The 288,358-nt window shown below is 43.9% G+C and overlaps 3 protein-coding genes and 3 long non-coding RNA genes across 7 annotated transcripts; 4 read left to right on the forward strand and 2 right to left on the reverse strand.

The window, feature by feature from the left end:
• Positions 1-4,716: 4,716 nt before the first annotated feature.
• Positions 4,717-183,842, reverse strand: LOC137344519 (acidic mammalian chitinase-like). Of its 2 annotated transcripts, XM_068007554.1 has the most exons (14): positions 183,759-183,842; positions 167,241-167,691; positions 157,813-157,989; positions 21,487-21,516; positions 21,199-21,400; positions 20,373-20,429; positions 19,964-20,129; positions 19,004-19,128; positions 12,295-12,418; positions 10,081-10,263; positions 8,489-8,605; positions 7,728-7,866; positions 5,760-5,970; positions 4,717-5,057 (listed from the first exon to the last, which is right to left on the reverse strand). In XM_068007554.1, the coding sequence occupies exons 3-14, from the start codon at positions 157,904-157,906 to the stop codon at positions 5,027-5,029; spliced, it is 1,479 nt and encodes a 492-aa protein (XP_067863655.1). In that variant the 5' UTR covers positions 157,907-157,989; positions 167,241-167,691; positions 183,759-183,842; the 3' UTR covers positions 4,717-5,026. The 2 variants fall into 2 exon arrangements, with proteins under 2 accessions (XP_067863655.1, XP_067863654.1); XM_068007553.1 differs by lacking the exons at positions 157,813-157,989; positions 167,241-167,691; positions 183,759-183,842 and adding an exon at positions 77,097-78,342.
• LOC137344521 (uncharacterized) lies at positions 71,576-105,556 on the forward strand. Its single transcript, XR_010968372.1, has 3 exons — positions 71,576-71,678; positions 101,106-101,206; positions 104,510-105,556. It is a non-coding gene; the product is annotated as an uncharacterized lncRNA (long non-coding RNA).
• LOC137344517 (uncharacterized) lies at positions 107,677-111,399 on the forward strand. Its single transcript, XR_010968371.1, has 3 exons — positions 107,677-108,430; positions 109,704-111,133; positions 111,262-111,399. It is a non-coding gene; the product is annotated as an uncharacterized lncRNA (long non-coding RNA).
• LOC137344516 (protein BTG2-like) lies at positions 118,568-121,113 on the forward strand. Its single transcript, XM_068007552.1, has 2 exons — positions 118,568-118,952; positions 119,801-121,113. The coding sequence occupies exons 1-2, from the start codon at positions 118,835-118,837 to the stop codon at positions 120,130-120,132; spliced, it is 450 nt and encodes a 149-aa protein (XP_067863653.1). The 5' UTR covers positions 118,568-118,834; the 3' UTR covers positions 120,133-121,113.
• On the forward strand, positions 175,257-234,221 carry LOC137344522 (uncharacterized). The gene is made up of 3 exons (XR_010968373.1): positions 175,257-175,378; positions 220,136-220,228; positions 232,936-234,221. It is a non-coding gene; the product is annotated as an uncharacterized lncRNA (long non-coding RNA).
• Positions 234,222-255,099: 20,878 nt separating this feature from the next.
• On the reverse strand, positions 255,100-273,333 carry fmoda (fibromodulin a). Its single transcript, XM_068007853.1, has 3 exons — positions 273,285-273,333; positions 265,365-266,281; positions 255,100-257,209 (listed from the first exon to the last, which is right to left on the reverse strand). The coding sequence occupies exons 2-3, from the start codon at positions 266,278-266,280 to the stop codon at positions 257,058-257,060; spliced, it is 1,068 nt and encodes a 355-aa protein (XP_067863954.1). The 5' UTR covers position 266,281; positions 273,285-273,333; the 3' UTR covers positions 255,100-257,057.
• Positions 273,334-288,358: the final 15,025 nt, after the last annotated feature.

Genomic DNA, 288,358 nt, shown 5'->3' on the forward strand with positions numbered 1-288,358 from the left:
CCTGTGGTCAGTTCGAGCTTAAATGCTACTGATGAGGGAAGCCCCTTCACCACCTTGTCTTCAAATCCCTCCATGGCTTCGCTCCACCCTACCTCTGAAACGTCCTCCAGACACTTTCCCTTCTGCATTCTTTGGTCTTCTACTTTAGGTCTCCTTTGCACCCTCTTCTCTCTGACACACCTTGGAGAGAGTGCTTTCAGCTGCCTACACCCTGCTGCCTGGAACTCCCTCCCTAAAGCCCTCGGCTTCTATACTTCACTCTTCTCCACCTTTATACTTTTCGTTTCTCCTTTAAAAATCTTCTCAAAACTCATCTTTTCACCAAAGCCTTCAATCACGCCACCTAAACTCTTTCCCAGTCTCATAATTCCATTTCTCTGAGTGTTTTGGGGGTGTTAGATAAGTGGAGTTGTTGCTTCTGTTATATAATTAAGCAAACCAAATAAATTGAAGATGTAACAGATAAACAGAATGTGAAGATGTAACAGATAAACAGAATGTAAAAATGCCAGAACGTTCATAAGAACCATTACCAATATATTGGACATTAGAGTCATAGAGTCATAGAGTTATACAGCACGGATAGAGGCCCTTCGGCCCATCGTGTCCGCGCCGGCCATCAAGCCCTATCTAATCTAATCCCATATTCCAGCATTTGGTCCGTAGCCTTGTATGCTATGGCATTTCAAGTGCTCATCCAAATGCTTCTTGAATGTTGTGAGGGTTCCTGCCTCCACAACCCTTTCAGGCAGTGAGTTCCAGACTCCAACCACCCTCTGGGTGAAAAAGTTCTTTCTCAAATCCCCTCTAAACCTCCCGCCTTTTACCTTGAATCTATGCCCCCTTGTTATAGAACCCTCAACGAAGGGAAAAAGCTCCTTAGTATCCATCCTATCTGTGCCCCTCATAATTTTGTACACCTCAATCATGTCCCCCCTCAGCCTCCTCTGCTCCAAGGAAAACAAACCCAATCTTCCCAGTCTCTCTTCATAGCTGAAGCGCTCCAGCCATGGTAACATCCTGGTGAATCTCCTCTGCACCCTCTCCAAAGCGATCACATCCTTCCTGTAGTGTGGCGACCAGAACTGCACACAGTACTCCAGCTGTGGCCTAACCAGTGTTTTATACAGCTCCATCATAACCTCCTTGCTCTTATATTCTATGCCTCGGCTAATAAAGGCAAGTATCCCATATGCCTTCTTTACCACCTTATCTACCTGTTCCGCCGCCTTCAGGGATCTGTGAACTTGCACACCAAGATCCCTCTGACCCTCTGTCTTGCCTAGGGTCCTCCCATTCATTGTGTATTCCCTTGCCTTGTTAGTCCCTCCAAAGTGCATCACCTCGCACTTTTCCGGGTTAAATTCCATTTGCCACTGTTCCGCCCATCTGACCAACCCATCTATATCGTCCTGCAGACTGAGGCTATCCTCCTCGCTATTTACCACCCTACCAATTTTTGTATCATCAGCGAACTTACTGATCATACCTTTTACATTCATATCCAAGTCGTTAATGTAGACCACAAACAGCAAGGGACCCAGCACCGATCCCTGTGGTACCCCACTGGCCACAGGCTTCCAGTCACAAAAACAACCTTCGACCATCACCCTCTGCCTTCTGCCACTAAGCCAGTTTTGTATCCAAAGTGCCAAGGCACCCTGGATTCCATGGGCTCGTACCTTCTTGACCAGTCTCCTGTGCGGGACTTTATCGAAGGTCTTACTGAAATCCATGTATACCACATCCACTGCGTTACCCTCATCCACACGCCTAGTCACCCCCTCAAAAAATTCAATCAAATTAGTCAGACATGATCTTCCCTTGACAAAGCCATGTTGACTATCCCTGATTAATCCTTGCTTCTCCAAGTGGAGACTAATTTTGTCCTTCAGAATTTTTTCCAATAATTTTCCTACCACTGATGTTAGGCTCACTGGCCTGTAGTTCCCCGGTTTTTCCCTACTCCCCTTCTTGAATAATGGTACTACATTAGCGGTTCTCCAGTCCTCTGGCACATCCCCTGTGGCCAGAGAGGTTCTGAATATATGTGTTAGAGCCCCCGCAATCTCCTCCTTTGCCTCACACAGTAGCCTGGGATACATTTCGTCCGGGCCTGGGGATTTATCCATTTTTAGGCCTGCTAAAACCGCCAATACCTCCTCCCGCTCGATGTTAATATGTTCGAGTATATCACAGTCCCCCTGCCGTATTTCTATGTCTACATCGTCCTTCTCCATAGTGAAAACAGATGCAAAAAATTCATTTAGAACCCCTCCTACATCTGCCGGCTCCACACACAGATTGCCATTTTTGTCCCTAATGGGCCCTATTTTTTCCCAAGTCATTCTCTTACCCTTAATATACTTATAAAACATCTTAGGATTTTCCTTTATTTTGCTCGCCAGTGTTATTTCATGGCCCCTCCTTGATCTCCTAATTTCTTTTTTAAGTATCCCCCTGCACTTTTTGTACTCCTCTAGGGCTTCCTCCGTCTTTAGCCTTTTGTATCTGCCAAAAGCCCTCCTTTTTTTCCTAATCCATTCTCGTATATCCCCTGACATCCAAGGTTCCCTGGAGTTCTTGGAACCACCCTTGACCTTTACGGGAACATGTTGCCATTGTATGGTCTCAATCTCCCTTCTGAAAGACTCCCATTGCTCCAATGCGGATTTTCCTACAAGCAGCTGATCCCAGTCTATTTTGGCCAGATCCTGCCTTATCCTATTAAAATCGGCCTTCCCCCAATTTAGAACCTTTATTTCCGGCCCCTCCCTGTCCTTTTCCATGACCACCTTAAATCTCACCGAATTATGGTCACTGTCACCAAAGTGCTCACCTACTAGCACTTCTTCCACTTGGCCGGCCACATTCCCTAGAATTAGGTCCAGTACCGCCCCCTCTCTTGTAGGACTTTCTACATGCTGGCTCAAAAAGCTCTCCTGGATGCGCGTTAAGAATTTTGTACCCTCTAAGCCTTTTACACTCTGAGTATCCCAGTTAATATTGGGGAAGTTGAAATCCCCCACTATTATTACCCTATTATTTGCACAATTTTCTGAGATTTGCCTACATATCTGTTCCTCTATCTCCCCCTGACTGTTTGGGGGCCTATAGTACACTCCCATCAAAGTGCTTGCCCCCTTTTTGTTTTTAAGCTCCACCCATATGGCCTCATTAGAGGAACCTGCTAATATATCATCCCTCCTTATGGCAGTAATTGATTCTTTAATTAATATTGCGACCCCCCCTCCTCTTAAACCTCCCCCTCTGTCTCGCCTGAAGATTCTGTACCCCGGAATATTGAGCTGCCAGTCTTGCCCCTCCCTCAACCATGTCTCTGTGACAGCAACAATATCATACTCCCATGTGTTTATCAACACCTTCAGTTCATCCACCTTATTCGCAAGACTCCTTGCATTAAGATAGATGCCATCCAGCCTTGCCCTTACATATTTGCCCTGTCTTCTAAGCTGACTTGTTTTTTTCTCTATATTTGGCTGCACATCACCCCCTATTGTAGCTCCACTCTGTATCCCATCCCCCTGCCAAGTTAGTTTAAACCCCCCCCAACAGTGCTAGCAAACCTCCCCGCAAGGATATTTGTCCCGCTCTGGTTCAGGTGCAACCCGTCCGACTTGTACAAGTCCCACCTTCCCCAGAAGCAGGCCCAGTGATCCAGGAAACTGAAACCCTCCCTCCTGCACCAACTCTTTAGCCACGCATTCATCTGTTCTATCCTCCTATTTCTATACTCACTAGCCCGTGGCACTGGGAGTAATCCAGAGATTACAACCTTTGAGGTCCTGCTCTTTAATCTGCTACCTAGCTCCCTAAATTCTTGATGCAGGACCTCATCTCCCTTCCTACCTATGTCGTTGGTCCCAATGTGGACCACGACCTCTGCCTGCTCACCCTCCCCCTTGAGAATGCCCTGTAGCCGCTCAGTGACATCCATGACCCTGGCACCAGGGAGGCAACAAACCATCCTGGAGTCACGTTTACGGCCACAGAAACGCCTGTCTGTTCCCCTTACGATAGAATCCCCTACCACTATAGCTCTTCCACTCTTTTTCCTCCCAGCCTGTGCAGCAGAGCTACCCCTGGTGCCAGGAAGTTGGCTGCTGCTGCCTTCCCCTGATAAGTCATCCCCCTCAACAAAGCTGGGCAAAGATTTAATCAGGTGGTGATGTCAGTTGCCTGCCATTGTTTATAATTGAGATACAACAGGGAGCAGAATGACAGTGGGGGTGAAAATGCTCTTCACCAGCAGCCCAATGTTCTTTTTCACTGAAGTCAATGGAACATTTCAGCCCCCAGTATCTCTAAAGGCTGTGGGTCCTGCACTTTGCCTTCTTTGTTCTAGAAAATACAGAAATGCTTCTAAATATGGAAGTCTTCAGATTCAAATTTAAGGGTTACAGGATCAAGGCAGGTGGATGGAGTTAAGGGTTAAGATACAGATCAGTCATGATCTAATTGAATGGCGAACAGTCGAGGGGCTGAATGGCCCACTCCTGTTCCTATATGAAGCAGTGGTATGTTTGCATTTGACTGATGATGCCATTTAGAACCTGGATTTAATTTCAGAAGTGAATGCAGTTGAATTCAAGCATGTTGAAGGGATACAGGAATAAGGTGGGTAAATGTGATTAGGACTACTTGCTCGCGTGGAGAGTAAATGCTGACACGGACTGGTTGGGCCGAATGGCCTGCTTCCATGTTGTAACTTTAATTTATTTCTTTTTAACTGACATTGTTACACATAATTAGATAATCACAGCTAACAACAGTCAATGCAGCTCATTCATTGCATTAGAGAACTTTGAGACATTTTGATGTACAAAGTGTTATGTAAATTTCAGCATTATAATTTTCAAAAAAACAAAGTAACCAGATCTCTGCAAATTATTTTATTTTGCTGTTTCAATCATTATCTTTACTTGAGACAAAATTCTTAGACCCAGTACGTTGGTGGTTATTTGCTCTGTGAAGTGGTTGATTAAACTAAAGGTCAGTTCCAGCTTCATTGGTGTTGACTGGAAATTAATGGCAGGCTGGAAAAATAAAGAATGTGTTAAGAGTTCGACAGTAAGAGTTTAACATTAAGCCACTGACATCAGAAAAAAATGTGTTTGGCTCGGTTTGGCACTCTTGCCTCTTGAGTCAGAAAGTTGTGAGTTTAAGTCCCATTTCAGAGACTTGAACACAAAATCTATGCTGCTACTCCAGTGTATTACTGAGGGAATACTGCACTGTCGGAGGTGCCGTCTTTTGGATGAGACTCTAAACCTCTCAGGTGGACGTAAAAGATCCCATGGCACTATTTTGAAAAAGAGCTGGGGTGTTTTCCCTGGTGTCCTGGCCAATATTTATCTCTCAACCAAAATCACTAAAAAGAGACAGATTATCTGGTTATTATCACATTGCCGTTTATGGGACCTCGCTCTGGGCTAATTGGCTGCTACATTTCCTACGGTGAGTACAATTCAAAAATACTTTGTTGGCTGTAAAGTGCTTTGGGACATCCTGAGGCCATGAAAGCCAGGATATAAATTGCAAGTTCTTTCTTTCTTTCTTTCTTTCTATTGTATCATGCAACTACCAGGATGGGAGAAAGCAAACCAGATGGACCTTTATCCGTCCAGCAATTCCTATGTTCTTGTGATAGTTGACAGCATCTGAATGTATTAGTGAACCTACTCTGACCTTCATTTGTCCAGCCAGCACTATTATTTATATCAGTAGAGTGTATGTACCTCCTTTTACCGTAAGACCAGTTGCAGCAAATGCAGGAAGGATCAAAGACTAATCCAGAGGGACATAGTTTCAAGTAGGTCACTCCATTAACGCACTGATAGAATACATTCTTATATTTTGCGTCACCGTAGAAACCATTACATTTGCCAGAGCAAAATTTGGGGTTACCAGGAGGAGCAGCAGTAGTGGGAAGAGGAGGAGTCGCACATTCTAGAAGGAAACAAGTTTCATTAATTCACAGTTTGTTTAAAAATTGATTTCATATTAAAGAGACGTTGAGGGCGAATTTCGATTCCACCCGAAACATGTATGAGGTCAACAGTTGTGGCCGTGCCACCCAGCCAAAACTGGCATTGTTGGACTGCTGCCGGCCAGAAGCGGGCACCGAATGGGTATCCAGCCCATAGCTCGCCAACTGTGTGAGGGCGGGAAATCAGCCGGCGACCATGCTGAGCCGGCCAGCATGTCGGGCATGAGGAGGATGGGGGCTAATCCCGAAGGAGGTTGAGTGCGGGCCAGGAGTCGCCTGCATTATTTTTGTGGGACCAGGACGAGCTCCTCCGAGCCCCACAAAAATTCTCACAAATAAAATTTTGGGCCTTTCCTTGAGCGGCCACCAGTAGTCATTGAAGGGCCGCTGGTCAGGCCGCTCAATGCCCTTGGTACGCTCCACTCATTTGCACCTGAAAATTGTAAATGGTGTCCTATAGCAGGTGTGGAGGATATTTAAGCAGCATCCCATCGCAAACAGGCAGGCGTGCTGCTCACCTATTTGCAGACACACTTCAAAATTGCACCAAGTTAGTTCAGTGAGCACCATTGTGGACAAGCTGTGATGTTAAGATGCTGTGTCTGGACTGTACCTGTTGCAATACAAACTTTGGAATGTGGTTTTATTGTAGTTCTATTTTCACTCAGCATCAACTGATAAAGTATTTATGGCAGATCATTCTAAAAGCTTAGTGTGTTGCCAAAGCTCTTTTTAATCACAGGATAACGCCCCTTTAAATGTCCATAGACTTGAACATGGGGTTAAGTACAATGGACTGTAACGTTCACCAGTGTGAAATAATAGGAAAGGTTTATTTTGCCCTTATTATTACAAAGGTTGGAAAGTGCAACATAGGCACATTATATTACATCACAGACACATTACATGGGATATCTATCCAGAGTTTGTGGTGCTCCCAGACTGCTTTCTCTTTGTTTAACAGCTGCAATATTTATCAAGAGAAAAATTCACTGATTTCTATTATATTTGTGATTAAAGCATGAAAATACAGCTTTGCAAAGTATAATCTTTACTTTAATGTGGATTAATATCTCAGCATGTCTGTACTTTTATAATTGATTTTCCAGAGTCATCACATCAATGTGTTTTTACATTCCAGAAAGACAAGTATTAATCAAGTGGGTATAAAACACAGAAATTCCTTAATGTTTGTCACACTATAGCACCCTTATAGATATAAGCCATACTGCAGCTCCTGTTATCAAGTTTATTATTAGTATTACATACTCATTGGAAAATCCAACCCTAATTTATGATCTTCTCTGTTAAAGGGATTTGAGGGTTGAAATCACGCTCTGTGACATTAATAACCAATGCAGTAATGCATTCGTATGAGATTCCTAGCCCCGCCATTTTAACAATGGGGAATGAAATTTCATACAAATATGTTAACAGATTTATTACTAAAATAATATCGTGTGATTCAACACCATGTATGGCTCTGTATTGTTGTGTCACTTTTGGTTTAGGACATTAATGCTAGCAATTCACATTAATATTCTTCTAGTTAGGTAACCAGAAGCAATGCAAACTGAAAGGTTTTATTTTGAACCTATTTGTGTAATTTAATGGCTCTCTGTACTGACTTTCTATTAAGCGACAACAAGTCGTTGGTTCCAGCCATCGAATCATGACAAGGAATGACCAGTTATTGAGAGTCATGACAAGGAATTACCTGGATTAATTCCAAGCAGAGTGTGCAGTTTGCTGATGAGAGGATAACGTCCTTGGTGGCAGAAAGTACCACTGAAATCATCCAGAGAGAGGGTCCACACCATAGCTCCTCCCATATTGTTTTGCTTCAGCCACTTGATCTGGAACACAATATGGAAAATTTATTATGTAAATTATTGTTAGTCTGCAGGCTTCTCTTCAAATGTGATTGCAAAATCTATAACATCCCAAATCATTAAGATAAAAACACTCTTATTGTTATGTATTATGTCCGAGGAACACTCGTAATAGCGTGCTTTTTATGGGAGTCTAGGGGGTATGAGGAAAATATCCCTATCTAGAAACAGCTATGTTTAAATTATCAATAATATTACTGCATTAGAATCTTGGGAGGTGAGACAGTTCTCCAGAACCTGGCTCTGTTTCTGTCACAGGTTGCAATTTGGGCACAAAGAGGTGAGTTGACCAAAATCTAAACAAACTTCGCAATATTGTTGTGTGAGGGATAAATCAGAAATAAAATGAGCAGCAATTGTAAATAGAGTCATGCCTAATGGCGCCTAGCAAATTAAAAATAAAATGGTTGATTATCCAAATGCACCTATTGGAAATGTAAGTGTGCTGCCCATGATTTTGTATCCATTAAAATTAATGATCAAAAAATCGTGGCCACTTTTGATTTCCTGAGATGTGGAGACTCCTCGTTGGTTGTGTGCATTCGGAAAGTCAGTGCTAAAGTATATCGCAATACGTAGAGCAGACCTTTTCTTCATAGCTTTGTGGATTATCATATCCAACCCACACATTTCCCTTATATGCGTATGGAACCATTTGTGGAAAATTCCATTTTTCAATAGCACCTTTTAAGTAGAGGCAGATCTGTAGGAAGAATGAGACATTAGGATGTGACACTTTGCAGTTGAAAATTGTCACTGGTTTGCAGTGGTTTAAGTGCAGTAAAGATCTATTTAAATTAATAAGTTCCTGTTAGTTCTACTCAGCTCTTCCAGACCTTTTCTTCTGAAATGCACAAGATACTTTACTTACAATCTATTGGGGATAATTTTGACTTTGGTTGATAGTGTAAAATGGGGGATATCGATTCAGCCGCCCGTTATACATCTCTCCCAATTTTCACCCAAAGTCAAAATTACTCCCACTGAATTTTAATCCAAATTACAAAACCCCAAGCAATGCCTCCTAAGGTGTTCACACGTGACACCAATTTCTACTGAAAGGTATTCCATCATTCCCCACATGGCAAGTTCCCTGTCTCAACCCTGTTATTATGAGGTAGTGCTCAGCTGAGGCCAGTAGCCTCTGATAGAGAGGGTATCAAAACAATTGGGACAAGAATGATATTAGCAGTGGCCTCGGGCCCAGGTCCTTGCCCATTAGAAGGGGAGATCGGAGGGAACAAAGAAGGGGAGATCGGGGGGGGACAAAGAAGGGGAGATTGGGGGGGGACAAAGAAGGGGAGATCGGGGGGGACAAAGAAGGGGAGATCGGGGGGGACAAAGAAGGGGAAATCGGGGGGACAAAGAAGGGGAGATCGGGGGGGACAAAGAAGGGTAGATCGGGGGGGTCAAGGAAGGGGAGATCGGGGGGGACAATGAAGGGGAGATCAAGGGGGGCGAAGAAGGGGAGATCGGGCCGTCATCGGGGGGGTGAAGAAGGGGAGGTCGGAGAGGGAGACATCGGACATCGGAGCAGGGTGAATAGGTAAGTTGATTTTGTGTTTTAACTTCGCGCAATGGTTTTTATGTAATTTATTTTGTTTCTTTTTGCCTGATCCGGCCCTTCACGCCTCATTTCAATGAGGTCCACTTGGCTCTTTAACTATTATCCTGCTGGTTTTAATTGCCAGCGGGACTTCCAGATTCAGGATGCCCGCGCGCACACAGGTGCATCCGTGGGGAACTCAGACGTCGGCGGGTTGGAGCCGAGCTCCGAAACCGAACGGGATTTCCCGATTTTTGAGGCCCCCACCCCCAACGCACCCCCAATTTCCCGGGAAAATCGAGCCCCTGGAGTGAACATCCCAGTAGAACTGTAGAGGCAAAAACTCTGGAAGTATTTAAGAAACAACTGGATGCTGCAATGGGAAGACTGACGGACGCTGGTCGAAGGATAATCTAATATGGGGCAAATGGTTTTCCTCATCCGTTATTACTTTGTGATAAACAGGCAAAGAAATGACAAAGTCCCCATTCAGTCTAAATTGTTTGCCCTCCTCCCATCCACCTTAAGGAAATTGATGTAATTAATGTCAATTAAGATTATGTTTCCTCGCGGCAAAATATGAGATTTTCAAGGAGCTTGGATATTTGGTATATTTGCATCAATATAAATACCTCAAAGTAGGCCAGAAACCCAGTTTGTTGTGTGTAATGCCCAGCTGGTCCAGCACCATTTGCTGGAGCACCGACAGCAGTACTGGATGTGCTCAGTCTGTAGGAGCGACCGTAGGCAGGGAATCCGAGGTTCAGTTTCTCTGCAGGAACTCCACTATCCTTCCAGTGTGTCATGGTGTAGGCCTGTGTAGAGATTGGTAACATTAACACTAAGTTCCAGGAAGACTGTGCATTTAATAATTGTAAACAATTTTACAACACCAAGTTATAGTCCAACAAATTTATTTTAAATTCCACAAGCTTTCGGAGGCTTCCTCCTTCCTCAGGTGAATGGTGTGGAAATGAAATTTTCGAATCCTTCGCATTTGAAAATCACAGAACAATGCCTGGTGATTACTGCCCGTTGCCAAGGCAATCACAGTGAGCAGACAGAAAGGTGTCACCTAAAAGGCCACCGAATATACAAACCCCCCCAAAAAAAAGAGAGAGAGAGAGAAGAAAGACAGTCAATGACCCGTTATATTAAAAACAGATAACATTTGTTCGCTGGTGGGGTTACGTGTAGTGTGACATGAACCCAAGATCCCGGTTGAGGCCGTCCTCATGGGTGCGGAACTTGGCTATCAATTTCTGCTCGACGATTTTGCGTTGTCGTGTGTCTCGAAGGCCGCCTTGGAGTATGCTTACCCGAAGGTCGGTGGCTGAATGTCCATGACTGCTGAAGTGTTCCCCGACAGGGAGAGAACCCTCCTGTTTGGCGATTGTTGCGCGGTGTCCGTTCATCCGTTGTCGCAGTGTCTGCATGGTCTCGCCAATGTACCATGCTCTGGGGCATCCTTTCCTGCAACGTATGAGGTAGACAACATTGGCCGAGTCACAGGAGTATGAACCGTGCACCTGGTGGGTGGTGTCCTCTCGTGTGATGGTGGTATCTGTGTCGATGATCTGGCATGTCTTGCAGAGGTTACCGTGGCAGGGTTGTGTGGTGTCGTGGACGCTGTTCTCCTGAAAGCTGGGTAATTTGCTGCAAACGATGGTTTGTTTGAGGTTGGGTGGCTGTTTAAAGGCGAGTAGTGGAGGTGTGGGGATGGCCATAGCGAGGTGTTCGTCATCATTGATGACATGTTGAAGGCTGCGGAGAACATGGCATAGTTTCTCCGCTCCGGGGAAGTACTGGACGACGAAGGGTACTCTGTTGGTTGCGTCCCGTGTTAGTCTTCTGAGGAGGTCTACGCGATTTTTCGCTGTGGCCCGTCGGAACTGTCGATCGATGAGTCGAGCATCATATCCCGTTCTTACTAGGGCGTCTTTCAGCGTCTGTAGGTGTCCATCGCGTTCCTCCTCGTCTGAGCAGACCCTGTGTATTCGCAGGGCCTGTCCATAAGGGATGGCCTCTTTGACGTGGTTAGGGTGGAAGCTGGAAAAGTGGAGCATCGTGAGGTTGTCCGTGGGCTTGCGGTAGAGTGAGGTGCTGAGGTGCCCGTCTTTGATGGAGATTCGTGTGTCCAAGAAAGACACATCATGCATTTAATAAAAGATAGTTACCTGGTTGTAAAACTGAATTATAGAATCATAGAATCATAGAAGTTACAACATGGAAACAGGCCCTTCGGCCCAACATGTCCATGTCGCCCAGTTTATACCACTAAGCTAGTCCCAATTGCCTGCACTTGGCCCATATCCCTCGATACCCATCTTACCCATGTAACTGTCCAAATGCTTTTTAAAAGACAAAATTGTACCCGCCTCTACTACTGCCTCTGGCAGCTCGTTCCAGACACTCACCACCCTTTGAGTGAAAAAATTGCCCCTCTGGACCCTTTTGTATCTCTCCCCTCTCACCTTAAATCTATGCCCCCTCGTTATAGACTCCCCTACCTTTGGGAAAAGATTTTGACTATCGACCTTATCTATGCCCCTCATTATTTTATAGACTTCTATAAGATCTCCCCTTAACCTCCTACTCTCCAGGGAAAAAAGTCCCAGTCTGTCTAACCTCTCCCTGTAAGTCAAACCATCAAGTCCCGGTAGCATCCTAGTAAATCTTTTCTGCACTCTTTCTAGTTTAATAATATCCTTTCTACAATAGGGTGACCAGAACTGTACACAGTACTCCAAGTGTGGCCTCACCAATGCCCTGTACAACTTCAACAAGACATCCCAACTCCTGCATTCAATGAATTATGTAACATTCGTGAATTCGTGAATACGTACCAGATTATAGAACTTGTTATTGCCTTGGGCTGAAGGGAGAGCATAAAGAGGACTATTTTCTCCAGTGAAGGAATTCCATGCACCATAGAAATCGTATGTCATCACATTGAAAAAGTCTAGAGTTCTGCAAGAGAGAAGATCTGTGAGTTACACTGATATCTTACGCAGTAAAATATATATTTATTCTTAACCTTATTCTCAGTCTTCCCTTCCTCCTATAATCTAAAACCCACCTTTGGTTTCAGCTCCAGTACTACTCAGTTTGCCTGGTATGATCCCTTACTCTTTTCAACCATGATACTGTCCTGTACCATTGGCCTTGGCCCAGGCCCATCATCTAGGTTACTCAGCAATAAAATAATGGGATATTTTGACCATGATATTTCTAATAATATAAATTATGAATGATCACGGTGCTTTGTGACACAATTGCAGGGCTTGCATAGGAAAGAAAACAGAAGGTTAATTGTCTTAAGTTCTCCAGTATTGTTTTATGAACATATTGAGAATATATTCAAATCTTAATCTAAGATTTGAACCCAGTGGCACTCCAGTCTTCATTTCCTTCAGTATCAGGAGGGTGGGAGGTGGGGGGGATGGCAGTGGCAGTATTGGTTAAAGAAACAATTACGGCTGTGAGGAGGGATGATATGTTAGAAGGATCATCAAATGAGGCCATATGGGTTGCGCTAAAGAACAAAAAAGGGGCAGTCACACTTCTGGGTTTGTACAATAGGCCCCCAAACAGTCAGAGGGAGATGGAAGAGCAAATATGTAGGCAAATTTCCGAGAAGTGCAAAAACAATAGGGCATTAATAGTAAGGGATTTCAACTACCCTAACATTAACTGGGATAGAAATCAGTGCAAAAGGTATTGAGGGCGCAGAATTCTTAAATTGCATCCAGGAGAACCTTTTTAGCCGGTACGTAGCAAGCCCAACAAGAGGGGGAGTAGTTCTGGATTTAGTTTTAGGGAATGAAGTTGGGCAAGTGGAAGGAATATAAATGGGAGAACATTTTGGTGGTAGTGATCATAATTCAGTTAGATTTAGCATAGTTGTGGAAAAGGACAAAGATAGAACAGGTGGAAAAACTCTAAATTGGGGAAAGGCCAATTTTACTAAGCTGAGAAGTTATTTAGCAAAAGTGGACTGGAAACAGCTACTTGAAGGTAAATCAGTGTCAGAGCAGTGGGAGGCATTCAAGGGAGAGATTCCAGGGGTTTAGAGTAAACATGTTCCCACAAAGAAAAAGATGGGACGGCCATGTTTAGAGCCCCCTGGATGACAAGGAGCATACAGGGTAAGATAAGGCAAAAAAGGAAAGCTTATGTCAGACACCAAGGGCTCGATTTTGGGATCGTGTTTCCGGCGGGTTTCCAGCGGGGGGGCCCCGAAAATCCCGATATCCGGTCACGTGACCGGATCGCGACGAAATCCCGGCCACTTCCGGGTACCGAGCTGACGTGCGGGGCTGCGCGCGCAAGCCCCGCTGGTGGGAATCCCGCAGGCAATTAAAGCCAGCGGGGTTCCACTTGAGAGTACTTACCTTGCTCGTTGTGGTCAGTTAATGAGCTGAAGCAGCTGTCAAAAGAGGAAGTGTGGGATTTTCGGGTCAAGGCAGTGAGTTTCCCACACTGGGGGAAACAGTCCCTCCTCAACCAGGCGTGTTGCAGCCAGCAGCCTGTGGCAGGTGCCAAGGTGCACTCCACGGGGGAGAGCCCTCACCCACGCAGGAGGCCACCGCGTCACATAGGGCAACCCCTGCCCCCCAACACCCCCCGCCAAGCCAGAGGACAGACCGACACGATACCGCAGCCCCAGTCCGAGGAACCACCCACCTACCCTGCACAACCCCTCAGACCAACACCTGCCAGATGGGTGGTGTGTGGACACCCTTGGAGGACGAAGAGCATGACCAGCCCCAGCAGCCTCGCAGTCCACGCCGTCCGCCGCAGAGACGTGGATCCCCCCAACACGGTGTTGTTGCACGCCCACCTGCACAGCAGGAGGGAGGGCTACCGCAGAGAGAGACGCATCGCAGAGGGCACTACCCTCGCCACAGGGTCCACAGACCGAGGCGCAGCTCCCCGGACCTCTCCGAGCAGCAGTGCACAGGGAGGCGCAGATTCGCTCGACATGTAGTCGTGGAGATCTGCAGCCTCTTTCATGCCGAGCTGCTCCTGGCTGGCCCCAGCACCAACTGCTTACCTGTCGCTGTCAAAGTCACCACTGCCCTCCACACCTTCTCCTCCGCATCCTTCCAGGGTGCAGCCGGCTACACCGCCGATGTCTCTCAGTCGTCTGCGCGGACGAGCCCTGCAAATACACCTGCACCTACTCTGCAGTAACACGATGGGTGGCATCAGTGGTGGGTCCTCATAGTGATACCCAGGAGCGGCCATTATTGGACACAACGGACAGGATTCGCGGTGACATGGCAGTGGTGGTGTCAATATAATGTGTGCTGTTTGTTGCTCTGAAATTCAATATAGGTAACACCCATGACAAACCCTCAGACACCCTTGTGCACCCCCTTCATGCTCACGACACGTTTGCCTTACGCTGCCTACTGCACATATGTGATGCATGCCCTGTGGCTGCAGCACAGGTGGTGGCAGGTTGAGTGAGGCTGGCCGTGAGGGAGATGCACGGGAGGGTGAGTATGGGATGGAGCAATGAGATTGTATGAGGATTGGGTTGCGTGTTAGTGGCAGGATGAGTACTGGCGAGGTGAGTAGGTGGAGGTAAGATGAGGATGGGGTTTGAGTGGGTATGAAGGGTGATGTGACAGAATAGTGTTGACGGTGCCGAAGGAGATGTGGGGTGGGGGCAGTGTTGTGGCAGACGGAGTGTAGGGGAAAGACTTCATGTTCTCACTGCGGCTGACCTACTGCGGTCATTGCAGCGCCTCCTGCACTGTATGCAGGTGGGCCATATGTTCGTGGCGCAGGTGACCCCCTCTGCCACCTCGAGCCAGGCCTTCTTGGTGGCAGAGGCAGGCCGCTTCCTCCCGCCCGCCGGGGGGAAGATCTGTGTCCTCCCCCTCCTCCTCACCCCATCTGATGATACCTGGGGTGAGGCATCATTAAACTGGGAGCAGCCTTCCCCCTGGGCTGTTCCATGCTGCAATTTGTTCCATTGGTTGCAGCATCTGTCAGTGGAGGACTGCCCCTTTAACTAGAGAGCCTCCAGCTGACAGATCGTACTGCGCATGCGCAGCCCGACCGACGCGCAGGCCAGTGCCGTGGACCCCGGAGGAGCAGGTAATTGATTCCTATTAGTGGGTTGCCTGCTACGATCGCGTGGGCAACCCACTAATTTCACCGTCCGCGTTTTCGACGCTCCCGGAGGACCACCCGCTGGGAACCCGCAGGCCTGCTAAATTCGAGCCCCAAGAGTTCAATACTACAGAAAGCCTAGAGGAGTATAGAAAGTGCAGGGGTGAAATTAAAAAGGAAATTAGAAAAGCAAAGAGAGGGCATGAAAAAATACTGACAAGTAAAATTAAGGAAAACCCAAAAATGTTTTATAAATACATAAAGAGCAAGAGGATAACTAAGGAAAGAGTAGGGCCTATTAGAGACCAAAAAGGTAGCCTATGTATGGAGGTGGAAGATTTGGGTATGGTTCTTAATGAATACTTTGCATCTATCTTCATAAAAGAGGGGGATGATGCAGAGATTGTAGTTAAGGAGGAGTGTGAAATATTGGATGGGATAAACATGGTGAGAGAGGAAGTATTAAGGGGCGTAGCATCTGTGAAAGTAGATAAATCACCAGGCCCAGATGAAATATATCCCAGGCTGTTAAGAGAAGCAAGGGAGGAAATAACAGAAACTCTGACCATCATTTTCCGATCCTCCCTGGTGCCAGAGGATTGGAGGACTGCTAACGTTGTACCTTTGTTTAAAAAGGGAGAAAAGGATAGACCTAATAATTATAGGCCAGTCAGTGTAACCACGTTGTTGGGCAAATTATTGAATCAATTCTGAGAGACAGTATAAACCATCATTTAGAAAGGCACAGATTAATCAAAGAGAGTCAACATGGATTTGTTAAGGGAAGGTCGTGTCTGACTAACTTGATTGAATTTTTTGAGGAGGTAACAAGGAGGGTCGATGAGGGTAATGCGTTTGATGTACTGTACATGGATTTTAGCAAAGCTTTTGACGAGGTCCCACATGGTCGACTGGTCAAGAAAGTAAAAGCCCATGGGATCCAAGGGAAAGTGGCTAGTTGGATCCAAAACTGGCTCAGTGGCAGGATACAAAGGGAATGGTTGTCGGGTGTTTATGCGACTGGAAGGCTGTTTCCAGTGGGGTTCCGCAAGACTCAGTACTAGGTCCCTTGCATTTGTGGTGTACATTAATGATTTGGACTTGAATGTGGGGGGGGCTTGATCAAGATGTTTACAGATGATACAAAAACTGGCCGTGTGGTTGATAGTGAGGAGGAAAGCTGTAGACTGCAGGAAGATATCAATGGATTGGTCAGGTGGGCAGAAAAATGGCAAATGGAATTCAATCCAGAAAAGTGTGAGGTAATGCATTTGGGGAGGGCAAACAAGGCAAGGGAGGATACATACATAATAATAAATGGGAGGATACTGAGAGGTGTAGAGGAACAATGGGACCTTGGAGTGCATGTCCACAGATCCCTGAAGGTAGCAGGGCAGGTAGATAAGGTGGTTGAAAAGGCATACGGGATACTTTCCTTTATTAGCGGGGGCATAGAATGTAAGAGCAGGGAGGATATGCTAGAACTGTATAAAACATTGGTAAGGCCACAGCTTGAGTACTGTGTACAGTTCTGGTCAACAAATTACAAGAAAGATGTGATTGCACTAGAGAGGGTACAGAGGAGATTTACAAGGATGTTTCCAGGGCTGGAGAATTTTAGTTATGAGAAAAGATTGGATAGGCTGGGGTTGTTTTCTTTGGAATAAAGGAGGCTAAAGGGAGATTTAATTGAGGTATGTAAAATTATGAATGGAACAGATAGAGTGGATAGGAAGGACCTATTTCCCATAGCAGAGGGGTCAGTGACCATGGGGCATAGATTCAAAGTATTTGGTAGAAAGATTAGAGGGGAGCTGAGGAGAAATTTTTTCACCCAGAGGGTGGTGGGGGTCTGGAACTCACTGCCTGAAAGGGTGGGAGAGGCAGAAACCCTTAACTCATTTAAAAAGTACTTGGATGTACACTTGAAGTGCCGTAACCTACAGGGCTACAGGCCAAGTGCTGGAAAGTGGGATTAAACTGGATGGCTCTTTTTTGGCCAGCACAGACACGATGAGCCAAATGACCGCCTTCTGTGCTGTAAATTTCTATGATTCTATGATCAAAGGGATGACGTTTTATGACAGATGAAGAATGGAAAAAGTCCCAGACAAATTAACTGTTTTATGAAATGTCATCAGACAGATACATCTATACTTAACTGAGGATTTAGTGCTACCTCCCAACTGCCCGCAGTAACGTCAGCGGTAGATCATCGGAAATGATGTAAATGGACATTGACGCTGTTTCTCTGGGTTTTTCACCAATCTTCTGCTAAATTTAGGGCAGAAGATCAGGGAACTGGGGCAGAAATTCTGCCCCATTATCTTCAGGAAAACTTGGACGAATGATATAGGTGGGCCGAAATGTGGCAGATCGATTTTAATTTGAATAAATGTAGGGCAATACATCTTTGAATCGGTAACAGAAAACATTTGTATAATATGAAAAGGTCTCTGCTGGTAAGGATCAAAAAGGAAAAAAAATTGAGTGTAATCATTCATCATACCCTCAAAATATCTAGTCAATGTGAACAATAAAGCAAATCCATTCCTTGGATGCATCTGGAGGGCATTGTACTATAAGTAAGAACAAGTAATTTGGATATTCCACGGCTCAATAGTGGGGTCAGTTCTGGAGTATGGCATGTAGGTTGGTCGTCCTATCTCAAATGTGATATAGATGTGATAAGAATGAAGAAATGAAGAAACTTATTTTCATTGGAGAAAAGATTGAGAGGCGACATTATTCAGGTTTTTATAATAATGAAATGTTTACATAAGATTGAAGTAAATAAATTATTTAACTTAGACAGTGCTAGAGGACACAAGTCCAAAATTCACAAGCCTCGAGCAAGGTTAGAAATTTGGGGAAAATAATCCCTCAGAACGTAGTGAATATGTGTAACTGGCTCTATTGAAGATAGTTGATTTTGAAACCTTTAAAAGGGTTGATATCTGTTGAGAAGAGGGTCAAAGCTTATAGAGATATTAACAGCACTGCTTGAGTTTTGGTCCCGTTAGGGAAGATGAGGAAAAGAACTTAGTGACCCTTAGTATGGAGCATTAGCAATGTTGTAGGAAGGAAATCCATAATAAGTAAATCATACATGAACCCTGCAATGAGCAGGATTGGTGGGCCAAATACCCTTTTCTCAAGTCAGACTTTAAGTTATGATTTCAACAAGTAACTTAAAATTCATTCCAGTGATTTCCAACGTGAATTAAAGGCTTCAGTTAACTAAGAGCTTTATAGCTTATCTGACCAGCCAGAATATTTATCATTAAAGAATGAAACATGGGCTTTCCTAATAACTCATTGGGTGAATGCAGTGCCTGTGTGGCCAGCAATTTCCTGGCATGTGCTGAGTTAGCTGATCTCTGCTTGTCAATTGTACAATTGACCTATAAGGTTGATACCAACACTCACCGTGCCAGCTGAGGAATCTCGTAGGCAGTTTCGATTGTGGGTTTTTCAGCAGCCACCGCAGCTGAGAGTAACAGTCTAGGTTGCCCGGTACTTTTTCCTTCTGCTTCAAAGGCTGCTTTCAGTTCCTAAAAGCCAAAAATATTGTAGTTTCCCTTTTTAACTGATTAATACAATATGGAGGCATCAAAAGATGACCAATGGTCAACCAATTAGGCTCCTTGTTTCGAAAATATATCCATGGCCATACATAGCACAGTAACATATCTAATACAAGGATACAACCAGAGTGTTAGCCAGTCTTAAACGGAGGCCAGATTGACAGCGGCTACGGCAAAACAAACATTTTCATCACTATTGACTAGAAAATTCAGCTTGAGTTCCTGCTCCTGATCAATATGCAGTGACCCGTGCTGGTAAGTGTGCATGTGTGGACATCAGATGAGGACAGGATGCAATTAATCAAAGATGTTCCACCAAGATTGTATATCTGGGCAACTTGCACTGTCTGGGCTGATGCATGAAGAATAGCCATTTGGGTGAGGCACTGGACGAGAAGTGTACCCCAGGGTGCGTCAGTGCCTTCAGGAGAGGAGGGAGGAAATTTTTCACCCCCCAAAAAAAACTTGTTGAAAAAAGGTAAGACAAAAAGGAACCCTTTTAAAAATGATTTTAATGAAGTAATATTGAAAGCCACAAAAAAGTGTTGTGTCACATTAACATTATGATTGGTTTCAAATATTTTTCAAGGCTTAAAAAGACCACAAAAATGTGATCTCCACATTTGCATCGCACATTAATACAAGGACATATCACTGACACTAACACAGTAATGTGTTTCATTTACTTATTCATATGGTGTAACGTTTTTTGACAAATGACAAATAAATAATTCTGTGGGTAGTGTTGGATTTTGACAGGTCTTACATGTATAACTAACTAGTAAGATGCACTCGGTCCTACCTGTGTTAAGATTGTAAAGAGGTGCTTGTCTTGTGGGGGGCTTCCTCTTAACGCAGGATACTCCCAGTCTATATCCAAACCATCAAACCCATAACCGCGCAGAAAGTTAAACACAGACTTTATGAATGTTTGGCGATTTTCAGCAGTGGAAACCATAATGCTGAACCTAGAGAAGAAAGTTAAAGGAAAATCACCATTAATAACAATGTGAAACAACTGTAAAATTGATTTTTCTTGCTTCTCTTCGAGTCTCCTACATATGTTTTTAGGAGTTTGGTGACTCTTGCCAACATATGTTAAGAAGCAAAACAATTTTTGATAGTCTACCATTCTAATTTTATTTCATGAAGAATTTGAAAAAGAAAATGCTTCCCATCCAACATCAAACCAACAAATGTTTCCATCTTACTTTCTAGATCCAAAGTTCCAGCCTCCAACAGAGAGAAGTGTTTTAAGGTTTCCATTCCTGTTGCAAATTAAACAAATAGTTGCATTAAAAAAATAGTGAATGTAATAAAAGACATTCAATAATATTAGAATCATCTCCAAAATTACCCCAAAATATCACAGTCCTGGGAGGTGAAATTAGACATGGGCGGGAGTCAAAACAGGTGGTCGCATTTGCCAACCATCATAGGACACACCTGATATTCAGTTTTAATGAGGTCAATGGGACTGAATATTGGACGAAAAGTATAATGGTCGATGGGTGCAATACTGTCTGTTTTGCGACATCGCCAATGGTCAATTTCACCCCTCTTATCTCTTTAGTCCTCTCTCTATGAAATTAAAGTTCAGTACCTCAGACCAGTGGTATAGTGCACTGGTGTATTAACACAATGTATGACAAGGTGATAGGGCCCTGGTTTGTGCTTTTTGTGCAAGTTTGTAATTTTCTCTACAACAGTTTCCTGTTCTTCACTGAGTCATTAAGTGAAGGTGGGACACTGCCTTGCAGAGTGCAGAGGTCAGTGAATAAATCACCCTGCACCAAACTTATGTAACTCTTAGTGGCTACACAACACTGGCCAAGCTCTGGGACCAGGTCGTTTGTTGGTCCTCACAGAATGGAAGTGATAAGAGGAACTTAAAAACAATGAAAAAAGTAATATATGGGGAATATAAGTGCAATACAATGCATCTTATGTAGGAGGCTATATAATGTGCAGTTGAATAAAACAAGACTTCGAATTTGGGAGTTAGTTGTAAATGTATTAGTTGTAGATGTACAGTACCTGTTTTTAAGAGCATTCAATGATTTGTAGAGAGTCACATCATTCCATTCAGTAGTGATGATTTTATTGTTGTTCATACCAGCAAAAGCATAGATCAGGTGAGTGCACAGGCAAGGGTCCACATCATCTGGCATGTAACGTGATGCTCCTGGTCTATACTGAGCCCTGTTTGTAAAGTAACAAACCAGTCTGTAGGCAGAGCCTGTGAGCAGGCAGAAATGGAAATCAGGACAGTGCTTCTATTCATTACATTAAATTAAGAAAAGCTTGAAATACTCAAAGTCTCACCCAATTGTAGGCACGCCAATAAGACCACCGCTGTAATCAAGAATATAGGATAAGTGTTAGAATTATGATCAAATGATGTATGAATATTTCCGGTAGTATTTTTGCACAAGTTTTAATGTTAAATTTTGAGCTCCAGTACCTCAGCCCAATGGCACAATGCACTGATTACCCCATGGAACACTACAAAGGCTTAATGTGTTTGTCTGAAATATTTCTGCCCACTACTTTAGCAGAAGTATGACACACTTTTATGTTTGTGCCTTCATACAAGCATGATAAACATTCCGACACTTTTATCCGATGGAGACCCATTGATTTTTTAAGTCTTTTTATAAGACAATGTTATCAGGGCTGCGATTAGGTCAAAATTATAAGGACTGCATTTTACTTAAATATTATCACCTCATGTTTAGTTTTTCAATGGCTGTTAAGGTTTGACATGACAGGAAGAAATAGCGTAAGAATATAAATATAAGGCGTTGTAAAACACCAGTGGGCTAACCTCTTTGGGTATATCTTCTATAATTTGCTCTTCTAAACATACTTAGGGCCCGATATTAGGAGGGAGGTGGGATGGCAGCTGGGGGTCGACTGGGTGCATGGGTAACGCGCCCAGTGAAATCGGGGTGCTCCGCACGCGATCGCAGCCTAATTGACTGTACCTACACGTGCTTCCGGGTTTCCCGTTCCAGATCTGCGCAGGGGGCGCACTGCGCACCCGCATTATAGGCTGTCAGCAGGAAGAGCCCTATTTAAAGGGGCAGTCCTCCAATGCTCCTCCTGCAGCAAAGTACCAAAATAATAGAATGGAGCAGGCCAGAGGCAAGGCTGCTCCAAGGTTTTCTGACTCCTCACTCCAGGTGCTGCTCGATGGGGTGAGGAGTAGGAGGAAAATGTTTCTCCCATCTGATGGGAGGAGGTGGCCTCCCTCTGCTACCAAGAAGGCCTGGCTTGACGTGGCAGAGGAGGTCAGCAGCAGCAGCAATGTTGGCCAAACCTGGGTCCAGTGCAGGAAGCGCTTTAATGACCTAACCAGGTCAGCCAAAGTGAGTATACTTACACATTCTCCCACACTCCGTCTTCCACATCACCTCCAGCACCACACAACTCCTTCTGCACTGCCACCACAATGCTCTCACATCACTCTTCACATCTACTCAACCATCATCCTCACCTTGCCTGCACTTACTCACCGCCCCAGTTCCCATTCGAACACTACCACGCAACCCAATCCTCATACAATCTCATGACTATGTCTCAAACGCACCCTCCCATGCATCTCCCTCATGGTCACCCCCACCCACACCAATGCATGCAGTGGGTCACCATGCAACCATCACTCAATCACGCCTCTGTGCTTTGCCTTGATAGGAGAAGAGATGCCAGAATGCCCGGGAGAGGGCAAGAACCGGAGGGGGCCCGCCACACCAGGTGGTCCTAATGGACGCGGAGCAGCAGGCAATGGAAATAAGCCGCACGCTGGAGTGCCTGTCTGTGGCGGACACCGAGACTGGGAGTGCACGAACGGCTAGTGACAGAAATCTAACACTCAGCACTCATGATAGCGAATGATCTTAACATCACTTGGCATCTGCAGCACCACAAAATCTGTCCACATGCTTAATATTGCTTTCTGGTCTCTTGCAGGGCCATCTGCGACCGCCGTGATTGCGGAAGGCGTTTCCTCAGAGGACCTGCTGGCCCCTGAGGGGGCAGCGTCACATCTGAGCCAGCCATCCACCAGTGCAGATACACACACCTCGGTGGATCCCCGTCCTCAGTTAGTTGGGCTTGCACATGGTGAGTCACCACGCATGAGAGCACGAGCAGACCCTGGTGGCAGGGCAACCATGGAGAGTCCGCGTCGATGGGCGCACTCTTCCCCAGGCTCTGCTGAGCTGGACCCGGATGCTGAACCCTGGGGGCCAGCTATGAAAAGGAGAGTCATCGAGGGTCAGCAGCACATTGCCAAGGTACTGGAACAGTTGCCATGTGCACGCTCTACAATCGCGCAGAGGATGGAGGAGTCCAATTCCTTCATGAGTGGAATACTGTCACAGGGACGTGAAGGCATCTCTGAGATAGTGTCGCGGGTAGGTGCGGGAATGTCTGCGATGGAGGAAAGGCTAGCCTCCATCGAGCTTCAAGCACGGCCCAACAATGAGTCCATTCAGGCCCTGACAACGGCCGTTCAGATTCAGAGTGAGCAACATTCTGCCGCCTTAAACAGGCTGACAGATACGTTACAACTGGCCTTCCAAGTCCTCCAAACTGTCGTCCAGCAGGGTGGAAGGAGTGATGTGGGCCTGGCCCAGGAGAGGGATGATGGTGAAAGGGGACTTGGAAGTGGGGACGCCACTCAAAGCGCTTCCACGACTCACCTGGTACCTGCAATGCTGCCTCCTCTCCAGGTGGCCGAGTCTGCCCCTGCACAGGTGCAGGTGGAGCAGTCTTTGGAGGGGCCCTCACGGGCACTGAAACCCAGAGGGCGTCCGCACAAAGCATCTCATCGGTCAGGGCATGGACAAGAGCAAGCTGCCACTACCTCTGTTGAAGCCACAGGGGTAGCACCACGTAGGGGTTCCCGTAAACGTAAGGCTAAGGTTTTGTGAGCACAAAGGGGATGCACAAGGGTGTATGACAGAATGTCATGTTTCATTTAAGTTTTGTTTGTTTTGCCAAGCACATTAAAATTTGTTATCTTTTGTGCAGATGACTGAGAGACATTGGTGATGTCCCCGGTGGCACCCTAGAAGGATCCGGAGGAGAAGTTGTTGAGGGCAGTGGTGACTTTGACAGCGACAGGTAAGAAGATGTTGCTCAGGCCAGCCAAGAGCAGCTCGGCATCAAGGAGGCTGCAGATGTCCACGGCTACATGTCAACTGACTCTGAGCCTCCGTGTGCACTGCTCCTCAGTGAGGTCCAGGAAGCTGACCCTCGGTCTGTAGACCCTGTGGCGAGGGTAGTGCCTTCTGTGACGCATCTCTCTCTGCGGTTGCCCTCCCTCCTGCTGTGCAGGTGGATGTGTCACAGCACTGTGTTGTGGAGCTCCACGTGTCAGAGGTGGACGGCGTGGCCGGCAAGGCTGGTGATGCTGTTCGTCCTCTGATAAGGTCATGGCTGCAGCTATGGCGGCCCCCATCTGCAAGATATACGTGTGAGGGGGTCCGCAAGGTCGGTAAATGTGTCTGCACACCGGGGTTGAGGTTCCAAATTTGTGAATTTTTGTGTTAGGAGGAGGATGGTGCAGGCCAAACTCTGTCCAAAGTGACAGAGTGGCCTCCTGCAATGAGGGTCTCCCCCCCGCAACCTGTCAAATGGACCTTTGCAGCTCTCACAGGCTGGAACCTGCAACATGTCTGTTTCAACTGGGAGTGTTTCCCCCAGTACAGGAAACATGCTCAGTTGATATGAAAATCCCACCCCTCCTAAAATATCCTCCCAATCAGGTCTGCAAATGACCTGAACTATCTAATTAATTGGTTTAAGTGGGATCCCGCCAGCTTTAATTGTCGGTGGGAGTCCCGCATGCGGGGGCTGCGTGCTCATCTAAGCGCGTCATTGGGGAACCCGGAAGTGGGCAGGTTGGAGCCGGGCTCCGGACCCGCTCTGGGAATCCTGAATTTTAGCAGCACCCCCTGCCATGAACGCACCCGCTCGGACATCCGAAAATCGACCCCTTAATTTCTGGGATCATAGATTTGCCTATTGCCTATTTTGGCTTGGCAAAATAGTTTCTATTTCAGAAAATTTGCAGTTACATTTAAAATGGAAAATAAATTGTGAAACTGAAAGTTCTATTTCTTGGTAAATTCCTCAGCAGGTGACTAACATTCAGCAGTGAATGGATTCACCAAACAGAAATGATTTATATCAGCGCCAATGTGCTGTAGAATCATGAAGGGAGAGCAGCAGACAACTTGCGAAAAAAGCACAAATTAAGGTGGCAAGCAACCATGTTGGGTTTATGGCCATGTGCCAAGAGGTAACCATGTAACTTGTGAGGAAAGCACAGGATAGGATGCCAAGTGAGTATCAGGTAATATGTCTGTAATGGGCAAATAATGTGCTAAGTAAACATGGATATGATTAGTTAGTTATGCTATAATCTGTGTGCCAACGAACACCAAACAAAGATGGGTAAAAGGTTACCACGATTAAGCTGGTTAAGAGTTCAGGGGTGAGGAGTAGGAGAACTTCAAGGTAAGATATTGTATTGGAGTGAGTCCTGATGTAAAAGTGCAGCATCAAAATGGTATCACTTAGTGCCAATACCAGCTTTCAGCTAGGTTAATGTTGCCAGGCAAATGTCAAATAGGTGCTACATGAGTCCTGGGGTAGGACACTGATGCCCAGCCTGCTGAACCCTGAGACAGGTAACAGTGTGTCGGGTAAGCACTAGCTGGGCTCGACAAGCCTGAGACAAGCTAACACATAAACCAGGAGAATCTGATTTTAAAAAAGGGGAACAGAAACCGAAGAAGGCATAATCCAGGAAATCTAGAAGTAACAGAATCAAGCATAATTTAGACAACAGCTGACAAAGGCCTTGGAGTGAACAGCAGTAACAAAATAATAAATTGCTGTGCTAAAGTTGTTTTTAGTGGTATAACCTGGTGGCTTCAGATAGGTACATCACCTTGGCTCAGTGGTAGCATGCTCGCCTGTGAGTATGAAGATTATAGGTTCAAACCTCACTCTGGAACCTGAGCTCATAATCTAGGCTGACATTTCAGTGCAGCACTGAAGGAGTGCTGCATTGTGAGATGTTAAACCATGGACCTATCTGTCTGTTCAGGTGAATATAAAAGATCCCATGGCACTACTTGAAGAAGTGCAGTGTCCTGGCCACATCCATCCTTCTATTGCAACCATAAAAAACCCCACATTATCTGGTCATTTATTGTTTGTGGGGTCCTCATGTAAATTACCAACAATAGTGACTACACTTCAAAAGCAATGTATTGTCTATGAAGTGCTTTTTTTTTGTTCGTTCATGGGATGTGGACGTCGCTGGCGAGGCCAGCATTTATTGCCCATCCCTAATTGCCCTTGAGAAGGTGGTGGTGAGCCGCCTTCTTGAACCGCTGCAGTCCGTGTGGTGAAGGTTCTCCCACAGTGCTGTTAGAAAGGGAGTTCCAGGATTTTGACCCAGCGATGATGAAGGAACGGCGATATATTTCCAAGTCGGGATGGTGTGTGACTTGGAGGGGAACGTGCAGGTGGTGTTGTTCCCATGTGCCTGCTGCTCTTGTCCTTCTAGGTGGTAGAGATCGTGGGTTTGGGAGGTGCTGTCAAAGAAGCCTTGGCGAGTTGCTGCAGTGCATCCTGTGGATGGAACACACTGCAGCCACTGTGCGCCAGAGGTGAAGGGAGTGAATGTTTAGGGTGGTGTCAATCAAGCGGGCTGCTTTGTCCTGGATGGTGTCAAGCTTCTTGAGTGTTGTTGGAGCTGCACTCATCCAAGCAAGTGGAGAGTATTCCATCACACTCCTGACTTGTGCCTTGTAGATGGTGGAAAGGCTTTGGGGAGTCAGGAGGTGAGTCACTCGCCGCAGAAAACCCAGCCTCTGACATGCTCTTGTAGCCACAGTATGTATGTGGCTAGACCAGTTAAGTTTCTGGTCAATGGTGACCCCCAGGATGTTGATGGTGGGGGATTCGGCGATGGTAATGCCGTTGAATGTCAAGGGGAGGTGGTTAGACTCTCTCTTGTTTGAGATGGTCATTGCCTGGCACCTATCTGACACGAATGTTACTTGCCACTTATGAGCCCAAGCCTGGATGTTGTCCAGGTCTTGCTGCATGCGGGCTCGGACTGCTTCATTATTTGAGGGGTTGCGAATGGAACTGAACACTGTGCAATCATCAGCGAACATCCCCATCTCTGACCTTATGATGGAGGGAAGGTCATTGATGAAGCAGCTGAAGATGGTTGGGCCTAGGACACTGCCCTGAGGAACTCCTGCAGCAATGCCCTCGGGTTGAGATGATTGGCCTCCAACAACCACTACCATCTTCCTTTGTGCTAGGTATGACTCCAGCCACTGGAGAGTTTTTCCCGATTCCCATTGACTTCAATTTTACGAAAACTCCTTGGTGCCACACTCGGTCAAATGCTGCCTTGATGTCAAGGGCAGTCACTCTCACCTCACCTCTGGAATTCAGCTCTTTTGTCCATGTTTGGACCAAGGCTGTAATGAGGTCTGGAGCCGAGTGGTCCTGGCGGAATCCAAACTGAGCATCGGTGAGCACGTTATTGGTGAATAAGTGCCGCTTGATAGCATTGTCGAAGACACCTTCCATCACTTTGCTGATGATTGAGAGTAGACTTTTGGGGCAGTAATTGGCCGGATTGGATTTGTCCTGCTTTTTGTGGACAGGACATACCTGGGCAATTTTCCACATTGTTGGTAGATGCCAGTGTTGTAGCTGTACTGGAACAGCTTGGCTAGAGGCACAGCTAGTTCTGGAGCACAAGTCTTCAGCACGACAGCTGGGATGTTGTCCTGAGGACATAAACGGCACTATATAAATGCCGGTTCTTGTTTTGTAACACTGGCACAGCCTGCTGAGGTATTAGACTAGTATCTCAGATTCAGACTCTGGTCTCTGCTGAGTTAGTTGATCTCACCAAGGATGGCTGTAGAGGTGGTAAATTGGTCTGAGTGCTTCTGCGTTAGCGAGGGGAAAGATAAATCAGGGTTCCCGCTCCTGATGTCATGTGTGTGGATGTCAGGTGAGAATAGAATTAGGCCCAAGTATGATACCCACCATGGATTCCCAATACTCACACATGAAGAATGGGTGAAATACCAGAGGCTATTGGCACACCAGAAATAAAATATGTGATCAGTGAAAGTGACCATGAAGCTGTCGGATTGTTGTAAAAACCCAACTGGATCACTAATGTCCTTTAGGTAAGGAAACTTGCCGTCCTTACCTGGTCTGGCCTATATGTGACTTCAGTCCCACACCAATGTGAAGTGGCCTAGCAAGCCACTCAGTTGTACCAGGGACGGGCAATAAATGCCCAGCTTGTTTTCGATGCCCACATCCCAAGAATGAATTTTTTTAAAAGTACTTCAGGACAGGTCAGTGCCATTGGGTGAGTGGGGAGGAAAGGGGGAAGCAAGGAACAGCTATAGTTATTTTGAAAAAATATTTTTAGCAACTACCTTGTAGTGCAAACACTGCTCACACTGTGACTGCTCACACTGGTACCTCTTTTCTGTTTACATTGGAGAAGTAAGTATGCTTAGTGTCCATGTTGTGATTAGCACCTAATTCCTTTTCTAGGTTGAACCAAGTTGTTGCCCTTCAGTCTGAGGTGATTAGTAACAGTTGTTTGCGACCCCTCCCCCGCACTCTACCTGTTTTTGTTCTGAGAGAGATGGCATTCTGGGAACGTAGGAGCAGAGTGTTTCAGTGATGGTAAAAAAGTTATTTTTCTCCTCGTGTTGAGGATGAACAGGCCGATTACAGATAGTGGGCCAAGAGTGCATTGGTCATCAGGGCAATACAATTTCAACCAGGTAATCTTAGCAAAAAAATAAGGAGCATTTCAAGAGAGGGATGGGGAAGATGTGAGAGAAGCACAAAGCTGGCTGGCAAGGGAGTATTGGATACATGTTAGGTTGTTGATAGATAATGAGTGAAAAATTGATGAGGAATCGTGTGAAACAAGCACCTGATCTGAGTAAGGCTAACAGCAGGTTGCTGAGATAGTCCCAGGTAATGTGAGAAAAGTACATGGCAAGATGCTAGCTAACTTTCAGATAATTGATGGTTTCAATATACAACATTTTGAAGTATATTATAATGGAAATATTCATGACTCTACTATATATATATTATAGTATCATATTAGGTACAGCACAGGAGGTGGCTATTTGGCCCATCGTGCCTGTGCTGGCTCATTGAAAGATCAATCAGTCCCATTCCCCTGCTCTTCCCCCATAGTCATGAAAATGTTTTCCCTTCAAGTAATTTATCTAATTTGCTTTTGAAAGTTACTATTGAGTCTGCTTCCATCACCCTTTCAGGCAGTGCATCCCAGATCATCAAAACTCGCTGCGTAAAAAAAATGTTTCCTCATGTCGCCTCTGGCTCTTTTGCCAATCACCTTAAATTGGTGTCCTTTGGTTATCGACCCCCCTGCCACTGGAAACAGTTTCTCCTTATTTACTCTATCAAAGCAGTTCATGGTTTTGAACACCTCCATCAAATCTCTCATACAAATCTTGCTTTTAGCACATATCCATCATACGCCAGGTGTTACAATTTGTTACAAATGCAAAACAAACTTAAAAAGAGGAAGAAAGTCAGTTATTGACCCTGAGGCTAAAATTTACAAGTTTTTTGCTCTGTTCCCTGATAGTGATTTACAAGTACCTTTAATTATCTGAGTTTTCCTATATAAAGCAGTAGCCTTAAGGCTACAAGCTAGGTTAGCAGCTATACACTCGCACTGTGTTCCAGACCCATGAGCAATGCCATGTGTCCATCACTCTATATAAAAGTTTTAAGAGCACCTGTGACACTCCAGATATCACACTTCAAAGTGTCAAAAATGTGAAAAGGAAGGCAACTTCTTCTGCTTTTAGGTTAAGTAGAGACCATTTAGTTTTGATAAAGGAAGCTTGCTGATTGATCTTGATCAGGAATTTATAAGCACCTGGTAATCTGCAAACTCCCTTTACCAACAACAATTAACTTGTAATTGATCTGAGGTTGTTTACAGCAAAATGTCTTTGTGAGATAAGTGGTATAATGCTCCTGCCATTACAAAACATATTATCAGATTAATATTAATAGTACCGCAGTTTAAAAAAATATATCCAATTGTGTTAAAACCATTTTGTGCAGGAAATCTTTGGAACCTTTTCAATAGAACACCCTTAATGAGTCAGGGCTTAATTAATTGCCTCCCTGTACTCTTTCAGGGATGCACCATTATCCTGTGACTGGCCCATCCAGTGGTGATGGGTATCAATGGCTCCAATTATTTCAAGATTGTTTCATTGTTTCAGGGAGTCTGTAAGGATTAAGATCGAATGTCAGTAGATGCTAGCTCAATCAATAATTTTAAATCTGAGATCGATAGATTTTTGCTAGCCAAGGGTATTAAGGGATATGGAGCCAATCAGGGGAAATGGAATTAGGGTGCATATCAGGAATAATCTAAATGAATGGCAGAACAGGCTCGAGGGGCTGAATGGCCTACTCCTGTTCCTATGTCCTTTTCTGATTAGCTGTAGGAAGTACAATATCTGTCATTATGTGAAATATATTGGTAAGAAAAGGAAAGGTTCATGACAATGCAGCAGTATCCTTGCTTCCTCTGTTTTGTAACTGGACCGAGACGATGTCCATTTGTCCTTCTGTGGTTACAATTTAGTTTGGAGACAGGCCTGAGAGAATGTCTGGGTAAAAGACTAGAAATGTTTTTAAGTGTTCATTGAGGGATAGATATTGGCCAGGACACTGGGGAGAACTCCCCTCCTGTTCTTTGAAATAGCGCCATGGGGTCTTTTACATTCACGTGACAAACTGAGGCCCAGCCTGCCCTAACGTCTCATCTAAAAGACGGCATCTCCGACAGTCCAACACTCCCTCAGTACTGCATTGAAGTGTCAGCCTAGATTTTGTGCTCAAGTCTCTGCAATGGAAATTGAACACGAAAACTTCTGACTCAGAGGCGTGAGTGCTACCAACTGATCCACAGCTGACATCATGTAATTAAGAGCAAGGACATGGTTTTATGACTATACCAAAGAAGGTACTGCTTTTTACAGAGTTACAATACTGCATCACACCAACTTCCAAAATAACACATAATTAATAGATATTAGAAACTAAGAAATGCAGGATCAATAAAATCACTTTAGATGGCGCAATAACACAGCACTACAGAAGGATGGTATTGCTGATCTAACAATTCCAGCCCATTGCAAACAGAAAGTCCTGACCAGGGATCTGGAAACTTTCAACAGGGGGCCCTATAAGCTCAAACAAGAAGAGCATTGCAATCGGTTGCCATGTCTAGTTGGATTGATGCTCGTATGCTGGTATGGCCCCTGCAATTAGTTGTTGATGTTTTTATATCTGTCTAAGGGATGGAATTTTTTTTGAAATATAGTTTTTGTGTGTTCCTCAGTTTTGGATTGGATGGTCTGATTTTTTTGAGTGCACTGTCCAGAAATTTCCAAAATGGAAACCGGATGCCAAAAGTCTGGATTTAAAATGCATTGTTTTGTGGATTTGAATACAATGCTGAAGTGGATCTTACAAGCTTCTGTATTTTGAATCTATCTCTGAAAAGTTCTTAAATACATTTTTACTCATTATTGGAATGTGGGCGTTGCTGGCAAGGCCGGCATTTGTTGCCTATCCCTAGTTGTCCTGAGAAGGTGGTGGTGGGCTTTCTTCTTGATCTGCTGCAGTCCATGTGGTGAAGGTGTTCAAACAGTGCTGTTAGGTAAGGAGCTTGAAGCTTTTCTCCCAGCGATGATGAAGGAATGGCGATACATGTCCAAGTCAGGATGGTGTGTGACTTTGAAGGGAACTTGGAGGTGATGGCCTTTTCATGCACCTGCTTCCCTTGTCCTTCTAAGCGGTAGCGGCTGTGGGTTTGGAAGATGCTGCCAAAGAGGCCTTCGTGAGTTGCTGCAGCACATCCTGTAGATAGTATACTGCAGCCATGGTATGCCAATGGTGGATGTTTAGGCTAATGGATGAGGTGGCAATCAAGTGGACAGCTTTGTCCTGGATGGTGTTGAGCTTCTTGAGTGCTGTTGCAGCTGCCCCCATCCAGACAAGTGGAGAATATTCCATCACACTTCTGACTTATGCCTAGTAGGTGGTGGAGAGGCTTTGGGGAATCAGGAGGTGAGCCACTTACCAATGAGCAATCATCAACAAACAGCCCAATTTCTGAACTTATGATGGAGGAAAGGTCACTGATAAAGCAACTAAAGATAGTTGGGCCGAGGATGCCTGCAGTCCCTGAGGAACTCTTGCTGCAGTGTCCTGGGGTTGAGAATAGTTGGCCTCCAACAATCCCAACCATCTTCCTTTGTGCTAGGTGTGACTTCAGCCACTGGAGAGTTTCTCCCCAATCCCCACTGACCTTAGTTTTACTAGGGCTCCTTGGTGCCACACTCAGTCAAATGTTGCCTTGATGTCAAGGGCGGCCATCTTAAATACATGTATTGTGATTAACTTATTTTCTATTGTGATTCGTAAAATCATTTTATTTTCCATCAACTATCACAGTGTCAACAGCTGCTAGTACTATCACCTCAGTTTTAACGTGTCGCTGTGTATTACAATATTATACATGTAATAATTGTTTTGTTCAAATCCTTCAATGCCTTGGGAACAAATAAGAAATGGATGTAAAAGAAAGATTTGCATTTATATCACTCCTTTCACATCCTCAGGACATCCCAAAGTGATTTACATCCAATGATGTATTTTTGAAGTGTGGTCACTGTTGTGATGTAGGGAAACGCGGCAGCCAATTTGCACACAGCAAGGTCCCAACAGCAATGCGGTAATGACCAGATAATGTTTTTATGTGTCGGTTGAGGGATAAATTTTGGCCAGGACATCGGGGAGAACTCCCCAGCTCTATGATTGTAGTCCTTTACTGGTAAAGAAAGTATAATTTTTGTCTAAATTCACTCCTTTGAGAGATTTTGTTAATTACACTTAATCTTGAAAGTTCTGTCTCTGATACTGCCCAACATAACACATTGGGGCCAATTTTAACATTTGGTGCAAACGGGTGGTTAGGGAGTGGAGTGTGCCTGTTGCCCGAATGTTGTCGCTGCCGTGAGGCCCGAGCCATTTTGAGGCCCAGGCCTTGTCTGCATGGATCCGGCAAACTGTGCACAGCAAAATGGCATTCCAATGGTGCTTGCCGGTCGTGAAAGGTGGGAAATCCGTCAACTCCTACATGGAACTGGCCAACAGACCAGGCCTGTACTGGGGTCGGGGGTGGTAGGGAGTGGTGGAGAGGCAAAGAAGAAAATCCAGTGGGTGCGGGGGACAGCAGAGTCCAGCAGTGGGCTGGAATATCAAAAGGTATCAGTAAAAACAATTTCATGTTTCATTTTTGAGGCCAGAATCCTTGTGTATGCTCTCTGTCTTTCTCCCCTTGTGTTTCTCTCTGCTTTGACTTTCTTGCTGTGTGGCTTTCTCGCTCCCTATATTTCTGTCTTCCTCTCTCCCTATATTTCTCTGTCTCTCTTTCTCTCCCTATATTTCTCTGACTCTCTCTCTCTCCCTATATTTCTCTGTCTCTCTTTCTCTCCCTATATTTCTCTGTCTCTCTTTCACTCCCTATATTTCTCTGACTCTCTCTCTCTCCCTATATTTCTCTGACTCTCTCTCTCTCCCTACATTTCTCTGTCTCTCCCTGTGCTCCTCCCTATTTCTCTCCTTGTGTTTATATTGCCGCCATTTTCATTCGGACTTCGGGAAACCAGAGTGCACGAGCCTGCGGCCTTATTGCAGCAACAGACTGGATCAGCCTATCTGCTGCCAAGGTACGGGAGCCGAGATTATTAGCAGAAACTCCAGGAGGCGGCTCACAGAGGCAGGTCTCCCGATGAGGCCATAATAACGAAAGGATCTGGCTGATTTTCCTCTGATTCCAGCCATCTGCCGTGGTGGTGTCAAGCGCATCTCCTCTCTGATCTACGAGGAGACCCGTGGGGTGCTGAAGATCTCCATGGAGAAGACCTTGGAGTATTGTGCACAGATCTGGTCTCCATATTATAAAATGGATATAGAGGCACTGGAGAAGGTACAAAAAAGATTCACAAGGATAATACCAGAACTGAGAGATTATACCTATCAGGAAAGATTGAAAAGGCTGGGGCTTTTTTCTCTAGAAAAGAGAAGGCTGAGGGGAGACCTGATAGAGGACTTTAAGATTATGAAAGGGTTTGATAGAGTAGACGTAGAGAAGTTGTTTCCACTTGCGGGGGAGACCAAAACTGGGGGCCATAAATATAAGATAGTCACTATTAAATTCAATGGGGAATTCAGAAGAAACTTCTTTACCCAGAGTGTGGTTAGGATGTGGAACTCACTACCACAAGGAGGAATTGAGGTGAATAACATAGATGCATTTGAGAGGAAGCCAGATAAGTACATGAGGGAGAAAGGAACAGAACGTTATGCTGATAGGGTTAGATGAAGAGGTGTGGGAGGAGGCTCGTGTGGAGCATAAACTCCGGCACAGACCTGTTGGACCGAATGGCCTGTTTCTGTGCTGTACGTTCTATGTATTTCTATGTAACGTGATCAGGGACGTGGTCACCTACACTGAGCGCACCAAGCGCAAGGTGATCGCTGCAATGGATGCGGTGTATGCTCTGAGACGGCAGGGCCGCACTCTCCATGGGTCAGGCAGCTGCACAACTCAACCCTTTCTACAAAGCACAAAAAAAACAATGGCTCTCCCTGTTAGCTTGTGTTTTCTCACACTTTCTATCTGCCCACAGGAGTTTCACTGCTGACTCACTACTAATCCATCACTGACTTCACTACATTGCACGTGGGACTTGTAAACAATCACTGTGGTCGACAAGATTCTCCAAGAGTGGGACGGGTGGCCGTGCGGAATTTCACAGAATAGCAGAGCTGGCTGTTTTCCAGCTATGCCGTGGCTCTGTTTAAATGTAGCACAAGCCTGCGATCACTGAACTCCCCGATTCAACTCGCATTGGGTTTCAAATGGGTCTCAGCCACTGTATGTATCACAGCATTAAAATCATTAAATGCTTTTGTTCAGAATTAACATTTTATGATCTAGATGCGAACTTTAAGGTTAAATTGCATACCGCCAACAATTAGTGTGTTTTAATCTGCCCTCGCTAATCAACTCCCACTGAAAAAAGCATGGAACATACTGACACTCATGGATGGGAAAATGTTAAAGACTGTTCATTTTAAAGAAATAATTTAATTACCTTGTAATGATTTCATAGCTGTTGGACAACTTTATTACTTTTTTAAGAACACCCCAACTTGGTTTACTTGCATTTAATTATTCCAAATAGAACAATTTACTTTGCACCGCTGGACTATCCTAATTCAGGAGTTATTGTGTAACTGTTTCAGTTTCTTGCCAGAGCTCTTCCTGTTTATCTGGAGCACAGCTCTCTGACAGTTACTCCCCATGTAATTGCTATCACTGTTATTACAGGACCTCTCTGGTTTAAATCGGCGTCAGTTCAAAAAGGACTTTGTACGTTAGAGAAGGACTGCAGTCTTTAACTTGGGCAGCTAGTCACGGGGGAGTTAGAAAGAGTGTGGGAACAATAACAAGCAGAATTTATATATAACAGCCAGGTCCAATTGATGGAGGGGAGGTCTACCCTCCCACACTCTCTCCTGCAGTCTGTCGCTCTTGATCTGCTCTGCTTTTTATTGTTTTATAGCATACCTTCTTTCCTTCTCCTTGATCATTTCTCAGATTTTCATTTTCTGTATTTCCTTTATCTATTCATTCTTTTCCTTTTAAATATTATTGAATCTCCCATGGTGTTACTCACAGTAAGTTAATGTATTGCTAATAATAACTGTATTATTCTGCTGTGGAGCTGTCTTTAACTAGGCCTGAACCTTAAAGGCCACAATGTCCAATTGCTGTAAATTGGAGATCCTGGGGTCAGATAGAGCTTAATTGCTACCGATGAGGGAAGTTTTCAGTTTGGCAGGTGTGTGTAAATTCCTGGCTCCTGGTCAGAAGATACCAGCATGAAATGGCTGTTCTATTTATACTTTTGCTCGTCTGTTGTCTGAAGGACTTTGATCATTTATATAGTTAGATAAATAGATAGATTGATGTCACAAGCTGCAAATGCTGGATTTGAAAACAGAAAACCTGATAAATGTAATCAAAACAATCTGTCGAAACAAACTGCATCTGTTTATTTATAAGCCCTTTTTTCTTTGCTGGCGATGTTAACTCCTACCAGGGCTACAGTTTCATGGACAGTGGATGCACACTAGTTTTTTCTCGCCCCCCCCCCCCCGCCAAGTGACCGCTATTCGTTTGTAAGCCTAGAAAGTGAACGTTCGTAACCCTGTTCGATGGTGGGACATCATCCAGTCCCAATCCTGACCTCACTGAACATCTACACACATGGGCCTAAATTTTAACCCAGATGATCAGGTAGGTTGGGACGGGGGTGTGGGGGGAGGGCAGGAAGTAAAAATTTTGGAAATCTAAAACCCGCCCCCAACCCACCTCCAATCCGCCCACTTCTGGTTTTAACGGAGGTGGGACGAGGGGCAGGCGGCCAACCCTCAATCTTAGGAGGCGGGTCAGTCACTCAAAGCTTTCAAGGAGGCGGTGGGCCTCCATTTCTACAGCTTTTCTATTTTTAATCCCTGCAGCCCGGGATTCTCGGGCCTTCTACTTCGTGCCACCTGAGAAGAGGCACTGCTTTTGGGCCAAGAGGAGCAGCAGTGCTTCCCCCAGACTCAACAAGCCCACCTGCAGTGATCCCACACATGCGATGGACTGCATCCCCCCCCCGATCTCCAACCTGCCCACCCCCTCATGATCTCCAACCCGCCCCCCCCCTCATGATCTCCAACCCCCCCGCACAATCTCCGACCTCCTCCCACAATCTCCGACCCACCCCCCCCCCACAGCGATCTCCGACCACCCCCCCCCACCGGTGACTCCAGACCCCGATGACTCCCCCCCGCCCCCGATGAGTCCGGACCCCCCCCACCCCATGTAAGACTTTCCTTCTCGCATCTGGTTCCTGCCTCTTCTCCCGTCCGACTGATGGTCAGCCTGTCAATCAGGCTGGCCTGTCTGGCGGGAAACCGACAAAAAAAAGTGTCCTTACATCAAAATCGTAAGGACGTCCGAGAAACCCGTACTTCTGGGTTTTTCCTCGTCGTCTGCTCAGCTCCCAGGTAAAATTTAGCCCATGCGCTTTTACAGCAGGGGTCGCTGAGGAGGGGGAGGCCTAGCTGATGTTCCCCTCCTTAACCCAAGGACACTGAGGGCAAATTGAAGCACCCCTCCTACCACCCTCGCCTTGACCAGCTACTCAGCAGAGACCGGGGATCAAGCCTGAGGCCTTCGATCTGTAAGACTCCATACCCACCCTGGCGGTGCCATTGCGCTGTTGGGGAGCTGAAGAAGAAAAAATAAATTTTAGAATCAGCAGTAAACAGAACAAATCACTCGGTGTGCAGAGACAGTACTCTGTCAGGTTGACAGGGCCTTCACTGCTCGACCACATCCTCCATTACTACCGTAACAGGCAAATTAATGATACATGTGACCTGAGAGCTGAAATGAAGATTGGAGAACTGTAACGGTTTCTTTTGAATTTAATGTTTACTTCTAAAGTGATTTTAAATTGTTATAAATTGGTCTGTTTTAACACTCATTTTTTTTCCACAGAAGACAACATGATTGCCTCAGCTTTTAATCACACATTCTGAGTAGTTATAATTACCTGTCCAGATAGAGGTAGTTAGACTTTGGTGCTGATCAATACCAATTGCAACTCTTTCAGTATTAAAGAACAATGAGAGTTCCTGCAATGGCTGATTTGCTAAAACAATCGTCTAGTGTGGCACTGAACCACATTCAATTCCGGGTCTGTCCTGACTTATCTGATGTCAGCTATGGTGACAGCAGGGGACTAAATATTGATCTCAGCGTCCTTGGGCTAGGGAAAGGAAAATCAGTGAGGGTTTTTTTTCCCACTCCCTATCATTTCCCGGTCACCTCTTTTGGAAAATGCACGAGTCTGGATATCGGGGGAGGACAGGAGCAGGCACGGCTACGATTCCATTCCAATTCTCATGGTTGAATAGTCCTACTGACATTTGTTCTCTGGGTTCACGTGTATGAAGAATGGCCATTTAGACAAAGCATCGGAAAGCTGCCAGTGCCTGTGGATCAATTTTCCAGGCACTGAAAGAGAAAGATAGGATAATGTTGTAGATGGGTCCAAGGAAGATTCTCATCAAAAATATTAGCCTCTTCCCACTCTGGCACTGGGCAGGAGCAGTGCACCTGAAATGAGCGGCTCCTGTTTAGGCCAAGAAGCACCAGGATAGTCTAACCTGGGCCATACATGGTCTGGCTGTGGTCGCAGGTCTACACGCAGATCTGCCCGACTGCCTCTTTGGTGAAACGCACTCTTCCTTTACATGTCTCCTCACTAAGGTCCTCATATGATCTCTATTCTGTTACCTATATATTATTTGTGGGAGTGCGGGGGGTGGTGAGTGGTGCTGGTAATATCTGGTGGGGTCCATCCTCTTTAAATGCTGCCTGATTCTCCTTTGCTCTATCCAGTGCTGTTCCTTTTTAATCCACCATGAAAATGACCTACAAATGCATGCCGATAGTGAATGCCATATCTGCTCCTGAAAAGCCCTCACTGTGGGCGGGGATGAAAATGTCCCGATGGCCTCACACTATCAGTAGCAGCGAGAAGTAAGTCTAGGTCTATGTCGGCCGAAAAAAATCACAGCAAAAAATCGTTCCTCACTGCAGAAATCATAACAGAAAGTCTCCATACTCTTCAGCCTCACAAACTCCTCACTTCCACCTGTCATAGCTGCATCTTATAATTCCCAGTTTAACTTACGCTGGGGGTCATTTTAACTTTGGACGATGGTGTAAAACTGGACGATGTCGAATTGACCGCCTGTTATAAACCACGCCTGGTTTTCCATTCCACGGAAGGGAAAATTGGTCGATGTGTCTAACAGCCAGTCAATTCGATATCGCCCGGTTTATACTATTGCCCAAAGGTAAAATTATCTCCCCCCACCACCACCCCCCCACCCCATCCCGAGTGCATTGCGAATTTAAAAACAGATAACTCAGAGCAGCCGCAGCACAGGCCCTCATTACATGAGCTCACTTGAGACTCAGCGGACAGATTGCGAGAAAAAAGAAAGTAAGACTTGCATTTACATGGCGCCTTTCACAACCTCAGGGAGTCCCAAAGTAGTTTACAGCCAATGAAGTACTTCTGAAGTAATGTCATTGTTGTAATTTAGGAATCATGACAGAAAGGTCTCACAAACAGCAATGAGATAAATAACGAGATAGTCTGCGTTGGTGTTAATTGTATCATGTGATTTACATCAATTAGTGTTAATTGTATTGAGGTGGTGTGTGTTAACTGGGGACTCTCTTGTATCCTTTTTATATGAGAGCTTATCTAGGGTGTGGTGTGCATGTAAGGGAATCTCTGTGAATAAAGGCTCGGAAGCAACTGAAGATCAGGCTCTAGTATGCTATCCTTCACCATCTGGCTATCCAATTTTTAACAGTTGGTTGAGGGACCTTTACGTCCCCCTGAGAGAGCAGACGGGGCCTCGGTTTAACGTTTCATCCGAAAGACAGCAACTCCGACATTAAGTCCCAAAAAAGTGCAAGGGAATTGGATGGAATGGATTTTGGGGTGGAGAACTAGCGTAAATGGCTCCCCCCCCCCCGACTTTGCTGCTAAAAAAAAATGTTACTTGCCTCAATTATGCACTGATATTATGCTGAAAACAGGGTCGATTTTTCTAGGCCCATGGTTTCTTGGGGTCAGATACTGTAGTCCAGTCAGAAAGTGACTTCAGGAGAAGAGGGGAGGGGAGAAAATCAGAGAGAAAAACGAAGTGGGGGGCAGGGGGTGAGCTGTGGAGAAAGTTAACCAGGATTAGTGCATTAAGTATTCTGTTTGCCTCACGTTTTTCCAATTTCAATGGAAGATGGACGCTGCATAAATGAGGGCAATCTGGATTCATGTTTTTTGATAGCAATGAAGAATAAATAAAGATAATGTTTCACTGAATTAAAAATCCACTGGGGAACAAATCCAACCTAAAGCAGCAACAGCTGGCTAGCTGTGTGCCTGGATACTGTGCAGTCACAGTGCTGAGGTCCAGTACTGAGTGTGTTGGGGTTGTGGGAGGGGGCTACATGCGCACGGAGAGCCATTGCTGAAAATAGCATTGCCAGGCAACAAGGAGCATTCTTACTCCATCTCAAGAGTGCTTTATTTTTATGTGCGGCCCTGACTATTTGAGAGCTCGTCATCTCCAAAGAGCTTGTCTCTCCACTCAGAACAAAAAACTAATTAAGATGTGCATAAAGGAAAACATGCAGGTTCATTGTTCTATTGAAGAACCAGTGACTCATTTTTCGAGACCCACGTGATCTACCGTTTGAAACAATAACAAATTAAATTTCTAGGAAGGAAAGTGCACTCAGATGCTTGAAAGCTCCAGTTGGCTTTTGGAAAATTGTCTGGTGAAATTCAATTAGGCCCCGATTTTAACCGGGCGGGCGGGCTGTTAAAATCGGGGCAGCGACTTACACCCTCCGATCCCGCTGCCTTCCCGTGGGATGTCATTTTAAGCCGCTGCTTATAGCAGGTGAGCGGGACACCCGCAGATGGCAGAGGAATCCTGATTTCAAATAAACTCCGATGATGCATCGGGGCCTGACTGCAATTTTAACCCCTGACCTGCGCAGGGGAGCCATCGTGGTGGCAAATGGGTCCGGGGCCAGGAGAGGCCCAGAACGGTGCTATTTTAATTTGTTCTTTGTTGGCCTGGAGGAGCAGGGGTGCTACTTGGGTCCTCACAAGGAAACTTTGGGCCTCCCCTGCCCTGGGGTTCATTCCCCCTCCCCCGACCGCGATGCCCTCCCCAAACCCACCCCCCTAACCACCCACCACTTACCTGATTGCCAGTGCCATTCCATCGGGTGGCGGGCTTCCTGATGCCCGAAATCTTGCCCCCACCCGCTGGCCAGCTAGTGTTGGCAGGAGACTGATGGCAAGGAGGTAGTTGAGGCCTGGGAGTCAAAATCTCCTGGACCGCACGGTGTGGAGGGCCAGTTGGTTTTCTGTCCTCCTCGGTCCCTGCCCGCGCATCCCCCGCTGGGAGTTAAAAGCCGGGCTGATGACTGTCACAGTTTTTATCTGAATGAGATCCTTCTCATTCACTATTGATGTAAGATGGAGTTCCTACCTGTCAATTTCATGCTAGTTTCATAAAATCAATATAAATTAGAGGGTTCCATAGGGACAATGCATTGATTTTTAATGCAGTTCGATATCACAAAAATAAATCTCAGCCAGGAATGGGGTGCTGCAGATAACCTCAGAATTGGAAGTGGGGGCAAACCAGCCTGGGATCCCCCCCCCCACCATTCCTGGCCACTGTCTGGTCACCTCTGCTGTGGCACATATCAATATAGGGTGTGGGCAGGGTCAAGTTTGGTTGTGATGCCACACATGGTCGAACAGCATGTTGACACTCACTATCCAGGCTCATTCGTGGAGAACGACCACCTGAGTGAGGCACTGGAAGACAGCCAGCAACTACAAGTCTACACAGTGAGCATTGACAGGCTATTCGATTATGCGAGATTCACAATCAAGCACAATCCCACCCTCAACTAATGTACACACTCACACTCACACACAGACACAACAGTCTCACACCCACACACTACTGGTTAGCAGTCAGGAGTTTCTCTTGTCTTGTCTAAAGGTAGCTGAGCCCAATGAGATCATCTCTACTGAAAGCAGTTAGTTGAGCACGGACAAGGGATCCAATGTGAGCGATCCCTGATCTACGTGACTGAGCCCTTCACTGAGCAGTGTGTTATCCAATGGGCCAAATCAGGAGGTCTAACTTTATCACAGTTTTAATAAACTCTGAACCACAGGGTAAACCCTGGAATGCATTGATCTTGGAACGCCATAGTGCAGGTGTGTCCAAGCTTTTTACCTGCAGGCTGCTTGTTTGTGCATCACGGAACCTATAAAGTTTAACTCAATATTCCTAATTAATTTGCATATATCTTAAGTTGTGGCTGCTAGGATTAGGATTTATCCTGCAATGAGGTAATAACACTAGGAACAGCCCTTGCCAAAACTTCAGGCCCACAAAATCCAATTGGGACAAACGTGCAAATAATAAATTTCATCATCTGCAGTATTTTTGCTTTTTGTTCACAATAAATACAGTTATTTGATGAGTTTCTGTTCCTAACACATAGCTTTACAAAACCAGGAGCATCTTTTCTGGAATTTCAGTGTGGAAGTTAACGCAGCTGCAGGTTGTTCCATCCGTTAATTTTAAATCGATGGAAAAATCGTACGGAGCCCGCTGACCTCTGAACCCAAATTCCTGGCCAGATGTCTGCGGCCAGTGCAAGAAGCTCAGCACTGGGAACACAAGTTCATAAAATCCGCCTTCGTAACGGTGCCTAAAGAAATGGGATAAAACAGTACATGACAAAGGGGTACACCAGCAGTCCATATAAGGAGGTAAATGGCCCTCTTAGGATTTACTGACCATTAATGGACATAATGGATGCAAAGTCCTGACCTTTGTTTCTGAATTCCTGATAAGCACCTCCAGCAGGCAAAGTACTTAATGGATGGAAAATCTTCTGGGGCCCACTGACCCCCACATCCAGACTCCATGATTTTAAATGGGAAAAACAGGTGGGTTGGGGACAGGGGGGTGGGATTCAAAATTTTAAAAATCTAAAACCCACCTCCATCCCGCCTATTTCCAGTTTACACAGAGGCGGGCAACAAACCCGCTCTCAGGAGGTGGGTCGGTCAGTAAAAGCTTTCAAGGAGGCTGCGGACCTCCATTTTGACAGATTTTTTGTATTTAATCCCTGGGGGCCGGGATTCCCAGGGCTCCTCCTTCATGCCACGTGAGAGGAGGCGAGAAGGCCCGAAACAGCAGGTAAGAGCCTTTATAGCACAGCTTGTGGGCCCGGAGGAGTAGAAGTGTTTCCTCCAGGTCCAACAAGCCTACCTGCAATGACCCTCACCCCCCCCAGCCCCACGATCTCAGACACCACCCCCACGATCTCCGATCCGCCAACCCCCATGATCTCTGAACCCTGTGATGACCCCCGACCCTGAACCCCCCCCCCACCGATGACTGAACCCCCCCGTCTAACACTTACCTTTTCACGTCCTCTTCTCCCCTCCGACTGAGACCAGCCTGTCAATCGGTCGGGCCTGTCGGGTGGGAAACCGTCAAAAAAAAAACAAAAGACGTCCTTACGTCAAAATCGTGAGGACGTCCGGGAAACCCATACTTAAAATCTACCTTTAGAAGTGCAAATAAAACTGAGTTGGCTGGCCTTCGCTGGCCACGTAGCCAGGGCTCAGGGCTCATGTGTGGGCCACTGTTCAGTAATAGTGAATAAAAAAAAAAGATATAATTGACAATGAAATACTGTATAATATACCTGTTTAAATTTAGACTATTTTGAAATGAAATAGTAAAACAAGACTTTTAATGAAACAAAACTAAAAATATGGAACAACCACAATGCAAAGATTGATGCTCCAGTAGATATATGGAGCTGATCTTCCTTGCCTATGCGCTTAGCTCCCAGGCACAATGGACAGGAGAAGGGGACAGAGACCCACAGTGCCAGGTCTCCACCTCCTTTACCTTGCGCTGGGATTTCTTGGGGACCGCCTGAGGAAGGAGGCGCTTGTGCCAGAAACAAGTGCAAGCAAGAAGCAGCCGTGCGATTGAGGCAGGAAGGCATTAAGGGGGCTGGGGGGGGGCCTTTCGTCTCAATTTGCTGCACATTGGGTGCCTAAACACGGAGGGCGGGGGGGGGGGGGCACCAGTAACATTTGGCAGTAGGCCTGGTGTCTGCCCCCTCATGTTGGAGGATCTGAGAGGGGCCAGGCAGCAAGGCCAGTGAGGCCGAATAGCGGCCTTTCGTCAGTCCAAGGTTGTGCACTGGATCCTCAGGCCTTCTAGCTACTTTTTTTAGACAGCAGTCAGAAGGCCTTTACGTCAGTGGCCATGCCTGCAACAGCGACTTGATTTCCAACTCCCCCTCCCCATCCTCCACCGATGCTCGGGGCCTACACATGGGGAATGTAGGGCCTACGAAGGTGACCCGTACCTCAAAATCCAGGTGAATTCAGGTCATGTCAGGCAGAGCGTACATTGGGTGCAGTCCACCTGACTTATGCTAGGCAGAGGGGGAGGAGGAAAATTCGGGCCATTGAAACTGTGGTAATACCAACTTGCTGCAGTAGTCAAGATAACTGTGATTGTAGTGCATGTTTCAGGGCAGGCTATTCCTGCCCATTCCCAGGATTGTGCTGATCTGAAAACTCCCCCCAAAATGGCAACAACAGCCCTTTAATGAACATAAAAATGATTTTATACCACAAGTATAAAAATTTGTAAGGCTATGGGGAAAGAGAAGGGGAGTGAGACTGTGGGGATAGCTCTTTCAAAGAGCCGGCACAGGCACAATGGGCTGAATGGCCTCCTGTGCTGTATGATTCTATAATTCGAAGTAACTGCAGTTTACTTTTACCCTATTTTCAACGGCAAGCACACAATCGATGGCAATCCTATAAATAACCCAGTGGCTGCCAAAACTTTCCTCGGGAGGATGTTGCTGGGCTGCTTCCGATCGCTGGGTGCCACACGCGGTAAGATAAATGGCTGACGATGGCGTTGAGTCTGCCATTTTAGGGTCTGGCCACAGGCGTTGTGACTGTCCAGCGCATCCATACAGACCGCACCCAGCTTCAGGCGACCTACAATGGGAAAATTGCAAACTCGATATTGTAGCACACGTACAGTTGTTTCATTGATGTCTGCCAGACTTCGAGGAGAATCCTTTCATCCATTGTCATTTTCTTGCAGATCGAGAGCATGTCCACCATTTTGTAATTTAATGAAGGAGACGTAAGGGATGTATACTTGAAGAGGAAAAATTTGGTGGGCTATGGGGAAAGAGCAGTGGGACTAATTCGACAGCTCTTTCAAAGAGCCAGCACAGGCACGATGGGCCGAATGGCCTCCTTCTGTGCTGTATCATTCTATGATTCTATGATGTCAAACTGTAAATGGGGTAGATGTAGCAGCAAGGGCACCAGGTTATAGAAATAGAGGATAAGGCAGAAACTGCTGCTGCCTCCAATATAGAGCTATACCTTGGCTGGATTGTGGAAAGTAAACCATCAATCGTTGGGGGTCATTGTGTCACTCACATAGAATCATAAATTCCACAGGTGCTTTTTTAGCCAGCAAAAGAAGCAGGGCCTCTGTCCACCCTTGCATTAGGCCCGTAGACCCCGTCCCAACTTGTGGGCTGTGCTGGCTCTCTGAAAGAGCTAGCTATCTAATCCCATTCCGCTGTACTTTTCCCACACCCTTTTAAATTTTATTTTTTGAATGTTTATCCACTTCCCTTTTGAAAGCCCTGATGGGTTTTGCTTCCACCGCTGTTCCTGGGTAGGGCATTCACTGTCCTCCCAACACACACAATTTCTCCTGACCTCTTCCTTTGTTCTTTTGCTTGACGATCTTAAATTTATGTCTGCCAGTTACTGACTCACGAACCAGCAGAAAGAGTTTTTTTCCTTATTTACCTTATCGAAACCATTCATAACTCAACTTGAATGAGGTGATTGTTGGGCCGGTGCTACAGCCTGTCGGTATCATTAGGGCTTCGGCCTATCATTGTGGCACCAACTGTTCTCATCAGGGAACTCCGTAAAATGAAACGGGGATTCGAGAACAGCTGGGGGAGCAGCAGGAGGGAAGAAGAAAAGGGCGAGGAGTAGAGAGTGACAGACCTGAAGCCAGCTAGACACGATCGAGGCCCAGGTGGAAGACTGAAACCAGATAAAAGACAAGAGAGCAGCAGGAGGAAAGTGAGCAACTGCCAACCTGTGGATGAGTGGGAGGAAGCTGAGGCATGTGCATTAACTTTGAAACATTCCTGCAGTGTGAGACTTGTAAACCACTGAACATAAGGTGATGCTGTAAACCACAGATCTGTGGAATAAAGAAGATAGGACTGCTCACTGAATTATTGTATTTATAGGTCTTGATTACAATGAGGAGCAGTGCAGTGGCACGGGCCTAGAAATTCGATGACGCCGCACTCGTTTTTCAGGTGCCAAATGAGCGCCAAGACGATGGGGAGGAAGAGCACGCTCATTATGAGATGGAAGTGCGCTGTCTGCCATATTGATGTAGGCAAAATAAGAGGCGTCCAGGGCCCGCGCCTGAAACTGGTGTTAGGTCCTTTGAATATACAAATAACCAGCCTAATGCCTGTCTGAGGCCCCCTGTGCAAAATTGGGTTGTCCTGAGCGCTCAGGAAAACCAGGTCTACATGTGGCCTAACTGGCGGTCCCTAAAGGGACTACTACAGGCCGCCTCGCCTTCCCGATCACCCCCTGACCTGATCACCCCCGTCCCAACGTCCCAATCACCCGCTGTCCCGATTTCTTGATCAGTCTCCCTTCCCGTTTGCTTCCCCTTTAATGACCTACCTGGCACCTGGCAGATGTCTGCAGTTCGCCGGTCTCGTTTAAATGAGGCCCGAGGCCCAATATTGGATGTGCCTCAGGCCCACCCATTCAGGTGCAGGGATTGCAGTACTGTGGGAGTGCTGCACTGTCAGAGGTGCCGTCTTTCGGATGAGACTTTAAACCAAGGCACTGTCTCCCCTCTCAAGTGGACGTAAAAGATCCCACAGCACTATTCAAAGAAGAACAGTGGAGTTCTCCCCAATACCTTGGCTAATATTTATCCAACACCTCAAAACAGATTATGTGGTCGTTATCATTTTGCTGTTTGTGGAACCTTGCTGTATGCAAATTAGCTGCCGCGTTGCCTACATTACAATTGTGACTACACTTCAAAAATACTGCATTGGCTGTAAAGTGCTCTGGGACATCCTGAGGTCAGGAAAGGCGCTATTTAAATGAAAATCGTTCTTTTTTTTTACTAATAGTAGCCCTTTAAAAGAATGGACTTTATTAGCAAGCAATTGGTCCCAGGGCTGTCAGTCTGGAATCGAGGCGCCGAGCGGCAAGACTGTCCTGTTACCTGTTTAATAAAGATGATGTGGAGATGCCGGTGATGGACCTGGTCATTATCTCAGTGCTATTTGTGGGATCTTGCTGTGCGTAAATTGGCTGCCGCATTTCCTATATTACAACAGTGACTACATTCAAAAAAACTACTTAATTGTAAAGCGCTTTGGGACATCCTGAGGCCCTGAAAGGCGCTGTATAAATGCAAGTCTTTCCTTTTCTTTATGCCTGGGGTGGGTTTGTCGGGCTACCATGGGCATTTCACCAACCTCACAACTAACCGCCCAGTTGAGAGAGGCATAGATCCAGTTCTGGGCCCAGGGGAAGGCCCCAGCAGTCAGGAAGGGAAAGGTCACAAATGCCTTTTCATGCAGGGATATTTTCTTGGGGCGAAATTCTATTGCTTTCTCTTGGCCTGATTCAGGCCTTTGGCGCCCCCCCCCCCCGTCACCCCCGGTTATGGAAGGATGTTGCTCCCCCCTCCTCTGCACAGCAAACGCCTCTGCTGTGCTGCTAAAGACACGGGCGCTCACCCCGTTAATGACCTCGCCTCCACGACTTGGGGTGCGATCAACGGCTGTGAGCTGAAGTGCCATCCCACCACATTTTAGCCCGGGAAGTTCTAGGACACCATTTGGTTACATCGAAACTACAGCACAAAAACAGGCCATTCGACCCAACTGGTCTATGTCGGTGTTTATGCTCCACCTGATCCCCCTCCCTCCCTACTTGATCTAACCCTATCAGCTTACCCTTCTATTCCTTTCTCCCTCGTGTGTTTATCCAGCTTACCCTTAAATGCATCGATGCTGTTCGCCTCAACTACTCCTTGTGGTAGCGAGTTCCACATTCTTACCACTCCCTGGATAAAGAAGTTTCTCCTGAATTCCCTATTGGATTTATGAGCAACTATTTTATATTTATGACCTCTCGTTTTGGACTCCCCCACAAGTGGAAACTGAGCCAGGCAGATAAGTGTAGAAGGTTTGACCTCGGAGAATTATAATTAAGTGTAGTATTTTATAAAGCCAGCCAACCAATTACAAAACAAGGCAATTAAAAAATGTATTAAAAGTGATTGGAAAAGTAAGCCTTAAATGGCAGATGATGTTGTACAATATTACAAATTCACTAAAGGGAAAAAAAACTAATACACCAAATCTGAAATAAAAACATAAAATCCTGCAAATACACAGCAGGGCAGTCAGAATCTGTAAAGAGAACATCCAAAACATTAACCTGATATCTCTCTTCACAGATGCTGACTGACCTGCCCTATTTAACTGCAGGTATCACTGGAATTCTGGCCCTTTAAAGTTTACAGCATCAGGATCCATTTTCGACAACTTCTAAGAATAATATTTTTAAAAATAAATTGCTCCAGTGCTTTTATTAAACAGTTGTAAACAATTTTACAACACCAAGTTATAGTCCAGCAATTTTATTTTAAATTCACAAGCTTTCGGAGGCTTCCTCCTTCCTCAGGTGAACGAAATGAAATCCTCGAAATGAAATCGCATTTATAATTCACAGAACAATGCTTGATGATTACAGACAGTTTTTTCAACTGCCCGTTGCCAAGGCAATCAGTGTGCAGACAGACAGGTGTTACCTGCAAGGTCTCAGAATATACAAATCACCAAAAAAAAACAAACAAAAAAAAAAGAGATAGAGAGGTAGAAACATAGAAAAGACAGCAACTGACCCGTTATATTAAAAACAGATAACATTTGTTCGCTGGTGGGGTAACGTGTAGCGTGACATGAACCCAAGATCCCGGTTGAGGCCGTCCTCATGGGTGCGGAACTTGGCTATCAATTTCTGCTCGACGATTTTGCGTTGTCGTGTGTCTCGAAGGCCGCCTTGGAGTACGCTTACCCGAAGGTCGGTGGATGAATGTCCATGACTGCTGAAGTGTTCCCCGATTGGGAGGGAACCCTCCTGTCTGGCGATTGTTGCGCGGTGTCCGTTCATCCGTTGTCGCAGCGTCTGCATGGTCTCGCCAATGTACCATGCTCTGGGGCATCTTTTCCTGCAACGTATGAGGTAGACAACGTTGGCCGAGTCACAGGAGTATGAACCATGCACCTGGTGGGTGGTGTCCTCTCGTGTGAGAAAGAAACTGATTCTCTCCTCAGAGTCAGTTTCTTTCTTGGACACACGAATCTCCATCAAAGACGGGCACCTCAGCACCTCACTCTACCGCAAGCCCACAGACAACCTCACGATGCTCCACTTTTCCAGCTTCCACCCTAACCACGTCAAAGAGGCCATCCCCTATGGACAGGCCCTGCGAATACACAGGGTCTGCTCAGACGAGGAGGAACGCGATGGACACCGACAGACGCTGAAAGACACCCTAGTAAGAACGGGATATGACGCTCGACTCATCAATCGACAGTTCCGACGGGCCACAGCAAAAAATCGCATGGACCTCCTCAGGAGACTAACACGGGACGCAACCAACAGAGTACCCTTTGTCGTCCAGTACTTCCCCGGAGCGGAGAAACTACGCCATGTTCTCCACAGCCTTCAACATGTCATCAATGACGACGAACACCTCGCTATGGCCATCCCCACACCTCCACTACTCGCCTTTAAACAGCCACCCAACCTCAAACAGACCATCGTTCGCAGCAAATTACCTAGCTTTCAAGAGAACAGCGTCCACGACACCACACAACCCTGCCACGGTAACCTCTGCAAGACATGCCAGATCATCGACACAGATACCACCATCACACGAGAGGACACCACCCACCAGGTGCATGGTTCATACTCCTGTGACTCGGCCAACGTTGTCTACTTCATACGTTGCAGGAAAGGATGCCCCAGAGCATGGTACATTGGCGAGACCATGCAGACGCTGCGACAACGGATGAACGGACACCGCGCAACAATCGCCAGACAGGAGGGTTCCCTCCCAATCGGGGAACACTTCAGCAGTCATGGACATTCATCCACTGACCTTCGGGTAAGCGTACTCCAAGGCGGCCTTCGAGACACACAACAACGCAAAATCGTCGAGCAGAAATTGATAGCCAAGTTCCGCACCCATGAGGACGGCCTCAACCGGGATCTTGGGTTCATGTCACGCTACACGTTACCCCACCAGCGAACAAATGTTATCTGTTTTTAATATAACGGGTCAGTTGCTGTCTTTTCGATGTTTCTACCTCTCTATCTCTTTTTTTTTTGTTTGTTTTTTTTTGGTGATTTGTATATTCTGAGACCTTGCAGGTAACACCTGTCTGTCTGCACACTGATTGCCTTGGCAACGGGCAGTTGAAAAAACTGTCTGTAATCACCAAGCATTGTTCTGTGAATTATAAATGCGATTTCATTTCGAGGATTTCATTTCGTTCACCTGAGGAAGGAGGAAGCCTCCGAAAGCTTGTGAATTTAAAATAAAATTGCTGGACTATAACTTGGTGTTGTAAAATTGTTTACAACTGTTTAATAAAAGCACTGGAGCAATTTATTTTTAAAAATATTATTCTTAGAAGTTGTCGAAAATGGATCCTGATGCTGTAAACTTTAAAGGGCCAGAATTCCAGTGATGCCTGCAGTTAAATAGGGCAGGTCAGTCAGCATCTGTGAAGAGAGATATCAGGTTAATGTTTTGGATGTTCTCTTTACAGATTCTGACTGCCCTGCTGTGTATTTGCAGGATTTTATGTTTTTATTTCAGATTTGGTGTATTAGTTTTTTTCCCCTTTAGTGAATTTGTAATATTGTACAACATCATCTGCCAATTAAGGCTTACTTTTCCAATCACTTTTAATACATTTTTTAATTGCCTTGTTTTGTAATTGGTTGGCTGGCTTTATAAAATACTACACTTAATTATAATTCTCCGAGGTCAAACCTTCTACACTTATCTGCCTGGCTCAGTTTCCACTTGTGGGGGAGTCCAAAACGAGAGGTCATAAATATAAAATAGTTGCTCATAAATCCAATAGGGAATTCAGGAGAAACTTCTTTATCCAGGGAGTGGTAAGAATGTGGAACTCGCTACCACAAGGAGTAGTTGAGGCGAACAGCATCGATGCATTTAAGGGTAAGCTGGATAAACACACGAGGGAGAAAGGAATAGAAGGGTAAGCTGATAGGGTTAGATCAAGTAGGGAGGGAGGGGGATCAGGTGGAGCATAAACACCGACATAGACCAGTTGGGTCGAATGGCCTGTTTTTGTGCTGTAGTTTCGATGTAACCAAATGGTGTCCTAGAACTTCCCGGGCTAAAATGTGGTGGGATGGCACTTCAGCTCACAGCCGTTGATCGCACCCCAAGTCGTGGAGGCGAGGTCATTAACGGGGTGAGCGCCCGTGTCTTTAGCAGCACAGCAGAGGCGTTTGCTGTGCAGAGGAGGGGGGAGCAACATCCTTCCATAACCGGGGGTGAGGTGGCCAGAGGCCTGAATCAGGCCAAGAGAAAGCAATAGAATTTCGCCCCAAGAAAATATCCCTGCATGAAAAGGCATTAGTTACCTTTCCCTTCCTGACTGCTGGGGCCTTCCCCTGGGCCCAGAACTGGATCTATGCCTCTCTCAACTGGGCGGTTAGTTGTGAGGTTGGTGAAATGCCCATGGTAGCCCGACAAAACCACCCCAGGCATAAAGAAAAGGAAAGACTTGCATTTATACAGCGCCTTTCAGGGCCTCAGGATGTCCCAAAGCGCTTTACAATTAAGTAGTTTTTTTGAATGTAGTCACTGTTGTTATATAGGAAACGCGGCAGCCAATTTACGCACAGCAAGATCCCACAAATAGCACTGAGATAATGACCAGGTAATCTGTTTTAGTGATAAATATTGGCCAGGGCACCAGGGAGGACTTCCCTGCTCTTCTTGGAAATAGTGCCATGGGAATTTTTACATCCACCTGAGAGGGCAGACGGGGCCTCGGTTTAGTGCATCACTCCACTGAAGTTCAGCCTTGATTTTATGCTCAAGTCTCTGGAGTGGAACTTGAACCCACAGCCTTTTGACTCAGAGGCGAGAGTGCAGCCAACTGAACAGCCCAAAGAACCTGAGAAACGCCTGCACTTTTTAACGTGAAAGATATGCAGGGTGGACAACCAGGTCAAATCCCAAATTTCAGCCCCCTCGCCCGGATCTCTTTCACTGCTGTTCCGGCCTATCCAGGATTGGAATTAATAGCCTGGAGCATTAATCTACTCAGGTAAATTACAGATTTAATAAAGTGTTTTCTTCGGATTTCATTGAGCTGGAACCATATTTAGTTAACTATTGTATCACAAACATCAAGTACCAGTGGGCATTCATCTTTAAAAAAGACATGAGCAGTTTTATTATCTTGGCAAGATTGCAACAGCAGACTTTAAGTTAACTGATATGTTATGGTCACAAGTGGAATTCTTTTGCCCAACATGCAATCTCCTGTTTGGTAAGTTGTGTGCTGGTGCATTAACTCCGAGATTATACTGACAAAGTCAGTCAGTCATGGGGCCTGAGGAATCATTATGGTGCTTTTTTTTCTAATTATTCATTATTTTTAACCTTTTTTTAGGGCTAGCACTTCATTTAGTTCCTATTTCCTTTTCTTGTGTTTTTTTTTAATCCCCTTTCTTTGGGTACAGCTGTCAATGTGCATCTGAGGAACGCGCACTCCTTAAGGCGGAGCTTCGTGCGCTGGGAGCCCGTATCGAGCCGATTCTGCCGCCGGGCGCTTGCTCCGAGATTCCCTGAGCCGTGCTCCCCCGAATAGCACCTCTCCACGCCGGGAGCAACCAATTGCGGAGTTCTGCCCTGTCGGCAATTCGGCCACAGGTCTCACAGACTTTTCCAACCCATTATGAGATGGACGGAGGGAAGACCCTGCCAGGTGAGCATGCTCTCTGCGTCCAAATGACCAAAACTCTGGACTGGGAGTGAACATTTGCAAAAAACTATCCTCTTCTGTCACATTCGTGTCACCGTGGAGTGACAGTACAACTCTGGAGTTAGGTCCCCATCTCCAGGAGCTGTCTGAACATAAGAACATAAGAAATAGGAGCAGGAGTAGGCCATACGTCCCCTCGAGCCTGCGCCACCATTCAATAAGATCATGGCTTACCTTTGACCTCAATTCCACTTTCCCGCCCTATCACCAAGTCCAAAAATCTATCGATCTCAGCTTTGAATACACTCAACAACTCAGCATCCATTGCCCTCCGGGGTAGAGAATTCCAAAGATTCACAACACTCTGAGTGAAGGAATTCCTTCTCATCTCGGTCCTAAATTGCCCACCCCTTATCCTGAGCCTATGCCCCCTAGTTCTAGACTCTCCGGCCAGGGGAAATAGCCTCTCCGCATCTACCCTGTCAAGCCCTCTCTGGATCTTATGTTTCAATGAGCTGTCTGAAGCACTGTATTTTTCAATGTTCTGGAGATAGAGGGGTAGAAATTCATCTTGGGGTGGCAGCACAAAACAGGTGGTAGCACGATGGCTGCCCATAATATCCCCCATCGGATATTCAGATCCATTGATTTCATTGGAACTGAATATCGAGCTGGGGCAGCAGGCGCGATAACGCCCGTTTTGTGCCGCCTCTCGAGTCGAATTTCTACTCCAGACACTCCCTTTCATGCTCTCCGACCATTTAACCAATAACTTTACAGCCAGAGGCAGCCCAGGGTGCAACAAAGTCATTGCCAACTGCAAACTGTACTCCCCAGTTACCAGTCTCAGGTCAGTGGTGTGGTGTAACTGCAGCCTTTGTCTGCCCTGGCTTGATAGCTACAGTCCAGGATAGAGGGTATGCATGGCATGTTTCCTGCAGCTAGTCATCAGGACACTTCATAAGCATTCAGGTATGGATCTCCCTTCTTCAAGTGTGAGTTTTGTGATAGTAGGTTTTACCATAAGACATAGGAGCAGGAGTGGGCCATTCAGCCCCTCGTGCCTGCTCCGCCATTCAATGAGATCATGGCTGATCTGATTTTTACCTCAACTCCACTTTCCCGCCTTTTCCCCATATCCTTTGACTCCCTTGCTGATCAAAAATTTGTCGAACTCAGCCTTTAATGTATTCAATGACTCAGCCTCCACAGCTTTTTGGGGTAAAGAATTCCAAAGATTCATGACCCTCTGGGAGAAGAAATTCCTCCTCATTTCCATCTTAAACGGGCGACCCCTTATTCTGATACTATGCCCCCTAGTTTTAGATTCCCCCATGAGGGGTAACATCCTCTCAGCATCTACCCTGTAGAGTCCCCTCAGAATCATGTATGTTTCAATAAGATTTTGGCAGACTATTCGTCCAGAGAGGCATCACACCTGAGCCCGATCCTGTCTTCACCCAGCATCCCCACGTGCACATTCCAGCGAGTGATTTTACCCTCCTATGATCAGAGGCCAATTGTAGATCCCCGACCAACACACTCGCCGAGACTAGATAACTCCGCACAAACCAGGCATCTAGTCTAAGACTTTCTGGTTTTGTGGCTTAGTTACAAATGCTGCATTTACCAAATAGGTCACTGGGCGAGCTTAACACACAAAGATTTCAAGATGCGATGGAAGAACTGTAATAGGATACATTTAGGCATATTGTCCTGCTCAACAGAGGTTGCAACCGATGACTGGCTCGACAGAGTCTCATCCTTCAAATCATCCTGGGAAGATGTTTCGCAAGTTACTCACTGTTTGGCAAGTAAAATGTTGTTCTGAACTTGCGTAAATTAATGTTTCTTTCACCAAAATCTGTTACTATAGCTAGAGCAGACAAATCCCAAAAACCTTTTCTTGCTTACGCATTTACTTACTAGAATGAAAGGCGCAGTTATAAAGATTTAAACGGTTTATTCTAACTAAGTGCTTTAATTACTCTCATGCTCACATGCACAGAGCTGTGAAGTTGGCTGGGGTCTGTGATCATCGTTGCTGTTGTCTTATTTGTCTGCTGGCCTATCGGAGTCACTAATCTGACTGCTGTGGCCTGGGATCTGGCTTACAGACATGAACCCGATTTTGTTGTTGCTGTAAGTCAATTCATGTTGTAATTTCTCCCCTGCCTTTACCTCCAAGTCCTTTTACACTATACGAATACAATCGGCTACTGGCAAACGGCAAAGCCCCACTGCATGACTAAACCCAGGTTCTAACAGCCAGAGGCTTCACAGGCCCAAATAATAGTAGGCCTACAATTCTGCTGTCGGGACAAAACCACTATTTTCACAGGAAACATGTTGAATGCATTTGCCCTCTGCATCTCCATTAGGGTCGCCAACTCTGGTTGGACGTGTTTCTGGCGGCTTCATCACATGATCTCCCGCTTCCAACCATCCCGCCCGGTCAAACAGCCTTTTATTTTTAACCCATCTCCAATATTTTTATAACTAATAAACAAAAGTGTTCAAATAATTTTTTTTTAAAAATCACACAATATTTTAATGTCTCTATGATTTTTTCTCATGGGTTGCTCACAGCTCTGTCCAGGAAATTAATTTTCCAAGACAATCCTGGAGGGTTGGCAACCTTAGTCTCCCTACTAACAATGGACTTTGGTGTATCTATAGAGACTAGCTCCTATCTCTAAGTGTAAAAATAGGAGAGCAGCTCTCTCAAAACAGAATACAGCGAAAAGCACAGAATATAAAAGATAACTATGAGTAGGCTTGACATGGTGTTTATGTTTTTCTGGCTCCAACTTGGAACTTAGCAGTGGAGCAAACAATAGAGTGTACGTACAGAAACTCTCCATTATGCGGCATTCACAATGTTCGCAGCTATCCTCCTCCCAGAGTCATCAAGAATCTACTCCCAATGCCAGAGGAGATATAGCCGTCAGGGACATTAACTGGAGTTATGATGCCAGCCGGCACACACACACAACAGAGCACTGATCTGTGGCCAACGAATGGTCCCCGAAAGGTAGAATGGCCATTTAAATAGAGTCACGCAAATGGCCTATTAAAAAAGTAAAAAAATACACCTTTGTAGATGAAGAATATTTCATTAAGGTGGAGAAAAGCCGCAGTGCTTGGTGAAAAATAAGCTATGGGCAAGAAACCAGAGAAAGAAACAATGATGGTTTGAGGGACAAACACACTTGTTATGAGTTGAAAGTTGCTTGGTTAACTTGACCTGGGCTAGTGAGTGAGTGGAATTTCTCAATTGTGCAATGAAGCTGTGCACAGTTACAGAATCAGTTCGATGTGTTCGCATACGGGAGCCTGTGGATTCGTGCCAACGGACATCTTCTGCCTGCAGGACTTCCTGAGGAGAGATTATTTCGAAGGATGCCTGAAGATGGTCCAGGCTTTCAAGGACAAGGGGAAGGAGGCACCGTTGTCGCTCAACACGGAACTGCTCCTCACACTCTCGCAGGAAAAGGAACGGACACTAACAGTCCACATGTTCAACCTGCATGTGCCCGTCGCGGATGTGCTGATGTTCCTCAAGCGATACGTGGACGGAGTGGAGCATCGACATCGCGGACATGCATGGGATCTGGAGCAAGAGGAGCGTCCAGGTGAAGCTGAGGGCGGATGCTGATGAAAACATCATCCACCGACCATCAAGCTTTGCAATTGGGACGAGTCGAGGGTATGCGGTGTATCAGGGGCAGCCCGGAGTGTGCCAATCCTGCGGCAAGCCCGGGCACAAAGCCGCCTCCTGCAAGGTGGTGATCTGCAGAAACTGCAGGAAGGAGGGCCACCAGATACTGGACTGTCAGGAGGCCAAGTGCTGCAACCTGTGCGGAGAGGTTGGTCACCTGTACAAGACCTGCCCAAACTGCAAACTAAGCTATGCACGGGCACCAAGAGGCGAGGTGACGCAGGAGAAGAGAGCAGCAGTTGTAGCTGCCCCAAAGGAGGCCAGACCCCTCCCCCCAACTGTGGTCCCACGTGAATGAGCCAACGACCAGAAGGAGGACAAAGAGCAGGAAGGGAGTGTTGAGGAAACCACCCAAACCCCGACTTCCGGCCCCGAATCTACCCTCGAGAATGCAGAGCCAATGGAAGGCGAACCAGGGACAGATGAAGGATGCAAGCAAAGAAAAAGAGAGAGTCCCGCAGAACCAGAGGCATGAGCGCCAAAGGTGCGGCCAGCAGCAAGACGAGCTTAGAGTCCCCAACAGACAACAGCAACCACTCCTCGGATGACAACCAAGGAAAGGGGGGGGGAAACCACACCTTCATCAAAGAAAGAGGCAAAACGTGACGGTGACCAGCGGCACTGACAGCGGTGTCAGGGACATTAACTGAAGTTAAGACGCCAGCCGGCACACGCACAACAGAGCACTGATCTGTGGCCAGCGAATGGTCCCAGAAAGGTAGAATGGCCATTTAAATAGTGCCACGCAAATGACCTATTACAAAAGTAAAAAATACACCTTTGTAGACGAAGAATATTTTAATTAGGTGGAGAAAAGCCGCAGCGCATGGTGAAAATTCAGCTATGGGCAAGAAACCAGAGAATATATTTTTTTGAAATAAAAAAAAGTCCTATGTATTTATTTGGTATTGTTACAATTGTACAACCACAAAAATCGACCAACATCTTAATCTGTGGGACTGCAAAATATTGATGCCACGTTCCAAGTGATTTTTTTTTTCAAATGCTGTGACACAATTGTAGAGAGAGAGAACATTTTATTGAGCTCTGCAGAGATTTATTTTTAAACTGCAGCAGATATAGCCAAAAAAAGAGGAACCAAATCTTCTCAAGAAATTAAATTTGAAACCGTGGCATCAAGTTATTTCTTAGAATTGATCAAATAAGGTGACCCGTTAATGCCAATGATAAGGTAATAAATTACTTTCTCTTCTCCTGTAGGCTCATGTTAGTGTACAGTTCCACAAGCACCCTCACACCGAGTCGCCATTGACCTAATATGAACTTGGACAATGAGTAGTAACAGGTTGTTCAACTGTGGTGGCATCACAGCCCAGCCTGATCCAATCCATAAGGACCAACTGTGGCATCCCGACTACTATCCGAGATCAGCCAACTTAGCACAGAGCAGGAATTGAACCTGGAACCCACTGATCTTCTTAGCTTAATTACACACTGCCTTTATCAACTGAACCATCATTGGAGCTCAAGCCATCATTTCTATTGCAGTACAATAATGAAAAGCAATAAACAGCCACAGGGAGCTTAGGAGCAAATACAACTCATTACAAAGCCCATTAAATGATATAAGGGTCATTCGCTACTCTTGTGCTCCGGATGCATCGTCCCGAAGTTGGGAACGCACATTGGGGAATCACGTGTGCACAGCCCACGATTGTCCCATTAAGATGGAAGATTCGGGGGCTGTGTCCACATGATGTGCACTCCCCACAGGCAAGGCTCCATATCAGGAATAGAAAAGTGGAAAATTTACCCTTTCATTTTCACCCCACCTCTCCACACACACATATTTAATTGCAAGAAATCAGACATTGCAAACAAATAGGCTGCAAGCTAAAAGAGGAAAACTTCAAATGTAACATTTAACAGCCCAGGTAGAAACAATTTTTTACATTTTCAAAACACATTTTTTCACAAAAAATGTGCACTGGTCATCACACAAATATAATATTCTGAACTTGACACAATTTTTAAATCATATGCAGGTTCTGTAAGGCAGAGCACTTTCTATGAGTCATTTACCTGACCACATTACGAACGTTAGTCAATCAGATCGAGAGTTAAAACCCTAGCAGCCGGATGTTGCCTTTTTAAGTAGCAGTGATGGGAGCATTGAGCCTACCTTATCCTTACACCTTCTCTTATCTTCCATTTAGTCAGAAACAGAACACAAAGTTCTAAAAGCTTTTCATTCTAACCCACTCATCCTTAGCTTTGATGAAAAAACCACTGCAACATAAGAGCAGGTGCTTTCCATACTGACCAAGTAAAGATTCTGTTTCAACTTCAGAAAAAATAAATGAGTCACTCACTTACCTGTACCAATAGAATGTCATGGATCAAAATCAGCATAACATCCACAGCATACCCAAACATTGATTTTTGCTGCATTACGTAGAATTACACAGAAACAGGCCATTCGGCCCGACTGGCCTATGCCAACATTTATGCTCCACACGAGCCTCCTCCCACCCCTCTTCATCTAACCCTATCAGCTCAGTCCATAGATGTCAAACCTCTGGGTTCTTTCAGTCCAACAGTAAACAACAATGCTAACTTTCTCTATCCGGTAGGGTCTTATTGGTTACATCTGAAAAGTGGGAAAGGTGAATGTAAATTGTTTTAATAGGAAAAAACACTTAAAACACAAAAAGGAAGATATTTCAGGAAGAAAGTCCACTTATTTATTTAACAGTCCCATTCATTCTTTTCTTCATGGTGCAGTGAATAACCTGGGTACCCTAAGGAGCGTCAGAGTAGCACGGCCTTATTTCAATATAATTCACATAGGATCTTTAGGACTACTCTATGGTTCAATGCAAGTCTGGACCCAAGTTTGCGACTGTATCTCAAAAAGGGTGAATATTCTATAAATGGGATCAATTAATAATAGTTAGCTTTAATTTAACTTCATTGTGATTAATTGGATTCAATCTGAACAAGTAGTTCCTACTTCACTATTCCAAACCAACCCTTGAGTTTAAAAGGTTGAGGGATGATCTAATCGAGGCCTTTAAAATGATAAAGGGGATTCAATGGGGTAGATATAGAGAAACAATTTTTCTTGTGGTGGAATCCAGAACAAGGGAGTACAATCTTAAAATTAGAGCCAGTTAGGAGTGAAATCAGGATGCACTTTTTCACACAAAAGACTGTGGAAATCTGGAACTCTTTCTTCCAAAAGGCTGTGGATGTTAGATGAATTAAAATTTTCAAAACTGAGCTTGATAGATTTTTGTTAGGAAATGGTATCAAGGGACATGGATCAAAGGCAGGTAAATGGAGTTGAGATATAGATCAGCAATTATCCAGCCCAATAAGGAAGGAAGCAGCACTGGATCTAGTTCTGGGGAATGAAGTAGGGCAAGTAGATTGGGCTTCAGTGGCTTAAAGTAGTTATGGAAATGGAAATCAAAGGTGGAAATACTCAACTGGAAGAGAGCCAATTTCAATGATTTGAGAAAGGGTCTAGCACAGGTGGACTGGAAACAAAGATTGGCCAAGAAAACAGTAAATGAGCAATAGCAGGTCTTCAAGGCGGAAATAGTTTGGGTACAAACCAAGCATATTCCTATAAGGAGGAAAGGTGGGACATCCAAAGCTAGAGCTGCCTGGATGACAAAGGAAATAGAGGTTAAAATAAAACAGAAAAAAGTTTATGACAAATGTTAGGTACAGAATACAGCAAAGAGAGAGTATGAGAAAAGATTAGCAGGTAACATAAAAGGGAACCCAAAAATCTTTTCTAAACATATAAAAGGATAGTTAAAGGAATGGTGAGGCCAATTAAGGACAAAAAAGGAAATCTTCTTGTGGAGGCAGAGGACATGACTGAGGTACTGAATGAATACTTTGCATCTGTCTTCACAAAAGAAGAGGATGAAGTTAATGTTGCAGTAGAGGAGGGGGGAATAAAGATATTGGATAGGATAAAAAGAGATTGAGTGATGCCAACCTATTTAGCACCTCCTTTCAAAGTTAACAAGTCACCCAGTCCAAATGGGATGCATGCTAGGTTGTTGAGGGAAGCAAGGGTGAAAATAGCAGAAGTTCTCACCACAATCTTTCAATCCTCCTTGGATATGGGAGTGGTTCCAGAGGACCGGAGGATTGTAAATGTTACAAACCGGTTCAAAAAAGGGAGAGGGATAAACCTGGTAACTACAGGCCAGTCAGTCTAACGCCAGTGGTGGGAAAACTACTAGAGACCATTGTCCAGGACAAAATTAATTCTCACTTGGAGAAGCATAGGTCAAAAAGGAACAGCCAGCACAGATTTGTTAAAGCAAATCATGTCTGACTAACCTGATTGAGTCCTTTGATGAAGTAACAGAGAGTTGATGAAGGTAGTGCAGTAGATGTTGTGTATATATATGGACTTTCAAAAGGCATTTGATAAAGTACCACATAACAGACTTATTTGGAAAATAGAAGCACATGGGATTAAAGGGACAGTGGTAACTTGAGTATGTAATTGACTAAGGGATAGGAGGCAGGGAGTAGTGGTGAATGGATGTTTTTCTGACTGGAGAGAAGTAAACAGTGGGGTCCCCCAGGGCTCAGTATTAGGACCATTACTTTTCTTGTTATTTGTAAATGACCTGGACTTGGGTATAGGAATACAATTTTGAAGTTTGCAGATGATACGAAACTTGGCAACATAGTAAATAGTAAGCAGAATAGTAGCAGACTTCAGGAGGACATTGACAGGCTAATGGAATGGGCAGACACATTGCATTTAATGCAGATAAGTGTGAGATGATGCACTTTGGGAGGAACAACATGAAGAGACAGCATAATCTAAATGGTACTATTTTGAGGGGGGTGCAAGAGCAGAGGGATCTGGGGGTGCATATTCACAAATCTTTGAAGGTGGCAGGGCAAATTGATAAGGTGGTTAAGAAAGCATATGGGATGCTTGGCTTTGTAAATAGGGGCATTGAATACAAAAACAAGGAATTTATGCTGAACCTTTACAAATCACTGGTTAGGCCTCAGCTGGAGTATTGTGTACAATTCTGGGCACCACACTTTAGGAAGGATGTCAAGGCTTTGGAGAGGGGACAGAGGAGTTTACCAGGAATGAAGGACTTCAGTTATGTGGAGAGATTGGAGAAGCTTTGATTGTTCCCCTTGGAGCTGAGAAGGTTAAGGGGAGATCTAATAGAAATATTCAAAATAATGATAGGGTTTTTGATAGAGCAAGTAGGGAGAAACTGGTTCCTGTGGCAAGTAGGTCAGTAACCAAAGGTCACAGATTTAAACTAATTCACAAAAGAACTAGAGGGGAATGAGGAAACATTTTTTTCACACATAGGACTGTTAAGATCTGGAATGCACTACCTGAAAGAGTGTGTAATAAATTTGGATAGACTACTACAGCCTGACCTTCATCTACTTCCAAACCTTGATCTAAATTACACACACTACACCCAAGCTCAGCTCTCTTATAAATGGATACATGAGTGTTCCCAATTGATATGCACCACCTGAATACAATTAACACTGATATAAATCACATGGATACAATTAATAGAGCAGTGGAAGCAGATTCCATTTGAACTTTCAAAAGGCAATTGGACTGGAAGAAGACTAATTTGCACGGGTTATGGGGAAAAAGCTGGGCTGTGAGACTAACTTGGACAGCTCTTTCAAAGAGCTGACAAATGCACAATGGGCCAAATAGCCTCCGTCCGTGCTGTAAGATTCTATGATTCTACCTAACTGAATGGTGAAGCAGGCTCGAGGGGCTGAATGGCCTACTCCTGTTCCTATGATCATCAAATGCATTCATACCAAAAAGGTTTATACTTTTTATACAGTGCAGAATCTATTCACAATTTATTCTTGTAATCACAGTGTAATGGCTCCCAGAGCATTCCTTGGTTTGCGGTAAAACAACTACCAACAGTAAACTCGTTGGATTAAATTCAAATTAACAATCCAAAGTGAAATCAAATCCACATTGTGAAGGGAGCTCCTCCTTCATGTGTGCAATGCTTTATTCAACGTATAATAAACAGCATCTTGTAAACTCCTCCAGTGGTCTAATGGGTAAAGGTACTTTACTGAGTCATACAGATCAGATGGGTCGATGCCCAGATTTGAATGACCTATTCTGAGCTGGGACATTACAATTGGCCTTCGCTGGGTTCAGCCACTGCTACCTAGTACTTATTTGCTGTGAATTCTGAATGTTGGGATGAGGGCAGAATCAGGCTTGATGCCTTCCACAGTCACATAGCCAGCCAACCCTCGCTTTGTAGGCTCAAAACTTAGGAATGACCACTCGATCGAAGTCTCAGAGGGCTGATGGCCTGTGGATCTACACGTCAGCAAGAGTCAGTGACTTCAACACAGAAGGGAAGCAAATGGGGGAGAAAAAATGGCCTGGGAATCCCTGGGCTCCTGATGCAGCAGGGTAAATTCAGCAGGGCATGACTTGTACCCACTAAAATTAGAGGAGGTTGACCCTGTCAGAAATCCTGGGGTCATCTAATTTAAATAAAATGATAGTAGGAAAAGGGCAGGACTCCCGCCAGCAGGAGGCCAGGTACACTGGGAACCCGGAAAATTCAGGAAAAGGGGGCGGAGCAAATGCACTACTTCCACCTTGATGAACAGATCCCGGCAAAATTTCACACATTCTCAGGGTCGGAGGGGAATACGGAAATCACTGAATTTAGTACGAGTGACAACATCTAGTCCTAACTCTATCATTTGCATATGGCTGCCACTGGGAGGACTGGCACGTCTTCAGCACGCCCTGAAACTGAATGGAATTCATGCCGGGGCACTCCTCCAGTGGAATTCCAATGTACATCAGCCCCATCAGAAATTCCTGGCCCCGCAAAGATGTAATTGCTGCCTTACGTTCTCCCTCCAACCGAGAAATATCGGGGCTGTTTGATATGTGTACTGGTTGTTGCACAAAAAAATACTATTTACTATTGGCATATTCAAAATGATGAAAATACACAACTTAATTTCAAAGTGCTATGAATGTGGAACCTTTTGTTTTACCTGCAGTGAAGACAGCCAAAGGAAAGGGTAAATGCTGACTTTTTCAGGCCAAATAAAGCAAAAATGATAAAAAGATGAAGCTTTACTGTACATCTGGGCCTTGTTATATCGTTTGTTATAGGAATGCTCACTGAGTGCCAGCAGTGGGGAAAATGTTCCATTCTTCAGAATTAGCATTATTCATTTCACAAGGAATGGAACACTCCTTACCTCCCTCAAAAACATGCTTCCCACCACCACCACCCGCCCACTCCCCCAACCTTAGTGCAGCTTCAACTTTTCAACTGCACCTCTTTTCTGCTATAATATTTTGCCCATCTGTTTAACAGACTGGAAGAGTAATTGGGTTGGTCATCTTAAATCTACCCTTCAGGTAATGCTGTCTAGACCTGAGCTGGCAGGTATTCATCTTTCCCTTCTCTTTTTGCGGAGTCAAATTCGCTTCAGTTTGACTCTTGTATTTCATCGGCTTCTCTCTTCTTCCAAGGCACACGTCCAGAATCCTGTCCAATAAATCTCATTTGAAATGAAGGGAATGCGATTTTCTTTGATTAAGTTGGTGACCCAAAATATCTGCTGGTCTCAGAAACAGCACGTTGTTTATCACCATACTGAGCAATGAGAGTAGAGCATAGTTTTTATCAAACTGAGGCCTGTGGATCCTGGGAGGATCAGATTTATTTTGTTCTGAGTTCAGATTTCTGTACTTTTTCCTGACCTGAAGTACAAGGTAGGAGGTGCTGTGGTTCAACTCAAATGTAAAGAGATCTAACTGAGGAACAACAAGGTGAAAGGTGTTGATGGCATAGACTGTCTCTGTTATAGTGCCAGCTTGGTCCAATGGTAGCACTAGTGGCAAGAAGATCATGAGTCCTAGCCCCACTCCAGGACTTGAGCACATAATCTAGGCTGACAATTCTGTGCCACACTGAGGGGTTGCAGTGTTGCTGGAAATGCCATCTTTTGGGTGTGGAACTGAGGCCTCTTCTGTTTGTACAAGTGGATGTAAAAGATTCCATGGTACCTTTGCCCCAATGTCCTGGCCAACATTCCTCCCTCAACCAACACCCCCAAAAACAGTTTAGTTGGTCGTTCATCATATTTGCTGTCTGTGGGATTTTGCTCTACACAGATCAGCTGACCCCTGTTTGCCTTCATTAGACTTTAAAAAAACCCACTAATTCGTTGGATACGAAGCACTACAAGACATCCTGAGGATGTGACAAGGAGCTATGTGTGTGAAAGTTCTTTCTTTCTCTCCCATTATCCTGTTAGATTCCTCTAGCACCAGCAACAATGCCAATTTCCAGGCCAGCTTTGCACCTCGTAAAAACTAACACTAATCATTCTCATGACAGAGCTAATTGGAGTTTAATCACTGGCTCCAACATTCCTGCTTGAGCTCCACTGTGGGAAGCTGTGACTGATCAGACATGCTTGAGAATTATATTTCCAAATGCCTTTGCATTAGTTCAGTTTTACAGGAACCCTACTTTTCTCCAAAATTTTTATAAAATGTGTGATTATTCTGATACTTTTTAGAGAAATGTGCTTATTAATTCAGAATAATAGTAGACTTCCTGAATGTACCTCAGTAACACATTCAAAGAATCCAGGTCATAACGTAAAACAGAAGAGAGAAGCTTCAGTGATTTATGAAATCATCTGAACCTCACAATTATGTTACAACTTTAAATACGTGATCCAAGCCAGTTTTATTAATTTACGAAGGAAGAACGCAACAGCCTAGAAATTGGTACGTGCAGTACTCAGACTATTAAGGCCCCAATATGGCCGGCAGGAAGTGTGCTGCCCGCCATATTGGGTAGGGACAACCAAGAGGCGTCCTTTACCACACCTGAAACAGGCGTCAGGCCCTTTGCATATGCAAATAAGGGGCTTAACGCCTTTTTTAGACGAGGCCCCCACTTCAAGACTGATTTTGTCCTTGGCGTCGGCTACACGTAGGGATCGCGTGCTAGGCACATCCAAGAAGGGATGTAACTTTCTTGAATATGGAGCCTGGAGGAACAGGAGTGCGCTTCCCGATCCCACATTAAAGGAACTGATCGCCCATCTGCCCCACTCGGGCCCCTCTCTCCCCCGTTCCTGGCCCCGATCCTGGATCACCCCCATGGTCCCTGTTCCTGGCCACTCCCCTGATTTCCCTCTCCACCCCCCCCCGCCCCCCCCCCCCCGATCCTAGCCCCATGCTCCCCGGACCCTCGATCCCCGGCTCCCAGGATCCCCGGACCCAACCCCAATCCCCCGACCCTCAATCCCGTACTCACTTACCTGAGGTCTGCTGCGACGCTAGCAGTGGCCCGATAATGCACTGCTCTTTGCCAGCGGGCTCTCGTCGCCACGCCGACTCCATTATAATGAGGCCCGAGGCCCAATATCTGGGGAGCTTCAGGGCTCACCATTCAAGTGCAGGGAATGAACCTTGCGACCCCAAAAATGGGTGCGCCCGAATTTCTGGGCCAACTTGTTTTGTATTTGAAGATAAAGAAGAAAACTTCCATGATAGTTGAGGGAAGGGATGCCAAAGCTATTTGTTTTCTGGATCACTTAGAAATATATCCGTGGAGCCTTGTAGCCACATATGAACTTTAAATTCATATTCCCAGTAATTTCCGTGTATCTGAATAAATACTTCAAGGGAAAAAATTTGCAGGGCCACGGGGAAAGAGCGGGGGAATGGGACTAACTGGATTGTTCTTACAAAGAGCCGGCACAGGTTCGATGAGCCAAATGGCCCCCTTCTGTGCTGTAACCATTCTATGATTCCATCTCAAATTGCTGATAACAGAATTTGATTAATCCACCAATGGCGCAACAGCACTAGGAACATCCCTTTCCAAACCTCCAAGCTCTGAAATTCAAACAGGATAAATCAGCAAGTAAGAAATATAAAGGCAAATAGTACTGAGTTACCTGGGCTGGATTACTTGGGGCTGCATGCAGTCCACAGGGTAGAGTTTGGACACCGCTGGCCAATTGGATAATGGCATCTCCCAGATAGCACTATCCAAACAGATCAGAAGGTCCCAGGTCACCAGAAGAACTCTTCTTCAAATAGAGTCACATGATCACCTGAACAACCTGGTTCAATAAGGAGTGTAGAAGAGCATGCCAGGAGCAGCACCAGTCGTACCTAAAAATGAAGTGCCAACCTGGTGAAGCTACAACTCAGGACTACATGCATGCTAAACAGCGGAAGCAATATGCTATAGACAGAGCTAAGCGATTCCACAACCAATGGATCAGATCAAAGCTCTGCAGTCCTGCCACATCCAGTCGTGAATGGCGGTGGAGGAGGCTCTGCAAACATCCCCATCCTCAATGATGGTGGAGTCCAGCACATGACTGCACAAGACAAGGCTAAGGCGTTTGCAACCATCTTCAGCCAGAAGTGCCGAGTGGATGATCCATCTCGGCCTCCTCCCGATATCCCCACCATCACAGAAGCCAGTCTTCAGCCAATTCGATTCACTCCACGTGATATCAAGAAAAGGCTGAGTGCACTGGATACAGCAAAGGCTATGGGCACCGACAACATTCCAGTTGTAGTGCTGAAGACTTGTGCTCCAGAACTAGCTGCGCCTCTAACCAAGCTCTTCCAGTACAGCTACAACACTGGCATCTATCTGAAAATGTGGAAAATTGCCCAGGTACGTCCTGTCCACAAAAAGCAGGACAAATCCAATCCGGCCAATTACCGCCACATCAGTCTACTTTCAATCATCAGCAAAGTGATGGAAGGTGTCGTCGACAGTGCTATCAAGTGGCACTTACTCACCAATAACTTGCTACCGATGCACATTTGGGTTCCACCAGGACCACTCGGCTCCAGACCTCATTACAGCCTTGATCCAAACATGAACAAAAGAGCTGAATTCCAGAGGTGAGGTGAGAGCGACTGCCCTTGACATCAAGGCAGCATTTGACTGAGTGTGGCACTAAGGAGCCCTAGTAAAATTGAAGTCAATGGGAATCAGGGGGAAACCTTTCCAGTGGCTGGAGTCATACCCAGCACAAAGGAAGATGGTAGTGGTTGTTGGAGGCCAATCACCTCAGCCCCAGGGCATTGCTGCAGGAGTTCCTCAGGGCAGTGTCCTAGGCCCAACCATCTTCAGCTGATTCATCAATGACCTTCCCTCCATCATAAGGTCAGAAATGGGGATGTTCGCTGATGATTGCAGTGTTCAGTTCCATTCGCAACCCCTCAAATAATGAGGCAGTCCGAGCCTGCATGCAGCAAGACCTGGACAACATCCAGGCTTGGGCTCATAAGTGGCAAGTAATATTCGCGCCAGATAAGTGCCAGGCAATGATCGTCTCCAACAAGAGAGAGTCTAACCACCTCCCCTTGACATTCAACGGCATTACCATTGCCAAATCCCCCACCATCAACATCCTGGAGGTCACTATTGACCAGAAACTTAACTGGACCAGCCATATAAATACTGTGGATACAAGAGCAAGTCAGAGGCTGGGTATTCTGCGGCGACTGACTCACCTCCTGACTCCCTAAAGCCTTTCCACCATCTACAAGGCACAAGTCAGGAGTGTGATGGAATACTCTCCACTTGCCTGGATGAGTGCAGCTCCAACAACACTCAAGAAGCTTGACACCATCCAGGACAAAGCAGCCCGCTTGATTGGCACCCCATCCACCACCCTAACCATTCACTCCCTTCACCACCGGCGCACGGTGGCTGCAGTGTGTACCATCCACAGGATGCACTGCAGCACCTCGCCAAGGCTTCTTCGACAGCACCTCGCAAACCCGCGACCTCTACCACCTAGAAGGACAAGAGCAGCAGGCACATGGGAACAACACCACCTGCACGTTCCCCTCCAAGTCACACACCATCCCAACTTGGAAATATATCGCCGTTCCTTCATCGTCGCTGGGTCAAAATCCTGGAACTCCCTTCCTAACAGCACTGTGGGAGAACCTTCACCACACGGACTGCAGCGGCTCAAGAAGGCGGCTCACCACCACCTTCTCAAGGGCAATTAGGGATGGGCAATAAATGCTGGCCTTGCCAGCCACGCCCACATCCCATGAACGAATAAAAATCAAAAGCAGAAAGGGCCTTAGTTTAAAGAAAGAAAGAAGAAAGAAAGACTTGCATTTATATAGCACCTTTCACAACCTCAGGACATCATAGGAACATAGGAACAGGAGTAGGACATTCAGCCCCTCATGCCTGCTCCACCATTTGATAAGATCATATACCTACCTTTGGCCCATATCCCTTAATACCTTTGGTTGCCAAAAAGCTGTCTATCTCAGATTTAAATTTAGCAATTGAGCTAGTATCAATTGCCGTTTGCGGAAGAGAGTTCCAAACTTCTACAACCCTTTGTGTGTAGAAATGTTTTCTAATCTCGCTCCTGAAAGGTCTGGCTCTAATTTTTAGACTGTGCCCCCTACTCCTAGAATCCCCAACCAGCGGAAATAGTTTCTCTCTCTCTCCACCCTATCTGTTCCCCTGAATATCTTATAAACTTCGATCAGATCACCCCTTAACCTTCGAAACTCTGGAGAATACAACTCCAATTTGTGTAATCTCTCCTCGTAACTTAACCCTTGAAGTCCAGGTATCATTCTAGTAAACCTAAGCTGCACTCCCTCCAAGGCCAATATGTCCTTCCGAAGGTGCGGTGCCCAGAACTGCTCACAGTACTCCAGGTGCGGTCTAACCAGGGTTTTGGATAGCTGCAGCATAACTTCTGCCCCCTTGTAATCTAATCCTCTAGATATAAAGGCCAGCATTCCATTAGCCTTCTTGATTATTTTCTGCACCTGCTCATGACACTTCAATGATCTATGAACCTGAACCCCTAAGTCCCTTTGGACATCCACTGTTTTTAACTTTTTACCATTTAGAAAGTAACCTGTTCTATCCTTTTTTGATCCAAAGTGGATGACCTCACATTTGTCTACATTGAATTCCATTTGCCACAGTTTTGCCCATTCACCTAATCTATCAATATCGCTTTGTAATTTTATGTTTTCATCTACACTGCTTACAATGCCACCAATCTTTGTGTCATCGGCAAACTTAGATGTGAGACTTTCTATGCCTTCATCTAAGTCGTTAATAAATATTGTGAATAATTGAGGCCCCAAGACAGATCCCTGCGGGACTCCACTAGTCACATCCTGCCAATGTGAGTACCTTCCCATTATCCCTACTCTCTGTTGCCTTTCGCTCAGCCAACTTCCTAACCAAGTCCGTACTTTTCCCTCAATTCCATGGGCTTCTATCTTAGCTAACAGTCTCTTATGTGGGACCTTATCAAATGCCTTCTGGAAGTTGGGACCTTATCATATGCCTTCTGGAAATCCCAAAGCCTTTTACAGCCAATGAAGTACTTTATATTTTAAGTGTAATCACTGGTGTAATGTAGCAAACGTGGCAGCCAATTTGCGCACAGCAAGATCCCACAAACAGCAATATGATAAAAACCAGATAATGACCTTGGTTGAGGGATAAATATTGGCCAGGACACCTCATCCCAAAGATGGCACCTTCAACAATGTAGCATTCCCTCAGTACTGCACTCAATCCTCACTTTATGCTGGTTTAAGCCAAGGCAGCGGTTAGGGAAGCTACAATTAATCTCAGCACCGTTGAGCTAGGGAGGAAAAAAAAATCATTGAAGGTCCCTACCCCCTCATCGCTGTCTAGTGACCCTTAATAGAAAATGTGGATGCCAGATGAGAACAGGATGGTGCTCCTCTTTGACCAAGCTTTTGGTCACCTGTCCTAATATCTCCTTATGTGGTTTGTTGTCAAATTTTGTCTGACTACGGTCCTGTGAAGCAACTTGAGATGTTCTACTATGTTAAAGGCGCTATATAAATGCAAGCTGTAGTTGTAGTTGTTGTTGTTACATGGTGAAATAGCCTGCTGATGCTCATTATTTAGGTTCACACATGAGGAATGGCCACTTGAAAAAAGTACCATGGAACCACACCTACAGGAGAGCTGGGGAGTAAAGGGGGAGAAAATTGAAAAAAAAACTGATGACTCAGTCGGTAAATGGACTGTCTGTGATATTATTAATCAGAAAGGTCCCCAGCCTTCATTCCTGGGCTGGGCTGACCTGCCAATTTCAACTGGGCATCAGTGCCCCTGAGCTACGGAGAGAGGACAAAGATCTCAGCAGGTTTGCTGCTCCTGATCAGTGACCCCATTCTGAGCACGGACGTTGGCTGATGAAATCGGCTGGGATGCCCTTCATGGCCAAATAGCCTGTCGACATTCACTTTCCAAGACTGCAAATGAAGAATTATCCCTTGGGTGACATATCGGGATGGGGGGCACCTGGCCACATTATACCTCATGTTATACCTTTGGGAAAGGAGAGGTGAGGGCGGTAGTGGATTGGTGAGAGCTGGAGGAGGAGGAAAAAAAGACTAGCATTTCAAAAAGAAGAAAATGTATTAAACTCAATACAGTTGGAACAGGAACAAGAAGGGTTAACTTTTTCTTTTACATAATTACCAATATTGTGTGAAAGCTTGAGCGCTGTTTCCTACGTGGAAAGCAGGCAACTGCCCTAAACTCTTATCGGGTAAAGTCAGATATCACGCACAGTTAGCAGCTTCTAAAATAGAATCGTGACATTGATGAGGAAACATTCCAAACAGTGAGTACACACAACATTTCAACATCTGAAATGAATAGCATGTGGCGGGGCGTATCACACAACTGCAGTACGTGCTTCAAGGCACCTCTTCTAACATGCTCTTGCCTGCGTACCCTCTACCTCAATCAATGCTCAGAAGGGAATGCAAACAAAGCAGTTGGGTACGCTGCCCTCATTTACAAGGAGCTCTTTATACTCCCTGGGTAAAGCTTCCGTGGGTTGAAAGCTTCGAGTCAACGTCCCCAAACTTGTTGATGTCGGATTCACTTTAGCCACAACCTGATTTCCTGCTGTTGCCCCATTGAAGGAAAATTCAAATCCCTCCCCAATTATGTATGTTTTAAAAAAAAGATGGTGAGCTTTTCTGCCTCACCCTTAGCTGCCAAGAATTATTTCTGTTTACAATCTGAAAACATTTTTTTTTTGTTTAAGAGTTGTGTGCTGGAGAGAGACATTTCCCAACATTTGCTTTATGAATGATGTCATGACACTAACCAGTGGATCTGGTACTGTTATAATCAGTTTGTTCAGCATTGCAGTGCAGTAAAAGTCTGACTTGAATCCCATTCACTTTAACCCACATGAGTTTTACTTTTCCACTTGGCAGCAGACTCATGACTAACAATCTCAGTAGGATATTCAGGCTAGGAAATTGAAAAGAAGGCAATTAACAGCAACACTGCGGTTAGCTACCACACGGTTGTGAATCCCCAAATATATTAACTGAGAAGGTTGGAACAGGCAGTGTGGAGGAAATTATAAAGAGCTGGCACATCATGAGACGGGCTTTCTGTGACTAGTGGGCACCGCAGGGACTGGAGTGCATAGTGGACATCGGTAATAAAATTATTATTTAAGTTTAGAGGTTTCCCTTGTTTTTTATGGTTTAGTCCTTTATTAGTTGTGCTCCTTTAAAAAGAGGGCACTTTTGTTTGGTTTTTATTTGATGACTCTGGGGCAGCCCAGTGTCTTCTTATTGGTTTACTTAGAAAAGGCAAACCTTGAGTGTGATAATCAGGTGAGATGCTTCCAATGTCAGGAAGTGCTGTAGACTCGATCTAACATGGTCGGCCTATAAAATTAATAGTGACAGGTCATGTATTACACGTGAAGGACTGTTGGCTGACTTAATTTAATTAGATGGATACTTTAATCTGCTTTATTTTTACACCAGTGACCTGAAATATTCCTTTATAGCACATTTACAGCAAATGTGCTGCATCTTGAGATATGGAGCGAGACAGAGCAGGAAAAATAGTAGGTTCAATTCCTGCTCTGTACTGTGTTAGCTTATCTAGACCAAGATGGCATTGGGACAGATATTTACAGTGTCCTGGGCTAGATAGGAGAAGAATCAACCAAGATTTTCACCATTGACTGCTAAATAGTAACCCCTCATGTAAAGTCTTTGTGCATGAGGGCAGGTTTGGAGTTGGCTTTGATGGTGCTATGGTTGAGCAACCTGCAACATGAACTGTTCAGGTTCACACATGAAGAATGGCCATTAGAGCAGGACTCAAGAAGACTGCTAACATTCATCGTGAGTCACTGCCGTCAGAACAAGGCTCCTGATTGTCTATTGTTCCATGAGCACCGGCCACCCTCTGAAACTTTGCCCAAGGCTCAGTTGGTAGCATTCTTGCCTTTGAGTCAGAAGGTTGAAGGTTCAAGTCCCACTCCAGAGACTGGAGACCGGGCTGACACTCCAGTGCAGTACTGAGAGAGTGCTGTACTGCTGTAGGTGCCATCTTTCAGATGAGACTTTAAACCAAGGCCCTGCCTGCCTTCTCAGTTGGATGTAAAAGATCCCATAGCACTATTCAAAAAAGAGCAGGAGAATTCTCCCCAGTCCTGGCTAACATTTATCCGTCAACCAACATCACTAAAACAGATTATCTGGTCATTATCTCATTGCTGTTTATGGGTCCTTACTGTGCGTAAATTGGCTGCTATGTTTCCTACATTACAACAGTGAATAAACTTCAAAAGTACTTTGTTTGCTGTAAAGAGCTTTTGGATGTCCAATGGTCATGAAAGGTGCTATATAAATGCAAGTCTTTCTTTCTTTCTTTCCGTTTCTCTCTTTGAGAAAACCCAGCCAAAATCCCAAAAAGTAGATCTATAATCAAAAGTTAGTTTTGTAATATTACCCACAGATTTTTGTTTCTAATAGTCACATTCCTCCTTGGCGTTTTATGAAAAGTTTTTTAAATTCTTGTGCAGAAGGGGAAATTATTCCTAAGTGAAGAAAGAAACAAATTGGACTATTGCCAGCTTCCGCCTCTCCTCTTGGTGTCCCTGGAGTTCTTATGTCCTCGCTTTTTTGTAGAGGTGGCTCTTCTGCATGACCCCTAAAGCCATATAAAACTGCACAGTGAGATGCTTATTACAGATGAATGCTAACAGAGTGAATCACTGTCTCTATTGTGACATCCACTCTAACAGCTGCTACTGCACTCCTATTTTACATAGAATCATAGAATCATAGAATGATACAGCACAGAAGGAGGCCATTCTGCCCATCGTCCCTCTGCCGGCTCTTTGAAAGAGCTATCCAATTAGTCCCATTCTCCTGCCCTTTCCCCATAGCCCTGCAATTTTTTCCCCTTCAAGTATTTATCCAATTCCCTTTTGATAGTTATTATTGAATCTGCCACCATTTCAGGCAGTACATTCCAGATCATAACAACTCGCTGAGTAAAAAAAAATTCTCCTCATTTCACCTCTGGTTCTTTTACCAATTACCTTAAAATTTACATTGAATCAAAACTTTCCTCCTTGTGTTAAGCGCATTTCAAATGATTGGGAACCTTGGAGATGAATAGCAGACTGTGATTCCACATTACTAACAGTGGGCTAAGATTTCAGAACAATGTAACACGCCAGCTATTCAACATTGTTTTGGACACAGTGATAACTTGAAAGACAGGCTGGCAGGAGGAAACATTCTGCTGAGTCCTGTTGGGCCTCACTAATAAGAAACACAGTGCAACCTCTGTTATTTGTGCTCTCATTTATCTGCAAGCTTACTCATCTGCAAGAATTTTTGTAGTTAATCAAGATCAGATGGTGCTGGTGGAGCTCAAATTTACACCACACAAGGACGCCCAAGGTTCCAATCGCCCGACCCCAGACAGCCAGTCAACAATCCGCCTTCAAATGGTGATCACTGCTGCCTGGATATAGAGGTGAATGGTAAAGGCAGCTTTCTAGCGCCTACTGTGGTCCCAACATCAGCCCCTGCTCACTGTCGTAGGAGCAGGCACTTCATCGATTCTAAAGTCAATAGATCTGCCAAGATCAGTGCTGTGGAGACTGCCTATAAGATCGCTGGATGAGACCCCATACTAGATGAGGCTAGGTCAATTGAAAATTTCAAAACTGAGATTGATAGATTTTTGTTAGGCAATGGTATTAAGGGTTACGGAACCAAGGCAGATAGATGGAGCTAAGATACAGATCAGCCATCATCCAATTGAGCGGTGGAACAGGCTCGAGGGGTTGAATGGCCTACTCATGTTCCTATGTTCCTATATGTTCCTAATTGTACTTTGAAAGCTTCAAAAGGCTTTGATTATTGAAAAAGGTTAACTCCTCTGCTCCGGAATACAATATAAATTTACCCCAAATACAAAATCCAGCCTAGATCTTGGAACTTTTCCCTCCTGGTATAAGTTTCCTTTTTGGATTGAATCCAGAACTGAGATAGTGAAAATACAGATCGAGAATCACCCTGCCCAGAGTCTGTCGTGAAGTAAGCTGACCCAGGCAATAGGGCATCAGAGTGTTGCTGCAACTCAGTTCTTCTGGCCTGTGTGCAGTTGCTGCAGTTTGCTGGTGTAAATGGAGCTTAAAATACATGTAATGAAGCTAAATGAGGCACATGGCTATGTACATCAAGAACCATATGACAACATAATGCCTTCTTAAGCACAGTCCTTTAAAGTCTACAGCATAAGCTTCACTGATGGTTCAGAGTTTAGATCCCTAGTTTATGATGAGTTAACTGATTTCAGTTGGTGCTAAGGTTGGCCAGGTGCTCCTGGGTTAGGAAAGAGAAATACAGCCAGGATTCCCAGTCCCAAAGGCTATCCACTGACTCCCATTAGAAAAGGCATATACGGGGACATTTGGATAAGGGTCTGATCAGTCTCTGCTGTGATGCCTCCCACAGTTAACTAGCCCAATGATTCACACTCTCCAGGATCACAGGGTAAAGAATGGTAATTGGCTTGAGGTGCCAGTGCCTGTGAAATGGGAACCCATTATGAACCCTCAGGAGAGGAGGAGAGAAAATGGGCAAAAAAAATCTCTAAAAGGAGAAGCAAACAGCAGTATTTAATAACAAGCTGTGTGATCAAAACACCCGAGGGGCTAAACTTTCCTTCTTATTGCTGCTCATTTTCAGGAGGGGGAGTGAAATTGTCCAAAGAGCCATTACGACAATCTGTGCCACTTCCAGGATTTTGCTCCAGAAGTGACGGCGGACACAAAATATATCCGGCTATATTTGGGATCTTAATGAAGGGAATAGATCATCTGACATACTGTCTTTCATTAATGCCTTAGCAACGCTGAATGTCAAGAATGTCATTGCGTTCCAGGGTCCAGCATTGCTAAGGAGGCGGGATGGGGGATTAAAATTTAAAAGTGCGCTTTAACTAAGGCAGAGTGATCAATTGCCTTTGTCAGAGTGGCAAATTTTAAAACTTTAAACTTTAGATACATTTTTTAAATCTTCAGGTGGTACCGCTGGTCATGCAATGCTGTGGCATGGCACCACAGCAATTTCCCTTACCGTTCCAACTGAGTCGGATGCCCCAGTGGCTCTGTGAATGGTCCCAGTTCCCACCCTCCATATGTAGATTATCCTGACCCTGGGAAATGGGCTGGGGCCAGAGGCTCAGGCATGGGGTGGAATAGGGTAATCTAGGTCCATGAAGTTTTATGATGTGGATGAAAATCCTTCTCATGCACCATAATCGTAATACAACAAACATTCTTTATGTCACAGTTTCTGGTTTTTACACTAGATATTCACTTGGGCCAACATCATTGGTCACTCCAGTAAGTAGACCTTGTGCCCCCTAAGATCCGGATTGCACCCCTTCCTGCTCAATATCGAGATAAGCATTAGCATGACTCAGAGGTTGCAAAACAAACCTCTCAGTCTACATACCGGCTACTGAAATATTGCACATACCACCATATAAATTCTTTCTTCTTCATGGAAGGCAGATTGAAATAACACTTTACAAGATGTGTCACAGCTTCAGACCATTAAGTGGTTTATTTGCATAAATTAGATAAATAAACATATACAGATTTCACAGTGAGAACAATCAATTTTCCCACACTCCCCAGCTATAGAAAAGAATAAAGATGCAACTTATTATCTCACTACGAACAAGGGCTTACCTCTAGCTAAGCTTTCGAAACTACATTGGTTCCGACTTTTAAAACACAGATAGTTTCTTTCTGCAACTGCTGTAAAAACACAGCCCGCTTTTTTCTGAGAAAGGGAGAGAGCCCGATTTGGCAGCGACCCAAACTTCTGTGGAGATTGGACGCAGGCCTCTGCACTGCTAAATTGGTTATCGCTAACAATGTTAAACTGAGACCTCGGCATTTCTTGTCTGTACTTGGGAAAGAAAAACGCAGACGCATTGGTTAAACTGATTCTCAAAGTCAGCATTTTTGTGCAAATATTTGGATAGGAATCCAGTTCCATACACAATATTGTATTCAACTACAGAATTTGTTTGGCTGAGGCAAATACCTCAGCTCTTGTCATATTTTCCACATGGAGTATTGAGCAACCATTTGACATTCTACCAAGTTAAAAATAAAACTGCAATTTATCCATCTAATTTTCTTGTTAATCCATGGCAAATACCGTGTTCAACTTTTGAAGAGTATGGAAACATTTCTGCACCAAAATAAAAAAACATCAAAATAAATAAAGTATAGGCGGCAAAGAGGAGTGTTGTTTTCTGCTCCAGTGCCAGGTAATGGTTAGTCATGCATTTCTGTCTCCGATTCCCCCACACCATTTCTCGATTTCACCCAAGCTGTTGGAAGAAGGTGCTGACAAGAAGCTAGGTGCTTACCCACAGGGAGGGGTGATTAAGAAAGAAAGAAATAACTTGCATTTATATAGCGCCTTTCGCTACCTCAGGATGTCCAAAAGTGCTTCGCAGCCAACAAAATGCTTTTGAAATGTAGTCACTGTTGTAATGTAGGAAGCGTGGCAGCCAATTTGCGCACAGCAAGCTCCCACAAACAGCATTGTGATAACGATAAGATAATCTGTTGTTTTCGTGATGTTGATTGAAGGATAAAGGTTGGCCAGGCCACTAGGGAGAACTCCTCTGCTCTTCTTCAAAATGGTGCCATGGGATGTTTTATGTCCACCTGAGAGGGCAGACATGGTCTCGGTTTAACGTCTCATCTGAAGGACACCACTTCCAACTCCCTCAGTACTGCACTGGAGTATCAGCCTAGATTATGTGCTCAAGCCTCTGGAGTGGGAATTGAACCCACGACCTTCTGACTCAGAGGTGAGAGTGCTACCAACTGAGCCCCAGTTGACAAATTAAAGAGTAAATCACCAAATTTTTGTTCTCATAGGAACATAGGCCCCATTTTAATGGGGGGGAGGGGGGCATGATGGGCATGAGCCCCAAAGTGGGCAGCGAAACAGGAGAGTCTGGGGATGTGGAGGCAGTGACGCACACTGTATGATTCTACGGGGGAACTTCTCTGGTATCTCACCCGAGTGCCCGGACACTGAGGAGTAGAATTTCCTTGCGGGTTCCCCGATCTCCCTTCGTTACCTCTGCAGGGGTACGGCTCTGGGCAGCCCCAGAGAAACGGTGTAAATGGCCACTGATGCTCCAGGGTTTCCGCCGAAGTTACGGCAGGAAATTGGCAGAACTCCCAAGGAAATTCCCAGGTGCGAGCCTCTGTAGGCTATTCAACCATGGTGGCCATCATAGGCCGACCCAACCCTATTCTTACCTATGGTCACTTCCCAGCAGCAGTTGCTGGATAACAATCAGGAGTGAGAATTATGGTCAATTTTCTTTCCCTCTGCCTGGAGACACTGAGACCGACTGCAGCTCTCCCAGTGCTGCCGTGGCTGAGGTTGGCTCATTTGGCTCACAGCAGGAGTTGAACCTTCTTGGTGGGTATAATTCAGTGACACGAGGCAGTGTAGTTACCCACTGAGCTATCGGGCAGCTTGTGTATCACTATTTTAGTTTGGAATTTGAATCGAATTTTGGCCGAATTGATATTTTCTATACTGATCAGAAGAAGCTGAACTCAGACAAATGAAAGTCTGGGCATGGAATTCATTGCTTATTTTGAAATAAGATAAAGAAGGAAAGACTTTTGATGCTAGCAAGTGCTGCCCATGTGTTTATTTTGGAGCCTTTTGCATCCTCAGGACATCACAAGGAGCTTCATAATCAATGGATTTCTTTTGAAACTATTACCTCAGCTAGCTTAGCAGTCAATTTGTGCACAGCAAGGTCCCATTAACAGCAATGAGGTGAATGACCAGTTATCCGTTGTGGTGGTGTTGGTTGAGGGAGGAATATTGGCCAGGACACCGAGAGAACATCCTGCTCTTCTCCAAATAGCCTTTCACATCCAAATGTTGAGCAGACAGAGCTTCAGTTTAACATTGCATCCGAAAGGCAGCACTTCCAATAAAGCAACAGTTCCCCAGTGCCTCATTGAGGTGGCAACCTGGGTCATATGCACAGGTCCTGGAGTAGGATTTAAAGCCGGATCCTTCTGACACAGAGATAAGAGTGTTACCAACTGAGCTAAATTGGCACTTGGACTTTGCATAAACAGAGGGTTAAGTATGCATATTACTCAAACTTCAGAACTTAGCATGAAGTTCACGTAAGTAAACAGTGGTAATAAATAAACACATTTTTTCCATAATGAGAATCAACTAAATATTTATACTACTGCACTCATTGGGTTGGCTGGATTCCCCAGTGGAAATTGCTGTAGGCACAAAAGGCCTTGTTACGTCTTTTAAAAACAAACGGATGAAGTCCTTGATAATATCAGTATGTTTTCTGATTTCGTCCTGATGGCAGAACACGACAAGAGATGTCTAGGTAACATTGATCACGTCCTGCATGTAGAAAATATGTTTTCACAAATAATGAGTGAGGAATTACAGCTGCAAGAGATAAGCCAGAGGTCACTGAGCCTGGTTATTAACATCTGCTGAAATGCTTTGATGCTAGCAAGTGCTGCCCATGTGTGTACTGCATTAGCTTTTCAATGTAAACTCTGCTATTTGAGCCTCACATGTAAACAAGGCTGCCTCATTTCTGTGGGAAATCGTGAGGGAAAGGCCTGTCTGACAATATTCAGCAGATGATGGATCGTCAAGCCTCTGCAAATGATTAGAAACAAACGTCCATATAAGGAAATCTAAATTCTGCCTAAGCAAAATCAGCTGTTAGCATAGACAATAGTGTACTTAAAGACAGATGCCCCGGGATTCGGATGGTATGGGAGGACATAAACACAGCTGATCTATCTGGGCCATGTTCGAATTTGGGGAGGAGAGAGGATCTGCCGGTTTTACGCCCCATTTAAGTTCTGCCCTAAAATCCACTGGAAATGAGGAAGGATGTAAGATGCACCTACCCTGGTTAAGGTGCAGCCATGGAATAGTGGATTTAGGCCAAGATGATGTCATCCGCCCTAAATTCTATCATTTCTGCCCAAGGATTCACCGATCTAACTTATGCCGGTATAAAACAGGGATAACTTAGAACAGCAACTTAAATGCGAATTGCTGTGTTTCACTGTGCTGTTAGACAGAGACTCATGACTTTACTGTCGTTTGGTCTTCTGGCAATTTTCTGTTTTGCTCTTTATTTTGGAGGCCCCTAACTTCATTTGAAACTCTCCCTTTAAGACTGTTTCTTGTCTGGGATATTTCCCTGAAATGAAGGGGAAGGCTGCAAAATATATTAACCATTGGAATTCCACTCTTAATGATTTATTTGTTGGAGGAGGAAGAAGAGTAGTAACAGCAGGCAACTGGGAAGCTAGGCTCATAAGGCTGCACTGCAGGAGATCTAGACCCGCCTGCTGATACCTAACTATCAGGATTGATAGCCCCAGATGATCATTCCTCAATATATCCCCAGAACTATGTGTCCAGAGTCCTTGGTTTTCTGCAAGACGTGTTTAGAGGATCCTGGAGCCGCGACTCACTCATGAAAGCTCTGCATTGTAGAGACCCTCTCTGATAGTGCCACAAAGAATGGCATTGGACTCTGCTGCCATCCCTGCCATCGGCGCACATCTTCAGAATATCCCTGTAGTGCTTTCAGATGGCTCAGCAAGCTTCCCCTATTCTGGGCAGTACCCCTGACATCCAAATGCTCAACATCTCCTTAGCCTCCTCTCAATTACATCATGCTCCACCTCCAATACCTCATCCTCCACCTTCCTTACGAGTTGCAGATCACCCTATGTCAATTCCTCATCTAGATGATCAGTATCACACTGAGTTAACTTATCTGGGCTGGTGAGTGCAAGTGATAATATTTCATGACAGAGTGGGGCAGTTCCTACTGGCAGTGCCAGATGTTAATGGTTGCGGCATTGGTTCCTTCTCTCTCTTTGCAGCATCTTTCCTCCTTCCATCTTCTGTGGAGATAAGAAGAATGAGAAATGAGAACTGCTGTCCACTTTTTCCTTCCTGTCAGGCTCATTGGTCTCCACAGAGTATAAGCCTCAAAAAAGAGAATTAATTTCTGATCTTGTCTCTTGGTCAGCAGAAACCAACGGGCCCCTATTTAATGGGGAGCCGGGGATGTGGAGGCCCTGCCGATCTTAACGGCATGGCCTCATTAGAATATTGTCGACCTGCCCCCCGCCCAGCAACCGGGTACCTGCGGGGACAATCCCCGTCACTCGGAAGGGAGCGTCAGCTCCGGGCTGCGATTGGGGTGGGGGGTGGGGGAGGAGAGACTCTTGATCAGAGGAGGTGGGGAGGATGCTCACAGTCAGCAGAGAGGGGTGGGGAAGGCTCGTGATTGGAATGGGGGGGCATTGGGGTCGGGTTTCTCGATCCTGAAATTTTAACACCCTCCCCCCAACGACCCTCAGCCGCCTGTCTGCCCCATCTGGGGGAACAGGCACTCCCAGCATCCCCTCCAACATTAGTCGAGTGAGTTCCCAGGATTTCCTTTGCCTCTTCCTCCTCCTCCTGCAGTCCTTATAGCCTGTCCTTCTTGGGAATTGTGTGCAATCTTTTTCTAGATCACAAAAGAGCACTTGTTATTGTCAGTCACAGGCTGCTTAATTTGACAGCTATTTGAGAATTCTCATAATTTCTCTTATGGAATTCCCACAGAGATAGCGAGGCTTCAATCCACATGCATGCAGTGCAGGATGCTACATCCCTTGGTCCCTTGCTTTTTGTGGTATATATCAATGATTTAGACTTAAATGTAGGGGGCATGATCAAGAAGCTTGCAGATGATACAAAAATTGGCCATGTGGTTGATAGTGAGGAACAAAGCTGTAGACTGCAGGAAGATATCAATGGATTGGTCAGGTGGACAGAAAAGTGGCAAATGGAATTCAATCCGGAGAAGTGTGAGGTAATGCATTTGGGGAGGTCAAACAAGGCAAGGGAGTACACAATAAATGGGAGGATACTGAGAAGTGTAGAGGAACAGGGGGACCTTGGAGTGCATGTCCACAGATCTCTGAAGGTAGTAGTACAGGTGGATAAGGTGGTTAAGAAGGCATACGGGATACTTTCCTTTATTAGTGGAGGCATAGAATATAAGAGCAGGGAGGTTATGCTAGAACTGTATAAAACACCAGTTAGGTCACAGCTAGAGTATTGCGTACAGTTCTGGTCACCACATCACACTAGATTGCACTAGAAAGGGTACAGAGGAGATTTACGAGGATGTTGCCAGCTATGAGGAAAGGTTGGATAAGCTGGGGTTGTTTTCTTTGGAACAGAGGAGGCTGAGGGGAAATTTAATTGAGGTGTATAAAATTATGAGGGGCCTAGATAGAGTGGAGAGGAAGGACCTATTTCCTTTAGCAGAGAGGTCAATAACCAGTTGGCATAGATTTAAAGTAATTGGAGAAGGATTAGAGGGGAGCTGAGTAAAAATGTTTTCACCCAGAGGGTGGTGGGCGTCTGGAACTCACTGCCTGAAAGGATTGAAGAGGCAGAAACCCTTAACTCATTTAAAAAGTACCTGGATATGCACTTGAAGTGCTGTAACCTACAAGACTAGGGACCAAGTGCTGGAAAGTGGGATTAGGCTGGATAGCTCTTTTCGGTCGGCACAGACGCGATGGGCCGAATGATCTCCTTCTGTGCCGTAAATTTTTATGATTCTATGATCCAGTTAATTGAAGTCTTCCATGTGCAGGTATCTCAACAGTTTAGTGCACAGAGTGATGCCCTTAGATTTGTAAATGCATTTTTAATATAAATATAAGTCTGAAATGTAAACAATGTATATTAACAACAGCGTGCAGCCATAACACGAATCTTTGCTGACCTTGTTGGGTCATTAAATCATGTTTTTGTCACTCCCAACAATATTCTAATGAGCTGATGCTGCGCTTTCTGGCAGAGTCAGAGTCGGGGTCATTGGGTGGGCAGAAGTCTCGCTGCACCGCCACGCACCGCACCGCACTCCCACCGCACGGCACCTCATCACACTCCCAGCGCACCGCACCGCACTCCCACTGCACGGCACCGCACTCCCACCGCACGGCACCGCACTCCCACCGCACCGCACCTCATCACACTCCCAGCGCACCGCACGGCACCGCACGGCACCGCACTCCCACCGCACCGCACCGCACTCCCACTGCACGGCACCGCACTCCCAGCACACCGCACCGCACTCCCAGCGCACCGCACCGCACTCCCAGCACACCGCACCGCACTCCCAGCACACCGCACCGCACCGCACTCCCAGCACACCGCACCGCACTCCCAGCACACCGCACTCCCAGCGCACCGCACTCCCAGCGCACCGCACCGCACTCCCAGCACACCGCACCGCACTCCCAGCACACCGCACCGCACTCCCAGCGCACCGCAGCGCACCGCACCGCACTCCCAGCGCACCGCACCGCATTCCCAGCGCACCGCACCGCACTCCCAGCGCACCGCACCGCACTCCCAGCGCACCGCACCGCACTCCCAGCGCACCGCACTCCCAGCGCACCGCACTCCCAGCGCACCGCACTCCCAGCACACCGCACCGCACTCCCACCGCACCGCACGGCACTCCCAGCACACCGCACCACACTCCCAGCACACCGCACTCCCAGCGCACCGCACGGCACCGCACTCCCAGCGCACCGCACGGCACTCCCAGCACACCGCACCGCACTCCCAGCACACCGCACTCCCAGCGCACCGCACGGCACCGCACTCCCAGCGCACCGCACCGCACTCCCAGCGCACCGCACTCCCAGCACACCGCACCGCACTCCCACCGCACCGCACGGCACTCCCAGCACACCGCACCGCACTCCCAGCACACCGCACGGCACCGCACTCCCACGGCACCGCACGGCACTCCCAGCACACCGCACCGCACTCCCAGCACACCGCACTCCCAGCGCACCGCACGGCACCGCACTCCCAGCGCACCGCACCGCACCTCATTACACTCCCAGCGCACCGCACGACACCGCATTCCCAGCGCACCGCATCACACCGCACTCCCAGCGCACCGCACGGCACCGCACTCCCAGCGCACCGCACGGCACCGCACTCCCAGCGCACCGCACGGCACCGCATTCCCAGCGCACCGCACGGCACCGCACTCCCAGCGCACCGCATCACACCGCATTCCCAGCGCACCGCACGACACCTCATTCCCAGCGCACCGCATCACATCGCACTCCCAGCGCACCGCACGGCACCGCATTCCCAGCGCACCGCACGGCACCGCATTCCCAGCGCACCGCATCACACCGCATTCCCAGCGCACCACACGACACCTCATTACACTCCCAGCGCACCGCACGGCACCGCATTCCCAGCACACCGCATCACACCGCATCACACCGCATTCCCAGCACACCGCATCACACCGCATCACACCGCATTCCCAGCACACCGCATCACACCGCATCACACCGCATTCCCAGCACACCGCATCACACCGCATCACACCGCATTCCCAGCGCACCGCATCACACCGCATCACACCGCATTCCCAGCACACCGCATCACACCGCATTCCCAGCACACCGCATCACACCGCATTCCCAGCGCACCGCATCACACCGCATCACACCGCATTCCCAGCACACCGCACCGCACTCCCAGCGCACCGCACGGCACCGCACTCCCAGCGCACGGCACGGCACCGCACTCCCAGCGCACCGCACCGCACCTCATTACACTCCCAGCGCACCGCACCGCACCTCATTACAATCCCAGCGCACCGCACGGCACCGCATTCCCAGCGCACCGCACGACACCGCATTCCCAGCGCACCGCACGGCACCGCACTCCCAGCGCACCGCACCGCACCTCATTACACTCCCAGCGCACCGCACGGCACCGCATTCCCAGCGCACCGCACGGCACCGCACTCCCAGCGCACCGCACCGCACCTCATTACACTCCCAGCGCACCGCACCGCACCTCATTACACTCCCAGCGCACCGCACCGCACCTCATTACACTCCCAGCGCACCGCACGGCACCGCATTCCCAGCGCACCGCACGACACCGCACTCCCAGCGCACCGCATCACACCGCATTCCCAGCGCACCGCACGGCACCGCACTCCCAGCGCACCGCACGGCACCGCACTCCCAGCGCACCGCACGGCACCGCATTCCCAGCGCACCGCACGGCACCGCACTCCCAGCGCACCGCATCACACCGCATTCCCAGCGCACCGCACGACACCTCATTCCCAGCGCACCGCACGGCACCGCATTCCCAGCGCACCGCACGACACCTCATTACACTCCCAGCGCACCGCACGGCACCGCATTCCCAGCACACCGCATCACACCGCATCACACCGCATTCCCAGCACACCGCATCACACCGCATCACACCGCATTCCCAGCACACCGCATCACACCGCATCACACCGCACTCCCAGCACACCGCACCGCACTCCCAGCACACCGCACTCCCAGCGCACCGCACGGCACCGCACTCCCAGCGCACCGCACCGCACTCCCAGCGCACCGCACTCCCAGCACACCGCACCGCACTCCCACCGCACCGCACGGCACTCCCAGCACACCGCACCGCACTCCCAGCACACCGCACGGCACCGCACTCCCACCGCACCGCACGGCACTCCCAGCACACCGCACCGCACTCCCAGCACACCGCACTCCCAGCGCACCGCACGGCACCGCACGCCCAGCGCACCGCACCGCACCTCATTACACTCCCAGCGCACCGCACGACACCGCATTCCCAGCGCACCGCATCACACCGCACTCCCAGCGCACCGCACGGCACCGCACTCCCAGCGCACCGCACGGCACCGCACTCCCAGCGCACCGCACGGCACCGCATTCCCAGCGCACCGCACGGCACCGCACTCCCAGCGCACCGCATCACACCGCATTCCCAGCGCACCGCACGACACCTCATTCCCAGCGCACCAGATCACATCGCACTCCCAGCGCACCGCACGGCACCGCATTCCCAGCGCACCGCACGGCACCGCATTCCCAGCGCACCGCATCACACCGCATTCCCAGCGCACCACACGACACCTCATTACACTCCCAGCGCACCGCACGGCACCGCATTCCCAGCACACCGCATCACACCGCATCACACCGCATTCCCAGCACACCGCATCACACCGCATCACACCGCATTCCCAGCACACCGCATCACACCGCATCACACCGCATTCCCAGCACACCGCATCACACCGCATCACACCGCATTCCCAGCACACCGCATCACACCGCATCACACCGCATTCCCAGCACACCGCATCACACCGCATCACACCGCATTCCCAGCACACCGCATCACACCGCATCACACCGCATTCCCAGCGCACCGCATCACACCGCATCACACCGCATTCCCAGCGCACCGCATCACACCGCATTCCCAGCGCACCGCATCACACCGCATTCCCAGCACACCGCATCACACCGCATCACACCGCATTCCCAGCACACCGCATCACACCGCATCACACCGCATTCCCAGCACACCGCATCACACCGCATCACACCGCATTCCCAGCACACCGCATCACACCGCATCACACCGCATTCCCAGCACACCGCATCACACCGCATCACACCGCATTCCCAGCACACCGCATCACACCGCATCACACCGCATTCCCAGCACACCGCATCACACCGCATTCCCAGCACACCGCATCACACCGCATCACACCGCATTCCCAGCACACCGCATCACACCGCATCACACCGCATTCCCAGCGCACCGCATCACACCGCATCACACCGCATTCCCAGCTCACCGCATCACACCGCATCACACCGCATTCCCAGCGCACCGCATCACACCGCATCACACCGCATTCCCAGCACACCGCACCGCACTCCCAGCGCACCGCACGGCACCGCACTCCCAGCGCACGGCACGGCACCGCACTCCCAGCGCACCGCACCGCACCTCATTACACTCCCAGCGCACCGCACCGCACCTCATTACACTCCCAGCGCACCGCACGGCACCGCATTCCCAGCGCACCGCACGACACCGCATTCCCAGCGCACCGCACGGCACCGCACTCCCAGCGCACCGCACCGCACCTCATTACACTCCCAGCGCACCGCACGGCACCGCATTCCCAGCGCACCGCACGGCACCGCACTCCCAGCGCACCGCACCGCACCTCATTACACTCCCAGCGCACCGCACCGCACCTCATTACACTCCCAGCGCACCGCACCGCACCTCATTACACTCCCAGCGCACCGCACGGCACCGCATTCCCAGCGCACCGCACGACACCGCACTCCCAGCGCACCGCATCACACCGCATTCCCAGCGCACCGCACGGCACCGCACTCCCAGCGCACCGCACGGCACCGCACTCCCAGCGCACCGCACGGCACCGCATTCCCAGCGCACTGCACGGCACCGCACTCCCAGCGCACCGCATCACACCGCATTCCCAGCGCACCGCACGACACCTCATTCCCAGCGCACCGCACGGCACCGCATTCCCAGCGCACCGCACGACACCTCATTACACTCCCAGCGCACCGCACGGCACCGCATTCCCAGCGCACCGCATCACACCGCATCACACCGCATTCCCAGCACACCGCATCACACCGCATCACACCGCATTCCCAGCACACCGCATCACACCGCATCACACCGCATTCCCAGCACACCGCATCACACCGCATTCCCAGCGCACCGCACGACACCGCACTCCCAGCGCACCGCACGGCACCGCATTCCCAGCGCACCACATCACACCGCACTCCCAGCGCACCGCACGGCACCTCATCACACTCCCAGCGCACCGCACCACACTCCCAGCGCACCGCACCGAACCGCACTCCCACCGCACCGCACTCCCACCGCACCGCACCGCACTCCCACCGCACCGCACCGCACTCCCAGCGCACCGCACCGCACTCCCACCGCACCGCACCGCACTCCCAGCGCACCGCACCGCACTCCCACCGCACCGCACCGCACTCCCACCGCACCGCACCGCACTCCCAGCGCACCGCACTGCACTCCCAGCGCATCGCACCGCACTCCCAGCGCACCGCACTGCAATCCCACCGAACCGCACCACAACACAATCCCACCTCACCGCATCGCACCACACTCCCACCACACCGCACTCCCACCGCACCGCACCGCACTCCCACCGCACTCCCACCGCACTCTCACCGCACTCCCACCGCACCGCACTCCCACCGCACTCCCACCGCACCGCACCGCACTCCCACCGCACCGCACCGCACTCCCACCGCACCGCACCGCACTCCCACCGCACCGCACCGCACTCCCACCGCACCGCACCGCACTCCCACCACACTGCACCAAGCTGCACTGCACTCCCAGCGCCAAATCACAGAAGTCCTAGTTTTGGGGTAAGTGCGATAAGTGAAAAGGGAAGAGACCAAATTGCAAGAGGTTAAACATTCACAACCAATACTGATAAACCTAAAGCAATCAAATGTCAGAACATTGAAAGAGGCAAGCCATCCTAATAACTAGATGTCAGATATGGCTCAGTGGTAGCGCTCTCACCTCTGAGCCTAGAGGTTGTGGGTTCACAGTCTCACTCCAGACCCCCTTGAGCACAAAATCTAGGTTGACACTCCAGTGTAGCACTGAGGGAGCGCTGCACTGTGCCGTCTTTCAGAATGAGACATTAAACCAAGGCTTTCTCTGCCCTCTCAGGTGGATGTAAAGGATCCCAAGGCACTATGTTTGCTGTTTCTCTTACATCTTTCATTTCTTTTATGATTCTTCCTATCATCTAACATAAAGATTATCACAGCAGATAATCATCTCCTGTTTCACGTTTAGATAGGTTACGGGTTATTCCATCCATAATTCCTCTCCAGTCTGTGATTTTTATTGCTGTCGGCTGCCCTTTGTTCTGATTCTATTTGAATGCTTGTTCATTTTTCATTTTTCCAGTTCCGATGAAGGCTTACACTCGAAACATTAACCAGTCTCTTCTCTCCACATATCTTGACTGATGTGCTGTGTATTTCCAGCATTTTTTTTGCTTTTTTTTCAGATTCCCAGCATTTAAAGTTTTTTTTTGGCTTTTTATTTAGCCTGTTGACAATCACCATCGAGACTCACGCAGGAACAAAACCACTAGGACAAGGTACTGGAGGGTGCCTGGTGCATTAAATTTTAAAATTCTCATCCTTGTTTTCAAATCCCTCCGTGGCCTCACCCCTCCCTATCTCTGTAACCTCCTCCAGCGCATCAACCCTCCAAGATCTCTGCGCTCCTCCGATTCTTGCCTCTTGCACACCCCCGATTTTAATCGCTCCACCATTGGTGGCTGTGCCTCCAGCTGCCTAGGCCCTAAGCTCTGGATTTCCCTCCATAGCCTCTCTACCTCTCCCTCCTCCTTTAAGACGCTTCTTAAAACCTACCTCTTTGACATGTCCTAATATCTCTTTATGTGGCTCAATGTCAAATTTTTTTTTGATAATTGCTCCTGTGAAGCGCCCTGCGACATTTTACTATGTTAAAGACGTTTTATAAATGTGAGTTGTTGTTGTTACTAATGTTATATTCATTGCTTTAGTAATATTACCGCATTCAGGCATTTTTTGTGGATGTTTTAAGGTTTGCAGTTATGTAATGAATACAACTTTGTTATAATTGCGAGCTGTTGTTGTTGTTGTTGTTGTTCGAAGAGAAGAGAGGAAGAAAACTCAAATTTGGTTTTATGTTAAAACTACGCAAGAGTAGGATTAGACAGAGAGTAGTGAGCTTCTGGAATGTGTTGCCGGCTGGTGTGGTGGGTGCTGACTCTCTGCATACCTTCGAGAGGGAACTGGACTGGGGCAGAGATCGCACTACGTAGAAGGTAAGTGGATTAACAGAAAATGCATGGCCCATGTGATCTCCTGGACTGGTTTCGATTGCCTGAGGGGGTCGGAGGGGAATTTTCCAGAGTATTTTTTCCCTTCTTGGCTCTGGGTTTGTCTCTGCTTTTTTTTCCCTCTCTTACATGGCTGCGGTGAGGGCGTAGGGTTGGAAATGTCTAGCCAGGATGCTCTGACCATCATGAGTATCGGGCGAGCTTGATGGACCATTTGGTCTTTTCCTGCCCGTCATTTTTGTATGTTTGTATGCAGCTAGGGCCTTGGGAAAGCAGTCTCTGTGCACCGCTCTCCAGCATTTACTTGTGGAGTTTGCAACCGATCTTCTTGTAAGACCAGCTGCATCTGTGGTCTGTGGTCTCACTATCTTGTGCACACACAGTCTGGCCAGGTTATTTGGTCAGTGCACATGTACAAAGTACAGTTGGAGACCATCATGCACGTACACGATGGCGTCATTGGCAGCGAATGCGTTACTGGCACCAAAGCAGCACATTCACTGGTTCGAAGAAGACCACTGCCAGTTAGAGAAAAAGCCTCCTAGCCCACCTGTGTAAAAATATCCAAAGCTTTCAGGTGCTGTCGGCTGCACAGTGGCAAGACAGATGATAAAAGCAACTAGAATCACTTTGTTTGGCCAACGCTCAGAAGTAATGGCCCAATTTGCATCAAGAGGCTTCAGCACTGCACAGTAACGTCATTGTGTTACTTTCACAGGATGCCATGGTGACTAATAGTACATTAACTTTACGATGCTGCTGCTGATGCCACCGCCCCCGTCCCTGCCCCCCAGCTTTGGAGACAATGCTGTACATAACTGAGTCAGCACTGATATATACTGATATATACAGATATATGCTGATATATACAGATATATGCTGATAAACACAGATATATGCTGATATTTAGATACATACAGATGTATACTGATATATACAGATATATGCTGATATGTACTGATATATACAGATATATACTGAGATATACAGATGTATACTGATATATATTGATATATACAAATATAAACAGATCTATATCAATATATATAGATATAAAGTGATATATACTATACAGAGTTATGGGGAAAGAGCAGGGGAATGGGAATAATTGGATAGCTCTTTCAAAGAGCCGGCACAGGCATGATGGGCTGAATGGCCTCCTCCTGTGTTGTACCATACTATGATACTATGATACCATCACACTATTTAAAGAGGGAACAAATATAATTACTGTGTCCGTATATATGGCTAACTAAGGGCTCTGCCCACCTAGACCTTCCTGTACCACCAGTCTGTTGTCAAGAAAATGAAGAAGAGAATCACAATTTTGAAACAAATTGTTCAAGCTTTTGTATGCCCTGGCCTCAGCTCTATCAACTGTCTTGACTGCCATCTCATACTAAAATCAGAATTGTGGAACCTTGGCTTCCTGCTTGACCTAAGCTGAGTTTCCAACCCCACATCTGATCCTTCAACAACATAACTTTCTCTCACCTCCAGAAAAATGGCCACTTACACCTGTACTTTTCCCTCACCACCAGCTATTAAAATGGAATATGGTAAGAATGGGTAATAACACCTCGCCCACTTGTTTATCTTTAACTCTGCTCTGAAATGGTAGGCAATAAGGTCTCCTGAACCTCCATAAATGTCAGCCCAAGCCTAACCACTCAGCCAAACTCTAGCCCTAAATCCAAACCCTAACCCTGAGTCCAAGCCCTAAGCCTCAGCCCAGACCCAAGCCCTCGGTCCAAAATTTAGCCATTGGTCCAAAGCGTCAGCTCAAAACTAACCCCCATCGTAAAAAAGACCAATCCTCGAAAATATGTCAACCTTATGTTGTACTCTCATTGTAACTCCAGTGGAAGTGCAGCTGAAGTTCCGAGAAATTGGCCAGAACAAAGATACACAAGGTCCTGGCCTTTCCTGGTAGTTTCCAGAACCTCCATCAGTCCCGAACATGGTTCCTCACATCGTAGTGGATGGGATGGGGATGGGGTCTCCCTACGCTTGGATCTCCCATTCTCCTGTCCTTTGTGGGATCTGGTACAAGTCTGGAGGCCAGTAATCTCAGTGAGTTGAGGTGTACCGGCCTCCTAAATTGCACAAGCTGACCCCACTGGGGGTGTCCAGGCCAGGGATGCAGCCTGGACTACCAAAGAAAAGGTCAATTCGAAAAAAGTTTTTATTATTGACCCCCATTTGTAAGGGAGCCAAAGGGGGCTGGCAAGAGTTTCCCAGGTAGGGGTTGGGGGGGGGGGCGATTGGGCTGAACAGCAGGTGAAGGAGTTTCTGGCCTGAATGGGCTGGCAGGCAATTAACAGATGTCACATGTGCCACAGGTGTACACTGGGCCCGTGCTAATTGAATACTCTCCCTCTGATTCCATCTACAGATACGAAGGGTGCGGTGGGAATGGTGTTGGCGAGAGGTTAAGATGGCGGGCGGTTAAGATGGCTGGGGGCGGGGCGCGATTTGCACCTTTTTCCCAACGTGTTCCCACCCCCCACCATTTTAACTTGCCTGAATTCAGAGGAGCAGGGGCCTGCTTTCAATGATAAAATTGTGTCCCAATGATGTCATCGGAACGCGCGTGCCACTTTAACCCCCCAATGAAAGCGAAGTCGATGGAAATAAAAATCGGGACAGATGTAAAATGGGCTGCTGATTCGCTATCACCCATTTTACACCATCGCACAATGTCAAAATCTATCCCAATCTTCATGTCTCCCATTCATCGTTGTTCTTTTGAAATTGTGCTTTTCTTATATACATCAATATACATATTGAAAATGGCTACATTTCACTTTGAGAAAATTCAAATGTTGCTCATTGATTCACTGGAACAGTCGCTGAATCAATACGTAAATCAAATCAAATTGTCTAAAGCTGTAGGAGATCAAGGCGTTTCATTTAACTACGTCAGTGTCAATTACTTAATGGCCTTAACCCTTCTTCATTTCAAAAGGACAGAATAAGACAACCGGGTGCTCCTTGGAGCTCTTTGAAGCATGTGAAATGTCATTATTTCAGAAGCGTTTCATCTTAAAATGTTTAAATGTTTCTTAGCAGGTGGTAGCTCAGTAAACCCCAACAGCATTAAATGGCCATGCGCAAAATCATTAGGAAAATTAACAATTTGAATCAAGACAAATTGCACCTTGGGATATTTACACCAATGCTGATGATTTTCTTGATGTGGAGATGCCGGTGATGGACTGGGGTTGACAATTGTAAACAATTTTACAACACCAAGTTATAGTCCAGCAATTTTATTTTAAATTCACAAGCTTTCGGAGATTTTCTCCTTCCTCGGATGATTTTCTTATCAGTTTCCATTTAAGGTATTCCGCTGTAAAAAGCAGTACAGAAACAAAGGTACTTTTCAGACTACTCACTAGAGAGCTGTAAATGATATACTGGTGTGGAGCAGTCGATGTTTCAGATGGCTCCTAATACACAATATCAAAGATCAGTCAGAGGCGTTTGACAGAATGCAATAGCTGTTTTATTGCTTCATTTGTTATCTGGAGGCAAGTTCCACCAAACACTTGAAAATTAGGCACCATCGTGTCTTGTTTATATTGACACCCAGCAGTCTGACTTCTATATCAGCCGGGGGATTGGGGGAGAATTGCGTGGAATTATCCTGTTTGATGAATTGTTCATTCTCAGCAAGACTGCTCCAGTGGTGCAGGTTTGTATTTTCGCTTTTGTCACACGTCCACGCACACTTTGTACATCAGAGGCTGCTGCTTGCGGTTTTGACGAGGGGGTCTACGTCCAAAACATTAACTCTTCATAGATGGTGTCCGAGCCACCGAGTGTTTCCAGTATTTTCTGTTTTTGCTTGTGAGAGAACAAATCAGGTGCTTGCACAAAAATAAAAATCACTTTCAATTGCAACGGCACTGGGAATGAATAGTAAGCTAGGATGGGATGCATCCTACAGTGTGGATGCAAGGAAAGAAAGAGAAGGTAGATGGGATAGATTATGACAGGCAGAATGTGGGAAGCTGTTTACAACAACAACAATTTGCATTTATATAGCGCCTTTAACGTACTAAAGGAGCGTCATCAAACAAAATTTGACACCAAGCCATATAAGAACATAAGAAATAGGAGCAGGAGTAGGCCAATCGGCCCCTCGAGCCTGCTCCGCCATTCAATAAGATCATGGCTGATCTGATCCCAACCACAAGGTGAATCAAGTAAATACTGAGTAAATGTCAAGGTGTCAGCCTTGGCTCAGTGGTAACATTCTGAGTCAGAAGTTTGTGGGCTTAAGCCCTGGACTTGAATACGTAATCTCAGCTGACACTCCAGTGCAGTACTGAGGGAGTGCTGCACTGTTGGAGGTGCCATCTTTCAGATGAGATGTTAAATCGAAGTCCCATCTGCCCTTTCAGTCTTCGGGTTTCTCCATAAGAGGAAGCTGCCGCTACCAGCTTCTTCCAACCGTCACAGTTCAGGGTTCTCACTAGAGCCTCATTGGCAGTCAGGCCCATGCTGTTGAGGAGCACTTTTATGATGTCATCCCATCTTGTTCTGGGTCTGCCTCATGGCCTCTGCCATGTTGATGGTTGTTTGATAATGAATGCTCTGGCAGGGTCAAACTCAGGGTGGCGCATGAAGTTTCCATCCCAGGGGAGTTGGTAATGGTCAACCAACCAGGACAGCAGTGGTTGATTAATCAGATTGCGTAGTCTCATTTAAGGTTTTGTCCTGAGGTTTAATCTTTAGTAATGTGCAAAGCAATCTAGAAGGGGAAGCTAGATAACCACACGCGGGAGAAATGAATAGAAGGATAGGCAGATAGGATTACATGAAGAGGGGTGGGAGGAGGCTCGTGTGGAGCATAAACACCGGCATGGAGAAGATGGGCCGAATGGCCTGTTTCTGTGCTGTAAATTCTACATAAGTATAATGTGCCTACGACAGTAAGGAAAACAGTCCATATTGGAGGAAATCATGCTACCTAAGTAAATGTTGTCACTGATTACACTACCTTGGATGGATCATCATCGATTATGAAGGTAGTTAGAATAATATTGCATCCTAGCGATTGCACTTGCATCTTGTTCCAGCTGATCTGAAGACCAAAGCTAGATGCTTCTTGGTGAAATGTTTGTAGGGTTTCGTTGAGGATGTCCACAGTTTCAACCACAGTGTTGGGAAAGTCCAGCTCTGTCCACATATAGTCATTGCCTTAGTTGGTCCCACATTCAACAATACCAAAGCAGTTTCATTGGTCATTTATCTCACTGCTGTTTGTGGGACCTTGCTGTGCGCAAATTGGCTGCAATTTTCCCTATGCTACAACAGTGACTACACTTCAAAAAGTAATTAATTAGCTATGAAACGCTTTCGGACATCCTGGTGGTCATGAAAGGCGTTATGTAAATGCAAGTTCTTTCATTGCCTGTCAACTGCTGTTTAGCAAGCACATACAAAGCCAAGGCAGTGGCAGTGGGCTTCAGTGCCTCCACGCTGGGAAGGAAAAACCAGTTAGGGTTGTCACTCCTGATTGCCATCCTGTGACCTTCCAAAAGGCTACGTCTGGATAGCAGTTAAGGAGAACCTCAATTGTGGAGACCCCAACAATTGAATAGCTATCTGTTATTCAGTGTCTCCTTTTACCTTGTTTGTAGTAAAATCACAATTTGCATTGCAGTGTGCAGTGTGCTGCTTCTTGAGAACTTTTTAAAACTATGTTTGAAAACACAGCAAGTTAAAATTAGATGTTGAAACAGTTTTGCAATGCAATATAAATAAAAAACACACGTACCAATATTGGAATGTGAATTCTTATTTGTCCAGTAATATGCAGTTTCCCTTGACATTAATGGATGTTACTGTATAATTTTAAAACCATTTGTCTAGATTTGGTTTAGGTCTAATGCTCACTGGAACACATGTCCTCACAAAGCCCCATTTATATCACCAGCTGGACATATGCTTGAGAGCAGCACTGAGGCTTTTGAAGATATGAATTTGGCAGCGTGAATGAGTTGTTGAGAAAAAAAAACGGATGCAATGCTTTGCTAAGTGTACACTGTTAAAATTACTGAAACCAATTCCCAGGAAAGTTGAACACTCAGCACCGAACTTTCAGCAAAATGATGTGAATTAAGGTAGAAAATAACCCTCTGTTTCCTGAAACAATTTTGTTGGAAATGAATGATTGATATCCTAAAATATGGCAATGCAAAGGGAAAACAAAAGCTGTTTCCTGTTTAGCACAGCGCTTTGGTCTGTGTTAGTATGAGTGGGAGAGTTAGAAAAATTCAGCTCTCATTTTGTATGGCTCTGTAGGCTGAACCCGAAGTTATCAGAAATCATATCTAAATGCTATTTCCTGTAATGCTGGCTGTGCGAGGCTTCCAATTCTTGTTTTGGTTGTGGGTTTGCCAAATATAAGAAAGTTTGAGAATGCAGGCACTGACCTCGTGAACAGAAAAACACTCCGACATGTTCAAAGATTTTTTTTCAGAGCTATAAGAGTTTCACTGAATGTAAAAGTTGGTGCATTTTCTTAACAGTTTTCATCTCTCATCTCTTGCTGGGATAAAGTTCTAAGGAAAGTGGCAGACCTGCATTCCCTTAATCCAGTGGCCAATCATGATGTGAGTCTAGACAGTACGGGGTCATTTTAACCTAACCCGCCCAGCAAGAAACCCATGGGATCGGAAGCAACGCTGGTTTTACACCTCGCTCAATATTACTTTCCATTGACTTCAGGTTAAATTGCTCCCTCTGTGTTGGTAAGTTATTCAATCACAAAAAGCACTGTAGCTCATCTGATGTCCACACTTGTCCATTTTCCAGCAAGGGTCAATGGATAGTGGTCAGGAATGGCACTGGTCTGATTTTCTTTTTCCTTTCCTAGCTCAGAAGCACTAAAACCAAATGCTGCTGTGGCTGAGATCAGCACAGACTAGCCATGGAAGCTGGGACATTCTGACCTGCAAGGCTCAGTACCACAGCAGCCAGATGTTATACTGTCTCAGTCAGAAAGCAATCAACACAATCAGGTCCACAAGGAATTGAGGCATCTGGTTTTCCTTATAATGAGAATTAAATGGAGGCTCCTCAATTCCTTTGACAAGAGTCATTCTTTTGAGAAGCTTATTGAATTTTAGCTTCCTATAATTTGGCATGTACTTGTTTGTATAATATACTGCAAAATATTTCTGGTAGGGACCTCTCAGTAAGTGCAGTGACCTAGACATTCCACTGGGGCTCAATCCCGCCAGTTACACCAGGTTCACGCCTGCCACTGACCTCGCTGAAGTTCACAAGGTCAAAGGGTGGGGCCTCCGTGAGTGAGCCTTCAATAGTTTGGCAGTCCGCCCTGGAAGAGTAATCAGGGTTCCCCATTGCCTGCATAGAAAGGGGGGTGCTTCAATCACCAATCTCCCACCCCTTCCAATTTTTTGGTCTTTGATCTTCAAGCGCCCAGGCCCCGACCACAGCCTGGAGCCCCAGACTGACCCCATTTCCACCGGGATTGGACAAGTATGCCTGGTGAAATCAGATGTAGCTGCATCAATCATACGTCAGGTTTTGACTGAAGGCCTAGGAGTGGGAACTAATGATTTACGGAGTTCATGTCCTCTTACATCGATGGCTTAATAGGGGCAGGCAGAGGGTAATGGCCATGTGGCCATCCCAGAAGCTGCAGTGCAAGGCCCAGGACCTGGCGTATCCAGGCCGCAGTCGAATTTGCGGCCATTCTGGCAGACTCCTGCTGGACTCACGAGGGGAATCCAGCAGATCATCTGCGCAGTTTTGGGACCACTATCTATCGTGAAACTGAGTCATACAAGCCAGAAGGCCTCAGGACAGATTCCTGGTCTGTGCTAAGGTAACTGATCTCAGGTGCTAGAATTGTTCTCAAGGCTCCTTGTTTAGACAGAATTCCTGCAATCTTAAAATTAAAGTAGGTTGGATGAGAACAGGAATGGGCTTGATTGCGAATATCCTGCCAACACTCAGTGTCAAACCCATGTGTCAAGAATGATCTCTTGGTGAGATACCAGGGGGAAATCAACGGCGGAAGGAATCGTTCCCCGGCAAGAAGCCAAAACATTCAGTTCACGATCAAGGCGAGAAAAGAGGAGAAAGTTGGCAAACGAAAAACCATTGGAAAGTTTAAAGAGTTGTGGCCACTCAGGGCAGGTGGCCATATATGCAATCAAAAATTGTTTTAATCTTTTAAAAGGCTGAAAGACTATGTGGGGGAAAAGAGATGACAGGCAAAAAGCAGGGGAAGACAACCCCTAGCTGGATGCCCGTGCTCAAAATGGCAGAGCAGCCCTGTTTGATGGCTAAAAAGTGGACATGGTGCTGAATGAGGTGGGCATTTCGCACTTGAGGGCACCCTCCCACAAGATGGCAGTGCACCATACCTGGTAGGAGGTGGCAGCCAAACCCAATACTTGCAGGAGCTGGAAACAGAGGCAGAAGAAAATGGCATACTTTAAGGAACATGTGCAGATCAATATCCTATGTACGTACGGGACAAAGCATTGCCTGTCAACCTATTCCACATTTACTGCACACGGGGTCTGTGGGGCTCCAGAGACAGACCCGAAGAAACAAAAGGAGGCAAGTTTTTAAGGTGTTCCCCCCACTCTCAGATGATCCACAGGCCTTGGCCCTTTTGGCTGCTGCTCTCCTGTTTCTCCAAGCTCCAATCCAAGTGCAAAGCCCTGCTAGGGGTCAGGAGCTATGTCAGGAAGATGCCCAGGCCACACAAATGGTTCAAGCCAGGAAGTGTTGGTTGACTCCTCCCTTCATGGCCGCAGCACACCTCTGGTACACTGCATCTATCAAGCAACTGTGTGGCGGGGGGGAGGGGCGGAGGGTCTAAGGAAAATCAGCCTACGTAAAAGTTAGCTGGTGTCTGAGTAAATAAAATTCACACAATGTTGTAATAGAGGGCCGACTTCTGAGGTTGGGATTAATGCACAATATTTGGGAAAGGGAAAACCCTGTGGTACCGTTGCACCACCAGAAATGCGATGGGTCGGAACGTTCAGTGCCCATCCCAAATCCCAGGGACAGGTCATTTGAATAATAGGAACAGGCACCTGTAGTGGCACAATAGGGTCACCTGACTCATGGAGGCAGTGGAACTCGGAGCTATACCCTGCCTTTCCAAGAGGGGGAGCCAGAGGCCCAGATCGGGCTGCAGAAAAAGGTGAGGATAATTTCCTTTCCATGTTCTCCTCAGCAGGGCCACACAGCAACAGTAGTCAATCCCATTGGGATTGATTAGCATTACACTGTGCACCACTGGGGCCTTCATTAGACCCGGAATGGGATGTGCACCTTCTCCCAGCCGACGTAGCTGGGCCTATCATACAAGCATAGAATCATACAGCACGAAGGAGGCCATTCGGCCCATCTTGCCTGTGCCGGCTCTTTGAAAGGGTTATCCAATCAGTCCCACTCCCCTGCTCTTTTCCAATAGCCCTGCAAATGTTTCCCTTTCAAGTATATTTCGAATTCTCTTTTGAAAGATACGACTGAATCTGCCTCCACCACCCTTTCAGGCAGTGCACTCCAGATCATAACAACTTGCTGCGCAAAATAAAATTCACCTCGTCTCCTCTCTGGTTCTTTTGCCAATTACCTTAAATCTGTTTCCTCTGGTTACTGACCCTCCTGCCAGTGGAAACAATTTTTCCTTATTTACTTTATCAAAGCCCTTCATAATTTTAAACACCTGTATTTATTCTCTCCTTAACCTTCTCTGCTCTAAGGAGAACAACCCCAGCTTCTCCACTCTCTCCACATGACTGAAGTTCCTCATCCATGGTACCATTCTAGTAAATCTCCTCTGCACCCTCTCCAAAGCCTTGACATCCTTCATAAAATCCCCTATCAGGTGTACTTCTGCCTCAATTCCCAAGGTAGCCCAGAAACTCCCCCCAGCAGTCCCCAAAGTGCTGGTATGACATGAGCGGAATGGGCAAAAGAAGAGTCTGTCCCCCCTCGGGAGAATTTCTTGGGTAGAATTTCTACCCTGAGGTATCTCACTGTAGATCTGATTTGTAATATATTGGATAATGTTCTATCCTGACTTCTTCTTTTCAGTAACAACCTCATATCTGAGAATGGACTGCCATGTGCACAATCTGCACTGTTAGGTGCTGTTGCTAACTGTCAGTCTGATAGCATTTCTGTCCAATTCCTTATATTATACAGTTATCTGTTCTTTGGTCTTTCTCTTGGCTTTTCATTTCTCCCATTTATTTATTTTGTCACCAACTTTACCTGACCGTTTTCTTCCATCCCCATCTATCTTGAAAGAACTGAATTCTATTCAAACATCTTATCCTTATCTTGATCAGCACTAAAAGTCCACTAAATATAAATTAAATAAAACAGGTAGCAGTGGCACAACCTTGGAATCCTGCTGTTGTTCATGAATCATAGAAAAGCACTCAATTTAATCACCGCTTTATAACTTAATGCTGACCAGCTATTACTTTATAATCTAGAAATTATTGCTTGCAACATGAGCATCCGAACACTTAGAACATGATTGTATGACATACCTCTGTCCGCTGTCTTAAAAGAGTGATTAGCTGAATTTATTTTAAATAGTTTAAGGCTCCATTAAAACAACAGTCAGATGAATAGGTTAAGCATTTGTATAATAATATTAATATTGCAAACAGTAATTTCTAGGCTTCAACTGAGAATCAAGTTGTGTTAGTGTTTTTTTCTGAAGACCAGCTTGAAATATCAAGGTCATTGACCTGAAATGTTAATTCTGTTTCTCTCTCCACAGATGCTGCCTGACCTGCTGAGTGTTTCCAGCATTTTCTGTTTTCATTTCAGATCTCCAGCATCCGCAGTATTTTGCTTTTGTTGAGAGATATGTGCTTTACTGTAAGAGCAACTTGCATTTATATAGTGCTTTTAACATAGTAAAATGTCCCAAGGCACTTCACAGGAGCATTATCAAACAAAATTTATCACCAAGACACATAAGGAGATATCAGGACAGGTGGTCAAAAGCTTGGTTTTAAGGTGCATCTTAAAGGAGGAGAGAAAGGATGAGAGGTGGAGAGGTTCAGGGAGGGAATTCCAGAGCTTAGGGCCTAAGCAGCTGAAAGCACGGCTGCCAGTGGTGGAACGATAAAAACTGGGGATGCGCAAGAGGCCAGAATTGGAGGAGCGCAGAGATCTCGAGGGGTTGTAGGGCTGGAGGAGGCTACAGAGAGAGAGGGAGGGATGAGGCCATGGAGGGATTTGAAAACAAGGATGAGAATTTTAAAATCGAGGTGTTGCCGGACCAGGAGCCAATGTAGCTCAGTGAGCACTGGGGTGATGGTTAATCGGGACTTGGTACGAGTTAGGATCCGGGCAGCAGAGTTTTAGATGAAATCAAGTTTATGGAGCATTGGAATAGTTGAGTCTAGAGGTAACAAAGGCATGAATAAGAGGTTCAGCCATACAGTCTCAAGGCATTGTAAATGGACAACATCCAATGTTCAGCTATGCAATATGAAATTTATCACATACAATCTATGAAACTAAAAGTAGATTGTATAGGTCTCTTTGCAAGGGAAATAAACTCCAAAACAGACATCAAGTATCCTATTTATATCACTAGTAGATGTGATGTACTTGTTCTATAAATACAATATTGTGTGACAGATAACAAAACTTGATGCTACCATGGCCAAAAAATCTTTTAAAGACACATTTGCCTCAAAATTTCTAGGATTTTGAACCCAGCAGTCATGCCTAACAGTGCTTTCCAGTGCTGACCCTGCTGCACCTCATTTGCATGGATCAGGCGGGTCTTGGCACTTGCCAGAAACTCCGAATTCTGGTATCCACCCATGGACTCCCAGGCCCTCTCCCCACCCCCACCGCCCCGAACTCGCCAATGGTCCTATCAGCTTCATGAGCAACGGGGGTTGATCTGCCCATTTTTTTCTTAACAAAGTTAAAAAAATTCCAGGACCCAGGCTGCTTGCCTGGTCTGAACCCATTGGTAGGGCTCACATATGTCCTTGTGGAGGCCTAGGCCTCTACTCACTCAACATACAGGCCGCCACTAATGCACCATGTCCCTTCCCAGCCTGAGGAATGGGAACACCCAATTTAGGGAGTCCCTGCCTCTGGCTCTGCGCCATCAGACACCCTGGGGGTTAAATTCGATTAGCCCTGAATCCGGGCGCGGAGATCGCAGTGCACGACTAAATTCAATGCTTTGACAACAGTGGTCAAGGTGAGTGAAGTCAACTGTCAAGTGGCATCTCCCACCAACTGCACCACTAGCCGTCTCCACTGCTCCACGCACTACATCCCCCCCATCACCCATCGACCAACAAACTCTTTCAATCAGTACTCAACTTTTCCAATCAATTCCTCTCACATTCACATATTACCACTGTTCCAAGCCGCACACTCACAACTCAAAGGTCACACACATTGGCAGCTATTCAACCATGACAGGCACATCACCCAAACATCCTACAGGACACTCGCCGACACACGTCTCGCTTTCTTGCAGGAGAAGGTGGCGCATAACAGGAGGCAACAAATGGCAGCGGCATTTAGCCCCTCGAGCCTGTTCCGCCATTCAATGAGAACATGATTGATCTGTGACCTAACTCCATATACCTGCCTTAGCCCCATATCCCTTAGTACCCTTGGTTAACAAAAATCTATCAATCTCAGATTTAAAATTAACAATTGAGCTAGCATCGACTGCCGTTTGCAGAAGAGTGTTCTAAACGTCTACCACCCTTTGTGTGTAGAAGCATTTCCTAACTTCACTCCTGAAAATCCTGGCTCTAACTTTTAGGCTATGTCCCCTCGTCCTAGTATTCAAGTATAGGAAACCTCCAAAAACAGGTACATCATCAGCCAGAATCAATAATCCAACAACTAACCTGTAAATCCTGCATGGTCCCTTTAAATAGCACTGGTGGGGGGTGGGGGGGTCTCCAAGCCATCATGACATGTTCAGCTGTTTGTGGTTAAGACAGTGCATTGGCTGGAGGGTTGAGTGCCAATTTAAATCCCTTTAAATCAACGCTGCACACTGATCCAACGTATATTCTCCTTACTTTACATGGTACAGGCGTTTGTTTTCTGCGCGTGCACAAATGCCTTTACCAAGATGGCGTCCGCGCACGTCACGCTAGAAGCGTGCGCACGAATTCCGGATGTCATTTTGGGACCTTGGGAGCCCGTGTAGCACCTAAAAAATGGGCGCTACGTGCCCCAATTTAGAGCCCCCTTTGCCTTATGTGGGGTGGAGGGAAGGTCGCCCAAAGAGGACACTCTCAGAAATGGCTGAGACAAGGTAGAATTTTGGCCCCATTATATTTGTATATAATTTTAAGTTTAAAGTTTTGAGACTATTTCATTAATGTTGCATCATATAATAATAAAACACACTCGTAATTATTGCTATTTTGTTTCTTGGTAACTGTTAAAAATATCTCATATTATACTTGGGGTTGCCTGATTCAGTAAACCTTCAGGTTCTATGTCAAAATTACACGCTTACACCTGTGGCAAAAGATTTTTTTAAATTTATGGTGACTTATGCCACACAAAGATGCTTCTTTGAAAAATACTTTAGTTCTGATTTGATGCAAAACTCTAATAATGCTGCTGTCACCTTCAAATACTGTCAGAGTAATAGAGTAACATTCAACATTCCTTATGCGAGCTGCCAAGTACAGGCTGTTCCGCTGGAGTTTGGTAGGAATCAGATCAAAGGACTTCCTTCTGCCTACGTAAGCAGAACCTCCTAACTTTACAGCCAGTCAGCTGACAGTACATACAGTGCAAGTTCTGAGAAGTCAATGATACGTTTCCTCTTGACGAAAAGAGCCTGAAGGATTGCAGACTGACGCGAGTGTAATCATGTTCGTCATACCCTCGACAAACACATTCCTTTTTTAGGTGTGGCGTGAAAGAGCAGAGCCACCCGAGCTTTCCAAACAATAACATAAACATCTGTACACTGTACTTTAGCTGTCTAGGCCAGGACAAGTTAACACTTGAGGCCCCAGTGTTGCTGATTTAAAATCCTGGTTTTTTTTTAATGAAAGTTAGGAAATTCTGCATTAAACCACAGATTGGGCAATTCTCTGGGTTTCTGAATCTCATCTGGAAGAAATCAAATTTTTCCTGACTAATTTTCTCTTCTTTCTTTTCCTTCAGCCTTGTAGGGATTTGGTTCCACGAGTGCCCTCCAGTGCCGTCCAAATTTATGATTCTTAACAGTGATTGTAGGAAGGCTGTTGTGCTATGAGAGGTATTTCTGCCAAGCCCAATGCTGCTCTCACCCAATGAACACATAACAACATGTCATCAATGAGGACAAACACCTCGCTATGGCCATCCCCACACCTCCACTACTCGCCTTTAAACAGCCACCCAACCTCAAACAGACCATCGTTCGCAGCAAACTACCTAGCTTTCAAGAGAACAGCGTCCACGACGCCACACAACCCTGCCACGGTAACCTCTGCAAGACATGCCAGATCATCGACACAGATACCACCATCACACGAGATGACACCACCCACCAGGTGCATGGTTCATACTCCTGTGACTCAGCCAACGTTGTCTACCTCATACGTTGCAGGAAAGGATGCCCCAGAGCATGGTACATTGGCGAGACCATGCAGACGCTGCGACAACGGATGAACGGACACCGCGCAACAATCGCCAAACAGGAGGGTTCCCTCCCAGTCGGGGAACACTTCAGCAGTCATGGACATTCATCCACCGACCTTCGGGTAAGCGTACTCCAAGGCGGCCTTCGAGACACACGACAACGCAAAATCGTCGAGCAGAAATTGATAGCCAAGTTCCGCACCCATGAGGACGGCCTCAACCGGGATCTTGGGTTCATGTCACGCTACACGTTACCCCACCAGCGAACAAATGTTATCTGTTTTTAATATAATGGGTCATTTGCTGGCTCTCTCTGCCTTCCGGATGTTTCTGCCTCTCTCTGTGTTTTTTTTTTCTCTGTTTTTTTTCCCTGTTTGTTTTTTTATTGAATGTGTATTCGGAGGTTCTGCAGGTAACACCTCTCTGTCTGAACACGGTGATTGCCTTGGCAACGGGCAGTTGCAGGGGCAGTCTGTAAACACCATTTATTATTGTTCAATATGTATAAATGCGTAGGCTTCAAGGAGATCTTGAAACATTTGCCTGAGGAAGGAGAAAATCTCCGAAAGCTTGTGAATTTAAAATAAAATTGCTGGACTATAACTTGGTGTTGTAAAATTGTTTACATAACAACAACGCCAACTTGCATTTATATAGCGCCTTTATTGTAGTAAAAAGTCCCAAGGCGCTTCACAGGAGCGTCATCAAGCAAAATTTGACACCGAGCCACATAAGGAGATATGAGGACAGGTGACGAAAAGCTCGGTCAAAGAGGTAGGTTTTAAAGAGGGTTTTAAAGGAGGAGAGAGAGATAGAGAGGCGGAGAGATTTAGGGAGAGAATTCCAGAGCTTAGGGCCTAGGCAGCTGAAGGCTCGGCCGCCAATGGTGGAGCCATTAAAATCAGGGATGCGCTTACGCTCCCAAAGGTAGGGGAGGGTTGCTGGATAGGAGCAAGAACTCTGATTTTCTCCATATCAACCCAGGGCCTGAGGCCATTTTTGACATCCCCATTGTTGCCTATAACCTGGTGGACTATAACCTGGTGTTGTGAGATTGCTTACATTTGTCCACCCCAGTCCATCACTGGCATCTCCACATCATAAGTGAGATTAGCTAGTTTAGCACAGACCAGGGAAGGAAGCAGTGATCTTCCAGGTCTGACTGGGCTCAGCTACTCACTAGATAAACTCTCACAGGCATAGTGGGGCGCTGATCCAATTAATTATCTTACAATGTGTTATTCACTCTACAATGGCTTATTTTAACTGTTTTCAGAGTTCTTGGCTTTCAATATTAAAACTGTAGAAATAAAAATGGTAATATTTTATTACTGATGAAAAGAACCACCCCACAAATGTTGGCAATTTGAAATAAACAGAAAATGCTGGAAATATGCAGCGGGTCAGTTAGCATCTGAAAAGGAAAGGCAGGTAATTGTGATGTCTTATCGCTGAGTGTGGATTTTCTGGTGTTGCTGCTTGAGGGATGGCTGGGCGAGGTGTGTAGTCACGGGGTGACTTAAAGGGTGAGTGGATTTCCTGTGGAGTCAACTATCTATTGCAGAGTAAAGATCAATTAAAACTGTTTCGCAAGGGGACTCATCTGTTATCAAGGGTTGAAATTTAGAGGGCACTGTCAATGACAGGTCTCAAGCTCCCCTGGTAGCCCGGAGTTTATGCAGCCAGCAGCTGAGCCACACAGACCAGAAAGGCTCCAGGGTCAATCCACTGTCTGTGCTGATCTCACAACACCAGGTTATAGTCCAACAGTTTTATTTGAAAATCACAAGCTTTCGGAGGCTTTCTCCTTCGTCACCTGACGAAGGAGAAAGCCTCCGAAAGCTTGTGATTTTCAAATAAAACTGTTGGACTATAACCTGGTGTTGTAAGATTCTTTACATTTGTCCACCCCAGTCCATCACCGGCATCTCCACATCAGTGCTGATCTCAGCTCCGATTTCCACTGCCCCCATGAGTCAAGTGCCCCTGTTGTGCTGCACAGGCGCCCACACCTATTATTCAAATGACCCCGTGCCAAGGATCATTGGCAAGTCACAGCAGCGGACGAAAGCACCACCCCTCCCCTCTCCTCCCCCCAACCCCCCACACATACTTCCAGCGGAACAACAGGGCTGTGGAATTTGTTCCTACATTTTCACAAATTATAAATATATTTTAAAAATGGGCTCCTCTGCATGGTATTATTTTTCGTGAAAAGTACCTTTGGATTTGCACTGGGTTTCCATACGTGGCAAACGATGGGCTAAACACTTCATGATGACACCTTTCTATTTTACTCTACCACTATTCTCCAGCTCTGCTGAAGATGTGATTCTTGCTGGATTTGGTTCCTTGGGTGCTGGCTGTTCGGCAGTAACTTACTGAAGTGGCCATGACCATATCAACTGTGGACGGCACCATAGCTGAGGCTAATCTTGTCCTCACCTGATATCCACTACTTTCCACAGTGGTCCCTGGATAGTGATCAAGTTCTTCTCCCTCGCCCAGCGATGCTGAGGGTAACTGTAGTGCCCAGGCAAATATCAGCTAACTGAACATGAATCGAAGCCAGGACCTTTTGGCACCTATGTACATCATTCAATGTACTAGGCCACTGGAGGACATTAACATACACACGTACTGCAACAGACCAAGAAGGCAGCTTACCACCACCTTCTCAAGGGCAGCTAGGGATGGGCAATAAATGTCAGACTTGCTAGCAACACCCATATACCAAGAATGAATTTTTAAAAACCCGCTATAAGTTTAATGGTGATCCAGCAGACCGCCTGGAAACTTTTTAAACTTTAAATTTAAATTTGGAAATTTTGCAGTTGAGGAAATGACACAGCCAGCACCTCCTCAAGGTCATCTCAGTCCAGTTTGGCTCTGATTACACTGCATTTTTTGTGTCATTGTGAAGCCAAAACCACTTTTCAGCAACACAAATATGCAGCATGACTATCCTATTAATGATTGAAGACACAGTTACACTAATCCCAACTGCTATCCATTTGATCTGAAACACCTCATACAGAAACAAAGCAGGGAGGCAGAGCCTCGCATTGTGAAAGTCACAGTGTGCATGATTAATAATTGCCTTGTACACACAAACAACACCACAACCCACATGCACTAAGTGCAAAGCGATATGCAAAGTGCTATTCACACGTAACAGGAAACTGGCATAATTCCAATCTGGAGCTGCTGTCACAAGTTGCTTGTGTACTGATGCCATTTTAGATCAAAGTATGAGGGACTGGTGTCCATGAGCCAGTCCTTAGTGTTTACACTGCTAAATCCAGCTTCCTTTTCCCAGGGCAACAACAACATGCATTTATATAGCGCCTTTAATGCAGTAAAACATCCCAAGGCACTTCAGAGGAGCGTAATCAAACAAAAATTGACACCAAGCCAAAGAAGGAGACTTTAGGACTGGTGACCAAAAGCTTGATCAAAGAGGTAGGTTTTAAGGAGAATCGTAAACGAGGGGGGAGAGGCGCAGAGGCGCTGAGGTTTAGGGAGGAAATTCCAGAGCTTAGGGCCTATGCAGCTGAAGGCAAGGCCACCAATGGTGGGGCGAAGGAATTGGGGGATGCACAAGAGGCCAGAATTGGAGGAATGCAGAGTTCTCAGAGGGTTGAATGGCTGGAGGAGGTTACAGAGACTCATAGACCCATGAAAACTGGGTCTATGTGTCTGCCACTGGAAAAGGGAGAGAGGTATAAAAGAGAAAATGCTAGGATCTGGCTCACAGATGTCAGTCTCTCAGAATCTAAACTAAATCAGTGGCAGTACAAAAGTGGCTATAGTGTATGGTGATTTCCTCCATTCAAATTCAACCTAGATTCAAATCATTTGAATCGTCATACAGTGTGGCTTAAGTTAAACAAGTGTTTAATTCAGCTCTGTTTTCAATTAACATTCAAAGAACTATTTTTACATTAAAATACTGCAGAGCTTAGCTTTGATGAACAATAAGGTGAATGAATATTAAGTTTTAATTAAGTCTTCAGAAATAATATTAATTTTTTCATGTGTAAAATGAAAAATAACATTAGTTCAAAAGTTGCAGCACAAATGTAGTGTACAGTATTTGGAGGACTAAATAAATACCATAAACAGGGCCTGGGAATTTTTGTGGCAAAACACTTTGAGAGGTTGTAGATATATGAAGTGATTAAGTAACATCCAGATGCCACGTCTGAGCTCTCCCGTCTGGCTGAGTTGCCAGTCGAGCAGTGAAAATACAGACTGCAAAAAAAATATCAAAACTGTCTGCAGACAATCAAGGGTTTAAAAAAAGACAAAACATGAATTCAGCTCGGCAAGCTATTTGTTAATGAAATTATTTACAGATGATCTGCAAGATGAATAGTTAGTGTCCAATGTCAGACAGTGGTTCTATTGTCAATGTTTGATAACAGGAGGAGGGGGGGACCACAGCAGATATGGTAAACTGGCTGTGCAAAGGATAAAACTTCAGCTCTTCCATTTCTTTATACCTACCATCTGATAATTAAAACAATCAACAACTGGATTAGAATTCAATAAATGACAGGGACAGTGATTCTATTCATGGAACAGTTTTTTTTCTCGCAGTGGGGTAAATTAAGGCCAGAGGTTTTGACGATAAACCAAGATCACAGCCTGCAGGAATGATGGAATCATTATATTTAAAGTTAAAATATTCCTCTTCTAGCTTGGTTTTCTTTCACCTTCCTTAATTTTCTAGCCTCTTCTTCTGATCGTGATGACTCTTGCGAGGCTACAGTTCCAGCCGTTCCTCCAGTACTTCACCTAAATGTCCATCCTTCACGCTTGAGCCTAGGTCAGCTGGCTATTCGCCTGTGGCGGAGGCATCACAGCCGTCTGATGCTGTATTTTTGCAGCAGCAACTTTTGCTTGATAGTACGAAAGACTGAGTACACTCTGCCCGACTACCAGAGGAGCCAAGGGCTAATGTACCACCATGACTGTTGCCCTGGTTGAGATGTTAACTCAGTACAGATAGGGGAATAAAACCTGTACTTTCTAGCCTTCATGACGTACCAGCAGACCAGGTGGTCTATTTGCTCATTAAGACATTGGGGCTCTCTGCAGTTTATTTCCCCAAAGTTATACACTGAAATCTATTCCAAAATTTATTTCATTCTAACTGACCTATTTAGTGGAATGGTTGCACGTTGACTAGTCATTTCTAGGACAACCCACATCTCCTATTACTAACATGAATTTACTTCAGGACTGAGCTATTAAATGTGTGCAACCATAAAGGTTTTGCTAATGTAAAATGCTAAATGCTATTAGCCAAAATATCTATCTTGGCATAAGGGCGAGAATCTTTTTTAGCCCCTGTGTTGACTTGTATCCCAGAAGGGTTAGCATCTTCTGGGGAGGAGAGAAAGAGAAAACAATTAGAAAAAATTAAGTTATTTTGGTTTATTTGGAAAATATGAAATATATCTAGTTTACATTCAGCATTAGAAATGTTTCAAATTTAACCTATATAAATGTTGTACATTCAACAGCTTGTGGCTATTTTGAAAGTGCTGTGTTGCCTACAAAACAACCATCTCGATTGTTACATCTGTTAAAAATCAAATGCAATCAATAAACATGTTAAAACAGAGCCCCTGTGATGTCTTGGTGAGTTTATTCAGTAACTAGCTGACTTATTTGAGTCATGTTTGATCCACACTCTGGCTTGTGCAACAGTGGGGGTGTTAAAATTGACTTCAGCACGTTTGCATTGGGGAGAGGAAAATTGTCCCCGAGTTCCCACTCCTCCTCGCTCTCCCGTGATCCCTGCTGGAAGTTCGCCTGCAATCAAATAGCCTGTGGGCAGTCACCGTCAATTCTCACTTGGTCTAACTACTCGGGGGCAATGCCGCCTCTGTAACAAGAGGAGGAGAGGAAATCCATTCTCTACGTTATATTGGATTAGTAATCATTGCAAAATCATTTTCACTACACTCGCTGAGACATACTGGGAGTTATGGGGAAAACACGTTACACCTGACGTAACAGGAAATACAGCTGCATACTTTTTCCTGTAGCTGGTAAATTTAAACTGTATCAAACTTCAGAAGAAAATTGAAGAAAATGCCAAGAATAAATGGGATCTTCAAACTATTTTACCTTGTAAAACAAATATTCTTGAAGGTATAGTTCTTACATATTCTGAAGTGCTATAATAATAAACCAAGGTTGCTATAATGTGTTGTGCAACTCCAGAACCTCTCATTGTTCAACTACAGAATGAATGCTGACTTTTTGTTTCCTTTGTTTAGCATTCGCTGCAAGCAGGATATCCGTCAGACTCGCCCATCTGCTTTACCTTAATGCTGTGCATTCAGATGTGGTCCGAATTTGCACCAGAATCAGAACTACTGTACCTCGCAATTTTTTGGTGTCAGGAAGTTATTAAAATAATGACCTTCTGAATAAAAAATTAACACTAAAAAAAAATCTGTTTCGAGTTTAAAAGCAGAGGATAAGGTTTCAAATAATCAAGTGTCATTCAAGTTTAATTAATTTAAAATCTTCTCAATTCAGTAACATTCTGTTACACAAGACAGCATTAAGTTTACAAACTGCTCCCGAATCAACATAACAACAATGTAACAACTTGCATTTATATAGCGCCTTTAACATAGAAAAACATCCCAGGGCACTTCACCGATGCGTAATCAGCCAAAATTTGGATGCTGAGCCAAAGGAGATATTAGGAGGCGTACATAAAAGCTTAGTCAAAGAGATGGATTTTAAGGAGGGGCTTAAAGGAGAAGAGGGAGGTGGAGAAGCAGAGAGATTTAGGTAAGGAGTTCCAGAGCATAGGGCCTAGATTGCTGAAGGCATGGCCACCAATGGTGGGAAGAAGGGACCGGGGAATCCACCAGAATTGCAGAAATGCATTTTCTGCAGCATTGTTCACGGAGCTGAGTCCAGAAGCATCCATCCAATCCTCCCTTAAATTTTTTCCGCACCATCTGCCTCTCTTCCTCCCCCCACACCCACAAAAGGATCTCTCTCTCCTCTCTGTAACAGATCTCCCTCCCTTGCTGGCTCAATGGTGTCTCTCTATCAATGTCTCCCTTGCCTGAGACTGAAGAAGTGGCGTGCGGATGAAGAGGGGTCTGGAGCCGAGGTTGGCAACTTAAGTGGGGAGATGGGGCTTGGAACGGCAACATTTTGGAGATTGGGGCACACATCTGCCTAGGCTGGGAGAGAAGCAAGAACTGGGCCTGCCAGGGGTGAGAGCTGAATCCTTGGAGGAAGTCAGAAGGCTATCAAAGAATCAGGTTTGGGAACCCTACAGTTTGTGGTGGGAGAGAGGCATTAAACAGGAGGCTGGATTAGGGCAGTGTGAGGATTGGGGCAGTGCTAGTCAGATGGTTGAGAGAAGAATACAGCACAGGGGCGTGGGACAAGATGGTGACCATCAGATACTTCATCCTGGATGTTATTAGTTGTCACTAGATGCTATAATTTATTCTATTACTGTTATATTGGAAAGAGTGAAGTCATTGTCTTCAGCCCCCACAACAAACTCCATTCCCTCACCACCCACACCAACCCCTCTCTAGCTACTGTCTTAGGCTGAACCAGACTGTTTGCAACCTCAGCATCCTGTTCCATTATGAGCTGAGTTTCCAACCCCACATCCTTTCCATCACAAAGACTGTTTACTTCAACCTCCATAACAATGCCTATCTTTGCCTGTACCTCAGCCCATCTGTTGCTGAAATCCTCATGCGTGCCTTTGTCATCTATAGGCTAAATTACTCTAATGCTCTCCTTGCAGGCCTCCCCCTCCACCATCCTGCTGCTTACATCTTATCCTGCACCATCACGTTTACCCATCACCCTCATCCTTGCAGACCTACATTGGCCCTTGGTCCCCCAGTGCATCAAATTTAAAATTGCTGTCTTTGTCTTTAAGTATCTTCATGGCTTCACTGCCACTTCTTACCATGGTAACCTCCTCCAGCCCCAACAAGATCCCCCCCACCCCCATCCCACCCCAATTCTCTGAGTCTGGCATCTTGTGCATCTTCCTTCTCTTTGCCTGCCTATTGGCAATGGTGCCTTCAAAGCTTAGGCCCCATGCTTCGGAATTCACCCCCAAGGCATCTCTGCCTTGCCATTTCCCTCTCTTCCTTTAAGGCCCTCCTTAAAACCCAATTCTTTGAGCAATCTTTTGGTAAACCCTGCTAATCTCTCCTTTGGCTCGGTCTTCGTTTTTCCTTATGCCTCTTTGAATTGCCTTGGGACGGTTTTTCATGTTAAAGCTACTATATAGATGGAAGTTGTTGCTGTTACTAGTTTGTCCCCTAGCCAGATGCTACAATTTAATCTATTATTAATCTATCACTTACCTTGTTATTTCCCAGTTGCTTTCATTAATTCTATCACTATTTCTACTCTCTGTTGCTCTTATTATTTGCCAGTTACCATAATCCGGCAAATTAGTATTTACACTATATTACAACAACTTGTATTTATATACAGGCCTTTAATGTAGAAAAAAGTGCCAAGACATCTCCTAGAATCGTAATCAGACAAAGAATTGACACTGAGCCAAAGAAAAAGATATAAGGAGCGGTGACTAAAAGCCTGGTCAAAGAGGTAAGTTTTAAGCAGGCATTTAAAAGAGGACAGAGAGGTAGAAAAGCGAAGAGGTTTAGGAAGGGAATTCCAGAGCTTATGGCCTAGACGGCACAGCCACCAATGGTGGGATTAAGGGACTGGAGGATGCATAAGAGGCCAGAGTTGGAAGAACGCGGAGTTAGGGTAGGGCTGGAGGATGTTAGAGATAGGGAGGGTGTGGTCATGAAGGAGTTTGAACATAAGGATGAGAATTTTAAAGGTGAGGCCAAAGACTGTGGCCAGAGAGAGAGATGGAATCAGTGGTGAGGGAATAGAGTTGTGGGGGGCTAAGACAATGGCTTTGGTCTTCCCATTGTTTCATTGCAGAAAATTGCGGGCCACCCAGGACTGGATGTTGGACTATCAAGCTGACATCACTGGCAGTGGAGGGGTCAAGAGAGGTGGTGGAGAGGTAGAACTGGGTGTCATAAGCATACGTATGGAACCTGATGTCATATCTTTGGATGTCGCCAAGGGGCAGCATGTAGATGAGGAAAAGGAGGGGCCCAAGGATAGATCGTATTGGGACTCCAGAGGAACGGTGTGGGAGCAGGAAGAGAAGCAATTGCAGGAGATTTTCCAGCTACAATTGGATAGGTAAGAGTGGAACCAAGCGAGGGCAGTCCCACTTAGCTGGACAATGGAGGAGGGCTGTTGGAGGAAGATGGTGTTGTCAACCGTGTCAAAGGCTGCAGGGAGGTCGAGAAGTACCAGGAGGGAGAGGTTTTTACCAGGGGCGGACGCAGAAGTGGGGTTGGAAGCAGGAAGAGATATGAATGGTGAGGGATACAGAGAAGTGATGAGAGAGACCTGGGGGTTTGCATACAGAAATCTTTGAAGGTGGCAGAACAAGTTGATAAGGCTGTTAAAAAAGCACATGGGATCTTTGGCTTTACAAATAGAGGCATAGAGTACAAAAGCAAGAAAGTTATGTAAACCTTTGTAAATCACTGATTAGGCCTCAGCTGGAGTATTGTGTCTAATTCTGGGCACCACACTTTAGGAAGGATGTCAAGGCCTTGGAGAGGGTGCAGAGGAGATTTACTAGAATGGTACCAGGGATGAGGAACTTCAGTTACATAGAGAGACTAGAGAAGCTGGGATTATTCTCCTTAGAGTAAAGACGGTTAAGGGGAGATTTAATAGAGGCATTCAAAATCATGCAAGGAACAAATAAGGAGAAACTGTTTCCACTGGCAGAAAGGTTGATAACCAGAGGACAGAGAGTTAACGCAATTGGTCAAAAAGCCAGAGGTGAGATGAGGAGAATGTTTTTTACGAAGCGAGTTATTATGATCTGGAATGCACTGCCTGAAAGGGTGATGGAAGCAGATTCAATAGTAACTTTCAAAAGGGAATTGGATAAATACTTGAAGGGAAAAAATTGCACAGCTATGGGGAAAGAGCAGGGGAGTGGGACTAAATGGATAGCTCTTTCAAAGAGCCGGCACAGGCATGATGGGCCAAATGGGCTCCTTCTGTGCTGTAAGAGTCTATGATCCCACGATTGTCTGTAATTGAGAAAACAGAAATAGAGGCCATGTGAGATGGGCAGGGTCAAGGAGGTCTCCATAAATATGGGGAGGAGAGTTTATATGGAGGGAGACGCTAAAGGACGACAGGAGAGCAGTGAATTGAGATGGAGGTAGAAATCACCGAGGATGAGGGAGGAACCCATTAAGGATATTTCCATGAGAAACTCCCCCGTTATTTCCCAGTTGCTAAAATCTATTATTACCCTCCCTTATTTCCCAATTGCTATAATCTATTATCTGTTACTCCTCCTATTATTTCCTAGTTGCTATAATCTATTATAAAAACAGAAAATGCTGGAAATACTCAGCAAGTCAGGCAGCATCCATGGAGAAAGAAACAGAGTTAACGTTTCAGGTTGATACTTTTCATCAGAACAGCAGTTATCCATCATCTGCATTACTTTGCTTTTGCGATAATCTATTGTTGTTCTCTAGTACCCCCCATTATTTCCCAGTTGTTATAATCTATTATTACTCGCTAATACCCCTCATTATATAACAGTTGTTATAATCTATTATTACTCTCTAATACCTCCTTGATTTCCCAGTTGCTATAATCTATTATTGCTCTCTGTTACTCCCACTTTATTTCCCAGTTGCTATAATCTATTATTACTCGCTAATACCCCTCATTACATAACAGTTGTTATAATCTATTATTACTCTCTAATACCCCCTTGATTTCCCAGTTGCTATAATCTATTATTGCTCTCTGTTATTACCTCATTATTTCCTCGTAGCTGTAATCTATTATTGCTCTCTGTTATTCCCTCATTATTTCTCAGTTGCTATAATCTATGATTACTCTGTTATTCCCTCATTATTTCCTAGTTGCTGTAATCTATTATTGCTCTTTGTTATTCCCTCATTATTTCCTAGTTGCTGTAATCTATTATTGCTCTCTGTTATTCCCTCATTATTGCCTAGTTGCTGTAATCTATTATTACTCTCTGTTATTCCCTCATTATCCCCTAGTTGCTGTAATCTATTATTGCTCTTTGTTATTCTCTCATTATTTCCTAGTTGCTGTAATTAATTATTGCTCTCTGCTATTCCCTCATTATTTCCTCGTTCTGTAATCTATTATTACTGTTATTCCCTCATTATTGCCTAGTTGCTGTAATCTATTATTACTCTCTGTTATTCCCTCATTATTCCCTAGTTGCTGTAATCTATTATTGCTCTTTGTTATTCTCTCATTATTTCCTAGTTGCTGTAATTAATTATTGCTCTCTGCTATTCCCTCATTATTTCCTCGTTCTGTAATCTATTATTACTGTTATTCTCTCATTATTTCCTAGTTGCTGTAATCTATTATTGCTCTCTGTTATTCCCTCATTATTCCCTAGTTGCTGTAATCTATTATTGCTCTTTGTTATTCCCTCATTATTTCCCAGTTGCTGTAATCTATTATTGCTCTCTGTTATTCCCTCATTATTGCCTAGTTGCTGTAATCTATTATTGCTCTCTTTTATTCCCTCATTATTACCTAGTTGCTGTAATCTATTATTGCTCTCTGTTATTCCCTCATTATTGCCTAGTTGCTGTAATCTATTATTACTCTCTGTTATTCCCTCATTATTCCCTAGTTGCTGTAATCTATTATTGCTCTTTGTTATTCACTCATTATTTCCTAGTTGCTGTAATTAATTATTGCTCTCTGCTATTCCCTCATTATTTCCTCGTTCTGTAATCTATTATTACTGTTATTCTCTCATTATTTCCTAGTTGCTGTAATCTATTATTGCTCTCTGTTATTCCCTCATTATTTCCTAGTTCTGTAATCTATTATTACTGTTATTCTCTCATTATTTCCTAGTTGCTGTAATCTATTATTGCTCTCTGTTATTCCCTCATTATTCCCTAGTTCTGTAATCTATTATTGCTCTCTGTTATTCCCTCATTATTGCCTAGTTGCTGTAATCTATTATTACTCTCTGTTATTCCCTCATTATTCCCTAGTTGCTGTAATCTATTATTGCTCTTTGTTATTCTCTCATTATTTCCTAGTTGCTGTAATTAATTATTGCTCTCTGCTATTCCCTCATTATTTCCTCGTTCTGTAATCTATTATTACTGTTATTCTCTCATTATTTCCTAGTTGCTGTAATCTATTATTGCTCTCTGTTATTCCCTCATTATTCCCTAGTTGCTGTAATCTATTATTGCTCTTTGTTATTCCCTCATTATTTCCCAGTTGCTGTAATCTATTATTGCTCTCTGTTATTCCCTCATTATTGCCTAGTTGCTGTAATCTATTATTGCTCTTTGTTATTCCCTCATTATTTCCTAGTTGCTGTAATCTATTATTGCTCTCTGTTATTCCCTCATTATTGCCTAGTTGCTATAATCTATTATTACTCTCTGTTATTCCCTCATTATTCCCTAGTTGCTGTAATCTATTATTGTTCTTTGTTATTCACTCATTATTTCCTAGTTGCTGTAATTAATTATTGCTCTCTGCTATTCCCTCATTATTTCCTCGTTCTGTATCTATTATTACTGTTATTCTCTCATTATTTCCTAGTTGCTGTAATCTATTATTGCTCTCTGTTATTCCCTTATTATTCCCTAGTTGCTGTAATCTATTATTGCTCTCTGTTATTCCCTCATTATTTCCTAGTTGCTGTAATCTATTATTGCTTTCTGTTATTCCCTCATTATTTCCTAGTTGCTGTAATCAATTATTGCTCTCTGTTATTCCCTCATTATTGCCTAGTTGCTGTAATCTATTATTAGTTTCTGTTATTCCCTCATTATTCCCTAGTTGCTGTAATCTATTATTACTCTGTTATTCCCTCATTTCCTAGTTGCTGTAATCTATTATTGCTCTCTGTTATTCCCTCATTATTCCCTAGCTGCTGTAATCTATTATTGCTCTCTGTTATTCTCTCATTATTCCCTAGCTGCTGTAATCTATTATTGCTCTCTGTTATTCTCTCATTATTTCCTAGTTGCTGTAATCTATTATTGCTCTCTGTTATTCCCTCATTATTCCCTAGTTCTGTAATCTATTATTGCTCTCTGTTATTCTCTCATTATTCCCTAGTTCTGTAATCTATTATTGCTCTCTGTTATTCCCTCATTATCTATTATTACTCTCAGTCCCTCCTCCTGTAATTTCCCAGTTGCTATAATCAGACCATTCGCGCACACGTCATCATGAACGTCAATTCTTCCATTTTAGACCATCTCCTTCCCATTGGTCGGAACGTCGCGAGCCGTCACAATCACCCTACTGTCCAATGGCAACCGCGGGACCCTCCCCTCCCTCTTGCCGGATTGGCTAATGTCGTGCGGATTCCCGACTCGGATTGGGTGCCGGAGCCATCAATCAAGCTGCGTGGCCGCCCATTGGGTGATGTCATGCCCCATTGTGCGGGGATTCGCCCTTTAAATAGCAGCGGCGGCGGTGGATCGAGGCCAGACTCGGAGCGAGTCATCCCGGGGAGAGGACGTGGGGGTTAAAGCGGACGCTCCGGGACAATCGAGCCACGTACAGAACTCGCAATAATATATTGAGAGGAAAAAAAAAAATTACAATTAATAAAAATCTCGGGTGTTTTATAATTTCCCCCGTTTCCCCCCCCCCCCCCCCCCTGCCGCCATATCCGCATTAATAAAGCTGCCGGACGCTGGTTTATCGACAAACAGCCTTTTGAGTCTCGGTCGGATTGATATGAGCATGGAGATCGCGGCCGCTGTGGGCTTTGTCAGCAGGCTGCTGCGGAACACGGGCTTGGTGAGCCCGGGACAGCTGCAAATCTTCAACCACTCGCTGCAAGACGCGCTGGCAGGTGAGTAACGAGGCGAAGGAGCCGCGCTGGCGGGGCTGGGCAGAGAGAGGAGGAGGAGGGGGTCGATCGGCGACACTGGAGCTGAGCGCAGATCCCTGTTGGGGGCGGGCGGGCGGGGGGGAAAACTCCCTGCTTTTCGAGTGGGAGAAAATAAAAACTCTTCCCAAAAAAAAAAATAAGTGTGATCGAAGTTTCAAAATACGCTTCACGATTTGTAAATATTTACACTCGGTGTTTCTTCCCAATTTTTCCAAATGTGTAAAGCCCTGATTTTTATTTTAAGCGCGATCTTCCAGTTTGTGATCTGTAAAACTGAACAAAAACCCTCGACGTTAAAGAAGTTGAGAAACGAAATGTGTCTGTGACGCAGAACAAAAGCACTTTCTCTCTTTCTTTCCCCCCCCCCCCCCGCCCCCCCAAGTAATGTTCGAGTTCCTAACAACAAAAGTGCATAAAACTCACTACTTTCGCATTTAAGTATGAACAACTTTTTTACAAACATAAAACAATTGATTCAATTTGCTTTTCACAAAACTGAAACCGCGCATTGATTTTTAAAAACAACTGCCTGCTTCATAAAGTTCTTAAGGAGAGGGGGAAAACAAACTTTTCATCTTGGATTTGATGTCAGATAGAAATACTTTAAAACTAATTTTGACGGCGATTAACACTTGGGTATCTTTGCTGCTCTTATGAACTTAAAACTAAACTTTTGAAGGTAGGTGCAAAGACAGTGATCTAGGTTTTAAGGTGGATCAAAATTGTTCAAGAATATTTTGACTCCAATATGGGTAAAAATGTATTTTGCTGTAACCTTATTAATCTCGGATGTCCATCTTCCCTTTCAGAGCACTACAGACATCATTGGTTCCCAGACAAACCGTCCAAAGGATCGGGTTACCGCTGTATCCGAATAAATCACAAAATGGACCCCTTGATTGGAAAAGCTGCCAACAGAATAGGGTTTAGCAGTGATCAGCTCTACAGACTCCTTCCCAGTGAGCTGACTCTGTGGGTAGACCCATATGAGGTCTCTTACCGCATAGGTGAAGATGGTTCCATATGTGTCCTGTATGAAGCGCCGCCAGCAAATAACCGGGGAATGCTAACCTGTAAAAATGAGCTAATCATGGGCAGGACCAGTCCTCCCAAAAACTACTGGATGACAGTTTCGAGCTGAGAGGCACTTTGCTGCAACTGAGCAATATATACCTTAAGTGGAGTTTTTTTTTTCTTTTTTAAAAGGTTCTGTGGCTTATATATAAAAAGATCACTTGGCCCTGATAAAATCAACCTGCATAAGCAGAACTGATTTTGTCAGGTACGATTAAGCAGTTATCTGGATGGGGGATTTCCAAAGGAGCATTCGAGTGGGATGTAATCCAATTATGAAACTATTACAGTTGGAATAGTTTCATGAGTGGGAAGTTAGTGAAAGTAGTCATAACTACTTTAGCTGAGTAAACTATGTATTCTAATTCTTGAGGATGGTATTTCATTGGCTCTTCACACAAATGGTTGACACCTAATTAAAACTTTTTATATTATGAAAATACAACGTTGAGCGTTGGAAACAAAATAATAAGGCACTGAGACGAAGAACACTTTAAAGATTTCTGAATAAAAGGATTACAACCATGGTATATTTTGATCAAGACAAAAAAAGTAAGCTGTTTTGAACATTTTTAAAAAGTTTTTAAATTACAACATCGCTGTTTTATAGGTCTGACTGACGGATGTTCCTCTTTTAAGGAATTGCACACAATCAGACTTATAAAAAATTTGCCCTAGCTTTCTTTGACTATTGTGTAACTCAGTATTGATCAAAGAAAGGTAAAATACATTTTACATAACCCACGTTTAAGGGGACACTGCCTTTTGGACTAAGCTGTGAATTGATTCCTGTAGCTTATTGTAAAACTGACAGATTTTTATGTAATACTGCAAAGCTGTTTTCAAATGAAAGCTTGAGGAAAAATCACTTCTGGTAGTATATTGTGCAGATCTAGTTTAGTTGTCTGTACATGAGTTTTTTTTTGACAGTCTGTAAGCTATGTGAATCCAAACTGTTGTACATTTTTTCTTAAGTATTGTACAGCTGTATTGAAGAAATTGTACAGTTTTCTATAAGTTTTAATTAAAGCATACTTTTCAATGGAAAGCAATCTTTCTTTTATTGAGGGCAAAGAGACCAAGTGCACTCAATGAGGAAGTCTTGAATTACTGAAACATCGTAGGAGGTTGGGGAAGTTCCAGTTTGGTTTAAAAAGCAGCCACGTCATTGCAGAAGTAATACCTCTGTTAAATATAGTGCATCACAAAAGATTTGTTTCTGTACTGTATAGAAATTTGAGGTTACTTCTTTAGTATGTAGTTTAGTCTAAGGAAATGGATATTCCCAGGGCCTGTGGAACATCTCACAACATGGTAGATCAGAAATTCAGCCCATATCCTCTTTTGCTGCTTTCACAAGTTGCAACTTGTTGATCTCCTGCCTATTTTAAGCCCTGCTATCTCCAATTGCTTCTGTCTTTAGCAACCTTTGGTGCTCTGTCCCCCAATTTATTGGCTTCAAAATCCATAATCTTGTCCGATATTGGCAACCTTCCTAAGCCTTATGTTCCATCATATGTCCCTTGCTCCTTTGCATACATTTTTTTCCCTTTGTTTCTTCAGCCCTCACAACTCCACCTTTTTGGTTAAAGTCTTAATTGTCTTGGAATGTTCTCTCAAAGGAACCTTGCTACTTCAATAACAACCTCAAAACTTACCTTTTTGATGTTGTTACTCTTCCTACCACTGCCCAACGGTTATTTTTACTTCTGAAGTGCTTTGGGATGTGTTAGTATGTTAAAGGTTGTATACAAGTACAAGATGTTCTGATCAGTCTCTGCTAAACTTCTACTTATGCTTAATATGGTGGAAATTTGAGGTTTAACCTGGGATGAACAATGAGTTGAGTGTTGTCAACTGACATCACATGGATTTTTTTTTAAATGGACCACCTAGTCAAATTTGGAAGTGATACCAAGCTAGGAAGAAGAGCAATTGAATCTGAAGCAAAAATCAACCAGCTACAAAATAAATTAATTAAATTAAGTGGGTGGACTAGTGATAGATAAAATTCAATATGGATGTGTGAAATACTGTGCAGTAGAAGGAAAATGTGAGTGTTATACATCCAAGAGTAATATCAAAATAGCTAAAGGTGGGAGACATTTACTGCTTCTTAATATGCTTTGTTACTTTAGAGCAACAATGGCCAGAGAATGGAATGCTGATCTGTATGGCAAAATCAATGAAGAGTAGAAGGATTCTACACTAAATCTATAGCATTCTGGTGTCCACATTTTGGAAGAAAGCACTTCCAGCCATGGGAATGTGCAGAGAAGAGCCACAATGCTGATTCCTGGCATTAAGACAATTAAGTTATGAAGAGAAACTTGGGGTCTTCAAATATGAATGGATGTAACAAAAATGGGATCATGTAGCAGTATATGAGATAGGAAATTATAAATTTAAGTTAAACCATAACAGTGGGATAAGGGGCCCAAGTTCAGACTGGCAAAAGGCCAATTTAGGACCGATTAAGAAGTTCTTCACAGAGGCACTCATATTATATATATATATATATATATATATAATGAACTTTTAGGTAGATTTGTGGAAGCAAAAGCCTTTCAACCATTAAAAAAACAATTGGATACTGTGATTGGCAGACTGTAAATTTTTTTCTGGACGGTTAAACTATGATAGGCAAACCACGTATGATTCTTGTGATCATCAAATGCTTCCTAAAAGTTTTATAGTTTTAGTTCCCTGTGGCTCACTGGATAAATGAACCATATTCAGTGGCAATGAAAGCAAGCAGAGGTCCAAATTTTGATTTCTGATCTGTGAGGGCAAAACCACTGGTTTTGCTCATGGGTTGGGGGAAGGGAATGACTAGGGTTCCCACTCATCTTGGCTGTCTGTTGACTCCTGCTGGAAATCTGGGGACATCATGTGAAGACAAGATTGGAACTGGCTGCCGTAGGACTCCATAGTTAATTACTTTTGATAATAATTGCTGTCTAGCCTTGCATATGCATTGCTGGCGATGGAAAGGAGGGATAAAAGATCAAACCTAATTGCAGTTAAACCTTCCTTTTGCTTACCAAGGAAGTATTTAGTGAGACAAATAAACTTTTTATTGGCATTTCCCGCCACGTAGGAGATTTCCTGTCCTGCCAATTTTTCTTCTCTCATATGATTCTAAGGGTGCCTAGTTCTTTAGTTCTTCATGTATGTAGTATGCAGTAAGTGTTGGTAGGCTTTGCAAAGGCAGAAGGTATAAAGGTATTCCTGATACTGACCTCACCTGATATCCACTGTCCAGCAGTAGTCACCCAGATAGAAATCCAAAGTGCCAACCCTGGCTTATTTTGCATTCTTTAGCCTAGGGGGCTGAGACCAATTCTAACACCACAGTTACTACCCTGATTGAGATCAGCTAATTAATCACAGGCCAGGATTAATTCTGCAACTTTCTGGTATGCATTGCTCAGTTGCACACAATCTCTGCTAATGGAGCATCAAGGGTACCCTTGCAAGAATGTTTCAACACCCATCAGTAAGCAAAATATTCTCATCTGTATTGTATAAATGACAATCTATAATATTTAGTTACAATCGTCTGTTCGGTAAGTGCAGAGGACCTGGAGCATAAATGTGAGTTTATGCTACAAGTAAACAGTAATTTTCTCCATTATTTTTATCTTCCTTTCTTTTAAACCACTAATCACAATTTGAACCTAAAGTAACACGAGTATTGGTTCACAGGCCCTTGGTTTGGAAGGCAGATATTTTTAATCAACTGAAACTTTAGTTTCATAATGGGGGATGGGGGGGGGCAAACAAATTGGCAGACCAGGAAATATATTTGGAAGGTTAGAAAACAGACTCAATTATGCAGGCAGTAAATGAAACCTTAGGCCATACTAAATGATGAAGCCGCCTCAAATGGCTGCTTTTCTATTGGTGATGTGGAGTGAAAACTTGTCCCATTGAGAGTGAATCTTGTATAGATTGTGCATTTTTTTAAATAATTCACCATTACCACAGCAGGTTACAGTACTCAAATTACCTTCATGCAAATATAATGTTGACGCTTTTGTTTAAACTACTTTAATTAGGTTATCTCCAGTTGCAGTACTGGCCAAAACCCATCATGATTCTAAAGACCATCACAGTCTCAGTAGCTTTTAGTCAAATAACCAACAGTTTTGCCATTCAAATACATTGAGAATGCCTAAACAAACAAACCCATTAATGGACTTTTAGAATTGGGTGTACTGTATATGCAAATTTTAAAATCTATTTTGACAATCTATTTAATCTCTTCACGCAACACAATGATGTAACCTCAACCAGACAGACTGATAACTTCACATCTTCTCCATCGATGGACTGTCTCAATCACTGTCCAGAACCAATGGTAAAGAAGCTAGGACCTGGAAGCAGCAGGACATTTGCCCTACCAGTGGTGGAACGAGTGGGGCCTAAAGAAATACATGCATTGCTGTCTGAGGAGTGTAATGCAACCACTGAGAAAAGAGGCAAGTCAAAACTCGTGGCAGCCCTAACAATTTTATTTTGATGTCAACACCCCAGTTCTTAAATTTTGTTCCTTTTATTTTACCCAGTTGTTTCCCTCCAGTTTTAGGACAGTGACTTCCCTTCATCGCTTTCCCCCTTTTATTTTTTTAAGTCGGGCGATGGTTAGCCTGGACTCTTAAGTAAAGCAGAGATCTAATGCTTTTTGAGGGGAAACACAAGTTCGGATCGGTGCGCTTTACCTGACAGAAATCGGCTCCCTTAATCCAACAGCATATTCGTACACCCACATTTTCGTGGGCCCACGATGCCATTGGGATCTCAAGTGTGTGGGTGTTTATACTGTGGAGTGCATCTAATGTAGACATTTTGATGTAGACATCAAAACCATGCAGCTCCCATGGGTTGCACTCCCACACGCGAACAAATGCTTGGCAAAACATTTTTTTTTGTTTTTCAAATAAATGAACCATGGCATGAATAACATTAAACTGGAGCGCTGGGTATGTATTCTTCCTCTCGGCATAAAAAAGTCTTCAAGGTCTAACAAGAGCAGAATCGTAAATTCCTAACAAGAGAAATCCTAGATTACAAGGAAGATATTTTTCGAGGCAAATTAGAGGGAATCTTAACATGGGCAGGCTGCGAAGGTACTATGTTGCATTAGTATAATAGGTGTAACTGGGAGTTTTTGATGAATATTTACTTAACAATCCAGACACTGTCCAGATTCAGTAGCCGTTTTATGATGCATTCGTGACTAGAAGCTTGTAGCCTAACAACAACAACAACAACAACAACAAAACTACTTGCATTTATATTGCGCTAATAACATAGTAAAATGTCCTAAGGCACTTCACATGAGCGTTAACAAACAAAATTTCACACTGAGCCACATAAGGAGATAATAGGACAGATGACCAAAAACTTGGTCAAAGAGGTAGGTTTTAAGCCATTGCAGGTGATTCGCTGGCTACGACTGGATAGATACGAATGGAACCAGGCGAGCACAATCCCACCCAGCTGGACGACGGAGGAGAGGCGTTGGAGGAGGATGGTGTGGTCAACCGTGTCAAAGGCTGCAGACAGGTCGAGAAGGATGAGGAGGGATAGTTTACCATGGCCAGTCATATAGGATGTCATTTCTGACTTTGATAAGGGCCGTTTCAATACTGTCGCGGGACGGAAACCTGAATGGAGGGATTTAAACATGGAGTTGCGGGAAAGATGGGCACGGATTTGGGAGGCGACAACACTTTCAAGGACTTTAGAGAGGAAAGGGAGGTTGGAGATGGGGCAGTAGTTTGCAAGGACAGAGGGGTCAAGGGTGGGTTTTTTGAGGAGGGGTGTGATGACGGCAGATTTGAAGTGGAGGGGGACAGTATCTGAGGAGAGGGAACAGTTAACAATATCAGATAACACGGGGGCCAGGAAGGGAAATTGGGTGGTCAGCAGTTTAGTGGGAATAGAGTCGAGGGAGCAGGAGCTGGATCTCATGGTCAAGATGAGTTCAGAAAGGGCATGAGGGGAGATAGGAGAGAACTAGAGAAAGATGCAATTTCAGGGCTAGGGCAGGGGGAACCGTAGGAAAGTTTGGGTTGGTGGGCTAGTAGAAGCGGCTGAGGCAGCTGAACAGATGGTCTCAATTTTAGTGACAAAGAATTCCATGAGCTCCTCGCACTTTTTGTTGGAGTTGAGGGTGGAAGGGACTGGGGAGAGGGGTTTGAGAAGATGGTTTGTAGTGAAGAAGAGAAGCCAGGGGTTATCATTGCATTCCAGGATAATCCTGGAATAGTGAGCAGTTTTGGCAGAGGAGAGCAGGACCCGTTAGTGCTTTTTGTGGTCCAGTCAGATCTGGCGATGAATGGCCAAACCAGTTGTCCGCCGTAAACGTTCAAGTCTGCGTCCCTTGGACTTAAGGGAGCAGAGATGAGAGCCAGAGCAGGGGAAGTGACCAGGGTGAGAGAGAGTAATGGTTTCAATGGGGACAAGGGCATCAAAGGTGGAGGCGAGGGTGTTATTGAGCAGATCGGTAGCTGCAGAAATATTGTGGGGAATGGAGAGCGAAAGGCTAGACAGTTGGGAATTTGAAAGTGCCGTTGTAAGTGACTTGGGGAAGAGTTTTTTCCAGGGGCGGACACAGAAGGAAGTGGGCTTGGGAGCGGGAAGGGGATGTGGGTGGAGAGGGATACAAGGAAGTGATCAGAGATGGCCTTATCTGTGATTGATACGATGGGAGAAGAGAGGCCACGTGAGATGGCCTCATAAATGAGGATATTGGGGCTCGACCACTCTGGGGTGTGGGACTGATCTATGCAAGTCAGGAATGCCCAATGTTCAAACCCTGGTCTGTGCTGATCTAGCTGATGTCACTTGGGCTCAACAATTGGGTTCAATAATTAGCCTTAGTGTCTCCAGGGTTGCATGGGGGAAAGACTGGATAGGGTTCCTACTCCTGATCACTATCTAATTACCCTGGTTGGAGACTGTAGATCTGGGGTGAGTACAGGATTAAACTTTGCTGCGCTTCTCCCGTGGTCAAATAATTTACTGATATTCACTAAGTTCATAAATGGCCTCTTAGGTGTGGTATCCTAAGCATGAGTCACTACCATTGGGATAAAATTATATTTAAAACAAAGTAGATGAAGTTGGCGATGATTGCTTTGGCTTCAATCACATATATTACATTTTACTACATGCATTTGATGTGCAAACAGAATCCTAGCTATATAATTTGGGGAAAGAATGCTCAACTCTCAGGTTTGCTTATAGTGCAGCTGGGACACATTCGTGAAAACTCCCTGCTCAGGAAACCTCGTCCAAACAAGATGGTCTTTGTCTGCAAAGGTGAAAGAATTTGGGTGCGTGAACCAGGCTGTTTACATTTTTAACCATTGACACCATTTCCTATTAGCTTTTCAAAACTGAGCCATCTATGGAAATTTCCTCAGAGACTAGTAGCAAAACATTCCTTATTCAAGTCTGACATAAAACAGCAATCATATCAAAGCTCCTTCACATCTATTTACCTTTTGAACTGTGTTCCCCCCCCGCCACTCCCACCCCCCTGCCTGTGTGCTGGTCATGATTGCAATTTTGTTCTTTGAACTCAGGCCCATGGGGATCTGGATTGAGACTGGCCAAACTCATTTCGCTTAAGTCCAGCTGTCAAGAGCTCCCCGACTGCTCAGTGGGTTGTTGCATTTCTTGGTGTGTTGATATGCTATGCAGCAATTCAGAACAGGGAGATCTCAGGTTCAACCTCCAGTCTGTGCTGAGTTAGCTGATCTCAGCCAAGATGGTGATAGGAACACTACAAATGGCCTCTGCATCCTGAGTGAGTGGGGGGGGGGGGGGGAGGGGGAGGGGGGAGAAAAACCAGCCAAAGTTCCCATTTCCAGCTCTACAACCTTCCGAGTTATCTGCGCTCTTCCAATTCTGGATTTTCATCGCTCCGCCATTGGCGGCCGTGCCTTCATCTGCCTAGGCCCTAAGCACTGGAATTCCCTCCTTAAACCTCTCCACCTCTCTCTCCTCCTTAAAGGCACTCCTACATACTTCTTTCACCTGTCCTAATATCTCCTTACGTGGCTCGGAGTCAAATTTTGATTGATAATCGCTCCTGCGAAGCACCTTGGGACATTTTACTACATTGAAGGTGCAATATAAACGCAAATTGTTGTTATTGTTATCACTATTTGGTGAGTCCTGTTGGAAAGTGTGAGGGGTTGAAGTTGGATGAGGGCAGAATGAGGTGCGATCAAGATAAAATAGCCTGCTAATACTCCCTGTCTAGGCTTACACTAGGACAATGGCCACTGATGGTAAGATACTGGAGAGTGATCAGCAAGAGTCACTGGTTGCAGGAGAGGTGAGGTGAAAATTGGAAGAAAGATTAGATCAGCTTGTTATTTATGGACGTGGATTTTGAAATTCATGCATTGAATGCACATCCCACAGTCAGTCAGTGTTTATGGATGTGGTATTTGTTCTGTGAGTTTCTTATGAAATCCCTTTCACATAAGCACCTGCAGAATATATGCTGGAGGCATTGAAGTGAAAAGAAAATAAGCATTAGAGTTAAATCTCCAAACCAGTTTGACAGTATCCAGTAATTTAATTTAATCCTATGAGTACTGTGTTCCCTTTGTACTCTTTAATTATACGTGCTCATGTTATAGGTTACCATATAAATAATAACTAAAAAAAATTGTATATTTCTGAACACTGAATCTTTTACAATGAAATTGGAGACATTCATTGCCTCAAATATTTCATAGTTTGCAGTATTTTCTGAGTAAATTTTTGTGGTGCCAAATCATAAGATCAAGGTGGTGCCAGGTTTGATCGGTAGTGTGTGCTGAGTCAGTTGATCTCAACTGGGAGTTGGCACTGCTACAGCTGGCACCAATGTCCCTGGGCTTGGGAGGGGAAAAAAGTAACCAGGCTCTCCCTCATGACATCTGCTGGAAATAATTGTTTGCAGACATCAGATGAGCACAGGTCTTTATGCCCCCTTTCCTCCATAGTTGCTGTCATTTACTGCCTAGATTCACACATAAAGTATGGTTATGTGGGTGAAGAACCAGAGTCTGCAGGTACCCATGGACCTGTAACCCAACATGGGTTAACACCTTCAGGTGTGAGAGGGGAGAAAAGTGGGAAACAACGTGCTTAAAGATTGGGAGATTCAATTAAAATTGCAATCTTATTATTGCCATATTTTTGTGTGGTGCTGCCAGTGAAAGTACTGGGAATTATTCACCACATTTCCTTTCGTAACATCTTGACTGCTACATCAAAACTTTGCTTTTTAAATAAATATATACTGTTGGTGCGTATTAAGAGGCTCGGTGTTAGTGAGATTCTACAGTGCAGAAATGTTTTTCTGTTCCAAATGAAAGAAGTTTGTTCTTATTCTTTATCTTTTCTGTAGTTAAGATCACTACATTGAATGTGCTATGTGTACAAGGACAGTTTCCATCCTTGTGTCAACATACGTGCGTCAAAGTGAGATTGAGGATCTACAACAATCCTTTTATAGCCATCCTGCTATCAGTCATTCAATTTGTTCTGATAGCACTTCAGCCGTGTTATTGTGATGAGCTAACATAAAGCTGCTAACTAAATGCTTAACTCTTCTGAAGGTTATAATTGATTTGGTAAAGGTTTTGAACTAGAGGATCAAAGTAACCCATGCAGAGGCAACTGTATTGTAATAGAAGAGCAGTAATCCACAGCATTACATGAGACTGTACACAAAATTCAATTATCAACGTGGAGCTTAAGTGAGCTGCTTAACTTTTCAGTTCTAAGTTTCTTTGGAGCTCAATGTAAAAGCACTTAGCAGGAATTAGACTTTCCAGATCGCAAATGAAGCAGATTTTATTGTCTATAGTCTTAAACATGTTCCTGACTCGTTTCACCAAAATACATTACTCGAGTATCTCCTGTGCACACTTCTTTACCGAACTCAACTTTCCATTTATTCTAAAGGAGGATAGACAGTGATTGCTTCAAATCCAGGCCTGTCAACAAATGTCAACTGGCTGTTTGACTGCAAGGACATACGGTTGAATTCAATCCTGTCTTTACCTGATGCATTTTCCAGTAGGGTTCACTGGTAGTGATGAAGAGCAGGAAACCCTGGATGATTTTTCCACTCTCCAGTCCAGGGGCATTGAGGATAATTGAAGCACCCCTGCTGGGATCAGCCAACTCAGCACAGATGAATTTTCCTGATTTGTATCGTTCCGTTTTACATTGGCCAGAGGTTTTACCAACTAAACCACCAGGGGAAGTCCTTCCTGTTCTTCAGTCTATTTCTTCCATACTTTCTTGCTGCTTGTGAGGATCGGGGAGAGATCCACTTCCATTCCTGCACCAATGGCACTTTAAATGCCCAATAGGAAGTTCATGAGAATAGCCCAGAGCCCTAAAACATAGGAACAGGAGTATGCCATTCAGCCCCTTGAGCCTGTTCTGCCATTCAATCAGATTATTGCTGACTTACCCGCTTTTGATCCATATCCCTTGACATCCTTACATAACAATAATCTATTTAGTTCAGTCTTGAAAATATCAATTGACCTAGCAGCCACAGACTTTTGGGGGATAGAGTTTCAGATTTCCACTATCCTTTGGAAGAAAAAGTGCTTCCTGATTTCATGCTTAAATGACCTAGCTCTAATTTCAAGACTGTACCCCTTTGTTCTGGATTTCCCCACCAGAGGAAATAGTTTCTCTGTATCTATCCTATCGAACTCCAGTATCATTTTAAGCACTTCAATTAGATTAACCTTTTAAACCCAAGGGAATATAAGCTAAGTTTATTCATTGCCACACTGTCCTGGATATTTTCATTAAAAGCAATTATGAGCTTTTGCAAAGGCAGGGCAAGTATATCTGTGAGTAGCTGAGCCATACAGACAAAGAAGTCCATACGTTTGATCCCAGTCTGTGTTGATCATGCTTAGTCGGTCACAATTACCCTCAATGCCTCTAGTTTAAGGTGAGCAAAATCTGGCAGAGTTCCCATTCCCGATAGCTATTAAGTGACTTCTGTTACAAATCTGTGTGTGATGCCCATCACAGTTGAATAATAACTGACATTCACTGCCAAGGCTCACATATGAATAATCAGTACTTGGACTAGTTACCAAGGGGTGCCCATGGGCCATACCTAAGCAAGGAGTCAACATCTTGATAAGTTAACAGGAGGGAAGAAAACTGGTCTGTTACTGCCAGTTTTCTGCCCCCGCCAAAGTTGAAAATGACCTCCATTTCTAAAAAAAATTCTAAATAGTGTATTGCTTTAATATGAATCAAACAACAACTTGCATTTATATAATAACTTTAACATAGAAAAATGTCCCAAGCCTCTTCATGGAGGAGCAATCAAAAAAATGGTCACAATCTAGGGTATCATGAAGGGTTTTGATAGAGTAACTAAGGAGAATCTGTTTCCAGTGGCAGAAGAGTCGGTGACCAGAGGAGACAGATTTAAGATAATTGGCAAAAGAGCCAGAGGTGAGATGAGGAGAATTTTTTTTTACTTTGATCCAAATTTTCAAGATATTAAGGGGAACTGATAGGGTGGATAGAGAAAAATTATTTCCCCGCTGGTTGGGGAGTCTAGGACTAAGGGACATAGCCTAAAAATTAGAGCCAGGACTTGCAGGAGTGAAGTTAGGAAACACTTCTACACGCAAAGGGTGGTAGAAGTTTGGAACTCTCTTCCGCAAACTGCAGTCAATGCTAGCTCAATTGTTAATTTTAAGTCTGAGATTGATAGATTTTTGTTAACCAAAGGTATATGGGGCTAAGGCGGGTATATGGAGTTCGGGCACAGATCAGCCATGATCTCACTGAATGGTGGAACAGGCTCGAGGGGCTAAATGGCCTACTTCTGTTCATATATTCTTATGTTCTTGTGTTCAGCGAGTTGTTATGATCTGGAATGCACTGCCTGAAAGGGTGGTGGAAGCAGATTCAATAGTGACTTTCAAAAGGGAATTGGATAAATACTTGAAGGGGAGAAAATTGCATGGCTATGGGGAAAGAGCAGGGGAGTGGGACTAATTGGATAGCTCTTTCAGAGCCATCACAGGCACAATGGACCGAATGGCCGCCACCTGTGCTATAAAAGTCTTATGATTTTGGAGAGTTGGCAGATTATAGTTTACAGGAAAGGTCTAATGGAGAACTGGAAGCACTGGCAGTGTCAATTGCTTGTAATGCTGAGCCTTCTTTTTGTTCCTGTTTCAATAGAAATTCTAACATATGTCCGCATGTCTGAACGTGTGATATCAGGTCCTATTGGCTTTGCATATCGTACCGGCATAACGGCACCAGAATTTTTTGAGTGGGTGGGTAAACTCTAAGGGAAAATACACAGCTCCCTGAGATTGAGGAACTATGATGGAAAGTCTCCTATTACAACAGATTCTGGGCCTACTTTTCTTTTTCAAATACTAAGCTTTTAAATCATTGATACGTTTGGAAAGTGAGCTAGCGGCTGCTAGATTTTGTTTTCAAAGAGTGCGGAAAAACAGGAAACTGCCTTTTCTTCAAATGGGATTTTGTTATTAAGGGTTTGTTTTCAAAGGTTGCTCCACAGGCAAGAAGTTCGTTATTTCATTAATACCAGAACTGAGTGCAGACATGCTTGGACTCTTGTGCTGCAACAACAAATGTAGGCAGAAGTGAAACCATAGTAGTTTTACGTAAGGAACACGAGTTACAAACTACAACATAAGAACATAAGAAATAGGAGCAGGAGTAGGCCACAGGGCCCCTCGAGCCTGCTCCGCCATTCAATCAGATCATGGCTGATCTTCAACCTCAACTCCACTTTCCTGCCCAATCCCCATATCCCAACAACAATGTCTCAATCCCACAAGACCATGAGAGAAATATGGATGAAGAGGCCATTCGGCCCATCTTAGCTAGTCCCCATCACATCATCAAACTATCTCTTAATTGAATCCATACTTCACCAGGAATACAAGTAGTATGAGTTGAAAGTATTCTTTATTCTCTTAATGGCTCACTCAGATAAGGCAGTGTGCAGTTGAATTGTATAGGCAGGAACCAAAATCAAACCCAGGGCCTTCCTGAGTGCAATCCAACGATCCACGCAGCAAGTGGACAGGTGGGGAGGCAGAATTGGTGTTAGCACTGATGTTTCACCAAAGCTCACTGTCTAGGTTCAAACATGAAGCGTATACACTTAGTGAGATTTTAAAGGGAGCCTGGTGCCAACAGAATCGTATGTACCCCAACATGAAGCTGCGGTGTATCCCATCAGTGGCAGCATTCTTAAGAGATGCTGCAACTGTGCTCGTTGCCTGCGAGCCACTGATGCTGCATGGTGTTCAATGTCACTACACTGAGCTTGCTGCCCAAAAATGCACAACTGGTGAGCAGAATCCACAAGTGAGACAAATCGAGTTTGCTGCACAGTCTGTGTACCAATAATGGTGTAATTTTGTATCCATAGTTAAGTTCAGGTAGCTCCCGGACTGTTCCCTCTGACTTGGAATTATTTGTATGATTGACAGTTGCATATAGTTTGCTAAAATGACTGATGAATACATACCACGTGTTTTGAATCTCTAAAGTATTTTCTAGTTTGTTACGAACTGAATAAGAAAGATCACATGATGTCAGAAGTGGAAATATCTGACTGAATCTGCCAGGACCTTTTAAAAGGAGATACAGAAGCAGGAAAGAAAACGTGAAGCCTAAAAAGACAACATGTGCTCTCAGCTAAGTACTCAGTGGTAGCACTCTTGCCTGAGAGTCAGGAGGTGGTAGGTTCAAGTCCCACTCCAGCGACTTGAGCACAAAATCTAGACTGACCCTCCAGTGCAGTACTGAGGGAGTGCTGCACTGTCGGTGGCACTGTCTTTCGGACGAGACGTTAAACCAAGGCCCGGTCTGCCCTCTCAGGTGGATGTAAAAGATCCCATGGCACTATTTCAAAGAACAGCAGGTTAGATCTCCCAGGTGTTCTGGCCAATATTTATCCCTCAACCATCACTAAAACAGATTATCTGGTCATTATCACATTGCTGTTTGTGGTACCTTTCTGTTCGCAAATTGCCACATTTCCTACGTTACAACAGTGACTACACTTCAAAAGTACTTCATTGGCTGTAAAGCATTCTGGGACGGCCTGAGGTTGTGAAAGGTGCTATATAAATGCAAGTCTTTCTTTCTTACTCTAAATTTACTGTAAACATGTAAAGGGTGACTTTCATCTTTAGCAGGCTAGTCAATGGAAAGAAAAATCAGGCAGAGTGTATAACAGATGGCCAATACCAACCCCTCATCACCAAAAATCGAGATCCTATATTATTTTGGCTCATCTGTACCGTCTCTGTGTAATTATATCAGCTGAAAAGTAATTTTAAAATATAAAATTAAAACGTTACATATTGGGAGTTCAAGTACTGTTCAGTTCTCCAAACCTATTATTCAAGATGTAGCATTTCCAGCAAAACTAGAGATGGCAGCAATCTAGCCAGCAATTGGAAAAGCTTTAAAAGCCTAAAAGAATGTGACAGTGTTACAAAATTGCATAGGTCTCATTAGCCACCCAAAATATGTCAGAACTAATAACCTATATGCACAGAGAAGCACAGACATTACTTAAGCTTCAGTTTGAGATAGATGAAAATAAGACTCGTATAAAGGTGGTTCTTAGCAAGATGGAACAATTTTGTGTTCAAAAGGCTAGTAAAACCCAAAATAAATTTTTGCATAGCTCCTGAAACAGACTGTAAGCACGATGGGAAATTTCATCTCTGAAAGAAAGAAACCTATTTCTCTTGGAGTCGGAAGTGCAATGCATGTAGCAAACTGACCCATTTCTCAGCCAAGTGTACAAAGTTTAGAATTCGGAACAAAGACAAAAACTGTCACTACATACTGTGGATGATGCTAATTGTGACTCGAATGATGATCATGTTCTTTCACTTGAAGTTATTGGATCTGTAGAAGACCAATATGCCAACACATTATAAGCTGGTGTGCTCATTAAAAAAATCCAAGCAAGTCATATTTAATTGAAACTGTGGCATGACTATCTATATTCTACCTAAGGATGAACACCTGGGACTGTTTGATGATCCAAGTGGCAGATAGCTTCAGGATTCGAGCACTTCACTGCTCATGTTCAACAACACAGCAATTAAGCCATTGGGGAAAAGAAGAAATATAAGAAATAGGAGCAGGAGTAGGTCATACTGCCCCTTGAGCCTGCTCCGCCATTCATTAAGATCATGGCTGATCTTCGACCTCAACTCCACTTTCCTGCCCGATCCCCATATTCCTTGATTTCTTTAGAGTCCAAAAATCTATTGATCTCAGTCTTGAATATACTCAATAACTGAGCATCCTCTGGGGTAGACAGTTCCAAATATTCATGACCATCTGAGTGAAGAAATTCCTCCTCATCTCAGTCCTAAATGTCCGACCCCTTATCCCGAGACTATGTCCCCTAGTTTTAGACTCTCATGCCAGGAGAAACATCCTCCCAGCATCTACCCTGTCAAGCCCTCTTAGAATCTTACATGTTTCAATGAGATCACCTCTCGTTATTCTAAACTCCAGAGAGAGTATAGGCTCATTCTACTCAATTTTTCTTCTTGGACAACCCTCTCATCCCAGGAATTAATCTAGTGAACCATTGTTGCACCACTTCTAAGGCAAGTATATCCTTCCTTAGGTAAGGAGTCCAAAAAAGTCAGTGCTAAAAGCCCATGAAGGTCAACGAGTACAGCATTGAGTTTCAAATAGTTCTAAGTGGACGTAGATATGTTCTAGGTGCTAGAGTCATTAGAATCAAAGAATCATATAATTTTATAGCATAGAAGGAGGCCATTCAGCCCCACTGTGCTGGCTCTCTGAAATAGCTATCCACAGTCCCATTCTTCTACCCTTTCCTTCTACCCTTTTAAATGTTTCTTTTTCAGCATATGCAACTTGCGACAATGAATCATGAGGACTTCATGATGATGGAGTGTGCATCAAAACTCACAAAATGAAATGCTGCGGCCAAGTAGCAGGATGTTTTCAAAGGACAGGGGAATTTAGAAGATATCCTGCACCTTCAAGTTGATCCCAAGATCCTGCCTATATAGTTTCCACACAGAAACGTATCTCTAACTGTAAAGGAACTTGTCAAGAAGCACATTTATGAACGTGTTAATAGGAAAGTTCTTGCTCTGGTCAGTGTCCTGACTGAGTGGGTCCTTCCAATGGCGGTAATGAAATGCAACGTGTAACAAGGCCCTCAAACATAATCACTACACACTTTGAATCATAGATGCTGTCCTGCCTGAACTAAAAGCAAAACTATTCATGGTTGTGGATGCAAAAAATGGGTTTTGGCATTGGATGAACAATCAAGACTCAAAATTACTTTTCAACACCATTTGGAAGATACAGGTGGATGTGGCTGTCTTTTGGATTCTCTCCAGCTCCTGAGAAGATTTCATGCAGCACATGAAAGTCTGAAAAGAGTCGTTGTTGTGGCAGATGACATTTTGGTCTCCATCAGATAAAATGAAGTTCAAGAAACCAGAAGTGAAATATTTGAGCAATGGCCTCTCTGAAGATGATCCAAAACCAAATCCTACTTAAGTTGAAGCAGTACTTAAAATGTCACCTCCCACTGACAAATAAGGTGTCCAGATAATTCTTGGAATGATTTAAATATCTGCATCAATTTGCTCCAAAATTGTAAGAGGTAATGGCTCCTCTTCATAGCCTACTCTAGAAACAAGTTGAATTTACACGGAACTGTTTTCATGATAAGTGTCTGGAAGAGGTCTGGGGCAGGTTGAGAAAGTGGTTAAAAGCAAGGAAGTTATGATGAACCTTTATAAAAGATTGGTTCAGCTACAACTGGAGTATTGTGTCCAATTCTGGGCAACGCATTTTAGAAAGGATGTGTAGGCCTTAGAGAGGGTGCAGAGGAGATTTACTAGAATGGTTCCAGGGATGAAGGACTTCAGTTACGTGGATAAACTGGAGAAGCTGGGGTTGTTCTCCTTAGAGCAGAGAAGTTTGAGAGGAGATTTGATGGAGGTATTCAAAATCATGAAGGGTCTAATCAGAGTAGGTAGAGAGAAACTGTTCCCATTGGTGGCAAGTTCAAGAACCAGAGGACATAGATTTAAGGTGATTGGCAAAATAACCAAAGGCGACATGAAGATAAACTTTTTTACACAGTGAGTGGTTATGATCTGGAATGCACTGCCTGAGCGAGTGGTGGAGGCAGATTCAATCGTGGCTTTCAAAAAGGAATTGGATAAGTACTTGAAAGGAAAAAATTTGCAGGGCTAAGGGGTAAGGGCGGGGGAGTAGGATTAGCTCGATTGCTCTTGCTAAGAGCCGACGCGGACTCAATGGGCCGAATGGCCTCTTTCCGTGCTGTAACCATTCTATGATTCTATGTTTCTGTTAGCTAAGATCGAAGCCCATGGAATCGAGGGAAAAGAACAGACTTGGTTAGGAAGTTGGCTGAGCGAAAGGCGACAGAGAGTAGGGATAATGGGTAGGTACTCACATTGGCAGGATGTGACTAGTGGAGTCCCGCAGGGATCTGTCTTGGGGCCTCAATTATTCACAATATTTATTAACGACTTAGATGAAGGCATAGAAAGTCTCATATCTAAGTTTGCCGATGACACAAAGATTGGTGGCATTGTAAGCAGTGTAGATGAAAACATAAAATTACAAAGCGATATTGATAGATTAGGTGAATGGGCAAAACTGTGGCAAATGGAATTCAATGTAGACAAATGTGAGGTCATCCACTTTGGATCAAAAAAGGATAGAACAGGGTACTTTCTAAATGGTAAAAAATTAAAAACAGTGGATGTCCAAAGGGGCTTAGGGGTTCAGGTGCATAGATCATTAAAGTGTCATGAACAGGTGCAGAAAATAATCAATAAGGCTAATGGAATGCTGGCCTTTATATCTAGAGGACTAGAGTACAAGGGGGCAGAAGTTATGCTGCAGCTATACAAAACCCTGGTTAGACCGCACCTGGAGTACTGTGAGCAGATCTGGGCACCGTACCTTCGGAAGGACATATTGGCCTTGGAGGGAGTGCAGCGTAGGTTTACTAGAACTTTACCTGGACTTCAAGGGTTAAGTTACGAGGAGAGATTACACAAATTGGGGTTGTATTCTCCAGAGTTTTGAAGGTTAAGGGGTGATCTGATCGAAGTTTATAAGATATTAAGGGAAACGGATAGGGTGGATAGAGAGAAACTATTTCCGCTGGTTGGGGATTTTAGGAGTAGGGGGCACAGTTTAAAAATTAGAGCCAGACCTTTCAGGAGCGAGATTAGAAAACATTTCTACATGCAAAGGGTGGTAGAAGTTTGGAACTCTCTTCCGCAAACGGCAATTGATACTAGCTCAATTGCTAAATTTAAATCTGAGATAGATAGCTTTTGGCAATCAAAGGTATTAAGAGATATGGGCCAAAGGCAGGTATATGGAGTTAAGATCATGGCTGATCTGTGATCTATCAAATGGCGGAGCAGGCACGAGGGGCTGAATGGCCTACTCCTGTTCCTATGATTCTAAGAGGTGAGGAAACTATCAAAAAGGTTGTGCTTGCGTACTGTAACACATCTGAAAGAGGACTGGGATAGCTTATCTCGTGCAAGTTTAACCTGTAGTTTATGCATCAAGGATTCCAACTAAAACAGAGATAAGCTATGCTAAGATCAAAAATAAATCTCAGTCATTATTTTTGGTTTGGAGAAATTTACTGAATAGCAAACAAAGGCAGGAACCCTAGGCTGATTTCTCCTACCCCTCCCCATCACCCCCCTCCATGGCCTATGCTGATGAAATCAATTGTAGTAATCCCTGTCGAGATTAGCACAACCTAGCAATTGAATCTGCAAACTTCAGAATCTATAATAGCTCAGTACCCCCAGGAAGAACCAAAAATCCTGCTTTATTGTTAATCTTGATGCTGATCAATATTTATGAAGACGTATTGGCACACTTAGGGGTAACCTTTGGAGTTCTTCCTTGTAAGTGCCTATGAAGAGAAAGCTACCATTGAAAGTAGATAAAATAATTCCATTAATTACAGAACAGAGATAAAGCAGGTGGTGACGTGGAAGTTGTTGACTTTTCAGCGAGAGTGCCAGGTGGTTTCAGGACCAGGTAGAACTTGTGTTGTAATACCATGTGTAGCTGGTATAAATGTACAGTTCTCATTACCAAGCCTGCCCAGTAGCCAGAACTTTCAGGACATGGAAATCCTCTACCAGAAAAGTTTCAGAACGTCAGTATCTCCAGTCGGTTGAAAGACTGTTTATTGATCTTTTTTAAAATTGAAAAACCAAGGTGTAGGGACAAAACCCCTAGTGCAGGATACAAGCTCCGTCAGTCTCAACACAGGATGTGACTCCGTCTATACACACTCTACTGGACAGTCTATACACAGATCATCGCTCAATCTGTACACTGCAGGTCAGTCTATACACAGAGCATGGTTCAATCAGTGGACACTCTACAGTTCAGTATAGAGAAATGGGAAACCAATCTAAAGCCAGAATAAAAGCAGATTCAAAAAAGAAATGGGCAGAAGCTGCCCTGATGACTCAAGGAATATATCCAGTGAGTAGCTAAGCCATTCAAGCCATGAAGATCTAGGGTTAAATCCCTGGTTTCGGCTGAGTTAACTGTGGGGTTGGTACCTGAACTAGGGAGGTGATAATCATCCAGGATTCCTGCTTCTGATCGTTATCAGTCACCCTTGCTGAGAGTGTACATGCCTGGATGTTGTGTGAGGACCAAATTATACTCAGTCTGATGCCCCTTGCAGCTAAACAGCCAGCCAATACTCATCAGTAGATACATGGTGCTGTGTGAAATTTGGATATTAAAATATATTCAGTTAACTGTTAATTACCACTCTATTTTACTATGACTTGTTGCCTGCAATTAATGTATATATAGCCCTTCAGCCTACCACACTTTCACTCTAGCAGTCCGTTCATCTATTACCTTTGTTGAAACTGATTTGTACAACATGTTACATTGACTTGTGCTTTGTCTCGGGGCTGATTTGCGAACTGGGTCCCATTTAACCTATCCCCTGTGCTTGGGTTGATTTGTATGTAAAGCAGTGTCCTTGGTCCAACCATCTTCAGCTGCTTCATCAATGACCTTCCCTCCATCATAAAGTCAGAAATGGGGATGTTTGCTGATGATTGCACAGTGTTCAGTTCCATTCGCAACCCCTCAGATAATGAAGCAGTCCGAGCCCGCATGCAGCAAGACCTGGACAACATCCAGGCTTGGGCTGGTAAGTGGCAAGTAACATTCGCGCCAGACAAGTGCCAGGCAATGACCATCTCCAACAAGAGAGAGTCTAACCACTTCCCCTTGACATTCAACGGCATTACCATCGCCGAATCCCCCACCATCAACATCCTGGGGGTCACCATTGACCAGAAACTTAACTGGACCAGCCATATAAATACTGTGGCTACAAGAGTAGGTCAGAGGCTGGGTATTCTGCGGCGAGTGACTCATCTCCTGACTCCCCAAAGCCTTTCCACCATCTACAAGGCACAAGTCAGGAGTGTGATGGAATACTCTCCACTTGCCTGGATAAGTGCAACTCCAACAACACTCAAGAAGCTCGACACCATCCAGGACAAAGCAGCCCACTTGATTGGCACCCCATCCACCACCCTAAACATTCACTCCCTTCACCACCGGCGCACTGTGGCTGCAGTGTGCACCATCCACAGGATGCACTGCAGCAACTCGTCAAGGCTTCTTCGACAGCACCTCCCAAACCCGCGACCTCTACCACCTAGAAGGACAAGGGCAGCATGCACATGGGAACAACACCACCTTCACGTTCCCCTCCAAATCACACACCATCCCGACTTGGAAATATATCGCCATTCCTTCATCGTCGCTGGGTCAAAATCCTGGAACTCCCTTCCTAACAGCACTGTGGGAGAACCTTCACCGCACGGACTGCAGCGGTTCAAGAAGGTGGCTCACCACCACCTTCTCAAGGGCAATTAGGGATGGGCAATAAATGCTGGCCTCGCCAGCGACGCCCACATCCCATGAACGAATAATAAAAAAATAAAAAGGTAAGAACAAGAAGGTATTTTTCAATACATCTGATATGCCTCGAGTTTCATAACAGTCAAAGCTCATGGCCTACACAAATCATTTCATCTTCATCATGCCTTGGTTCCGAACCCTTGTTCATCTATTTCTTGTTAAATCAGGAATCTGTCCATTTCTTTTTGTTTTATTTCCCTTGCCAATTTTCTCCCGTCCTCTCCTGGTGGTGTTGACACCTTGTTGGCTTCCAGTTACAGAAACACCAGTCACCCAGGCGGCCATTCTTCTAGGACTGTTTTCTCCTCCTTCAGCATCACAGACACCAACGTGCATTGTACTGTTTGCATATTTAACTCCCCCCCCCCCCCCCCCCCCATCACCCCCCGTCCTCATTCTACCTAATGACATGGCTCCAACTCTCCTTAGGCTGGTGGACTTACACTGTAACTGAATGAAACATGTTTGTGGCCAAGGTAAAACAGGTCACACACAACAAATGCTCCAGTTTTCTCCAAAATTCAGTGTGTCAGTGTCTGTATGTGTTCAGGTACTTACAGCCATGGCTCAGTTGGTAGCACTGTTACCTCTGAGTCAGAAGTTTGTGTCCCACTCAAGAGATGGGAGCACATAATCCAGACTGATGCTCCAGTGCCGTACTGAGGGAGTGCTACACTGTCAGAGGTGCCATCTTTTGGATGAGACGTTAAATTGAGGCCCCGTCTGCCCTCTGTGTTACTCCACTGTCCTGCCCAACATTTATCTCTCAACCAACATCACTAAAACAGATTATCTGGTCATGATCACTTTGCTGTTTGTAGGAGCTAGCTGTCTAATGCGTTTCCTACATTACAACAGTGACTATATTTCAAAAAGTACTTCCTTGGCTGTTAAGCGATTTAGGACATCCTGAGGCTGTGCAAGGTGCTATATAAATGTGTATGACTACCTGTATGCAGTGGCACTCTCAGTTTCAGAACCAGCTGGTACACCACTGACTGTGGGCAGTATAACCTGGAGATTTTGACACTGGCAGTTTTGTCTTAGTGTCAAATATTTGGCTTTTCTTCCTGTCTTCACACACACACAAACACATATGTGCACTTAACACAATGTAAAAATGAGACATATTCCTCAAATCATGAAAGCAAAAGAAATTCAAGAAAATAGTCTCCTTAAGAATTTAAGCAATATTTGATATTAAGACATGTAAAAAGAAATATCAAGGACCAAGCTGTGTTCACAGCACAAGGTTAAAAATATAAGTCCCTTTCAGCAAAACATCCCATTTGGCTGAGTAACTATAACGAGGGTGTGAGTGGGCAGTGTAACCCTCCACATATTGAGGGAGTCCTGATGAGCAGTATATTGATGCATTAGCGCATTGCGCCATGAAGTCATAGGGCACGGGTTCATGCACATGGATCCCAGCGTAGGAAGCTCCTAATCTGTGCCATTGCATTAGGATGAGCTACTTGCACAAGGAAGGTGACAGACAGATCTTCAGTACATGATTACAGAGTGACATTGGAAGGGGCCTCGGAGCAGACTGGACCTCTTGTAAAAAATTGGTGCATGATACAGGGGAGGGAACAGGAAGCTAATGAAGGGTAAAACAGCAATTAAAAATCTCCACAAAATTGCAAGACTGGCACTGAAAAACAAATAAGGGTAGTTATATGCCAAAAATGATTCATCTTGAATATTACACTGAAGTAATAGAGTGAGGCCAAATCACTTCACAATTACTGTCACATCTCTCCCTGGCAAACTGAAGGTGACTCTAACATAAGAAATAAGAAATGCAGTGTAACGCTCAAATAGCAATAACAATATCAATCACTGCAAAGTATAAGTGAATTATTGTTCCGTGATTTTTCAGTGCGATAATCATATTAGAATAAAAGCAAAAAATGCTGGAAAACACTCAGCAGGTCAGGCAGCATCTGTGGAGAGAGAAACAGTTCACGTTTCAGGTCAATGGCCTCCCTTCAGAACTTTTTATTTCAGATTTCCAGCCTCCACAGTGTTTTGCTTTAATATTGGAATAAAGCCTTCCTTGTCTCCCCAGTTTTCACAACTGAAAGTCGTGACTAGCGCTGGGTTCCAATTCCATGCGTTCCAGCAGTCATCCCTCTCAGTACCTTACCCAAGTGACACTGAGAGCTTAAATAGTGAGTGGTGCCAGGCTGTTCATCAGCTGAGTTGGATTCTGGACTCACTTGACATTCATACACATGCACTGACACGCAGGGGTCACTGGATAGAAAGGAAAGAAAGAACTTGCATTTATATAGTGTCTACCGTATTCTCAGGATATCCCAAAGTGCTTCACAATCAATGGATTACTTTTGAAGTGTAGCCACTGTTATTATAAAGGCAAACCCAGCAGCCAATTTGCACACAGCAAGGTCTGATCAATAGCAAATGAGATAAATGACCAGTTAATCTGTTTTGGTGGTGGATGGATGTTGGCCAGGATACTGGGAAGACTGTCCTGCTCTTCTTCAAATAGTCCCTCAACAGGCAGACAGAATGGCCAGTTTAATGTCTCACCTGAAAGGCAGCAGTGCTCTCTCTGTATTGCAGTGGAGTGTCAGCCTAGATTATATACTTACGTCATAGATATGGCTTGAACCTACAACTTTCTAACTCAGAGGCAAGAGCACTGCACGTAAGCAAAGCTGACAGTAGCTTTGGGGATAGGTTAGCGATCAGAAGAAAGAACAATAGCTGATTTATCCCCTCCCTAGCCTAATACTGCTGCCTTTCAGGTGAGACATTAAACTGGCCATTCTGTCTGCCTGTTGAGGGACTATTTGAAGAAGAGCAGGAGAGTTTTCCCAGTGTCCTGGCCAACATTCATCCATCACCAAAACCACCAAAACAGATTAACTGGTCATTTATCTCATTTGCTGTTGATCAGACCTTGCTGTGTGCAAATTGGCTGCTGGGTTTGCCTACATAACAACAGTGGCTACACTTCAAATGTAATCCATTAAGGCCAACTGTTATAATCATACCATCTCTCTGGCTTAGGTCAGCTAACCTAGTACACATCAGGGATTGAACTTGGGACCTTTTTTACCACTACCAGGTGGTACATTCATCTACTGAGCCACCGATGGAGTCTCAAAATATTCATTTCTATTCTATTGATGTGCTGAGGCATAAATCATAAATATTGAGTAAATATTTTAGCCTCAGATTAGCTTCTGGATTAACAGAAAGTAGATTAACAAACAGCTACTGCAGCATGCTGTATGACGCACACAAATAAGGCTTGGAATCGTCTACTGTAAGCGAACAAATAAAATTTAAACCTCTAGAGCACACGGAATTCTTTTGTACATAGCGGGACCATAATAAAATCTTTGACAGTGTAAGAGCTGGAAAGAGGGCTCATAATAGGTAAAACGTGAACCATTTCTGACAGCTTAACGTTGGCGCAGATGAAACAAGAGACATTTTCTATTAAACAAGAAATAACAATTCAGCTTTTGTTAACCATTTCTCTAAACCTGGCGTGTTTGTGTCAGTTTCAATTCGTTTCTCTAGAAGTTCTGAACTGACTGCCTCCCTCACATGCAGATTACATTTATTAATGGTAATTGGAGTCCCCAGAGACTGCGATCACAATGTCACTACATTAATTGAGTGCTACACTCCGGAATGTTGCTTTACGTGCTCTGCGCTGGGGCTTTAACCGTCTCCATCGCAGCTGCCTCACGCTGTTGCTTTGGTTACAGTAGAAGGCAAACCTATGGCCTCCATGCTCATCAAATTGCTACTGGATATTGGCCACCAAATAAGGAAAGTAATAAAATCACATTAGTGGATTAGTGCAGCCTCATCACTGGTTGCATGATTTGCCCTCCAACTCTCCTCTTGTTTCCCAAAGTAATTGACTCATTCCATTGCCCTCTGCTACTAAGGCTAAGTGGCCATTCTTCACACGTCAATCCGGGCAGTAAGTAATGCCAGGCTATTCTACCATGGAGTGCATCACAGCCATGCCTGATCCTGTCCCCATCCAACTTTCAAAACACGCGGCATTATTTCCAGCATTTTGTATCATTGGATAGCGGCAGGAGCAGGAAACCATGGCTGATTTATCCCTCTCTAAGCCCAGAGAGGATGAGACCAATTGTAACAAGCCTATTACAGTCTCCATCGCTTGTGCGAACATGATTTGCCCGCTGTACGTGATGGCCGGTATAACACAGTAGCGTTAATAAAATTAAAAAATAAAGAAGCAGCACCAGCAGAGATTCAAGACAAGTGTCATACAGCAACAGTACTAGTTGGGCAGCAGAGGGTTAGCGGCAGTGACCTAATCCGAGGGTTCAGGTACTGAAAAACTGCTGACTTTCCACCACCACAGTTTGTAAAACCATTACTCAATGGAGTCTCTTCCTCCAACCTGCTGTCTCCTGTGTTGTGGATGCGGCTTTGGACCATTTTTCTGCGACACTGAATCTGCATTTTAAATTGTAGAAGAAATGGAAGCCTAAGGGAAGTGAAGTCTGCAATGGGTGAGTAAACACAGCTGTTCCTGCCCAAAATAAATGAAGCACTTAAGACGCTATAACCGGCAACTTTGAAATTGACGTTAATGCAAATGGCTAATGGTTAACGCTTTTTGGCTGATATAAACGACTGCCCGTTTTAAACGTGGATGTTTTAAGTGGTGGGGACTGTGCCACAACTATCGGACAATACCATCACTCCAAGGATTGCAGTGGTTCAAGAAGACGGCCCACCAGCATCTTCTCAGGGCAACCATTGATGGGCAATAAATGGGTCTTGCCAACGATGCCCATATCCACTGTCCTGAGGAAGGGTTTTAGAGCTGAAACATTGACTGACTGACTACTGTTCCTCCACAGACGCTGAGTATTTCCAGCTTTTTCTAAGTAAAACATATCAGCTTTGACCAGGTCTGTATTTCCAGTTTCCACACTGAGCTGTGTATTTATCAATGAAACAACAATAATAACTTGCATTTAGATAGCGCCTTTAATGGAATAAAATGTCCCAAGACGCTTCACAGGAGCGTTATCAAACAAAATTTGACACCAAGTCACATAAGGAGATATTAGGACAGGTGATCAAAAGCTGGGTCCAAGAGGTAGGTTTTAAGGAGCATCTTAAAAGGGGCAGAGAGAGGTAGAGAGGTGGAGAGGTTTAGCGAGGGAATTCCAGAGCTTAGGGCCTAGGCAGCTGAAGGCACGGCCGCCAATGGTGGAGCGATGAAAATTGTAGATGCGCGAGAGGCCAGAATTGGAGGAGCGCAGAGATCTCGGAGGGTTGTAGGGCTCGAGGAGGTTACAGAGCTAGTGAGGGGTGAGGCCATGGAGGGATTTGAAAACAAGGATGAGGATTTTAAAACCATCAACTAGCTTTATAGTTATTTAAGAATGAATTAAAATAAGGAAATGGCAACTGGTGTGGTGGCGGCATTAACGAGAAAGGTGATCTGCTAAAATGATTATTGTCGTAGGAAGAACAACATGATGGCAATGATGTTGTTACGCCAGGCAGTGGCATGAAGCAGGTTTATGCCCGTAATGCCCCGCCTGGAAATTGTGATCTCTGCCCTGCTGTCAGAGGAGGCATAAATACGAGGGGGCGGAGGCGGGGGTGCAGGGAAAACATGCCGAGCTGCTTTCATATCCCTTCCAGAGCTGGGAGTATGGCCCCAACTTGGCATTCAGGCTGCGGAACGTTACTTGCAGGGTTGAGGGGTGGGGTTAAAATGAACCTAAAGAGAGCAGAAAAAATAATTTTAAAACAGGGATGAAATGAGGGAATTAAATTTTTTTTAAATTGCTGAAAGAAGTGTTGCACTTCACCCACTTGGTAAAGCCACTTTCCGTATGTGATAGTGAAACCATAGAGACCTGGAAAATCCCAGTGTCAGTCCCTACTCTGTTTCAGCTGATCTCAGTCAGGGAGGTGATAGAGGGTGATACAACTGTCTTCAGCACCCTGGGTTAGGAAGGGGAGAAACTAGCCAAAAAGAAATAAATGATACAACATCATATCAGTACCAAGTTCAGTAAGTTTTGGTGGGATAAATTTTATGAATGAGTGCTCCTGGCATGGAGCAAATTGGACATCTGAGAGAACTCTGTGGCTCTACAAGTTTTCAGGTTCTTAGTCTTAATGATTTCAATTTCATGAGGCCATGAACCAGGCGCAGAGTCAGGACAAAAACAAAACCATCTGGTATTCCTGACCCTCATCACTGTCCAGCAACACCTGCTGGACTTGAGAGCGTATCAGAGGAGCGGAGGCATGATGCCCCCCATAGTGGAATAGCCTGATGGCACTCACTGACTGCCGAGGCTGACAAGTCAAAAATGGTCTCTTGGGCGAGTGAGATGTTGCAGGCCATTTGTGGAGCTGTACCCCAGCAGGAAATTCAGGATCGCACAAGGGGATGGCAGAAAATTGATGGCAAAAATGGAAGAAAAAAATATGCAAAGGGGGATTGATTTACCCCCACTGGGTGCCCTGGTCTAAACTGCACATATAGGTTGGAAAAAATAGGAAAAGGGGCTAAACATCAAAAAAAAAGTTTTTTAAAATCATGAGGTTTTTCTTCGTGGAATGAAACTTCTTTACCCAGAGAGCGGTAAGAATGTGGATCTCACTATCACAATAGCAAAGGTTCATTTATGGGGAAGCTACACATGAGGGAGAAAGGAATAGGAGGTTATGCTGATGGGGCTAGATGAAGAGGGGTGGGAAGAGGCTTGAGTGGAGCATAAATGCCGGCATGGACCAGTTGGGCCGAATGGCCTGTTTCTGTGCTGTACATTCTATGTAATAATGGGCTCAGTACCATAAAATAAAAGAACATTTTGGAAACACATGATTGGAGGATAGACCCTAACCTGATGGAGATGTCCTCTATCATGTTCACATTAAAATTCCCTATTTTTGACCGAGCGTCCCTTGATAATCTACATATTTAAATTGCCTCATTAATAGTTTGCAATGAGCACAGTGCACAGCTGTTTTCTTATCCGTACAGACATTCATCAGGGTTTATGCACACATTCAAACCCTTGAATGTGCACCCCTGCCTAGACAAGAAAAAAATTAGCTCTTCATTTTCATATATATTAAAAACACATTTCTATGTGATGGGCATAATATACCAGCATTAAAAAATCATTATGTTTCTGCTTGTACTTACATAAATATGTAAATGCTATGCTAATTTATGCTAATGTATCTTAATAACAATTTTTCGATTTTTGTTTTTCCATTCTGGTTTGCGAGGGCAGTCTGCAGCTTCTTGCGTCTTTTGCCATTTATTCTCTGCGCTGAGGGCAGCATGGCAATGATTGACTTGACTTCTCGGTATTAGTTCTTGTTATAAAATATTGGCGCATTTACACATAAAAACTGTCTCTGTAATAGGTAGATAAATATGAATCTGTGTGTCGGTGTCAGTTTGGTTAAGGCAAAGAGATTAATGAATATTTAATGTATTTTTGAGGCACTATTATCCTTTTTCTAAAAATTAGTATTCATAAATGTGCAAATTATTCCCTCCAAGCTCTAGCATTGTGAATTATTGAAGCTGAAATATCTGCCATGAAGCTGATTATAAACATGTAGCAGATTACGGTGAGATTAAGACTAAATCACTGATCGGGTGAGTGTCATCGTGGGGAGTGTTTCAAAGATTGGACGCTGGTTGCAATGGAGGGATGTGTCTCGGGTTCACTATACTCATCCTGCGACTGTTACTGACCTCAGTCAGGGTGCTGGCTCCTTTCCGCACTGTCTAGTGGGCAACTGCAGAGCAGACCTGACGGAAGCCTGGAAGCAGATTGGGCTCTTGACCACAGGAGGTGCGCAGTGTTTAATGGGAAGAAAAAAAATAGCTCCCCAGTGGCTCAGATGGTAAAGGCTGAGCCGTATCGATTAGAATGTCTCGATTCCTGATTTGTGCTGCGTTAGCTGTTCTTACCCCGGGTGGCAGTATGTGTTCTACAATTGGTCTCAGTGCCCTTGGATGAGAGGAGGAGAAAAACACCTGGCAGGGTTGCTGCCCTTGATCACGATCGAGTGACCCCTCTGGAACGTGGGGTGATGGCAGCTGTGACGCCCTCCACATTAAAAAGCTTAGCAACACTCTCTGTCTTAAGCTTACACAGGTGGAATGGCCACTTAGGCGAGGTACTGATATGGACCTGTTACTTGTGGGCCTGCAGCCCAGCATGAATCAACACCTTCAGGACAGGAGGGGCGAATGCTGAATGGCTATTTTGTTAAAACATTCTTTAAAAAGCTGCGATTAAAGAACACAATAATTTATACGCCTTCAAAATCTCTGGTGGTCCCATGTCCATTGCTCACGATTAACACAACCGTGAGCAACGGACACCCCACAAACTGGGATACTATCCCAACATTATGAAACCTTCTAGTTATTTTGGGTTGCTTGCCCACAAAGCAGAGTAGTGCGGGTGAAACTTGAACAGACCAGGCAGATTCAGTTGTTGAGTCATTGTTTTCCCCGAGAAAAAAAAGAACCATTTTATGATCCATCACGTCATCTAACAGCCTGAACCCAGATGACTTTCAGTCAGCCGCAATGCCCGGCTGTATATACTTTGCATAATGATGCTTTCATGTGGATTACGCAGCTGCACCAAGCATTATCAACATAGGGCTTGTATCTCTCCTTACAGCTGAGGTACTTCACAACCACGACAGGCGTAAATGAGAACTTTCTAGATCAGGCCCAACCTGTTAATCAGTCCGAGACATTTCTTCTAATTTACACTGACATACAGTAATTATTCCGCCTCTTCGATGACTCATAACTATTGTTTTGAGTTTATGGTTGCAGACAGCAACGTGTAAAAAAATCTTCAGCTCTTTACCCACGGCAGAAATCACCAGCCCAAAAAAAACTTATGATAAAGAAACTTGTACTATAGTAAAAACATCACTTGCATTCACACAACGCCTTAGCACATTGAAATGTCTCAAAGCACCTCACAGAATGAATTACTTTTGAAATACAGTGACTTTTGCTATGTGGAAAAATATTATCATATATATAATGCATGATATTATCATTATCATTTACATAAGTTATATGAAAAGCATTCCATCGTCAAATCCCGCTCCAGGGACTTGAGTACATAATCCAAGCTGAAACTCCAGTACAGTACTGAAGGAGTGCTGCACTATTGGAGGTGCCGTCTTTCAGACGAGACGTTAAACTGAAGCCCCATCTCAGGTAAAAGATCCCATGGCACTATTTTGACGACGAGCCGTGAATTCTCCCCGGTGTCCTGGCCAACGTTTACCCCTCAACAAACATCACTAAGACAGATTATATGGTCATTATCACATTGCCGTTTGTGGGAGCTTGCTGTGCGCAAATTGGCTGCCACGTTTCTGACATTACAACAGTGACAATATTTCGTAAAAGTACTTCCATTGGCTGTAAAGCGCTTTGGAATGTCCTGAGGTTGTGAAAGGCACTATATAGATGCAAGTCTTTCTTTCTGTTTCCTGCGTTTCCTTAAATTTTCGCACTGCCAGTAACACCTAGGATATAGCTCCACAACCACCCACAAGACTCCACTAAACTGTTTCCAAGTAATAGGTTTTATGTATTATAGGAGACTGTGAGTGTTTGCAGGCTGTTTGACAGGGTAGGGTGGGGGATTGGTCCAAGCTCAATCGCGATCTCAACCCATGATCCATTTTTCAGCAATGGATTACATCAGGTAAAGCAATCACAAGTAGGACCACTAGATGATCTTGCTCCAGGGTTGCCAACTCTCTAAGATTGACCTGGAGTCTTCAGGAATTGATGAGTAATCTCCTGGACGCTGCTGCGAGCGACCCAGGAGAAAAATCACTGGGGCTGAGAAAAAAAGTTCTTGTGATGTTTTTTCTTTCATTTTCTTTCAACATTTTTGTCTATTAGTCATAAAAATATTGGAAATGGGAAAAGGGCTGCTTTATGGGGCGGGGCTGTTGGAGGCAGGATGTCATGTGATGAAACCTCCAGGAATACATCCAAGCAGAGTTGGCCACCCTATCTTGCCCTCCCTAGCACAAGGGACATTGCCCCTGTGGGCCTGTAACACATCTTCTTCAGGAGATGAGGGAAGAAAAAGCATATTTAAATCAGATAGTTGGATGAGATTTCCTGTGCATATTGCAAGATGCTTAGTCTGCAGATGCTTAAGTTTTTTTTTGCGTGGAACAAGAAAAGTACAAAGAATTCTAATGACTGGGCACAAGGGCTCAATCGTTATTTTGAAAATAAAGAGTGCCATAATGTATTGGCAGCAGCTCGAGCACTAACATGATTTCCTTTCCCACACAGGCAGAAGGACAAAACAAAAAACTGCAGTGGGTAGAAACTTTTTTTTAAAACAGAGACCCACCCAATTTCACAAAGAACAAAGCAGCAGGGATTCAACGAATAAGGACAATGTCTGGCACCGAAATCACCTGTTTCTTGGCACTGTCCTTGAGTGTTATTAAATGCAAATCCCATACGTTTCCCCAATTGAATGTCGGCTTCAATTTGCTGCCCGTACGCTTGACAGTAAATGTGTTTTCGCTGAAGAAGCACTGTGGGAGGACAGTACTTATACCATTGAAGTGCCCGTGGTTAAACTGAATTTTCTTTCGATTTCAGATTCAAACTTATTTTCAAAGTTCCACATGTTAAGTGCTTGACAGTCTGACATATCAACACCCCCAATTTTCTCCCTTTTCCCCTCCTGATGGTATTAATTCACGCTGGGGTACAGTTCCATATGTGCCAGCTACCCTCCAGTAACTCTCCCAAATTGACCATTCTTCGTATGTGAGTTTGGGCAGTGAACAACAACAACAACTTGCATTTATATAGCGCCCTTTAACACAGTAAAACGTCCCAAGGCGCTTCACAGGGGTGAATATCAAACTATATTTGAGCATCATCAGGCTATTCCACAATAGGAGCCTTTAATATCACTTGCTTATGCATCCGTTTCCCTTAATGCCACCTGTACATTTCTAAGTGACCTCCCTTGTGGCTTCCTAAGCCTCATGAAATCCCTCTTACTTCTCTATCCAAGTCACCTTTTACTTATCCCATTGCTTATCGTGATAATAGATGAACCTTGGACGGCTACGAAAGTAAATTAAAGCACCAATACTTTTCTTAGGCACATGGAGTGGGCAAGTGGGGAGATTGAGTACACAAAGGGTGATTGACAAAGTGGAACTCAAACATACGTGAAGGGGATAAGAAAATGCAAATAAAAGTCCTATCCCATCAGATATATGCCGGCATATGCTCGAAGGACAAGGGCAGCAGGTGCATGAACCCCACGCCTCCAAGTTCCCTTCCAAGTCACACATTTTCCTGTCTTGGACATATATCACCATTTCTTCATCGTCACTAGGTCAAATCCTTGAATTCCCTACCTAACAGCACTATGGGGGCATGGACTGCAAGAAGGCAGCCCACCACCACCTTCTCAAGGGCAACTAGGGATGTCCACATCCAAAGAATGAACAATAAAAAAAATCACTATCTGGGTCTCCCACGGACATAAGGACGTGTTGATATTGAGAGCTGCATTTACCTCAAGAAATGTAAAATTTCCCTTGTAATTATCTGGATTATTATTTTAAGGAGGTGAATCTGCTCAAAGCTTCTCCCTCTGCACTGCCATAGCTTTGGTGGGAAACCTTATTTACTCGTGTAAATGAGGGTTCTGCTGAACTTAGGACGGCGGAGCGGGAGAAGCCCTGAGGAAAATCATCCCTTCAGGTCTTTAACTTTTCCATTTCGTTTTATCGTTCTTTTTAATTGTTTTGTGTCTGATTGGCATTTGTAGTTTTTTTTTACTCCCTTTTACTCTCTTGTACTTAATGTTTCTGGTCACTTGTTGATCCTCTTCAGAAATGGTGTTTTAAAAACTATTCTGACCGAATTAATTTTTAAGGCCAGTCCGAATTTCATTCTGACCTCCCTCCAAGGGAACCAAGAAATATTAGCTGCTGCTTCCCACCAAAGAACAGCAGGCTCTGGGTCTGTGACTCGTGACATTTTGTGATCCCTGTTCAGTACCGGGAATGGCACGAAACACTGGATAATGAACTTATAGTGAATTGGTCAGCTTTGCTATAACTCACACATTAGTATTGAAGTCAGCCCAATGCTCTAGGACATTTCTTGCTTTGCATGGAACCAAAATACGAAGTGAGTTTAATGATGTTAATGCTCTGTAGCCTGTCAGGGCTGTGCTGAGTTATTCCTCCACTCTGTAAGGGTATTAGTTAGAATAATTGTACCAATGAACCATACATCACGGGCAACACTAAAATATTTTAAATATTCTCCTGTTTTCTTCCTTCCTCTCCTTAAGGTGTTGATGCTAGCTGAGGTATGATCCCATGGGGGGAGGGGCAACAGCTCTCCAGCACTTCAGCAAATGGCCATTTTTCAGGCGTGAGCCTAGGCAGGAAGTGATGGCAGTCCATTTAACCACAAGGGGCATCACAGCTGAGACCTGTCCTGTCTTCGCCCTATATCCCCATGTTTATTTTCCAGCTGGGGCCACTGGATAGCAATCAGGTGAGGGCACCTGAGCTGATATTTCCACCCCTGCCCCCCCCCCTCCCTAGCATGGGGCATTGAGGCTAATTGTAGCACCCAAATGCTGAGATGAACTGATTCACCAAGAGGAGCCTGCAGCACGGAGATATGAAGAAAGCTAGCTGGATAATTGATGAGTGACAAATTCTTATAAGTAAAGATACTTATCACATCACGCTGCTGTCCTAATACACCCTTTTTTTTTACCACTTAGTTGAAGTAAATGATGTTTGATGACTTCACAATTGTGGAGATAAAAAAAATTATCTGCACTGTTCGCAGATAATGAGTGTAGCATAAAACTGAATAGATTAGAAAAATGGTCCTTAATTTTGACATCTTTAAATGGTCAGAGAGTTGAAGGTAGTTCTGACAGCACTTAACTAAAGAATAATAACCTAGAAATTATCGATGATGAAATAGGGAAAAACTATTTGCTTTGGTTGATGAGTCAGCAACTAGAGGACGTAAACTTAAGATCATCACCGAAAGAATGAAGGGAGAAATTAGGAGAATTTTTTTTGTGGACAGGGTTGATAGGATATGAAATGCTCTACCAGAAACAGTAATGGAAGCAGAATCCATAATAGCTTTTAAAAGGGAAGTGGATAATAATTTGAAAAAGAAAAATAAATGAAAAGAGGAATGGAATGGAGAGGATAGCTCTCTCAGAGAGGCAGCATAGGCGCGAAGGGTCGATTGGCCTCCTTCTGTACTATAAAATGTTATGATTCTGGTTGAACATTTAACAGATTCATATGACATTCCTCTGTCTACATGTGCAGTGGAGGTATTAATCTATTTAAAATAGCAGACAAGGGAATGTCATATGAACAATTTAGGCATTTCCTTGCTAATATTATCAACCTTAATTTTTACATTAATATTTCTAAGGGGCATTAAAAATACATTTTGTTTTGTTTTCAATGGATCATATTACCACTTTGCTACTTGCATTTTGTTCTGATGTGATCACACATGTAAGTGAGGGCTTGTACAGACAAGGTTACTTTCCAAACAGGCCTTTGTTTGAGATTACAAAATTAATTCTATAACCAGAACTTCCGGGAGCTGTTTTTTGCCAAGCCCATCCTGTAAAAGACGAGTCAACGTTAACCCTGTTGTGAGGACAGCTAATTAAAACTAAGCTATAAAATCTGCCAAAATGAGGTTTCTGTGTCTGTAAGTACTCTGGTTTGATTTTATTAAGAATCACAGTCAGCCTGGAATGTTCCTTAACCTCTCTGCGCACTGATCCATCAGGATAAATACAGGATAAATAAAAAAAGGCATTCGATAAGGTGCCACATAAAACGTTGTTACACAAGGTAAGGGATCATGGGGATGGGGGTAATATATTAGCATGGATAGAGGATTGGTTAAATAACAGAAAACAGAGAGTAGGGATAAACGGGTCATTCTCAGGTTGGCAGGCTATAACTAGTGGAGTGCCGCAAGGATCGATGCTTGGGCCTCAGTTATTTACAATCTATATTAATAACTTGGATACATTACACTAGGTCCCTTCATCTACGTTTGCTAACAATACAAAGCTAGGTGGAAAAGTAAGCTGTGAGGAGGACACAAAGAGTCTGCAAAGGGATATAGACAGGTTAAGTGAGTGGGCAAGAAGGTGGCAGATGGAGTATAATGTGGGGAAATGTGAGGTTATTCACTTTGGTAGGAATAATAGAAAAACAGAATATCTTTTAAATGGTGAGAAGTTATTAAATGTTGGTGTTCAGAGAGACTTGGGTGTCCTCGTACAAGAAACACAAAAAGTTTGTATGCAGGTACAGCAAGCAATTAGGAAGGCAAATGGCATGTTGACCTTTATTGCAAGGGGGTTGGAGTACAATAGCAAGGAAGTCTTACTACAGTTGTACAGGGCATTGGTGAGACCTCACTTGGAGTACTGCGTACAGTTTTGGTCTCCTTATCTAAGGAAGGATATACTTGCCTTAGAGGCGGTGCAACGAAAGTTCACTAGATTAATTCCTGGGATGAGAGGGTTGTCCTATGAAGAGAGGTTGAGTAGAATGGCCCTATACTCTCTGGAGTTTAGAATAATGAGAGGTGATCTCATTGAAACATATAAGATTATGAGGGGGCTTGACAGGGTAGCTGCTGAGAGATTGTTCCCCTGGCTAGAGAGTCTAGAACTAGGGGGCATAATCAGAGGATACGGGATCGGCTGTTCAAGACTGAGATGAGGAGGAATTTCTTCATGCAGATGGTTGTGAATTTTTGGAATTCTCTACCCCAGAGGGCTGTGGATGCTGAGTCATTGAGTATATTCAAGGCTGAGACGGATTGATTTTTGGACTCTAGGGGAAATCAAGGGATATGGGGATCGGGCGGGAAAGTGGAGTTGAGGTCGAAGATCAGCCATGATCTGATTGAATGGCAGGGCAGGCTCAAGGGGCAGTATGGCCTGCTCCTGCTCCTATTTCTTAAGTTCTTATGTTCTTATGTTATTCTGATTTTGTAGTCCTTGTCACAATATCTCCAGCCTACTTTAGTTGGACAGTGATAACATAAAAGATCCCATGGCACTATTTTGAAGAAGAGCCCTGGTATCCTTGCCAATATTTATCCCCCAACCAACATCACTAAACACAGATTATCTGATCATTATCACATTGCTCTTTGTGGGAGCTTGTGATGTGCCAATTAGCTGCCGCATTTCCAACATTACAACAGTGACGACATTTCAAAAATACTTCATTGCCTGTAAAGCGCTTTGGGACGTCCTGAGGTTGTGAAAGGTGCTATATAAATGCAAGTCTTTCTTTTCTTTTTCTTCAAATCAACTTCGCAAGTGTTGATGGTGAAATCGTAAGGGCGATTCTACGATTCGATGCTTCCAGCAGGGAGTAGCCTTGGCGAATCATGCACACTCAGCGCTGATTCTCTTTATTATTTCGCCAACTATCCACACAACTTTCCATCAGGGGGTCAATGGATAGTAATTAGGAGCAGGGGCCCTGGCTGTGTTCCCCCGTCCTGAGCTCTGAGGCCCTGAAGCCAATGGTAGTGCCTCAGCTGCCATCTCAGTTGAATTCAGCTAAATCAGCACAGATCAAGAATCCAGCCTTGGAATTTCTCATGAAGCTGCTTTTTTTAACCATGAAGTGAAAGGTCAGAATTCTTACCGGGCATTAGCAAAAGGAGAATAAATGAAGAAAGGCGATGAGACACTTGTTTCATTGTACCAATCAAATTTCTCATGGTGTTGTACCTTTTATCTCACACACATCTGTGAAGCTTTTCAGAGTGAAAGTCAACTGAGGATGGGGGAGAATTTAAATGTTGCCCCAATAAAGGGTATAAGAAATAAAGCAAAGCAATAAATCAGTAAAATGTGCTATTCCCTTGAAACTGTGTGATATGATTTTTAGTAGCATTGCAATTCTCCTCATTCGAGATGCTCCAGTGACTCATTGAGTAAAAGAATCTTGTGCTTTGTTACTGAGCAATTCAGACTAAGAAGGTTTGATCTCTGGCCTGTCCTGAATTAGCTGCCCTTAGCCAATGAGGTGGTATCTAAGGGCTGGGAAAATTTGACCAGGGTTCTTTCTCTTGATCGATATCTAGTGATCTACTGTTAGAAGTAGCTGTGTGTGTATAGACATTAGGTGAAGATAGGATTGGGTTCAGCTGTGATACCTTCCACTGTCAGGTAGCTTGCTGACACTCATGGGCCTGATTCATCAATGAAAAGTGCCCACTTTGGACAAGGTGCCTAAGAAGGGCTGGCCTTGTGGGACCATATGTCTGAGCAAGGTGTGGCTATCTGCAGGAGAGGAGAAGTAAAGGTGGAAATAAATAAGCCAGTCCAGAAATGGAACCAAAGTCCAGAGTATATGTTTGTTTTGATAAGCAAAGCTAACAGTCGGTGAGAAATTAAAACTGCAGTGAAATATGGGCAGAGTGAATACAAATATGAATTTCAAATTTATCTAATCTTTTGTCAGTTTTCACCTTCATTCATGTTGCAGAAAAAGTTATACATTTTTGCAGTGTCACTCCAGTCCAGCCACGTCTCTCCAATGGTGCAGAAGGCAGATACAGGCATGGAGTAGACTATCTTCTTTAAATATCCTGGTGTGCATAGCTTTCTATTTGCATTGAGTCCAGAAGTACAAAATGTGTTTCTCTCTGTCAAATGCAACCACAATATTCCGTCATTGAATGCTCCATCCTGCCCCTTTGTTACTTACTCCAGCATCTCCCTGTTCACTTGCTCAGATTGAAACCTTAGCATCCTGCTCATCCAGAGCTGAGCTTTAAACCCCGTATCCTATCTATCAACAAGACTGTTTACTTTTACCTTCACACCACCTCATCACACCATCTCTCAAACCCTTTTCCACACTTTTATCCCTTCTAGATTCAATTCCTCCAATGCCCTCCTTCCTCTTTTCCCACTTTCCATCATCCGTAAAACTCAGCTGTCCATACGCTTGGGTGCATTGAGCCCCATACCCCCGCATCTCTTCCGTCCTTGCTGACCTACATTGGCTCCCTGCCCACAAATCTATTGAATTTAAAATCCTCATTGTTGTCTTCATATCCCTCCACAGTCTCCCTCCCCGCCCCTCTCCTGCACCAATATCTACAACTTCCTCCAGCCTTATAACCTCTCCTTTACTAGTGTAATTTTGACTCAGTTGACAGCACTCTCTCCTCTAATTGGGTTGTTAGCTTCATAAACTTGAGCTCATCCAAAACTCTGCTGCCCATATCCTAACTCGGTTGCCCATCACCCCTGTGCTCGCTGACCTACATTGGCCTCGAGTTTAAAATTCTCATCCTTGTGTTCAAACCCCTTCATGGCCTCGTCCCCTTTTTATCTAGAAGGTTACTATCTCAGTAACCTTCTCCAGCCCTAGAACCCTCCAAGAACTCTCTATGTTTCTCCAATTGTGGCCTTTTGTGCATCCACAACTTCCTTTGCCTCACTATTAGCAGCTGTGCCTTCAGCTGACTGGGCCCCACCCTAAACCTCTCTGCCTCTCGACCTCTCTCTCATCCTTTAAGATTCTTCTTAAAACCTACCTCTTTGACCAAGCTTTTGGTCACCTGTCCTAATATCTCCTTCTTTGGGTCGGTGTTAATTTTTATCTTATTATGCTCCTGTGAAGCGCCTTGGGACATTTTACTATGTTAAGGGTGCTATATAGATGCAAATTGTTGTTGTCACTTCAAGCCCGACTATTGGTTTTCTATGTTAATGGTGGTATATATGTCCACGTTATTGTTGTTGGCAAGTTTTAGACTTTGTAGGACACTGAAATTGTTAACCGTGCCAAGTTTTTTTTTGAGGATTTGCACTCTTCTATCAGTTTTTCTAGCCATTTTTGTTTGTCCCACTGTCAATTGAACATGGCTGAATTTTGAGGCTCACTGTGTGTATGACAAAGAGTTTCTAGCGAGATAAAAATGGTGTATGAATTCCACAGCAAATACCAACATCAACAAGTTTTAGATCTAAATTCTGGCTCTTGTGGTTGTGTATTTACTGAAAATATCTACAGGTATACTCTGTTTATGTGATATAGATACAAAAACACAGCACACAGAGGGATATGTATCACCAAAAACATCGGCAACTGCTCATAAAAACAACTGAGGTGGTTGAAAGATCATCTGAGAGTCAAAACTGAACATCCCAAAGTCTAACAAGTGAATGAAATGGAAATTTAATCTGCAATTATAAAGAAAAAGAAAGGACTCTGTAGTCAACTTTCAATGAAACTGGTGCAGAAAATGTTTATCGACTTTAAAAGTAGGTCACGTTGGAAACAAGCCTGTCAGAGCTGAACCACCCTGTCTGGTTTCAAAAGATAACAGTTCTGATTTAATGACTAAAACAATGGTGTGAACGATTTACATGTGTTGTTTTTTTGCTTTCCTTGGCCAATTTTCATACTCCCCCCCCACCCCCCCTCTCCTGAGGGTGTTGATGCCTTGCTGGGGTACAGTTCCACAAACACCTGTTGCCCTTCAAATAGCTATATACCATTTATGTGTGAACTTGATAGTGCTTAACGACAGGCTATTTGACTGTGCATAGCAGCCCAGCTGAGCCCAATCCTGTCTACACGCACCCGTTTCCAACAGGAGTGGCCAGAGAGGGAATCCTGGCCAACTTTCACCTCCCTGACCTACAATCTCTTGGGCCAATTGTAGCACCATCATCATCCCTACTGAGATCAGTCAACTCAGCATGGATCAGGAATCAAAGGGAACTAAGCCGGGACATTCCCCTGGCCTCTGTGAGCCAATTGCTCACCAGATCAGCTTTCTGAACTATCAGGGAAGGCTAGCTTACAAGGAAGATGGCAATTTGAATGAGATATGGTTTAGGGTTTTTCCACAGAACCAGTTTGCCTGGTTCTGCTGGTCTGATGAATCAACTAAAAAATAAAACTTGGCAAAATTTATGTTCCAAGGGCTGTTTTCCACTGTGACGCATTGATTGGTTCACTGGACATTAGGAGCTTCAAACACACCAAGAAAAAAGTAAGCCTTTAGGAACAATACTAGATTTAACTGCACTCAATAGTTCACCGATTAATGTAGAATTGAACCAAACAGATCAAGAAGGGGCAAGTCTGTGCTGGGTTAGCTGATCTCAATCGGGACAGTAGTAGAGGCGCAATAGTTGGCCTCAGTGCTTCTGAGGTAGGGAAGGGAGAAAACCACCAGTGTTCACTCCTGTTTGCTATCCAGTGACCCCTGTTGGAAAAATAAGGACAAAATCGGGTTCTGCCGTGCCGTGCTCCACAGTCAAATAACCTGCTGACATCACTACCCACCAAGAATGGCCAAATGAGGGAAGTGGCAGAGAGCAGCTGTGCTCTTGGAACTGTACTCCAGAACATGGCTTCAGAAGAAAATAAAATATTAGAATCAACTCTAGCATCTGGCACCTAATTTCAAGGGAAATGACTACAAGGGCTTAACTGGAAGTCCCATCGTCCTAACATCAAAATGTTACAGATAAAGTTTAAATAGTTCTCAGGACCTCCACTGGGTACTGTTATAAAGCAGTTGGTGCACTCAACAACAACTTGCTTGTAGCACCTCTAATATAGTAAAACGTCCCAAGGAGCTACCAAAAGAGGTACTTGTAAGGGTCACACTGGATGCTAAACTGACAATACAAATGTTTGTGCTTTGTGGTTCTCACGTTTTGTTGACTGAAGTAAAACATGCTGTGCTTGTGTTCATAAAGGCAGGTGCTGTTGCACGATTGGATGATTCGTTTAGATGCCTGGGTAGGATGTGGTAAGGACAACTTGTACTACCACAATACATCTGACAACGTTACCAGAATGTGGGCAATGGAAGTGGGTTTGCCTATAAAATGTATTTCTGTGAGAAGCAGCAACACTTACATTCAATAAGACCCAACAGAACTCACCACTAGTCCCCTCAGAGTGTGTATGTGTAAACTTTAAGCAGATTGTGGCTGTAATATCTCACTTACTTGTAAGAGTGTTTCAACATTTATGTTGAAAGACATTTTAACAGTTTGTAAATGGAGGATGTTCCATGATCTGATCAGTGATGCAATAATATCACCACATGACTGATCACAGCTGCCCCAGCATCTCTTTAACTCAACGGTGCAATGGATGACTGGGTGCAATTGGACTCTGCAGCAACTATTGAGCTTTCATTGGCAGCCCGTCCTGATTTTAATGGTCAAAACTGATCTGGTTGCATTTATAATATCACCGTGTCAATCTTCAGATTTTGGTAGGCTAAAAAAAAATTGGCATTTGGAGTCAATTTTCAGCCAATCAAAGTTGTGTCTATTTGTGAGAAAATATTTAAAGTTATGTTTTAGAGAAAAGAAAATTAAAGATTTAAGTGAAACATATACATATAACAGAGAGAAGCTATAAAGTCTCCCCATTGCAGCATCCAACTGTTGAGTGTTGAGGTACTAAGATGTTTGCATCCTTAGACATTTCAACACCATTCATGAAATTCATGTGCCACTTATTTTGTTCTTCCTATGTGCCTTACAATTGTCTATGTTAAATGTAACCCATTATTTTTCTGCCCACTTACATACGCTGTAAACTCCTGTAATTTCTGAGCTGCCGCCTTCAAATCCACAGCCCCTTCTAGTTTGGTAAAATCTGCAAATTTGGCCCCTTTGCAATTAGTTTCGGAATCTAGGGCCGGGAAATTTCTTGCAGCCGGCGTTAACAGGATTTCCACCAGGATCCTCAAGTTTACTCCTGATAATCAATTCCAGTATTTTTCATGTAATGGAAGTATGACTAATAGGTCTGTAGTTGCCCAAGTCCGTTTTGTCACTCTTTTTGAATATAGGCACCATGTTAGCCTGTTATTTTTCCAGTGACTCTCTCATAATGATTGTCAGTGCCTCACAAATCTGACAAATCTCACAAATCTGCTCCCTAGTCTATCTCAGCACTTTGGGATAAACACCATTTATTCCTTGGGAACTTTTTTTTTGCCCTTGGAAGTTCCTGTACCTTCCTCACTAAAGTACTTTTAAGTAGCATCTTAAAAGGAGGAGAGAGAGGTAGAAAGGAGGAGAGGTTTAGGGAGGGAATTCCAGAGTTTAGGGCCTTGGCAGCTGAAAGGATGGTCGCCAAAGGTGGAGTGATTAAAATCAGGAATGCGCAAGAGGCCAGAATTGGAGGAGTGCAGAGATCTCGGAGGGTTGTAGGGCTGGAGGAGATTACAGAGATAGGGAGGGGCAAGACCATGGAGGGATTTAAAAACAAGGATGAGAATTTTAAAATCAAGGTGTTGCCAGACCGGGAGCTAATGTCGGTCTGTGAGCACAGGGGTGATGGGTGAACGGGACTTGGTGCGAGTTAGGATACAGACAGCAGAATTTTTGGATGAGCTCAAGTTTAAGAGGCTCTAACTATCAGATACTCAATGGGCTTTTCCATGTTTCATTATATTACTGGTATTCTTTTGAACTGGCATGATAGCACGATGTGATTAGTTGAACCACTGATAATAGGAACTATAATTTGAGTCTTTAATAGAAGCTGTAACAATGGATTGATGTGATAATAAAATAGTTCCTCTAAATTTTATCATGGAGTGCAAATTAAAAAGACAAAATAATGCAAATACTGGAAATCTGAAACAAAGACAGAATAGTTATTTCTGTTTATTTTACAATGGCTTTGGAAGTTTAGTGTTCCTGAAGCAGTATCCAAAATTTAAAACCCAATCCTATTAACTAGTTCAAGAATCTTCGAGAACAAATGAACAAACTAATGAACAAACATTGATTTCCTTTCCTCGCTTCCCCCACTCTACCAGTAGAAAGTATTGTTAATGCATACGTGACTACTGGATCACTAAGCTACAAGGAAGTGACCCTTTGCTCCTCTAGGCATGATGAGGAATTAGAGGTACGTCACTGATTGAATAGTGACCCTGAGAACCAATTCATCTCTACAGTACAAATAGAAATACTTTAATTACATTCAGCACACCTCCAAACTACTTAAGAAGAAATCTGGTGCATTTTTGTCTAGGAATGGTGGATAGAAACATGTCAACACCAGACAAGTAGGAGCCTGCCTCACCAGACTATCTTCAGATGAGTCAAGGTGTCTATAGTGATGAGAGGATGGCTGGGACCCAATTAAAATGTGGGACTGCACACAAGTATGACAAATCACTTAACCTCTACCCTTTACCTGTCGGTGCAGTTCTTACATTACTGTACCTGTTACTGACACATGTTTCTCTGTCTATTTCTTTAATTGTGTGGAATAAGTGGACAGACCAGGATTTAGTTCAGGCAAATCTACTGAGTCTGAACTTGGACTGAACCAATAAGGCTGCAACTTCCTCTTCCACCTCAATGCAATTTTTTTTTCTTTCTGGTGTTTTTTATTAAACATTGAAACATTTTCCAGACTTTTACATTCTGATCGAGGAAAGCTAATGTTTTTCTTCATTTGCCTGGTCGTACTGCCCAATTTCAGGATTGCCTGTGCATTTTTAAAAAAATATTATTCATTCTAGAGATATGGGTGTCGCTGGCAAGGTCAGCATTTATTGACCATCCCTAGTTGCCCTTGAGAAGGTGGTAGTGGGCCTTATTCTTCAAACACTGCAGTCCGTGTGGTGAAGGTACTCCCACAGTGCTGTTAGGTAGGGAGTCCCAGGACTTTGGCCCTATGAAGGGAAAGGAGAGGGTGTCAGAGAGGAGATTTAATTTTCACCCTGGCAAATACTAGTTTGTCACATTCTCTTTATTATCCAGCAGAAGATGACTTTAAGAAATGTAATTTAATGTCAAATCGTGGTTGGATTTGATTTAAGATCAATTTATTGATATTTTAGTTGGATATTTGTAGCCACATTTTGCTGTGATTTCACATATTTTCAATTCTACAGAGTTTGCTTTTCATTCCCGTCACTAATGTAATATTGAGTCAGATCTTGACTGCACCCTGAATGTTAAATCTAAACAGATAGATGTAGTTCATCAGAATTGATCATGCAAGATTCGATGAGATGAGCCACTGTCAACTTTTTCACCTCCTGAAAGGAACTGTTTACAGGAGATCCTATTTACTGTCTGCTTCTTGGCAAATTCACCAGGTCTGCAATCAAAGTAAACAAGGTCTCCTCCCATTTTCAAGAATATTGTTAATGTAATTACGTGCCTTGTATTTTCTTATGAAAGTGGATAGATTTGTTCTTTTCTGTTCCATTAATCTTAAAACCGCACCTTAATGCCCTGTTGGTGTAGCTCTTTGGCGTACTAAACTGCTGTGTCATGGCATGTGTACATGTCCCAATGCAACATGACTGTACACCAGCTCGTGGAATCACAGAATGCTTACTAACCTGCTGAGTAACAAATCGATGCGAACATCCTTCCTCCTGAAATGTGTAACTAGCTGGTCAAAGCATCTGACCCGACTGTGTACCATCCTACTGACTGACAAGCATGGATTGACCCATTGGATCTTGGTGTATAATGAATGCCAGAGGTGATGCCAGGATAACTCGCTGGTTGATGCTGCCAGCATACACATACTGGCAAGAGAAAAATTTAGGCTAACAGCTTTAAAAACTTTAGCCTAGTAATTACTGTTGGGGATATTAGTGGACAGGAGAATTTTATACGAATGCAATAAGCATTTTCCCAGTAAAATCGCCAGCAGTAATTTCAAGATCTTGGATTAGAGGGGTTATTTTACAAATCTACGCCTCTGGCAGGCACTCTTATAAAACTGGCCCTTGTGCCTTTAAATGAAAATAGGCATCACATGGGGTACGGTTATTTTGACTCAGAGGGATTGGGTTTTGAATTTTGGATACTGCGTCATGAACACTAAACTTTCGGACTTCCAAAGCCACCTCCCGAGGAAAATCACATTGCTATTATTCCAGGAAGTGGTCAGAATAGCAATGAACAGTGAAAATGAAAAATGGTGGAGCCATCATACTGTCACAGCTCCTCATATCAATTGTTAAGCAGTCTTCTTGTATTTCATTGGTAATCATATTGTGGTTTGAAAATAAAATGGCTCATGAGGCTCCTTCCTGTGAAAAACCATTTGTTTGTATCAAATTGTAAGGGGGATTCTGCAATCACATCTAATAGTTCAAAGAAGCCAGCCACAGATAAGAAAACCTGATACAAGATAGCAATGCATACAAATTTATCTGGTTTTGAAAAACTTCACATCTGATCAAAATCTAAGATAACTGACTCAGGATCCAACTTAATTGCCTTTTCTTATCTGGCAATCTTGAAGATGCTACAAGAAATATACGAGCATTTGCCTTACAGACAGCGAAACATCTGATGTGGCTGAAATATATTAAGGTTGGATTGGCTTTTGTTTCACAAAATCGAGTGATGAGCAGAACCCAGATTAACAGCTCCCTGGTTTTTGAATGTCACAGTGGACAAGGCAAGACAAATGGCCACTCTTTCTTAGCCCACAGTCTTTAAAGCTTAGCATTATGGCGGCGTCTAGATGGTTTCTATATAAAACATATATCATTCATGTTGAATTTATACAGCAGCAATGGTCCCAATCATAGACCCCAATTTGCCGACAAGTCTGCAATTTAAATGAGATAGTGGTAGAGAGTCTTGTTGAGCGTTTGCAAACAAATTGGGAATGGATAGCCACTAACTTGATCATGAAGATGATGTTCCTTCAATTAAAAATCTGCCCTCTACTTTATATCATAAATGACATCAATCTCTGTAAGTGAGGTGAAGGTAGGGATCTGAATCATGGAGTCCAGAGGTGAACTTTTCCTGCATGGCTGTTTATAACATCATCTAAACCATTGGATTGGTTTAGTGCCTTGTAAACTCACTCACAGATATCCACTATCTGCTACATCACCCTTCTAACCTTATGTTATTTCAGCTGTAACATGCTGAAGGTTTGAGGAGTTGGAGATCAGCATTTGGGATAGATGTTGGCCAATTCTTTCAGTTGTGTCAGTAGATTATGATGGAATTAAGGAAATTCCACCTTTATTACACGTTATTCCAGGATTTTTATCGATGCTCTGAGAATCACATTTCCCAATTCTGCCTGTTTATAATTAGGTCTGTTGGTTTGTGGTGACTGAATACGTCAAATTCCATTTTTATTAATAGATTCTGGGATTTTACAGGATTTTTACCAATGTCCTGAGGGTTGTATTCTGCGATTCTGTTCATGTTACTGAGAAAATTACAAATCAGTGGCCTCGATTCTAAGAGTCTAACACCTTGGAGTGTACTTCCCTCTGTGTGTAATCCAAGCACAGTTTTTTTTTAACTTTACACCTATTTATGGACTATGGACGTGATTTTCAAACAAATGTACAACCTTGAGTTACATTTGTTTTTGGACCACTTCTTGTAGAAACCTTCATTGGATTTATTTTGGAAACCACTTGTGGATCTTTTGTTATGCACACAGCACTGTGAAATTATTTAGTTTAATGAATGCACAATGACACTGGCCCCACAAGTCTGTGCCATCTGCGCCAGTTTTACTGCCTCTAGGGAACTGGCCTGCAAATTATGAAAGTTGCAACATGCCAACTTGGAAAATGTCAACAATGAGCTAGGGTTGTTCCATTACATAATTTCTGTTTTTAAAAAATGAGAAACAATAAACAGGAAAGTGCTTATCCTGAGGATCCCAGTTCTACCACGATTTGAAAACTCACCCATTTTCAAATTGGTCCAACATAAATGAAAATTGCCTGTGGCTATAGCCCCCAGAAGACCAACAACTGAAAAAGTTGCACAAGTTCTGCACAATAACATTCACAGAGCAAATGTATCTACAAATATTATTGCAAAGTAACAACAGATTTTATTCTTTTTTTCTCTTCAGTTTTCTCACTCTTTCTTTTACCTTGAAGGCCCGGTAGAGAATGATCTTTTGGGTGGTGGTGGTTCTCAGGTACCTTGTCCGAGTGGCCTATTATCCATGTGTGAGTTCTGACAGCGAGCGCTAAAAAATTCCTTCTATAAACAGGTCAGCTGCAGGTTGGATCCCAGCCCACTCTCAGTGGAATGGTCACTCTGTATCCTGTATGACCCAGTTATTCTATAAATGAGCAATCCTGTTTGGGCAAGGTCTAGGGCCCATGATGTGACAAGTTAAATTAATTTGAACAGTAGGTCATTGTAACTGGCAAGGGAAGCAATGTATAAACTGGAATGTGGCCTCAAGCACATCCCAATTAATGTTGTCTTGAAATCTGTTGAAGTCTGTCCAACATTTTATATTTCAAACCAACTTAACTTTCACATCATTCATTTACTGCTTTGAATGTTGATGTTCAGCCAACATCTTTGGTTACCTGTATTTGGAAAGAAACAAAATAAGAAGTTGCATATTGCATTAAAAAGAACACATTAATTGCTGCTGTTCATACAGGTCAACTTGATTGTTGAACTTTTAAAATCTTGAGCTCCTCATTGGGTTAGAATGCTGCCCATTCAATCTGGGATAAAGTCCAGTCCTGAGGAATGAGATGTAGTCTCCTCTCAGCTGACCTTAGGAATCCTCTGTAAAATTAATTTGGACAGCCTCAATTAACTGGTAATCTCACGCACGCAAAAAAACACCTCAAAGAATGCTGGTGTGGGAAAGAGTCATCTCAGCCTGGTCCAATAGGAGTGCGCTTGTGAGATTGGGGTTAAGGGATCTTTTCCTTTCATCTAACCTGTACTATCCCTGGCCTGGGAATCCTTGATGCTGGCAGTGGATGACAAAAGTGGGAATGATGAGCAATGATGAGAAATAAAAAACATTTTAAAAATGTTTTTCAAAAAGTCCCCTCCAAGAAAACTCCCTATTTCTTTTTGACTTCATTCCATTGTATGGTGCCAGACTATGCCTGAAGATGTTCAGCTGAGGAAACAAAGGTTGTGACGCCATCACCAACAGCTCTATGTAAAGGTAGAGCCAAAAACAATCTCAAAAGCTGTTTCTATATTGTTCTAGTGCTGTGCTAGTGCCCATGGTTCAGGACCTGTGGGTTTTGGCGACAACACCGAAGTAAACTTGCCAGATTCATTAATCATTTTTTTACTGGGTCATCCTGGCTGCCGATCTCTGTGAATCTGGTAAGTTTACCTTGGTATTGCCATCGGCTGTGCAGGAACTGTGTGCTGGGAACCAGCAGCACCAGTGGAGCATTAATGGAGTGAAAAACCAGCTTAAATTACAACTTTTAGCAATGACACAAAAACACATTTGCAGAAAAACACAGAAGTAATGAGATTAGGGATTGTAATATCAAGAAACCCAACTTTTAAAGCAGTGCTCTAGGGATTTAAAACAACAACATCTTGCATTTATATAGAGCCTTTAACATAGTAAGACGTCCTAAGGTGCTTCATGGGAGCGTTATCAAACAAAATAGAAAAATTTTATCTTACCCCAAATTCTAGAAATAGTTTAATAAAAATATTACTGTTTATGTAAATCATAGAAATGTTGAACCCATGATCCAGTAAGAAAGAACCTACATTTACACAGCACCTTATCATATCCTCAGAATATCTCAAAACACTTCACATCAAGTAAATTACTTTTGAACTGCAGTCACTGTTGTTTGCAAAATTGGCTGCATTGTTTGCACACAGCAAGATCCCACAATCAGTAAATGATCAGTTAATCTGGTTTTGTTGGTGTTGGTTGCAGTAAGGACACTTGGAGAGCTCCCCATTCCTTTTCTAACCATGCCATAGGAAGACAATTCACAGGCAGTTTAACATCTAGTCTGAAAGTTAGATGACAATATGGGGAGGAGTGCACATATTTGTCAGGATGGATAAAGTGACATGGACCAAGTGGCATCCCTCATTTGCACCGCTTTTAAGATCTTATGACAATACCTCCAGGATTCTCTCAGTGCTACACTGAAGTGATAGCCAAGGTTACGTGTTCAAGTACTGGAATGGGGATTGAACATACAACCTTCTGACTTAGAAGCAACAGGACTGCAACTTTCTTCAATTAAACAGTGAGTTAAAAAAATGAAAGAATCACTTCTTTCTGTTGATTGCTTTGAATATCTTGCCCAAACAATGAGGCAATTGGCTTGAAGAAGTTAGCGAGCTCACCGATTGTAGGAGCACAGTTAATGTAAGTCACGTTATAAAGACACAGTTGAAGACCTCGGGAGTGGTGGAGTGCTACACTGTGGCCTGGTAGAATCTGGATGTGTGTCTATAGTGCTCCCTACGCAGTGTGTTACCCAGCTCAGTTGTGACAGTGCAGGGAGATGCCAAATGGAAATAAGCAGCATTTCCATGCCTGGAACTCGAGGGGAAGAGTCCATAAGAGATAGGAGTAGGAGTAGGCCATTCGGCCCCTCGAGCCTACTCCGCCATTTGATTAGATCATGGCTGATCTGATTTTTACCTCAACTCCACTTTCCCACCCTTTCCCCATATCCTTTGATTCCCTTGCTGATCAAAAATGTGTCTAACTCAGCCTTGAATGTATTCAATGACTCAGCCTCGACAGCTTTTTGGGGTAAAGAATTCCAAAGATTCATGACTCTCTGGGAGAATAAATTCCTACTCATTTCTGTCTTAAATGGGCGACCCCTTATTCTGAGACTATGCCCCCTAGTTTTAGATTCCCCCATGAGGGGTAACATCCTCTCAGCATCTACCCTATCGAGTCCCCTCAGAATCTTGAATGTTTCAATAAGATCTCCTCTCATTCTTCTAAACTCCAATGAGTATAGACCCAACCTGTTCAATCCTTCCTAATAAGAAAACACTTCCATACCCGGAATCAACCTAGTGAACCTTCTCTGAACTGCCTCCAATGCAAGTATGTCCTTCCTTAAATAAGGGCACCAGAACTGTACACAGTACTCCAGGTGTGGTCTCACCAGCACCCTGTACAGTTGTAGCATGACTTCCCTGCTTTTATACTCCATCCCCCTAGAAATAAAGGCCAATATTCCGTTTGCCTTCCGGATTACCTGCTGCACCTGTATGTTGATTTTTTGTGTCATACCTAGCAAAAAGGAAGATGGTAGTGGTTTTTGGAGGCCAATCATCTCAGCCCCAGGACTTTGCTGCAGGAGTTCCTCAGGGCAGTGTCCTAGGCCCAATCATTTTCAGCTGCTTCATCAATGATCTTCCCTCCATCATAAGGTCAGAAATGGGATGTTCGTTGATGATTGCACAGTATTCGGTTCCATTCACAACCCATCAGATAACGAAGCAGCTTGTGCCTGCATGCAACAAGACCTGGACAACATCCAGGCTTGGGCTCATAAGTGGCAAGTAACATTCGCGCCAGACAAGTGCCAGGCAATGACCATCTCCAACAAGAGAGAGTCTAACCACCTCCCCTTGACATTCAACGGCATTACCATCGCTGAATCCACCATCATCAACATCCTGGGGGTCACCATTGACCAGAAACTTAACTGGACCAGCCATATAAATACCGTGGCTACAAGAGTAGGTCAGAGGCTGGATATTCTGCGGCGAGTGACTCACCTCCTGACTCCCCAAAGCCTTTCCACCATCTACAAGGCACAAGTCAGGAGTGTGATGGAATACTCTCCACATGCCTGAATGAGTGCAGTTCCAACAACACTCAAGAAGCTTGACACCATCTAGGACAAAGCAGCCCGCTTGATTGGCACCCCATCCACCACCCTAAACATTCACTCCCTTCACCACTGGCACACTGCGGCTGCAGTTTGTACCATCCACAGAATGCATTGCAGCAACTCGCCAAGGCTTCTTCAACAGCACCTCCCAAACCTGCGACCTCTACTACCTAGAAGGACAAGGGCAGCAGGCACATGGGAACAACACCACCTGCACGTTCCCCTCCAAGTCACACACCATCCCGACTTGGAAATATATCGCCATTCCTTCATCGTCGCTGGATCAAAATCCTGGAACTCCCTTCCTAACAGCAGTGTGGGAGAACCTTCACCACACGGACTGCAACGGTTCAAGAAGGCGGCTCACAACCACCTTCTCAAGGGCAATTAGGGATGGGCAATAAATGCTGACCTCGCCAGTGATGCCCACATCCCATGAACGAATAAAAAAAAATGCAGCATTTTGTAGTATTTCTCCATTCAAATAATATTTTGCTTTTTTATTTTTCCTCCCAAAGTGGATGACTTCACATTTACCCACATTATATTCCATCTGCCAAATTTTTGCCCATTCGCTGAACCTGTCAATATCCCTTCGCAGACACTTTGGGGTCAATTTTCAGATGGCCGAGCGGGTGCGTTCGTGGCGGGGGGGTTCCTAAAACTGGGGAATCCCGGAGCGCTCCAACCCGCCCACTTCCGGGTTCCCCAATGACGCAAATCAGTGAGCGCGCAGCCCCCACATGCGGGACTCCCACCGGCAATTAAAGCCAGCGGGATGACAGCTTAGATACTTAGGGAGATACTTGAGGTTGTTGACAGACCTTATTGGGGAAGAGATTTTAGCAGGGATGTGATTTTGGACTCTCCTCAGCGTGTTTCCCATGCTGTGGGAAACACTCCCTGTTGTTGCAGACGTGTTTCAGTCAGCAGCCATTGTTGAGATGCAGAGGATTCCTTGACAGTTGGGGGGAATACTTCATTCATTGCAGCAAGGCACTCTATCACTTCAGACAAAGTTTTGCCTGCCTCACCGTTGTCTCCACACTCCAAATTATTACATCGTACCCTAAACTCTGCTGTCCAAACACATTTACCCACTTTGCGGACCCCCTCACACTCACACTGTCAGGATGGGGGGGTGCATTGTTCCATAGCTGTATTCATCACTCCATTGGAGCACGAGCAACATCACCAGCCTCACCAGGCACGCTGTCCACCTCCGCCACCTGGAGCTACACAACACAGTGCTGCGCAACAGGCACCTGCACAAAGTAGTCGTGCAACTACACATACACCCACTGTAGGGTGACCCAATGGGTGGCATCAAGGGTGTTCACGGAGAACCTCATGAAAGGGCCTTATTGCACACCCAGTCAAGAATGGCCAAGACGTGGCAGTAGTGGTGACAATATAATATGTAATGTGAGTTGATCAGAAATCAAATAACAGTAAATACCATGACAAACCCTCAAACACCCTTGTGCATCCCCTTCATGCTCACGACACGTTTGCCTTATGCTTCCTACTGCACATACATGATGCATATCCTGTGGCTGCAGCACAGGTAGTGGCAGATGGGGTGAGGCTGACCGTGAAAGAGATGCATCAGAGGGTGAGTATGAGACAGAGCCATGAGATTGTATGAGGATTGGGTTGAGTGGTAGTGGTGGGATGAGTAATGGGGAGGTGAGGAAGTGCAGGTAAGATGAAGATGAGGGTTCAGAGGAGTGATGTGATAGAGTAGTGTTGGCAGTGCAGAAGGAGATGTGGGGTGGGGGCAGTGATGTGGCAGACAGAGTGTAGGGGAATGAGAAAGTGTCCTCACTTCGGCTGCCCTGGTTAGGTCATTGAAGCGCCTCCTGCACTGTATGCAGGTGCGTGTTATGTTGGTGGTGCAGGTGACCTCCTCTGCCACCTCGAGCCAGGCCTTCGTGGTGGCAGAGGCAGGCCACTTCCTACCGTTAGCCGGGTGGAAGATCTCCCTCCTCCTCCTCACCCCATCCAGTAAGACCAGGAGTGAGGCATCATTAAACCTGGGAGCAGCCTTCCCCCTGGACTGCTCCATGCTGTAATTTTGCCTATTTTCTGCAGCATCAGTCAGTGGAGGACTGCCCCTTTAAATAGGGCTCCTCCAGCTGACAGCCTATGATGCGGGTGCGCAGTCCGCCCACTGCGCAGCTTTCCAGAGCGAAACCCGGAAGCCAAGGTAAGTGGCTTCAATTTACTTACGATTGCGTGGGGAACCCACCGATTTTAGTAGGCGCATTACCCACGCGCCCAGTCGACACCCCGCTGCCAACCCGCCTCCCTGGTAATATCGGGCCCTTTGTGTCCTCATCGCAACTTGCTTTTCCACCTATTTTCACCTATCCACCTTTTTCACCTCCTGGTACTCTTGCCATTTCCAAGGAACTGACTGTAAAATGGCATTATCATAGAGATGCCAATCTGCTGTTACAGCTGGGATAAAGTATGACACAGGGGGAGAGAACTGTAGAAAATAATATATTTTAAGAATCTATTGTTTTGAAGAAAAAGGTGCTGATGTCAACGACAACTTGCATTTATATAGCGCCTTTAACAGAGGAAAACGCCCAAGGTGCTTCACAGGACTGTAATAAAAACAGAGGTTGATACCAAGCCAAAAAGGGAGATATTAGGATAGGTGATTAAAAGCTTAGTCAAAGAGTTAAGCTTTAAGGAGGATCTTAAAGGAGGAGAGAGAGTTGGACTGACGTAGAGGTTCAGGAAGGGAATTCCAGATGTTAGGGTCTAGACAGCTGAAGGCATGGCAGCCAATGGTGGGGCAAAGGAAGTGGAGAAACACAATAGTTCAGAGTTGGAGGAATGCAGAGTTCACGGAGGGTTGTAGGGCTGGAGGAGGTTACAGAGATAGGGATGGGCGAGGCCATGGACGAATTTGAACACAAGGATGAGAATTTTAAAATTGAGGTGTTTGTGAGAGAGCCAATGTAGGTCAGTGAGCACAGGGGTGATGGGTAAACAGGACTTGGTGTGAGTTAGAATACAGACAACAGAGTTTGGATGAGCTCAAGTTTAAGGAGGGTGGAAGATGGAAGGCCGGCCAGGAGAGCATTGGAATAGTTCAGGCTGGAGGTAATAAAAGCATGAATCAGGGTTTCAGCAGCAGATCAGCTGAGATGGGGGGGAGACGGGCGATATTATGATGGAAGTAGGCGGTCTTTGTGATTGAGTGGATATAGGGTCGAAAGCTCAGCTCAGAGTCAAATAGGACACCGAGGTTGCGAACAGTCTGGTTCAGCCTGACAGAGTGGCCAGGGAGGGGGATGGAATCGGTGTGCTAGGGGACAGAGTGGCCAGGGAGGGGGTTGGAATCGGTGTGCTAGGGGACAGAGTGGCCAGGGAGGGGAATAAATCGGTGTGCTAGGGAATGGAGTTCATGGCAGGGGTGAAAACAATGGCTTTGATCTTCCCAATGTTTAATTTCATGGAAATTGAGGCTGATCCAGGATTAGATGTTGGAAAAGCAGTCAGACAACACAGAACAGTGAAGGGGGTCGAGAGAGGTGGTGGTGAGGTAGAGTTGGGTGTCGTCAGCGTACACCTGGCGTTGTGTTTTCGGATGTTGTCACTGAGGGGCAGAATGTAAATAAAAAATAGGAGGCTGCCAAGGATAGATCCCTGGGAGACCCCAGAGGTAACGGTGCAGGGGCAAGAAAAGAATCCATTGCAGGAGATTCTCTGGCTACGACTGGATAGGTAAGAGCAGAGGGCAGTTCCATTCATCTGGACAATGGAGTAGAGGCGTTGAGGAGGATGGTGTGGTCAACTGTGTCAAAGACTGCAAAGAGATTGAGAAGGATGAGGAGGGATAATGCACTATGGTCACAATCACAGAGGGTGTCATTTGTGACTTTGATTAGGGCTATTTTAGTGCTGTGGCTGTGGCTCGGGCAGAAACCTGATTGAAGAGGTTCAAATATGGAGTTGCGGGAAAGATGGGCACAGATTTGGGACTCGACTATGCGTTCAGACTCAGCCAAGACTCCCTCCTTAAATTCATTTGGAATATATTTGAAAAACTGCTAAAATACATTTGGAAAAAGGACTGTCCCTTTAAGAGATTTTGAAACCAGCTGGCTAGTCTAATGAGTTATTACTGTATGCGGTGCATAGTTCAGGTTTATGTTACCCTATCCATCTGATCAGAACACGTGATAATATCAGGCTGAACCGACCTCAGATGTTTATCAATAACGTGCTGCGGACAATTATGCAAATTCTCTCTCAGCCATCTGTGCTCTGAGTTTTATTTTCTGAAACAAGTACAAACACATCCTGCTCCATCCCGGCGTCTCCAGGGGGTTCCAGGCCTGTGAGAAACGACAGAGTTCTTTTGTACGCTTTCCAACAGGTTAGTTGTTTAATTGTTAGTTGGAAGCTTAGCATGTAATTCATTTGGGATTTGTCCAGGCTAAAGTGACCTGAGTCGAACCAACCCCCATCACCATGTGCAAATAAAAGTGAAGAACAAATGAGTGACACCGCTAACCCTTTTGAGTACGGCAGAAGGACTATGAATGACGACTTTTGTCTCCCTGCGTGGATTGCAAGTTTGGAATCAAATGCATGATTGGCTCGAGCATTCTCCCTTCCCACTCCTGGCAATCCAAATTATTTCAAGTCAACAGCTTTGTCTCGCAGTCCCCTCTAATAAGACAAGAGCATTATCATTTGAGTGTTGTGTTACATTTCCATGCAGCAGGAAACCTGGCTTTTGTGAGTCATGCCAAAGTTGTTCCATTTGCCCATTACTGGAGGAGGAAATGTGGAATCAAATTAAAGGCACTCTTCTGCTTGGTTCCTTGTGTCTGTCAAGATAGCGCACCACTATAGACAGTGAGGGTGTCAGATCCTGCCTGCACATACAACTGAATATTTGAGAATTGTAAAAATGACAGCGATGGATCTCATTCACTATTAAAATTGGAAAGAAGGTAGTCTTAGCTGGGCCTCTTTATTCTCTCCCATTTTCTCTTCCCCCCCTCTCCTGAAGGCTTTGACTCCTTCCTTTCAGTGTGATGTTGTCAGCATCAGCTGCCCTCCTGTACCTCATCCAGATTGCCATTATACATGTACGGAGCTAGATAGTGAGTGTTAATAGGCTATTCGACCTCATAGAGCATCACAGTGAAGTTTGATGCTGGCCTCTCCCACACACACACACATCTAGCAGACGGCACTGGATAGCACTTAGGGGCAAGAAGCCTGACCAGCTTTTCCTTTCTAACCCAGGGGCCCTGCAGCCAATTGAGATGCACCAACCACTTCCCCAACTGAGATTAGCTAATTCAACACAATAAAGTTACTGTTATGTAGATCCTGCTGTACCACCATTTTCTAATGATTCCTAAACCTGACTCGGCTGTTTACTATCATTTGCTTTCTTGCCAAAAAGCAAGGAAATAAAACAGATAACAGGAGGGTTTTAAAGGCCATAAGGTAGAAATTGGTCAGTGCCCTCCCTAAATCTCTCTGCCTCTCTCCCCTCCTTTAAGACGCTCGTTAAAACCTACCTCTTTGACTGAGCTTTGGTCACCTGTCCTGATATCTCCTTACGTGGCTCTGTATCAAATTTTGTCTGATAATGTTCCTGAGAAGTGCCTTGGGTTGTTTTACTGCATTAAAGGTGCTATATAAATGCATGCTGTTGATTAGGGCTGTTTCCATGTGTCAGTGAGTTCCACGTTCTCACCAGTGTCTGTGTAAAGAAATTCCTCCCAAAATTTTTATTTGATCTGTTGGTTGGCCATAATATATTTACGGCCCCTTGTTGGGATTTACCCACAAGTGAAAATAGTTTATTCATGTCCACTCTATTGAACCACTTCATAATTTTAAAAACATCTAACAGGTCTTCTCTTAGTCTTCTCTTTCCTAGAGAAAAAAAAGCCTCAGCCTGCTCAATCTTCCCACGTTTCACAGACATTTCCAAAGTGTTCTCATGTGATAAGACAATTTATTGTGTTTCAGATCCAAGGCTCTTCGGTAGTATACCCAGGAGGTATCAAAATTTACTGTTGACATGGAGTCCCAGACGGGACTTTGAAGGGGAACCAATCTTCATGAAAAGGTGTTTTGCCAAACACTTTATTGTTTGGGGAGCAAGGAAAGTCAGAACAGCTGTGTGTCACTGTGTTCATTATAATCTCATCCATGAGTGACATAATGATCCATTTTCAATCGGACTGATGTCACCATGTTATGTGTTTGTAAGGTTAGAGTGGTGGCACGATGCTTATTGCTTGCAGCGGAATACAGGGAGATGATGAGAACCAAGGATGAGTACAGAAACCTTATGTTCCAGCCCCTGTCCTCAGAAGTGACAAGATAAATAAATAAATAAATGCAAGGTCGTGCTTTTTCCTTGAACAGTCAAGGATAAGGCTGCTGTAGGACCTTGTGGACCATCTTATCTTGGGAGTATTGCTTTAACTCTTTAGAGTGACTGTTCCAATGGACTGTGTATCTAGGACATTGTTCACATGGATTACAAGAACATTCACCTCATATCCTCCGTTGTGCAGTTATGGTATTTAGCCAATTAGTTAATTTTTTCCCCACTTTCCTCACATTTTCTCCCCTCCTCTTTCTAGTCTCAATTTTATCTGATAACGCTCCTGTGAAGAGCCGTGGGACATTTAAGCGCTATATAAATGCAAGTTGTTGCTGTTAACCACATTTTTCTCATCATAAAATTGGCTCTAGGCATTTAAAGTAGGATGGGTTTATGCATGAAACAGGGCCCAATTATGTACGCCTACAGGTAAGAGGACAAATTTGCATCTGCCAGATTCAATAATGCCAATCACCCTCTTAAGCAGACTGCACACTTACATTTATGGGAGTTGGCTCATGCTACCTTATATCTACTTAGACAAAAGCATAACAATAACATCCCCTGCAATCTGAACTGGACATCTACATCTTTTGCATGTGCATTTCTTCAACGTTTCCAATGGCAGACAGAGTTAACACTAGATGAGGCAAAGTCTGGTTTGAATCGTCAAGCTGCTTTATTCCACCGTAAGGTGAAACATGCTGTGCAGCAGGTGTGATAAAAGTCACTTAGTTCAATCGGTACAACTTATATCGGAGTGTTGATACAAAATAAAGAATATGTGACACTACCCTGTCTTTGGTGGGTCATCTTACTTGACTTAAATATATAACATCTGTGCATTCCATTCTACAGCCCAGGATAGGACCTCTCTACCTGCAGTCTCCTGTCGTTTCCAACCTTCTAGCAGCACTGACTAACTGTGCAGTGTCTTATTTCTAAAAGCTTCACTGCCTTTCTTGGTGGCTATATTCTGTTCTTAAAGCCTCTCATTCTGTGTCAAAACAACTGTCCCTTTTGCAGACCAAGAGAGATCAAAGGGTTTTCCAAGACAATGGTGAGAGGCATCTTTCTGAATACCCAGACAAACTAACAAATTTGACACCGAGCCATATAGGAGATATGAGGACCAGGCGACCAAAAGCTTGGTCAAAGAGGTAGGTTTTAAGGAGCGTCTTAAAGGAGGAGAGAGAGGTAGAGAGGCAGAAAGGTTTAGGGTGGGAATTCTGGAGCTTAGGGCCTAGTCAGCTGAAGGCACGGCTGCCAAGCCGCACATTATTTTTTTTTTAAAAATCCATCATTTGAAAACTGGACTTTTCTGTTCAGTTTTCAAGTCTCACGGTGACTGGACGGCTACTCCTGAAGCCAGACTCTCCAAGTCAAAACTGTACAAGTGGTCACCCAACCTCTTCTGAAGGTGCTGACTCATGCCATTATACAATGCCACGTGTAATGGCAACTGGCCAGTGCCTCACCCAATTGGGCCATTCTTCCCATGTAAGCCTAGGCAACGAGCAGTGCTATTATCCTCAATCTTATCCTCACTTGACGCCCATTTATGTACATTTTCATTGATAGTGATTGGATAGTGATCAGGAGCAGGAACACTGGCTGATTATGTTTTTCCCTCCTTCGCTCAGGGATATTGAAACCAGTTGTACCACCTTCACTCTTATCCAGACTGAGATCAGATAATGTAGCATAGGCAAAAAATTACACAGAGACGTTCCTTGCCTGTACGTCTCAGTACCATACCAAACAGTGCATCTAGCAGCTGAGCAATGGAATCCTAGAAACGTATAGTCATTCGCAGAGTTTGATTGATGTTTACTGTTGCTATATACATTTTGGTTTGTAGATTAGTATTATTAATAACATTAGTTCAACGATTTATATTGTATATTTGTGATTCTTTGCTTCTGTTACTTGAATGCTTTTGTCGTTGGCATCCAACAGCATTGTGTCTCATACACAAACTATAGGTTTACTGTCACATGTTGTGTCTCCTGCACATACCACAGATTTATTAGTCCACATAGGCCAGAGTTTTCCACTTCTGCACTCGCCAGTCTACACTTTTTTGCCCATTAAAGTTAATGGGTGGAAAATTGTGGGTTGATGAGGAAAGAAACAGAAAATCCTGGCACTTTCATCTACATACTATAGTTTACTAACATATATTGGTCCTGGTTTTCCTCTCCCCTCTATGCCTGGGCACAGGTCAGTTGCTGATTCAGGTCATTAACCTATGCCCAACACATCTCAGATGCAAGCTTGCCCCCTGGCAAAGCCTTGCTCCTATAAGCCTGAGAAGGTTGCAGCAGCGGTAATGACCGTCAGCTCCAGGACCTTCTGGCTGCAGTTCAAAAACAGCAAACAGTAGGACTTGAGCTCTGAGAATCTTACTGCAGGTCCCTGTTCAGATCCTATGACCTGTGTGGGACTGAATGCAAACCCTTAAAGCCTGCTTCTTCAGGGTGCCCCTCCAAATGGGCAACACCAGATGATCCATCAGATAAATGAGGCAGGCGGTCCCGTTAATAACTATATGGCTGCTCTATGTTTACATCTGATACAGGCACACCTCCCCCTCAGAGGATGCTCAGGAAATCCCTGGGAATCGTAAAATGGGTGTAGACCTGGTGTCGCAGGTCTTCCTACTTTTCTTCTGATGTGGAGATGCCGGTGATGGACTGGGGTTGACAATTGTAAACAATTTTACAACACCAAGTTATAGTCCAGCAATTTTATTTTAAATTCACAAGCTTTTGGAGGCTTCCTCCTTCGTCAGGTGAACGATGTGAAAATTTTTTCACATCGTTCACCTGAGGAAGGAGGAAGCCTCCGAAAGCTTGTGAATTTAAAATAAAATTGCTGGACTATAACTTGGTGTTGTAAAATTGTTTACAATTATACTTTTCTTCTGCCTTGTATTTTGGAACTCAAGTGTTTTCCAGGTGAAAAGCAGGGGAAATTGTGCCCCATTGTGCCCGTACACTGGAGGTTTACTAACACACGCAAAGCATTATATTGCTTGTGCGTTCTGCTGTATGAAATAAATTATCATCAAGACACCGATTGCCATCTCTGCACGACTTTTGATGTGTAGACTAGTGGAGTGTACTAATTGTGACACACAGCAAGCACCATGTGAGCAAGCATAGAGGCATCATCCATTTTGACCATTCAAATAAATGAGGCTCGACTTTACAATGGTGGTGGGTTGGCAGCAGGGTGGGAGGAATGGGTGGTGGGGGGGTGAAGGTCTGCGTGGCAAACCCGGCATGAACAAAACTTACCGTTTCTGATGCAATCGCATGTTGATTGCTGATGATTAACGTCCTCTCCAGGTTTTGCGCCCAGCAGCCAGCCTGATTGACAAGCTGGCTGCCGTCAGGAGCTGCAACGCGAGGCGGGGGAACGAGAAAGAGAGAGAGCGAGACGCCATCTGCGCTGGACTGGAAGAACGGGGGGGTGGGGGGAGGGGGGAGGAGAATGGAAGATCCAGCGCTGGATTGGAAAACCGAAGGGGGGGTGGTGGAGAGGGAAAGATCAGGGGGTCATCGGGAGGGGGTGAAGAAGGGGACATCGGAGCTGGAGCCATCGGGCATCGGAGCTGGGTGCAAAGATAGGTTCATTTAATGTTTTCACTTCTGTCTATGGTTTTTTATTTAATTTATTTAATTTCTTGTTCCCTGATCCGGCCCATACCCGGGTAAGTTAAAAATCGTTACAATTACTTCATCTGTCACAGGTAAAGTGCTTTGAGTACCTCAATGAGGTACATTTGGCTCTTTAAGTGTCATCCCGCTGATTTTAATGGCCAGTGGGACTTCCGTTTTTGTGTCCCCCGCGCGCACACAGGTGGGTCCCAGGGAAACTCGGAAATTGGCGGGTTGGAGCCAGCTTCCGAACCCGAACGGGATTTCCGTGATTTTTGGAGCCCCCCCTGCCCCCAACGCACCCGCAATTACCTCCAGAAATCACCCCCATGATCTCTGTAAAACAGCAACAACTTGCATTTATTTAGCGCTTTTAACATAGACAAATGCCCTGAAGCACTTCACAGAGGCGTAAAGAAAAAACGGACAGCGAGCCAAAAAGAAGGAAGTGTGATCAAAAGCTTGGTCAGAGGCTGGGATTTTAAGAAGGATCATAAAGGCAGAGTGTGGGACCTAAGTGTCTGCAGGCATGGCTGCCGAAGGTGGGGTGAAGTGGAGGGGGGATGCACAAGATGCCAGAGTCAGAGAAAGAAAGAGTTTGAGGGGTGGGGGGGGCGGGTGGAGGTTGTAACACTGGAGGACATCACAGAGTTAGGGACAGGTGAGGTTGTAGAGGGATTTAAACACAAGGATGAAGATGACGGTGATGGATGAGCAGGATTTGGTGCGGTATAAGATTTGAGTAACAGACGTTTGGATGAACTGAAGTTTGCTGAGGGTGAAGAATGGAAGGCTGGCCAGGAGAACATTGAACCAGTCAGGTTTTGAGGTAACAAAATCTACAAATGTGCTGAGATAGGGGCTTAGGCGGGTAATGTTATGGAGGTGGAAGTAGGCAGTCTTTGTGATGGAGAGGATATCGGGTCAGACGCTCAGTTCGGTGTAAAGTAGGACACTGAAGGTGCAAACGGTCTGGTTCAGCCTCAGACAGTGGCCAGGGAGGGGTTGGAGTCGGCAGTGAGGGTACACAATCTGTGACGAGGAGTCAAAGATGATAATTTCGGTCTTCCCAATGTTTAGTTGGAGGAAACTGAAGCTCATCCAAAACTGGATGTCAGACAAGCAGCCTCTGAACGTCGCAGCACATCATCTGTTTTAAATCTGGCCAGTCCAGGTTGAAATAAAAATGGAAGCTGTCTCTGGATGTGGCAGAATAATGCCTAGTAGAAAGAGAGAACATCTTTTTAGACTTAGTTTGGATCCTGCTGGGTGATAGTGGACTGGCAGAGACAGCAACTCCAGAGAAGTCTATGACTCAGCTGGTGGTGAGTGCTGGCTCTGTCAAAGAGAAACATTTGTGCAAGAGGATAGCAACAGACCAAAGAACAGTTTCTTTTCTTGACCGTTGCAGATGATTGTCAGCAAAACTGAACAAAAGGTTAGTGGTGCACCACAGGAAACAGCTGAGCTCCAAGAGTTGTTTTCATCACAAGCTGATCACTAAATGTATTTGAACCATGTAAAAAAAAATGTCTCAGTTGATACAAACAGGGCCTCAGCTTAAAGTATCATCCAAAAAATTGCACCTCTGACAATGCAGCACCCCCTTGGTACCGCCCTGTGCCAGCCCGGATTATCTGCTCAGGTTCATATTAGGGCTTCTGACTCAGAAGGGAGAATGCTACCAACTGATCCAAGCTGATTCTTCAGGGAAGCATTGTCACCACCTTTTGGAATGTTTTGACCATTTCTCCACAGAAAGGATTTGGAAAAGAATAACATTTAAATGCTGAGTTTTTAAAGCAAAGTGTATTCATGCAAGTTTTTAAAAAAAATGAAAGGTAGTTAAAATGTTAATGTACTAGGCATTAGAATTGTTTCCACAAAGACTGAAAGCAATAAGCAATTCATTAGCCTGCCTCAGTGATTACATAGTTAGATATTGGGCAGCTTGTGCACAGCCCTAAACTGAAATTTGTACCAATCTTACACCGCTAAAGTTTTTCTGCTGTTCCCAGCTCCTGCTTCATATGATCCGTGGAACTCCAGCTTAATAGCTTTACACTTTAATGAAAATCCTTATAGACTAAAATGGTGCTAATTAGCCCCTGGCCTGCAGCATTGCTTGAGACTGGTTATTAGAATGACTAGAACAGCTTACTAGTGTACCTAGAGAATACCCAGTTACTCTAGCAACAGGTCTGCCATTTTAGCGAGCACTAAATGAAGAAGTGGGTGGTGATTTTGAGTTCTGTTGCGACCTATAACTTGCAAGTAATGCCATTCCTCAGAGCCTGACCTAGGTTCCTAGACAACGATTAGCTCAGCGTCAAATACATTAGGCTGACCGTGTTTGATGGGGATGCTGATCACAGATGGACTTCTTCTGCACAGAGAGATGGCACATGGATTTTTATTGAGCCATTTTTCTTTGAATTCATCATATTACCCAGTCCTCCAGAAAAAAAGTAAGACCTTCTTCTGGTCCAGATTTAAAGCCAGACGTTGGAGATGACAGGACATGCACGGGGGCCTTCTTTTACAAAATATTTTTCTCCCAGGAACATATTCTCTTTCTCATCCATGTATCTATTTAGTTTTTGAATTGATCAATGCCTATTAACACCTACCTAAAAATATTCATACTTCATAATCAGAACATACCTACTGAATAAAACACCATTATATTTAAAATATCCCCTAATCCCTAAAGCACATGTAGCACCTCTTACCTAGATCCGAATACCTTAATTCAACAAAAAACTTTTTAGAAATTTGGTGCCTTGTGTAGTTCTGCAGCACTCCAGACCGAAGGCTGATAAAGCTCAGAATCCAAATTTACACTGATTGCCCCATGACCGTTGGTAGTTAATAGTTACATGTTTGGCACTTTTCCTCTTCAGATTCGAAGCTTGTTCATTTCTGTTGCTTGGTTTCCTGTAATTTGTAACTTCTTGTTTTATTATTGTAAAATAATTCTGCAAACAATTAATTTTCAAAATCTTTTGAGGAATGTTGTCTAAAATCTGGACAAAACTGCCGGAAATCTGAACTCTGAACTAAAACCTTTATATCCGTACGCTCTGCATTAAAGCTGATTAGCTGAATTGTTGAGAAATTCTGCATGAAGACAGTGTTGGGGAGAGTGGTTTAACCCAAACAAACTTACTCCAAACATGAACACTATACTTGATTTATTCTGGTATAAAATTGCCGTTAAAACCTGTCTGCTAATACCTGAGCTTTTTTTGAACTGCTATATTACCCAGTCTGTGGAAAAACGGTTCTGTGTCTTTAAAAGTAAGTGTCTGTTCTTTGGTGAGTCGTGTAGGCCTCAGGGTCCTCCTCCTATCATTCATCAGACCCACCCCCGACCTTTGCACCCCAGCTGTTCAGTTGTGCCTGGTTCCAGGGTGGGTGTTTATATTGTCCCTGCTCCTGATTGGCTTCCAGGCATATCTGGGCAGAATAGAAGCTTCACAGGACAGCAAATTAATTCCCTTTATGAAGGAGGCCTTGCACTGTTTGTAAAAGTTTGGAAGCTGTAGCTACTTTGTGTGATCAGGGACAAAGCTTTAATTGTGAGCATGCCCACCCCGCCACTCTCCCCCCACTCCCTCCCTCCCCCCCACCCCCCCTCCCACTGCCTGTCTCACAGTCTGGGGCTGGGTTTTTTCTAAACTGCAGCTGTCCCTGGCTCTGTTATCACCTTTCACAAAATAAAGTGTTTGGAGCCTAATCTAATCAGGACAAAGGTAATCGGAGACAGTCCATATACACACCCCCCACTTACACAAGCACAAAAATGGCAACTTGGTGGAACTGCCAATTTCAGAAAGTTAAACAATATAATCACAGGGTACACTTTGAATACTCTGGGGTAGAAACTAGTATATGTTTCACCCGTTTGCCGGGCGCAGAGTATACCAGTTTAGCAGTGGGACGGCCTGCGCCCAATCCGTGCGGGCATTGGTCTCACTGGTAAATTAGCGGGGGCTAAAACTGCCATTGGGCCCCTTAGTTAGGTCGGTTCGGCGCCAATTGCCTCTTGATGGACTACATCGAGGAATCTGATGGCGACGATCAGGGCATGCGTCAGGCCTGCCCCGTTCAGCATTCTTCAGCACCCACTGTGGTCGCCAACTCCAGGTAAGTAAAAAAAAATGTATTTAAAAACCCACCCTGTGAAGCCAGGAGGAGCTCCTCCATCTCCACAGGAGTCACAACGGATAGTCTGATACTAACAAGCTCAAGAGATATTTTTCTTTCTTGTTTTAATCCCAATTTCGTTGTCTGTTTTCCGCTCCTGAAAGTGTTGAATCCTGGATGAGGTTGGTTGACCTCTGGTACCTCATCCCGTGGGTCATTGTCATGTGTGGGTATGGATAGTGAGGGTCATCAGGCTTCCAGTTGTGTATGAGATCAGTTCCTCACCTAATGTCTGCACACACGTATTTCCAGCAAAGGCTGATGGATGGCAATCAGACTTGAGAATTCTGGCTGATCTCATCTTCTTAATCCAGAGAGCATTGACGTCAATTTTAGTTCCCCTGTTGCCACCCCACCTAAGATCAATGCAGAGAATTGATTGAACCTTGGACCTACCTGGTCAGGTAATCACTTGATAAGCTCCCTGAGCAACTATCAGTGTTTAATACCTAGCTCAATGAAAAGATTTACGATTGTGAATTTAGGGGAGAGAGTATATGGCTGAGATTATTAACAGCAACCTTTAGGGACTCACCAACTTATTAAAGTGAGGAAAACATTGCACGGAGGCAAATTAAATACAATACCAAGATGGGGGAAAAGGAGAAACATTGGCTTTGATATTAACTCTTCCTCTATGGGCAGGAAAGGGTTGGAGACGGGGGTTTAAAGACTTAAATATGGGGAACGCACGCGCCCTCCCCCTTTTAAACAGCGGCAGATATCATATGTTCCAAGTGTCCCGTCGTCAAGGGTGGGTCACTTTATTAACATATTTAAATCAGGCCCCCCACACTGCAATTGGGAGCCCAATTTAAATTCACTGCTGCCGTGCGGGTTTTCCAATGGTCGGGAAACCCAGCAGTGAAAGGGAGGTGGGAGCTGCCGACTCCACAAAGTAACTGCCTTTCCCAGCACTCCTTGTGGGCTAGGATGAGCAGGAGTGCTCCCCCCAGACCCCTCAAGGAAGCCTTCGGCCTCTCCCCCACCACCAATTGCAGCCTCTCTCATCCCCCTGCCACATTTACCGACTTCCCACCCCAGCCCCAATGGCCTCTCCCTCCTCCCTCCTGATTGCCGGGGATCGTCTCCAAGGGTCCCCGGCCGTGGAACTCTGCTGCTGGCTTATCCTCCCGCCCGCCAGCCAGGCTGTCCATTAGTCCGGCTGCCGGGCGGGAAACGGAACAAAAAAAAAACGATAACGAGGTCCTGCAGTTAAGCTCGCACACTCATCTGACGAAGGAGAAAGCCTCCGAAAGCTTGTGATTTTCAAATGAAACTGTTGGACTATAACCTGGTGTTGTAAGATTCCTTACATTTGTCCACCCCAGTCCATCACCGGCATCTCCACCTTATGGAGATGCAGAGAGCAGAGGGTCTGACCATTTCCCTACAAATATTGGAGGAGGGAAATCAGGCACAGAATACAGTTTATCCTCATTTCTGAATAATCGGCTGGAATTTTTTAATATACATATATACTTATCACGTTACTTAATTATATTTTGTATCAAACAGACCAAATGAAGGCAAAAAGCAAAATGCTACAAATGTTGGAAATCTGGAAGAGAAAATCACAGAAAATGCTGGAAACATTCAGCGGGTCAATTGGCATCCACGGAGAGAACAGACAAGTTAACGTTCCAAGTGCAGACCATTCTTCAGAACTCAATAATGTAGGGTTTATGACAACCCAAAGGCTGTGGGGGTCTAGTGCAGCTTCTGAATCTTAGCCAACTTGGCTATTCCTTGCTCTGTTAACAAACACTTGGTTAAGTCGTTGCCCTCATAAAAATTGTTCTTAGTTGGAAGGCTTGGAGTCACACTGGGCTGCTTTCATACTCTGTGCACCAGCCAATAATAGCAGATACCTAGGAACAGGTTATGAATTCATCTGCCATAGGAGCGGGCGTAGGCCATTCAGCCCCTCGAGCCTGTTCCGCCATTCAATTAGATCATGGCTGATCTCCATCTACCCTCAGTTTTGTTACACATAATGCACAGAGGAAATCTCCCTCCTACGTCTTCAGGATTTGTACGTGCGTCAGTTATTACCTCCATCTACCCGCCTTGGTTCCGTAACCGTTAATAGATTTTGGTTAGGCAAGGATATTAATCTCAGTTTCGAGCCAGGTGCATCAAACAACGAAGCCAAGAAAGAGGAAGAGGAGAAAAATAATATACACTTCTTAATTTATAAAATGAAAATAAGTAAATGAGGAAAAAGGATGTAGGAAAGTAAGTAGAGGAGGCAGCTGTAGTTAGTCTGGTGTTATTAACACTTGGATGTGACCTGTGTAGGGAAGCTGGATTGATTGTAAGCGTGTAGATATGAAGTAGAAATTTGTAAAATAAAAAGTGGTAATAGGCGAGAATGGAAACTGACAAGTTATTAACAGCCCTATTGAAGCAAAATGCAAGTAGAGAAAAGTTGATGCTTTAAAGTGGAATTCACTGCATTTGTATTTAAAGTGTTTCCCTCGTGAACAATGGAAACGACTAAGGAAGATTTCCTCTGTGCCCTGCATCTGAGAAACCCCATCTTAATAAACAGGTTTACAGTTTTGTTACACATAACGCACAGAGGAAAGCTCCCTTCAACATCTTCAGGTTTTGTGTGTACGTCAGTTATTAGCAACATTCATACTAGTTTCTTTATTCAAAAAAAAATTCATACTTGTACCCATCATGAGATGACCACAATCTTAAAAATATGTATACGCTTTAGATACTTAGCTGACTTTTAAAGCTTTTTGAGTACTGGAGTGCTTTTCAGAGAGGGCTGACTATTGTCTGTCTCGAGCTGCGACTCCCTCCCCCATGCTATCCCCCTGCCAAAACACACTCACAGATTGTTTCCATTGAAATGTGGTGATGATACAAGCCACCTTTAGCTAACAGGAAGCATTAAGCCCCTTGAAGCTCGGTGTACAGTAACGAGTTTAGCAGCCCGCAGGCCTCGCACCCCCACAGCTTATTTTCTGGCAGCCGGAGGCCCCGTTTTGCATACAGGTGCAGCAGCAACAATAACAACTCCACCATTTCTTTTCAGCCAGCCAGCTTCTTTAATGAATGATTTTGCTGACTGCTGTGGAAAGATGCAAACACATCACCAGCCCCCTAACTGGGTGAATGATCAGTTGTATGGGACTATTTTAAAGAGGGACTATCCTACACTGAACAAAACAACCTCTGACGGACAGAGTAACTTTCAACAGTGCAATTTTTGGTAGTATTTGTACCACATATATTTCAGTTTGTTCCACTTTCATTCTAGTTGCACAAAATTATATTTTATAAATCTCACACATACTGCTTCAGGATTTAACCACCTTTTTCTGTTTCAGCTACCCTTTTGTTTTGCCTTAAATATTTTGAAGAGTTTGTAATGATATGGTTATATTTTCAGTTTATTTACCAAAGGATTTGGCAGTGTTTTCTCTCCATGACTCTGCTGCAATACTTGTAACATTAAACGCCCCATGAAGTTTGCAGAAGAATGTACTGTTTTTATAGTAACAAAACATTAACACTTTAGCAACAAAAAACACACTAACGAGGGCACCATTTCACTTCTTTTTACCAGAAAATGTCCAGGGTTTAATGAGTTTTCCAACCCCAGGATTTTCCATAGACTCATTAGAAGTTTACAACACAGAAGGCCATGCGACCCTTCATGTCTGTACTAGCTCTTTGCTAGAGTAATCCTAAACTAAGCTTACTGCCCTGTTCTCTCCCCATAGCTCTGTACTTTTTTTTTAGCTTCAAATGTAAATTTACTCTTCCCTTAAAAGGTATAACAGTCTTTCCCTCACCCACTGCCTGTGGAAATCATTCTATGTTCTGCAAAGCTTGCAGATGTATTAATTAAGATTGACAAATGGACAGCTGACCAAATCTTATGCCCCCTTTATACAGACCTTCCAGGTGGAGGTAATTTAATGAGGGTGGAGAGTCAGCCAAGTGCTCAGGCACAACTTGTAGCCAAATTCACTCAGGATTTCGGGACTGCTTTAGGCTCCAGGACTTTGGGTTGTCCCAAATTCTATTTGATAAAAAACATCCCAGTAAATGAAAAATGAGATAAATGTATAGATAGACATTCAAAAAATTGGCCACTCAGTGTTTACCCAATTAATCAACAACAACTTGCATTTATATAGTGCCTTTAACATAGTAAAACATCACAAAGTGCATCACAGGAGCTATTATCAAACAAAATTTGACACCTAGCCAAGTAAGGAGATATAAGGACAGGTGACCAAAAGCTTGGTCAAAGAGTGAGGTTTTAAGGAGCATCTAAAAGGAGGAGGAGAGAGGCGGAGAGGTTTAGGGAGAGAATTCCAGAGCTTAGGCAGCTGAAGGCCTGGCTGCCAATGGTGGAGTGATTAAAATCGGGGATGCGCAAACGACCAGAATTGGGGGAGTGCAGAGATCTCAGAGGGTTGTAGGCTGGAGGAGGTTACAATCATAGAAAGTTACTGCACAGAAACAGGCCGTTTAGTGTTTTCCGCCACATAAACCACCTAATCCCATTCTCCTGCTTGCTTCCCATACCCTTTAAAATAACTTATGGATTCAGTTTCTGGTTTGTGGCAAAGAATTCCACATTCTAACCATCCTCTGTATGAAGATATTTATTCTGACTTCCCCTTTAATTCTCTTTGCGATTATTTTAAATTCGTGCCCTCCCGTTCCCATGTCACTGACCAGTAGAAACAATCAATCACTATTACCTTATCACAACCCTTCTTAATCTTGAAGACCTCGATCGGGTCACTTGAGCAGCTTAGTCAAATACAGCAGAATGATACCAAGGTCCAGTCTGTGCTGAGCTAACTAATTTCAGTCTGGTCAAAGATAAGGGTGCTACAGTTGATCAGAACACCTGCGGATTAAAGAGGGGAAAATTAGTTTGGTTACCTGTTCTTGATTGCTAGCTAGTGTATCCTGCTAGAAGTGTGTGAATGTGTGTGTGGACATCAGGTGATCGTGTTCTCTGCTCCATAGCTGAATAACTTGCAAGATTCATTGTTAAGGCTCATGAAGGAAAGCCTCTTGGGATGAGGCTTCGGAGATCAATTAGAGTCAACCCCAGAGTCAGTGGCCCCAATTTTTAAAGGGTGGGGGGGCAGCAGGGACAATTTGTGTGAGCCCCAAATTGGGCGGCACACCTGGAGGGTCCAGGACGTGAAGATCCTGCCGATCTTAACGTAAAAGTTCCTGGAGTCCCATCCAACACCCGGCCAGATCCGCTACCTGGCCGGCGGGCGGGATAGGGAATTTGGTGGCAGGAGGCCGCAGCGGGGGACTCATGGGAACGGTCGACTCGGCTTAATCTTAACCCTTCCCAGCACCATTCTCGCTGGGCGAAGTGGGTTGAAATCCCGGCCAATGTCTTAAGGACAGGATGAGAGGGATGGAAAATTGGCAGTGATAAATAGTATGGAAGATGAAGAGAAATAAGGAATGAGGGTGTCATTGTTTTCTTAACATTCCTAATAATCCTGCATCGAATAGGAGAGAAGAACTAGATTTATTATGGTTGAAACCTCACTGTAAGCTTGCAACCTCCATTTTGCAGATTGACTGGTATTCACCATTCGGGATCTACTGTCTGCTTAATTGAAATATCGGCACTTAAGGGAACATCTCTAAATACCTAGAGTGAAACTGATATGCCATGGGAGTCACCTTCAAAATTAGGGTGAGATGGCAGGTCTGTTAAAGCTGGGGTAGAAACGGTTCTGTAATAGCTGTAGCTGCCAGTGTTGTGAAACGGACTAATAACTTCAAACGGGCAGTTGTTTGAAAATTGTAACTTGCACTTTCCTGATGGCCGAGGAAACCCTGTACCTTATGCACATAGAAAGGCTCAGATGTCTGTCAGTGTCCATGGATAAGGGTGGCTGATCTACAATGCTGCTCCAATGGTTCTGTCTCTGGAAGTGGTGATGAAATCTGTCTCTTTTATGTGGGTCGATACCTCAAGAGGCAGCAGTGTTGACAATTTTACCTCAGAGCGATGCATTAGAGTTGGATAGCTGTAAAGCAAATACACACTTCATTGAATTGTACCATTTAATCAACTTAATCCACCATGTAAAAATTCACAAAGTTTGTAATGGGAAGGAGTGGTGCTTCAGTAATACTATGGCTATATTAGGCTGTTAAACCAAAACAGTTTAAACTGACAGAACTTAAAAGGTGTCTAGACAGTGTGAGTTTACCCAGAGAGTTGCTGAATCATGAAGAGCAGAAAGGCCGCAGGTTTGATCCCAGTCTTTGCTGAGTTGACTCATCTTAAGCAGGATGTGGAGATGCCGGTAATGGACTGGGGTGGACAAATGTAAAGAGTCGCACAACACCAGGTTTTAGTCCAACAGCTTTATTTGAAATCACAAGCTTTCCTCCATCGGACAACGGATGAATGGACACCGCACAACAATCGCCAGACAGGAGGGTTCCCTCCCAGTCGGGGAACACTTCAGCAGTCAAGGACATTCAGCCTCCGATCTTCGGGTAAGCATTCTCCAAGGCGGCCTTCGAGACACACGACAACGCAAAATCATTGAGCAGAAATTGATAGCCAATTTCCGCACCCATGAAGATGGCCTCAACCGGGATCTTGGGTTCATGTCACGCTACATGTAACCCCACCAGCGAAAAAAAGTTATCTGTTTTTAATACAACCGGTCATTCTCTCTCTCTCTCTCTCTCTGCCTTTCGGTTCTCTCTCTCTCTCTCTGTCTTTGTTTTCTGATCCCCTGTGTATTCAGTATTCTTGGATGTAAGGTTTCCCTGACTAACCTGTCTGAACACCATCCATTCCTTTGATTGCTGTGACTATCTCTCTGCCGAGGTGTGATAACGGGCAGTTGGAAAGATTATCTGTAATCACCAGGCATTGTTCTCTGACTATATATGCTGTGCCTTTATGGAACCCTTCACTCACCTGACGAAGGAGAAAAGCTCCGAAAGCTTGTGATTTCAAATAAAGCTGTTGGACTGTAACCTGGTGTTGTGCGACTCCTTACATTCATCTTAAGCAGGGCAGTGGTAGGGGTGTTACAATTTACCTCAGCAGCTCTGGGTTAGGGAGAGAAAAATTGGTTTGGGTTCCCGCTCCTGATAACTACCCTGTTGCAAAAGGGAGTGTGTGTGTGTGTGTGTGTGTGTGTATGTGCGTGCGTGCGTGCGTGTGTGCACGCACGTGGAGTGCGGCAGGTTTTTGCTTGGCTAAAATCCCTTTCACGGACAAATAGCTGCTGCCACTCACTGTCTAGGCTCACAAATAGGATTCCTAACTCTAGTTGGACATTTTCCTGGAGGTTTGATCGCAAGACCTCCCACCTCTGATGGCCCTGCATAGTCAAATAACATTTTTTTTTCCCATTTCCAATATTTCTATAACTAATAAACAAAAGTATTCAATGAACATGAAAAAAAAAGTTTCTTTTGAATGAATTTTCTCCTGGGTTTGCTCGCAGGAGCGTCCAGGAAATGAATCTTCAATTCCTGGAGACTCCAGGACAATCCTGGAGGGTTGGCAACCCTACTCACAAATAATGGCCACCTGGGTGAGGTACCAGACGGCAAACACGCCCATTTCCCAGTGAGGAGTCAACACCTTCAGCAGAGGAGTTGACGGATGCACATTAATGCAGAAATTTGGCAAAAAGAAAACAAAACAGTTTAAACTGACAGAACTTCAGATGATCTCAGACTCTGGGAAGGGAGGGGAAAAACCCAGAAAACTATTAGTTTGTCCTGTGGCAGGCACAGACTGAGAATGGAGTGGTATCAGATGATTACCAGTATAACTTGTTTGTACTCACTGCAAACAAAATATGGAGTAAAAGGGAGGAAAACCTGAACTTAAAGGGCTGCGTCGCCATGGTAACATGTCTTACAAGGCACATTGCCATGTTGTTGCAGGGTGTGGTGATGCAATTTGTGGGGACAGCTATACCATTACATTCCTTGATTGTTTCTGCCCGTTCCATTTTATTATTTTAGAAAAATCAAAGAGTGCAAGATGGAAACTGCACTGAGGACGGGGGTGGAGGGTTTGCCATGGGCTCCAATATCTGGCAAATCTTTCAATAGAAGCTTGTCCCTGGCTGTATCTGAAAACTCCCTCATACAGCAAGATTGTTGTCTTTCAGAAAGGTGCTATTACACTATTCGAAGAGAATTCCCCTTTCTTCTAGTTGGAGATCAGCATCTACAGAATATGTATCATAGGCTAGCTTTGAAAACTCCTAGTACTGCTATAGGTCGCGAAAAGCAAGTAAGGCTGAACAAAATGTATTTGTAAATCTCAATGTTCAAACTCCACAAACAGAGGTCAGACTGTCTCCCACTGAAGTGAAGGCTGCTAATGGGATAAGGTTATCATCATTGATATTAATGTTTGTGACCTTAATTCACAAAGAATCAGAAGAAAATGGGATGGGGGGGGGGGCGTAATTAATACAACAGTAATCGAGGGAGCGCTGAATGAGGTGGAACAAAATGCTGCTTACAGAGCCATACCAGGCTCAAGACAGCCGGCATACTGGTGTTCAGCTGCTCGTCTGACAGATGTTAGCCAGAAAGAACAATGTGCAGCAAAGTGAATGGTATCCAGGGACGATAGATGCCATGGTCTCAAGGATTCATGATCATCACTTAAACAATGGACAGAGAATTTTTGCTTTAAAGATCTAGGCCATGGTGTTTTATTTCTGGAAAACTGCTCGTTACATTGTGGTGTGGTGTGTTGCCTTAAAGCTGTGGATTCTGTAGAGGAAAATACTCTTGGGGTTGATTTTAACTTGTATTGCCGGAGGGTAATGGGGCCTCAAAATGGGGTTGGTCGCCTTACCGCCCGATTGACCCCGACGATGCGGCCTGGCGCCATTTTGTAAAGGGACCTAATGATGGGCACCTGAAGCGCCTGCCTGTTTGAGGCGGTAGGCCCATTTCAATACCCAAATCTGGCTCCTAGAACCCCAATTGTCACTTTAGCTTGGAAATGGTCGTAGCCTGCGGTGTGCACACTCCCATCATTTCCATGGGTGACAGAAGAGAAGAGGCCCAGCAAAGCTGCGCTGGGAATTATTCTCGTGGGGGTAGGAATGCTCCTCCGAGCCCCACAAAAATAATCTGGGCCGCTGCAGCCCTGAGATTCCCCCTCCCCCCACCACTCCACAATTGTAACCCTCCTCCCCTCCCGCACTTATCTTGCTGCCGGCTTAGGCAGCCCGATATTGGTCGGCCTCAATCTGATAAGTTGCCCGTTTGGTGAGCTGCAGCCCGATGTTAATGAGGCAGCTGCTGAAAATCACCGTCGCTTCTTCCCTTCATGTTGGTCGCCCAAAACTCAAAATCAAACTCCTCCTTTTCTTCGGTCCATAAAGGCATTTTTACATTCGGTACTTCTGTACTTCAGATTGTGGGAATAACCTTTATCCCTTATCTATTTGTAAGTGTCCAATTCTGCTATCGTGATAACTGGTTTTAAAGACAACTTGCATTTATATAGCATCTTTAACGGAAAAATGTCCCAAGGCGCTTTTAAACACAGGGAGCTGGTGCCTAGACGTTGGTCCTATGCCACCCAATGTACTAAATGTAAGAATTTCTTAAGGCTGTTCATTAGCTTGAAGGGCAGTTTTCTTCTTTTGCACTCGGGCACAGCGCATATTGAAAAATCGAGCGGTAAGGATTGCATTCCTGGAAAGGAGCCGATCTGATTTCCCTTGCATTAAAATGAATAGGCAGAAAAACAGGCAAGCTCCAATACAGGTGAGCAATCTCTCCCAGCCCATTTTCCTCTGGATGCTCTGCCCAGGTGATTATTAAACACCCCAGCGCAAAAGAGGAAAGCTGCCCCCTTGTAGTTGATCAGTTACACTCTTCTGTTGCTGATTCTGTTTTATTCCCCAGCCTTTGTAAAATTGGGTACAACATAATTATAGAGGAAAGCCTTGGGTTTAAATTGATCATAGACTCTTTTCATAATGACTGAAGGTACACAAACAAAACTTTCTGCTTCAAAAATGTTGAGCCTATTCTTTTCCTAGTATCGAAGGGGTTACAATGTAAACTTGTTTAATATTAAACTGCCTGTTAACAGATTGTGCAATGCAACGGCCATTTATGTAACAGCGATAAACAGAAGCAACAGCAGACTGCACTGCCAAATTTCACAACTGACTGTCAGTGAGATTATCAAGCACGATGACCAGCCCTGACCTCATCCTTGCCTCTTTATTTTTGAGATATTAAATAATAAATTGTTGCTTTCATCGTTTGAGAGCATTTTGAACCATGAAATTGTTAAACAGTATATTTTTTACATGTTTAAAATACAAAGTTGCTTATGTGATCAAAAAAATAGTGCATCTTACTCATTAGGAAAATATATGAGGGGGATGGTGCAGTGGGTTAGACACTGGCCTTCAACGTCTACAACCAGGGTTCAAATCCAACCCAAAATGGACTTTGAGGGTCTCATTTGAAATGAATTTTGGCAGTCTTAATTCAATTCCTTTAGTGCAAAACTGCCTCTAATTTAGTAATACAGTAGTTTGCAAAGGGGTTACAGGATGGCTGGTGTGGGAAATGGAAAAATGACACACTGGTACAGTAGGGTATGCTCTTCTGAGGTTGAGGCTGAGAAATGGTGTTGGGACAGATTAGAGGGAACTTTGCTGTGCTGTACCAAAACCTTGGACTACTGGGATGCCTGGGAAGAGTTCCATTCCCAAGCACGAACATCTGTCACCTTGGTGAGCCCAAAAAGAAAAAAAGAAAGAATCATAGAATATTACAGCTCAGAAGGAGGCCATTTGGCCCATTGTGCCTGTGCTCTTTGAAAGAGCGATCCAATTAGTCCCAATCCCCTGCTCTTTCCTCATAGCTGTGCAAATTTTTCCTTTTCAAGTATTTATCCAATTCCCTTTTGAAAGTTACTATTGAATCTGCTTTCACCACCTTTTCAGACAGTGCATTCCAGATCATTACAACTCGCTGTTAAAAAAATCCTCCTCATCTCCCCCCTTGGTTCTTTTGCCAATTTATCTTAAATCTGTGTCCTCTGGTTATCGACCCTTCTGCCAGTGGAAACAATGTCTCCCTATCTACTCTATCAAAACAATGCAACATTTCTAGTGAGAATTGCCAAGACAGCAAAAATCACTAAAATTCACTTATAACAGGAGCAGAAAAGCTCAAATGCCTCAAAAGAATTGGACTGTAGTTGGTCCTGTAGCCATTACAGAAAATTCCTGGTGGGAAAATGTGTGCGTGTGAGTGTACATTGGATGAGGATAAGTTCAGGCTGAGCTCTGATGCCTGCGGTTAAACAGCCTGTCGACACATAGACCTATGTTGTCCAGTTGGTGTTGAAGAAAGAACTTGCATTTATATTATTTTAAAGCCCATTTGTTTTAAACGGGTTAATGGTGGCATGAAGGTAAAATCAATTGGAAAATCTAGGCTTCAATGACTAGCCTCACACATGAAGGAGAGGAGGGGCAATTTTTCTTTTAAAAATGAAGAAATCTTCAACTAAAATCTGGCCTGAATTTCAGAAATACTTTGTTCTGAGGAAAACGGTTACAGGATATTAAACAAATTCCACAGAATTCACCAGCTTTGGTTCCTTCCTTATGGATGAATCTTTCCCAACAACAGCTGGAATGTAAAGGGCCTATTTTGAGTTTTCTTTCCTGGTGTTTGAGCATTGTGTGTAGTATCACTTCAATGGCAGGTACACCCAGTCTAATTACTGTTTAAACTGTCTCATCTTGGAAGCCTGAGGCTGAAGAATTAAAACATTTACAAAGTAAAATATCAACATTTCGTATTCTGTTACTGAACAGATGTAAGGACAATTAATACTTTCTTGCTGTTTTCTTCAGGGTATAGATTTTTCTAAACAAAAATTATGGGGCTGCAAAGCTCGCAGCTGTACATAACTAAAATAAAGTACCACAAATCAGCCAGTATCAATATTATATTCAAGTAGCTAATATGCTATTTTTTTACATTGACTTAGTAAAATGCACGCCATATGTTCACTTTTTTGGTCTGGATCGTTCTGTGTATTACAGCTTTCTTGTGGATTAAATTTTAAAATATATTCTACCGTGTTATTTTTCAACTGATGCCTTGTGAGGTTGGAATTCATTTACGTGGCAAACAGGAAAGGCAGCTGAAGGGACTGAATGGGTTACTGTGCATAATTTTGGATGAAAGTGACTGGATTCTGATTAAAAAAAAATCAAGAACGGCTCCTTTCAGGAGGAGATGCAACAGTTGCCTCTGTCATTTCAAGTATTTCGCATAAACAGAAGGATCTATTACCAAATTCTTGACCTTCACTGAGCTGAACTGTGTACTTTTCCTTTGTTCTGTTGAGAGGTGGGGGGGGGGGGAAGGAGTGCATTGCTATTGGCTGCAAGGGAGACCAATCAGGTGGCTGTTGGTATGGTTCTGGTGTGACGTGGGGTGTTTGGGTTGCGCTGTTGTTACACAGGATGTGTAGGAGGCCTTGGAAAGGTTTGCACTTTCTGAGAGCTCGTAAGGGTCACCACATCTGCACACATACTTTATAAATGGCAGGTTTTAAAAACACCACCGATGTAAACTTCTGATTTATTAAAATTCACGACGCAGTGAGTTTGATAGGAAGGGAGGGTCCCTGGCAACTCTGGGTTGACAAATGAAGAGAATTTTCAGAGTAATAAACAATTAGTCATTCTCCACTGTAGGTTTTTTTTTTAAATTCCAATTTTGTTCCCTCCTGTTGCTCAGGCACTCATTCCACCCTGGAGCACGATTGCACGGACGGGGGCAGCTTCCTGTTACTTCATCCAAGTGGCCGTTCTTTATGAACAAGCCTTGACAATGAGTGTAAACGGGCTGTTTTACTGTGCGTAGCAGTGCAGCCGGATCAGGAGCTGGAATTTTAGCCAAGCCGTTATCACCTCCAAAAAAAAAGGCTTCAGCTGAGTTCAGCTAACTCAAAACAGACCAGGAATCAACCCTCAAACTTTTTGGTCTGAAATAGTTACCACAACGCTGGCCGGTAGCTTTTACCTACCAGGCCTTCAGTGGAGTTAGCCACAGCTATTTACTGGACCAGAAGGTATGGGATTGAGCTCCTTGCTAGTGGCATTCAGGCCAGTGACAGACGAGGAAGAAATGTCTAGTTTTTAAGAGTTACATAACAAGTGATACAATTGTAACAGGCTGGGTTCACACAGCTTGAGATCTTCTCCACTGAGGACAGGACTGTAGCTGCATAAAATGGTTGTTTAGAGCTATGCTTCTTATTGGCCAGTGCAGTATTAGCGCTGCCTTTGTTTTAAAATCACTACACCATTCCTAAATCAGAAAATCAGCAACAGGTGGAAACTAAAGTTTAACGTAAGATAATCACACTAACAGTAAAACCTTTTTTTAAAAAAAATGAGACACCTGGGTGCAGGGACAAGGGCCATAGTGCAGAACTAAAGTAAATAAGACAAGATGAATCAGAAAATAATGATTAAGTGTCATTTACTATAGATAAGTGCAGTGTTATGCATATGGGTAGGGCTGATGGCAAGCATGTATGCCATGCAGGATAGTGATCTTAACACTATTGAGCGGAAGAAAGACCTAGGTGTTATTGTACATGAATCGCTAAAGGCTTATGAGCATTGCTGAGAGGATATAGAAAAAGCAAATAAAATATTAGGATGTATTGCTGGGACAATCCAATACAAAACAAAAAACATTTATACTGTCCTTGTATAAGACCTTGATTGGGCCTCACCTAGAATACTGTGTCCAGTTTTGGACCCCTCACATGGGGGTTGATATAGAAGCACTGGAGAAAGTTCAGAGAAGAGACATTAGATTGATACTTACTTTAAAGGCCCTCAGTTACCATGTTAGGCTTAGTACTATAGAAAGTATAGACTTTGAGGAGATTTGATTAAGATCTTTAAAATAATGATAGGATTATATTTAGTCCACGTCGACAGACTATTTGAGTTAGATAGGTTAGAGAAGACCAAGGGACATGCATAAACGTTACATAAGTACAGAGCTAGGTTAGGTTTCAGGAGGCTTTTCTTTTTACAGAGGGTCATTAAACTTTGGAACAAGTTGTCAATTCATGCAGTGAGTGTGGATTTTCTGCAAGCGTTCAATATGGAGCTGGACAAGTTCCTAACTGTGGCTGACATTGAAGTGCTCAAAGGGTAGGTGGGGTATTGGGGGACTATGTCTCCCAGCCACTGAGGTCTCTTGGAACTTATTTGATTGCCTTTGGGGATCAGAAAGGAATTTCTTAGATTATTTTCCCCTAAATTGGCCTTAGGATTTTGATTGTTCTTTTTTACCTTTCCCACTCTCCCAGGAGGTTGCAAGGCTGCTGGTAGTTGGGGGGGAGGACAATGGGGTTGTGGTGTTGAGCTGAACCATGACAGTATGGGGCAGGCTCCATGTACCATCTAGTCTTTTCCTGTCTGTATCTCTGTAACCTGCTCCAGCCCTACAACCCTTCGAGATCTCTGCGTTCCTCTAATTCTGGCCCCTTGCACAGCCCCGATTTTCATCGCTCCACCATTGGCGGCCTAGGCCCTATGCTTTGGAATTCCCTCTCTTAACTTCTCTGCCTCTCTACCTCTCTCTCCTTCTTTAAGAAGCTCCTTAAAACCTACCTCTTTGACCAAGCTTCCTAACGTCTCCTTTTTTGACTTGATGTCAATTTCTGTCTGTTTACACTCCTGTGAAGTGTCTTGGGACATTAAAGGCGCTATATAAATGCAAGTAATTGTTGTTGTCATTTTTGTAGTCATTTTTGTACGTGTCGCCAAGAGTAGGTTTTAAAAAGATCAAGACAGTAGGAGGAAAGGAAGACTGAGGGAGTTAAGGAATTCCCCAGTTTTGGTTCTGGATTGAATTTTAAAAAAAATGTTATTTCTCCTTTTACCTTCCCTCTTCTGAATGCACAGAAGTATGTTGGTTATGATTCCATGATGCAGGAGGTGTAGCTGACCAAGCTAGTTCCAATTTTAAATACAGAGTTTATATCATCATTGATCAGTGGAATCAGTTGATAATCTTCTTGTATAAAACCCATATTCAATGTGATTGGCTCCACTTTGCTTAAACTGACTGTTGTATAAAGTGATCATTTAAATTTTATATCTTTGCCATATGCACTGAGTGCAAATTAATATTTTTGTGCCTGTGTCCACATTGACAATAATAAATATTAGTCATAATTGTTGTTCTTGTGTCTTTATTCATCAATATTTTTCTCTCACATAATAACCATTTGGATGATTGCTATAAAGTCAGAGGTTCCTAAGAGTGGTGAGACTGAGCCACATGTCCTGGATTTTTCTCTGATTGTTTAGCAATCATTGCCAGCCTTGTTATCTTACAGTTCCATATGGGAGAGTGAAGCCACAATCACCTCCCTGCATTGTTCCATTGTGTACATATTTCTGTGTGCTCCTGCTTTCCTGTAGGCCTGTTGGAGGCTAGTCAGGATCACAAGAGACCAGTTCTTCCATGTGCTTGGCAGGATGAAGAGGTTATTGTTCCGACAGCAGATCAGGAGACCCGTGAAATGGTGAGACTGAACTGTCTCTGCGTTTATGGTACTCTGGTTATATTAGTGAGTGCCACCATAACTGCATACTCGCCCACAATCAGCCTAAGGTTAAAAAGCCCCTGAAATTTTGATTTATTTGAGAATTAGGCCCACCAGAATTAACCACTTTCTTCCTCCTGTGTACTGAGTGTGAAGTTTTCTTTTTAATCAAACAGCACCATTATTTTGGGGAGGAGAACAGAATTTTCTACAAAATCCGATCTGTAGGGGTGGCTAATATGCTAATGTTAAAAGTTTTGTTAGAATGTGGACAAAGTCTATTAAGAATTCACTGCTAGCTTAAATAAAGCTACAACAGTGCCCCCTATAGAATGCTTTTGACAGTGACTCATGTCAGTTGAACCCAGATGCTTTCGATCAGTTGGCAGCTTGACGGAGTGTTAAAGTGTCAGTGAGTTAACTATGTTAATAATACTTTTGCTTAGATTTTAAATTTTCAACACGTCAGAAAGAAAAAAAGATGATTCAATATTATCATCAATGTAAAGAGTTATTTCCTTTGAGACATGTGTTCTACCATATGCTGCCCATCCTGGTGCAGTGCATTTGGTGCGTCTGGTTTAAGGTCAGCTACAAATTGGGACTTCAGACCAGACGGTTGTAAACAGCATCATCCAAATGTCCTGTCAATCTAAAGAGAAGCACAACATGTGTGTCAGTTTGGTAACGTAACACCACACAACCAATGGGCAGAACCAGAGACTGAGGAGAGTGATTACTGCGTAATCACACTCAGGTCAGGTTGGCCTGAATATTATAAGCTCCATTAAATGTGATCTCAAGGTGGCTTCTAAAAAAGGTAGAATGCAGTTTGTAACATGTACTGATCAATCTCCTTCATTAGATTTTTAATAGGCCCATATTGACCAGGACTGTCTTGTTTTCCAATTACATCTCCTGACTGTTTTCTATGGGTTCACTTGAGTCTAGTGCATAACTATCACTTTTCAACGGCATGCCATGTGACAAGGTGGCCATACCTCAAAGGTACTACACCTGAGGATATCATGCAAGTCCTTAGGAAAGAAATTGGTGATTGGCTGAAATGAAAGTCATCCGTTATTACCAGATATCTGATTCCAATGACAACAACTTGCATTTATATGGCTTCTTTGACGTAGTAGAACATCCAAAAGCATTTCACAGGAGCGTTATCAAAGAAAATATTAGGACAGGTGAGCTAAAGCTTAGTCAAAGAAGTAGGTTTTAAGGAACATCCTAAAGGAGGAGAGAGAGGCAGGGAGGGTTTAGGGAGTGTTTTCCAGAGCTTAGGGCATAGGCAGCCGAAGGCACGGTGGCCAATGGTGGGCGATTAAAATTGGGGATGCACAAGAGGCCAAAACTGGAGGAGCGCAGAGATCTCGGAGGGTTGCCGGGCTGGAGGAAGTTTCAGAGATAGGGAGGGGCAAGGCTATGGAGGGATTTGAAAACAAAGATGAGAATTTTTAAATCGATATGTTGCCGGATCGGGAGCCAATGTAGGTCAAATCAAAAGTAGCAAAACGGAAGGAGGGATTAACCAAGAGAAAACTAAGCAATTAAAACCTTCATTTATTAAAAGCTACCATTCACTAACCAGCAAGTAACACAAAACCAATCATATTGCTCAAATAATTATTTTACACTTTATCGGCCATTTTCTTCCTCACTGAAATGAGTGTTTTCAGCTAGAAATAACATTTATATAACACTTAAAAAAAAAGATACATTTCTGAAAAATCACTAAACTTATCAATAAAATTGGTGAATTAATGTTAGAAATACCCACAAGGAGGTTATGACAAATAGACCTGCCCTTCTGTCCAGAGCCTGGATGTTGAGTCGGGCCTGAGTGCTGGGAATTCCCAGCTACAGTTGACAAACTGTGTGCTTGTGTGTGGGAGGGAGAGGTGCATCATCAGAGTTGTAGTTTTCACACTTTTTCTGTGAGGCAAAAATAGCCAAAGTGCCCCGCGATGCCCACATGATTTGACAATGATAGAAAAGGACTGGAGAGTTCTAGCTCCTGTGGAGAAAGATGCATCCTGGGGATTACAATAACCAGAGTGTACTGTGACTGGCCAAGTAGAAAATTTACTAATATGATTTACAAGCTCTGAAGCACAAATGGTAGAATAAAAATAAAGATGTCTTTCTTTTCCATTATTTAATACATTTTAGGTCACAATAATTTAATATTCTTTCAGTGTTTTATTTAGTTTAAGGCACCAAATAAAAATTCTGAGCTCATGATATTATTTGGCATGAGGCATTATTTGTGTCGCTGAGAGGGTCTGATATTTCCACTGGAACCAAAATGTTTGAGATGTTTTGGTGCTGACCTCGGACATTGCTGCTGGAATCAATTGGTGAGGCCCAATGCTCACCTGTTCAGACTTGGCAATAGGGAAATTTCCCTGGGCAGTGTTATACCAACAACAACTTCAGCAAGAACTACAAATCCACAGTAGGAAGCATTGGGGAGAAGAACATCTTTCATAAGAATGCAAATAACTGAGGAAAAGGAAGGTAGAATAATGTAAATAACTGGGACGAAGAGGCTTTGGGAGGGAAGAACAAACACAGTCACTTGCATTTTAAATTTTGTAAAATAATAGGTACATAGTATTTCCAATAGTCTATCTGTGAAGCCTGTATCTGTCAGTATTGGGAAGGTATGTAGTATTTTAACCAGTCGAGCCATGTGGTATATTGCTTCAGTAAAGTTATAGTATTGCAGTGAGGGATGAACTGCTGCCACTTTTAGGTTGTAGCATAAACAGTGATAAACATCAAAGACCACACTCCATGTCCTGGACTACCCATGAGCAATGCCACAGGAAGTATATTAGTTTATGATAAAAAAGGACACTAAAGTTACATTAATTTAATAAGATAATTGATGCTCACTGACTGATGTGCCATAAAAATCAGAAAATTTAAGAACTTGCATTTATATAGCAACTTTTGCATCCAATGAATTACTTTTGAAATGTAGCCACTGTTGTTATGTAAGCAGATATGGCAGCTAATTTGTGCACAGCAAGGTCCCACAAACAGCATTAAAATAAAAGTCTAGTTCATCTGTTTTGGTGGTGTTGGTTGAGGGATAAACATTGACCAGGCGACCTCTTCTGATCATCTTTAAATAGTCCCACAGGATCTTTTGCATCCACCTCAACAGGCAGACGGGGCCTTCACTTAACATCTCACCTAACAAATGGCACCTCCGACACCGTAGCACCCCCTCAGTACTGCAACCTTTCACTCATCTGCCTGTCTTTCCAACCAATCTCACAAGTGAATGCGGAAATGTGGGCTTTATATACAAAAGGGATCATTTTGCAAGGCTATGCTAGCAGTGAGCGTGGCTCATAAAATTGGGGCTACAATGTTGTGGTCCTATATCCATTGCTGGAGAGGCCCTCCCCCAGGAGTGGAGTCTCAAAAAGTTAGCTCCAAAGAATTTATTACAAGAACTCCAAGATGATTGAACAAATTGCTAAGTGATTGGAGGCAGAGCAGAGCAATTCGATAAAATTGCAAAGCCACTGCACAAAAAGCAAAATGATTGAGTAATTACAATAGTGAACTGGGAGGGAATGGCACAGGAGAAACGACATGCAAAAAAAAATATTTTTGTTGCATTTGTTAAGAGATTGATGGGGTGCTCACTAAAAGGTTGCTGATGCGCCCAAGAGGTTGTCAAATGTGCCCATTTAGAGATTGTCTGTGTGCTCATTATAGGTTACTGATGTACCTATTAAGAAATTGCCAGTGTGCTCATTATAGTTTACCGATGTGTCCTAGTTTAACAGATTGTAAATGTGGCCCATTTATTCTGGTGAAGGTTTAACAAATTCCTGACTCAGCAGGTGAAAGCATGTTGATTTATATGTGAATTCCAATCTCTGCATCAGTATTAAATGAGGTACAAGTGAACCTACCAATTAGTGTTCATTTGTGCTTTGGGCTTGCATTGACTACAGACTGCCTTAACTTGTATTATATTAGTCCCTTTTTAGCCATCAGAAAATGAGAGTTTTCTTTCTTCATTTGGAGCTTGATACAAATGCAGGCCTCAGAGGAGAAAGAACAGCATTGTGAACCATTGTGGCACCCAGTCTTTTACAGGAAGAATTCATGTTTCATTTCAGATTCACCTGTCATCAATTCCTTACCCACCTTCAGCTCATAGTTTGTTTTAAGTTTTTAAACTTCAGCTGGTGATATTTAAAGCAATCTCGGGATCCTCTGAACTATTTGGTCAGAGTTATCCCAGTCCTCTTTATAAACTATATGAGTTATTTTTGCAGACCCTAACATATTTAAAGGTGTCATTGACATTAAACAACACATCGCAGATACATTCCAAAGAAGGAGTAAATTGAATTCAGCCTTCACTTGCCAAAGCTGCTGGGCATGAATTTAGCTGGAAAAAAACAGGGAAAAAAAATAGAAATACTTGCAGTTCTCACATCTCTCCGAAACATCTCACCATGAATTAATTGAAGTGTGGTTATGTCGACAAAATGGTAGCCAATTTGGATACTGCAAGTTCCCACAAACAGCAATGAGATGAATGCCCAGTTAATCAGCAGTTATTTTCCAATTTTCTGCCACTCTACAGATTAAACATTATAGTGTACAGACAAAATCCTGATCAATCACCATCCAATAGCTCTCAGTAATACCTTCATGTTGCTCTCATAAGGCATTAATATCTGTTCCTCTCTCCTGAAGGTATTGACTCACATGAAGGTACAATTTCATGGGCGGCAGTCGCCCTCTTATACCCCACCCAGTGGTGGCTCTTTACATGTGAGCCTGGGCAGTGAATGGCAGCATGTTATTTATTTAATTGTAGAGGACATTCCACTCAAGCTTGACCTTCTTCTTACCTGGAGTCCGCCTATGTACACTTGAGCTATCTGGGGAGATAGCATTATGAACCTTATCAGACATCAAGGATATGGAACAATAACAGCTGCTCTGAGCACAGAACAACAGCAAAAAAACAGAATTAAGAATGTTCTAGATGAAAGTTTTTTTTATGTACATATGGATTATTAAAATAACAAAATTATCAAGGTTGCAACGTAATGAAAGGATTCAAATCCAAGTTAAAAACAATTTAAGTTTTGCCCTCGCAGTTTATGCTATTGTCTCGCCCCTCGATTAAATTAGAATCATAGAATGGTTACAGCACAGCAAGAGGCCATTCAGCCCATTGAGCCTGTGCTGGCTCTTTGTAAGACCAATCCAACGAGTCCGATTCCCCCCTCATTCCTCATAGCCCTGCAAATTTTTTCCCTAAAGTATTTATCTAATTCCTTTTTGAAAGCCACGATTGAATCTGTATCCACCACCCTTTCAGACAGTGCCTTCCAGATCATAACTACTCGCTGCGCAAAAAAGTTTTTCCTCATGTTGCCTTTGGTTCTTTTGCCAATCATCTTAAATGTGTGTCCTCTGGTTCTCGACCCTTCCACCAATGAGAACAGTTTCTCTTTATTTACTCTATCTAAACTTTTCATGATTTTGAACACCTCTATTAAATCTCCTCTTAAACCTTCTCTGCTCTAAGGAGAACAACCCCAGCTTCTCCAGTCTATCCATGTAGTTGAAGTCCCTCATCTCTGGAACTATTCTAGTAAATCTTTTCTGCACCCTCTCTAAGGCCTTCACATCCTTCCCAAATTGAGGTGCCCAGAATTGGACACAATACTCCAGCTGTGGCCGAACCAGTATTTTATAAAGGTTCAACATAACTTCCTTGCTTTTGAACTCTATGCCTCTATTTATAAAGCCCAGGATCCTGTATGCTTTTTTACCTGCTTTCTCAACCTGTCCTGCCACCTTCAAAAGGTTTGTGCACATATACCCCCAGGTCTCTCTGTTCCTGCACTCCCTTTAGAATTGTACCCTTTAGTTTATATTGCCTCTCCTCATTCTTCCTGCCAAAATGTATCACTTCGCACTTCTCTGTGTTAAATTTCATCTGCCATGTATCCACCCATTCCACCAGCCTGTCTATATCTTCTTGAAGTCTATCACTATCCTCCTCACTGTTTACTGCACTTCCAGGTTTTGTGTCATCTGCAAATTTTGAAATTGTGCCCTGTACACCCAAGACCAAGTCATTAATATATATCAAAAAAAGCAGTGGTCCTAGTACCGACCCCTGGGGAACACCACTGTACACCTTCCTCCAGTCTGAAAAACAACCGTTCACCACTACTCTCTGTTTCCTGTCACTTAGCCAATTTCGTATACATGCTGCCACTGCCCCACGGGCTTCAGTTTTGCTGACAAGCCTATTATGTGGCACTTTATCAAACACCTTTTGAAAGTCCATGTACATAACATCAACCACATTGCCCTCATCAACCCTTTCTGTTCCCTCATTAAAAAACTCAATCAAGTTAGTTAAACACAATTTGCCTTTAACCAATCCATGCTGTCTTTCCTTTATTAATCCACACTTGTCCAAGTTGATATTAATTTTGTCCTGGATTATCATTTCTAAAAGCTTCCCACCACCGAGGTTAAACTGACTGGCCTGTAGTTGCTGGGGTTATCCTTACACCCTTTTTTTGAACAAGGGTGTAACATTTGCAATTCTCCAGCCCTCCGGCACCACCCCCATATCTAAAGAGGATTGGAAGATTATAGCCAGCATCTCCGCAATTTCCACCCTTACTTCCCTCAGCAACCTAGGATGCATCCCATCCGGACCGGGTGACTTATCTACTTTAAGTACAGCCAGCCTTTCTAGTACCTCCTCTTTATCAATGTTTAGCTCCTCCAGTATCTCAACTACCTCCTTTTTTACTGTGACTTTGGCAGCATCTTCTTCCTTGGTAAAGACAGATGCAAAGCACTCATTTAGTACCTCAGCCATGCCCTCTGCCTCCATGTGTAGATCTCCTTTTTGGTCCTTAATCAGCCCCATCCCTCCTCTTACTACCAGTTTACTATTGATATGACTTTTGGATTCCCTTTTATGTTGGCCGCCAGTCTATTCTCATACTCGCTCTTTGCCCCTCTTATTTCCTTTTTCACTTCTCCTCTGTGCTTTCTATATTCAGCCTAGTTCTTACTTGTATTATCAACCTGACATCTGTCTTACGCCCCCTTTTTCTGCTTCATGAACACACTTCAGAAATTCCTCCCCCTCTTTGCCCTTTACACTATTACTATCCCAGTCTATATTAGGATAGTTGAAGTCCCCCATTATCACTACTCTATAGTTCTTGCACCTCTCTGTAATTTCCCTGCAAATTTGCTCCTCTATATCCTTCCAATTAGTTGGTGGCCTATAGGACGCATCCAGTAGTGTAATGGCATCTCTATTGTTTCTTAACTCTAACCAAGTAGAGTCTGTCCCTGACCCCTCCAGGACATCCTCTCTCTCCAGCACTGCAATATTCTCCTTAATCAATACTGCCATCCCCCCTCCTTTTTTTCCTTCCCTATCTTTCCTGAAGACCTTGTATCCAGGAATATTTAGTAGCCAATCCTGCCCTTTTTTGAGCCAGGTCTCTGTTATCGCCACAATGAATGGTGATGGACAATTAAACAACTAACGGGAGGAGGAGGCTGTGTAAACATCCCCATCCTCAATGATGGCGCAGTCCAGCACGTGAGTGCAAAAGACAAGGCTGAAGCGTTTGCAACCATCTTCAGCCAGAAGTGCCGACTGGATGATCCATCTCGGACTCCTCCCGATATCCCCACCATCACAGAAGCCAGTCTTCGGCCAATTTGATTCACTCCACCTGATATGAAGAAACGGCCGAGTACACTGGATATAGCAAAGGCTATGGGCCCTGACAACATCCCAGCTGTAGTGCTGAAGCCTTGTGCTCCAGAACTAGCTGTGCCTCTAGCCAAGCTGTTCCAGTACAGCTACAACACTGGCATCTACCCGACAATGTGGAAAATTGCCCAGGTATGTCCTGTCCACAAAAAGCAGGACAAATCCAATCCAGCCAATTACTGCCCCATCAGTCTACTCTCAATCATCAGCAAAGTGATGGAAGGTGTCGCCAACAGTGCTCAGTTTGGGTTCTGCCAGGACCACTTGGCTCCAGACCTCATTACGGCCTTGGTCCAAACATGGACAAAAGAGCTGAATTCCAGAGGTGAGGTGAGAGTGACTGCCCTTGACATCAAGGCACCAAGGAGCCCTCGTAAAATTGAAGTCAATGGGAATCAGGGGGAAAACTCTCCAGTGGCTGGAGTCATACCTAGCACAAAGGAAGATGGTAGTGGTTGTTGGAGGCCAATCATCTCAGCCCCAGGACATTGCTGCAGGAGTTCCTCAGGGCAGTGTCCTAGGCCCAACCATCTTCAGCTGCTTCATCAATGACCTTCCCTCCATCATAAGGTCAGAAATGGGGATGTTCGCTGATGATTGCACAGTGTTCAGTTCCATTCGCAACCCCTCAAATAATGAAGCAGTCTGAGCCCGCATGCAGCAAGACCTGGACAACATCCAGGCTTGGGCTGATAAGTGACAAGTAACATTCACGCTAGACAAGTGCCAGGCAATGACCATCTCCAACAAGAGAGAGTCTAACCACCTCCCCTTGACATTCAACGGCATCGCCGAATCCCCCACCATCAATATCCTGGGGGTCACCATTGACCAGAAACTTAACTGGACCAGCCATACAAATACTGTGGCTACAAAAGCAGGTCAGAGGCTGGGTATTCTGCGGCGAGTGACTCACCTCCTGACTCCCCAAAGCCTTTCCATCATCTACAAGGCACAAGTCAGGAGTGTGATGGAATACTCTTCACTTGCCTGGATGAGTGCAGCTCCAACAACACTCAAGAAGCTCGACACCATCCTGGACAAAGCAGCCCGCTTGATTGGCACCCCATCCACCACCCTAAACATTCACTCCCTTCTTCACCGGCGCACAGTGGCTGCAGTGTGTACCATCCACAGGATGCATTGCAGCAACTCGCCAAGGCTTCTTTGACAGCACCTCCCAAACCCGCGACCTCTACCACCTAGAAGGACAAGAGCAGCAGGTACATGGGAACAACCCCACCTGCACGTTCCCCTCCAAGTCACACACCATCCTGACTTGGAAATATATCGCTGTTCCTTCATCGTCGCTGGGTCAAAATCCTGGAACTCCCTTCCTAACAGCACTGTGGGAGAACCTTCACGACAAGGACTGCAGCGGCTCAAGAAGGCTGCTCACCACCACCTTCTCAAGGGCAATTAGGGATGGGCAATAAATGCCGGCCTCGCCAGTGACGCCCACATCCCATGAACGAATAAAAAAAACGACATCATATTCCCATGTGGCTACTTGTGCCTGCAGATCACCAATCTTATTTACCACGCTTCGTGCGTTTACAGATATGCACTCTAGACCAATCTTAGACCTTGTATTCTCTCTTAGTCTGATCCCACTTAATACTGCACTATTTCTTACCCTAGTGTTATCTGTCTCTCCCAATCCTTTGTGCACCTTGTTTCTCCTTTCTAATGCTACGCCCTGGTGCCCTTCCCCCTCCCAAATTAGTTTCAACTATAGTCTAGTCTATAGTCTTTAAATTATAGTCTTGTAATTCAACAGCTTGCACTTGTCGAAAAATGTCCTAAGGGTGCTTCACAAAAGAGAGGAATGGATGCCAACAATTTGAGGGGTAGTTAAGGGAGATGGCTGTATGCTTGATTAAAGAGAGAAGTTGTTAAATGCAAAGGGAGAAGTAAAGAGGCAGAGTGTTTTAGGGTGTTAGTAGGTAGGGCTGCTTTGATTGAAGGCTGAGCCACAGATCATGGAGAAGAGGGAGAGGAGTCAGAACCAGGGGATCAATGGGCAGAAGAGTAAGGCTGGGGAAAATTGCAGAGGTAGGAAGTGGATGTAACGTGGGAGAAGGTTGCAGAAATTAGGTGAGGCGCAGTCCTGGACGGATTTGCAAATGAGTACGAGGATTTTAAATTCAATGCGCTGGGGGACAGGGAACTAGTGCAGTAGAGCAAGGGGGGAGTCCTGCCCACTTATCTGTTACTCTTTCTGGTTCTTCCTTCTCAGACCAATTCAGATGGATTATACACAGCGCCATGATATTCAAAGAACAAATTCAGCCCCAGCTTGAAACCAGTTTGTCATTCCCCTACCTGTTTATTCCACATTCTTATTAATCCAGCAAAATAGTCTTCAATCCTGGCCTCTGATGGCTTTAGTTCACTTATTGACATTTAAGATCAAGATTATACCTTCAGTTAAAGTGTATGCAAGCATCACAAAGATCATTTAAAAAATGTCCTTGCTCTGAATTTAGGTTGGTACACATGGCGATTTGGGGCGGTGGTGGGGAGGAATTGAACTTGAGGAAGGGGTGCAAAATAGGTGGCAGTAGGTCAGCTGCCCGTTATACACCCGCCTGGTTTTTCTTTCCATTGACTTTGACAGCAGTGAAATTGGGCTGGGAGTATAACTGACAGCCAATCTGCTATCATCTGTTTTGCAAACTGTCCAAGTTCAATTCCCCTGCCTCCCCTGCCCCGTAGAGTTTTAAAACTGTGCATTTTAAGAAGCTATCACCTTAAGGAAGGAGATTTTGCAAGATACTCTCTATATTTGTAAACCCACTACTAATATCATCAATGTGCCATTAAATTCTTTGTATGAATGTCAGATTCTTTGTCCCACCAATTTTTCTCCCTTCATCTTCTGAAGACAATAACGTAGACCAAAACATGGTTCCATTGGCGCTGGCAGTCTTTCAGTATCCCACCCAAATGGCCATCCTTCATGCATGAGTCCAGATAGTGACAGTGCATGTCATTAATCAGTGGGGGAGCGGGGGGGTGGAGGGGGGAGAGGAGAGGAACACAGTTTGGCCCAATGATGTCCTCACTTAATATCTATTAATTTTATAGTTGGATGTTTATCACAAATGGCAACCCTGATTGATTTTATTTCCCTGCCTAGCTCAGAGACACTGAGGTCAATGATACCATTCTTACCACCATCTTGGCTGAGAATAGCTAACTCAGCAAAGCCCAGAGATCAAGTCCAGGACATGTTTGAATCCCTTCATGGCCTCGCCCCTCCCTCCTTCGGTAACCTCCTCCAGCTCTACACTCCAAACTCTCCGTTTTTCTTACTGGCCTCTTACGCATCCCATCCTCTTCTCCCTTCCCCCCACCTCGGGTGCATTCAGCTGCTTAGTCACCATGCTTTTGGAATTCTTTCCCCAAGCCCCTCCACCTCCCTCTTCTCCTTTAAGACCTTCCTTAAAACTCACCTCTTTGACCAAGCATTTGGTCGGCCCTCCTCATGTTTCCTTCTTTGGCTCAGCTTCCATTTTTTGGTCTCTATGTGAAGCACTTTGGGACATTTTTCTACCTTAAAAGGTGCTATATAAATGCAAGTTTTTGTTGTTGTCGACCCTCAACAACAACTTGCATTTATATAGTGCCTTTAACGTAGTAAAACGTTCCAAGGTGCTTCACAGGAGCGATTATCAAACAAAATTTGACACAGATCCACATAAGGAGATATTAGGACAGGTGACCAAAAACTTGATCAAAGAGGTAGGTTTTAATAAACATCTTAAAAGGAGGAGAGAGGTGGAGAGGTTTAGGGAGACAATTCCAGAGCTTAGGGCCTAGGCAGCTGAAGGCACAGCTGCCAATGGTGGAGCGATTAAAATCGGGGACGCACAAGAGGCAAGAATTGGAGGAGCGCAGAGATCGCGGAGGGGTTGTAGGGCTGGAGAAGGTTACAGAGATAGGGAGGGGCGAGGCCATGGAGGGATTTAAAAACAAGGATGAGAATTTTAAAATCGAGACGCCCCAGACCTGGAGCCAATGTAGGACAGCAAGCATAGGGGCAATGGGTGAACGGGACTTGGTGCGAGCTAGGATACGGGCAGCAGAGCTTTGGATGAGCTCAAGTTTATGGAGGGTCGAAGATGGGAGGCCGACCAGGAAAGCTTTGGATTAGTCAAGTCTAGAGGTAACAAAGGCATGGACAAGGGTTTCAGCAGCAGATAAACTGAGGCAGGGGCGGAGACAGGCGATGTTACAGAGGTGGAAGTAGGTGGACTTGGTTTTCCTCCTCGTGTATGGTGCAGGAGGTGCATTTCTAAACTGAACCATTAAGGGAGATCCCAAAGTAGCCCTCTTAACAAAGCTTGTATTTTTTTTTTCTTTTAATATGCTCTTAATTCAATGTAAAAATTGGCAGTCTCTGGGAAAGAGAAATAGCCTCATATCATTGGGCACAGAACAACTATATTGTGAAATATATGGGTGGAAACAATGTCAAACAAACTACACCCTATACAAATGAAGATAGATTAGATGAACATGCTGTACTTTTGTGAATATGTAGGGCCATTGTTGAGCTACATTCACAAAGGAGCGTTTGTTACAATTGACCTTTTACACCTGGTTCTGTGTAAACAGTGGGTTGATTGAAGCTGTAAATATCACACGCACAAAGGTGGAACAGTACAGCATAGAATCAACTGCTGGGTTCTCCTGTATTTAACGGTTTCAAGGCTGAGTGGATAGCCTCAGGCAGGTCAATGGCAACATTTGGAACCAATTGGACAAACGTGGAATTTAATGCAAATACAAACTGCAAATTTAATTGAAAGGTTAAAAAGGTTTTGGCTCCACTTCATACGTCTACTGAGCCCAGTTGCCATAATCTGAGATCAGTGTACAAAACTGCTGAATGTAGATGGAGTTGCGTGGCCCTGACTATAATCGTTGGGCTATAGATGGCTTTTGACTGTGGTGTCCAGAAATGCTTGAAATGTCAATCTAATTCCAGAGCCTACATTTTCCGATTGCAGGCTCGTTCCTTGCCAACTGACAAGACATAGAATCATACAGTGCAGAAGCAGGCCATTCAGCCCATCATGCCTGTGCCAGCTCTTCAATTAGTCCCACTCCCCTGCTCTTTCTCCATAGCCGTGCAACCTTTTCCTTTTCAAGTATATATCTAAATCCCCTTTGATAGTTACTACTGACTCTGCTTCCGCTATCCCTTCTGGCAGCGCATTCCAGCTCATAACAACTCGCTGTGTAAAAAAAAAATCTCCCCATCTCCCCTCTGGTTCTTTTGCCAATTACCTTAAATCTGTGTCCTCTGGTTACCAACCCTCCCGCCAGTGGAAAACCGCAGGAGCGCTGCCACTGGATTTCCTGATCTGCACTGGTGGTCGACAAGGTTTCCTACTGGCAGCACTTGCTCAGAATATTATCCTGCAAAAGTCTGATCTTTTCAACACTAAAGTTCTTTTTCCAGTTATTTGTTTGTCTGATAGCGTGCAGGTATTAATTAATTTACACCAGCAGCAAGGCAAATATCAGAATTCAAGGCTGTCATCCCGAACTCTACTCTGCTCTGAACTTCCCCCTATCCAGGTTTGTACTTGGCAAAAGATGGCAGTTGTGCCAATAATATACTGCTAGCTTTCAATAGAGATAAGATTTAAATTATTTTTGAGACATGCACACACACATTGCAAAATATTTACTGGCATTTAGATGAAATCAATTGTAGGCTGACTCTGACCTCTAATTATCAATATATTAGTATGCCCAGTTCCTGTACTCACATCACACTGCTTGGTTGGATACCAAAACAAACCTCATGTCTGCTCTGATCCATTTTTCCTTGTTCAGGTTGAATGAATCCTGATGTCCAAACACATCTCAGTACATAAAGCAGCATATCCAGCATAAGCTTCATCCCAGGTCAACTGTCTGACCCAAAATTGGGTCTGGCCACTTTTCAGGCATCAGGCCCTTTGCATATGCTAATGAGAGGCTAGCGTCTGTTTAAAGACCCTTTTCATAAATTGGGCTGCTCCGCTCAGGTTTTCGGGACGTGGATGTGGCCTAGCCTTACCAAAAGGCAAGTTGGTCATTTTTTAAGGTGAAGCCAGGAGGAGCAGTTGTACTCCTCCCGTTCCACAGTACTTCCAGTGGCCGCTGCCGGCCGTCCTGCCCTCCACACCTCCCCCTCCCCCCCCACCCCCCCACAGTCCTGGGACTTACCTCAGGGCCGCTGAAGGTGAGGTGGGTGACCTGAATTGCAGGCTTCCATTGGGCCAGTTGCCTGTGGAGGTGAGACAGGCACCGGCAGCTGGCCCAGAATATTAAGATGAGGCCTGAGGACTAATTTCTTGCAATCTTCGGTTCTCTGACCTCAGGTGCAGGGATCGGTCCCCTCACCCATATGGCACTTTAAAAAACAGCCCAAAGGAATTTCTAGGCCTTGGGTGTCCTGTCCAGCCAAGAAAGAGTCTTCCGAAATCTAGAAAAGAAGTCAGACGCAGAGAGCGAAAGATTTCTACTTCAGTTTAGTGCCGACTAGTTTCAGAGAAAGTGCTAGTCAGAAAAGTGGAGTTAGCCCACTAACTGGGTAATGTGATGTGCTTTGTTATTTCAAACATTCCAGGGAGCGATACAAAATAGATTAAAATTCACTAAGTGTAATTCTGTTGATTCATATATTATATCAGAAATAAATCATCCTCTTGATTTATCGGCCTAGTATCAAAAGATAGAAATGCCAGTGTGTGAGATTAAGACTTCGAATTCACGCAATGTGGCGTTTCATTGTTACAACCCCCCAGGTCACAATACCTTTCCACCATCTACAAGGCACAAGTCAGGAGTGTGATGGAATACTCTCCACTTGCCTGGTTGAGTGCAACTCCAACAACACTCAAGAAGCTCAACACCATCCAGGACAAAGCAGCCCGCTTGATTGGCACCCCATCCACCACCCGAAACATTCACTCCCTCCACCACCGGCGCACCATGGCTGTTGTGTGTACCATCTACAGGATGCACTGCAGTAACTCGCCAAGGCTTCTTCGACAACACCTCCCAAACCTGCAACCTCTACCACCTAGAAGGACAAGGGCAGCAGGCACATGGGAACAACACCTGCACGTTCCCCTCCAAATCACACACCATCCCGACTTGGAAATATATCGCCGTTGCTTCATCGTCGCTGGGTCAAAATCCTGGAACTCCCCACTTAACAGCACTGTGGGAACAACCATCACCACACGGACTGCAGGGGTTCAAGAAGGCTGCTAATCGCCACCTTCTCAAGGGCAATAAGGGATGGGCAATTAATTGCTGGCCTTGCCAGCGACGCCCACATCCCATGAACGCATAAAAAAAAAATACAACTAGATATCGGGCAGTAAAGGTAAACTCCAGGCTCTCCTGTAAGTAGATCCCATGTCCCTTATAATCCAGACACATAAGGGACATGGGATCCACTTACAGGAGTGACCGATAGTGCTGAATCTGAGAGAACAACTCGGGCAAATCTGAAATTTGTACCATGAAAACATACCCACCACTAGAATCCCAAGAGTCATGGAAAATACCTGTTTGGGTTTCTGTTTTATTCCACTGGCAACAGCTATATGCATTAAGTGACTAAACAGTTTGACAGAGCGGAACTCCTTTAGTTTGATGCTAAACATTATCATCTTGAACCAGGGAAATGCATAATTCAGCAATCTTTTCCCCAGGAGTCTACAAAATACACTCTGGATGATCCTAACCTACGTACAGGTTTGAATTCCATTCAGATGACAAATCAGCACAAAAGTCCTTACTGTGCAGAGAAGTTTGAAGTAAAGCACCAGTCCGGTCAATGGGTTCCTGTTATTTGACCATCAAAAGTTTCAATTAGCACAGTCCATGTTTACAGTTTCAAATTTTACTCAGGAGTTGGATACATGTAAGATATGCTTCTGGGGTGACGGTGAGGGGGAATCAAAGTCTTGTAGTATAAGTGGGATTGAATACAATCTAACTGACTGCAGTTTTCTGGCTTCTGCTGCTCATATGGTGACTGATTCAGGGAAGGGATGGGGTGGACAACTATTCAGAGCTTTCTTTTTTAAATAATGTACACATCTGTTGCATCACGTGAAACCTCATTATGCTGCACACAGTATACTGGAAGCAACCCGAGGGAGTAAGCTGTTTTCAGTTCAGGTTTTGTGTTTAAAGCCTTATGTCTATTTGTTTTTGCTTACAAGCAAACAAGACAGACGAGAGTAAACAGTCTGACACAGCTCTTGCATGAAGTAGTTGGCATCGCCACATCAGGTTCAGTGCGTGGCCAGCGGTGCACTAGCGCTGCAGGGGATACTATCGCTACTGTCTCTGGGAACAGCCTGAGTTCTTGGAGGACTCAACAACATGTTGCATTTATATAGCGCCTTTAACGTAGTAAAAACGTCCCAAGGCACTTCACAGGAGTGTTATCAGACAAAATGTGACACCGAGCCACACTCAGACATCTGCCCTGACATGTCCGGGGGCATGGTACATATCGTTTCAATAGGATTGATGTGACTTGGAAGCAGGGCTAAGGAGACCTCTCGCTCCCTCTGCACCACAATCAGCGACTGCTCATTCAACCAGTGGGGGTGAAATCCGACGTGGGCAGGGATGAAAAATGGGCAGTGTGGCATCTGCTGCCCATTAGGCATCCTGTTCAATATTCAGTTTCATATTGACTTCAACGGAAATGAATATTGTGCGGGACGTATCTACCTCGGACACATACCCACCACTAGATTCCCGAGACTCGGGGAAAGTACCTGTTTACGTTTCTGTTTTATTCCACTGGCAACAGCTATATGTAAAAAGTGACTAAACAGTCTGACAGAGCAGAACTGCTTTAGTCTGATGCTATACATTGGCCCAGAAATTCCATTGACTTCATTGGAACTGAATGTTGAGCAGGACGCATAACTGGTGGCTGATGCGATACCGCCCGTTGTTGCGTCCCCCCCCCAAGTCAAATTTCACCCCCACTATGTTCCTTCCCTCTGGAAATTCCATGCCCACTTTTTGCTCCCTCTCTCCCTGCTTTCAAAAACCTCCTCCAAACCCTACTGTTCATCTCTCCAAGCCTTTCCATCTCTCTCCCCTTTCTCCACGCTCAGCGTTCACTGTATGCCTTTCCCCATTATAGTGAAGTGCTCAGAGACATGGTCCGCGTGTAAGGAGCATTCTAGAGATGCTCTTGATGTCATTGTAGAGAGAAAAAAAACCTTTCCGTTAGTGCAGAAAAAGTGGGCACTTCTGTTTTTGTGCACACTGTGGAATAACAGCGGAGGCAATCAGACAAGCTGTTGTACCGCAAGCTGATTCTGGGCAAAAATTGGCATTCCAAGTGCTTCAGGTCTGGCCGCATGAATAAAACAATGCAGGTGGCTGCATATCTCTGGCAATGCACCACTGCCTCCCATGAATGTTCAAATAAAACAGCATCGGGTTGGTATGAAAAGATTGCTGCCTCCGGTGAGGAAGGGAAAGAGAGCGACCTTTGCTCCATTTGTTTCAAAATGATAATTCAGTAGTTAAGAACATTTGGGAAAACAATGTTGGGAATTACTGATATAATCCTCAGTCACTACTACCAGCAGGAATGGCAGACCTCACATATAACTGAACTGGGAGTGTATACAAAATAGCATTGACATATAACAGTACTGCTTACTGCAACACAATGCCAACTAAAATATAGGCCTCAACTTTAACTCTGGCTGGGTTTTGGGTGGTGGGTTGCAGGGCCAGTTAAATACTGACCTGCTGCAGCAAGAAACAGGCCCGGGCTATTTTAACTCCCAGGGCCTTATTAACATACCGCTAGTCGACTTCCTGCATAGAATGGGCTGGAAGCAGCTGCTGGCCTGCGGAGAATAGGGCAGCCCATGGCCGCCCGCCGGCAAGCAGGTAAGTAAATGGAGACGAGGGTTTGTTCCGGGAGGGTCTTGTGGGAGAGGAAGGGATTGTGTGGGAGGAGTCCAGGTCAGGGAGGCTTAAACTTTCCTTGTGGGCCCCTGAGGACGCTGCTTCTGCTCGTCCTGACCCCACAAGGAAAGTAAAGCCACTGTGGCTTTCCCGCTCAGGCTGGTGTTAAAATAGCAGTCAGGGCCTGACGACATCATTGAGCCCGTTTTTCTGCTTTGGGTGGCCAGCTTAGCTGCCTGAGTCAAAATCAAGGATGGCAGGATCCAGGCCGCTTCAGGGGGGTAAGTAACCCGGGGCATTTTAACTGTTCATCCACCCAGTTTCTGCCAGCCGATAGGGTTAAAATCGTCCCCATAGTTTTTGGACTTTCTCAGTGACCCCAAAAGTGATCGCAGCATCTACCTTCTCTCTCCTGCCATTGAGAAAGAAAAGTAAAACAGCCCTTACGATTTTCAGTAATTACAACCTAATTCACTGATTCCAGCTCTCTTGATGTCACTGCCTGGTGTGATACAAAGACATAAAGGCCAAGTTCATATTCCAATGTGTGCTGAGTTAATTCCAGCTGGGTTAGGGAAGAAAAAAATAAACAGTCATGATAGTTGGAAAGTTCACATCTGCAGACTTCAGGTGCTGGCAACAATGGGCGTGGCTGAGATTCCTTACATGGTCAAATAGCCTGCTGACACTTACCGTCTAGCCTTGCATATTTTAAAAAATGTATTCATTCTCGAGATGTGGGGATCACTGGCAAGGCTGACATTTATTGCCCATCCCCAATTGCCCTGACTACAACTGGATGGCTGGCTAGTCCACTTTAAGAGGGCAGTTGAGAGTTGACCACGTTGGTGTGGGACTGGAATCACATGAAGCCCAGATCAAGTAAGGACGGCAGGTTTCCTTCCCTAAAGTACATTAGTGAACCAGTTGGGTTTTTAACGACAATCTGACAGCTTCGTGGTAACTTTTACTGATACCAGCTTTTAAAAACTGAGTTCAAATTCTCAAACTACCGTGGTAGAATTTGAACTGGATTACTAGTTCAAGCCTCTGGATTACTAGTCCAGTAACATAACCACTACACCACCATACCCCATATAGGGGATAGCTACATGGGTGATATACTGATAGGCAGCCAGCACCCATGGAACCGTACCTCGGTGAGAGTCAATGCTTTCAGGAGAGGAAGGAAAGACATTTGGGGGAAAATTTCACCAATTCAATCCTTACTGAATGACAAACCAGCAAAAACAAAAGCAACTTTGAGTTTGACCTGAATATAACTTGTGGAAATGTTTGTTGAAAGCGTAAATGTGGAGAGATGTTTATCATTGATCCAGCACTGTGCTCGCTCCGCTATGTAGGGGAGCGCACAAACAAGGCTGCTGGTCGAAGGAAACTTTTGGTTTAACAGAACTTTCTCACTTCACCACAACTGTGCTACTTTTTTTGTTTTACTTCAGTGCAGGTGAAGAAAGCCAGCTCCCATTTCAACCCCTCAGCAGTAAAGAAACGGCATCTGCCAGCTGTGTCAACAAGAGGGAGCCCGTGAAACCGTAAGAGCGTGCACCTTTTATATAGAAATCAAAAGAGCCATTCAACAGAGCTCGTAATATCGATTTGTTATTCTATGCAACAAATGGCCTAAGGTGCATGATTGCTGACAGTTCAGGTAAAGCATTAACAAAATACAGCTTGACTTCCATAAGCTCAAGCCCTTTCAAACAGGAAAGGCACACAAGATTTTCCACTGTTGACACACCAAGCAGTGCTTGTTAGAAGCTAAGCTGTATAGTGAGCTAAGGCAACACGTCCCTTTCATTTTTGTTTGTGTGGTGAATACATGGATTGCTGTGCTCCCAGTATTTCTGATTGAATATTACTAGATCATACATGGAAGCCCATGCAGTATTAATTAGCAAATGAATGCAATAGGGAGTACTGTATTCTGAATGTGTTGATGCACCTGTTTCCTGAATGTTCTGTATTAATCATTTTTGTTCTACTGAGGGTTGAGAGGAAACCTTTTAGAGGTATACAAAATATTAAATGGTATACAAAAGGTAAATTGTAGTAAACCTAGACAGTGGAAAATGGGGACACAGTTTCAACCTGATAAAAAGCACATTTAAAACTGATGTGATGAAGTTTTTCTTTACACAAAGAGTGCTGAATGCTTGGAATGGATTTCCAGGAAGTAGAAACCTTGGAATCATTTAGCTGTCATGATGGATGGGCCAAATGGCACGTTCTCATCCGCACTTATCTTGTGGCCTTGTGCTTTTTAAGCATTATCATCTTAAAGAGGATAGCGTGGCTCAGTTGGTAAATGCATGAGATGTTTTATTGAACCGAACAGACCAAGGAAATCTCAGGATCAACCCCTGAGCTCTGCTGATTTAGCCACTCGCACAAAGGATCAGTGTGGGGGTGTTACAAGTGATCTTAGCATCCTGCATGCAGTTAGGGAGAGAAAAAAGTCATCCAGGGCTCCTATTCCTGATTGCTACCTCTTGCTAGAATTAATTGCATGCGGGCATTGGATGAGGGATTGGATCAGGCTTGACGGTGAAGCCTCACTGTAGTTGAATAGCCTGCCAGCACTGTCCGCTGAGAAATGGCGATGTACCGCTAGATGGGAGCTGCTGACTGTATCTATACTTCATCATGAACCGTGATGAGCCAGCATCTTCAGGAGAGGAGGGATGAGGGGTGAATACAAGAGGAGGCAAAAAAGGGGTGATGTGCTGAAGAAGATGGCTGCATCCTGATGATGAGACAGCCCATGCCAGCCTGCAGCAGACCTGGATAACATCCAGGCTTGAGTTGACAATTGGCAGATAACATTCATGCCATTACGGGGCAGAAGCAGGTGCTGCCCCAGAATCTACCCACAAAGTACACTGATTTTATGCAAGAATCTTGCCAAAAATGGCGAGTAAATTCATGGCCAAGAATATCACAATCACACTATTAAACCAAAATAACTGATGTTAGAACAATAATCTGTATATCTTTTGTGTGGAGTTTTGGATTTAATTAAGGTGGAGTGGGAAGAACCAGGCAAATGGCAAGCGCGGGTGACAGGAATGTTAAACAACTACTTGTGCATGGAGTCATGATTTAGCTAAGAACAGAAGCCAAGGGTAGGCAGCGTGGAGAGAAGAAAGAAAATGACAAGAATAAATTCCAACGTGGAGATGCAGATTGACGAACAAGCAGAAAAGGTTGAGTGGGAGCAGAGACCAAGGAGACCGGGGAAACAATGAGTCACTTTCTCCAAGGCCAAGCAGCAGAACAGGAGAGATGCAACGAGTTAGTCACTCCTTTCAGAAGGGCCTTTGAGTATGAAGCCTTGTAATTGGTTCACAATACTTGGCAAGACTTGCACAGCAGTCCACACGTCATCTTATTGGAGTGGCTGCAAATTAAATAGTTCTACTCAAAATCTAAGTAGAGTACTTCATATTATCCAATTATATAATTCATAATCATCCTCTTCATTTCTGGTTTAATGCCTCTATACTGTGCAGGTCAGTCTCATAGAAAGGACAACCGATCTTGGCAGTGAGTTACAAAGTTTCAATTCAATCAAGCACTTCTGATCATGTCTTAAACTACAAGGGTAAAACTAGAATGGCTCAGAAATGTCAGAGTAACCTTGAGGCTGAGTTGCAGCTTTAAACTCACTGCCAGCAATTTGAATGGAATATATCAGTCATCATTTTTACAAAATTACTTTCTTATTTTTCTTAACATCTGTCAAGTGTAAAGTCTGCTTACAGGTAGCAAAAGGGTAATAAATAATGTTATCTAGACTCAATGGTAACATCCTTGAGTCAGAACCTTGTAGTACTCCAGTACTTAAGTACTTAATCTAAGTTGACACTGGCATGGTACTGTTGGAGATGCTGGAGTGAAGCCTGCAATGGCTTCTCTTCCTGCTCCCGCACCATTACCTCTGGAGTCCCCCAAGGATTTATCCTTCGGCCTCTCCTATTTCTTATCTACATCCTAATCCTCGGCGACATCATCCGAAAACACGTCAGGTTCCATATGTATGCTGACGACACCCAGCTCTGCCTCACCACCGCCTCCCTCGACCCCTCCATTGTCTCTGACGTGTCACACTGCTTGTCCGACAGAAAAACTTTCCTCCAACTAAGTATTGGGAAGACCGAAGCCATTGTCTTTAGTCCCTGGCACAAACTCCGTTCCCTAACCACTGACTCCATCCCTCTCCCTGGCCAATGTCTGAGGCTGAACCAGATGGTTTGCAACCTTGGTGTCTTGCTTGACCCTGAGATGAGCTTCCAACCACATATTCGCTGCATCACCAAAACCGCCTACTTACACCTCTGTAACATCGCCCATCTCCACCCGTGCCTCAGCTCATCTGCTGCTGAAACCCTCATCCATGCCTTTGTTACCTCTAGACTTGACTATTCCAATCCTCTCCTGGCCGGCCTCCCACCTTTCACCCTCCATAAACTTGAGCTCATTCAAAACTCTGCTGCCCGTATCCTTGCTTGTACCAAGTCCCATTCACCATCCACCCCTGTGCTTGCTGACCTACATTGGCCCCTGGTCAGGGAACACCTCGATTTTAAAGTTCTCATCCTTGTTTCCAAATCCCACTATGGCCTCGCCTCTCCCCTCCTCGTAACCTCCTCCAGCCCTACAACCCTCTGATATCTCTGAGCTCCTCCAATTCTTGCCTCTTGTGCGTCCCCGATTTTAATCGCTCCAACATTGGCAGCCGTGCCTTCAGCTGCCTAGGCCCTAAGCTTGGGAATTCCCTCCCTAAACCTCTCCGCCTCTCTACCTCTTTCTCCTCCCTTAAGACACTCCTTAAAACCTACCTCTTTGACCAAGCTTTTCGTCACCTGTCCTAATATCTCCTTATGTGGCTCGGTGTCAAATTTTGTTTGCTAAAGCTCCTGTGAAGCGCCTTGGGACGTTTTACTACGTTAAAGGCGCTATATAAATGCAAGTTGTTTTTGTTGTATAAACACGGCAGGAAAATAAGGCGGAAGTTGTTTCTATGCTTTTTCCGCCATTAAATCGCTTCCCGTGATCCATCCGTTGGATCCCAAGTGTCCTCATTTCAACGTATGCTAATGAGGGGCAATGGTGCACCAGTTCGCAGTTTTCAGCTTTTACGGTCTCCATGTATTATTCAAAATGATGAGGGGTTTCGATAGGGTAGATGGGGAGAAACTGTTTCCACTGGCAGGAGGGCCGGTAACCAGAGGACGCAGGTTTAAGATAATTGGCAAAAAATCCAGGCGGGAAATGAGGAGACATTTTTTTATACAACGAGTTGTTAAGATCTGGAGTGCGCTGCCTGAAAGGGTGGTGGAAGTAAATGCAATAGCAACTTTCAAAAGGATATATACTTGAACAGGAGCTATGGGCAAAGAGCAGGGCGCTGGGACTAATTAGATAGCTCTTTCTAAGAGCCGGCACAGACACAATGGGCCGAATGACCTCCTTCTATGCAGCAGGATTCTGTGATTCTATTTACTCATGGTAACTTAGACTGAGATTATAAGGAGGTGTTGTTGCCAGGATCAGCTGATAAACGTAGATGTGGGCAGTTATAGATTCTGTAGAGTCCGGAGAGTTTGACGAACCATTTCTACAGCCGGGACACACTTCTTGTTGTGATTTTCTTTTTTGCTATTCTACCTATCCAGACCTGGACTTGCCTCTGACAGTATCAGGCATGTTAACTCTAGCTGTCATCATTCCACTGGGCCCTGCAACTTTGTCTCCACTGATCAGCGGGGTGGCTAATCTAGTGCCATTAGATCAGTGCCACCTTCCACCAAGGTGGCACGAGTAACATTGATGGCAGGCTTGCTGGTACGGACACCCAGGAGTCTGTGCCTTCCTTAATTCAACTTCCTCAAGGAGGGCCTGGAGGTCCGAGTTACAAACACTCTGTGTTTTTCTTCTGTGTCGCCCCTGCCTCAGCTCATCTGCTGCAGAAACCCTCATCCATGCCCTTGTCACCTCTAGACTCAATTATTCCAATGCTCTCCTGGCTGGCCTCCCATCTTCCACTCTCCATTAAACTTGAGTTCATCCAAAACTCTGCTGCCCGTGTCCTAAGCAGCACCAAGTCCCGTTCATCCAGCACCCCTGTGCTCGCTGATCTACATTGGCTCCAGGTTCGGCAACACCTCAATTTAAAAATTCTCACCCTCGTTTTCATATCGCTCCCTGGCCTCACCCCTCCCTATCTCTGTAACATCCTCCAGTCTGACAACCTTCCAAGATCTCTATGCTCCTCCAATTCTGGCCTCTTGCGCATCCCCAATTTTAATCGCTCCACCATTGCCGGCTGTGCCTTCAGCTGCCTAAGCCCTAAGCTCTAGAATTCCCTCCCTAAACTTCTTTGCCTCTCCACCTCTCTCTCCTCCTTTAAGATGCTCCTTAAAACCTACTTCTTTGACCAAGCTTTTGGTCACCTTTCCTAATATCTCCTTATGTGGCTCGGTGTCAAATTTTGTTTGATAACGCTCCTGTGAAACACCTTGAGATGTTTTACTACGTTAAAGGTGCTATATAAATGCAAGTTGTTGGTGTGTTTGGGTGCCATGTCCCGCTGTCTTGTGTGGCTGCTTGCTCAAGAGGGGCCTGCTCTAAACATTCTTGAAAAGGCTGAGAAAGAAATTGGTGGGACATGCAGCAGTTGTCTGAGAGTCAGTTGAGTGAGCCAAGGACTATTCCTTCCTTATTTGGTTGTCCCCATTCCTGCTTCTGAAGTTTGCATGCTGAACGATCTTTTTAAAGGCTGCACTCCAGTTTCCATGTCTCCAGCAGCTTACACCCCTTTTACATGGGATTTACGCCAATCTCTACTCTAATGGGCATGTAAATAAGCTGGATTAGGAAACCCTCGTGTAAATACTTCTCCTGACCACCAGCTGGCGCACATCTCTGTCCATTGGCGTAACAGCGGTGCAACTCACCGTGAGGAAATTCACCCTTCCCCTGTCTTTAGGATGAAGCATTAAACTGAGACCCTGTCTGCTTGTTCAGTTGGGCTTTAAAGATACTATTTGAAGAAGAGCAGGAAGTTCTCCCAGTGTCACGGCTGGCATCACCAAAAGTAGATTAATTGATCAATCATCTCATTTGCCATTTGTGGGATCTTATTTCTTCCAAATTAGCTGCTGTGTTGGTCTACATAACAAGAGGTACATTCCAAAAGTAAATCATTGGATGTGAAATGCTTTGAGGATATGATAAGGAGCTATATTAATACAAGTTGTTTCTTTATAGCAGTGCAGGACCTGAAGGGAAATAATGTCATGTGGTAGTTATTACAGTAATGGGGAGGCCAAGGTATTTCTGGCATCAGTGGATAACTGGCAGAAATAACATCTGGAGAACAATGGATTCCATGTCAACTTCTGTAAATAATGTGAAGTCATAAAATGATAAGCTCTCTGATGGGTCAGTGAGTTTATCCAGTGAGCCATCCAAACCAAGGGAGTCTCTAGTTTGATGTCTGGGCTGCGCTGAGCTCTGCTGAAATCAGCAGAGGTGACATTTGGGGCTCTACAATTGGCCTCAGCATCCCTGGGTTAGCGAAGGGCAAGATCAGCCAGGGTTCCTGCTCCTGCTGAAAATGCACATGTGGGGCCTTCAGCAGAGGAAACATTGGGCTCGGCTGTAACCTACCCTGACTGCCCCTATGATAAAGTAGCCTAGTGACATAATTTTCCAATCCTGGCAAAAATGGCCTTGTGTTGGCCCAAAGTTTGGGAGCACCTACATCCATAGCACCAATTTTCCAATACTAAACCCAGCTACCTATTTTGACTAGGCTACAGGGAGCTTGTCATGCACCACACTTGGCTCAGGATTGGAAAATTGGGCATGGGACCAGCTCTTAAAGGGCTGCAGCTCACTATAAAAGTGGAAGTCGTGGTGGGGACAGAAAAGTTGCTCGACTGTTCACAATGCACAGTGGAGACATGTGGGCAACACTGCTTCCTTTGGTATTGAAGGTTTGGGGTTTTGCAGAAGATGCATCTAAATAGGATGGACCTATTCTCAGGAGTAAGGTTAAGGTGCGGGTTCCCCTCACTATAGCATCTATTTATTTGAAGGCTCATCGAACATGGCGCATACCCAAGCAGCAAACCCACCAACCCTTTGGCAGGTACCGTTTCAAGCCTTTACACAAATATTGTTCTTTTGCATACACTCTTGTGCCCAATCTTTAGTGCACACTTTACTTCCAGGTGGAGGTGGCAGATGTGGAACTGCAAACAGATGTTTAGGCTTCAACCCCCTCAGGGGAGAAAAGGAAAGTGGAAAAAATGATTGAGAAAATTAAACAGAAATGAAATACAAACTGAATCTGTGAGGGGTTATGTCTCCCTTGAGTCCGTTGTGTGCACAGTGTGATATGTATCTCAGACAATAACCCAGCTAATAATGCAAAAATGCTCAAGAGAAAAGCAAGAGGTTTTTTCTTTAATATACACTCAATCGGAATTTTCAGGTATATTTACTGGTATAAAATAACTTGGTACAAACACATCTGTGGCAAAATCGTAAATGTGTTCCTTGTACAGGTGTTTATGATTTTGCTATAAATAGTCTACACGGCAAAGCTTCCCCCATGTTGTTTCAATTCATTGACCTAAATAGGAGATAAAATACCTGCGTAAAGGACAATCAGATCTGAATGTTAATAGTGGGTGAGCTGAAAGGTCACTCGCCATCATTAGTTTCTTGTTCTGCCCACGTAAATCATGCTGGTGCCGCTGCCAGCCTGGTGGGCTGAATCAACCTCGCCCTCACAGCAAGCATTGCTTGACCTCAACCTGTGCGAACACTGCCCTCAACATCGAGCGACCCGACAGCCTTGCCCACGGTTGTAGCTTGTCCTGCCTGGCTGCAACAGTTAAGGGAAATGAGAGTTGGAAACTGTATCAAAAAGATTGAAATCATACATAGAATGATACAACACAGAAGGAGGCCATTTGGCCCATCTTGCCTGGTGTATCATTCAAGAGAGAAATAACGGAGCATTTCATTGAAAAGAAAACATAAACTCAGATGAGTGGCTGTCTTATCTTGAAGAAGTGAGAGGGGAAGTTAGTAAATAATTACTACATCGGTATTTATTAGACACCACCACTGACAAGTATCAACCTGGCTCAGTTGCTAGTTCTCTTACCTCGGAGTTTAAAAGGTTGGGTGTTTAAGCCCCTTCCAGGACATAAGCCTGCAATCTAGATCTACACTTCACTGCAACTGAGGACTGCTGCCTTGTCAGACTGCCACTATTCGAAGGAGAGCTGGAAGTTCCCTTAGTATCTTGGCTAAGATTCTTTCCACCATCACCACCAAAAGTAGATTAAATGGACAAGGCTGTTCATATTTACCTTTATAGCAACAGTGATTCCACTTAAGTAACTGATAAGTATGAAATGCTTTGAGACATCTTGAGAACTGTGATAAGGTGTTATATAAACACGAGTTCTTTCTTTATGGGTAATATTGTAAACACACTCAATAGCAATGCTTCATGTGCCAACACCCAGGGGCAACACAATGAAATTGAGTACCAGAGCACCAATGCGTAGTGGCATAAGGCGGTGAGATGTTGCTTCATGCCCAGAGTCCCTCGCTTCACTGAGTTTCTGATTTCAATCGTGCTGTTTGTGGGTCTTCTCGGATTGATGAGGGGGAACAAAATGAACGTAGACCTCCGCCTGGTCCCCTATCAATCATCAGGTTTAGAGCAGCAATAGTGGTGGCAATCCAACCAGGGACAGAGAGAAAGGAGCCCCAAAAGCACAAAACAAACAAAAAGGCTTCTTGAAGGCAAGAAATCCAATGGCCGTATTATGTTTCAGCACAAGAGTTCAGTGCCTGCCACCAGGGTAGGGTAGTACACGGAAATCTGTACTTATGTGATGTGCCCTGGGGGAATTGTTCTATTTAATTTTAGCTGTTGCGTGGGCCTTGACAATATGGGGTTACAAAGGTCGAACTGGTGATGGAAACCCTGCGCCGCCATTTCTGCTTTTTGTTTCTTAAACATTATCTGTTGCAAAAGGAACCCTGGCCCCCCCACAGGGGAAGCTCCTGAAATAGGCTGGTGCAGTTACATTACTGACATTCTTAAGTTTGGTCAGGCTTGGCCTGACCTGCAGGTTGACTTAAATCCCAGTTGGAGTTGTGCCCATTCAACAACAACAGTAACAACAACTTGAATTTATATAGCGCCTTTAACGTAGTAAAATGTCCCAAGATGCTTCACAGGAGCGCAATAAGACAACATTTGACACTGAGCCACATAAGGTGATATTAGGACAGGTGACCAAAAGCTTGGTCAAAGAGGTAGGTTTTGAGGAGCGTCTTAAAGGAGGGCCTTTACACACCATTCAGTGGTGGCAAAGATGGCATTAGGAAAACACAAGAATCCAACATGCGAATGTTATTTTAACCATAGTGCGTAGGGTTTATTATCTATTTTACGTCATGGAATAGAACAGCATTTTGTAACACAGCAACACAGGTCGCTACTCCTGTTGCAGTTTGTGGTAACAGGAATAACGATGACTGATTATTTTGCTCTGTGAGTCTATGAATATGTCCAAAAGCTGAAGAAGACGTCAGCATCTTCTATACAACAACAAAAAAAAGAGAATAGAAAGGGGGTGAATGTGTCTCTGGGAGGCAGCGCAAAATGTGTGCTAGCAAATTGACAGTCGGTTTTGTACCCTGTCCAATTGAAAATTGGACGGATTGTAAAACGGGCTGCCGACTCGCTATCTCGGGTTTTGCTCTACTGCCCAAGACCAATTTCACCCCCAAGATACTGGAAATACACAACGGGTCAGTCAGCGTCTGCAGGGAGAAAGGACAGGTTAACGTTTCAGGTATGAACCGTTCTGATGAAGGGCATACACCTGACATGTTAACCTCTCTTTACTCTTTACAGATGCTGACCAGCTGTGTATTTCCAGCATTTCTTGTTTTTATTTCAGATTCCCAACATTTGAAGCTTTTTAAAAAAAATAACTAATGACGAAGCAGGTTACAGATTATTACAGAAGAATACAGCATTTTGTTACAGTCTGTCATTTTAAATCACGCACTTCAACAACTAAATGATTTGAAACAACAAACAGCAGCAACTGAGCTGATGTTGCCAGTTTGGAGAAATCCACTTGAATTTTTAAATGCGGTCGAATTGATTGCACATTCTGTTTACAAAGCCTGGGTTTGAATTCCATGGGGTAAGCTCAAAGCTGGAATATTTTGCGATTTGTTTGAACCATTCTGGAGAGTGATCTCTTGACTATTTGCTGAGGATTAGCTGTGCCATGCACTCTTGTGGCTGATAGGAGAAATGCAGGCACCATCTTTCTTGAATCACTGTTTCATGGACAGATGTGTTAGTCTCTGCTGCCTCCCAGAGACAGAAAGCAAGTTGCAACATGGGTGTGATCTCTTGGTCTTTGCCCCTTGAACTTTCTTGTTGGACACTTTAGAAAGAACTTACATTTATATAACATCTTTCACATCCTTACGATGTACCAAAGCACTTAAGAGCCAATAAGGTATGGTCACTATTGTAATATAGGCGCATGTGGCAGGCAATTTCCACACAGCAAGGTCCCACAAATAGCAAAGAAATAACTGACCAGACAATTGCCTTTGGTGGTGTTGGTTGAGGGATAAATGTTGGCCAGGACACCAGGGGACTTTCCCTGCTCTTCTTCATGTGGGACCCTTTTAAATCCATCTGAGAGGACAGACAGGGCCTCAATTTAACATCGCATCCACAAGACAGCACCTCAGACAGTATATCTTAACGGTGCACTGAAGTGTCAGCTTAGATTATGTGATCAAGATTCTGGTGTGGGGCTTGAACCAATGACTTACTGACTCAGAGATGAGGGTACTACCACTGAGCCAAGTCTGACATGTTTACCATATGCGTATGAAAAAAGGAAAGACCTAATAATGCCTGGATAACATAATAACACTATTGTGGCAGCATTGCGAATTAATCATTGTGTCAGAGTTTATTTATTCTTCAGATTTCTGGATGAATTTTGTGCTTGCCAATGAGAAAGGTGTTAGTGCAGGGAAATGGAAATGTTTCCACTTTTGACTCCCAGGCCAGGCACAACATGATCAGGTGAAGGGTTAAGGTCTGATCCAACAAAGTGTTTTAATCATGATGTGGAGATGCCGGTGATGGACTGGGGTTGACAATTGTAAACAATTTTACAACACCAAGTTATAGTCCAGCAATTTTATTTTAAATTCACAAGCTTTCGGAGATTTTCTCCTTCCTCAGGCAAATGTTTCAAGAGCTCCTTGAAGCCTACGCATTTATACATATTGAACAATACATGGTGTTTACAGACTGCCCCTGCAACTGCCCGTTGCCAAGGCAATCACCGTGTTCAGACAGAGAGGTGTCACCTGCAGAACCCCCGAATACACATTCAACAAAAAAACAAACAGGGAAAAAAAACAGAGAAAAAAAACACAGAGAGAGGCAGAAACATCCGGAAGGCAGAGAGAGCCAGCAAATGACCCATTATATTAAAAACAGATAACATTTGTTCGCTGGTGGGGTAACGTGTAGCGTGACATGAACCCAAGATCCCGGTTGAGGCCGTCCTCATGGGTGCGGAACTTGGCTATCAATTTCTGCTCGACGATTTTGCGTTGTCGTGTGTCTCGAAGGCCGCCTTGGAGTACGCTTACCCGAAGGTCGGTGGATGAATGTCCATGACTGCTGAAGTGTTCCCCGACTGGGAGGGAACCCTCCTGTTTGGCGATTGTTGCGCGGTGTCTGTTCATCCGTTGTCGCAGCGTCTGCATGGTCTCGCCAATGTACCATGCTCTGGGGCATCCTTTCCTGCAACGTATGAGGTAGACAACGTTGGCCGAGTCACAGGAGTATGAACCATGCACCTGGTGGCCTCAACCGGGATCTTGGGTTCATGTCACGCTACACGTTACCCCACCAGCGAACAAATGTTATCTGTTTTTAATATAATGGGTCATTTGCTGGCTCTCTCTGCCTTCCGGATGTTTCTGCCTCTCTCTGTGTTTTTTTTCTCTGTTTTTTTTCCCTGTTTGTTTTTTTGTTGAATGTGTATTCGGGGGTTCTGCAGGTGACACCTCTCTGTCTGAACACGGTGATTGCCTTGGCAACGGGCAGTTGCAGGGGCAGTCTGTAAACACCATGTATTGTTCAATATGTATAAATGCGTAGGCTTCAAGGAGCTCTTGAAACATTTGCCTGAGGAAGGAGAAAATCTCCGAAAGCTTGTGAATTTAAAATAAAATTGCTGGACTATAACTTGGTGTTGTAAAATTGTTTACAATTGTTTTAATCATAACCTCGGAACAGGGACATTTGCTGCACCATTGTTCATTTTCGCGCTTCTCATAGCTGTCATCCTTGTAGTTCCTCTGAGCGCTGAATTACAGGCAATTTTGTGCTGAATTACAGGCAATTTTGTAGTCATGCACAGAACCTTTAGAGCCCACAGAGGGAAGAGATTTTCGCCCCATTAATCCAGGATACATTCAAACCCAGATCCCAGTGGTAAAAGCGCAGTGTGTTGCTGTTTATTATGGTGCGTTTAACATCTATTTCAGCAAAAACTCTCCCTAGCAACCAATATGGCAACTTTGCAACGGAGTTTTCCCAGCTTGATCCTGGAATTGAGAAATTCTGGAAACTTCCAGCCTAGTGACAATTTCTCTTTAAGTTTTTATTTCCTGATTGTAATGATCAGAACCTCCAATAGTCAAATCATTTTTATAATTAACTATCAAATTCTACCAAATCAGACAATAGCATTGAAATACAGTCCAACAATGCTCAACATAAGCTCCAAGAATAATATCTCATTGTTCTCCAAGGCATCTAGCAACTCTGGTCTGAGCACTGACTTCAGTAATGGCAGACTTTAGCTAGTTTTAGCTGTTTCAATTTCATACCTGACCCCCAGGTTTTCCACCTGTCCTACTTTCTTGTATTTCCCCAGGCCTCCCATTCCCTTAGTATTTACACAACCTTTGTTTCTTTGATGTCTTAACACTTCCTTCTATTATTATACTGAGATGTTCTGTTACATCATTCCACTCATGATTCCTCTCTGGATTTGTCATATGTGTGGAAATATATGCACACCAGTCCATCTCTTATTTTTTGAGTTTTCAAGAAACATTAACGTATCTGTTCTCTCCACAGATGCTGCCTGACCTGCTGAGCGTTTCCAACATTTTCTGCTTTTGGTTCAGATTTCCAGCATCAAGTCACATCAAACCTACACACAGAAACAGGCCATCCGGCCCAACTGGTCTATGCCGGCATTTATGCTCCACACAAGCCTCCTCCCACTCCTCGTCATCTAACCCTATCAGCATATCCTTCTAGTGAGGGCCAGTGCACTGCACCAAGCTGCCCATCACTCAGCATCTGCAGTATTTTGCTTTTTAATTGAAATGCGTTCATTTTATTTCTGTGTTGGTGTAATAACATTTTGCTGCTAAGGAGAAGGAAATTACAGTGGCCATGATGGACACTGAAAATGGAGGCAGCCTCAAGATAATTGTACACCTTGAATTTCTGCGAGGGTTCTCCCAATCCATACTATTTCTCCTGGTTTCTGCTGGTCTTATATTGAAGTTATGACAGACGATTGGGAAACTGGTGTGGAAATTCTACCCCATAGTCTTCAGAGTGAATTTTGTTTGTGACTCTAGCTTTAATTTGTTACTTTGTGATCTGCTGTCTTAATCCCACATCATGTGGACTGTGATAACACCAAAGTATGTCATTTTACATATTGTTTTGCTGCAATGGAGAACTTTAGATTCAAGATGCAGTGAATGGTGACTTAATGTGGCTTCTGGTGAAGGTATATCAAATCTGCCATTGTCTACAGTGCATCAGACACAAATAACACTAGTAAGCTATATGAACTATACTCTTCATAAAAATTGTCTTGTCTCATGTTTTTAGTAGAAGATATAAGGGGAATTAGAAAGTGAGGAAAAGTGTTTCTGTTTATATTTTTTAATTATAAAAATCATGGGGCAAACTCACGAGTGGTCTCCCTGAGTATCGAGCTGTTGGTTGAGCAGGGTGAGGGAACAATTAAAATATTGGCTTACTTTTGATTGACAATATGAGATTTTCCTACAGGTGCCTGGGGTCAGTGTGGTAATAATGTATATGCAGAAGGGCTAGGCGGCACAGTTAGTTAGAATATTGACTGTTCATCAATGGGACACAAATGTTAATCCAGCTCTAAATGATGGGATGAAAGGCTTCTTTCTCTGGTGCCTGTAGATTCCTAAATTAAATCAGTCACAGCCGAGTTCATTGTGACGTCGAGCACATTGCAGCAAGCTGCCCATCACTCAACACTAATTGACACTAAATTTGCAGCCTCACTCGTGTAGGCCACAGGGATGACTGATGATGGAACCTCACTGATGTAGTCGGGAGTGCTTTTCTGAGATTGAGCTCAAGGTAGTCCCCACCTTATCAGGATTAGCTGATCTCATTTGGGGTGGCAACGTGGCTGCTATCGTTTTGCCTCAGTTCGTCCCTGGACTAATGAAAGGAAAGTCAACTAGAATTCCTGCTATCCTGAGCTCGATCCAGCAATCCTTCCTGGACTTTGCAAGTGTGTGGAAGTTGGGTAAGAACAGGACTGGGTTCAGCTGTGAACCCCCACCCCTCAACATCAACAGTTAAATAGCCTGGTTCTATTCATCGTCTAGGTTCATTTGAGTGAGATGCCAGGGTGCTGATGGCACTGGTGAAACCCCAACCCTGGCATTCATCAGCACCTTCAGGATAAGAGGGGAGGAAATTGGAGGAAAAAATAAAACATACTGTTAATCCCTGCGTCAGTCATAACCCACTGCCGCTAGTAAGATGTAAATTTAATTTTAATGAGCCATTCCCTCTCTCAGTAGTGTTGCTTGACTTCTGGAAGCAGATCTTGCATCTCCTATAAATTAGATGTTGCAGCCTCTTGGTTTTTTGCCCCATTGTGACCCATCAGGTCTCACAGAATCGTACATCACAAGTGCCCACTGCTCTTCTCTTTAAGCCACTACAGAAGGTGGTATTATCAACACACTGCACTCTAGCTAGGCCCAAGTTCCAAATTAATTAACTAGGTTTTGTAAAGTAACGCACATCAACATTCACTTTTTGATTTCATTTCATCCCAGACCACCCTGGTTCCCACTGTTTTATTGTGCTTAAATCCTTTTCTTTTCCCGATCTCTCAGTCCCATTGTTCCACTGGTCTTTGAACTATTTGGAATGAGCAGCCAATTCCATGGAGACATAAAATAATGCAGACCAACGTTTACTTAATTGATTACTTAATAGTTCCTCTCACAGTCCGATTTCCACATTGAATGATTCGCAGGAGGGTGTTGTTCGAAGATTTCAAATAAAGCTTTTCTGGCTAATTACCACATCAATACTCTATAGAAGTTGAAATCAAAAGTAATCTTCTGAAAGGTAGGTGTGCTGAAGTAGGGTGCCTATCTTAGGCCTTCCCTAATCTTAGCTTCACATTTATAAAGCATTCTCACACCTCATCCAAAAATAATACACTGTAATTGCTTCTTTTCTTAGGGTGACCTATAAATAGAGGCTTTTCCCATACACTCCTGCTCCTTCTGGCCCCAAAAGGAAAGTGTGGAAAAAAATATAACTTTTTATATAAAAAAGACTTTGCCTCTTCTGGCCCCAACTCCTTCTCCCACTTCCCCACTCGGACCACCAGTTAAAATAGCAGTCGGGCCTCGATGACATCATCGAAACTCAATCTGCATATTTAAAGAAGGGCCCTGCTGATTTCAGGGCCTGCTCAGAAGAACAGGTTAAAACTCCAGACTGTGGGAAGGGCGCGGGACATTGGCTTGTTAGTCACTCGGCTGATTTTAACTGCCCGTCTGGTTTTCGCTGGGTGAACAGGGTTAAAATTGCCCCTTCAGAAACAAATACGATATTTGCTTTAATAGCAGAAGCTCATTAGCACCACCAGAGGGCGACAGAGTTTAATTGAACTGATTTGAAATCCTCGGAAAATGCATTTTCATTTAGTAATTTTACAGTTTTATTCACCGGGTATATTGATATTATCTTTTTGGTTTTGAAAAAGTGTTGTAATTTAACTCCTTCCAAGCAAGATTTTCATTTCATTTTGAGATTCTGATCAATCGATAAAACTATTAAAAAGTGAGCCCAGACTTGACATCCAAATAATTCAAACTGGGCTGGTTCAGACCAAAGATTCAGGTTCTTCCATTTAAAGAATAATTCTTGTGTGAGGTTAACCTTTTCTTGTAAATGGCATCAGAAAATGTCATCAGATATTGCTCCATTCTTGCAATGGCAAGTGGTTATCTTGTTTGGAGGTATACAAACAAGGCCTGAGATATTCGCAATTCCTCAGATAATGAAGCAGTCTGGGCTTGGGCTGATAATTGGCAAGTAACATTCGCACCACACAAGTGCCAGGCAATGACCATCTCCTAGAAGAGAAAGTCCAACCACCTCCCCTTGTCATTCAATGACATTACCATCGTTGAAACCCCCACCATCAATCTTGGGGGTCACCATTGACCAGAATCTTAACTGGCCCAGCCACACAAATGCTGTAACTTCAAGAGTAAGGCAGAGACTGGGTATTTTGCGGCGGGTGACTCACCTCTTGACTTTCCAAAGCCTCTCCACCACCTACCAGGGATAAGTAAGGAGTGTGATGGAATACTTTCCACATGCCTGGATGGGAGCAGCTCCAACAACAGTTAAGAAGCTCGACACCATCCAGGACAAAGCAGTCCGCTTGATCGGCACCTGATCCGCCACCTTAAACATTCATTCCTTCCACCATCGGCACACCATGCCTGCAGTGTGTACCATCTACAGCAACTAACCAAGGCTTCTTCGAAAGCACCTTCCAAACTTGTGACGACCACCACCTAGAAGGCCAAGGGCAGCATAGGAACGCCATCACCTCCAAGTCACACACCAACCTGACTTGGAAATATATCACCGTCTCTTCATCGTCACTGGGTCAAAATCCTGGAACTTCCTACCTAACAGCACTGTGGGAGTACCTTCACCACACGAACTGCAAAGGTTCAAGAAGGTGGCTCACCACAACCTTCTCAAGGGCAACTAGGGAAGGGCAATAAATGCTAGCCTTGCCAGCGACGCCCACATCCCGAGAGTGAATTAAAAAAAATACCAACATAACAGAAAGCATGGACTGGAAAAGGGTCATTTGGTCCATCAAGCCTGTTCCCTCTACATATTATATACAATTCTGCTTTATCTTGGATTTACACAATTCTGCAAGGTTTCTCCCTATCCCTCAATGGCAAATCGAATAGAGTTTCTAGCCTTACATCCTATATTTATTCATTATTGTGCCACCTATACTTTTTGACATTAACTCTAACTGGTCCTCTCTATACACCCTGGTCAGAAGGGGAGGGGAGAAGACATTGAGGGAATAAAATGTGTCACATCAAGCATTTCTGATTTTTGTATCTTGAATTTATAGTTAGCTTTATGAAAATGGTATGTTTAAAAATACAATAGAAGACTAGCAGAAATGTGTGATTATAGATAATGAGGGGAATTTCATAGACAAAGGGGGTAATTTTGACTTTGGACACTGGTGTAAAACGGGCGATACCAGATCAGCCGGCCGTTATATATCTCTCCCCGATTTTCATTTCTATTGAAGTCAACAGAATTGGCAACAGGGAGAGTTGTATAACGGGCAGTTGAATCGATATTATAATAACGTCCAAAGTCAAGATGACCCGCAGACTATTTGATTTCATTTATCGACCAGAAAGACAGCACAAGAAGTGTTCAGCAATGTATTGTGCCAGAGCTCGTGATATGTTAGATTTTTTTTTATTCGTTCATGGGATGTGGGCGTCGCTGGCGAGGCCGGCATTTATTGCCCATCCCTAATTGCCCTTGAGAAGGTGGTGGTGAGCCGCCTTCTTGAACCGCTGCAGTCCGTGTGGTGAAGGTTCTCCCACAGTGCTGTTTGGAAGGGAGTTCCAGGATTTTGACCCAGCGACGATGAAGGAACGGCGATATATTTCCAAGTCGGGATGGTGTGTGACTTGGAGGGGAACGTGCAGGTGGTGTTGTTCCCATGTACCTGCTGCCCTTTTCCTTCCAGGTGGTAGAGGTCGCGGGTTTGGGAGGTGCTGTCGAAGAAGCCTTGGCGAGTTGCTGCAGTGCATCCTGTGGATGGTACACACTGCAGCCACAGTGCGCCGGTGGTGAAGGGAGTGAATGTTTAGGATGGTGGATGGGGTGCCAATCAAGCGGGCTGCTTTATCTTGGATGGTGTCGAGCTTCTTGAGTGTTGTTGGAGCTGCACTCATCCAAGCAAATGGAGAGCATTCCATCACACTCCTGACTTGTGCCTTGTAGATGGTGGAAAGGCTTTGGGGAGTCAGGAGGTGAGTCACTCGCCGCAGAATACCCAGCCTCTGGCCTGCTCTTGTAGCCACAGTATTTATATGGCTGGTCCAGTTAAGTTTATGGTCAATGGTGACCCCCAGGATGTTGATAGTGGGGGATTCGGTGATGGTAATGCTGTTGAATGTCAAGGGGAGGTGGCTAGACTCTCTCTTGTTGGAGATGGTCATTGCCTGGCACTTATCTGGCGCGAATGTTACTTGCCACTTATGAGCCCAAGCCTGGATGTTGTCCAGGTCTTGCTGCATGCGGGCTCGGACTGTTTCATTATTTGAGGGGTTGCGAATGGAACTGAACACTGTGCAATCATCAGCGAACATCCCCATTTCTGACCTTATGATGGAAGGAAGGTCATTGATGAAGCAGCTGAAGATGGTTGGGCCTAGGACACTGCCCTGAGGAACTCCAGCAGCAATGTCCTGGGGCTGAGATGATTGGCCTCCAACAACCACTACCATCTTCCTTTGTGCTAGGTATGACTCCAGCCACTGGAGAGTTTTCCCCTTGATTCCCATTGACCTCAATTTTATGAGGGCTCCTTGGTGCCACACTCGGCCAAATGCTGCCTTGATGTCACGGGCAGTCACTATCACCTCACCTCTGGAATTCAGCTCTTTTGTCCATGTTTGGACCAAGGCTGTAATGAGGTCTGGAGCTGAGTGGTCCTGGCGGAACCCAAACTGAGCATCGGTGAGCAGGTTATTGGTGAGTAAGTGCCGCTTGATAGCACTGTCAACGACACCTTCCATCACTTTGCTGATGATTGAGAGTAGACTGATGGGGCGGTAATTGGCCGGATTGGATTTGTCCTGCTTTTTGTGGACAGGACATACCTGGGCAATTTTCCACATTGTCGGGTAGATGCCAGTGTTGTAGCTGTAATGTAACAGCTTGGCTAGAGGCGCAGCTAGTTCTGGAGCACAAGTCTTCAGCACTACAGCTGGGATGTTGTCGGGGCCTATAGCCTTTGCTGTATCCAGTGCACTCAGCCCTGTCTTTATATCACGTGGAGTGAATCGAATTGGCCGAAGACTGGCTTCCGTGATTGTGGGGATATCGGGAGGAGGCAAATAATGTTATACACCTTAAAATTACTGTTAATACATTTGTACGACATTCCTCTGTCCACTATTTTAACGTATGCATTAGCCCATTTATTTTAAAGAAAAGGCTGATGAGACAGGGAACCCAAGAAAATTGGTGCCTGACAGGTGATCTTATAGAGGCATATAAGATAGTCAAGGGAATGGAAAAGGTCAAAATGGAACCCCACTTTAAATTAAACTGCGAGAGTAGGACAAGAAGGCACAGCCTCAAATTAGTGAAAGATAAATTCAGGACTGGTATCAGGAAGTTTTTTTTCGCACAAAGAATGATCAACAATTGCAGTGGACTTCTGGGTGGAGTGGTGGAGAGGAAAAGCCTGGAATCATTTAAGAAATAATTAGATGCAGCAATTGGGGGACTATAGTGTCTTTTTTTTATTATTCGTTCATGGGATGTGGGCGTCGCTAGTGAGGCCAGCATTTATTGCCCATCCCTAATTGCCCTTGAGAAGGTGGTGTGCTGGAACAGTTTGGCTAGAGGCGCGGGCTAGTTCTGGAGCACAAGTCTTCAGCACTACAGCCGGGATGTTGTCGGGGCTCATAGCCTTTGCTGTATCCAGTGCATTCAGCCGTTTCTTGATGTCACATGGAGTGAATCGAATTGGCTGAAGACTGGCTTCTGTGATGGTGGGGATATCGGGAGGAGGCCGAGATGGGTCATCCACTCGGCACTTCTGGCTGAAGATGGTTGCAAACACTTCAGCCTTGTCTTTTGCACTCATGTGCTAGGCTCTGCCATCATTGAGGATGGGGATGTTTACAGAGCCTCCTCCTCCCGTTAGTTGTTTAATTGTCCAACACCATTCACGATTAGATGTGGCAGGACTGCAGAGCTTTGATCTGATCCGTTGGTTGTGGAATCGCTTAGCTCTGTCTATAGCATGTTGCTTCTTCTGTTTAGTATGCATGAGTTGTAGCTTCACCAGGTTGGCACCTCATTTTTAGGTACGCCTGGTGCTGCTCCTGGCATGCTCTTCTACGCTCCTCATTGAACCAGGGTTGATCCCCTGGCTTGTTGGTAATGGTAGAGTGAGGAATATGCCGGGCCATGAGGTTACAGATTGTGCTGGAATACAATTCTGCTGCTCCTGATGGCCCACAGCGCCTCATGGATGCCCAGTTTGAGCTGCTAGATCTGTTCTGAATCTATCCCATTTAGCACGGTGATAGTGCCACACAACACGTTGGATGGTGTCCTCGGTGCGAAGACGGGACTTCGTCTCCACGAGGACTGTGCGGTGGTCACTCCTACCCATACTGTCACGGACAGATGCATCTGCAACAGGTAGATTGGTGAGGAAGAGGTCAAGTAGGTTTTTCCCTCGTGTTGGTTCGCGCACCACCTGGATCGACGATGGGCTGAATGGCTTTCCTTAGTCATAGGTATCTTGTGATCTTATGAAATGGGTTAACACTTCCATTAAAATAGTAGAGAAAGGATTGTCAGATAAACAGTAATTTCTAGGTTATGGTGAGACACCACTGAATAACTTGACAGTATGCGTGACATTCTGTCATTTGAATTTTAAATAGTATTTGAAGTCATATTTTATACTTAATTTTCCAGGTTTTAATATGATAAACTGCACGTCATTATGACTATTTCAGACAAGCTGCCAAATGACCTACTCCTACTCCTATTTTCTGTGTTTCTGCTTCTATTTGAAAAATGCTTCAGACTATGTTGAAGGTAGGGGTGGATTTTCATCTCATAAAAGAAAGAAAAAAGAAAGAACTTGCATTTATAGAGCGCCTTTCACGACCTCAGGAAGTCCCAAAGTGTTTCACAGCCAATTAAGTACTTTTGAAGTGTGCTCACTTGTAATGTGGGAAACATTATACTCAGGGTGACTGGAGATTTCAGGTAAACTTTAATAATATGCGTTTTCTCATTGTTTTCATGGAGGTTCTCTCTAATTAAGCAGCACATAGAGGTGGAGTAGACACACACTAGAATAGGAGCTCTCTTGATGGTTTGCTTGGAATCAAACCCATTGCCACAGGGACGCAAGACAAGCAAATCAGTACTTCCATCTGACAACAGTAACTGACTGTTTCCTTTTTAACATGTCTTCTTTGACAGGATGGTCCAATTAGCTGAACTGGTTAGAGGATGAGAGAGAAATTTTACAGCTTTCTCTTTCATAGTATCATTGTAGGTCGAGCACAGGAGGAGGCTATTCGGCCCATCATGCCTGTGCCAGCTCTTTGAAAGAGCTATCCAATTAGTTCCATTCCCCTGCTCTTTCCCCATAACAATGTAATTTTTTCCCTTCAAGTATTTATCTAATTCCCTTGTGAAAGTTACTATTGAATCTGTTTTCACCAGCCTTTCAGGCAGTGCATTCCAGATTATTACAACTCACTGCGTAAAAAATGTTTCCTCATGTCGCCTCTGGCTCTTTTGCCGATCACCTTTGTGGGAGATTTTGTTTTGTTCTCTCTCAGAATGGAAAATTAGGATAAGTCTATGGCAGTGGAAACAGGGATTGAAGGTTTAAGAATAAGTCCAGCCATTATTAATAAAATACTCCATGAAATACCATAGGTCAATGCTGTATGGACTAAGAAGTCACCTTTGTTGAATGCAGTTAAATAACGTACCTTATCGTAAATTAATATTCTGGAGGTTTTGCCTGATTGTGAGCATTCCTCTCTCCCAAGGCAAAGAAATTTCACATTCTTGAAGGCTTTATGGGCGGTTAAATAAAATGGAAAAGGGCCACAATATTGTAATAGGTAATTGGAAGGAGTGGACTCAATGGGTTAAATAACCTTTACTTATGCTAATGTTGAGCAATGAAAAAGAAAACCATAATTCTGCTTTTATCTGATAACATTGAGCATTTTAGGTCAAACATAATGTAGAAATCAGGGCACACAAGGCGTTTTCTGCCTCACTTCCGATGAAGTTACGATGGTGCAGCCAACACAAGGTCTGAGGAAATTGAGGGCCGAGAGTTTTCAAAAATGGCCTTGCCAATGTATGTCACTCGCAGCTTCCAGAGGACATTCCCTACAGTGCCAGTGTGACATCTCCATTCCATATACGTTTAGTTGCACATTGTTCTTTCTGAACAACACAAATAAATAATTAGTGTGAAAGTTAAGGGTAAGTTAATGCCGGCCTCATTCCGACTGGTAAGTGGAAAGAGACACAATAAGGTCACTTCACTATTCAATGTGCCTTTTTAGCAAGCAGGAAAGCTTGTAAGTTAATGAGAGTTTTATATACTTCTTAACTTTGCTTCATTTTATTTTTATTTATCCCTCTCCGTTCCTTAGTTATTTTTCTTTCTCCACTTCTTGGTCATACACCACAAGCCGACTGAGGGCATGTAGGACTCGTGGAACCAGATCTCTGCCAGTGTGTAGCCAAGCAGTTTACTCATCGCCTAACTTACCCTCTTACCTTTCCGTGAGGATGTGATTTGACTTATCAGGATGCCTCCCCCTGACGGCCAGTTTTTTTTAAATTCATTCATGGGACGTGGGCGTCGCTGGCAAGGCCGGCATTTATTGCCCATCTCTAGTTGCCCTTGAGAAGGTGGTGGTGAGCCACCTTCTTGAACTGCTGCAGTCCGTGTGATGAAGGTTCTCCCACAGTGCTGTTAGGTAGGGAGTTCCAGGATTTTGACCCAGCGACAATGAAGGAACGGCAATATATTTCCAAGTTGGGAAGGTGTGTGACTTGGAGGAGAACGTGCAGGTGATGTTGTTCCCATGTGCCTGCTGCCCTTGTCCTTGTCCTTCTAGTTGGTAGAGGTCGCGGGTTTGGGAGGTTCTGTCGAAGAAGCCTTGGCAAGTTGCTGCAATGCATCTTGTAGATGGTACACACTGCAGCCACGGTGCGCTGGTGGTGAAGGGAGTGAATGTTTAGGGTGGTGGATGGGGTGCCAATCAAGCGGTCTGCTTTGTCCTGGATGGTGTCGAGCTTCTTGAGTGTTGTTGGAGTTGCACTCATCCAGGCAAGTGGAGAGTATTCCATCACATTCCTGACAGTTGAAACTGGAACTCGCTGAGTGGAGAATCACAGGCATGATGTCATGTCCTATCACTGTTCAAGGCAGTGCATTAACACACCAAATCACTGTGCTGCTGGGCTGACACTTATTACATTGTTTGTTAACTCCTTTGGCTAGATTACAAGCATTTTCAGATCATCTGTAATCAAAACTTTTAAAATGAGATCAAGAGTACTCTTATAAATGTAATTTAACCTGAATAAGCATATTCATTAATTGGGCAATTAAGCTAAATAGTTTATAAAATAATAGAGAAGCTGAGTGGAGAAATAATTTTAATTACTTTTTCTTAGGGCCTGGAGTTAAAATTCCTCTCTCTGATGAATGCAGTGGATTTATATGAAATGAGTCTGGAAATGTCTCAGATCAATTCCAAATGGGCAGGAGTCCAAAACACCAAACCACCCGTACACATAAGTACAGTACAGAGCTCAGTGATGGAGGCCATGGGACATGTTCAGTTCCAATGCAGCAGTGGATGGGGGAGGCTTATTTGAAAGGGGAACCCCGGCACAGTGCCATGGTGCAATAAGGGGCCACTCTACAATGCCTCTTCGTGGGGCATGTCCTGGATCTGACCTGCAAGTACTTGGGGCTGTCATTAGGTGCATGTGGAAATGTTTCACTTCCTACCACTGTCAGACTGTTTTTTAAAACTTAATGAACAAAAATACACACAAAATAATTACATTTTGATTAATTCCAACAAAAATCATTTCAAATTGTTTAACCTTTTCCGGTCACAAACTAAAGAGTATTAAGGGAGAGTCTGCCACCCTATTTGTTCAGGCAATAGTGTCTGGCACAGGAGCATGAAAGGATAGCTTACAAAGTGAGGGAGGGGACGAGGTTCAAGTAGCTGACGTAAAACATCCTAATTTCTTCAGATCTTAATTTAAGGTACATTTTGATAATCAACGTGATTACATATATGAGATCTTGGATGTTCTCATGGTGGGAAGAATGAACAAACTCTCTGTAATTGACCTGTGCCTTTTACCTTTTAGTGATTCTGCCAAAGTGGATCTTTATTGCCAACATTTGCAGGGAGCTCAGCACTTTGCCAATCAAGGTAAAGAAAGACTTGCATGGATGTAGCCATCGGCACAAGCACAGTGAGAGTGAGGAGCGCTTGTGCCCCTGTTTTTTGGCATTGGTTATGTTCCCCTTTTCACCCTTCCAAGAAATATCCACATGTCCCACCCAATTTATAATTAATTCATGTTTGTGCCTCTGTGTATTGCACTTTAATCTCGAAAATGTCTCTCACTGCTTCACGTACAAGCGCAGTGATTGTACCGACAAACGTGGGAGCCATTTTGCACACAGCATGATCTCACAAACAGCAATGAGATGAATTACCAGCTAATATACGTTTGGTGATAGTGTTTGAGGGAGAAATGTTGGCCAAGACACCAGGTAAATGTCCTGCCTTTCTTCAAATGGTGACATGGGATCATTGATATCCAGCTGAATTGGCAGGCAGAACATAGGAATAGGAGTAGGCCTTTCAGCCCCTCCAGCTTGTTCTGCCATTAAATGGGATCATAGCTGATCTGTATCCTAACTCCATCCCACTGCCTTGGCTAGCAAAAATTTATCGATCTCAGATTTAAAATTATTAATTGAGCTAGCATCTACTGCTTTTTGTGGGAGAGAATTCCACACTTCTACCACCCTTTGATCATTGGAAGGATAGCATCTTTGACCATATAGCATTCCCTTTGTACTGCACTGGAGTGTCAACTCATTATGAGCTCAAACTACTACTATGGTGTTCAAGCACTGAATCTTCTGACTCAGTGGCAACAGTGCTACCAGCTGAACCCAGCTTACATTCTTCATGTCAAGTAAATGGTCCTCAACATAGTGGTTTATAAAAGCAAACAGAGAAAATTGATATGGCTGTGGGAAGCTGCCAGCATGTAGCATTAAGAACATAAGAACATAAGAACATAAGAAATTGGAGCAGGAGTAGGCCAATCGGCCCCTCGAGCCTGCTCCGCCATTCAATAAGATCATGGCTGATCTGATCCCAACCACAAATCTAAAGAACACAAGAAGTCGGAGCAGGACCCGGCCACATAGCCCCTGGGCCCTCTCCGCCACCCACAGGGCATTGACCGATCCGAACTCAGCTTCATGTCCAATTTCCTGCCCGCTCCCCATAACCCCTAATTCCCTTTACTTCTAGGAAACTGTCTATTTCTGTTTTAAATTTATCTAATGATGTAGCTTCCACAGCTTCCTGGGGCAGCAAATTCCACAGACCTACCACCCTCTGAGTGAAGAAGTTTCTCCTCATCTCAGTTTTGAAAGAGCAGCCCCTTATTCTAAGATTATGCCCCCTAGTTCTAGTTTCACCCATCTTTGGGAACATCCTTACTGCATCCACCCGATCAAGACCCTTCACAATCTTATATGTTTCAATAAGATCGCCTCTCATTCTTCTGAACTCCAATGAGTAGAGTCCCAATCTACTCAACCTCTCCTCATATGTCCGCCCCCTCATCCCCGGGATTAACCGAGTGAACCTTCTTTGTACTGCCTCGAGAGCAAGTATGTCTTTTCTTAAGTATGGAGACCAAAACTGTATGCAGTATTCCAGGTGCGGTCTCACCAATACCTTATATAACTGCAGCAATACCTCCTTGTTTTTATATTCTATCCCCCTAGCAATAAAAGCCAACATTCCGTTGGCTTTCTTGATCACCTGCTGCACCTGCATACCAACTTTTTGATTTTCTTGCACGAGGACCCCCAGATCCCTTTGTACTGCAGTACTTTCCAGTCTCTCGCCATTAAGAAAATAACTTGCTCTCTGATTTTTCCTGCCAAAGTGCATAACCTCACATTTTCCAATATTATATTGCATCTGCCAAATCTCCGCCCACTCACCCAGCCTGTCTATATCCCCTTGCAGGTTTTTTATGTCCTCCTCACTCTCTACTTTCCCTCCCATCTTTGTATCATCTGCAAATTTTGATATGTTGCACTCGGTCCCCTCCTCCAAATCGTTAATATAGATTGTAAAGAGTTGGGGACCCAGCACCGACCCCTGTGGAACACCACTGGTTACTGGTTGCCAGTCCGAAAATGAACCATTTATCCCAACTCTCTGCTTCCTGTTGGATAACCAATCCTCCACCCATGCCAGAATATTACCCCCAATCCCGTGATTTTTTATCTTAAGTAATAATCTTTTATGTGGCACCTTGTCGAATGCCTTCTGGAAGTCTAAATACACTGGAGATAGCGTGTCCTTTGATCCATTGCCTTCTGATACTTCCATGAATTTTGTTTTACAAAATTGAAAGCAGTTCCGTTTTACTGAAACAGTAACAGCTTATGGTTTTCTTTTAGATCATTTTATTCAGATTTTTATTATTGCTTTTCCCCCCCTTGCTCATCCCTTCCCTACATACTCGTCAACCTCAGTGAGGGAGATGGGGGACAACCAATCTACTCCCAGGCCTGTGCTAGTCCTGGATCACTCGGGGAAATCTTGTACCTTAGCTCCATTTGGCAGTCTGATGGAGTGCATGTTACCACTGTGGAGGAATCATGGCTGCAGTCTGGTATTCTTTGAAGCACTGAGTTGCGCTGGTGGAGAGACTCATCGGTTTGTCAAAAATATACGGCTGATAGGAATAATTTGAAGGGCGGTGGAATGAACTTGAGTAATTCTAGTCGAACGAAACTTCAATATATGATAATAATGACTGGATTCCAGTGGAACTGCTTTATATAGTCAGTAGTGATAAAGTCAACAGCTTGTGTCCTACCTTTCTGTAGTACAGTGTCTTTACCCAATATATTTTCTTCATGTTCAGTGTCACAGGTGACTCCTATAAGTGAGCTCTTTTTCCCTATTGATCAGAGTATGCCTTATCTTGCCAAATAGCTGGAAAATCCTTGACACTGTATTTTGGCTTATTATGCCATCATGTGCATGTCTTGACTTTAGAAGGTGAAAAGATAAATACTGTATCAGATATCAGTTGGGTTATAAACCAATAGATACACTTACTGAACAGTAAACAGATAAATGAATGGTAGCAAGAACAAATAATAGATTTACAGCAATTAAAAGAAGGAAAAAGAAAGAACTTGCATATATATAGCGCCTTTCATGACCTCAGGATATCCCAAAGCACTTCAAAGCCAGTGTTGTAATGTAGGGAAACGTGGCAGCCAATTTGCGCACAGCAAGGTCCTACAAACAGCAATGAGGTAAACGACCAATTAAACTGTTTTAGTGGTGTTGGCTGGGGGATAAATGTTGGCCAGGACTCCTGGAGAACTCCCCTGCTCTTCTTCAAATAGTGCCATGGGAACTTTAACATCCACCTGAGAGGATAGATGGGACTTCGGTTTAATATCTGATCCAAAAGACGGCACATCCAACAGTGCCGCGCTTTCTCAGTACTGCACTGGAGTGTCAGCTGAGATTATTATATACTTAACTATTCTTCCTTAAGATATAGAAAACCATAAGATCAATTCTCCTATACTAGCGCTCAATATAACTGGACCTGAAACAATTTCCCTGATTAATATTACGTGATGGTTTGCTGCTGATCTACCATAAAGTCTCAGGCTTGCTCCTATCTCCAATGACTTCTGAATGAATGTCAACTTGGAGCAACTCAGTCCAAGATATCAATTCAGGATCCTTTGAAGATAAATTGGAAGAGAGGAAATTTAAAATGTATCTCTCAAACTCAAATAAATCAACCAAACATGTACTTTAGAATGGATACTTGTGGTTGATTTGAATATCTTGACTCTTTCTTGACACAGATTAATCTGTTCCAAAACACTTTGGATGATCTGTTAGACATGTCCCTTTACAAGAACAATGGCAGCAGTAAATACTTGTATACACATCAGGACAGTGCAGAGCTGATATGCCAGTCAGACTAGGCCATAGTTTGAATTTAACCCCAAATGTACCATAGCAAAAGAAACAAACCCATTAATGTAATCCATCATAGATGTCACATCCATGTCCTACTGCTCTGTGGTACAACAACAACTTGCAATTATATAGCACCTTTAACATAGTAAAATGTCCCAAGGTTGTTCACAGGAGAGTTATCAAACAAAATTAGACACCAAGCAACATAGGGAGATATTAGGACAAGCGACCAAAAGCTTGGTAAAAGAGGTAGGTTTTAAGGAGAGTCTTAAAGAAAAGAAAGGTAGAGAGGCGGAGACGTTTAGGGAGGGAATTCCACAGCTTAGGGTCGGAATTCCACAGCTTGGGGTCTTAGCAGCTAAAGGCACGGCTGCCAATGATGGAGAAATGAAAATCATGGATGCGCAAGAGACCAGAATTGGCGGAGCGCTGAGATCCCAGAGGATTGTAGGGCTGGAGGAGGTTACAGAGATAGGGAGGGGAGAGGCCATGGAAGGATATGAGAACAAGGATGAGAACTTTAAAATAGCTAGGTGTTGCCGGACCGGGTATCAATATAGGTCAGTGTCTTAACATCACAACATAACACGCCAGCAGCTTGTTATTTTATTTTCTAAAACAATTACTGTGAATACAAGTTTTGGATGGTAACAAATTTACATTACAAAATTGATTTTTTTTTAAAGTACACCTGTGACAATAATTTCTACTGTAATAAGGACATTAATATGGAGGCAGAGATTTAAAATTGTGTATTACTGTCCTGGTATAGTTAGGCTGCTAATAGTATTACAATGCTCAGTCAGACCATTAAGTAGGTGGCAAACTGCCTATTAGGTTTAATTCAAGCTAAAGAGACTGGGCGACAGTTTTATAAAATTGGGTCCATTCCAAAGTCTAGATTGGATCGTTCTTTATAAAGCTAAAACAAAGTTGTACTTAATTAGTAGTAATTACCATAGTCTGAAAACCCACTCAATTTTAGATTCTATTGAAACTGATAGTTAGCCTGTCCCCCCATTGAATGGTAGATTTGGCAGGACTTGAGTTACTGAAAAAGATGTCTTGTAATCTCAAGTAATTGGGCTCATAGTAAGAAATTATTTTTAAGAAATCTTTTGGCACAAACGCTCCATCATGTGAGAGCAACTCGCAGTGCCAGCTCTTGAAGTGTAAGATTCACAAATAAAGGTTGCTCTATCATTTACATAGAAACTGAAAAGCATAGACGTTAATTGTGGCTGTTGACAGTCTTTATTATTCATTGTTCGTCTTTTTTATTCCATCATAGACTTACTGGAGTCCCTGTGAGGAATTTTAATAACCACAAACAACCAGATCCCTAACTCAGAATCAGATTTGCTAAAGTGAGATCACATAGGTATATTTTATAAATGCCACCTTCCCCCCTCCCAATCTTTCACTGATGCAATTCCACAGATAGGTTTGAACAAAAAGAATTTCAGCACAGAGGGAGACCAATGCTAGCTCCACCTCAGAGCTAATTACGCTAAACTTATTTCTCTGTTCTTTTTCCATACCATAGAACCAAAGACCCTTCAAATGTTTATCTAATTCCCTCTTAAAGTAGTGTTTGACTCAATTTTAGCAATCCCTCATGGTAAAGCAGCCTATAATCTAATACCACCCCCTAAACAATTCTTCTAGCCCCTCCCTTTATGTTTCCAGCCCTAATCCTACATTTATGCTCCCTTGTAACTGGTTGATTGACCAGTGGAAATAACCTTTCACTATTTACCCTCTCAAACCCTTTCATACATTTGAACACTTCTGTTAGGCCCCCTTAACCATCTCTGCTCCAGTGAATACAGGCCTAGCTTTCTGAGACTCTCATAAATATATCCTCTATAAGTATATCATCTTAGTGAAGGTACATTGTAATTTTTCCATGACTTTGATTTTCTATCTTTGATGGGGTAGCTAAAATTAGCCACAACTGTAGTCTAACCAATGTTTGTGTAGAGATTCATCATCACCTCCTCAGTTCCATGCAATAATGACTTTGCAGTTGAAAACAAATACTTTATATTTTTGTCATTAAGGTAAAATGTTATACATCTAAATTTATGTACAATTTTTGAGGAAACAATTTTTTATATAGCATCATAATCATGTAAGTTCCTTCTCCCTGTTACACGATGTGAGGTTTTGTGCTGAAATCTGGTGACCACGATTGCATTTTGCTGCAGTGATTAAATACAGTATTGGCAAAAGCTTGACCTGAGAAGACTACAGGCGCAAACGATATAGGGAAGTGGTAAGCATAAAATAGCCTGGTCACTTTCAGCATGTTTCTGGAGAGCAAAAATAACCCTTCTGCTCTAGCCCTGAACCCACATCTCTCCTCATACCCTCACTCTAAGTCCCGCTCACCCATCGCCTTCGCTGACCTACACTGACTCTTGGTCCTCCAACACCTCAAATTTAAAATGTTCATCCTTGTGTTTAAATCCTTTAATGGCCTTGCACTTCCCTATTTCTGAAACCTTGTCCGGCCCTACAAACCTCCTGAACTGTCTTTTTCTCTGCCTTTGGCCTCTTGTGCATCCCTCCTCCCTTCACCCCAACATCGTGACCATGCTGATAGCCGTCTAGGCCCTGCACTCAGCAATTCCCTCCATAAACTCCTCAGCCTCTTCATCTCCCTCTCCTCCTTAAAACTGAAAAATGCAAAATTTGAAGTCCGTCCTTAAAACCCACCTCTTTGACCAAGCTTTTGGTCACCCCCTCCTAATGTCTCCTTCTTTGGCTTGGCATCCATTTTTTTGATTACGCCTCTGTGAAGCACCTTGGGACTTATTTTTTCATTAAAGATGCTATACAAATGCATGTTATTGTTGTCTTATGTTTAGTGCTGAGAAGACCAAGCCAAAATGTGAGAAAGCCTGATGTTATCTGTCTTCTTCACCCCTATAATAGTGACAAACATTCTTCATTTACAAATGCCCAGCTCTTTGCCTTTGCAGTCACATTTACGTTACAATGTAGGCAAGTAAGTGGTGAATTCTTGGTCCTATTTGGTACAGTCAGGGACACTGACATTTTACAGGACATACCTGTGAGTAAAATCTGAATAAAAATGATAATGGAATGGAGTAGGTGAATTAAATTGTCTTATTTTATTCCTTATTTTTCCCCTGTAGTAGCTGAATTCCTGTTCCAGGTTCACTATGGACTGAGACAAACACAAAGCAGAAGGTACTTTCTTCTATTTTGCTCTTTCTACTTATAGTTTTATTACTGTAACACATTTAGCAGTAAATGAGACAACCTGCTGGTTTCTTCATGACTTGCACTGAAATAGTACCTTTGGTTCATGTTTTATTTATTCACAAGTCCCATAGGCTACAAAAGATAAATGGTTTTGAGTTCCACCCACCTGTGTCCTCCACACTGTCGGAGGACTATTCAGTCTGAGGTTGGATCCAGAAGTAGCTGCATATGTCGAAAACGGTAACAACCCGGAAGGCAGAGTTTCTGAAATATTAAGGCTTACCTCGGATTGTTTGCTTTTCCTTAACCCGTTCCCTGTTGAAGCAGATACAAAATACTACATGGAGCTGCGATGTTCCTCTAGAGTGAAGGTACAGATCAGAAAGCATTCTCCACCATTCCCATGCTGGCAGTCAAGGCAATCTTAGACTATCTCAACTGCAGCACCAACTTTTATGCTTTTTTTATTGAAATAAAGATTAAGGAGGGATGGGATGGGGCCATGCTTTTGAATACAGTCTGTTCACATAATTCTTGAATTATCTATCACCTTGAAAGTTCTGGCTTAGTCCATGATCAGCAATATCGTTTTTGGTATGGCCGTTCCACTGGTAATCTTATCACCTGTGACGCATCTCTGAACTCTGTTTTAAAGCTTGTTAGTAAATCGGTTATTATTCCCTTTGCTATCTCCAAACACTTTGGCAGGGCCTGGCACAGTGTCCATCGAAATAAGATGTCATTGCCTGGCTTCCCACTAAACCCATGTTCATGGATCTAAAAACAACTTTAGATTTTAATCACCACTCCCATTCTCTCTCAGACAGCAAGCGCTGGTAATGGTGGAGGTATGGGCTGGTACTTGGGGTGGGGATCCCCTATCAGTACACGGCCGGCAGGGTGGTCCGCACCCCTAGGGTCCACCTGCCTTTCATCTACCACATTCCCGGGTCACGGGAGCCTTCTCCACTTTTCCATGCTTCCCTCCCCCTCTATTATTCTGCTGTAACTATTTACACCTCCTCTGAACCCATCTTTTGTTTTTATACTTGTCCCATTATCACCTCCTTTTGCCTTGCACCATCATCACTTTTGTCATTTAAAAATTCCTGCCCTCCACCCTATCACAGACCTTTTCCCTTTTCCCTGGCTTAAATGCTATTTACCTCTAACATCTTCCAGTTCTGATGAAAAGTCATTGATCTGATATGTTAACCCTGTTTCTCTCTCCACAGATGCTGCCTGTCTGTTTATTTCAGATTTCCAGCATCCACAGTATTTTGCTTTTGTTTCATGGTTATCTAGTTTCCTCTCATATTGGTCCATCAATTCTGTTGTTGATGACTCATTCTCCACTCTTTTTTCATTAACTCGGAGGGTTCCCCGGGGCTCCCATTCTGTCTCTTCTTTACATCAGTGACCTCCTCCACTCATCCAACCTTATCTTTTGCTGATTCTCACTCACATCAACTTTCTTCAGGTCACACAATGACCATTTCATTCTTCAAGGAGTGAATGACTACATCTTGATCTTCTCTGTGCCCTTTCATCGCACAAAGAAAATCCTGTTTCTTTCAATTCTACAAGTCATCGTCTCTTTGTGTCTCTCCCATGTCTGCTACTACCTTTTCTGAATATGAAAAGATTCACTGTCCAAACCAATTATGTCCAAGTAAATGGCGGGATTATGTTATGAATGGGTTGAATTATAATTGGGTTGCATTGCATTTAAAACTGCATTTCTTTAGTTTATTGAAGCTTTCACTTGCACACAGACAGATATTGTCCACTAATTAAATATCAGTCTTCCTTTTGTTCTTGCGTAATCTGGAATTCGCAAGCACCAATTTGCATTTAAGTGAACTATAATGACATTGAACCAAATAGGGGAAATTTGGATTTATGTTGCTATATAATTGTATTTTTTGTTATGTGAGTTTGAGAGAAATATGTAATCTGTATGGTTTGTGGTATGCGAAGTATAGAATTTGAATGCCGTTTAGGTATTGAAGGTTGAAACCTTACCCAACTCATGCACAGATCTCATTTCTAGAAGTGATTATGAGCAAACAGTTCACCTAATGATTAACATATTTAAATGACCTTAGCAACAGTGTGTATAACACTTAAAGGCCACACTGGGAAACTGTGCATAAGTGCAATTCAGGGCTTACCTCCCCTGACCAGAGCTCCTGAAAGTCAGGTTTTTCATATTTATATGTACATAACAGATAGAAAAACAATATAGGCAGTAAATGATATGTGTATAATAGAGACAGAAACAATAAATATTTTAGGTTGTTTGGTACCTGACATTATTTACTTGCACATGAACTGAGATTCATCATTTCGTTGATCGGTCTTTGAGATCAGAAGATGGATTATTAACTGGAGATCTGAAAAAGGGTGATTGATCTGGACTGAAAATGCTTACTCTGTCAGGTGTCTCCCTCTTAAATGACTGAGGCTTAACCAGTCTGGTAAATTGTATCCAACTTAATCCAGTGTTCTTAAATGTATGTCAGTTGAAAAATTTCTTGCAACGTTCAAAGTGTAGCATTAGAATTGGGAAGGAAGGAGCCCAGAGAGCAGAAGGCCCTGGGCACAGCGATCAGGAGAGAGAAGGTGAGCTAGTGAGTCACCACAGAGAGTGAGGAAGCAGGACAGGGCCAATGATGTAGTATAAGGAGCTGGAGGGAATGAACCGAGGGCACAAAGAACTGAAGGATGAGCCGGGTCTCATGAGCACAGAGAGAGCTGAGCAGTACAACAATTGGGAGGGAGTAAGAGTTCAGAGACTGGTACACAAAGAAAGAAAAAGGCATTGGCGCTCAGGCCACAAGGTTGTTTCTGGGATTGCTGTCTTCTACATCATAGACGGACAACTATGCCTCTGAATATTGTTTGTTTGCATCAGGACTGTTTTCCAGGTTTGGAGGTCTAATCTAACAGCAAGCTGGGTGCAGATTGTGTAGTATGGGGAAGGAGTGGGGTTGTTGGAGGGAAGGGAATACGTACAGTCCTTTATGTCCAGAGCTCAGTGGGATGTGGTCTGTTTGTGGAAAGGGGCGCAAAGTTGTTGAAGCCAGGTTTATGAGAAAGTTCGTGTGATTTTTTTAAAAATGTGTTTCTAATGCAAAACATTTTATTTTACAGGGAATATTGTGGAGTGAAGAACTGTCAAGGTAGCTGCATGACACAGAGAATAATTTTTGAAAAATGTGATTGGCTCATTCATAAAACCACCAATCAGAAATGACACTTAAAGATGTTTGTGGGATCTGATTGGTTCCTGGGCGTAATTGGTTGAAGACATAATGGTTTGTGGAGCTGTTTGGTAGAAATTCTGAGATGTGCTTGGTTAAAGAGACAGTGGTTTCTGGTTCAGCGATCTGATTGGTGAAGGACTCTACAATATACAATGTTATATCCACGAAAACAAAAAACTAATAATAGTGTAGTCTAGAGCACATTTTGGTAGTTGTAGACAGTTTATCAATATCAGTGCTTGCCTTGGTCGAAACCATTAAACCTCTCATTAATCAAGATTTTTTAATTAGTCTTACAGAGACATAGTTCTTTAATAAGAAAGCGAGACAACTTTGTAATATACAAGAAGAATGAAAGAAGACAAACAAGATAAAATAACATTTGCCTGGTATTAAATGTATTTTACGCAGAATCATCAAAAAGGATTTATTTTAATTGTTGGTCCACAATATATAATCGCTAATTTTTAAAATTATACATGCTCAGCAGAAAATAGGCTCAGCAGCACTCTGTGCAAGCAGGTTGGCAATCTAGGCCTGTGGCTTCTTGTGGGCATTGTGCTTACCACCTGTTCTCTGAACTGGTGCCCAATATTGATGCTAACTCTCCTGTGGGTGGATTAGGGCATTTTGGGGGCAGGTCAGCAGAATTGCCAGCCTGTGCCAATTTCCATGGCTCTGGAATCAATGGTGATAACTGCAAACGGAGGTTGCCTTTTAAACTGCATTGACATTCTTCTCAAAAAAATCACACTTCCCTCATCAGGGCAGAATGACAGACATGTGGATAAGTGACACTTGGGGGAGGTTTAAAAATATTTCATGTTTTTGCAGTTGGCTCAAGCAAGACATATCTTTCCTTCTCTTTTCACTCAGGATACATTTTGTTTTTAATCAGGTGTTAAAATAGCAATGTACTGCCACGCATATGGTCCAAGCTTTGGTCTTTGGGTCTGTGTTAAACAAACCAATATTAACTGGTGCAGCAGTCAGGGCAATACAGTTGTCCACAGTGGCCCTTGGACCAGGTAGAAAAACAAAACCAACCGGGTTTCTGTTCCTGGTTTCCATCCAATGACTCCTGGGGTAAAATGTAGTATATGGATATTGAGTGAGGGCAGCAATGGGCATAGTTGTGACGCCCCTCAATGATAGAATAGGCTGCTGACACTCATTGTCACAGATGAGGAACTTTGGTGAGGAATAGCAGGGCTTCCAACACCCTTGGGACGATACCCATGTAGAACCTGGCACCTTTAAGGAGAGGAATGGAAATGGGGGTGGGAGGAACATTGGGGAATTGGCACTGATAAGTACCTGCTAGGATAAACTTAAAGTTCATAAGCCTGTAATGCTCGGGCATATAAAACGCCAGTCCTCACAAACAGTTTAATGTCCTAATTTTGAAGAAATGTTTAAAGATTTGAGCAAGTGAGGGCAAACAATAATCAACATATGATTAAAATAAAAAGCCATGTATTATGTCATTGCCTTCCTGTTCCTTCATAACTTATTTAGGAACTAAAAGTAATGAAATAAAAATGGTTCAAAATAAAAAAGATGAAAATGAAAAATTCAACTTAAATAATGATTCTTTTATAAATGCTATTAGAAAAAATAGCGTAAGATTGTATATTACATGCACTAGGTGACCTTTCTGTTCTCAGAATCCAGTATTAAATCAGTAACCCAGGGCACTGTGGTGCAGCAACCTCATGCTTGTTGAGACAAGGATTAAGTAGATCCTTCCAAAAGTAGGATCTACAATGGATGTCATTGACAAACCAATTGGTATCATACTTCATTGGACTGTATTTGAACCAGAGGCAAAGGACAGTGGTTGGTGTCTTTTATAATTTAGTGGAATGTAACTAGCTATCAGTTCAATAAATCCATCCTGGCTACACGGAGATTGTGAAGCAATAAATTAATAACCATGTCAGTGGAAATTCCTGATGCTAGGTAGCAATTTTGTGGGGATTGATTAGAAGTGACTTGGTGCGATGCCACATTCTGGAATGAATCACGCACCACGTGTAGCACGATTTTCTGCCCGAGTGCTGCAATGTTGCATAAAAAGTCTCAGAGGCAGTAGAAGCAATTGCTTGAGTGGATCCAAGTAATAATAACTCTCCCTCTTGCTGCATCAAACCACCTGCTACAGGAATGAGATAACATACAAGGAAAGCCTCTTAAGAAGGCAGTTGCCTAGCCTTTATATACTCCAGCTATAGAGGAAAGTTTACATGATAAGATGTATGAGCATACATTAAATGTCTATGACTCTAGCTTGACGAAGACAGTGTTGCATTTCATGTGGTATATTATCTTGTTTGATGCTGTTGCCATCCAGTCGAAGGACCTGAATCTTGGAGAAGTTCATTAATCCCATGGTTTTACAGAAGCTGTCCACAGTAATCTCTGCAAACACCACAAATTAAAATGTCAGAGACATGTTTGAAAATGTACAAGTATACACATAACTGATACTTAAGGATTGCACATCAGATATTGCATCATATGCAATTGTTCTGTGCTGTAAATCCTTTGAAATGGACAACAATAAACTGCTTTCGGAAAATGTTGCTGAACTGTAATACTTATTGCTTAGACCATTTGGTTACTCATCTTGTTCTTTAGTCTCAGCTACATTCACAGCATAATTGTAGCATTAGTGTAAAAGATTTTCTGCACCAGTGCTGCAGTTATAGGTAAATGCAAGTTGAGCTGATAGCAGACCAAGGAGGTAGAGATCACCCGGTGGAGTTAGTCTCATATAAATATATCTCAGGAAAAGACCCTTTGGTCCATTCAACCTGTCCCACACAATTGTGATACCTTGTGTATCACAATATATACACTCTCTACCTGACTCAAAACCATGTGATCTCCTGGGAGAGGTGAAAAACCAGATAAAAACCCAGGCCAATTTGGGGCTAAAATAAAATCTGGGAAATTCCTATCTGAATCCCTCCCCACAAGGTGATCAAAACGAGTCCAGGAGATCACTCTAGCCCTGATAATTCTATGCAGTACCTACCTTTTGTACCAGGTCATCTCCACCCCAGCCAGAAACAGGCCCAGCTCTCGCTTGATATAGTATCTATATTAATGATATGGATGAAGGTGTTGGGGGAACTGATTTCAAGTTCGCAGATGACACAAAGATTTGTGCTCGTGTTAGGACCTTGAATGAGAAAGAAACACTACAATTTGATCTCAATACGATGGAGCAATGGGCCCAATGATATATAATGTAGATAAATTAAGTATAGTGTACATGGGTAGGGTTAATGCTTAGCATGTGTATACCATGCAGGGTTGAGTGGGAAAGAGAACTAGTCATTATAGTGCATGTCTCTGAAGATTCACAAACTCTGCCACGAAGCTATAGCAAATGCAAATAAAGTATTGGGATATATTGTTATGAAGATCCAATATAAAACAAAAAGTACTATAATGTCCTTGTGCAAGACCTGGTTAAGTCTCATTTAGAATACTGTGTCCAGTTTTGGTCCCCTCACAGGGTGGGTGATATAGAGGCCCTGGAAAATATTCCTATATTTAAAAAGGGAGATAGAACAAGTCCAGAGAACTATGGACCAATTAGCTTAACATCGGTGGTAGGAAAGATAATGGAATCTTTACTCAAAGATATAATAGAAAGACATCTAGGGAAAGAAAATATAATAAAGAATAATCAGCACGGATTTCAGAAGGGAAAGTCATGCTTGACCAACCTTATTGAATTCTTTGAAGAAGTAACAAAAAGATTGGACAAGGGTAATGTAGTAGATGTAATATATTTGGATTTTCAAAAGGCCTTCGATAAGATACCGCATTGTAGACTCATAGCTAAGGTGGAGCATGTGGAATCAGGGACAGGTAGCAGAATGGATAGCAAGCTGGCTACAAAACAGAAAACAGAGAGTAGATGTTAAGGGTAGCTACTCAGAATGGCAAAAGGTGGGAAGTGGTGTTCCACAGGGATCGGTGCTGGGACCACTGTTGTTCACAATTTACATTAACGATTTGGATTCAGCAATCGGAAGGACAATTTCAAAATTTGCAGACGACACCAAATTGGGGGATTTAGTTAATACAAAGGAAGAATATCAAAATGCAAGAGGACATTAATAAATTTGCAGAATGGGCAGGTAATTGGCAAATGAATTTCAATATTGATAAGTGTGAGGTGGTACATTTTGGTAGAAAGAATAAAGAGGCCACATACTGCTTGGATAATAAGAGTCTAAACAGGATGGAGGAGCAAAGGGATCTAGGGGTACAAATACACAAATCACTAAAAGTAGCGACACAGGTTAATAAGGCCATAAAAAAGGCAAATCAAGCACTAGGGTTCATTTCTAGACCGATAGAATTGAAAAGTAAAGAAGTTATGTTAAACTTGTATAGAACCTTAGTTAGACCACACTCGGATTATTATGCACAGTTCTGGTCTCCATATTATAGAAAGGATGTAGAGGCATTGGAGAAGGTGCAAAAAAGATTCACAAGGATGATACCAGAACTGAGGGGATATCCTTATCAGGAAAGGTTGAACAGACTACGGCTCTTTTCTCTAGAAAAGAGAAGGTTGGGGTGGGTGGGGGGCCTGATAGAGGCCTTTAAGATAATGATAGGGATTGAGAGGGTAGAGGTAGAGAAAATGTTTCCACTTGTGGGGAAGTCCAAAACAAGAGGTCGTAAATATAAAATAGTCACTAATAAATCCAACAGGAAATTCAGGAGAAACTTCTTTACCAAAGAATGATAAGATTGTGGAATGCGCTATCACAAGGAGCGGTTGAGGCAAATAGCATAGATGCATTTAAGGGGAAACTAGATAAGCACAAGAGGGAGAAAGGAATAGAAGGTATCCTGACAGGGTTAGATGAGTAGGGAGGGAGGAGGCTCGTGTGGAGCATAAACGTCAGCATAGACCAGTTGGGCCGAATGGCCTGTTTCTGAGCTGTAATTTCGACATAACTCGATGTAAGGTTCAGAGGAGGGCCACTAAATTTATACCTAGTTTAAAAAGCTCTTAGTGATTATGATAGCTTTAGAGAGCTGGGCCTTTTTACTCTTGAAAAGCATAGACCTCAGGGAGATTTGATTTAAGTATTTAAAGTAATGAATGGGCTGGACTTTTCAAACATAGAGACAATTTTAATTCGATCGGTTAGGTAGAACGAGGGCACATGCGTATGAGTTACATAAGCATAGAACTATTTTTGATGTCAGGAGGTTTTTCTTTTTGTAGAGGGTCATCGACTTATGGGACAAGTTGCCAGCTCATCCAGTGAGTGCGGATTTGCTGCAAGCATTGTGAAGGGTATTGGCCGAGCTCCTGGCTGAGGCTGATATCACTGTATACAAAAGATAGGTGGGATGTTGGGTGATGTACTTTGTAGTCAATATGGTCTCCTAGAACCTGTTTTGATCACCTTCAGGAGTGGTAGTGAAATCTCTCAGAATGCTTTTCCCTCAATTGGCCTAGGGCCATTTTTAATCTTATTTGTTTGCCTCTTCCAGTAGATTCCATAGGTGCTGGTTGGTGGGAGTACTGGGGGTCATGACGCTAGTTGTAACATGACAGTGTGTCACAGGCTCGATGGACCAGATGGTCTTTTTCTGTCTGTCGGTTTTATGTGTTTGTAACTTGTTATTATTTGAAAGATGATTGATAGGTGCTAGTAATCAGGAAATTGTTTTCTCAAATTCCAATTCTCCCCCAACTCCACCCTTCCTTCCACCTACCCTTACCCCTCTACTCCCCCCCAGCCAGCTTAAGGTGCTGAGTCAGGCTCAGGAAAATGTTCTCAGGTGTTAGTTTCCCTCAGCCAAGTGGATAGTGAGGGGCTGAAAATCCTCGGCCCCGTTCCATTAGTGGAATGGGTGCCAATGACCTCCGCTCCTGACCCTGCTGGGGTATCTAGGTCAAGGGGAGGTCACTTAATTTACATGGCAGTGGCAGGCACTTGCAACACTATGGACGCTCCAATGTCCTTTAGGGAAGGAAATCTGCTGTCCTTACCCAGTCTAGTCTATAAGCGACTCCAGTCCCATAGCATTGTGGTCAACTCTTAACTGGCCTCTTAGCAAGCCACTCAGTCTCAAGAAGGCGGCTCGCCATCACTTTTTCGCCATCACTTTTTCTCAGGGCAACTAGCGATGGGCAATAAATACTGGCCCTGCCAGCAATGCCCACATCCTGAAAATGAATATAAAACAAACTTGCCAGGAAAGCAAGAAATATTAAAGGTGGCGCTGGTCAGCCGCCAGTGCAGCGGCCAGCAAGATGCATTCCTATCTGCATTATCAGCTCCCTTTATAAGGGGATTGAAAACTATGCTGGTGCTGGTATTTTGATTGAGCAACCAGGCCACGACCCAGGCCTGGCCCCGCAAGAAGACCCATACATACATCACTGAGCAGACCTGTACGCTGGGAGCATCCTGGCATCCAGACTGTTCAGGCGGAGGGAGGCTGTGGCCAAGGAAATTCCCAGTGTGAGAATCCTGTTCCCCTAGCCCTACCCCCTCCAGAGTCATGGGTCATGTTTGGACTGGAGAGAGATTCTGTCCCAAATAGGTCCTGGTGGGAACTTACAACAATGGCCCACATTGCTTCTGGCTCACTAACATGGGGTGTACAGTGCTGGCCTCATGGAAATCCAGGGCCGGAGTATCAATAGGCCATTCAACCATGAAAGGCATCATAGCCAAGCCCAATTCTGTTTCCACCCAATGTTCGTACACGCACACACTTTCCATCAAGGTTTCAGTAAGAATCAGAATCATAAGAATCAGAACATCAGGAGTAAGAACTTACGGGAATTTAATTAACATACGCACAGCTGTTGCTAACTCAAAGCTGGCTTCATGACTGTATTGTTACAAATGATAATTCTGCTCCGTAAAACTCAGCCTCAGTAAATTCTTGACATCATTAAGATTGGTGGCGTGATCAGCACTCACTGTTTACATTAGCCGGTCAGGGAAAATAGATGGACCCCATCCCAGAATACTCGGGGACAAAGATGAGTTCTTGTCTTCCTCTCCCTGGAATGTGTACACACAAACTCACCAAGGAACAATGTTGCCTTTTCTCACCAGATCACTTAGCAATGCATTCATATCCATTCCTCCCAATTACCTACCAGGGAACTTAGAACAGCATTTCCCTGACTAGGCCAGTAGAACATTTTGATAGACTGATGTGTACACTGTTATTGGACCAGTAGGAGAACTAAATAAAAATGTAGTTATATAAACATCAACCTACATCAATCAGTCCTTTCCAGATATGCAAATTTATCAAATGGAGTTATATATGAACAGAAGGGACATGATCTGACAAACACTTCCTTAGTATATGCACAATCTCAGTTTCTTAAAGGGCCAGAGACATCTGAATGACACCAGAATTCTGTTCCATTTTCCCCAAATATTTGAACTTCAATCCGAGTCTGCTCATTTCAGATTTTTGGTTTAGATTTGACACTCATCCATCCCTTCAACTTATAATTTTGTGTACAAGAGCTGGAAATATATTTTTAAAGTAGGATAATAAAACCAAAGTTTTGGGCCAAATACCTTCTTCAGACTGAACTTTTGAACTCTTTTTATACTGAACCCCCAATTTTGGGTTATTATCCAGCCGACCTTAAAATCTTCCTTTTCCTCAAGTGGACCGACGATGGTTGCCATGCTTTTCAAAGTAAATTAAAGAGCAACGTAAGTGACGCATAGAGCAGTAATGGGGCAGTAACACAAAAGGAATGATATTGCAGCAATAATACACCAACACTTGCCCCACTTTATTGAAATACTCTTAAGAACACCTGGCTGCATGCATACAGCAATGAGACCCACTGTGTTTTGTAAAAATTGAGTTAGTTCTGAGGTGGTTTACACCATTTATCTTTTTATTTTCCCCCTTCCTCTGAAGACAGCAAAAAGTAACTAAAGGATTGATTAAGAAAGGGAAGTTAGATTATGAAAAGAAATTAGCAAAAAATATAAAAACAGATAGCAAGAGTTTCTATAGTTATATAAAAAGAAAAAGGGTGGCTAAGGCAAACATAGGTCCCTTAGAGGATGAGACCGGGAAATTAATGGTGGGAAACATGGAGATGGCAAAAATGCTGAACAAATATTTTGTTTCAGTCTTTACAGTAGAGGACACTAAGAATATCCCAACACTGGACAAACAGGGGACTCTCGGGGGGGAGGAGCTAAATACGATTAAAATCACTCAAGAGATGGTACTCAGTAAAATAATGGGACTCAAGGCGGATAAATCCCCTGGACCTGATGGCTTCCATCCTAGGGTCGTGAGGGAAGTGGCAGTAGGGATTGTGGATGCTTTGGTGATAGTTTTCCAAAATTCCCTGGACTCAGGAGAGGTCCCGGCAGATTGGAAAACTGCTAATGTAACACCGTTATTTAAAAAGGGTAGTAGGCAGAAGGCTGGAAATTATAGGCCAGTTAGCTTAACATCTGTGGTGGGTAAAATTTTGGAGTCTATTATTAAGGAGACAGTAACGGAACATTTAGATAAGCATAATTTAATAGGACAAAGTCAGCATGGCTTTATGAAGGGGAAGTCATGTCTGACAAATTTGCTTGAGTTCTTCGAGGATATAACGTATAGGGTGGATAAAGGGGAACCAGTGGACGTAGTGTATTTAGACTTCCAGAAGGCATTCAACAAGGTGCCACATAAAAGATTATTACTTAAGATAAAAAATCACGGGATTGGGGGTAATATTCTGGCATGGGTGGAGGATTGGTTATCAAACAGGAAGCAGAGAGTTGGGATAAATGGTTCATTTTCGGACTGGCAACCAGTAACCAGTGGTGTTCCACAGGGGTCGGTGCTGGGTCCCCAACTCTTTACAATCTATATTAACGATTTGGAGGAGGGGACCGAGTGCAACATATCAAAATTTGCAGATGATACAAAGATGGGAGGGAAAGTAGAGAGTGAGGAGGACATAAAAAACCTGCAAGGGGATATAGACAGGCTGGGTGAGTGGGCGGAGATTTGGCAGATGCAATATAATATTGGAAAATGTGAGGTTATGCACTTTGGCAGGAAAAATCAGAGAGCAAGTTATTTTCTTAATGGCGAGAGACTGGAAAGTACTGCAGTACAAAGGGATCTGGGGGTCCTAGTGCAAGAAAATCAAAAAGTTGGTATGCAGGTGCAGCAGGTGATCAAGAAAGCCAACGGAATGTTGGCTTTTATTGCTAGGGGGATAGAATATAAAAACAAGGAGGTATTGCTGCAGTTATATAAGGTATTGGTGAGACCGCACCTGGAATACTGCATACAGTTTTGGTCTCCACACTTAAGAAAAGACATACTTGCTCTCGAGGCAGTACAAAGAAGGTTCACTCGGTTAATCCCGGGGATGAGGGGGCGGACATATGAGGAGAGGTTGAGTAGATTGGGACTCTACTCATTGGAGTTCAGAAGAATGAGAGGCGATCTTATTGAAACATATAAGATTGTGAAGGGTCTTGATCGGGTGGATGCAGTAAGGATGTTCCCAAAGATGGGTGAAACTAGAACTAGGGGGCATAATCTTAGAATAAGGGGCTGCTCTTTCAAAACTGAGATGAGGAGAAACTTCTTCACTCAGAGGGTGGTCGGTCTGTGGAATTTGCTGCCCCAGGAAGCTGTGGAAGCTACATCATTAGATAAATTTAAAACAGAAATAGACAGTTTCCTAGAAGTAAAGGGAATTAGGGGTTATGGGGAGCGGGCAGGAAATTGGACATGAAGCTGAGTTCGGATCGGTCAATGCCCTGTGGGTGGCGGAGAGGGCCCAGGGGCTATGTGGCCGGGTCCTGCTCCGACTTCTTGTGTTCTTTAGATTTGTGGTTGGGATCAGATCAGCCATGATCTTATTGAATGGCGGAGCAGGCTCGAGGGGCCGATTGGCCTACTCCTGCTCCAATTTCTTATGTTCTTATGTTCTTATAATGGATTTTACATATGGCCAGCCTCTGGTACCTTGCCCAAGTCGCCTCCCCTTCATGTGTGAGCCTAGACAGTGGGTGAAGCAGACTATTCTGATGTGGGGTTGGTGGGGGGGGCGAAATCACAGCTAATCCTGATCCTGGCCTCGTGAGACATCAGCACATGTGCATTATACAAAGGGAGTTACTGAATAACATTGGGAAGTGGGAACTCTACTTGATTTTTTTTCCCCCTCCTAGACCAAGGGCCATTGAGGTGAATTTTAGTGCCCTTACCACCGCCCCCAGCTAAGATCAGCTAACTTAGACTTATCTTAGTTTTTATTAAATAGACAATAAAACTAAGTTGTAGCATTAGATACAATTGCAATACAATATTATATACAATACGGTGAAGTTGAATAACAGTCTAATATGGCAATGGACTCCCTTCAATCTTCACCTCAGAAAAGAAGCTTTACTCCAGGGAGGGTAATATTTCCCACCATCTCTATTATTGATAACTAATAGTGAGTCGGGGCAGTTCACTGGAAACTCAGAGAAAAACTCCTAGTCCTTTCATAAAGGAATCATGTCTCACTCACCTTTGATTTTGTTGGCATGAAGATACAGGTTTTCCAAGTTCTCGTTGACAGGAGGAATCGTCTGCAGTTTATTATGCGAGAGATCCAGCTCAATTAAACTGGACACATTAAATGTGTTTAATGGTATCCCTTTATCTGTCAGTTCGTTGTTTGAAATCCTCGCATACTGAAGTTTAGGAAATTTCCTGAAGTACTCCTTAGGAATTGTGCTGATGTGATTAAAGTCCAGATACAGCTGATGGAGGGTGTCTGGAAGTTCATCAGGGAGCTTTTTTAAATGGTTGTTGCTAAGGTCCAGAAAAGATAAAGACTTTAAAACTTTGAGAGACCCTCCAATATCTTCCAGTTGGTTGTCATTCAGTAGCAGCATGGTTAAGTTGTCAAGCCCCTCCAATACATTGGATTGGACTTTTGAAATCTTGTTTCCTGCAACTCTCAGTTCCCTCAACGACCTCGGCAAAGGAAAGGGAATCTTGGTCAGGCTGTTATGGCCCAAGTATACTCTCTCGAGGTTTTTCAGCTTGGAGAACACCTTTTTGCCTATCTTTTCATTGGAGATTTTATTCCGATGGAGGACAACCCAGACAAGGCCAGTGGCATTGTCAAATGCTCCATCTGGAACAGCATCAATCTGGTTGTTCTGCAGGTAAACATACTTCATCCGGGCTGGCACTTTGGGGATGTATTTTAATTTACGGGTATCACAGTACATAGCTGTGGGGAACACAGGAGGGCAAGTACACATGGCAGGGCAATCGGTTGCCAATGGAGGGGCAGGCTCAGTCTCAAAATATTGATTTCTGTATGGCCGAGAATATCCCATAATACGAGAGATCCAATTAAAATATCCATAAGTGTACTGGCAGGCACCTCCTCCAAAAAGGGTCGCAAACACCAGCAGGTGAGTCAGCTTCATCCTGGGAATTTAAAGTTCATAAAAATAATCTTAGTACTTTGCTACTGTAAATAAGTTAATGTCGAATCAAGTGAGCTAGGTGGAAGAATGTTACCAGTTACCTTGAACAATCTGCTTCACTTAGAATGGGCATTTCAAAAAATAACTGCTACGGTTAAAAGAATTGTCAGTAGGTATTAGTAATGATTTACCGGCACGGTTTATAAACATATCTTCTTCAAGCATTGGTCCAATTCATAGTACTTTACAGCACAGAAAGAGGCTATTGACTTGTGCTTGTGCTGATTCTCTGAAGAAGCTATTCACTTAGTCCCAATCCCCTGCACTTTCCCCAGACCCTTTGAAATGTTTTGTTTTCAAATATTTATCTACTTTCCCTTTAAAACCCATTATGGATTCTGCTCCCATCATTGTTTCTGGTAGGGCATTCTATGCCCTAATAACTCTTTGCATACAAAAAAATGTTACTAACCTCTCTCTTTGTTCTTTTGTGATCACTGGCCAATGGAAATATTTTTGCCAATTGACTTTATCAAAACTCCTCATAATTCTGAACACCTCTAATAGAGGTTGTCTTAACTTCCTCTGTTCTAATGAAAAGAGTTCCAGTTTCTCTAATTTCTCCTCTAACTTATAGCATCTCATCCTGCCAAGATCCGAGTACATGTTTTCTGTACCCTCTCCATGATTCATTTATTTGACCTGAATCCACCGTTCAATAGATCAATAAGTGTTTCCTGCTATTCAAATGCACTGTGTTAAATTCATCGGCTCACTAAATTGATTCTGGTGGTCTCAGCTTAACACCCAATCAAGGTCATTTTAACTTTTGGCGACAGTGTGAAACAGGTGATATTGGATCAGATGGCCATCATACACCTGAAGTCAATGGAAAAGAAAATCAGGAGAAGAGATGCATAACGGGCTCCCAATCCGATATTTCCCATTTTACACTATCACCAAAAGTGAAAATTACCCCAAAGGAGCATAACATCAAATCTGAGCCTTTAAGCATTGAGAAAATGAAAATGTCTCATGGTATAGATGCAAATGCTCCTTTATGTCAGATTCATTGCTCCCTTTAAGAGAATTATTTAGACTTAATTATGGGAACCAACTTTTGATTCCCCATTACAAGTCTATACATATTGGTTGCAACTGGATTATCTTAATTCTTTGTTTTAGAAGGATTTTTAAGGAAGAGGGGAGTAACTAAGTACTTTGACTCTCTAACAAAGTGCTTTATACTTTGAAGTAAATGAGATGGAAGTTTAAATAATGTTTCAAATGAAATGGTTGGAGGACTAGGAAAATGTGGTTAATGTGTTACAAATAATCAGACATGATTTCTAGTGTTGTCCAAGAGTAGTTTTAAGAGGAAATACCGAGACCAGCAATAGTTAGGTAGTCAGTTGCTCTCTCTAAATTCACTTGCCAGAAAACTTTTCATACTTAATTAAATTAATTTTATGTTTAACTTTTAATGCTTGGGGAAATTAAATGCCATTTCTGTAAAATATCAAAATTGTATGAAGGTCAGTTTTGCATCAAGAAAATGTGTAAAAAGAAAAGCATCGTGTTTTCAAAGATACCCCATGGGGGAGAAATGGTATATCAGGCTGTATTGGAGAGGCTAATAAATATTCAATTGTTGTGATTAGTGAGAAGAATGACCAAGAAAATCACTGCAGTCACAGTTTTAGATTAAAGAGCTCACAGGACTTATTTTGGATAAAAGATGGAAGTCATTGTAAAAACTCCACAATCCACCTATCTATATCCCGTTTACAGCTACTTATTTGGTCTTCTGTTAAATTTGCACAGGTTTCTCATTGAAAAGCACTGGGCAAACTCTTTGAATGTGTTCAAGCTGCTGTCACTTCAGAGCAAACACACACAACTGATGCAGTTGTTAAACCAAGCACTGATTGAAATGATTAGGTCATGATTGGGTTCTATAATCAATGTGATTGGAATCTGTTGGTATTCTGCTCTGTCACTGTGGGGGTAATTTGACATCTAACATGTGAGTCACCTGATCAGGTACCGCATACTGACCAATTTCAGGAATAGTCTTTGTGGCCTGATTTAAATCCACATCATGATTTAAAGAGAACCTATAAAAGTTCCAATCCTCCTTGACCACTCCTGTCTTGTTCCTGGGCTATTGCATCCAATGCAATTTCTTATATTCATTTTCCCAATAAAAATGTTGCAAAAATGGATGGTTACCCAAAAAGATTTTGATGTTCTTTGCAAAGTACAAAGTTTTAATATTATTTCCAAAGTACAGCTGTAGCAAGAGAAAACTAACAGTTAAATAAATTGCCACAAGCCAGTCATGGTTTTCTGTTACATTGGTGTGTATTTTGGCTCTTTTTTATTTAACAAGAGGTTAAAAAAATCCAAAAATGTGAAATATACGAATTCATTCATTCTAGGTTTATTGATGGAAACCCACAGAAAGACTTACACATAATGCCCCTTTTGACGATCATGGAAGCAAAAATATTTATTTAAAACAGTTTCACTTTACTGTGAGAATTCTGTACTTTGAATGGAAAAAAAATAGTTTCCAGATTCCACTATTCTGGATTTTGTTAATGTTCAAAACAAAAAATAGAAAAGGCCTTTTGTGTAGACATAAGAAATTCTTTATACAGCCAAAACCAAGGTCCTGTTCCTCATAAAGAGCAACCATTGATTCCCATTGAAACAAGACCTCAGTGCAGTACTGAAGGAGTGCTGCACTGTCAGAGGTGCTGCCTTTCAGATGAGGTATTAACCCAAGCCACTGTCTGCCTGTTCAGGTGGACATAAAAGACCCCATGGCATTATTCGAAGAAAAGCAGGGAGATCTCCCAGTGCCCTGGCCAACATTATTCCCTCAACCGTCAGCACCAGAAACAGATTTGTTGGATATTCATCTCCTTGCTGTGTACGGCTTGGAACAGCTGTATTTGCCTTTGCAAAACAGTGACAGTATTTCATAAAAGTAATTAATTGGCTGTGAATTACTTTGGGACATCCTGAGAATGTGACAACAAAGATAAGTGTTATATAGACAAGCTATTTTAAAAAATCTTTCTTGCTATCTTAGATTAGATGGAACGGTTGCATTGTTAAATACATAGGGGTGAATCTTCCCTCCCCCCACTCCTGCCTTAGAGGAAGAGGGGACTTCCAGCGACTGGCTGGAGGAACGTGCCAACTGGCCGCGCTGTAGCGGCAGTGGGAGGCCTTGTCTGCTTTGAGGGCCGAGCTTCATTTTCATCGGGCCGGCAGGCAGAGGCTGGAGTTCGAGCTCATCGGGGCAGCGCGCTGGCTCCAGGCCGGAAAAGATTGTTCCGTTGGGGAGGGTGGTATGGAGGCGGGGGAGCTTGAGTGGCAGTGGCCCAGGCTGGAATGGTAGAGGCTGGAGAAGCAATCCTCATCCTCCTCCCAGCCCCACTAAAAGAATGAGGATCTTACCCTTGTGGTCCTCTTTTGGCTGGGCGGCCAGCTGATACTGGTCAGAGCGCTCACAGCGTATGTTCCGGCCAGTTCAGTCCAAAAATGGCAATCGGGGTCCTATTGACGACGTAGGACCCCCAAATTCCATTATAAATGGGCCGAACATCTGACCCGGGGGCCGCTCCGTCTGCCCAGCAGTAGGCCCCAGTGAACATTCTCATGGCCACTGTAACAGCAGCAACAGGATGCTAAGTCATTGCCCGCCATTTTCGAGGCAACAAGGCCCCTTTTCCACCATGCAGAAAGGCTGAAAATTCAACCCACACTCTTTTCTCTCTGCCCCTATCAGTAAGAAGCGCTCCCCCAAACATCTCTAGAAAAGAGAAGGCTGAGGGGTGACCTGATAGAGGTCTTTAAGATAAGACATAGAGAAAATGTTTCCACTTGTGGGAGAGACCAAAACTAGGGGCCATAAATATAAGATAGTCGCTAATAAATCCAATAGGGAATTCAGGAGAAACTTCTTTACCCAAAGAATGTGGAACACGCTACCGCAAGGAGTAGTTGAGGCAAATAGCATAGATGCATTTAAGGGGAAGTCAGATAAGCACACGAGGGAGAAAGGAATAGACGGGTATCCTGATAGGGTGAGATGAAGTAGGGAGGGAGGAGGTTCATGTGGAGCATAAATGCTGGCATAGACCAGTTGGGCCGAATGGCCTGTTTCTGTGCTGTAGTTTCAATGTAACTCCATCAATGCTACTTTCTTGTTCTCATCTCATCACCTGAGTGATATCTTAGCAACAGATATCTAAAATTCCTGTGATAATAGGAACTGCTTTTTTTTTGAAAACAGATGGGAAAATCTTCTGAAGCTAAGTGAAATAGATCTCTTGCCAAACTGTAACTTAATTTTGGGAAAGAACAAAGAAAAATAATCTTCTGCACATACAGTGTATTTGTGACACAATGCTTCACACCCTCTGATATTTTTGCTACCAAGTTTTAATTGTCTTGATTCTAGCAGATTCTTTAGTCTGAAGCTGGAATTCTTTATCCTGAGACTTCAATCCCTTTGCAGAAAGGCATGGAAGAACGTAGCAGCTCATTTCAAATTAGATCTAGAATGTCAAAAGAGTGCAGATGTGTCTGTTTGATTCTTTGAAACGATTGTGTACAAATTTAATATTAATTGCAAGCGATAGCACCAGAGTGGATTTTAGATTTTGTCGTTTTAGAAATGAAACTGCAGGAGGCAGAAAAAAAAAGGGCCCCTTGAGAATCATAGAATCATAGAATCATAGAAGTTACAACATGGAAACAGGCCCTTCGGCCCAACATGTCCATGTCGCCCAGTTTATACCACTAAGCTAGTCCCAATTGCCTGCACTTGGCCCATATCCCTCTATAGAAGTTGCTGAAAAGAAGGCGAAACTTTAGGTAGGGTTCAGATGAGTTTGAAAATCTCCTTCAGATTCCTCTAAGGACGTGAATTTTAATCCTACAGACTTTAAATTCTTCTAATCCTGCACCGTAAAAGTAATTCATGTTTTGTAACTATTGATTCTTGTGAAGATACTAAACTTGACTGAAGACGGTATTTGAGGAATCCTAGCATATGTATCTTTTTGAAGCGCTACCTTTCTATACTTGTATAAATATCTTGCCTCATCCCATGTTTGACTGTCAGAGATGCCGTTTTTTTGGATCATAGAATCATAGAATGGTTACAGCACAGGAGGAGGCCATTCGGCCCATCGAGCCTGTGCCTGCTTTTTGTAAGAGCAATCCAGTTAGTCCCATTCCCCTGCTCTTTCCACTTAGCCCTGCAAATTTTTTCCCGAAAGTATTCATCCAATTCCTTTTTGAGAACCACGATTGAATCTGCTTCCACCACCCTTTCAGGCAGCGCATTCCAGATCATAACTACTCGCTGAGTAAAAAACTTTTTCCTCATGTCACCTTTGGCTCTTTTGCCAATCACCTTAAATCTGTGTCCTCTGGTTCTCGACCCTTCCGCCAATGGGAACAGTTTCTCTTTATTTACTTTATCGAAACCCTTCATGAATTTAAACGGTTCTATCAAATCTCCTCTCAACCTTCTCTGCTCTAAAGATGAGATGCTAAACCGAGGCCCCATCTCTCCTCTCAGGTGGACGTAAGAAGATCACATGGCTCAATTTTGAAGAAGAGCAGGGGAGTTCTCCTTGGAGTCCTGGCGAACATTTATCCCTCAACCAACATCTCTAAAACAGATGATCTGGTCATTATCTCATTGCTGTTTGTAGGACCTTGCTGTGCGTAAATTGGTTGCCGCATTTCCTACATTATAACATTGATTTTACTGCAGAAGTACTTCATTGGCAGTAAAGCACTTTGGGACATCCTGAGGTCATGAAAGGCGCTACATGATTACAAATTCATTCTTTCTTATAATAAATCACATTTTTAAAGATCTGTGCTTCCCTTCACCCCTCCTTCCCCCCACTGTGTTTAATTTGGCCAGAAAAGACCAGCTCTGATACCAAACTGTAGTAATGTATCCATATTGCCCAGAACTCTGACTGCTGACCCGATATACCAATGAAACCTGGGATCAGTACCAAAGAGTTCAAAGGCGTCAAGTGATGAGAATATTTACTTCATAGCACAATGGCATGACACTCATCATTTCCTCAGTGACATATTTTCTCTAACTTTCCAATTCCCCTCTTCTAGGAGAAAGAAATTCTTGCATTTACAGTCTACTCCTGTTAGTTTGAAGTTGCTTAATTTGAATTGCTGCATAGTTTATATAAAATAACTCTAAAATCATTTTAATGCAATTGCTTAATGACTGAATAATTCAATTTACATACAATCACATAGAATTTACAGCACAGAAACAGGCCATTCGGCTCAACTGATCTATGCTGGTGTTTATGCTCCTCACGAGCCTCCTCCCACCCTACTTCATCTAACCCTATCAGCATAACATTCTTCCTTTTCTCAATTTAAAAAAACTGACTTTGAATTATCAGAATAAGATTGCAAGTAACGCCTTACCACATCTTTGAAATGCCTCAAAGCACTAGATACAATTAATTACTTTTAGGGAGTGCAAAGACTGTTGCTATGTAGTTGCTGCATTCTAATCTTCCTCAGCATTGTAGCAGTATGATCAGGTGAAATAATAGGAAGACAAACAGCAGCACTGGTACAAAATACAACAAAAACATTTCCCATGAAGAAAGCATCTACTCATTACTGTCTGATTCATTTGAACTGCAAAATGACTATTTTTTTCTAGCCATGCTGCATAGCTGAATTCATAGTGATACCATGATTATGACTAACCTGATAACTATGATGATTTTTGACTTTGTACACTCAAAATATAAAGGATTTTGATATTTTAGTTGTATCTAACAGCATGCCAGATATTTTCTCAGAAATGCACGTACTAATCCTTCCATGTATAAAGTTATTGTGAATAATCTCGATGAATAAATATAGATCTTGCTGTAAAAAATTCGCATAGGTATAAAAATTCCATATATACCGGTACCAACCTGAATTCCCAGGTAAAGCTCCTGTCTCCTTGGCTGTTCAACTGAGGCGTTTCATTTCAAGGAGGCGTTTAACATTCTAGCAGTTTGTGAATGATTGCATGCCAGGGACAGTGAGCAGTCTGATTACTGGACTGCTCCCAGTTAAAATACACAACTGTCCTTTTATAACCTTGTGTCAACTTGATACTGCAGAAATTTGTGAGCTGTGAAAGGGATTATTATTTTTGCTTTTTATATTTCTTGATTAACTCTGTCTCTCTCATTATAAATGGGAACCGCAATTAAACGCGCAAGGGTGGAAGTTTCAAGCTGTTTTATATACCTGTCATTAAAAAAAAAACAAGCCTTCATGCATCAAAAATCAATGGCATTCAGTAACAACACCATTACTAACTTGCTGTGCTTTAACAAAAGTAAGTAAAATGATAACTCCAATTAATATGTATTAAGGAAGGGAACTCTTTTTTTGTTCAATGACAATGTCCAGTTTTAATCATTGTAATATTTTGTTTCATGTTTACAGTTTTAGTTTTCATTCCCAGTTCAAAGTGATGAGGTGCCACCCTTCAGTTCCCCAGAGATCTCTTTGATCTTTAGTCTGAAATTCCAGTCTTGTGCGTCCTGCTGTTGCAATTTGAGAAATTTTGCAGCAACACACAGCTGAGAAGGGCAACTAATGGAATCCACAACTCCCTAAGACCCCCATTTACTAGAATTTAAATTAAAGAAAGATTTCAATTATAAAGGACAGGTACATTATGAATTTCCATCAAAAACTACAACCAAAAAGCCCAGACGTAGAGTTGGTAATATTCCGGCTATGCATTCCTATGTTCAGTTTTTCTGTATTATTGATTAATGCTTGAGCAGGAAAAAGAACTCAAAACAACAAGGAGTTGTGTGTTGACAATATGTGGATAACTGCGAAAATATATGCAAAGGTGAAAAGTATTCACTTCTATCTACATACATATATCAGTAAGCAAGTCTCATGGAATGTGATGTAGGTGCAGGAATTTGGTTCTGTGCGAATTGTAGGGGCATTGCTATGTCTTTGTGTATCTTGGGATGCAGAGTGAATGTGAGAACGACTGGATGTAAACTGGGCCTGAGCTCACTGGGAAACGAGCAAACGGGCTTTACACACTGCTCCAGTACAGAGGTCGAACTCTTTTACTGTCACATGCCAGATTCCACTCGGCTCAGACAAGACAAGTCTGGCTGGCATAACAGCCTGCTGTGAATTCTTATTTGAATTCAGATAAGCAGGATACACCAGTGCATGAGTAGACTTGTAATTCAATTATGTCTGACTTATGTCCTGGCTTAATTTAAATTCAGATGAATGTATTTGAAATTTTTTAATGTATTGAGGCTTTCACAAGATCAGCAGGTGAGTTAATTTGAAGTGGTTATCAAATTTACTAATCAAATATCAGGATACCTCTTGAGGCTATCTAACTAGGAGTTTAAGTTATTCTAACCTGGTGTATACATCACCTGAAGATACATTCGCAACTGCATTCACAACTGCATTGATGCATTTGACAGGATTTAGAAGACAGCAACGAAAGTGATTTAGGAACTTGGGGTTTCAAGTTATGAGGAAAGACTCGTGGAGCTATATTTATGTTCATTGTAGAAAAACATTTGGGGAGAACAGGATTCAGATCTCCAAAATGCTGAGAGCTACAGGTAAATAAAATGATTTGAATAAATTATGAGAAACGAACTAGAAGTTTCAATGAATGAGCCTAAAACAGTGATTTTCAAATATTATCTGTGGGACCCCTGCAAATAATAACATACTCCTGGGGACCCTCAGTCCTAATTATGGGAAGATGATATCAGCTACGATATCAGAAAATGTTTCCACTTGTGGGGGTGACTAGAGGTCATAAATATAAATATAAGATAGTCACTAATAAATCCAATAGGGAATTCAGGAGAAACTTATTTACCCAGAATGTGGATAGAATGTGGAATGTGCTACCAAAAGGAGTAGTTGAGGCAAATAGCATAGATGCATTTAAAGGGAAGCTAGATAAGCATACAGGGGAGAAAGGAATAGAAGGATATGCTGATAGGGTTAGATGAAGAGGGGCAGGAAGAGGCTCGTGTGGAGCATAAACGCCGGCATAGGCCAGTTGGGCTGTCTGGCCTGTTTCTGTACTGTAGACTTGATATAACTCAAAGTACATGATGAATCTAGAATACAGAATCCAAAAGAACTATAAATTCAGCTGCGATACTGCACAACTCTTCACCCGTGGGCTCTGATGCCATGTCGACTCCATTATAATGAGGCCCGAGGCCCAATATCTGGGGAGCCTCTGGCCTCACCATTCAGGCACAGGGAATGTACCCTGCCCCCCCCCCCACCCACCCACCCGCACGCCCAAAGATGGGAGTGTCTGAATTTCTGGGCCTATGCTTGCAGTGTGTGGAATGCACAACTCCTGACGGGCAGAAATCTGATGACTGCTTGGACCTTCTGGGGTCTTTCTCTCTCGCTGTTTCTCTTGTGTTTTTCTGTCTCTCACACTGTGATATTTTGATTCTCTTTGTCTTCCTCTGACACCAAAAGGCTGATTTTCCCCAGCTAATAGGTTGGCACGGAATGTGCAATCGTGGGCCAGGAAATTATGTGGCAAACCCCTTGCCCACAATTCCCGCCTGATTTGCACAGAGTATGATCTTCTGCCAGGACTTTGTGTCAGCATTAGCGTGTTCTCACACATAGTGTGTGGGAACCGCATTGAGACCTTAAAATTATGCAAATATTTTAAAGCTATTTGAAAGTGAGATTTCCCATATTTCTTGCCTACAATACACTGTGAGCTGAGCTGGCCCATATAAAATGGATAATGATGGGAAGGCACATTCTAACCTTTGACACACTGCATTCTTTAAAGTCTGTTGTGATTTTTCATGCTGCCTTGCTTGTTGAATTTGTGCTCTTTGCATTTTTGGTTGCTTTTGTTCCTGGTTTTTGGGTTTTCTTTTTGGTTTGGCCGGTCTTTTCCACTTCTAAGTTTCTGAGAGCTACAGTTGGAGTTGCTGCAATCAAATTTCAGAAAATGGAAATTCCTCTATGTGTTCCCGTTGCATCCGACAAATTTGTAGGTGATCTGTAACCGTAAACAGCAGATTACGCAAATTATAAATGTTGTTCACAATATACATTAACGATTCGGACTCGGGAATTGGAAGTACAATTTCAAAATTTGCGGACGACACCAAATTGGGAGGTGTAGTTAATATAAAAGGAAGAAAGCAACAAAATGCAGGAAGACATTAATAAACTTGCAGAATGGGCGTGTAATTGGCAAATGAATTTCAATATAGATAAGTGTGAAGTGGTGCATTTTGGCAAGGAAGAATAAGGAGGCCTCATACTGGATAATCAGAGTCTAAATGAGTAGAGAGCAAAGGGATCAAGAGGTGCAGGTACACAAATCACTAACAGTAGCGATGCAGGTTAATAAGGCCATAAAAAAAGCAAACCAAGCACTGGGGTTCATTTCTAGAGGAATAGAATTGAAAATCAGAGAGGTTATGTTAAACTTGTATTGAACCTCGGTTAAACCACACTTGGAGTATTGTGCACAGTTCTGGTCTCCATATTATAAAAAGGACATAGGGGTATTGGAGAAGGTACAAAAAAAGATTCACAAGGATGATACCAGAACTGAGAGGATATCCTTATCAGGAAAGACTGAACAGGCTGCGGCTCTTTTCTCTAGCAAAGAGAAGGCTGAGGTGACCTGATAGAGGTCTTTAGGATAATGAAAGGGTTTGGTAAGGTAGACGTAGAGAAAATGTTTCCAATTGGGGGGGGGTTCAAAACTAGAGGTCATAAATATGAGATAATCACTAATAAACCCAATCCTTTGGATACCTCTTTACCCAAAGAGTGTTTGGTGAGAGTGGGAATTGGGTGTAGAGTGGGAATGAGGTGCTAAATTTATTTTAAAAATGCAAAAAAAAACCCAAAACAGACTAAAAAGTAATTACCTATAAATAAATATAGACTAAGATATGGCAGAGCTGATTGTGTGTCTGGACTGCAGTATGTGGAAGCTTGTGGACAGCGAGCCTGTCACAAGCGAACACATCTGCAGTCGATGTCTCCGCCTCGAATCTCTCCAGCTCAGAGTCATTGAGCTGGAGTGTGAATTGGAGGCACTCCGACACATAAAGGAGGGGGAGGAGTATCTGGACAGTTTGGTCCAGACCTCGGTCACACCTCGTAGAGAGGTACAGGATCAGAACGGGGTTGGTGCGACCGATAGTGTACAGCGTAAGGGGAACCTAGGTGAGAGCTGCAGAAACTGATCCTATCCAACAGGAACATTGTACTTGCTACCTGTGAGGATAAGGATAAAGACTGTCAGAAGGACAGCCAGAATGCTGACCAGGGTATCTTGGAGCAGGAGGCTGTCCAAAGGGAGGAGGAGGAGAAGTGTGGTGTGGTAGTTTTAGTGGATTCAATAATTAGGGGCATAGGTAGCATCCTTTGAAAGCAGGATCGAGAGTCCCATATGGTATGTTGCCTACCTGGTGCCAGGGTGAGGGACATCTCGAACTGGCTTGAAAGGATATTGATGAATGAGAGGGAGGATCCACTTGTCGTGGTCCACGTTGGGACCAACAACATAGGAAAGAGTAGGCAAGAGGTCCTGTTCAGAGAGTGCCAGGTGCTAGGAGCTAAATTAAAAAACAGGACCTCAAGGGTTATAACCCATGGATTATTACCTGAGCCACGTGCGAATTGGCATTGGGATAAGCAGATTAGAGAGTTGAACATGTGGCTGAAGGAGTGGTGTGGGAAAGAGGGTTTCCATTTCATGGGACACTAGGAGAAAGGAACTGTACCATTGGCATGGGACAGGGAAAGGATAAATAAGGCGGTCACAAGGACTTTAAATGGGGGGAGGGCTCAGGTGGAAAAGGTAGTATAAATAATAATTCAAAAACAAACAAAAACCAAGAGAGTAGAGTAATAGTCAGAAATTATGCTTTAGGCATTACAGTTAAAGGGAAAACATAAAGATGTAAAGTAATTAAATCAGGAAAGAGAAATAAGAAATGTGTGAGAAAAACAGCCTTAGAGCAGAAGGACAGGTTAGGGTGTATGGCCCAAATAAGTATAAGGAACAAATTGAATGAATTGTAGGCGCAAATTCAACTTAGAGGGTACGACATGGTAGTCATTACTGAGACATGGCTGCGAGACGGTCAGGACTGGGAACTGAATATACCAGGTTAGAAGGTCTACAGGAAGGATAGGGAAACTGGTAAAGGACGATAGAGGAGTAGCCTTAGTGTTTAAGGATGAAATTACTTCAATGATAAAAGAGGATATGACGAAAGGTAAGCAGACAGTGAAGACTTTATGGGTAGAATTAAGAAATAGAGAAGGATTTAAGACTGTAGTGAGAGTTGTGTATTGGCCCCCCTGGTAGCACCTGTGAAGTGGCAGAATGTATAAATGCAGAGATTAGATAAGCATGTAACGAAGGCAGAGTGGTTTTAATGGGGGATTTTAACTTTCATATAGATTGGGATAAGCAGACGAGCTCATGTCAGAAAGGTAGCGAATTTCTTGAGTGTGTTCAGGACAGCTTTCTGCAACAATATGTCCTAGAACCAACAAGGGGGCAGGCCACATTAGATTTAATGATGAGTAATGAGCCAGATTTAGTTAACAGCCTAACAGTGCGTGAACATTTATCTAATAGTGATCATAATATGATCGAGATCAATGTTGTGTTTGAAAGGGAGTAACCCATAACAGCTACTGTGATTCTAAATTTAGGTAAGGCCGACTTCAACGGGATGAGAGAGAGAGATTGTCCACAGCAAACTGAGCAAATCTGTTAATGGGTAAAATGACAGATGATCAGTGGGAGGTGTTCAAAAAAGAATTTAATGTGATACAGAACCAGTTTATACCCCTAAGGGGCAAGAGCTCTACTAGCCAAAAAGAAACAACCACGGAGGACAAGAGAGGTAAGGGACAACATAAAACTAAAAGAAAAAGCATATAAAATGCAAAAAGCAGCACAGATCCTGGTGACTGGGAGAGATACAAAGAACAGCAAAAGGTGACAAAACAGATAGTAAGAGCTACAAAAAGGGAGTATGAAAAGAAACTTGCAAGGGATATCAAAATCAACACTTTATTTCACAATTTTATTGGGAAGAAGAGGGCAGTTAAGGACAATGTGGGCCCCTTAAAAATTGATAATAATAATATTGTAAATAAAAATAAGGAAATGGCAGACATGTTAAATAATTCCTTTGCATCACTATTTACAGAGGAAGCATGCCAGATACTCCAAGGAAACTCATTTTGAATCAAGTACGGGGACTCACCATAATTAATGTAAGGAAATTAACAGTAATGAAGAAAATAATGGCACTAATGAGTGACAAATCCCCCGGACCAGATGGTTTCCATCCCAGAGCTTTAAAGGAAGTAGGTGAGAACATTGCAGATGCTCGAACTATAATCTTCCAAAGTTCTCTCGATTCAGGAACAGTTCCTTTAGATTGGAAAATTGCACATGTTACTCCACTATTTAAGAAAGGTGAGAGAGTGAAACCATAGAATTATAGATCAGTTAGCCTAAGATCTGTTGTCAGGAAATTACTAGTGCCTATAATTAAGGATAGAGTGACTGAACACCTTGAAAAATTTCAGTTGATCAGAAAGAGCCAGCATGGATTTGTAAAGTATAGGTCGTGACTGACAAACCTGATTGAATTTTTTGAAGACGTGACTAAATTAGTGGACAGAGGAATGTCTCTGGATGTTGTTTATATGGACTTCCAGAAGGCATTCGACAAAATCCCTCATAGGAGACTGTTAGCTAAAGTTGAAGCTCATGGAATTGAGGGCAAATTATTGACCTGGTTAGGAAATTGGCTGAACGGCAGGAGACAGAGAGTAGAGATAATCGGCAGGTACTCAAATTGGCAGGATGTGACTAGTGGTGTCCCACAGGGATCTGTGTTGGGGCCTCAACTATTCACTGTATTTATTAATGACTTAGATGACGGGATAGAGAGCCACATATCCAAGTTTGCCGATGACACAAAGGTAGACAGCATTGTAAGCAATGTAGATGGAAGCACAAAATTACACAGAGATATTAATAGATTAAGTCAATGGGCAAAACTGTGGCAAATGGATTTCAATGTAGGCAGGTGTGAGGTCATCCACTTTGGACATAAAAAGGATAGATCAGAGTACTTTCTAAATGGTGAAAAGCCTGAAACAGTAAAGGTCCAAAGAAACTTAAGGGTTCATGTACGTAGATCATTAAAATGTCCTGGACAAGTACAGAAAATCATCAAAAAGGCTAATGGAATGCTGGCCTTTATATCTAGAGGACTGGAATATAAGGAGGTAGAAGTTATGCTACAGCTGTACAAAGGCCTGTTTAGACCACACCTGGAGTACTGTGTTCAGTTCTGGGCACCGCACCTTAGGAAGGATATATTGGCCTTGGAGGGACTGCAGCGTAGATTTACTAGAATGATACCTGGACTCCAAGGGTTAAATTGTGAAGAAAGATTACACAAACCAGGGTTGTATTCCCTGGAATTTAGAAGATTAAGGGGTGATTTGATCACAGTTTTCAAGATATTAAGGGGAACTGATAGGATAGATAGAGAGAAACTATTTCCACTGGTTGGGGGTTCTAGGGGACATAGCCTAAAAATTAGAGCCTGGACTTCCAGGAGTGAAGTTAGGAAACACTTCTACACTCAAACGGTAGTAGAAATTTGGAACTCTCTTCCGCAAACGGCAGTTGATGCTAGCTCAATTGTTAATTTTAAATCTGAGATTGCTAGATTTTTGTTAACCAAAGGTATTAAGGGATATGGGGCTAAGGCGGGTATATGGAGTTAGTTCACAGATCAGCCATGATCTTATTGAATGGTGGAACAGGCTCGAAGGGCTAAATGGCCTACTCCTGTTCCTATGTTCCTGTGAGTGATAATAATGTGGAATGCGCTAGCACAAGGAGTAGTTGAGGCAAATAGCATAGATGCATTTAAGGGGAAGCTAGATGAGCACATGAAGGAGAAATGAAAAGAAGGATATGCTGATAGGGTTGGATGAAGAGGGGTGGAGGCTGGTGTGGAGCATAAACGCTGACATAGACAAGTTGGGCCAAATGGCCTGTCTCTGTGCTGTAGACTCTATGGTGGTGATTTTAAACCCCAAGAACGGGTGGGTTGGGGGCAGATGGGAGTTGAAAATAGTTGTTTTTTGGGTCGCGACCGCAACCTGGCTTTATTTCCGGGTTCGACGTTGGGGCGTAAAAGTACAGGCTTCCCACTGGGAATGCAAAGTCCGAAAATTTTGCGGTTGCGACCCAAAGAAACAACTATTTTCAACCCCCACCCACCCCCAACCCACCCGTTCGTGGGGTTTAAAATCACCCCTATGTTTCTCGTAGCTTTCATGATGTATTCATTTTGAAGTTATCCACTGTGCCTTCATTAGCTGACTGAGAAAACTGGACAGATGGTTGCTATACGACCAAGGATACCAACAGGCTCATGACCTTGTTGAGACATTTATGAATATGAGGTGAATGATGATATAACGAGGTAGAAGAGATACTCGCTGCCCGGAAGAGTCATATGCCATTTTCTAATAGTTGACACATTCAGCTAAGTGCTTAATCTGCCTAATAGATAAACAGCCCTCACCAAATGTGCAGTGTCCCAACACACCATTACCAACATTGTGCTCTGCATTAACTCAATTATTATGTGTGCCCATCCATTATTCTTCTGATGTCTTATTTCGCCCTATCAGATAAAAACTCTCTGGACAAACATCATATAAAGTACAACCCATTTAGTTTCCTACAATTAATAACTATATTTGCTGATAAATGTTTTTTTTCCCCTCCAGTGCTTCGCCCTGGTGACAGTTTAGGATAAGTGCCTTTTCCAACCCACCCTAGTGTTAGTTATAAGTAATTCCCCCATGGTAGGAGCAAATGAGGTGGCTGGCTGTTGATTGTTGCTGTGGACCTCTTGGGATGGAGGTGGGCGCACACCTCCTTGTCATGAGTCATGAGGTGGTCCTGCAATGCTTGCACCATATCTGATGCAGCGCTGGCCGGCTAACCCTTCCCACTTTCTGACACATCTGGGGTGGGGAGGTGGCTGGATTATGGCGTTGGTCCAAGGGAGAGCAGCCTCCTTCATTACTTTTACAGCACGTCTACTGGTCTGTATGAGAGCAGCAACTTCTGTGAAGCACTGTCTGAAGATGAATAGGGCATCTATCAGAATTTAAAATCATGAGGAAGTTCAATATTTATAATATCTATCTATGCGATGTGATGGGTCACTTTAAATTGGATTGCTGCTAATTTGCTTTCCCCAGGCTGGAGAAGGAGCACATTTCTGCAGAAAAATGTACCAAGATGCTTCACCGAGGCAAAACCCTTTATTTAATATTCTATGGATAAACAAATAATAGATTTTAAATTAACAACAAAAAAACATGCATTTGCACAACATCTTTAACATAACAAAACGTCCTAAGGTATTAGATAATGCAGCCCAGGGAAAAGGCCTGTGTAAACTGGATGTGAGCTTTTCTTTAATCTCTGGTCTTTTTATGGCAAGTTTATTGGTAGCAGAAGCTATAAAAGAATGCAGCACTGATCTGGTGACTTCCCGCTGGCAATTATGTTTTTAGCCTTTCAGCCATACGGTCAATTCTTAAAGCAATGGGGATTCATTGCTGCAAATATTTTTAATGCCCACCTTCAGGTGTTAATAGTGAAATCTGGAAGGCACATGTTCAAATTGCATTTGATTACTGGTGTGCTCTTGCATGCGACAAGGTAAAAGTTACCTGGAGTTTTCACATCGGCAATACAAATGTGAACTCATTCGATTACTTTATTGACATCAAACTACACCACAGCTCTGCTTGGTAGCTGTTAAATTAAGTGCAAAGTTTTTGTTTGTTATTTTTCTCTTTCAAGATTTGGCTGCAGCCTTCGCTGGATTCCATCAGTTTAATGTGCACTTCATGCAGGGAACAACATGGCTGTGAAATGTTGACACCCCAAAAAAAAGAGTTGGCATCATTGGCAGAAATACCACAGGGCAAATGTATAAAGTTGTACAGCCAAGACGGTACAACAAATTAAAAAAAGGATGGCTGAACTTTTAACAGTAGCACCACTGAGGAATACAAAATAGATCATAAGGAAACCTTTGACTTGCTGCAAATCTGAACCTGCACTTGAATACATAATAGGAATGTGCAATTAGCAGGATAAGTATTAAATACGATGGATAGACATAGATCCAGTGCTATGAATACACAGTAGGATTATGCAATTTGCAGGATAAATTAAATATAATGGCGAGACAAAAATCCAACATTAGCTTTACCTGTTCAGAAATTTACTCGTTATTTCCGAAAGTTTCATCTGTCTAAAATTCACCGACTTATGATCACCAGTTTAATTTTTTTTTTAAGTCTTTCAAGAAATAGTTCTAGAAATTCTGAAGAAAATATTCTGTTATTGTTTCCCACTGGACACTGCCCTGAGTGATCAACTGCCTGGCACCCTGGAGTTGAAATCTACTCTCTCCCCTCTCCTCCCACCTTCCCCACTTTCTCATTTATCATTCATTCCCTGCCCTGTTTTATCCACTTCCCTGCCTTGCAACATGTAATCTGTCTTCCTTCACAGTTCAGCCAGATCACTCCACAATCACTGATGTTGGTTTAAACTTCCAGCCACCAGGAGAGGTGCAGAACAGATTTCCCAAAACTAGGACAGAGCACTCTGCCAATACAATCACAGGACTCCTAGTTTCTGCTGCTAAATTGGGAAAGCTCTGCAACCATTGGTGCAGCTGTATGATCACCCTGTATAAATAACATAAGGCTCGATATTGCTGTTGGCATAGAGCTTAATGCAGCAGCAAACAAGGAATAGTGGGGAGCAGTGTCGGGAGTGCGATACCACACTTCACTTAGGGGTCAACTTTGCAATGATGGTGGGTTGGCAGCGGTGGGGTGAAGGTGCGTGTGGCAAACCCGCATAAACAAAACTTGCCGTTTCCGACGCGATCGCATGGTGATTGCTGATTGACAGGCTGGCTGCCGTCAGGAGCTGCAACGGAGGGTGGGGGGAAGAGAAAGAGAGACAGCGAGACCTCATCTGGCGCTGGAACAGAAGATCGGGGTTGGGGAGAAGAGGGGAAGTTCGGGAGGGTTGAAGAGGGGGAACATCAGGAGGACATCGGGGGGGGGGGGGTTGAAGAGGGGGACATTGGGAGGCGAAAAGGGGGAGATCGGAAAGGGAGACATCAGACATCAGAGCTGGGTAGAAAGATAGGTTAATTTTGTGTTTCAACTTCCTCCTATGGTTTTTGATGTAACTTATTTTGTTTCCTATTCCCTGATCCGGCCCTTCACGTCTGGTTTCACTAGGCGTGACTCAGAAGCGGTGGGCAAGCTGCCCAGGTAAGTTAAAAATCGTTACAATCACTTAATCTTTAACTGATTTGGGTCTTTAACTGTCATCCAGCCGACTTTAAATGCCGGCAGGACTTCCGGTTTCGGGTCTCCCCCCACCCCACGCACACAGGTGGGTCCTTAGGAAACTCGGAAATCGGTGGGTTGCAGCCGGCTTCCGAACCTGAACGGGATTTTCGTGATTTTCGGAGCCCCCCGCCCCCAACGCACCCGTAATTTCCCCCTAAAATTGAGCCCTTAATGTCTGTTTCCCAGCCCATAACAAAATTAATGAATGAAGAATTGTTACTTTGAATGCTGATGCGCTCAGATTGTGTTGGAGACCAATTGAGCTAGTAGATGAGACATTTAACAATCAATCGGTCCATACTATAATAACATCTCGTTGGTTTGATGCCTAAAATAGCTTTGGTCTCTTGATGCCATCCTTCCAGTCTTCATTCCCCTTCAAGTAAGGGTGACAGAGAGTGGCTTTAGAATGAAGGCAACGTAACAGCTTCCATGGAAATAAACAATGACTGGCACCCATTTGTTAATCTCAATGTGCACATGATAGGTGGTCGCTTATCATTTGCACATTGAGATTAACAAAACCCTTTCGGCTCATTTACGGAATACTTTGTTTCTCAAATGGGATCGGTATTGCTGAAGAGTGAACGAAACCGGAGACGTCATTTGAACGTGAGGTGCTGCAAATTCTAGATTTCCGTGCACTATAGGGACTGAATTCAATGCACCACAAGCACTGGGCTTAGCAGAGGAGGATCAACAAGAGCAGGAAAGTGCTTATGTCAAGCGGCATGCAAAGCATACCATCAACTTTCGCTGGCCCACTACACAGCGTATCTCCCATAACAAGTACAGTTACCTTGTAATGACAGTAGGGACATACCGATGGAAGCCAAGGCTTAGCAGAGAGGCATTGACAGAGCTGGGCCATCTGCTTCAGGAACACATGTCACGTGTACAGCAGTGCCAATGGCCATCAAAGGCAGCGTGGTCCTCAATCTTTATGCAATGAGCTCCTTCCAGGCTAGCACAGGGGACAGTGTTAGCCAGTTTTATAGGTGTAACAAGCAAGCCACGGGTCCATTATTCAGTAGGGTCCATTATTCAGTAGCAACAACTTGAGAGGGCAACACAATTCTACAGAACTGCAGGCTTTCCTAGAGGCCAGAGGGCCATCAATGTACCTATGTTGTCAGTTGTGTACACAAAGTATTCCGTAAATGAGCCGAAAAGGTTTTGTTAATCTCAATGTGCAAATGAGGTCGCTTATCATGTGCACATTGAGATTAACAAATGGGTGCCAGTCATTGTTTATTTCCATGGAAGCTGTTACGTTGCCTTCATTCTAAAGCCACCCTCTATCACCCTTACTTGAAGGGGAATGAAGACTGGAAGGATGGCATCAAGAGACCAAAGCTATTTTAGGCAGCCAGGAGACAGACAATGCAGACATCAATCATGGACAGAATCAGGATGCAGGTAAATTGAAACTTGTGCCACCACTAGGATTATTATCAAATATGTCATTGGCATCTAATTGTAGTTCACAATTCAGCCAGATCACTCCACAATCACTGATGTTGGGTTAAACTTCCAGCCACCAGGAGAGGTGCAGAACAGATTTCCCAAAACTAGGACAGAGCACTCTGCCAATACAATCACAGGACTCCTAGTTTTTGTTGCTAAATTGGGAAAGCTCTGCAACCATTGGTGCAGCTGTATGATCACCCTGTATGAATAATATATGGCTCGATATTGCTGTTGGCATAGAGCTTAATGGGGGGAGCAGTGGTGCATTGAATTCAGTCCCCGTAATGCACGGAAATCTAGAATTTGCAGCACCTCACGTTCAAATGACGTCTCCAGTTTCTTTCACTCTTCAGCAATACCGATCCCATTTGAGAAACAAAGACATCAAACCAACGAGATGTTATTATAGTATGGACCGATTGATTGTTAAATGTCTCATCTACTAGCTCAATTGGTCTCTGTTTTCATTGACTGACCTATTGTGTGGGAGATATAGCCCACATACTGAAAACAGCAAATTTGTGAGTAAACCCAGAGACTTCCTGTTGTCCAGAGTAACTACGGTGACCCCTGAATAAAACACCAACAGCAATTTTTAGGCGATTATCACTTAATTTTAATTGTTGTTGACGCATAGAGAGTTCAAACTACTTTCTCACATACATGTTTTTGTAGATTAGATGCAATACAAAAATCATAATTGTCTTGTTTACAATGTTCTGGAAATTAAAGCCCGGAATTTCCTTGGAGCTGCTCCTGCTTCATTGCCATAACTTCACCGGTAGTGTAGCAGAAACCCCATTTATGAAGGATTTCCGTTGCACTTCCAACAAAGTTACTGTGCCTGAATAGGAGCAGCTCCGAGGAAATTCCCAGCCTAAATAAAATATCATTATTTAATTAGTAACTAAAATATTCCCACCAATTACCTGGCACAAGAAGTCATTGCTTAAAGCTAATTGCAGGTTTCATAATGGACACTGTATTGCTCCCAGTAACAAACATGTTTGCTGAAGTATGAGTGCCATTTTCTCACTAAAGCATTCAGTTAGTTGCCTGGAAACAATTGTAAGAATGATGATTTGTAAGCCAGATTTTTGGCTTTCATTGGACATACATGTTTCCAGGTCATTTAGCATTGTCATGGCTGGCAGATCCCTGCCTGTGCTTTCACTGTATTTAAATGTTTCAAGTGTGATTGAATAGGCAGTGTCTTATCTGTCACCGGCAGCGCTCAGGAGGGGTCGGAGGTCATCGGGAGGGGCCTGTAAATGATCAGGAGGGGGCCAAATGGGTACCGGCAACTGTCTTCAGCACTGCAGTGGAGCTGGGAGGAGCCTTGGATGTCAGCAGGCAAGATCACATTCCCAGTGAGATACTAAATGGAGACATTGACAGAATAACAACAGTGATAACGCACAGAAGGCTGAAACTTGCTGGCCATTCCTTCAGAGCAAAAGAGGAACCGGTTTCAGAACAAAAGAGAAGCCGGCCTAGAATTAAGTACAATACTCAACTTGTACGAGATACAGGAATTCCCATAGAAGAATTATCATCTTGCATGAATAAAGAGGTGAGGAGGACAAGTCACGGGAGTTCCAACGATAGTTGACCGATGATGATCTCAGTCCAGATCTCCAACCATTTCTGTTTCATTGAATAGTGGCAGATCCAAGCCTGTTTAATGTGCTGCCCTAAGAAGCAATCAATTGTTCTTTATAATTTTGACATTGGCCTTTGCTGAGTGAAATTGAAAGAGGTAAAGAACGGTGAGCTGATAAATGATCTGTTACTGTCAGTACTGAGAAGAAGGTTTGACTGTGGTGTGGTGCATCCTTCTTTACTCTATAAGGTTACCAAGTTCTTTTCAATTGTAAACATCCGGTTCCTTGGGTTGGCCATAATATCTGGAGCAAGCAAATGCCAAAGGCTGATATAAATGATGTGAGAGGAGTGGAAATTCTCTTGGCCTACTTAGTAGAACATAAAAGTG

Source organism: Heptranchias perlo, chromosome 27 (assembly GCF_035084215.1).
Source record: "Heptranchias perlo isolate sHepPer1 chromosome 27, sHepPer1.hap1, whole genome shotgun sequence".
In the NCBI taxonomy this organism is placed as follows: Eukaryota; Metazoa; Chordata; class Chondrichthyes; order Hexanchiformes; family Hexanchidae; genus Heptranchias; species Heptranchias perlo.

Bases quoted from the DNA above. Each gene is read 5' to 3' on its own strand.
- LOC137344519 (XM_068007553.1), bottom strand. From the start codon at position 77,409: ATGGAACTGGATTCCTATCCAAATATTTGCACAAAAATGCTGACTTTG. The intron at 20,430-21,198 runs GTACTGTACATC...AATTTGCAACAG, and splicing joins TTGAATGCTCTTAAAAACAG to GAATGGAAACCTTAAAACAC. The intron at 10,264-12,294 runs GTACGTATTCAC...ATCTCTACACAG, and splicing joins ATAACAAGTTCTATAATCTG to GCCTACACCATGACACACTG.
- LOC137344516 (XM_068007552.1), top strand. From the start codon at position 118,835: ATGAGCATGGAGATCGCGGCCGCTGTGGGCTTTGTCAGCAGGCTGCTG. The intron at 118,953-119,800 runs GTGAGTAACGAG...CTTCCCTTTCAG, and splicing joins GCTGCAAGACGCGCTGGCAG to AGCACTACAGACATCATTGG.
- fmoda (XM_068007853.1), bottom strand. From the start codon at position 266,280: ATGAAGCTGACTCACCTGCTGGTGTTTGCGACCCTTTTTGGAGGAGGT. The intron at 257,210-265,364 runs GTGAGTGAGACA...TGGTGTTTGCAG, and splicing joins TCATGCCAACAAAATCAAAG to AGATTACTGTGGACAGCTTC.